Here is a 234825-nt window from a genome sequence, read left to right as displayed (position 1 = left end):
AATTCAGTTACATCAGTATCATCTCAGCAATAGCATCAACTCTATCTTAAGAGTGGGTGCAATTTACTAGGCTTCCCTCAGGTGGTAAATGAAGTTATTTAAATAATAATAATAATAATAATAATAATAATAATAATAATAATAATAATAATAATACTATAAACAACTGTAATAAATTATCACAAAAATGCAGGATAAAATTAGTAAAATAAACTGAAATCAGCATCTATATATATAAAATAAGAGTTTTGTCTGTACATTGCTCAGAATTTGAAAAGAATGGTATTTCTGTATCGGTCGTCCACAGTAACAAGGAAATGCACTTTTTACTTTTCTGTAATTTCTGTCTGTCTGTTTGTTTGTTTGTTTGTTTGTTTGTATGTATGTACACGCATCACGAGAAAACGGCCAAAGATAATTTAATAAAAATCAGTATGTAAAGTCAGGGGATGAACCACTACAATCTAGGCTGTAAATCATTTTATTCACGCTGAGTGAAATGGTAGTTTAGGGGAAGGCCTGAAATTTGATTTTCAAATATTTATGTTAATAGTGGTCCTATCGATAAATATTACATAACTATAGTTATATAGAATTAACTTTCCAAACATTTATGTCTCATACATGTTTACCGTATCGGTTATGGTAGAAATATTAATGAATTTGTATTTTTGTTGCTAAGTCCATATTAACGCCGCGCCAGGAGAAAATGGGTTAACAGAATTGAATGAAAATCGGTACATAGAGTCGGGGAATAAGAAACTACAGTCTAAGCTATAAACAATTTTATTCATCCTGGATGAAATTGTAGTTTAGGGGAAGGCACCTAAAATGTAATTTTTAAATACCTACAGTATGTTATTGGTCCTATCGAAAAGTACTGCATAGCAAACGTTAGAGAGAATACAATTTCCGTTAACTTATGTTTTATTCCGTTTTACCGTACCGACTATGATAAGAGTAGTATTTCAGAGTCAGAAGAAAACTAAATGTGAAGGCCTACAATAGCGAAAACGCATAACATTCATCAACAATAACATATTAACCATTGTTTGTTGTGATGTTATTTGTTTTATGCTGCCACTTAACTCCAATAGATGGGATTACTGCTGCGTACCGAGTATAACAGCCTAACTGAATATCGACAGGAAATAGCTGGGGACTTAGAAAACTTTCTTCTTTAGCATTCCATTGCTCTGGATCATGCATATCCTGATAATGACGAGCTGTTTTGAATGAGTAGTGCATTCATTTAAGGCAGAGGATCACTTAGTAGTAGTAGTACCTGGTCTAGAATTATAATTTAGGTCTATTCCAAATTATAGTACCACAATTCACTAAATAATTCAAAATTCAATCCTGCAAAGAGCCGTTTCTTAATAAAAGCTTCTTCAGCTTTACTTTTATTAAATCTACATTCATTTCATTCCAAATTAGCAGTGAAGAGGGGCTTTCTCCTCTGGCTTGGAGGAAGAATTTGCCTCCAAGTCAGATAGTTCTTTCTGCCGCCAGTGTAATGAATTGAGATTTTCCGATTTATCGGGTATTCCTAGGAAACAGATTAGTAAAAGGGCATAGTTTTTGCCCTGGGATTCCCCTCCCCCACCCCCTCTTGCCGAAAAAAAGGCGAAGAGTGTTCACTGTTTAAGGCTGTCTGCGACTTGGTCATTCCAGCTCTGGAACTTTGAACTATTAGATCAGCAGCGTAGTACTGTTCGTTAAAAGTGAGAAAATGCGTGGTTTTTCATTTGATCAAATATTTCATATGAAAACATTTCTTTTAAGCGTGTCATTCCTACTGACGTCATTGTAACGACCTATGATCATTTCAGTTGGGAAAAACCACTAAGACAGTATTTCTGAGGGTGTGAAAAGGCAGGTGGAGAGTGAGTGTCTGCCATTATAATGCTCCCCAACTTCATTGTGACTGATGGTAGGCAAGAGGGCCTACCGTTACAATAATAATTTCGTGTGGCTATTTCTAGCCGAGTGCAGCCCTTGTAAGGCAGACCCTCCGATGAGGGTGGGCGGCATCTGCCATGTATAGGTAACTGCGTGTTACTGTGGTGGAGGATAGTGTTATGTGTGGTGTGTGAGTTGCAGGGATGTTGGGGACAGCACAAACACCCAGCCTCCGGGCCATTGGTATTAACCAATGGAGGTTAAAATCCCCGACCCAGCCGGGAATCGAACCCGGACCCTCTGAACCGAAGGTCAGTGCACTGACCATTCAGCCAACGAGTCGGACACCGTTACAATGAATATTCCCTAACCCAGTCTCCATACGAGGAGAGACGTTTGGTGACTTCTCCGTCACATTTCTAGGGTAACGTTAAGAGCTATGCAATCTAATACAATCTTGCTCGCAACGTGTACACTACCTAAACTAGAATTCTGTATACAATGTAGAATTCCGTAGCGAAGCACGGGTACATCAGCTAGTATTTATATAAAAGTGTTTAAAATAGATAGTAGCAATTAAAATGAATGAACATATAGGTAGGTTAAAAATACTAAAATAATGTCCATGCCTGATCCACCCGCCACCACTCAGTGGGTTGCGGATTTCACAGGCAGTGACAGTAACTAAGGTATTCCTTTTGTACTGTACTCAAAGCGTGACCTAAAGTTGTCCTGCAAGGAACAGTCATAGACAGTAAAACCTTGGTAAGACGTTTCTGCAGGGACAAGGAAAAAGAATGTGTTTAGCGAGAAAACATACTACTTAATGCATAAATAAAAGCTATTCAACAGAAATATGGAAACACTAGATAAGATTTTTTCCGATATGAAGGTATTTTATGTTGTTTATCCGCGGGTTCCGTGAAAACTATATGTACCATTTCTAAAGATGAGAATTGGGATAGGAAAGTGCTAGGAGTGAGAAGGAAGTGGCCATGGCTTTATTTAAGGTACAGCCCCGACGTTTACCTGGCGCGCAAATGTGAAACCGCGGAAGACCCTCTTCAGGGCTGCCAACAGTCAGATTCAAATCCACTATCTTCTGAATACAAGCTCACAGCTGCGCGACTCTAACTGCATGGCCAATGTATTAATGATTCTAAAAGACAGTGGCATAGTGATGAGAGAGGGGGAGAGAGAGAGAAAGTGTGATGAACCAGTACAGTTCTTGAAATGGTTCTCAGAAGAGCTAGTATTTCACATAATCATGAAACTTAAGACGACATGTTATGGGTTAGTACTATTTTTCAACTACTCATAACAGCTATGGATGAAAACTGTAATACCTGGAACATGGTCCTGTACAGTTTGAGCTATAATTGTTTTCTGTACAGTATTAACTTTACTATCACATTCTTCCTATCATCTGGAAAGTTTATTTACTGCAGTGTTGCTATGCAATATATGTGCATATACATCAGTATTTTAAAAGTGTATAATATGTTGTATAAAACTGTATAATCTTTACAGAGAAATATAATATTTCAGATCTTCTTATAATGCTTTTATCATTTTTCAAGTGTTGATGCAGTGACTCTTGTGCTAATAATAGAAGTGACTGATGACATTCGTCTTTACTTGAAAGCTTCCTTTCTACAGTTAAATGCACACATTGATGATTTTTTTTTTAATAATTCAATAAAATCAATTTCGTGTTACTCTTTCAGAGGCCTTCAATGTGATCATATTAATAGGAAATGTGTGTTAAGGTTGTTCATGAAAGGCTTTTTCTAATGTCATGAAAGCTTCATTAAACAAGGTCATAATGTAGTCAGTCCTTCTGTTATATGTAAACCCACTTTTTTGAGTACTAACATTACCTATTGTTGTTAATTCTGGCTTCTTTCACCTTCTTGTAGTATTCTATCCTTTCTATTCTTGGACTTCTTATCACTGTTATCTCTCATGGCTTGTACTACTGTCTGCTGTTCCTGTTAACGTGGGCTAAGTATCATTCTTTGGATTTTGAACCTGAAAGATACTAACATTGTGAAGTCCTGAGAAGTAAGATCAATGTCTAACCTTAAATGTTCTGTCCATGACAGTCTTCCCACCATTCACAAATTGAAAGTTCACTGAATTTCTCATCCCATCCCCTCCCAGACATTAATAATACAACAAGAAGGATATAGAAACATTTTCATGACAAAATGGTAAAATTCCCATTTTCTAACGATTACTTTTTGTACTTAATCTTCTTCTTCTGCCGTTTTTCCCCACACGTTGGTGGGGTTGTGAGTACAAACTGTGTCACACGTGGATTTGGCCTTGTTTTGTGATCAGATGTCTTTACTGACGCCAACCTTCTGTGGAGAGTTTTCACTATTGCATGTTTCTGTGCTGATTAGTACTAGAGTATGTTATGTGAATATGAAGAGAGATGTATTGGGACAAACACAAACACCTAATCCACGAGGTGGAGGAATTAAACCAAATGTGGCTGGGAAATGAATGCAAGATCCTCTGAATCAAAGGCTGCAATGCTGATCATTGAATCTTGTTTTTCATCTGTATCAGGAATGACTGCAATATTGCTGATAAAAGATTGTCATTGTCTTAAAGGTGTTGTGATTTTTAGTGTTTTGTGTGTGTCAATAAGTAAACAAAGTTCAAGTACCTGTAATTTGAGAAGTAAAGTAATTTTATCTAGTCAATCTTTAGAAATATTTCATGAATACACATTTTTTATAGAATACTCCAGTGAAGAATACGTAATGAAACTTGATTTTTCAAGAGTCAAATTTGAAGTTTCTGTAGCTCTGAGGGTAAGTATACCATACACAGGTTTCACATCCTCTGCACTAAGCACATTGTAAAAGTCTGTGATATTAAAAACAGTTATTTTGCGCTCACATTGGAGCACTTTAATTAATTCATATACATTTAAGTCTTAAGAGTATTAGCTACAAATTTGGCTTATGTTTCTTCTGCTCCCAGAACTTCTTCATTCTTTCCAACCTGGCTGCCCTTTCTTCGTCAGTTATGGTGTACTGTTTGCGTGTAAAGGTTTTTTAGTTTAGGTCTCAAGTCTTTGTTTTTCGGGATCCTCTTTTCTTCTCAGTCTTCAATTTGCTGCATTGTCAAGCCTAACTCATCTAAATCATCTTGGACTTCTTTGAACCAATTATTCTTGGTTTTACTTTTCCAAAAGTTCAAAAGATATTTCAGTACTCTGGTTTCTGGTAGTCTTGATATGTGGCAGAAATGCAACCCTCCTTTTCTGCATTGTGTCTGTTATTGACTCAGTTTCCTGGTGTTTTTGGTTTATGATTGTTCTATGGATTCTTATTTCTGTCTTCTTTAATTTATCTGTTGTTGATTTGGTGTTCAAGTTGAATTGTGTTTCACTAGCATAGGTTGCTTCAGGTTTTATAACAGAGTTGTAGTGTTTGAATTTTGCATTTATCGAGAGAAATTTCTTCTTGTAGGTTGGCCAAGTGGTAAGTTGTGCATCTTTCAGTTTAGTTGTCCTATTTTCTACTGGTACTTTCTCGTGTAAGTTCCAAGTAATAATCTCACCGAGATAACTGAATTTACTTAAAATCTTAATTTGTTTGTTATAATTCAGTGTGATAGTTGGTGTTTCAACCTTGAAGGATGGCATCATTTCCATCTTTTCAAATGAGATTTGTAGTCCAACTTTTGCTGCTATTTTTTTTCGAGTTCTTCAGTTTGGTGTTTAGCCTCTTCCACACTATTTTGCAAGCAGCGCAAGGTCATCTGCAAATGCCATGCAATTGAGTTTGATATTTTTGCCAATCTTGATGTTTGGTTGGCATTTCTTAATCCACTCTCGCATGATTTTCTCCAGTGTGCAGTTAAATAGTAATGGTGAGAGACCGTCACCCTGTTGAAGTCCAGTCCAGATTTCAAATGATTCATACAACTCCCCTCTGAATTTAACTTTTGATTTAGTGTTCTTAATGGTAATTCCAATAAGGTTTATAAGTTTCCGGTGTAATCCAAATTCCGTGAGGATTTTAAGTAATGACTCACGATGGATACTGACATACGCTTTCTTGAAGTCAACAAAAGTGATGACTAACTTTTTGTTTCCCACTCTTTGATGTTTCATGATCCACTTAAGACTGATGATTTGATCTGGACAACTTCTTCCTGATCGAAATCCTCCCTGATATTCTCCAAGTTGTTGGTCCAGTTGTTCCTGAATTCTTGTTAGGATAATTCTAGACAGGATCTTGTGTGTGGTATCAAGTAGAGAAATCCCCTGGTAATTATTTGGATCCAGTCTATCACCCTTTTTGTGTATTGGATTAATTATAGCTGTGTTCCATTCTGCAGGCAGTTTATCATAATCCCAGATGTTTATGAAGTGTTTGTGGAGGTTTTGAAGTGTTTATTTATTTGCATTCTTCCACAGCTCTTCAACCACTTGATTCACACCAGGCAAATGCTGGGGCTGTACCTTAATTAAGGCCACAGCCGCTTCCTTCCCACTCCTAGCCCTTCCCTGTCCCATCGTCGCCATTAGACCTATCTGTGTCGGTGCGACGTAAAGCAAATAGAAAAAAAAAACACCACTTGATTCTCTATAACCTTTTCTAGAAGTGTTTTGTTTTTTTGGATAAGGCTCAAATTATAAGTATTCTTTTGGTTCCTCAGTATTTAGTAATTCTTTGAAGTGATCAGCTAGAATTTTGGCATTCTCTTGATTATTGTGTGCTTGTTTCTCTTGTTTATTTTTCGTCATGAGTGTGGGTGGAGTATACTTGATATTGTCTAAATGTCCTGTAATAGTCCCTTGTCTTATGTTGTTTGAATAACTCATCTGTGATGTGTAGATTTTCTTTTTGATGGTCTCTTTTGGTTCTTCCACTTTCTTTGGCTGCTTGTCTTCTAGCAGTGGTTAGTTCCTTTTCGAGATTTTTCAGTTTTCTTTTGTTGGTCATTTAGCCATGCTTTGTGCCTTTTTCGGTATTGCCATATCACATTCCTCATTCCACCAGGTGTGTTTCTTTCTCCATCTAATAGGAGCAATTTCTTCGGCAATGCTTTTCAGTTTATCAATAATCGTTTCCAGTTTGTCTCTTAGATTTGTTTTGGATGTCTCTGAATACAATGCATTATTTATTAAGTAGCTAGAGTCATGTATCCTTCTTCTAGTCGATTTCGGTGATTTGTATTTCTTTCTTTGAGTTAACTTTAGTTGTGTCTTTGAAATATAGTGGTCTGAATCGATGTCCACCCCACGAAGGACTTTGACATTATAGATTTCTTTGTGGTATCCATTGCTATGTGGTCTATCTGGAACTCATCCATTTTAACATTAGGGCATTTCCAGGTCATTAACTTATATGGTTATCTCTTAAATCTTGTGGTTTCAAGAATAAGCCCACGGTCTATGCAAAATTCAATTAGTCGTTGACCATTCTTGTTGGCCATTTACCTACCACTGTGTGATACTTTCTTTCTTGTCCAATTTTCGCATTGAAATTTCCAAGCATTATTTTAACATAGTTACCAGGGATATTTGATATCAGTTAGTCAAGCTCTTCCCAAAATATTTCAGTTTTTCTTTATTTTTCATGTTTTTGTTATATGTTGGGGCATGGACATTAATAAATGTTTATATTTTGTTCTCTACTTTAATCATAAACATTGCCGTTTTTGGAGAATTTGATGGAAGTCCTCCACTGAATCTAATAGGCTGATATGGACCAGAAATACCTTTCCAAATTGGGGGACATTCTTCATTACTCTTTTTTTCCTGGAGGTCCTTTGTAAAGACAATATTCTCCAGATTCAAGAGGGTCCTGATCTGTGATCTGAAGTTCCTGAAGGGCTGTTATTAGAATCCTGTGTTGATCCATTACATCTGTTAAGTGTTTCAAATTTCCAATTTTCATTATCAAGTTTGTTAAATGTTACAGTAAAATGAAAATGGTCAAAGGTCCACCTTTTCAATACAATGAATATTTATTGATATGATTATATATCACATAACGTTCAAAGAAGATTGGTACTAGTTTCAAAGCTCATTGCGCATCATCATCAGCCAAATGACATAGATGTTGATTCCCATAGGGAATCTGAAATATTTCTCTCGGATGAGTAAATTTATAATACCAGTATAAATGGTCCGTTATTGGACATTATAAATTTTCCAGCTAACTCATTCCTGGTTGCCAGCGTTTCACCCTCGTGTGCTAGGTTGGGCTCATCAGTTGGTACCTAGCACACTTACCAAGACGCTGGCTAGTGCATACCGTGGAGGCCACTGCGTAGGCTACTTGGAGCCACCACCAAAAATTGCTAGCCAGCTTGGCTATCAATTTTTGGTAAAGAGACAGTCTTTCATAGTGCAGTGACACTGCCGGTGGCTCCAAGTAGCCTACGCAGTGGCCTCCACGGTATGCACAAGCCAGCGTCTTGGTAAGTGTGCTAGGTACCAACTGATGAGCCCAACCTAGCACACGAGGGCGAAATGCTGGCAACCAGAAATGAGTTAGCTGGAAAATTTATAATGTCCAATAACGGACTATTTATATTGGTATTATCATCAGCCAACGTGCAATGAGCGTCGAAACTAATACAGTCTTCTTTGAATGTTATGTGATATACACTCACATCAATAAATATTCATTGTATTGAAAAGTGGACCTTTAACCATTTTCATTTTACTGTAATCCCAGTTCAATACGGAACAGAATGAAGTTTCTAAGTTGTTTAATGTTGCAAAGAAAGAGAATTTCCCTCGTTTACTGAATTTAAGTCTGTGTCTGCAGTTTGTCTGTTGGGTTTCCAAGTGCTCCGACTTGCCATGATCTTCTAAGTGACATCCCACCGTATCCGAGTGGTGTCTTTTCTTGAGTCTGTGATGTTGTATGTCCAAGCTGGTGGATTCTTTCATTGGAAGACTCTCCATGTTTGGTTGTTGTCTGATCATTGATCACCCCCTGTGGGTGGGGGACGCACATGTAGAATACACCCCCGGTACCCCCTGCCTGTTGTGAGAGGCGACTGAAAGCAGCGACCTTGGCGCGGACATGGATTGCAGTTTGATATCATGTGTTGGACCTCCTATGGATGGGAGGGGCTGAATGCATTCACAGGTAATCCCTGCCTGTCATAGAAGGCGACTAAAAGATCATGTTTATTGTTTTTTGAAGGTTATTTGTAGACCGATTCAAAATTTTTGATGTGCGTGCTGCTCGAAAATGGGCCTCTTACGTGTGCGATTACGCTCGAAAGCCCGCATTTGTGACCACCCAGAGATTGGCGGGTGGCAATGTCATGTACCCTTGCAGTAGTATTCGCCTGACAACACAGGTCCCCGCACAGCTGAATGCCAGGAGGACATATCATTATTAATTATTTTTTATTTTTTCTCTATACTTAGTGCTCTTTACACGTTATGGGGTACATCTATTGCGGGTGACTGGAGGAAGGGAGTCTTAGTGCTCATTGCCTCAGTCATCCCGTATTAGGCATCATCCAACATCGGACCCCAGGCTATGACCAGGTGGGTATTGGTTCGGCTACAGAGACCCCTGTTCGGAGTGGGTGGCATTCAGGTAGGATGATTTCGGGCATGGGTTCGAAATGTCATCGACCTGCCAAAGGTCTTGGTGGAATGAAGAAATTGCAGCAGCTATCAAAGAATGCCATCGTTCTCTTAAACGTTACCGTAGGCAGCCTACTGTGATCATCTCGGTAACTTTTTAAAAACTCAGCGGTAAGGCACGAGTTCTTATTCATCAAAGTAAGAAAGCTTTGTGGGAGAGATATGTGTCATCTGTGACATCCCATACTCCATCATCTCAAGTATGGACCCAACTTTGACATATTTTGGGTATCCAAGGATCATCTTCTGTACCGGAAATTTCCAATGCAGGCAGTATCGTCACTGAACCACTCTCGATTGCTAACCATCTCGCTAGTCATTTCGCGAATGTATCTGGCTCCAAGAATTACCATCGTTATTTCCTCGCTCTGAAGTGGGAGGCAGAACGTCATCACCTTAGTTTTGTCACTCAAGCTTCAGAGGACTATAACGTGCCCTTTACAGAATGGGAACTCTGCAGCTCCTAAGCACTTTGCAAGGACACTTCTCCTGGGCCAGACACTGTCCATAACCAGATGTTGTAACACCTTAGTGAGGATAGTCTATTATATCTCCTTCATGTGTTCAACTGAATCTGGATAGAGGGTGAGTTTCCATCTCAGTGGCGAGGAGGCATAGTCATTCCTGTCCTTAAGCCTGACAAAAGTCCTAAGTATGCAGGAAGTTACAGACCTATTTGTCTTACAAACTGCCTGCGTTAGCTATTTGAGAGGATGGTAAATCGCCGACTTGTGTGGTGTCTGGAGAAACAAGGACTTTTTCCAAGTAGCAATGTGGTTTTCGAGCCGCTCACTCGACCACTGACCACTTAGTATGCCTGGAGAGTTCTATCCAGGATGCGTTTCTCCACAAACAGCATTTGGTGGCTGTTTTCTTTGAACATCATTTGGGGCTGTTTTCTTTGACTTAGAAAAGGCCTCTGACGTGGCGATATGGTATCCTTTCATTCCTGCATCAATGGAGATTCTGAGATCACATGCCGGTATTTGTTGCAAATTTTGTATTCCGTTAAGGCGCTGGCCTTCTAACCCCAACTTGGCAGGTTTGATCCTGGCTCAGTACGGTGGTATTTGAAGGTGCTCAAACACAACAGTCTCGTGTCAGTAGATTTACTGGCACGTAAAAGAACTCCTGCGGGACTAAATTCCGGCACCTTGGCTTCTCCGAAGACCGTAAAAGTAGTTAATGGGACGTAAAGCAAATAACATTATTATTATTATTATTATTATTATTATTATTATTATTATTATTATTATTATTATTATTATTATTATTATTATTAAATTTTGTATTCCTCCATCTATTCCATGTCTGAGTAGGGAGGGCATATTGACAATACCACGTTCAAGAAAATGGAGTCCCACAGGGATCGGTTCTTAGTGTCACCCTGTTCGCGATTGCCATAAACTGTACTGTCACTGCTGCTGGTTCAGCAGTAATACCGTCGCTATATGTGTACGATTTTGCTCTGCACTATAGCTCATATAATATGGAAGTCACAGAGCGACAATTACAGCAAGATATTAGGAGAGTGGAACAGTGGACCTTAAAACATAGTTTTCGGTTTTCCACCGCAAAGACCTCTGTTGTCCACTTTTGTCAGCAAGGCGCTCGTCACCCGCATCCTGAGCTTTACGTAGGAAATGTCGCTCTTCCCATAGTTGACACTTGCTGATTTCTTGGGCTCCTTCCTATAGCAAATTATTGTGGGAGTCACACGTGCGGCAGTTAAAAGTGCAATGCACCAAGAAGCTGAATATCTTGAAGTTTCGGAGCAGCACTAATTGGGGGGCTGACTGCATGGTGCTCCTACGATTCTGTAGGGCACATATTTTATCCAGGTTAGATTACGGCAGTGCAGCATATGGCTCAGCAAGACCAAGTGTCCTTGCGAAACTGAACAGCATCCACCACAGCAGGGTTAGCTTGGTGATGGAAGCTTTTCGAACAAGCCCCATTGCTAGCTTGCTTGCTGAATCTGGTGTGCTGTCTTTACACCTGAGGTGCCAGCAAATGTTTCTGTCGTATGTTGCAAATTTGAGACAGATGCCACTTCACCCAAGTTATCCTTGCGTATTCAACAATGGACACCGTCGGCTGTACGCTGCTTATCCTCGAGCAATGTGGCCGGTTGGAATGCACTTGGATAGCAGTCACAGATTGTTTGATGAACCTTTGTTTCCTTCCCTTGTCAGACAACCAAGTGGGGTACCACCGTGGATAATACGACAACCTGAAATAATCCTGGATCTGCACGCTGGCCCGAAGGAAAACACGGACCTTCGATTTATCGGAGACTCTTCCTGTCTGTTGTTGGCCGGTATCCTATTCGAGAACAGACACAAAAGTGGGCTGTGCATTTATTGTTGACACTGATAGGTTTCTTTTTGCTCTCCCAGAAACCTGTAGTGTGTACACAGCAGAGCTCTATGCTATCTGTGAAGCTCTGCGGTATGCACTGTCCGATGAGTGCCGACACCTTCTTCTGTGTACTGACTCCTTGAGCTCGCTACAGTCTATTGATACCGGTTTTCCTCGGCACCCTCTGGTGCAGCAGATCTGGCTGGGTGTTCGGATGCTGGCACCAGAATCACGTTTATGTGGCTCTCAAGCCACATGGGTATAGAGGGAAGTGAGTTAGCAGATAAGGCTGCCAAGGAGGCAGTTACACTGCCCCCTGTTGCCTTACAAGGTTCCAGCAAATGATATTCACTCTCAGCTGAGACATTTGGTTATGTCCCATTGGGAGTAGGAGTGACAGGCCAGGTACAACGAAGGTATGGAGGACTTCCCTTCGGGCTTCTCGGAGGGAAGCAGTGGTATTATGTCGTCTTCGGATCGGCCACGGCATACTAATGCACTCCCATTTATTGAAAGCAGAACCCTCTCCGGTGTGTAGTTACGGCGATCATCTCTGGTACACATCCTTACGGAGTATGTGGACCTGGTTGATCTGCGCCTCAGGCTAACACTCCCGAGTACCATCTCCCTCATCCTTCAAGATGACGAGCAGTCAGCAGACCTTGTCATTCGTTTTATGAGGGATAGTAGTCTTTTTTATTGTGTGTAATAATGTCCTTTGTCTTGCTGTATTTGTTTTAACTGTGCTTTTTTCCATTTACTCTATTTTAGTTCGTGTTTGCAAATTTTAATGTGTTATTTTAACTTCTAACATGAATTATATATATATCTGTACTTCCAGGCAATGCCTTATTCCATTATCACCTCTATTTTCTATACTTTTATTAGAAAATAAGGCATTGCAAATTAGATCCGCTGATTGTTTTAATCTCATAATCATTTTTCTTCACCATTTATTTTAAATTCTAGTCAATGGATAAGTTGTAAAAATCAATTATTATCTCATGTCGTCTATCTCGTACCATTATGGGCCGATGACCTTAGATGATAGGCCCCTAAACAACAAGCATCATCATCATCATCTGATCATTGATCAATGTTCTGACTGTGGTCAGGATTTACAATTCCAGATGTGATCTGGAAAGGTGATTAATTAAATATAGTATGATGATGAATGAAATTGTGGAGTGTGTTTGGTCCGCGAGAGCTATTTTGTTTCGCTCAAATCTGCCGGTAATCCAGTGAGAACCTCCCTATCCGCCACCTGGGATGCGCCATGTCGGAGTATCACCTCTCTGCCTGCTATGACAGTGTAGAAGGTTCATGGAGTGTGTGATTTTAATACAGAAAAACTAACAATTGAACACTTTTAATGAGTGAGGCAACTGTTGCGTATAGTTTTTGTACGTACGACTGTATGACACTGTGCTACCAATTTATAACGTCACTTAAGAGGTAACTCTAATGTAAATGAAGACTAATTACCAATAAAATCCCAGTAAATGTATATTAGTGCGCAGTGGAATGGTAAGAGGACCATCAGGACCGATGAACATAAGGGCAAAACAAGATAACAGGATTTCAAATAACGTGTATTTATTTTTCTCTTTGAACCAGTGGAAAGATAACAATAAATACTCTAGCAAGAACAATTTGACAGAATTATCTTTTTTGTTTTTTTACAAATAGAAAGACTGTACAGTATAAAAAAGGAGGGTAGAAATAGACATTAATTAATATTTAGCAAGATTGAGAAAATGAAGCATACAAATAAATATGAATTAATTTAGATAATAACAATTAAAGAAGAATAGACTATAAATTGAAAAACTGTACAGTGTAAATGGAATATACCAATAGATATCGGTAAATTTAGGTTATACGTGAATTCTCATGAATTCTCAAAAGACAGCCAGTAAATTTAGGTTATACATGAATTCTCATGAATTCTCAAAAGACAGCTGATAATTAAGAGGGGTACCAACTTGAAGTAAATTAATGTACTTAAAGCTTGTTGATGAATAATAGATTTTCCAAATATAATAAGTAAACTTAACAGCAGTGCTAAGCCTGTGCTAAATAAATGCACTGATGGTCAAATATGTGATGTACACGAAAAGTATTATCAGCAATTCAAAGTACATATTTAGAAGAATTAGGTTATAAGTAAATTTGCTAACATAAAGATGTGAGACATTAAGAAAAAAGTTGATCAAAGGGATCACAGTACATACTTAGGATTTATGATTATAGCAAGCTCCATAACATGAGTGTGCCTTAAAATGTGAAACATAATAGCAAACTAGTTGCAACGGATCATAATACATGTTTAGGATTTGAAGTGATAGTCACACATTCTATAACAATACTAGTATGCATAAAAATGTGAAATATGACAGAAATCTTATACAAGATACAAAGCTAGTATGACCTATCGTATAAAGGGTCAGGATGGAAGAAATAGGATGCCAAAAGAACACAACGCGAAGTGTACATCAGATAGAGGTTATGGTAGATGGCCATCCAGTTCTACAGTTGCAATTTGACATGAATAAAGGTAAGTTCTTAGCATAAGTATCTTGATTGTTCACAAAGCGTAGACCATTCCCCCAACTCCTACCATAATGCCCGTAGAAAGGAAAGGTTAACTTTAAAATTTAAATAGGAAGGTCTCCATATCTCTCACCTCAGGGTAGCAGCAGTGAAGTGATGGGCTGGGAAAATCTCATGCCTCGACGAGGTCTTGTGCTCTTTCCAGTTCTCGATTCCACCTGCCGAAATAGGCAGGGTGGCAAGAATATCTAGGTGGAGAGATCATTCTAGAAAATGTATTGTGACAAACAGCTGAGGTAGTGACGTATGACATCAGGTGAGCATGAAATGTGGCGACCAGATGAATATCAGCTGGAGGGAGTGGAGGCGAAAAGATATGCAGAGTAGAGATGAAGAGGTAAGTTCACCAAGTATATATAGCACACTAAGTAGGATGGCACATGACATAGTTGCAGCAAAGCAACATTATTATGACAAATGTATTAAATTGTGGTTACCAAAGAGATAAGACCACTATGTTACACAGACAAAATGTGAGTTACGTAGAATAACACAATTAAGTCTATATTCCTAGATTCTGAAAATAAAGTTGGTTCAAAAATGTCCCTAGGGAAGAGTGGTTGATTTACATCATACACTTCCAGCAAGGACATGTTTTGTCCCCAGGGTCAATTGGGTGTTCAAGTCATTAAAGTCTTACTTGGACTATTGCTAGAAAATGATAGCAAATACTACTACAATCACAATAGATAATGTTAGTTATCATTTAGTTGTTATCAGTACAGTTCTTCCATACCTCCAGTAGAGAGAGACTGATATTCAAGAAAGATTAGCTCAGAATACATTTTCCCCTGTAATAATAATAATAATAATAATAATAATAATAATAATAATAATAATAATAATAATTAATAATAATATGGACTTAGCTACAGGGTGCAGACATTTCAATTTGACAACATCTGACTGTTTGCTCGTCAAATTCTGTGTTCTGTTTTACTCTAAGCCTACTAGAGTATATGCCAGAGTAAATGGAATCCCTCTTGGGTGTGTGTGGCTGAGATACAATGAATATTTTTGCTTAATTTTGTCACCAGAGATCTTTTACATGCCAACATTGTACAGCTTGGAGTGTCCAGTGGACATTTTTCCACCCTTCAAAAATCCAACTACCTCTTCCAGGTTTCAACCCGCTATCTTGGGATCTGGAGGCCGAATTCTACCACTGATCAGTGTTTAGGGCAGTCGCCCAGGTGGCAGGTTTCCTCTGTTCTTTACGTAGTCTTCCTTAAATAATTGCAAAGAATTAGGAAGTTTATTGAATATCTCCCTTGGTAAATTATTCCAATCACTAACTCCTTTCCTTATAAACAAATATTTACCCAAATTTCTCCTCTTGAATTCCAACTTCACCTTCATATTGTGATCTTTCCTACTTTTAAAAACAACTCTCAAGTTTATTCATCTCCTTTCTCCCAAGTCTTCCCAGCCCAGACTTTGCAATATTTTTGTAATGCTACTCTTTTTTTAGAAGTCACCCAGAAAAAATTAAGCTGCTTTTCTTTAGATTTATTCCCTAGTTCTCAAATCAAGTAACCCTGGTGAGGGTCCCATACACTGGAACCAGACTCTAGTTGGGATCTTACTAGAGACTCATATGCCATCTCCTTTACATCTTTACTGCAACCCTTAAATACTCTCATAACCATGTGCAGAGATCTGTACCTTTATTTATAGTCCCATTTATGTGATTACCCAGATTAAGATCTTTCCTCATATTAACACCAAGGTACTTCACAGTAATCCCCATAAGGAACCTTCACCCCAACAACTTAGTAATAAAAACTGAGAGGTCTTTCCCTATTAGTGAAACTCTCAACCTGACTTTTAACCCCATTTGTCATCATACCTTTGCCTGCTGTCCATCTCACAACACTGTCAAGGTCTTTTTGCAGTTGCTCACAATCTTATAATTTATTACTCTATACAGTATAACATCTGCAAAAAAACCTTATCTCTGATTCCAGTTCTTTACTCATTTTCTTAAATGTCGAATAATACTGTCTTGAGGAATTTCCCTCTTAATGATTACAGGATCAGATAATGCTTCACCTACTCTAATTCTCTGAGTACTATTTTCTAGAAATATAGTCACCGAGTTCCATTTTCTAGAAATGTAGCCACCCATTCAGTCGCTCTTTTGTCTAATCCAATTTCGCAAACATGTCAGATATAATTCGAAATGCTTTCCTAAAGCTTACATGCAACACACGTCAAACTGACTGGACTGACCTGTGATTTTCGGCGCCGGGCTGATTGGCTCAAATGGATGAGGTGCTGGTCTTCTGACCCCAACTTGGCAGGTTCGATCCTGGCTCAGTCTGGTGGTATTTGAAGGTGCTCAAATATGTCAGCCTCATGTCTGTAGATTTACTGACACATAAAAGAACTCCTACAGGACTAAATTGTGGCACCATGGCATCTTTGAAAACTGTAAAAGTAGTTAGTGGGATGTAAGGCCAATAACATTTATTATTATTCTTATTAATAATAATTTTTGGCTTCAGGTTTATCACCCTTTCCTTTACACACAGGGTCTACAATAGCACCTCTCCATTTATTTGGTCTAGCTCCTTCATGCAAACAGTAATCATAAAAGTACTTCACATATGGTACTATATCCCAACCCATTGTCTTTACTATATTCCCAGAAATCTTATCAATTCCAGCTGCTTTTGTAGTTTTCAATTTTTGTATCTTATTGTACGAGGGCTATTTTTTTCAACCTTCAATCAGTCACAAAATTAAAACCACAGTGAGAATCTGACAAAGCATTGTGCAGATGTGTTGCGCAGTATCTCTGTTGACCGTGTCACATCGCACTTGTCAGTTCTGAGCACGTAGTGAAGCACGTAAATACTAGGTGTAACAAAAATGTACGGCACAAATTGCAGGACACATTCCTCACACATAGACGAAAAAATTATGTTACATGAACATGGCTCCGGAAATGCTTTGCTTCCATGTTACACCTCATTTTCTCCAACTCATTAATCATGGGAAACACACAAGAACAGAACGTTATAATCATGGGGAACATGCACTCTAGGTTATGTCTGATTATGATGTCATTATCGTAGGTGCACCGCCAGTGTTTTGTTTTGTTTTGTTTTACATGTTCCTGTTGCCATGCGAGTTACATCATTGCTTTTTTACAGGTAACATCAACTATTCCAGTGATCAGTACGACCTTGGCAAGCACACGGGTTACTACGTACATAGAATTCATCACAGACTTGGCTTGTGCAATGGCAGTGTACACAAATGCAGAGATGGCAGATGCCCATTTGATGTATGGATTAGCAGACAACAATGGTGCTCATGCTTGACATTCATACCAGGAGAGGTTTACAAGACGAAAACAAGAAAACGTTTGAAGCCGTTGATCATCGTGGGGAACATGGGCCATTTCAGCCTGATACTCGCGACTGGGGGAGGCCTAGAAGGACAAGGACACCACAACGGAAGGCGGCACTTCTTCATGCAGTTGTTGATGACCCTAGTGTCAGTACAAGACAAGTAGCTACAACTATGTATGTTGATCACATGACTACCTGGCGAGTATCACACGAGGACCAGCTGATTCATACCATTTACAGCATGTGCAGGCACTATCAGCAGCTGATTTTCCTGCACGGGTACTCTTCTGCAAATGGTTTATTCAACAAAGTGTTACCTTAATTTTTGTGCAACGGTGCTGTTCTCAGATAAAGTGTCGTTTCAACGAGATCAGATTGTAAATTTTCACAATCGGCGTGTATGGGCTGATGTCAATCCTTGTGCAACTGTTGAAACAAGTCATCAACAAAGATTTTCTGTCAATCTTTGGGCTGGCATTGTTGGTGACTGTTTGGTAGGGCTTCATGTTCTTCCAGCCAGGCTCAACCAAAAAAGTTACCATAATTTTATAAAGAATATTCTACCTTACCTGTTAGCAGATGTGGCTTTAGCTGTGCAACAAAACATGTACATCATGCATGATGGAGCACCTCTCATTTTCGTGTTAATGTCCGTCGGCTTCTAAATGACAGATTCAGTGACAGATGGATAGGTAGAGGTGGACCAATTGACTAGCCTCCACACTCTCCAGACCTAAACCCACTGGACTTCTATTTGTGGGGGGCATTTGAAAGCTCTTGTGTATCAAACCCCAGTACAACATGTTCAGAGTCTCCGTGCCTCTATTATGGAAGGCTGCAAAACCATACGCAGTACTCCAGGGATGCATCAGTGCATCTGAGATTCACTTTGACGGCAGGTTGAAGTATGTATCAATGCTCACGGAGGGCATATTGAACATCCCCTGTGAGAAAGAGTTGCATGTGGTATGCTGGTACGTTCTGTTCTTGTGTGTTCACCATGATTAGTGAGTTGGAGGCAATGAATTGTAACATGGAAACAAAGCTTTTCAGGACCCATGTTCATATAACATAATTTCATTGTCTATGTGTAAGGAATGTGCCGTGCAATTTGTGCCGTACATTTTTGTTACACCCTCTATGCCTGTAACAGTAGAGTATCCCACCAAGTGTGAAGTGCGTGCTGTCATTCGATTTCTTCATGCTGAGGGGTGCAATGCAGCTGAAATTCATCACGAATGAGTAATGTGTACGGTGAAACTTTCATGAGTGACAGCAAAGTGCGGCAGTGGTGCAGGAACTTTGAAGCAGCACGTACAGACGTTCATGATGCAGGCGGTCTGGGAAGGGAGCGAGTGTCAACCGATGATCTTGTTCAACAACTGGATAAGGTTATTCGAGAAAATTGCATTGCTCCCTTCAGCATGTTGAAATCGAATGACAGCATGCACTTCACATTTGGCGGGAGACTCTAATGTTCTAGGCATGTTTACGTGCTCACTGCGTGCTCAGAACTAACAAGTGCAACGTGACGTTGTCGACGGGCGTACTAGAGATGCTGTGCAACACATCTGCACAACGCTTCATCGGATTTGCACTGTGGTTTTAATTTTGTGACCGATCGGAGGTTGAAAAAAAATAGCCTTTGTAAATATCTTTGTTATTGTAGGTAAATTTCAATACCTTGTTAGTATTAGTCACCTCCTCTATCAGGACATTATCCTTATAACCAACAATCTTCACATACTGCTGACTGAATACTTCTGCCTTCTGTAGATCCTCACACATATATTTCCCTTGTTCATTAATTATCTGTTAGCAGATGTGGCTTTAGCTGTGCAACAAAACATGTACATCATGCATGATGGAGCACCTCTCATTTTCGTGTTAATGTCCGTCGGCTTCTAAATGACAGATTCGGTAACAGATGTTCATTAATGATCCCTGGAATCTGTTTCTGCCTTAAAATACCTATAGATACTCTTTGATTTTTCATTTTTCACCATTCTTTACTGTTGAAAATGCTCTTAAGAATTTTTATTTCAAACTTGAAATATATATATTTGAATCATTTAAAGAGCATATTTTATATAGGTTAAATTCAATTGTTTTATTTTGCAATTGCTTGATTTTATATGTTTTGATTTAATAGGTGATTTTTTTGAAAACTCTCGTGTGCAATTTAAATATGTCAAGATAATTTTAGGGGGTATAGGCTTGGATATCTATAATCTGGATACTACCACATGGTGAAGTTCATCTTATACTAGTCCTTCAGGTTATTAAGCAATTAAGTTCTTTGTCAACCCAGTCCCCAATGTTTTTCTATTTCCCCTTGCATCACCAGATGTAAAGGATCTTGTACAGTACTTCTTGTTATGCATCACCTGTCTAACATATTCAAGCTTATCTTTTGATAGATAGCCGTACTTCTCCCTTTTTACATAGCCTATCCATCACCTCAATATTGCTCACCAGTAAACTCACATTTCGAAGGCTTCCAATTTCTTATACAAGACTTGGTTTAAGACTGTCCTTTCATTCCATATAGCAGTGCGGGATACACACATCGTCTGAACATTCACATCCTAAAACTCTTCCAGACCATTCAGTAGTGTGGGAAACACTTTTTATCTGACCATAAGATCCAGATTTAACCCTCTACTGCATACTGTTGCCGTTAGGTAACAAATAATTTTTCACCGGTATAAATGGATAAATATTGTAGACAGAGGTAGTTTTACGACACACCTTCAACTGTACAGTCAATTAAACACATATCCCAGTGATGCTGTTTTTTTTTTTTTTTTACATAACATAAGACAAAATAGCCCTACAACCAAAGGTACTCCTTCCACCCCGTCAACATCTACGCGTACCAACCACCGTTTATTTTACGCGGGCCATTCCCATCACATTACCTCAAAGACATTACCGACCTATGGTCGTGCAAGCTGCACTTGCGCCTTGCAGTACGTACCCTTGGCCAGTAGGCTGTAATGTTCGGTCTTTGAATGTTAAAAGCTTAGCGTAAAATCGTGAAAAATCGTATGTACTGTATATTCCACTATGGCAATGTACATCACATACGAGTGTTAAACTATTAGCCCCAGTTAAGAATTGCTGGCAGATCTAAAACACTGAGCGTATGTTGAACATTAAAGCTTGAAATTTTCTTGGATGTTTCGGTCATCTTCCTTGGATTATCACAGCATTCTTTGGACACTCAATACACAATTCTATTGCATGTGTTGTAAACATACATTCGTCATACACCAAAATAGTTACACTGCATTTAAGATTTACTACGTTTTATTAAATTGACTCCATTTTAGTTTGTGTTTGTATATTTTAATGTGTTTTTTAAAATAGTAATTTGCATGATATGTTATTGCATTTTAAGGCAGTATCTTATTCTACCATAATCTATCATCTATCATTTTACCAAAAATAAGGCATTACGAATTAGATCCGCTGATTATTTTAAACTCACAATTATTGTTAATCATCATTTGTTTTAAATTCTAGTCAGTGGATACATTTTAAAACTTTAATTTTCATATGCCGTCCATCTCGTACCATTACGGGCTGATGACCTTAGATGTTAGGCCCCTTTAAACAACAAGCATCATCATGTATTTAAGCATCTTAATAAGGAGTATAGCCACCCTTCGCATGGGTAACAGCATCACAATGCCTTCTGATGCTGCTGGACAAGGGATGGTATGAGAGTACAGGGAGCTGGAAGTCAAGTAAGGATGACATAAAGTTGTTAAACTGTAGAAATAGTGTAAAGAAAGGAATAGAATGAGTAATTTAATAGATAATATATACTTACCAGATATTGTAATAGGAGTTGAATCGTAGCTGAGAAGTGATATTATGTGGAAATTTTCTAATGGAACTGGAGTATTTATAAGAGACATGAAGGGTAGAAAGGGGAGTATTCATATTAGTGAAGGAAGAATTTGTAAGCTATGAAAATGTTAAAAATGAGAAACCTGAAATTCTAGGTGTAAGGCTCATCAATCAATCATCATTGATCTACATTTAGAACTGATGCCTAAGTGGCAAATTCCCCATGATTTTTTATTTTTTAAATGCTATTTATTTGAGGCGTCGACCTAAGAAAATCTTTTGCCCCTACTTTCCACCATATGTTATGAACCTGCATAAATTGCAGAAATGTGAAGTGTTGAATGTGAGGAAAGGAACATTAAGGATGATACAAACACCCAGTCCCCAGGCCAGGGATATTAATCATGTACAAATAAAAAGCCCTGATCCGGCCGGGAATCGAACCCAGGGCCGCCGGGTGACAGGCAGACGCATTGCCCCCATACCATGGAGTCGGACCCCCATTATTTATCTAGTCTTTTCTTAAATGTTTTCAAAGACCATAGAAATGTATTGAACATTTCCCTTGATAAATTATTCTAATCCCTAGTTACTCTTCCTATAAATGAATACATGCCCCAATTTGTCCTCTTGAATTCCAAGTTTATCTTCATATTATCTTTCCTACCTTTAAAAGCTTCACTCAAACTTACTCGTATATTATGTCGTTCCCTGCATCTCTCCACTGACAGCTTCAAACATACAGTTTAATTGAGCAGCTCATATTCTTACTCCCAAAACTTCCTAGCCCCAAGTTTGCAACATTTTCATAACTGCTCTTTTGGTAGAAATTACTAGAACAAATCGTGTTGCTATTCTTTGGACCCTCTATAAATAATAGGCAATATTACATTTTTGCAGTGTACAGAAATGGAAGAGATGATGCTTGCTCTCTGATGCAGATTTATTTGATAAGATGATCAGATATGTAGGGAACGACACAGAAAGGAATAAAGTCAAAAAATAAATGCCAGTACTAGAATATAAAATCCACCTATTCAATACATATACTAGAATATACTTTAAGTACATTTCAATACGGACCATAACATGAGATTTGTAACGTGTAACAGAAAGGGATGTTATTGTAGAGGATGATCTCAACTTACCAAATATTAACTGGGAAGGCAATGCAAATGACAGACAGCATGACCAACTAATGGAAAATTTGTTAATCCAGGAAGGACAGCTGAATCAGAAAGTGATGGAACAAATTAGGAGGAAGAATATATTAGGACCCTTTAAACAACAATCATCACCATCATTGGCAGGAAAAATATTCTAGATATAGATGGTGTAAGTAAACACAAAGTTGTTTTTGCCATAGTAGTAAATCCTTTAGAAAGGAAGATTGTGAAAGTAAGACTATATGGCAATTCTATATGGTTAGTAAGAGAAGCAGGGGTAGTTTTCAATAACTAATTATAATCAATAGAAAATGGTAAAGAAGAAAAAATTAAACAGCTTATGGGATGGATTTAAAGCAGTTTTGAGTGTGAAAATAGGTATGTCCCTTTAAAGGTGGTAAGGAATGGTAAATAGCCACTATAACAGAGAAATAAAGAGTTTAAGAAGAAGGTGCAGGTTAGAAAAAAAAAAGTTACAAATAGTTGTGAAAGTAAGGAGCGACAGAAGGAACTTATTATGTAATTGAATCTGGTGAAGAAGTCAGCTAAGGATAACATGATGGGAAGTATATATGGCAGTCGTGTGAACTTTAGGGAAACGTGGAAGGGTATGTACAGATACTTTAAGGCAGAAATAAGTTGTGGGAAGGACATTCCAGGGACCAATAATGAACAAGGAACCGAGCGAGTGGGCCACAATGGTTAGGGTTGCGTAGCTTTAAATTTGCATTCGGGAGATGGTGGGTTCGAATCTCGCTTTTGGCAGCCCTGAAGATGATTTTCCATAGTTTCCTATTTTCACACCAGGCAAATGCTGAGGCTGTACTTTAATTAAGGCCATGGTCACTACCTTCCCAGTCCTTTCCCGTCCTTGCACCACCAAAAACCTTCAGTGTATAAATGCAATGTTCAGAAAAACACAAGCAAACAAATTGAACAATGTGAGTGTATGTACGAGGACTTGCAGAAGGCAGAAGTATTCAGTCAGCTGTTTGTTAAGATAGTTAGAATAATGTCTTGGTATAGGAGGTGACTAATAATGGCAATGTTCTCAAATTTACCTATGGTAATAAAGATACTTACAAAAAGATACAAAAGTTGAAAGCTAGAAATGCAGCTAGGATTGATAAGATTTCTGGTGATATGCTAAAGGCATTTTGTGATATGATGCCATACCTGAAATATTTGAAACCGTTTACATGAAGGATCTATACCAAATGACAGGGGTGACTATAGTAGCCCCAGTGTTCAAAGGAAAGGGTGTTAAAATATAAAGCAGATAATTACAGGCAAGTCAGGTTGACATGAGTTGCTTGTAAGCTCTAGGAAAGCATTCTTTCGGATTACATTAGACATGTTTGCAAAATCACTGATTTGGCAGAAGGCAGTTTGAGTTTAGGAAAGGTTATTCCAGTGAGATATAGCAGATAACTTAGATTCAGAAGATCAAATGGACTCGATAGCTATTGACCTATCCAAGGTTTTTGATAGGAAAGATCATAGGATACTGCTGATGAAAATGAGGGCTATTGAACTAGACAAGAGTGGTTGAATGGGTGACAAAAAGCTCTGAGAATTTGAGTGGGTGAAGCATTATTTGATCGTGTAATGTTGTATTGTTGGACCTTTGTTTTCTTATATGTGTATGAATAATGAGTAAAGAACTGGAATCACAGATAAAGCTATTTGTGTATGTTATGCAGGATTGTGGGAGACTGCTGTTGACAATGTTGTAAGATGGACAACAGAAAATACCTATGGTAAAAAAGTTATTTACAAAAAGGTACAAAAGTTAAAAGCTAGAAATGTAACTGGAATTGATGAGATTTCTGGCAATATGCTAAAGGCAGTGGATTGCGATATAGTGCTGTACCTGAAATGTTTGAAATCGTTTGCATGAAGGGTCTATACCAAATGAATGGTGTGGCTATAATAGCCCTAGTTCACAAAGGAAAGGGTGCTAAATATAAATTATTACAGGAAAGTCAAGCTGACTGTAATTATTTATATTTGGCACCCTTTCCGTTGTACACTGGGCCCACTACAGTCACTCTTTTCATGGTATAGATCCTTCATGCAAACAGTTTCAAATATTTCAGGTATGGCATCATATCCCATTATGCCTTCAGCATATCACCAGAAATCTTATCAATCCCAGGTGCATTTCTAGCTTTCAACTTGTGTATCATTTTGTAAATGTCTTTATTATCATAGGTAAATTTGAGAACATTGCAATTATTAGGATGAAAAGTCAGGTTGTTTCACCAAAAGTTTTAATTACTGTGTTGATGAGGTGAAAGTACCTCATGGGGATAAGTAAGATATTTATCGGGGTATTCACTTTGATGAGGTTGTAATAAAGGTCTCTGGTAAGACACCAGTTAGAGTGTTTGAGACTGACACCAAGATTACTTGATACAAGAAATGAAAAAGATCAAAAGGAAAGCAACATGATTTGTTCTGGGTGATTTTCAACAGAAGAGTAGTGTAACGAAAATGTTGCAGCAAATGGGAAGACTTGGGAGTAAGGAGACAAACCACTTCACTAAGCAGTATCTTTCAAGCTGTTAGTGGAGGGATGGCATGGAACGGCATCAGTAGACAAATAAACTTAATGGAGCTTTTAAAAGTAGAAAGTAGAAAGATAAATTTGGTATTCAAGAGGGCAAATGGGAGCAAAAATTCATTTATAGAAGAGGAATTAGGGAATGGAATAATTTATCAAAGGTGATAAAATTACAACTTTTTGAAATCATTTAAGGAAACACTGAGTAAACAATTGACTAGGGCTTCCATGTGGGCATCTGCCCTGAATACAGATCGATGACTGATTGATTTATTGAACTGCTGCCACTTTTCAAGTTGAAGCATATGTCCTCACTCTTGCAAAAGAGAGTCTTCCAGGGCTTGTAATGTTTCTCGCTTGGATGTGTAGTTCTACTTGGTCCCAGACTTGCTTGATTGGATTCAAGTTGAGACTTCTGGATGGTTACTCCATTCATTGCATGTGGTACTCTTGCAGGAGTTGCCCAACAATTTCACGTGAGGAATTGCATGTCACAGTAAGAGCTCAGCAATGTTCCGTCATGCAGTTAGGGGTCCACTGTGAATGATCAGATCAGTTTGCTTGTCAAGACTTATACCTGCCCACACTATAACAAATCCATCTCCATACACAACAGTTTATGATACAACTGTCTGATTAAATCACATTCTGCCTACATTTTCTCCTGATTCTTGGACGACAATCTGAACAATATAACGCAAAATGGGATTCATCCGAAAGCAGCACAGGATGCCTGTGTCTTAGCTGCCAGTGCAGATGATTTCTGCAGTCTTCTGTCCAATGTAAGTAGTTGAGCGGTTCATTGAAGTCTTACATTGGACAAGTGCACAAATTGGGGCAAATATTTGTTTATAGGAAGAGGAATTAGGGATTGGAATAATCAAGAGAGAGATCTTTGATAAATTTCCTACTTCCTTGAAATCATTTATGAAAGGACTTGGTAAACAACTGATAGGGAATCTGCCAGCTGGGCAACAGCCCTAAATGCAGATCAGTGATGATTTGATTGATTGATTGATTGATTGATTGATTGATTGATTGATTGATTGATTGATTGATTGATTGATTGATTGATTGATTGATTTCCTTTAGCACACTGGTGAATAATTATAAATACTATCTGCAGTATTTAGGGGAACATATTAGAACATAGCTTGTCTTTTATCTACTACATCACAAATGACATAGCCACACTTTTCCATTAGCAACTTTAGTCATCTGATGAAACTTTTGAAGTTACTTCCAGTTAAATAGAAAGGTAGTGTAGAAATGAGAAAGTTTATTTCAGATATCTCTGTTCATTAACTTGGCATATCAGGGTGACATATCTAACCTAATGGTAAAACTATCTGAAAATAATATATATGTTATCAGAAAGTATATGAATCAGAAATGTTATTCGGTGTATGGTAGCTTTCAAATTCATGTTAGTAAGAACAGTTGATATGTGGACAGAGTAGTTCATAGAGAAACGTAATGAATGTTACTGATATTCAAAGAAGAATGTCCATAAACTATACTCTTTTAGTTAAAATTTGGAACAGATTGAAGATTTATTTTGCTGTTAGTTCTATCCATGGTCTGCAGTATCTTTCAGAACCCAGAAGTCATTTCATAGAAAGGTTAGTGTATAATGCAATACATGGGCTACTAGTTTTGCCTGCAGCTTTGCATGTGCAGAATTATTTCTAGTTTTATGTTAATTTTAACCAACAGTAGCTTGTGAAAGCTTTCCTGTGAGACAACAACAGTGCTTCAGTGCTCCATGAGAACAGTATGTGCGGCTAATCAGTATCTAGTGATAGTGACTCGTATGATAGTTCTTCAACGTGAGTCCAAGATCTTCAAGGAAGCCCAGACCTTCAATAGTGGATTCCCTTTCCTCACTCTTTGCCTTCATCACCTCTCAAGTATTTTATTTATTTTGTGTATGGGTTTTAGTGCCAGGAGTGTCCAAGAACATGTTCATCTCGCTTGGTTCAGGTCTTTCTGTTTGATGCCCATGGGCATATTTGGGTATGGGATGATGATGATGATGATTATGATGAGGTAGGGAGAATGTGAAACCTTGTCTCAGCACATAGGCTACTCCTGTCAAATTGCACCAAGTGTTTTGCTTAACGTCCCGATCAATTGCCACCAACAGGGTCATGTGCGCTAACTCCAACAGGGTCATGTGCGCTAACTCCATCTGAACACTGCAGGTAGGTTTGGAATTGAACTCAGGCTTTTGGAACACAAACGGGTCATTAGAAATGATCCCCTCCTACCCTGCATGTCAACATTCTGGTGCTGAAAATGTATTCCATGAATGGGACTCAAGCTGGCTAACCATAGAGTCAGACTATATAGACTCTAATCAGATGTAAATTCCTTCATAGAATCAGTTATATTATGAAGAACCAATAGCAGTGTGGTCTGGTCCCTTAAAATTCTGCTGACAATGAAGTTTAAGTAGGAAAGAACATAATACAAAGATATAATTCAAGAGGACAAATTGGGGCAAATATTGTTTATAGGGAGAGGAATTAGGGACTGGAGTAATTTACCAAGAGTGTCGATAAATTTCCAACTTCTTTGAAATCATAGAAAAGTCTAGGTAAACATTTAATAGGGAATCTGCCACTTCGGTGACAGCCCTAAATGCAGATCAGTGGGGCACCAGGGGGGCTTCCCGCACAACTAGGTGTATCCTCCGTCTCACCTCGACTCATCTCTTTACCCGCATGCATGCGAGCTGAATCTGCCACAAAAGAAGCACGTTTGATTTGTTTCAACATTTCTTAAAGCAATACTGCTCATCAAAAATACATCTTGTAGTCCACGAACCTACTATACTGTCATAGCAGGGGGAGAGGTGATACTCTCATGGGCACATCTCAGGTGGCAGAGAGGGGGGGTTCTAACTGGCTTGCCGGTGGACTTGAACGAAATAAAATAGCTCTCGTGGACCAAACACACAACCACCTGTGGGTGGAGGACGCAGACAAAGAATACACTCACGGAATCCCCTGCTTGTTATAAGAGGTGACTAAAAGGGACGACCAAGAGATGCTGAATTTTGAACCATGAGATTACCTGTGATTAGTACAACACGCAAGGAACACCATGGGTTGACTTTTCTTGTGATTAGTATCACTATATGAGGAATACCATAGGTCTGTGGATGGATTGCTATGGGTTTACAGTACCCATGTACAGTATCCACCACTATGACGGAGGCTTCCCTCTGTCCAGGTTTGGTTGGAACACCCCAAGAAAATAAAAAGATGCTATCATCGCTGGGGTGTTTCACTATCTGGTTGTGGACATCATGGGTCTGCGTTTCAGGAAATACCATGGGTCTGAGTGATGCCTGTGATTAGTACCTCTATATGAATGACTCCATGGATCTGCGTTGCCTGTGATTAGTACCCATTATGTGAGCAACACCATGGAATAGTACAGGTCCCTGTGATTGGTACCTCTATATTGAGAACACAATGGGTTTGCATTGCCTATAAGTGGCACCATTATGTGAGAAACACCATAGGTGTGCGTTATCCGTACATAGTATATTACATGTGAGTAGTATCACAATGTGTGGTACACCATGAGTCTACAAAATTTGTTATTCGTACCCCTACATGAGAAATACCATGGTTCTACTTTTCTAGCGGTAAATACCATTATGAGAGGCTGTTGGCCTGGATTTTGGACCCTTTTAGACAACAAGCATTATTGATTCAGGTTTGTGCTTTGGAAGCAGCCATTTGGTTAGCATATACCATTGCTTTTAAGTTGTCCGACTCGTTGGCTGAACGGTCAGCATATTGGCCTTCAGTTCAGAGGGTCCCGGGTTCGATTCCCGCCTGGGTCAGGGATTTTAACATTAATTGGTTAATTCCAATGGCACGGGGGCTTGGTGTATGTGTTGTCTTCATCATCATTTTATCCTCCTCGTGACGTGCAGGTCGCCTACAGGCATCAAATAGAAAGACCTATACCTGGCGAGCCGAACCCGTCCTGAGATATTCCGGCACTAAAACCCATACGACATTTCATTTCACTTTTTAAAAGTTAGTTTCAAGTTGCAGGTTGGATACACTGATTGTTTTTTTTTTTTTTAAATCATTGTTCATAGTCATCTTTTTGAATTTTAGTCAGTGGATTGATTTTGGAATTATCTTTAACTTTTAATATTGTGGATTGAATTTCCTGATTATTTTACATTCTTATTCATCCATTCATTCTTCATCTTCAAGTTTTGAATTCTGGTCAGTGGATGAATTTTGGAATCAATCAGTCACTACTGATCTGCATTTAGTGCAGTCACCCAGGTGGCAGATTCCGTATCTGTTGTTTTCCTAGCCTTTTCTTAATTGATCGCAAAGAAATTGGAAAATTATTGAACATTTCCCTTGGTAAGTTATTCCAATCCCTAACTCCCCTTCCTATAAACGAGTATTTGCCCCAATTTGTCCTCTTGAATTCCAACTTTATCTTCATATTGTGATCTTTCCCACACCACTCAAACTTATTTGTCTACTGATGTCCTCCTATGCCATCTCACCACTGACAGCTCGGAACATACCACTTAAAAAAAAACAGATCAGATGTAAGGCTTTTCAGACATTTGCTCTGTTAACCAGCATTTCGTCTTACGTCTGACACTAGACTCATCAGAGTGGGATGTGTCAGACCCTACCCACTGATGCTGGAGTGTATGCAGGTGAACTTATCAGAAGCCCTATATAAGAGGCACAGTCTGATAACTGCATGCGGGAGATAAAACTCCACAATGGAATTATTGCCCGCCTAGCAATTCTGAATGGAAAATACAAGTTCCCAAGGAGGGAATTAGATATTTACATACTGCTTAATTGAGCAGCTTGTCTCCTCTCCCATTCCTTCCCAGCCCAAACTTTGCAACAATTTTTAACGCTACTGTTTTGTCGGAAATCACTCAGAACAACATACACTGGAACCATACTCTAGTTGGGGTCTTACAAGAGACTTATATGCCCTCTCCTTTACATCCTTACTACAACCCCTAAATACCCTCAAAACCATGTGCAGAGATCTGTACCCTTTATTAACAATCATACACTTAAGAAAATGGAAATTGCAACACCATGAAGGCATTGGTCATTTGTGTTGATTTTCAAGATATAGAACGATCCCATGTAGGTATGTAAATGATCAAAGTTTCAGATCCATTGGATTGTTGTTACAGGTCTCCCACGTGATTGGTTGCGGAGGAATCACTCCAGTATATGGACTCGGGTGTAGCGTAGTTGACTTGCAGTCTGTGCAGTGAAGTGTTCCCCATCAAACATGCCTTGACAACAGAGAAGAGCACGCTATCAACAACTGTCACCGTTTGAGAGGGCTTGGATAATTGGGCTGTGTGAGGCTAGATTATCACTAAGGATTGTCACTACACGTGTTGGCCGACAGGCATCTACGGTACAATGTGTATGGCAGCAGTGGTCAAATGAAGGTACCCACACTCATAGACCTGGCACAGGCCCAGCACAACAGACAACTGTGAGAGAGGATCGCCGCATCATTCGGATGGCCCAGATGGAACCCCATGCAACAGCAGCACAAATTCGAGCAGCTGTGGCGCCCCACGTTACACAACAAACAGTTGGTAATCGCCTGCGTGCAGCTGGCTTACGAGCCCGTGTCCCTGCAGAAGGTGTTCCATTGACCCCACAACAGTGACGTGTAAGGCTGGCCTGGTGTCAGGAAAGATCAGCGTGGTCGACGAATGGCATAGGGTCGTCTTTAGTGATGAATCGGGCCTCTGTCTTGCCCACAGTGATTACCGGAATCGTGTGCGCCGACGTACTGGGTAGAGGGGCCACCCAGGTCTTATTGTCGAGAGGCACACAGGGCCAACACCAAGCATTATGGTCTGGGGAGCTATTGGCTTTAATGTGAAATCACAATTAGTGCTTGTTGAGGGCACTATGACTGCTCGACAGTACGTTAATAGGGTACTCAATCCAGTGGTTGTCCCTATGATGGCGAACATTGCTAATGGGATGTTTCAGCAGGACAGTGCCCGGGTTCACACTGCACACATCTCCAGAGAAGCTCTCCACGACATCACAACCTTAGAATGGCCCGCCAGATCCCCAGACCTCAGTCCTATTGATCATGTGTGGGACATGATGGGTCGACAACTGGCCAACCCTCCTCAGCCACCCACAACTCTGGAACAACTGACCCGTGCAGTGCAGCAAGCATGGGCCACAATTCCTCAGGAAGCGATCCAGGGCCTTATTAACTCCATGTCTCAACAAATTCATCAAAGTATTGCAGCTTGTGGTGGGCATATCCTGTATTGATTGTTGTCCAAACTTGCGGTCAGAGGGACCTGAAAGTGTAATCATCGAATCACAACCAAACACTCGTCCTGCATGTTCAATTGCAGCAATGTAGCACCACTCCTTCTGGGTGTTGCAATTCCCATTTCCTTCAGTGTATTTATGTGATTACCCCAATGAAGGTCTTTTCTTATATTAACACCTAGGTACTTACAGTGATCCCCAAAAGAAACTTTCACCCCATCAACACAGTAATTAAAACTCAGAGGACTTTTCCTATTTGTGAAACTCACAACCTGACTTTTAATCCTGTTTATCAACATACCATTGCCCGCTGTCCATCTCACAACACTATCAAGGTCACCCTGCAGCCACTCACAATCTTGTAACTTATTTATTACTCTGTACAGAATAACATCATCTGCAAACAGCCTTATCTCTGATTCCACTTCTTTACACATGTCATTGATATATATAAGAAAACATAAAGGTCCAACAATACTGCCTTGAGGAATTCCCCTCGTAATTATTACAGGGTCAGATAAAGCTTCGCCTATTCTCTGAGTTCCATTTTCTAGAAATATAGCCACCCATTCAGTCACTCTTTTGTCTAGTCCAATAATACTCATTTTTGCCAGTAGTCTTCCATGATCTACCCTATCTTGCTGAAATCCTACAAGCTGAGCTTCAGTGGAATAACCTTTCCTAAACCCTTCTGTCAAACCAGTTATTAATTTTGCAAACATCTATATATATAAAATAAGAGTTTCGTCTGTACATTGCTCAGAATTTGAAAAGAATGGTATTTCTTATCGGTCATGTCTACAGTAACAAGGAAATGCACTTTTTACTTTTCTGTGTCTGTCTGTCTGTCTGTGTACGTATGTACACACATCACTAGAAAAGGGCCAAAGAGAATTTATTGAAAATCGGTATGCAAAGTCAGGGAATAAGTCACTACAATCTAGGGCATAAATAATTTTATTTACACTGATAGAAATGGTAGTTTAGTGGAGGGCCTAAAATTTAATTTTCAAGTATTTATGTTATTAGTGGTCCTATCTTAATGAAAATCGGTATGCAGAGTCGGGGATTAAATCGCTACAATCTAGGCCATAAATAATTTTATTCACGCTGATGGAAATGGTAGTTTAGGGAAAGGCCTAAAATCTAATTTTCAAGTAATTATGTTATTAGTGGTCCTATCTTAATGAAAATTGGTATGCATAGTTGGAGTATGAGCCACTACAATCTAGGCTATAAATCATTTTATTCACGCTGAGTGAAATGGTAGTTTAGGGGAAGGCCTAGAATTAATCCTCAAATATTTATGTTATTAGAGGTCGTATCGATAAATACTGCATAACCAAAGTTATATAGAATTAAATTTCCGACCATTTATGTCTTATACATTTTTACCATACTGGCTATGAAAACAGATATTCATGAATTTGTAATTTTGTTGATAAGTCCATATCGACGCCAAGCCATGAAAAAATGGTTTAACAGAATTTGTTGAAAATCGGTATGTAGATTTGGAGAATAAGAAACAACAGTCTAAGCTATAAAAATGTATTCACCCTGGATGAAATTGTAGTTTAGGGGAAGGTTCCTAAAATGCAATTTTTAAATACCTATGTTATTGGTCCTATCGAAAAGTACCGGTATATTCATTTCAGTTGGAAAAACCGCTAAGACAGTCTTTCTGAGGATGTAACATGCAGGTGGAGAGTGAGTGTCTACCATTGTAATTCAAACTCCCCAAGCAGGCCTAGCATTACAATGAAAATTCCCTAACTCAGTCTTCATACGAGAAAACACATTTGGTGACTTCCCCATTGCGTCTTTAGGGTAACGTTGAGAGCTATACAATTTAATACAATCTTGCTCACAACGCGTACAGTACCTCACCTAGAATTCTGTATACAATGTAAAATTCCGAAGCGAAGCACGGGTACATCAGCTAGTATCTAATATAATCAGAAAGAATGCTTTCCCAAAGCTTACATGCAATGCATGTCAAACTGATTGGCCTGTAATTTACAGTTTTATGTCCTTTATACACAGGGGCTACTATAGCAACTCTCCATTCATTTGGTATAGCTCCTTCAACCAAACAATAATCAAATAAGTATTTCAGATATGGTACTATATCCCAACCCATTGCCTTTAGTATATCCCCAGAAATCTTATCAATTCCAGCAGCTTTTCTAGTTTTCAACTTTTGTATCTTACTGTAAATGTCATTGCCATCATAGGTAAATTTTAATACTTCTTTAGTATTACTATTATTATAGTATTACTATTATTTTATGTATATATGATTAATATATTGTATGTACGTATGCATAAGTTTTACTTGAAAACGGTAGGACATCTTGTATGAAACTTGGCATATATATTTTACTATTACCTTAGATGCTGAGCTAATGGTATCACAATATTCAAAGGAGAAATGGAGCTAAGAGAGTGGTTTAACTTGTTCCTTGCTGATATATTGAAAATGATCAACTTTTGTTTAGAAATATTTTCATACAAACTTACTTTTATTTTGAACATTTAAGCCTCGGCAGCTTTTTAGATAGACATAAGAGCAAAAAAACCTAGGGAATGGTGTTGCTATCAGTTTTGAATCTGCAAACTTCAGATCCTGAGTTGACACTCTATACTAATCCTCGGAGAGAGCCCCTGAAACTAATGAACAAGAAAATTACACTGACAGACTAATGTTAATTGGAATGTACTCGGACTCTTCTTGCCTCTGTTAGATGGCAACACAGCTGCAATTATGTCCAAATCAAACCATCAACAATGGGTACAACAGCTAGTTTTGAATTTAACTTATTTTATGTATTTAATTTAATCTGAAATTAATGATGTTTTTTGTCCTATATTACTTAAAAATGTTACTAAATTTGTTCTTGTAGCATACCTCTAAATACATATCTAATTTGAATAGCATAGGGTAATAGAAATACCTTCTGCTGCAGTAACATTTAATTAGTAATGAATAAATGCATCTCTCAATAGAACAGAGAATTTTTTGGTTCTAGTCCTTTGAGTGGTAACATTTTGAACATTACATTTTCAAATATGTCATTATTTACATACATAATGCACAAAAGTCTGTCTGGAACAATATATGTATATTCTTTAATTTTTTAATGTTCATGTTTATCTTATTCAACAGACTCTTCTGGCTTGGAGCTTTGTGTACATCATTGCTTGGTACATATTATCTTCTCTTTGCATCATGGAATGCTTATCAGTATAATGCTGTAAGCTTTACTATGGACACAACTTACTTGACTTGGAATACTTCTTTCCCTGCAGTGTCAGTCTGCGAGATTGATTTCCGAGAAATGTCTGACAAGGTGTTCAGCTATGCAGATGAGTATGAACATTTCAGCTCTCTAGCAAGACATTTATTTGAATTATACCTATAGTTGCCTAACAATCATCACTGTAGAGGATAGGAAATTTGCAATGGCTGATAGCATTTAAATGGTACTGCTAAGTAAATTAAATTTTATTGTTCGGTACAGTATTTTTATACAAAAGCACATCAAATATTATCCAATATGTCTGTTTTCAATGTACAGTATCTATGGTACATCAAATATTTAGTGATGGGCAGTCTGAGACTTGGTCTCGGGATTTCTCGAGAATAGCGCAGGCACTATTTCTTGCGAGAAATTTCGAGGGATCTCGAGAGCGTTGTCCCCGCATTGTGCGACGAGCAGCGTATCGTAGGTCTGCAGGTAGACGGAGCTGAATGTTGTTTGTGCCGAGTATGTGAACAGCCAACCACGGGCCTTCTCCATTTAGTAAATACGTGTCAATAAGCGACTAGGGCGTTCATTTCTACGAGGTCTATTTTAACGCAGTAAAACATTGTTATAATGGATAGGCATTCTGTCATTGTATGCACTGGTAGGTACACGAATGAGTGGTTTAAGTACAGAACCTGACGGCTACTGTAGGTGCACGTAAGTGGATACTAGAGGCGTGCATTATTCGAACTCGAAACGAGACTAGATGCGCCTTGCTGCATATGCAACTACCATTACGCATGAGTGGAATGTGTAATCTAAAATGCTTCAGTTTGCTCCAATTCTTTCGACAAGTAGGTGTACATCGGTATCAGACCCCGCATTCAGTATATGACCACTGCTTTTGTTTACCGATATTTTGGTGACGAAGGAAATAATGTCCGCCTCCGTGGCGTAGTTGTTAGCGTGATTAACTGCCAACCCCGGAGGCCTGGGTTCGATTGCCGGCTCTGCCACGAAATTTGAAAAGTGGTACGAGGGCTGGAACGGGTTCCACTCAGCCTCGGGAGGTCAACTGAGTAGAGATGGGTTCGATTCCCACCTCAGTTATTCTAGAAGCGGTTTTCCGTGGTTTACCACTTCTCTTCCAAGCAAATGCCGGGATGGTACCTTACTTAAGGCCACGGCCACTTCCTTCCCTCTTCCTTATCTATCCCTTCCAATCTTCCCAACCGCCGCAAGGCCCCTGTTCAGCATAGCAGGTAAGACCGCCTAGGCGAGGTTTTGGTCATCCTCCCCAGTTGTATCTACCGACCAAGTGTCTGAAGCTCCAGGTCACTGCCCTTGAGGCGGTAGAGGTGGGTTCCCTCGCTGAGTCCGAGAGGAAAACCGACCCTGGAGGGTAAACGGATAAAGAAGGAGAAGAAGAAAGAAAGAATTCATTGCAATATTATAGAGTATTCCCGTCATAATTAGGTACTTCGATATATGACGGTGCAATGTGAAAGTGTACTAGTTGTACGCGACAACTTGAAGACGATGTCCGAAACGCAACGTAAGTCGTGGATGTCAGTCATTTTGAAGAGATGTCACATAGCACAGCCCGCTGTGTTGCTTGTTCAAAAGAAGTAAAATACGTCGGCAGAAATACTTCTGGGATGATCCGGCACTTACAAACGCATAATATCAATGAAGAGAAATCGTCACAGAACACCTCCGGCCCGGTCTGCATCACAAGAAGCTACCCTGGGCAGTCTGAGACGAGATCTCGAGATTTCCCGAGAATTTTTTTTGCTAGTGGTTTTACGTCGCACTGACACAGATCTTATGGCGACGATGGGATAGGAAAGGGCTGGGAGTTGGAAGGAAGCGGCCGCGGATACCACGGAAAATCATCTTTAGTGCTGCCGGCAGTGGGATTCGAACCCACTACCTTCCGGATGCAAACTCACAGCTTCGCGCTCCTAACCAGACGGCCAACTCGCCCAGTTTTCCCGAGACTAGCGCAGACACTACCTCTCGCGACAAATTTCGAGATATCTCGAGAGCGTTGTCCCCCGCATCGTGTGGCGAGTAGTGTGTCGTAGGCCTACAGGTAAGCGGAACTGAATGTTATTTTCTCCGAGTATGCGAATAGCAAACCATGCACCTTCTCCATTCCGTAAATACGTGTCATCAAGCGACTAGGGCGTTCATTTCTCTCATTTCTAGCGAGGTCTATTTTGACGCGGCATAACGGTTTTAAAGAATACGCATTCTGGCATTGTATGCAGTGATAAATACTCGAATGAATAGGCTAAGTACGGAAACTGACGGCTACTGTAGGTACACGTACCTGGATACTAGAGGCGTGCTTTATTCAAACTCGAGACGAGGCAAGATGCCTCCTGCTGCATATGTAACCACCATTACGCACGAGTGGAATGTGTAATGCATGGGTTTGCTCCATTTCTTTCGACAGTTAGGTGTACATCGTTATCAGGTCCCACATGCAATATCATATTATGACCACAGCTTGTGTTTACCGATATTTTGGTGACGAAGGAAATAAATTCCTCACACTGTTATAGAGTATTCGCCTCATATGTAAAGTAAGCATAATTACCCAACAAGAACAAGATTACAACAAGCAATTCCATGGAGAGAAAATATTATAAGAAATATCACTAGTTTAACATTCTAAATCCAGCATCATCATACACAAACTCAGTATTTACAGTGCTTAACACTACCGCTTACAATACTATAGGTTGAGCTTTCTACTAGCTTAACATTACAAGTGATAATAAAGTGAAGTTAAACCATCATTACCCTACAACAACAACAACAACAATGAAAGAAAGTATGACAAGAAATGTTACTAGTTCAACTTTCTAAATCCAGCATCATTATACACAAATTCACACTCAACTTAAGTATATCCGTTACTTAACACTATGGCTTACAGTACTAGCTTAACACTACAAGTGATATTAAAACAAAACTACCCAACAACAGCAAGAGTACAACAAGCAGTTCCATGGAGAGAAAATATTAGAAGAAATACCACTAGTTTAACATTCTAAATACAGCAGAAAATCACAAATTCAGTGTCCGTCGTTTACAGCTTTTACTTTTCACTTTACACTACCACTAATCATCATCTTAAACGATTTGATACCGGATGAGAATATATCAAGGACTGCTGCAGGTGATTTATTCCAATCCCTCACGGTATTGTTTACAAAGGGAAACTTGCCACATCAGCATGCTAGTTATCACACTAGTGTAAGTGACCATTGCCACCGGGATATTTCCCATTTGGGATGTATTTGTTAGTACTTCGGTATATGACAGTGCAATGTGTAATTGTGTCTAGTTTTACGCGGCAGCTTGAAGACGATGTACGAAATGCAACGTATGTCGTGGATGTCGGTTATTTTGAAGAGATGCCACATAGCACATCCCGCTGTGTTGTTTATTCAAAAGAAGTAAAATACGTCGGCAAAAATACTTCTGGGATAATCCGACACTTAAAAAACACATAATATAAATGAAGAGGAATAGTCACAGAACACCTCCGGCTCGGCCTGCATCACAGGAAGCTACCCTGCCGACAACGATTGTGAGGCATCCAGGTAGGTTTACATCCTAATAACAGTTATTAACCAATTATACGGGTTATTCAGCTAAGAAGTTCACCTCAAATAACTCGAGAACAGTTTAAAATACTGGCATTTTTTCTTCACTTTCGTTAATGGTGTTACGGAGCTCATAGTTCAACATGCAGTGCTTTCCTAGGCTTTTGACAAAATTTATCGTTACACACGTTTCCATATGAGAACTGCTGATGATAACGATCAAACTTACACTCGTAGTTACTGGGACGTCGCACAGCTCGCAGCACACGAGAATCGGTCTCGAGAGCGTTGCCCATCACCCCTGCTGAACGAACTGGAGCAAAGTCGGGCATTTTAGATTACACGTTCCACACCTGCGCAATGGGGGTTGCATATGTAGCAAAGCTTATCTTCCCTGTCTCAAGTTCGAATAATGCACGCCTCTAGTATCCAAGTAGGTATACATCCTATCTACAATTATTCACAAATTATGCAGGGTTATTCAGCTAAGATGTCCACCCCAAATATGTCGTGAACAGTTTAAGATACTGACATTCGGTTTTCACTTTCGTTAATGATATTAAGGGGTTCATATTTGAACAAGCAGTACTTTTCCAGGCTTTTGACAAAATGTAGTGACTCACACGTTTCCATATGAGAACGTTATTTCACGCAATAACTACCAATGATATACTATCAAGTTTACAGTCATAGTTACTGGTACCGTACGCCGCACAGCTTGCACTACAGGAGAATCGGTGTCGAGATTCTCGCGAGAGTCTCGAGATCGGCGACGTCAGTCTCGAGAGTCTCGAGCGAGAGCGTTGCCCATCACTACAAATATTATCCAAGGATTATTATTATTCCCAGTGATAATACACATATATATATATATATATATATTTGAAAGAGAGATAATCTGCAATAACATTAATGTAACATGTTGGTGGGGTAGATACATAAACAAAACAACTGGTATGGAACTACACATGTACACCAGAACCACAACTTACGCTAACACAGTATATACTTGTTTGCATTCTCTGTCTGTTCTCACGGTTTATTGCCTATAGACCAACACAAATCACACTTGCCCTTCCACAACTGACAGTGAAAATCCACAGCCTGTTTCCAGTCATTCGATCGGGTCAGGAATGGAATAGTGGCGAGGATAGGAATTGTGCCGGCTGCCGAAGCCGGTCGCACCCCTCTGGGGCAATGATTAATGAATGAAAAATGAAATGATATTGGTGAGTGTTGCTGGAATGAATTATGACAGTGAAAACCAGAGAACCCGGAGAAAAACCTGTCCCGCCTCTGCTTTGTCCAGCAGAAATCTCACATGGATTGACCGGGATTTGAACCACGGAACCCAGCAGTGAGAGGTCGGCGCGCTGCCGCCTGAGCAACGGAGGCTCACAACTGACAGTGACAGACTAAATCAGTTAATAGTAATTCTCACCATCACTATCACAGCCACTCTGTTTGCCGCCCGTGCTCAGCAGTCTCATTATCATGAGTGACATACACTGTCTGGTCACTCAAAACAGTCTTTGTTCGCTGTCCCTTGCTGATCCCACGTTGAACTCTCCCGTGCTGCACCGGACACGGTGCACCTTCACAACACCTGGACAGAGAGACTCAACTCCTCCTCCTCTGACAGACAGAACGAACCCTCAGTTCCACAGACAGAACACTCCCTGCCTCTTCAACCCAAGTTGAATCTCAAATAGAGTTGTCACTGTCCTCGGCAGTACCCACTCTCAGACCGAACTGACTGCACTCCTTCACTGCAGTCACACTGAACTAACAGCTCCAACTGAACCGCTGAAGCCAGTCCAGACCGCCTTTAAATAGTGAGGCCGGCCAGCCCTTCTGGATGCTTTGAGAAAGGAGGCTCCTTCAGAGTCCTCTCGAGAGCGAGTGCTCCGGGCGCACCATCGAGATTCTTCCTAGGGAAGGTGAAGGCAATGCCGGTACAAGTGTATGCACCACAGACTGGGTGCAACCACAATGATAAAACTCAATTTTGCATGATCTAGAAAAGACCATCCATGAAGATAGCAGACCTGAATGCATAGATTAGGACAAACAGGACTTGGTATGACAAGTTGCTGGGACCACATGCGTATGGCAGAAAGAATGCAGAATGAAAACTGCTTGACTTCTGCATAAAAAATGGCTTGGTGGTGAAAAACAGCTGCTTCAAGAAAATAATTAGTCTCAAGTTCATGAGATACAATTGGGATGGACAACATAAGACTGTAGGAGATTTGCAAGATACTTACAGAAATAACTCGGATGAGCATGAAAGAACACCTTCTCCCAATGCGACGGTCATAAGACTGACAAAGATCCAAATTTGCTTCCTTATCTTGCCTGACTATATTCTTAACCCCAGAAGATGAATCTGGGTAGCATGCGAGGTTTTCACTCCACCAATATGAAAATTTACTCAAAAAACAAAACACAACAAACAAAACAACAACAACAATGATCATCATCTGATGATACCAACTCATCTTGCTGCTTAACCTAACTCATAAATTATATCTCCAAAATTGACAAACAACAAATGTACAATATACTCACAAATTACGTATAGTCAGCTTTGATATACATTTATTCTAGCAATGGGCAGTGTTCTCACTCGAGACATTTACAAGATTCTCGAGATTGATTCTCCTGTGCTGCAATCTGTGTAACGTCCCAGTAACTACAAGCGTAAGCTTGATTGTATATCATCAGCAGTTATTGCGTGAAATAACATTCTCATATGGAAACGTGTGTGTCAATAAATTTTGTCTAAAGCCTGAAAACCTGCATGTTCAGCTATGAGCCATGATCAAACTGCCACTATTAAATGAATAATTACCCCCTGTGGGTGGGGGATGCAGATGAAGAATACACCCACGGTATCTCCTGCCTGTTGTAAGTGGTAACTAAACGGGGCAACCAAGGGATGATTGAATTAATAAATAATGCTATTTGCTTTACGTCCCACTAACTACTTTTTTGGTCTTCGGAGACGCTGAGGTGCCGGAATTTAGTCCAGCAGGAGTTCATTTTCGTGCCAGTAAATCTACTGACATGAGGCTGACGTATTTGAGCACCTTCAAATACCACCGGACTGAGCCAGGATCGAACCTGCCAAGCTGGGGTCAGAAGGCCAGCGCCTCAACCGTCTGAGCCACTCAACCCGGCGATGATTGAATTAGAACCATGAAACTACTTGTGATTAGTACCATCACACGGGGAAAGCCATGGGTCGCCTTTACTTGCGAGTAGTACCACTATGTTTGGTACACAATAGGTTTGTGAATAGTAGCAGCAGAGAGTTGTTCACTGTGGGTTTCCAGTACCTGTGATTAGTACCATTATATGCAGAACATCACAGGCTTTCGTTGCCTGTGATTTGTACCATTAAGTGAGAAACACCACCAGTCTGGGCATTGCCTGTGATTAGTACCACTATATGAGCGACACTGTTGGTCTGCGTTGCCTGTGATTTGTACCCACTATGTGAGGAACACCACAGGATAGTATGAGTCTCTGTGATTAGTACACCTATGTGAGGTGCACCATGGGAGCAATAAGTGCCATTAAAGAGGGACCATTGACCTGGATATTGAATCCCTTTAAACAACAAGTATCATTGATTCAGGATTGTGGTTTGGAAGCAGTCCTTTGGTCAGTCATATAGTTTCTGGGAAGGTGAGGCATTACAGGTCTGATCCACTGATTGTTTCAAATTCATATTCATCCATTCATTCTTCGTCATCACATTTTGAATTCTGGATGAATTTTGTACTTTTAAATTGTCATTGCATTTTGTCTTATTTCGTACCATTAGGAGCCGATGACCTAGATGTTAGGCCCCTTTAAACAACAAGCATCATTATGTTAACAAGTCAACTAGTAGTCGAAACGAGTAATGGTGAGACTTGCAATTTTAAATTAACTAACTTTGCTGCATTTCTACATTTATCTATTGCGTAGATGACCCCTTAGGTGGGGAAAGCAAATAGTACTAAAAGGAGTATAACAGGGAAAGAGTTGTCCCAAATCTGTTGGTGTTTTTCTCAAAATTTCTGTGCCTGTGTATGCATGCTCCTTCCATTGAGTTTTCTCTGCTAGAGGTTCTCTTTGCAAGCCTTATAATCCTTATTTTTCATGCTTCTGAGTCAGAGTTTAGCCTTTTGTTAAGCAGCTGACTCATGCAAGTGTTTTACAAATGCAAGTAATCAAAGGGAAAATAAAAATGATGAAATAATTTGTTTTAGTGATCATGTGAACTATTTAAAAATAATTAGTTTTCATTTATAAACATGAGCGTGACATCTATTTGGGATATAGTCTGTAGGACACTGAAAAATTGGACATCAAGATGTACTTATGTAACTTAGAGAAAATTTGATTTAACAATAGAAGGGTGATGCTACATTACAAAGTATAGTTTAAAACGCAAGTAAGTGATAGAACTGAAATTACGGCAACGGGAACCTAGGGCAAACTTGAACACGTTAAATTTCTTTGAAAATGACATTAAGCAAGGAAATACCAAAATACCAAAGTAATTAAATTAAATTAAACAAAACCAGAAAACATTAAGGATAACATTGAAATAACACTTACCAATAAAAACTGGAGTTCCCGAGGGGAGGCCCCAAGCGCAAGCGCTCGCTAGAGCGGTCGGATGTAAATGACGCCGAGTACATGCATAATTTTTCCGAAGTCAGCAGAAGACTGGAAATATCCCGATCACAATTAACCAATAAGAAATAATTTCCACTAGGTTCCCTATCTTTTCACCAATAGGAAATCTTGTTATTCTAGCGAATGAAACTGCATGACCATATATGGTCATTTTAAGATAGTTAGCAACTCTCGAGATTTCCTATTGCGACACATATTTCAAGAGCAATAACCGCACATGTGGTATAGGATGTTTCACAACTAAAGCACCTTTACATTTTCATCAGATTACAATTTTGACATACAGAATTACAAATTACAAATTACAAATTTTCAAATAATTCTTCAAGAAATTCTTCAAGTTAAAACATCCCAAGTGTCTTTTCCTCATGCTTGCTGACATTAAATTAACAATTATATAAAATTTATGTACAAAAAAATCACTTCAAAACAATTCTTGTGTCTTGCAATGTTCATTTCCAGTTCAATACATCTTGAAGTTACAAACAAAAATGAAATCCTTCAGACACGTTAAATAAAAAACTTAAAAATTATATTTACCATAGTAGTAGTTCTCTGTCTCATCACATATTACAGAACCTACTGTCTCCCAAACACTGGATACTTGCCGCACTTAAGCGACTGCAGCTAACGAGCTCGGTCATGGTGAGAACAGAACCTAACGATGGTCTGTTTCAAGTTCTATGCTGTTATGTAAGCCAAATATTCAGTTAAAATGATCCACAGTAGAGGACTAGTGCACTCTACCATTTTACCTTTTGTACAAGGAGGTATAAAATAAATAAACAGAATTATTTTATTGCATTTCAATGCGCCCACACTTGCGCTTGGTGTTGGCTGTTCTGGTGATGCTTGACCTTAACTGACACATTGCTATATACATCATTCACCTGTAGCTTCTCAGTTGGAGGGAAACAGCCAAAGTGAAAGAATGTGTTTATTGTATCCAGCATGGATCTTAAGTTTGCTGATGGGAAAAACACAAGTCTTTGAGTGGCATCAATGATTTAGGTGGGTAAAACTGACCTTTTAAAAGTAGGAAATATCATAATATGAAGATAAACCTGGAATTCAATTTTGACAAAATTTATTGACACACACATGTCCATATGAAAACATTATTTCATCCAATAAGGGACTGGAATATTTTATTGGAGGAAATACTGTATTCATTAAATTTCCAAGTTCTTTGAAACATTTAAGAAGAGGCTAGGAAGACAACTAATAGGGAATCTGCCACCTGGGCAACAGCCCTAAATGCAGTGATTGATTGATTGATTGATTGATTGATTGATTGATCGATCGATCTAAAGGGTGCTCCACGCCTCAAATGACCCTCAACTTTGAAGAGAGAAAGCAGTGCCAACATAATTGATTTGATCTTTTGGGAAGATTGTTGTGTGCTGATGGCACAGATTGCAGGGATTATGACTATGCCCTATGGATCAGCTGAAGATGTCATACAAAATGCCCTCAGCTATCACAAAGTTGCAGTGAAATGGGTGCCTCATGTGATGAATGACAAACAAAAGGCTTACCATGTGATGGCATGTCAACAATGGAAAGGGAGTCTTCAGCGAGAACCAGATTTTTTTTTTTTTGCCGAAGTATTGCATGCAGTGGTACCTGGTTCTATCATTATGACTCAGAGACAAAACAGGGAAGTACCCAATGGAAACATCCTTCAAGTCAAATATTGAAAAAGGCCAAGGTTGAAGCAGATGCAGAAAAAGTCATGCACATCACTTTTTTTAATCAGCAAGGCATTGTGTACAATAACGTGCTTAAGAAGCAACACTCTGTTACTGCTGATTACCATTGTGAGGTATTGAAGAGAAAACGTGCCATAAAACGACCCCACAAATGGGCGAGTTGGCCATGTGGTCAGGGGGACGTGGGTGTGAGCTTGCATCCGGGAGATAGTGGGTTCGAATTCCACTGTCGGCAGCCCTGAAGATGGTTTCCCATGGTTTCCCATTTTCACACCAGGCAAATGCTGGGGCTGTACCTTAATTAACGTCACGGTCTCGTCCTTCCAACTCCTAGGCCTTTCCTATCCCATCATCGCCATAAGACCTATCTGTGCCGGTGCGACGTAAAGCAACTACCAAAAAAAAAAAAAAAAAAAAAAAAAAAAGACCACATCTTGCTTAAATGTGATGGATCAGGATAATGCGCCTGCTCATCACGCCATCAAGATGCAAGAAACAAGTGCTGAGTTAGGCATTGAGGTGATGCCTCGCCCACCTTATCCACCAAACCTAGTATTATGTGATTTCCACCTATTTTGTACAGTGAAAAAGGAGCCTCAGGGTCATTATTTTCATAGCGATCAGGAGTTAAACAGTAACTTTTTTAGTATACTCAACAGACTATCAAAGAAGGGCTTCAGAGGGTGTTTTGAACAGTGGACTGACTGCTGGAACCATTGTATTGTGTCCTAGAGAAACTACTTTGAAGGTCTGTATATGAATTTGAATAAAGGTAGCCTGTATTTTCCAGTAATAAAATAATTCTGGTTATTTTTTGATACCCCTCGTATTATAGTTGAAGCAGACTTTCAGTACTAATAACCAGCATCTCATGTTTGCTTGTAGTCAAATTCAAGGAAACTGACTTAGTGTAATATACATGTAATACCATGAAAAGGCCAAAAATGTACCCTTCATGGGTTCTCTAAGTGATGGTATAATTTTTCAAATTCATGGAATTAATTTTTATCTTATTTCAGAAAATTTGGCAAGAGCAGAGATATGTCCATTGTTGGGTGTTTACGTGATGTGGCATACTTCACTGGGAAGTGTTTTTCCTGTCCTTCATGCAACAGGAGCTACTTTCATCCATCAGAATTCACTAGAATTGTTGAAGAGGTCAGAATTGTTTATTTCTCTCTTTGCAATCTCTACAATAAACCATGAAATATTCTTTAAGGCAGAGGTTTACAGTCCTTAAGCATCTGAACTTATTTCTGCAGCCAATAAACTAAATTCAAGTATTAACTTATATGCAAGGGAACAAACAAGTGACAAATTAATGGCCAGCTTCTGGTACACCACAGTTACCTGTGAGTTACCTAAATGCGCTTGTAACTTTAACTGTGCCGCTATCTTTAATGAGTTTCTGGAAACGTAAATCCAGATTTATAAGCTTTGGCAATAGTACAGATATGTTTAGTATCTCTCGTCTTCCTATAGATGTCTCTACGCAAATGTTTTTAATGCTGTTTTGGTAATATCTAGTTACTTTCACTAGCAGAAGTTTTCTATAATCAAAATTGTTTGGCAAACACATACACAGTATCTCAATCGATCTGATTCAGCATGTAATAATCTTTCATAATATGAATGTATGTAAGATCTAATAATGCAAAAATTAAATATATTTTCCCTTCTTTCTTAATCACAGTGTGCAGACATCATCTTAAATGTCACCTTGATCGTTGTAGTCACTACAATTATACAAATTATCTAATTACCAAACAGATTACTTTTCACTGATCCAGAACACAACAAGCATAAACAAAAATGATCACATAAATGAAAACGTGCAGCACACTTTGGAACCTATCATTCCGGCACTGAAGTTCTGCACTTCTTCTTTCTTCTTCTTTTGCTATCGCTTTTTCCCCACACCTGTGGGGTCGCAGGTGTGAACTGCGTCGTACATGTGGATTTGGCCCTGTTTTACGGCCGGATGCCCTTCCTGACGCCAACCCTATGTGGAGGGATGTAATCACTATTGTGTGTTTCTATGGTGGTTGGTAGTGTAGTGTGTTGTCTGAATATACCAATATAAATGGTCCGTTATTGGACATTATAAATTTTCCAGCTAACTCATTTCTGGTTAATGGACCATTTATATTGGTATTATAAATTTACTCATTTGGGACAAATATTTCTGTTTCGCTATGGGAATCAACATCTATATCATTGTCTGAATATGATGAGGAGAGTATTGGGACAGACACATACACCCTGTCCCTGAGCCAGCAGAATGAATCAGAAGCGATTAAAATCTCCGACCCGGCCGGGAATTGAACCCGAGACCCTCTGAACCGAAGCCCAGTACGCTGACCATTCAGCCAACAAGTTGGACACTGAAGTTCTGCACTGATAGTGTGATATTCATTCATCCTCTATGCAACTGCTGCAGACTTTTTTAGTAGACTGCAAACAAACCGGCAACTCCCACTTAAAACACCCATATGTTGTTTTTCTCTTCAAGGATGCTGGACATGTAGGCTATGGCAAGATTGCCTTTTCTTGACTTTTTCTTCCGTATCTTAGCACTGAGTCTTGCGTTCAAATCGTTGCTTATTCCTGCTCGTATCACTCTGGGAACTTGCTCATTTATCATTCTTCTTTGACATGTAATTTCACCTGATCAGATGCCTAACCCTTCAAGAATTCCATTTCTTTACCCAGGCTTTCAGGGTACAACTCGAACAACACAAAAGCGTTACAAACTGCGATCTCCAGTAGCCAAAAGAAAACAGCCATATCACTACATTTTTCATTACTAGTTCCCTAATGTACTTCCTCAAACTGAGGATTTGTAGTTCTTAATAACTGCAATGGACCAGTCATTTGAGATGTTTTACTTACGCTGACCACGCAACATGCATTGACAAATATACTCTTGTAACTGCTGACGTGATGTCTTGCAGTTCATTTGAGAATTTCAGTTAAAGGTAGTGAGCTAATCCTGACCCAGGGTGAGTGAAGTGTGTTGACACAGATAAACTAAAGCTCCCTGCAAGATTTTTAATTTTAAAAGTCCAGATGTTGTATGTTTCTTGGGAGTCTATGAGACCTCACGTCACCGGTTAAAGGATATAATAAAATTTAAAACTCAATTTGTATTTATTATTCAGCAGGCTTATATTAAATGAATACCAGTACCTAAGATGTTTACTATTTGGTAATGAATATTTGCCGCAATTTTTCTTCTTGAATTCCAACTTTATCTGCATATCATTATGATGTTTCCAGTCTGTCAAAACTCCACTCAAGCTTATTCATCTACAATCTCAATCTACTGACAGCTCGGAACAGCCCTCTTACAAGTAATCATCTTCATGGTCTGTATCAAAATTCATGATCAAAAGAATTCTGTAATAAATAAGACTTTCCACCTTTTTGATACTATATATTTGCTTAAAGCAAGCTATCTAGTACATGTGGTACATGTTTCATTCCTTAGGAACATCCTCAGCTACTTATTTCATTGCTTAGGTGAACATTTCATACAAAGAATGATATTCTTCATTAAAATCCATCTTAAAGTTGAACCTTAATTACACTTAAAACTAATAAGAAAATGGGGGAGAAGGTAAATGGGGGCAGCAGGGTGAGGAAAGGAAAATCTCCTATCATAGTCTAAAATGTTCATAATTATTGTACTAGGTCTTAAAGTTGTTACATTTTAACTCTTTGTTTCTTTTAAAACTATTTATTCTATGTCAGATAATTGTCCTCTTTAAAAAAAATTCAAAAAAGCTTTTTATGTCAATTTTGTGTCTTGGCTTTAGAAATACTCCTCAACTGGTCTTCTATGTTGGAACAAGAGTTGTCATAAACTGATATGATAAAATTGAACCTCCTACGTATTTGTTGTTTAATGACCTCTCCAAAGCTGAGTACTTTCAATTTAAAGGTTGTAAAATAGCATTCCAAAAAATCTGTAACAAAATAAAAAGAGTGGTTTTTCTCTATGAATCTCTATTGGAAATTGCTCAAGGGAACCTTGTATTTTGAGAAATAGTGTCTCACCTTGTTATGAATGTTATCATCCTACTGTTGTCCTTGGAGAGGTCTTGTTGCAGCGAGTGTGACTTTCCATCTGGTGAAGTAATGGTGTGTACATTCTGGAGCTTGTTCCTCAGATAGGGGGGGAGGTAAGAATGAAGGTTGGGGAGGAGGCCTATCACTTGCAACCATGGTTTCCAGGTTAGTAGAGGAGGAGATAGGGGATATTGATACTTGGGAAGAAAGAGGCTTGAGCAGGTTCTTTTGTTTACAATCTCTATTATTTTTATGCCTAATGCTTCCAATTGTACAAGTATTCCATCATATAAGGGGTTCTTATGTTCTATTTTGTCATGAAGTCATTGTCCTGATTATTGACTGATCTAAATAAATAATATATATTTTCTAGTGTGTTTAGAAGGCTGCCTTTGTTTGTTGTTCAGTTATAATGAATTCATGACTGGATGCACTCATGTGTTGGCCGATAGATGGAAACTTTTAGTGCCTTTCAGCATTAATGTGCTCAAGACATCTTACTGTAAAGTTACGTCTGGTCTGTCCTACATAAGACGTTTTTCATTGGTGACAAATTCATTTTTACACCCCTGGGTCCAAATGGTTGTTCTTCCCTGTGGAATTAACACTGTTGTGGTTGAAAAATTTGTACTTTGTATTATTGTTGGTAGAATATGCAATTTTGTAGTTATGCTTTTTGAACAAATTTGTTATTGTATGTATTTTGGGATTATTAAATGTGAATCTAGCATATTTATCTTTCTTCCATGGTTCAGAAATCAGATTCGATTGAAGTTTATGTGTAAATTTTCTGATTATTTTGTTCACCATATTAACACTAAACCATTATATTGAGCTTGTTTGCGCATAAAGAGTAGTTCTTCTTCTCGTTCTATGTGGGAGAGAGGTATGTTGAAATCTCTGTGTATATAGCTGTAGTAAGCTGATATTTTTTTGTGATTCTGGATGCAATGAATGGATTTTTATTGTGGTTGGAGTAAAAGTGGACTTCCTGTATATCCTGAAAGGAAACTCGTCCTTGTCGCATCTTTTATTTACATCTAAAAAATTTAGTGAACTTTCTTCTTCTTTATCTACTGTAAACTTTCTTTTGAAATCTAATGAATTATGAATAGAAGTTGTCATGGTACCTTGTGCTCTACTTGGTATGGTTCCAACTTAAGATTTTCCTTTTTTCTTTTGGCTAAAATTTTTTGAGGTTTCTTCTGAACCATTTGCAGCCCAGTTTCATTCATAATGAAAATTTTTTTCCATCCAGATGGGACTTATCAACAACAATTTCAAGAAGATCAAACAACTTTCTGACTATTTCCTTGTTGAATCCAGTTGCTCGATGAATTGATGTATTTTCAGGAAGCATCAGACTTAAATCGAGGTGTTGCTGCATGAAGTTATAATACCACTTTTTCCCTGCATATTCCCTTTCTCTGTCGAATCTGTGTCGAATTTTATTTCTTTCATGGACATGGAATGCTAGAACTCACAAAAAAAAAAAAAATAAATAAATCTTAGAATATGGTCAAGTACTTGTTCCACTTCAGGAGGTAGATTGCCGAACATTAAAAAAAAATCCCTGCTAGTGAAATATACTTTTTTCCCATCCACATGTGCCTTCAAGATTGCTTTTGGCACTCCATATTCTCAGCAGACAGCATTCAAACCCATGTCTCCATTACAGTAGTCAACAATAGCACGCTCCTTTGTACCTGCCTTCCACTGAACATATGAGTATTTCACATCTTTTGGCATTTATCTGCAATGAGACCATAAAATGTTATTAATTTAAATATTAATTTTTAAATAAAATATTAATTCCTATGTGGCTTTAATAAAATAAATGTTCACAGGGTTTCCATGAACGAACCGCCTAAGAAACCAATCCATTTATTAAAACATGTAGTCCAATCATGGCAACTTCACCATATTGGATTCTTTACGACATACAGACCAAATTACTTAAAATTTAACACATAGTTTCATGTTCTCTATTTAAACAAAATATTCCTTGTAACTTGATTGGTCTGACTCATTGGCTGAATGGTCAGCATTGAGGCCTTCAGTTCAGAGGGTCCTGGGTTCAATTCCAGGCCAGGTCAGAGATTTTAATTGCACCTGATTAATTCTTCTGGCCTGGATACTGGGTGTTTGTGTTTGTCCCAACACTTTCCTCTTCATATTCAGACAACACACTACACTATCAACCACCACAGAAATACGCAATAGTGATTACATCTCTCTATAGGGGGTTGGCTTCAGGAAGGGCATCTGGATGTAAAACAGGGCCAAATTCACATGTGCAACACAGTTCGCACCCACAACCTCACAGATGTGGGAAAAGTGGTGGAAGAAGAAGATTCCCTGTAACTTAATTATAAGTGAAATGCAAGCTCTGTGTGGTTCAATTCAGCTCATGCAAAGCAGGTGTTAGTGAGAGGCATGCTAAGTGTAAGACTTCAACATAGGAAATATGTAAAAGCTATCAAAATAAGAAAAAATCTTACCTGATGGCTCTGTTCACAAAATATCCACTACTACCTTCCTTAACACCCTGATCAAAAATGATAAGGAAAGGATTACAGTTAACTTTATGCATTCACAAACAGTAGTGGGGGAAATATCAAGGTGGTAAATTTATGGAACTGTACATTAATGGTTACTTTCACCTAGTACTTGCACGGTGCCTATTGCCATGCCTCAAATGCCCCTGTTGTGCAATTACAGCCGTTTGAGAGGAATTGCATCGTGGGATTTTGCAAGGCAGGATGGACATATTGACGGATTGCTGCACACGTTAGTCATGATGCATCCATAGTGTGGCGATGTTATCAACGGTGGGCAGTTGAATAGGCCAACACTCGTAGGCGAGGTTTGGGATGGCCTCATAGTACAAGATCAGCATAGTGTAAAGGCATCACTAGCAGACCATAACACGTCCACAGTGGAGATCCAAGTACATACATGTACTATTGGGAACTATCTTCTTGCAGCATGAATACAAACACTTGTGGGTGTAGCCCGGTTTCTTTTGTCACATCACTGTCATGTAGTCCTCTTGTTGTATTGAGTGAGGATTGCCTGGAGAAGAGAAAGGCACTCTGCTGTGTTTAGTGATGGCAGCAAGTTCTACCTTCATGCAAGCGATGGCCATTTAAATGTGCAACGCCTGGTGAGAGTCATCTTCCAGAGTGTATTTGCCCTCGACACATGGGCCCAACTCCTGGCATCATGTTACAATTCCCATTCACCTTTAGTGTTTATGAATGGTCCATTGAACAGCGCCTTCTATATCCAAGATATTTTTTGAACTGTCCTGCTGCTATTTCTGCAACTGGAAGGTGAAGTGCTGTTTCAGGAGGATAATGCTCATCCACATACTGCTGCTACTATGTTGACCTGCTCTTCATGGTGTCCAACAATTGCCCTACCCTGCTCAATCCCCATACCTCCCTCCCATTGAACATATTTGGGACATGAGGGACATTGACTGACCCAGTCTGTATGGCCAGCTGTTAAACTTGCACAAATGTGACAACAGGTGCAAGAAGCTTAGAACATTATACTTTAGGATTATATTTGTCATCTGTATGATCATTTACATGCGAGGATACAGCTGTGTGGTTACCAAGAGGGGTGGAACGTTATATATTGATGTGGTGCTAAACTTCAATACTTTGTGTCTATAGCTTGGTTTGATCTGTATTGTTGATCATGTAATGTTATCAAGCTATATTACTCATTGAATTATGAATAAAGTGGCATACACAGTCATTCTGTTAATTTATATACTTGTTCCTTTTCTGTTAATTGTATACCAGTCAAATATGTATCTTTCTGCTATATTTCATAGATCCGTGCACCATGTTCAGAACTACTTGCAAATTGTGTTTGGAATGGCCAGCCCTTTGACTGCTGCTCTAACTTTCTACCTCTCCAGACTGAGTGGGGAGTATGCTATGTCATAAACTCCTTGCAGACCAGGTAAGTATCTTTTAAGACTTAACTGTTTTAAACTGGCTAGCGATGTACAACTCATTGAATTGTATTCCATTTACAGAAAGTACAACTCTTTGGACCATAGGAAACCGGAACTGATCTCCAACTTTAGCACAGGACCTGGCAAACTAGAATTTGAAGCAAATGAAAATATTATGGTATGTTTTTTTTTTTTTACAATTAGCTTTAAGTCGCACCGACACAGTTAGGTCTTATGGCGATGAAGGAATAGGAAAAGCCTAGGAGTGGGAAGGAAGTGGCCATGGCCTTAATTAAGGTACATGGGAAACCATGGAAAGTCATCTTCAGGGCTGCCAACAGTGGGGTTCAAACCCATTATTTCCCGGATGCAAGCTCACAGCCGCGCACCCCTAATTGCATACCCAGCTCACCCGGTCTGGTATGAATTATTAAAATATTGTTACAGTTACTTTGAGGGTTTTCTGGGAAACTAAAATTTGCCACAACATATAGCTACTTTGGTCTTTAAGAATTACTTTGTGTAAGAGATTTTTGAAAATTTCAGTGCAGAGTTAATAGACACCAAAGGGAATTTAAAAAGGATGGTGACACTAGCATGCATTCAAATTCATACCATCCTACTGTCAGCATCATCATTAGTAATGAGTCCTAAGCCTGGTCAGTTGCCATGAAGTTCCTCCATGTTCTTTCATAGTTGTCTTCAATGCCACATAGCTGCTCACTCCTATGCCATTCACTGTTTGTTTGATGAAGGTGTATCCCGGTTGTCCATATGGTGCCTTTCCTTCAATTAAAACTTCTACTACTGTCAAACGGTGCATCACGTGGACAAATAGAGTACAAACACTGCATACATATGAGGTGTACTGAGGATCTCCTTTGGTTTACGATCTCTTGAACCGTGGAATTAGAAATCTTGTCCTTTCATGAGATTTTAATCATCCTGTGGAAGCACTGCAACTCTAATGCTTCCAGGCAGTCAGTTTCTGTCTAGCAGTTTTCTGAGGCAACAGTCCATAAAAATGAGTGTAGCAGTCCAAAAACTTGTATCATAAACAGTTTTGGCATAAATGGTTCTTTACAAAGAGTCATTCAGAAGGGACACGTGATGGCTCAGTGAGATCATCACTGGCATCTCATCAGGGTGGCCATAGTTTGAATCCCAGTAAATGATGAGATTTTTGAAATGGAAATGTATATCCATGTGGTTTGGATTGCACATGAAACTAGAGAACCCATTGTTATGATCGTAAATCCAACATCTTTTGTTTTTTAATTAAAAACGAAGCCATACTTTTCAGTGTTGACTCAGTTATTGTAACTTTAAGTTCTCCGATGTCAAACACTAAGTACAGGGTGGTCAGAAACAACGTGAACCATATATGTGTATTGGAGGAATGGTCATTAAATAATTCAAAAAAATAATTTGTTATCTCGTGTCGTCATTATTTTATTTGCTTCTGAAGTTAGCCAATCAGATCACTTTGTGGGCAAATTGCGATGCGCCTTGCCAGACGATGTTACTAAATCTGCACGTGACTCAAGACCGGCTCGAGAGGCTTGCCGAGAAATTGGCATCAAACTCGAGCACACCGTGGGTTTCAGCCAGTGTCACTGAAGCGTACTTGCTATGGCGCGATCCTGTCAACTCAGAGGTACATTTTTCAATCCCTCCCCAGGCGAAATTTATTTTTCTTCCATCGGTGCTCTCGAGTCAGTCTTAAGCCATGTTCAGATTTAGCAACACAGCCTCACAAAGCTCATTTGCTAAGTTCAGCAGTTGGTAAAACGACAGTGGCGTGAGATATCGAAGGTTTTCTCAAATAACTATTATTTATCAGTATGATCACCCGTCTAATGCTCATATACCCAGTTCATGTTGTTTCCAACCGAGCAATTGCAACCCTGTAACATACGTGTATAAAAAACACATTAAACAAAGAAAGACGTGTTTAGGTCTTGAAAGAACACCAGATTCTATCAAAACACATTTATTCATCTTAAGTGTGGTTCAAATTTTGTTGCCCTCTAGTGTTGCCACCTTGTGTTTTTTCCTTTGTTATGTGCAGCCATATTTAAGCAGTTTGCACTGGTCACTTGGCTTGTACAGACATGCTTATTGTGTTAATCTTGTTCTCTTCTTGTGTATAATAAATCTGCACTTTACTATCTGTGTCTCACGAGAAGTCACAGCAGCTTTTAGGTACAGCATGAGTACCACATACTACACTAAGCTTCGAACATTAGTCATGATAAAGAGTGCAAGCTCTCTGAAAGAGATGCGTGCTCAATATTAAGGTGTTCATTATGCAGTTCATACAGTAAATGTGTAACTAAAGCACAATTACACTACCAGTTTGAAACTTCACAACAGCACCGTAGTTCACAAGAATCACCATGGACCGAACCGATGTTTATAGTCAGGCCTTGAGACTTGACATTGGCGCATGCGCAACAGCCACGCTTACCCTGCATGCACGCGACTTCTCGTCAGACTACCGTAGTATATTAACGGGCATCGCATTTCATTTTGCAATCCACAAGCGCATTAATAGATTATGGGTGCAGATTTGTGCGTGAGTAAGTGAAATTGTAGAAAGACACAAAAGTGTGGTTACATTGTACTGGAACATTCTGTAACATTGCAGGAATGAGAAATGGTGTCATCTGTGGTAATGCACATCAAAATCTTTTCAAAACACAATCCATATGAAAGCATTACTCATAAAATATGGTGTATGGAATTACGCAAGTGATACAAAAGTGAAGCCCAAGGCAAATTTGGAAAACATGGCTGCAGTGACAGCATGGGAATCAGAAAATAGTAAGGCTATGTCAGACATACTTCTGGAAATCCCTTCAACCAAGTTGAAATAGGTGAAGGATTGTGCGACATCGAGAGAACTTTGGTTTAAGTTGGAAAGTGTCTAACAGTCCAAAGGCCCTGTAAATCAAGCTAACCCACTGAAACAAATAGTGCTTTAACACAAGAACGAGGCGACAACGTTCATGATCATCTCCGAAGATTCTTCGACGCTGTTGACCGATTCAGTGATATGGAAGTGCCAATATCTGTCGATATTGTTACTCTACAGTTCACCGGTGAGTTCTGATAATTTTCATATTGCCATCGAGTCCCAAAACATTGCGCATAAAAATAGTAGAGGAAAGTTACGTATGATCGAGTAATTGACAAATTCATGTGTACAATGTGATGTTGGTACAGAAACAGAAGAATAACAACAGTTGGAACTGGAAAATCAGGTAAATCAAGTAAGCATGATGGTGACACATTCAGGTGTTTTAAGTGTAAAAAGCAGCAAATTGTCAATTGAAAGTGAAAAGTGATCAAAACGAAAACAAGACAGAAAATATGTCGTCATATGCTGCATCCATTTCAAAGTGTGTGCCATGAAACAAACATCTCGCTGGCTCATTCAACAGACAAGAAACAGTGGTGTTTGGATAGTTGTTGCACCGCAGACATGGCCAAGGACATCGACAGTTTTAAGTGCATTGAATTGACCGTATGTGAAATGCTGAACTTGACAAACTCCAGCTCCACAAAAATCAGTGCCAAAGTTACTGCACAGTTGGTGACATGAGTGAACAAGTGTGATAAGACAGTTAACTTAAGTGAAGTTCTGCATGCACCACATTTACAAACCAATCTTCTGTCAATGAAGAATTGGAAAGATTGTTCTTCCTGATCAACACAACTCTATTTACAGGAATGAACTTTCTTGAGAACTAGTTTTGGCCCTTTTTCAGGCCAACTTCAGCTTAATAGATGAACATGAATAAAAACTTAAAATACAAATTATCATATATTATTGGATAAACATATAGTTAAACATGGTGGTGATGGAGTTAACATGATATCCATTTCACATAGTTTGTTAAAATTTAGTTTATAGTTTGTGTCAATCTATCATTATTCATTCTTGCTGATAAATATTAATACATCTATCTGTGTGAAAATAATAAAAACTAGGATTAATAGACTTGTTAATAATTATTTGTATTACAATACAATACAAGCCGCTCAATTTATAGTCCATATTGACCCACGTTGAATATTAGCTTGACTGTCCAAGTTCATTGTCAGATGATATGTATATTGGTATGTCTAAACTATTTCCAAATTTCTATTAAGAACATACATTATTAGATCTGTTCTTGACTCTGCAACCTCCTGTTTGACAAATCTTTCTCATTTAATGTATATGTGAGACTCGATTAGGCACATGTATCAGATATTTTGGCGGTGTGCACAGAACTTATGTATGTTAATCTGAGTGAGTTGGCAGAGTGGTTCTGGTTGTGTAGCTGTGAGCTTACATTCAGGAGATGGTGGGTTTGAAACACACCATCGACTGCTCTGAAGATGGTTTTCTGTGATTTCTCATTTTCACAGCAGACAAATGCTGGTGCTGTCCTATCCAGTCATTGCCAAGAAACCTGTCTGAGTTGGTGTAACAGAACTTCTAGCAGAAAAAGAAAGCTTAATCAGGGAAAGTAACAATATATGACTGTAAACATGAACGGGCCAATGACCTTTGATGTTAGGCCCCTTAAAACAACAAGCATCATCAGTAAACATTAATATTTTCACATTGGAGTAATTGATCGGGTTCTGGATGGATTGATAGTTTCTAAGGACGGTGTTTAAAGGAGAATTGTTGTCATTACATTGCAGATCTCCTTCCACTCACCAGAGGATGTTCCCTATTCAGGCATGGCCCGGGCACAGTATGAAGACCTTATGCTTGGACAGGACTTTGCTATGATATTCCAGGTAAACATTTCCTGGTAGGAACACACAGTAAATATTAACCCTGATATCTAGAAAATAGGAGCCTCCGTGGCTCAGACGGCAGCCCGTCGGCCTCTCATCATTGGATACTGTGGTTCAAATCCCGGTCGTTCCATGTGAGATTTGTGCTGGACAAAGCGGAGGCGGGACAGGTTTTTCTCCGGGTACTCCGGTTTTTCCTGTCATCTTTCATTCCAGCAACACTCTCCATTCTCATTTCATAGCATCTATCAGTCATTAATAAATCACTTTGGGAGTGGCGACCCCATCGTACTAATAGCCTATATCTGCTTCATTCATTCCATTCCTGACCTGGTCAATGACTGGAAAACAAGTTGTAGGTTTTCATTTTCATCTAGAAAATATCTAAGATTTTTCTGTGACTTTATATGTATTGTTTCATTTCTAAGGTCATGTCTTCATGAATTTGACACATCTGATGTTATTTTGGATTACACTACATGTGTACAAGAGAAAACTTGTTAGACAAAATTTGCTGTTGCTATCAAGGAAACCATGTCATTATGGCAATAAAAGCCATTAAATTTTGTAAAATGTATATTAGAAAGCTGCACAGTGTTTTCAGGTACTGCAACCTTCCCTTCTGTAGATTGATTGATTGATTGATTGATTGATTGATTGATTGATTGATTGATTGATTGATTGATTGATTGATTGATTGATTGACTGACTGACTGACTGGACTTTGGTGCCTAGTGTGTCCGAGGACATGTTTGGCTTGTCTGGTGCAGGTCTTTTTGACGCGCATGGACGACCTGCGTGTCTGGTTGTGGGATGGTGATGATGATGATAATGATAATGAAGTAGGGTTACCTTATACAGGAGTGTGATATGTGCTGACACTGGGTTTCACCCTTTTCTTTAAGGAAAACTGCACAAATCCCAAAGCAATCGGAGCACTGCTTGTCCTGGATAGTGAAGAAGAGTAAATGCTAGTACAGAGTATGCTTAGAGCAGCACAGTGATGATACCTTCTCACTTCAAAAATTTTACAGAACATTGTAAAAGGATAGAAGCCTCCGTAGCTAAGGCGGCAGCGCGTTGGCCTCTCACCGCAGGTTTCCGTGGTTCAAATCCTCGTCACTCCATGTGAGATTTGTGCTGAAAAAAAAGGAGGTGGGACAAGTTTTTCTCCAGGTACTCCAGTTTTCCCTGTCATCTTTCATTCCAGAAACACTCTCCATTATCATTTCATTTCATCTGTTAGTCATTAATCATTGCCCCAGAGGAGAGCGACAGGCCTCGGCAACCAGCATAATTCCAATCCTCGCTGCAAGATGGGGGCTTCATTCATTCCATCCCTGACCTGGTCAATAACTGGAAAACAGGTTGTAGGTTTTCATTTTCATGTAAAAGGATACCAAGAGAGACTGGGAAGAAAAGAAAAATGATTTTCACAGTATATTTCAGGTGTTGAATGAACAAGAACATTCTTCAAGAAGCGTACTATGTTTCTAACATTTGTTTGTCTAAGAAGATAAAGAGAACTCATACAGAAGTCAATCTTAAGTGTGTATTAGAAGTTACCAAGATCTTGTAGCCAAAATTATCTACTATCTTGCCTGAAATTATCATAAATTATAGATACCTCTTATGGTACCATTTAAGAAATAAATTAAGAATTGTGAATGAATTACATACAGATAGATCAAAGAATCAAAAGTAAGAACAAATAATATGGAAGTTTACTAGGTGAGTCCATGGGAGGAGTTTGTAGGTTAATTTTGAGAGAGAGAGAGAGTAATCCCAATTCATCTACAGTGCATTTATTTCAACTAAACCAGCATCATCAGGATGAAAATAACAAAACAAAATGAAAAGGAATACTTACAAAAGATTTACAAGTGTACATTTTTTGAAGATAGATTGGTTTTGTTTTCCTTCAGTGAAATCTTCTGCTACTATGTTTATGAATTCTGAATGGTACATCACATGTACAAGTAGAGTACAAACACTGCATATGTATGAGGTGTACTAAGGATCTCCTCTGTTTTATGATCTCATGAACCATGGCATTAGAAATCTTATTTTCATCATCCTGTGGAAGCACCATGTTTCAAATGCTTCCAGGTGGTCAGTTTATGCCTTGCATAGTGTCCAGGTTTCAGAGGCATGCAATGCAATAGTCCACACAAATGAATGTAACAGTCCTAAAACTTGTGTGATGAACAGTTATGGTCTGGAACAAGGTCAACACACACATTTATACGCTTAACATACATGACCAGATCTGTTCTTAACTCTGCAATCTCCTGTTTGGCAAGTGAAAATGACAATGAAAACTAAAAGATTATGCCAGAAGGGCATAAATATAAATTCCACAAATCTACACATCAAGGAAAATAACATGACTTTGCTAGGTGAGAAAATTTAAAACACAACCATTCATTACCACTGTTTTTACATGCCCCTCACTGTAAGATGTTAGTTTAGTGCACATGTTGCAGTATTGAAGATAGGAATTTTTGTACTGGGCGACAAGCTTCCGAATAAAACCTAAGGGGAACATAAGTTCCCTTTACACCATTACTTGTTCAATTACAAGTGATCTTTAATAGCTTCATTTCAAGTAATACTAATCCCGTATTGCCTATAATCAGTTAGTGAATATTCAAGATAAACTTAAATATTATAACTAAGTGGTCCGCCTATTCAATACAATATATAATTTATTATATTTAGTACATGTTTCATCTCCTAAGGTACATCATCAGCTAATAATAAATTAACATTAATATATCAGAAATACAAAATAGATATTATTAAAATTGGAAAGACACATTAAAATATTGATATATGGTTATGACATTTAAAATAAGATCTTAGAAATTTTGTTAAAATTGTAACTCATATGATAGATTAAACAGTTAAATTGTCCATTTTACTCTTGTTGATATTCTTGGAAAATACCAGTTTTGCTGTATAAAACCTTAAATGATCAATTGTTGTAAATAGCACACTTGATCTGTATCTCTTGATGAAAGATTTGTTAAAACTTTAATATGCATTCCTTAGATAGTATAATATATTGAATGCTTCAGAATTTAAAGTCAGCTCGGGGCTGTTGTGGGAAAGTTCTTTGTGGTAATGGATATAATTTTATCTGAAATGAAATGAAAAAATAAGTGTAAGTAACGTGAAGTGGAAGATGAAATGAATATAATGTAATAAAATCATATAACTTACTCCTTATTATGGGCCCCGATATGCGGAGAAGGACTCACTTCTACCGAGGTAAGTGTGCACCTGCTTTAAAACAAGTACTGGTAGTTACTACGCTGAGCGGAGAGTGTGGAGGGAAAGTAGGAGAGTGTGTCCTAAGGTAAACAACCGGAGTGTCACCGAGCGTGTGACTTGTTAGAGTCTGACGTTTCTTCCTAACTCTCGCTTTTATTAGTTCTTCATATAAAATGTTATACTTCTCAGAAAGCTCATTGATATTATTTGTTGGATTGTTCCTCTGGTCTAGATAAATGTAAATTTCCTCATATACGTTTAATAAATGGCCTTTATTTACGGTTTTCAGTATTTTAAGATCATTATCTATGTTAGTAAACATGTGATTGGAGTCGGTCATGTGTTCGCTCATGGCCGAGTATCTGTTGTATTTCTTGGCTCTGGTGTGTTCCTGATATCTTATAATGAAGTTCCTACCTGTTTGTCCAATATAACTTTTTAAACAATTAGCACATTTCAGTTTGTAAACACCCAAATTTTGGAATTTATTATTATTATTATTATTATTATTATTATTATTATTATTATTATTATTATTATTATTATTAATGATATGAGTGTTATAAAATAATTTCGAGTTTGTATTGTTAATCCTAAAAGCGATTCTTAAATTTCGTGTTTTGAATAAATTCGTAATACTATATATTTTACTGCTATTATATGTAAATACGGCAAATTTCTTATTCTCTTTTTCTTTTTGTTCTTGTATTAACGTAGTCATAGACTTATTTTTTACTTTATTTATAATCCTGTTTACAAACTCTTTATTATAACCATTCTTATATGCTAAATGGTATATAGTATTAATTTCTTTTTCTAAATCCTGGGTTGAAAGCGGAATATTAAAAGCTCTGTAAATCATACTAAAGAAGCTGGCTCTTTTATGAGCTCCTGGGTGTAAAGAGTCATTTTTGATCATGTTGACACTCTGCGTTGGTTTCCTAAAAATATTAAAGGAAAGGTTTTGATTATTTCTAGTAATTTTCAAGTCTAAATAATTTAAAGTGTTATTTACTTCAGAGTCAAGTGTGAATTTGATATATGGATCAAGAGAGTTAAGTTGGTTTAAAAGGGTCTGGCCATTAGTAATTCTTTCATCTAGTATTACAAAGGTGTCATCTACAAATCTAGACCAATGGTACAAACCATCAAGTTTATGGATAATTTTAGCTTTTTCCACGTGATAAATATAAATTTTGGCTAGGATGCCTGATGCTGGGGCACCCATCGGAAGACCTTTTTATTGGTAGATTTTGTTGTTAAACATAAAATAGTTATTGTTTCAGACAAAATCTAGGACAATTAAAAATTCATTTATTTCTTGTTGGCTCTAGTGGCTAAATTGGATCAAATGTTGATGGTTTCTTTTATTGGAATACTAGGATACATATTTTTAATATCGTATGAGTGTGTTGTGTGACTGGAATTTAATTCTAAATTTTTGGTAGCGTTACAGAATTCTATAGAGTTCTTTATAGATTTATTGTTGTGAAATTTGAAATGTGTTTGAAGAAATTTATGTACATATTGTGAAATTTTATATGTTGGACTAGTCCTGTAATTAATAATAGGTCTGATGGGTACTCCAGATTTATCTATTTTTGGCATCGCTCTAGCAGTAGGAAGTCTCAGATTCATATTAAGCAGCTTTTTAGTTTCTTGTTCATTCATCAGAAATATGTTGTTTTTCAAAATTTGTTTTAACTTTTTTTGGAGTCCATTAGTGGGATCTTTTTTAACTATTGTAATATTGCTTTCTATGAAGAATAGTTCAGTTTTTTCAACATATTGAGTTTTGTCCATAATGACTGTAACATCACCTTTATCGGCTTTTGTAATTATAAGATTGTTATCTTGAATCTTTCGTTTAAGTTCTTTTAATTATCTATTATTAGTGTGTTTAGGTTCAATTTTTCTATCAGGATTGACTAAAATATCCTTTAGTTTCTTTTTGATTTCATATCGTGTTTCTTCTTGTTGATTTAAGGGTAATTTTTGTATTGAGTGTTCTATTTCTGCAACTGTCTCTATCTTATCTTTTAATTTATTAGAGTGGGGCCAATTATGTTTGGGTCCATTACTAAGGATAGCTACACTCTCCTACTTTCCCTCCACACTCCCTGCTCAGCGTAGCAACTATCAGTACTTGTTTATAAGCAGATGCACACTTACCTCGGTAGAAGCGAGTCCTTCTCCGCACATCGGGGCCAATAATAAGGAGTAAGAAATACGATTTTATTAAATTATATTCATTTCATCTTCCATTTCACATTACTTACACTTATTTTTTCATTTCATTTCAGATAAAATTATATCCATTACCACAAGGAACTTTCCCACAACGGCCCCGAGCTGACTTTAAATTCTGAAGCATTCAATATATTATACTATCTAAGGAATGCATATTAAAGTTTTAACAAATCTTTCATCAAGAGATACAGATCAAGTGTGCTATTTACAACAATTGATCATTTAAGGTTTTATAAAGCAAAACTGGTATTTTCCAAGAATATCAACAAGAGTAAAATGGACAATTAACTGTTTTATCTATCATATGAGTTACAATTTTAAAAAAATTTCTAAGATCTTAATTTCAATGTCATAACCATATATCAATATTTTAATGTGTCTTTCCAATTTTAATAATATCTATTTTGTATTTCTGATATATTAATGTTAATTTATTATTAGCTGATGATGTCCCTTAGGGGACGAAACATGTACTAAATATAAAAAATTATATATTGTATTGAATAGGCGGACCATTTAGTTATAATATTTAAGTTTATCTTGAATATTCACTAATTACTTGTTCAATGCGGCACAATTATGATGAAACAAACCTGTGTGTTAATACAATGAACTACTCCCATTCTAAAATTAGCACAAACAGGATAACAATGCCCTTGTCTAGTTGCACAAGAATAATCATGTTACTAGACACTTACTGAGGTAATCTGTGGTATTCAGAATGCACAACATTTTTTTTATTGTTTGATGCAGTTTTTTCCTTCCAAATTATTTGCAGTGTCCTTCAGTGAGATTAGGAGATGTCATCTTGGGTACCTGTAGGTTACTTTTACATAATTTTTCAAAACGGGAAGCAATGAATTATCCTCCTTAGGAAAGGGAAATGTAGAGTAGACGATAGGAAGAGGGAGGGTACAGCAGCACGGAAGAAGTTTAAGGAAGCAACGATTATCATCATTGTGGTACTGTGTAGGAGGGATACTGACTGGAGCCTAACTGGGAATTTAAATTAGACTATGGAATGGGTATGTAGGAAAATGGGAGTGAGATTTATAGATCCTAATGGGTGGGTAAGAGATAGGGATCTATGCTCAGATGGCCTTCACTTGAGCCGCAGTGGTACGTATACGCTAGGATGTTTGTTTAGAAGGGTTATCGGGAGGTACATTCAGGGAAACGGTGTGGAATAGGGAGCGGTGATAAAGATACAGGGATGTGGATGTCAAGTAGGAATGACATAAAAATGTTAGTGTTGAAATGTAGGAACATTGTAAAGAAAGGAATAGGTAGTTTTCAGATATTGTAATAGGAGTTGAATCATGGCTGAGAAATGATATAATTAATGCAGAAATTTTCTCATGGAACTGGAGTGTTTATCATAGAGACATGATAGGAAGAAGAATTTGTAAGGTACAACAATTAGAGGGAAGAATATTCTGGACAGTTTTGCTGGTAAAATCAGATGAGCTCTATAAGGAAACTTAAGTAATAGATGGTATTAGTGATCACAAAGCTTTTTTTGTCATAGTTAACAATAAATGTGATAGAATGGAAGGTCACAAAAGTAGGACTATTAGGCAGTACCATATGGCTGATAAAGCAGGCATGATGGAGTATTTAAAAAGTAATTATGATTGGTGGAAAATGGAAAGTAAAAATGTAAACAGACTCTGGAATGGGCTTGAAGCAATTGTTGAGGAATGTGAAAACACCTTTAAAGATGGTAAGAAATGGTAAAGACCTGCTATATTATAACAGAGAAGTAAAGAGATCAAGAAGGACGTAGAGGGTGGAAAGAAATAGTTGTGGAAGTATGGAAGAATTGAAGGAATCTATTAGGAAATTGAATCTAGCGAAGAAGTCAACTAAGGATAACAAGCATAATTGGCAGAGATACAAATTTTAGTGAAAATTGGAAGGGCATGTACAGGTACTTAAAGGCAGAAACGGATTCCAAGAAGGACATTTCAGGAATCATTAATGAACAAGGGGAGTGTGTATATGAGGATCTACAGAAGACAGAAGTATTCATTCAGCAGTATGTAAAGATTGTTGGTTTCAAGGATAATGTTCAGATAGAGGAGGTGACCAATACTAACGAAGTATTGAAACTTACCTACGATAAAAAAGACATACAGTAAGGGACAAAATTGAAAACTAGAATAACAGCTGGATTTGATAAGATTTCTGGGGATATACTAAAGACAATTGGTCAGGATATAGTACCATATCTGAAGTACTTACTTAATTACCATTTGCATGCTTGAAGGAGCTATACCAAATGAATAGAGAGTTGCTATAGTAGGCCCGTGTAGAAAGGAAAGCCAAAAATTACATTCCAGTCAGGTTGACACGTGTTGCGTGTAACCTTTGGGAAAGCATTATTTCTGTTCCACTGAAGCTCAACTTGTATGATTCCAGCAAGTAGGAGCAAATATCATAGATTCAGGAGGTGAAAATGACTGTATCACTATTTACCTATCTAAGGCATTTTATAGAGTAGATATTGGGAGACTACTAGCAAAAATGAGTGTAATTTGACTGCACAGAAGAGTGACTGAACTGGTTTCTATATTTTCTTGAAAATATAACTCGGCAAGTTTTAGTAGGTGAAGCATTATCTGATGCTGTACTCATTAAGAATGGCAGTATTATTGGACCTTTTATGTTTTCGTATATAAGTGATATGAGTAAAGAACTGGAATGAGAGATGAGCCTTTTTTTCAAATGAGGTTATACTGTGTAGAGTAATAAATAAGCTAAAAGATTGTCAGCAACTGCATTAAGATCTCGACAATGTTGTGAGATGAACAGCAGGCAATGGTATGATTGATAAACGGAGTTCAAAGTAAGGTTGTGAGTTTCACAAATAGGAAAAGTCCTCTCAGTTTTAATTACTATGTTGATGGGGTGAAAGTCCTCTCACGGTTAACCCTTTCACTCCAGCATTGTGAGTATAGTGGCACAGCTACCACCCAACTGCTACAGCAGTCAACCGGAGTGAAAGTGTTAATTACTGCATTGATGGGATCCTTACTGGGATCCCTGTAAGTACCTAGGTGTTAATATAAGGAAAGATCTTCATTGGGGTAATCACATAATCGGGACTGTAAATAAAGGGTACTGATCTCTGCATATGGTTATGAGGGTATATAGGGGTTGTAGTAAGAATATAAAGGAGAAGGCATATAAGTCTCTGGTGAGACCCCAGAGTATGGGACCCTCACCAGGATTACTTGATTCAAGAACTGGAAAAAATCCAATGAAAAGCAGCTCGATTTGTTCTGGATGATTTCCAACAAAAGAGTAGCGTTACAAAAATGTTGCAAAGTTTGGGCTGGGAAGACTTGGGAGAAAGATGATGAGCTGCTTGACTAAGTGATATGTTCTGAGCTGTCAGTGGTGCAATGGCGTGGAATGACATTAGTAGACAAAGACATTTGAGTGGTATTTTTAAAAGTAGGAAAGATCACAATATGAAGATAAAGTTGGAATTCAAGAGGACAAATTGGGACAAATATTCATTTAGAAGAAGTTGAGTTAGGGTTTGGAATAGTTTACCAAGGGAAATGTTAAACGAATTTCCAAATTCTTTTTAATTATTTAAGAAAAGACTAGGTAAACAACAGATAGATAATCTGCTACCTGGGCGACTGCCCTAAATGCAGATCAGTGGTGGTCGGTCAGTCGTAAATGAACTAATGAAATCAATATTAATCATCTTATATGAAACATAAATTAGAAATTGCAAATTACTAGTTTGGAAAAAGAAAACAACAAAGGCAAATACCCTCAAAAACCCAAGTGTGCTCTAAAATACTAGGTAATTCGTTCCTCCTCTTGAGTTATGATTTAACTGTAGAAAGTAGATAAAATAGACGTGTTAGAGTTACGGTGTGAATGAGGATAAATATTTTTATTGATTATACAGGTAATTGCTTTCAGCTAAACGTAGCATTGCATTAATTTTTATATGGAAAAACTGCCTCTATTGGTCACACATGGAGTTTTCATCTGGGTAAAAAAAAGATTTAGTAATAGAATTATTTCATAGAGAATTAATTGAAAACACTTGAACTATATCCAAATATTGCTTACTCATAATTTTTACAGGTAAATCAGATGTATAGGAGTCAACAGGGGGAACAAAATCTCACTCTAATTTAAATTCCGATAGTGCTTGTTGTTAGTCGTGCATGGAAGAAATGCCCAGGCGATTACAGTTGTTGCTAGATTAACACCTCTCTCACACAAGGGAAGCACAGTCTAATGAATTCCAGAGACAAGATAACTCCAAATGAACAAAGGGGAAGCTGCATGGGCTGGGAGGTCCATTGGTGAAGAGAGAATTACTGTTTCATGCAAAATAAAATCAAAATCTCTGTGCACCACTAATTAAGGGTTAAAAGTACATGCTCATCCACATTACATGAGTAGTCTTCAGAATGACTACTTTTGAGAAAATATATTAGTATAAAAAACTATCCAAAGATCAACTGGAAATCCTTAGACACTGAAATATAAATTTAGAAAAGAAAGTTACAATGAAAGAAGCCAAAACTTACCCCTGCTACTCCCATGAACTGGCTAACTATCTCCCGAGGGAGGAAACTCCCTTGGAGCACGTCCGACTCCGAATCAAGCGATCAAGCCAATGATGCCAAGCCAAACAAGATGGTAAGCAAGAAAGACAAGACAACAGTCATCACATTTTGGCTTCGGACCAATTATGTGCAAGGATTTCCAAACAATCAAAGTATGGTAATTTCCAGTTCAAGCATCCAAATTAAAAGTAACTACATTGAACTGTCACCTGAAATCTTCTTGAGAAAAAGAAATTGCATGTGTACAGGACCAAGTGTCCCATAAGTTACGATTCACACTTCTTCAATATGGCACAGTTATGATGAAACAAACCTGTGTGTTGATTCAAGAAAGAACCTAATTTATTGTCAACAGGAGCATCAAGTATGCTGAGAGATTGATTTCTCCAAGACAAGCAATTTCTATAATGTTGCGTGTTAGTTGGGATGGAAATCTTCTTCTTTCATAGTACCATATAAGACAGAGCATTTATGGAACATATGGCAAGAATGTACAAAAACAAAAGCAGATAATCTGATCTACTTATCTTTGAAAATTGGGTCTTTATGATGGCAGTCACTGAGCAAGTTGACTACGCAGTTCAGGTCACACAGCTGTGAGCTGTGAGCTTGTATTCATAAGATAGTGGGCTCATACCCCAACTGTTGGCTGCCCTGAAGATGGTTTTCCATGGTTTCCCATTTTTACCCCTGGCAAATGCTGGTGCTGTACCTTAATGAAGCCCGTGGTCACTTCCTTCCCAGTTCTAGATCTGTCCTATCCCATGATCACCATAAAACCTGTCTGAGTCAGTGAGACTTTAAACAAATGGTAAAAAAAAAATAAAAAAAAAAAAAATAAAAAAAAGGTTGACAGCCCTGTATTCGAAACAGCTGAATGGAAACAAACTGATGACTGGTCACAATTTATCCAGCCAGGTCTCATTGTCAGTGATTTAAGAATGTGAAAAACACATTTGATGTTTTCTTTTTCTACTGAATAGCAGATTCAATCCATAGCTGCTAGATGTGTTGTTCTCTGAGACTCTTATAAAAGAATGGAGGAATGTATTGTTGGACTGGAAATTTTTGCACAGTTGGCCCCCTATCTCTAGAAATACTGTACTTTTCCTGTTGTTCTGAAAGAGACACTGTATAATACAGAAACTCGAATAACCGTGCGAGTTGGCCGTGCGCGTAGAGGCACGCGGCTGTGAGCTTGCATCCGGGAGATCGTGGGTTTGAGCCCCACTGTCGGCAGCCCTGAAGATGGTTTTCCGTGGTTTCCCATTTTCACACCAGGCAAATGCTGGGGCTGTACCTTAATTAAGGCCACGGCCGCTTCCTTCCAACTCCTAGGCCTTTCTTCCTATCCCATCGTCGCCCTAAGTCCTGTCTGTGTCAGTGCGACGTAAAGCAACTAGCAAAAAAAAAAAAAAACAAAAAAAAAAAAAAAAAAAAGAAACTTGAATAGCCGAAAACTTAAGAAGTGGTTTACAAAGCACAGGAGAGTCTCATTTAGATATGCAGAGAGTCCTCAAGATGTTTCCAGAAAGTTCAGATCCAGAGGAAGGAACATAATCCTGGTCCTCAAGAATGCTAGGATACTGCTGTGATGACCAGGGTGGCCAGGTTTGTTAACTGAACATCCCTGCCATAAAATCTGTTGACTGTAGATGTACACTTAGCTGGCCACAAGGCTAGTGTGGAAAGTGAATGTGCATCCCCACAAGAATAATCACAACTTAACCTCTATGAGGTTGCAGAGGATCCCAAGCTAGTTTTGTCATTGTGAGCTACAGTTACAAGTTTAGGAATAGGAAGCTTGCCACAGAGTATGTTGGTGTAGCACTTGATGTAGAAGCATGGGATGTGATTGTTTGTGCACATCTTTTCCTATGTTCATTATCTCTGCTAGACGTTGAAATTAAAATACTGTAATAGTTTATAACAACTTTTTAAATACCAAATAGAAACAAAAATGTTGTAAGTATGCAAGATTATCCCATTCTGTCTAGATCGGACTGTATTCTAAATAGTGCTTTGACTGGATCCACCGCCACTGCCACCGCCGCCGCTGCCGTCACCACCACCACCACCACCACCATGCAGATCTTATGAAGTGATGCCATCTAGGCAGCATGCCTATCAATGTTTACTTTCTGCTACTTGCTAGCAATGAAAGCTAGGCAGGACAGATACTATGGCTGAGTTAATCTAATTTTGTTAGGTGACACTAAGTATGCCACCAGAGATCTTTAACATGCCAACAACAATATGGAGTGCCAAGGTTTTTGACCGTACTTAAAAAATCAACTACCTCAGCGGGGATCAAACCCACGAACTTGGAATCATGAATTGGACACACTTCCACTGAACTACCAACTCAGTCAGCTGATCATGTGTAGGGCACACTAATATTTTTGTGCGAATGTTTATTTTGTTTGAACTTACTGCTTTTAAGTTAAATCTCTAGTTATTCTATTCTGTCTATGCATTGCAACCTAAGGAGATGATGAATGTTTCCTTGCTGCAGATAGTTCTCTGCAATTGTGTGCTCAGTTAAGCAGTACTATAAACACACAGTATCACATTTGTTAGATGATGTAGTACATACAATGCATTGTCATTATTGGCTGGATACTTATAGGTACTGGCACAGCTGGACTTGCCATGGTGTCAGCATATACCGAGCAAGTGGCCACATGGTTAGGGTCACGCTGCTGTGAGCTTGCATTCGGGAGGTAGTGGGTTCGAACCCCACTGTTGGCAGCCCTGAAGATGGTTTTCCGTGGTTTCCCATTTTCATACTAGACAGATGCTGGGGCTGTACCTTAATTAAGGCAATTGCCACTTCCTTCCCACTCCTAGCCCTTTCCTATCCCATCATTACCATAAGACCTATCTGTGTCAGTGTGACGTAAAGCAAATTGTTGGTGTCAGTATGACATAGTTCCGCCTTTTGCCGCTATCACAGCCCCTACCCTTCCAGGTAAACTTTCCACTGTGTTTCGGTAGATGTCTGCATATTTTTTCTTCTATTCCTCCTGTAACACAGCAAGCAGTTCTGTAGACATTTAGGGGCAGTTTAGTCCTGCTATCATCCAGCTCTGTAAAGATGATCAGTTAGCATTTTTAGACTGCTAATTCAATTTCATTCACTCCCATTTTAACAAACCATTTGCTTATGGTCTTTATTTTATGGACAAGTGCATAATCATGTTGAAAATGTAAAGGGACAGTCTGAAATCATTGTCATATTGCCTGATAGGGTTTGGGATTAATGGTTTGAGGAACTAAAACCAGTGGACCAAAACCAGACTATTTAAAACAGGCCTCCTCTGCCAAATTTCACAGTGAGAACACAGCACTCTGGTAAGTAATGCTCACCTAATGTTCACCATTGGATTGCCAGCAAGACACATCACTCCACTCGATGCTCTTTCATTGTTCTAGAGTCCACAGATGCCGTTTGTACTTCTGTTATCGGTGGCAAGCATTCAGTTTAGTGTTTCTGGATTTATGTGCCCTGCACAGCTTGTCTGTAGAACTCAAGTGCGAGCAACTCCTGACAAATGGTATGAATACTGGCACACTTCCATATTCCAATCGAAAGTACACAAAGCTTGCCAGTTTGACTTCAACACACGTCAAAGGCATTGATGCTCCCTATCTGTTAATAGTTTTGGTTTCCCTGGTCAAGGTGTTTTTTTTTTTAATCTCCTAGAATTTCTATCTTATCACTACATCACTCACTGCTGAACGTGGTATCTGGAACTTGCCAGAAATGTCACTGATGGAATGACTGAATCAGTGGGCACCAATAATCATGCCCCTTTCAGCCTCACTGATCTCTCGTACATCCATTTTGTTCGCTGCAGCAAGTAAACATTTCCCTCGAATGCTCATGGCCTTACATAGACTCATAACATGCTTGAGTGAGATATGGAATCAATCTACTTTCCTTTTATGGGTTTTCTGGTCATAAATGGCATTGTAATATATATCACATACATAATTTTGTCTTTGAAAGGTCTGTATTCTCTTATTTAATACAGCAACTCTGCTTATCTACTAGACCATTCTGATGTTTATGTATACCAGGTGAAGGAGATCATGAACGACCCCGCACTGCGTGCTGTCTCTGTGGCTCAGAGAGGCTGTGTGTTTCCAGATGAGATCTCCCTCGTCAGTTACCCATATTATAGCTACTCTGCTTGTCTTTTACAATGTCGTGCCGAAGCTCAAATCAAACTCTGTAACTGCACACATCACTTCATGCCTCTCAGATGTGAGTATATCTTTTGCAACAAAAAAAAAAAACCACCTCATATTATTAGTAAAATTTAGGATCTCTTAGCAAAGTTTGTACTCCAAGGATGGCATCGATTGTGTGGTCTTCAAGTAAAGGTGAATACGGTATACGAAATGTTTGCTAAAATTGATTACATTTACTGTCACAAACTACCCACTGAGTACCAACATTTTCTGCACGACACCATCTGATGGCATATAGGAGAACCTCTTCTGTAAACAGTTTGGCCTTCAATGTGATTCTGTTCCATCTAGTATCTCATAATCATGAATGGATAAATACAATATTGAAGGATGTTCCTCCTAATCAATACAAGTTCAATTTAGTACACAGTTATATTATTGTATTTATGGTACTAGTTTTGGCCCTACATTTTTAGGCCATCTTCAGCCATATAACTGTAAGATAACTTAAAAACTAAGTAGAGGACCCATGCTTCTCCATAGCAGTCATTATAAATAGGTCAAGTAACGTGTATTAATAAGGAATCTCTCCATACATGGCCCAGCTAGGTACTTCTTGAATGTCTAGTCTTAGGATTTGAATTACCTCTTAATTGTCAAGTGAATTTTTGTATATTTCTTTCTTGTGAGGTTGATTGATATTTTACAAACTATTTTGTAGTTTTAGAGTTTTTACATATAAATTATAAACAGAAAAGTTTTCCACCTAATCAATACATAGTTATATTTACAATGCATGTATTTACATTATACGGGACTAGTTTCAACCCTACTCGGGGTCATCATCAGCCGTATTTAAACAATATACAATATTTGACGAAATCCTAAAAGATGTTTCTAAGCAGTAAGAACATTATGAAATATATAATTAACATTATGATGTGTGGTTGGATTAGGCGAAGTGCTATGGTGCTCAAAATGTTGCAAATAAAAGTGAAATATTACGAGTGACATAGGTGAGCAATATATAATACAACTACACCAAACACGTTAAAAGGTCTGGGTATAAAAGTACAAATGAGGTGCTCTATGTTGTAGATCAACTTGAGTAAAATGTTTTTAGACACATGGTGTTTCAGATAGAATTCAGTAGGTTCTGGTTGTGGACCGAGTGCTATGGTGCTAACACTGAACACAATATAATGTGACACGTATAATAAAAGTATACAAGTATGTACAAAAGTAACAAACGTGTAGATGAATCTGTGAGGAGTTGATTATACACTGTATCAGCCTAAGTAGAAAATTTGATACTTGGTGTATTAGGTAACCAAGCTATGTTGATATGGCTGCAGGGTTGATTGTTGGAGCTTGAAAGGAGTAGCAGGCTACTCGGCCTCTATTATTGCACTCTTAAGTAGCCCAGCTCCACTCCTTTAAACAACTGCACCAACACACTGCTTAAGGTCTCCATGATTCCATATCAAACTGGGAATCATAACATTGGTTCAAATTATGATCTTCACACGACCACATTGTTTGCTTCGGAACCACCTGAGTTAAGCCTGTTGACCACAGATTAAGAGAACAAGATTTATTCTTCCCACAGATAACACATGTTTTGCAGTTTCTTTTTAACAAAACTAAAGATACACCTTATGATCTATAAGCCTCAAGCTGGACTATTTTCTTGTGTATCAAGACTTAACAACTGAGTTACCTTCTCAGATTTTATAGAATTTTACTTTATGGTCAGATGCACCATACTCTCATCATCTTGTACCACAATTTTAACTTGTTACTATTTAATATTTGTCTTTGTAGGTGCTTATCATGTGTTTTATATTGTTTTTTGTTTAGTTATGATTTGCTCAATTGATTCATTGGCTGATGATGATGCGCAATGAGCGTAGAAACTAGAACCAATCTTGTTTAATCAACATATGATCTAACTCCCATCAATAAATTGTCATTGTATTGAAAAGGTGAATCCTTAACATTTTCAATTTACTGACATACCCTCATTGTTGGATTGGAAAGGGAGGTCCTGTCCCATGGCCAGCAGATCACCGGCTCTCATACCTCTAGACTTTTTCCTCTGGGGTTACGTCAAGTCGTTGGTGTATGATATCCCCGTAGAAATGGATGAAGACCTGCTTGCTAGGATCCAAGCTGCCTGTCTCCTGGTCCAACAGACACCAGGAATGTTTGAGAGAGTGCAGCAGAACTTCACGCACCATTGCCATGCATGCATTGAGACTGGCAGTCGTTACTTTGTGCAATTACTATGATCTATGTTGTTGTTATGTGGTGTATGTGTATAAATATGCATATCCGACCATTGGTTCCTTATCTCAATGTAATCGGTTGTGGACCCACCATCACCTGTTTCAATTGGACCCAAAAGGTTTGAGACACCCTGTAGTTTGTTCTTGAGAATTTCAGTAAGATATAATTTGCACCACAACAGTGGAGTATATTAGTGTTATATTATAGTGCATATGATGATGGTGGGGTAAGGAGAGGATGAAACCCAGTGCTGCTATATCGCATACTCTTGTCGAATAACACCAACGGATTTGCTGAAGGCATCCTGTAGACGAATCACCATCAACAGCGTCATATGCCCTCAATTTCTGTGGTTGGTTGAGATCATCCCAAGAGTGAGGTTGTAATATATCACTGACGATCCACTTTCTTCGCTCTCATTTTGACTACTTTCCTAGCAATTCTGGCACTATGAAGTGACAAGCATGGAGAGAGACTCCATCTAGACATTTTAGAGATTGAAATAAGGGGTCAGGGTAATTGGAACTCATCTCTACTTGCAAACTATTTGTAACAGTATTTGATCGCGTACACAAATAAATAATAATAAAAAATATAATATTAATAAAAATAATACTGAACCAAAAAAATAATATTGACATAAAATGTGAATAAAGAAATAGTAAAATGACACAGAAGCAGGGAATTCACATCAGAGCATGGAAACGTGACGGATAACTTTCAATATGTAAAATTAAATCATACACAAGGGAACACTTACAGGCCTAAAAATGATAACTAAGAAGGATTGTGGAAGGTGTAGGAACCCTATGAGGTCCATGGGAAGGTATGACGTTATGGGGGAGAAAATATTTACGATCATCACCTTGAAACTCATCATATTAACATAATCAAAACCAATATTACAAGAAACAAGATCATGACATAGCAACAGATACTTAATTCACAAGTGAAGGGTGTTTAAAAGATTTTAACAAATACAGTTCCACGACATGGAATCAAGACATACTTAAGTAACTTAGAGAAAAATAGTTTAAAACGAAAGTAAGTGAAAGAACTGAAATTACGGCAACGGAAATCTAGGGCAAACTTGGACACGTTAAATTAAAACTTTAAAAATTACATTAAGTGAGGAAATACCGGAACACAAAAGGAATAAAATTAAATCAAACAAAATTAGAAAACATAGAGAATGACATAAAATTTACATTGAAATAACACCAATAAAAACGGAAGTTTTCGAGGGAAACCCTCGAGTGGACGCACTCGCTAGGGCGGTCAGGTGTAAATGACACTGAGCACACGCATCATTTTTCTGAAGCCGGCAGAAGACCGGAAAGAACCCGATCACAATTAACCAATAAGATCAAACTTACACTAGATTCCCATTCGCCAATACAATTGCATGACCATATACGGTCATTTCCTGGCCTACTGATGTGAGAGAAAGTACATCACCTGTTTCAACATCGGTAACCGCGTGTGCGGTACAGGATGCTTCAAAAAATCACCTTACAAAATTTTACATCAAATTACAATTTTGACATACAGAATTACATAAAATTTACATACAAAAAAAAAATCACTTCAAAACACTTTTGCATCTTGCCATGTTCATACTGTTCAATATATTTTGATGTTTCCTTATTTTAAAAAAGATTATTACAAACATGTTCCAATTACATAAAAGATATTCCAGCAGAGTCCAGAGTTACAAAAAATGAAATCCTTCAAACACGTTAAATAAAAACTTCAAATTATATTTCCCATAGTTGTAGTTCTCCGTCTCGCCACATATTACAATATTGTTGGAATGAGATGAGAGATTCTTCAGAAGACTACAAATAAAAATTGAAGAAATAGAAGCACTTCATTGAAAAGGTAAATAGATAATAGTGTATGTGGAAGAGTTCAATACATACAATAATCTTAAAGCTAAGAGCTAATAAAAGTGTTCCCTGATATTCATGTACCTTGACCCCTATTTTTTGGAATTGACTGTTTTTGTAAAGGAAACAGACAACGTTTCTTTCTTTGTTGGCCAGTGTAATTTACCAAGAGGATGTTTGATAAATTTCCAAGTTCTTTGAAATAATTTAAGAAAAAAACAAGGTAAGCAATTGATAGGGAATTGCCACCTGTGTGTTCACCCTAAATGCAGACCTATGGTGACTGATGGATCAACAGATGGTGGTGTGGACTTTTTTCTTTTAACATCTGTTAAGATGTACCAAAACTCAAGTGCTTTGTTCTATAGTAAAGCCCTAAAATTAAATTTTGCTAATGGGGAAGAATTGGAGCTTTCAAGATGAGTCTGCTCCAGCACACAAGTCCAAGACCACTCAATTATGACCCATTTCCATTGCTGATTGGCTATCTCATGTACCAGATCTCAATCCTTTGGAGTTCAAATTGTTTTCGGTGCTTTAGGAAATGGTGTGCAAGGAGACACACCTGAAATTGTCAACATTAAAGGAGCCTTGAAGACTGCCCTAGAAAATTTTCCTATGAACACCATGTGTGACCAGGTAGATTAACGTCCTCTGTTCAAGAAAAAGATGGAAATGTTGACTAGTGTATCTACAATTCATAGAACAGAATTATATTTTTATTATTATAATATGTAATAGTATTTATTACAGATAATGATACCACTTGCTCCATAGATGGTCTAATGTGCTTCAGTAGAAATCTTGGTAAGCTAACTCTTACAAGGTTTGTACACTAGTTTTACTTGACTGTTGACATTGAGCTTATGGTACAAGTTAAGCTACACACAAATTGACTAAGATTAACATGATGAAAAACACAATGACTAATTTACAAAACAGAATAAATATAAAAAAATCAAGATGAAACATAAAGTAGAAATCAAATCTCTCCCCCTTTTCATCACAGTTCACTACATAACAAGCGGAGTGTTTTCAACATGTATTTGTATTTTTTAACATAGAAAGGAAATTGCCATAATGATACAGACAGTCCAAAATGTTCACATTATTTCAAGAAATATGTAAAAAAATCCACCTCCTGAGAAAAGTGTTTATATAAAAGAAAAAAATGATTTTCTGTTCAAAAGATTTTAAAGGTAAATATACAAAATTTCATTTCACTTGTGTATCATTTAGACTATCCTAATAATTAATATCATTTTCAATAACAATTAATTATGTTATTGATTTACCGGTACAACCATTGTTCTTACTTCAGTTCTCCTGTTTCCCTGAGCACATTTTGATGATGTATCCTGCTTTATCTGCAGGCCATGAGATTGTCTTGAAAGTATTGTACATGGTTATGTATTGTACTAGTATATTTTATATTGGAATTTGATATTTTAACTACTCATTGTTACAGATAATGATACCACTTGCTCCATAGATGGTCTAATGTGCTTCAGTAGAAATCTTGGTAAGCTAACTCTTACAAGGTTTGTACACTAGTTTTACTTGACTGTTGACATTGTCTATTTATTTACTGTATTGAGCTTATGGTACAAGTTAAGCTACACACAAATTGACTAAGATTAACATGATGAAAAACACAATGACTAATTTACAAAACAGAATAAATATAAAAAGTCAAGATGAAACATAAAGTAGAAATCAAGAGAGATATGTGCAATACACAAAACAAACAAACAAACAAACAAAAAAACAAAAAAAAACAGAAATTATGCAAAATATAAGTAAATGCCTAACAAATGAATAATGTGAACTAGTTGCAGCCACTGAATAGCCGTTGTTGAAGCTTTCAGAAGGTCGTCGATAGTTCCGGAAAAAGCTCTGTGCGGGCATCTGAATGTGGTGTGTCGCATTGTCTGGAATTCTTCACCACAGTCACAGCTTGGAGAAGGTCGAAGGCCCTAAGAACACATCGCAGAGCCACTTACCATGCTCAGTATGTACTCCGTTTAATGCGACCCATACACAACACGGAAGATGAAATCCAGGTGGAGGCTGCGTAGGGTCAAAGATCACCTCCGTTCATCAGGGGCCTTAGCAGTCCATTCTTCATTCAAGGTTCCAAGTTCACAGTAGTTTTCTTTCATCAGTTTTTTGAGCCAGCAGCAGGGAAGAGTATTCTGGATTTCAGTTGGATTAAAGCGATTCTATGGATGTCATGGTGAATTGGAAGTGATTTATTGGCCTGTATTTTATTTGCTTCTTGGATGAGATTGTTCATGCGGCACAGACCTGGAGGAAGAATGTGGCAAAGGACTGGAAGTCAGTGCATTGGGGTTGTTTTGATAACACCGCTGTTAATCCACGCTGTTTGATTCAGGATGGTGTATTTTCTTGGTGTTGGTACTATTCAGCCTGACAGAAGAACGGTGTTCAGCTGTTGTATAAACTAGACTTAATGTGGACATACGTAAAGTTGCCGCTGTGGATTCCCATGTGCTACCAGAGAGCTTAGATGGGATGTTGTTTCTTGTACTTAGTTTGGCTGCAAGGTTGGAGACATGTTTACTGTATGATAGTGTCCAGTCCAGTGTTACGCCAAGGTATTTTGGGTTTGGGTTGTACGGTAAAAAGTTGTCGTGGAGAGTCACTTTCAAGGTAGTCTGGGCTATTGTCTTACTCAGATGAAAGCAAGATGTGTCAGTTTTGGTTGTGCTAGGTGTCAGGTGTCATTTTGAAATAAATTTGTCAGTAAGCAGAGATCTGTAGCTAGCATGTCCTCAAGACTGTTGAATATTGTATGTTGTGTGGCTATGCAAGTATCATTGGCATAGAAAAATTGTCTTGACACGATCATTGTTCATGACCACTTGAATTATTCTATCTGAAAGCATGCGATTGATTAGATTTGTAGTGTTTTTGCATTGTAAGGTTTTCTGGAGTTTATATGTTAATCAATCCCTCCATACAGTGTCTAAAGCAGCTGTGAGATCTCAGAATACCTTCAGCTTCTCTTCAAATCCAGCTTCAGTGAATGTTGTCAGAGCAAGTACTTGGTTCTCACAACCTTGTTCCATTCTAAAGCCTGCTTGTTCTGCGGGGAGAATATTGAAAATGGCTGGACAGATTCTGTTGTAAATTAGTCTTTCCAGCTGATATTATGATTATACTTAACATGTAATGAATGAACATAATGGAATATTATTAGAAGTTAGGAATGGATATTGGAAAATTGTTTTTGTTACAGCAGTTTTCTAGCACGTACATAAATAAATAATCATAATTAGAATAATAATAATAATACTGAGCCCAAAATATAATAAATATTGACAAAAAATGTGAATAAAGAAATAGTAAAATGATGCAGAAGCAGTGAATTCACATCAGAGCATGAAAACGTGATGGATAACTATCAATACGCAAAATTAAATCAAATACAAGGGAAGACTTACAGGCCTAAAAATGACAACTAAGAAAGGATTTGGAAGCTGCAGGAACCCTATGAAGTCCATGGGAAAGTATGGTGTTATGGGGGAGAAAAGGTTTACGATCATCACCTCGAAACTCATCATATTAACATAATCAAAACCAATATTACAAGAAACAAGATCATGACATAGTAACTGATACTTATGCACAAAAGAAGGGTGTTTAAAAGACTTTGCAAAATACAGTTCCACGACACGTAATTAAGACATACTTAAGTAACTTAGAGAAAATTTGATTTAACGTAGAAGGGTGATGTTATTACATTGTATAGTTTAAAACGAAAGTAAGTGATAGAACTGAAATTACAGCAACGGGAACCTAGGGCAAACTTGGACACATTAAATTTAAAACTTTGAAAATGACATTAAGCAAGGAAATACTGAAATACCAAAGTAATTAAATTAAATCAAACAAAACCAGAAAACATTGAGAATAACATTGAAATAACACTTACCAACTAAAAACTGAAGTTCTCGAGGGAAGCCCTCGAGCGCGAGCGCTCACTAGGGCGTTCGGATGTAAATGACGCCGATCACATGCATTATTTTTCCGAAACTGGCATAAGACCGGAAGTGGCCCGATCACAATTAACCAATAAGATCAAACTTACACTAGATGCCTGTTTGCCAATACAATTGCATGACCATATACGGTCATTTCCTGGCCTACTGACGTGAAAGGAATTACATCACCTGTTTCAACATCGGTAACCGTGCGTGTGGTATAGGATGCTTCAAAATCAAGCACCTTACAAAATTTTACACCAGATTACAAGTTTGACATAGAGAATTACATAAAACTTACATATAAAAAAAATTACTGTTTGCATTTGCAATGTTCATACTGTTCAATATCTTGCATATTCCCTTAAAAAAATTATTACACACATACTTAAATTTTCTTGCTGTTACATAAAATAATTCCAGCAGAGTCCAGAGTTCGTATTTCTTCATTTTTCACAATACAAAAAATTACCGACAAAAACGAAATCCTGCTGTCTTTTCTTGATGACCAAACACAGTTTTGACTTTTATTACAGATGAATTGAATGGTTTGAAGGTACAGGGCTCACTGAAACCTGGACTTTTCTGTGACTGTAAGCCCAGCTGTACCGAGCCTGAATATAATGTGGTGTGGAAGTAAGTTGAACATCTAGATATATCCTCTTCATTACAATTCCTAATACTACATTATAACTGTTACTGGTTTTTTTTTTAGATGGATATAATAATGTTATATCTGTCTCTTGGCTGAGGCCAGGAAAAAATGTAGCTTCCACTGGAGATTCTTTTTTATCCTCTTAGACATAACTAGATATAATGAAACAAAAATGTATTATTTTTCATGGTTAACTCGCATCTACTATTAGAAAGGACATTCATTTGATAGGACAGTAAAGGTATATTATAATAATAAAACATGTTTCATGTCACGTTAACTACATTTTTATGGTTTTTGGAGACACTGAGCTGCCGGAATTTTGTCCTGCAGGAGTTCTTTTACATGCCAATAAATCTACTGACACAAAGCTGACATATTTGAGCACCTTCAAATACCACCAGACTGAGCTAGGATCGAACCTGCCAAGTTGGGCTTAGAAGGCCAGTGCTCTACTGTCTGAGGTACTCAGCCCAGCATAAAATAAGTGATACGCCTTGATGTTTATCCGGGATATTAGGCTCCATAGACATTTTGAAAGTGTTGACATTTCACCTACATTACAGTAGCCCTGATCAAGATGAAATGACACAGGCTTATGGGCACCTGTACTTTTGTCAACTTTTGTCAACTTTTGTCAACTGGCAGTGATCTGAGATGTAACAAGATGAGACACATGACAGAAAGGCATTCCTTCCATACATCCCAGTGATTACGGATAGAGATCACAACGTCAAGACCACCTTTACAGCATGTACCTCGAGACGCTGTCTCCATTGCAGGTGTGTGAAGTGAAATTTGAAGGAACCATAGTTCTAGCTACCACCTATCAGTATCATTCTTGTCTGTACGAAGAAGCTGTGGGGATAGTGAAGGTTTCAACAGAAAAGAACAGGGCCTACAGATTAGCAGAGTTTGGTGACTGTTATTCATTGGCAGATAATGGAAATTTTAATGCACTGTGACACACTGCACAGGTCTTAGAATCACCAATCAGAGAGAGGAATAGAAAAGTCAATAGTGGCATTACTATGTAGCATTCAGATGTCATAAAAGTACAGGCGCCCCCCAGCCTATGTCATTTCATCATGACAAAGGCTATAATTTACAAACTTTATAATATAGATCCATATTGATAAAGTTTAAATTAAGAGCTAGTGTTAGGTTCAATGGTCCACCCAATCAATACACTTCACTTTACAAGTGAAAACTCTTTAATATTAAAATATATTAAACATACTTTGGAACATGTTTCATCTCATTTGAGACTTCTTCAGTCATAACGTCTTGTAACAGATTAAGATACTCATTGTTGCTGTCTAATAATTTTAGAAATGGAAGAATCCATATCCTTTATGAACTGTTTAAGAATATACTAAAGACAATAAATAATCTAATATATAAAAGAAGAGTTTTGTCTGTACATTGCTCAGAATTTATAAAGAATGTTATTTCTGTATCAGTCGTGTCCACAGTAACAAGAAAATGTACTTTTTAATTTTCTGTAATTTCTGTATGTATGTATGTATGTATACGCACACGAGAAAACAATTGAAGAAAATTTAATGAAAATTGGTATGCAAAGTCGAGGAATAAGTCGCTACAATCTAGGCTATAAATAATTTTATTCACTCTGAGTGAAATGGTAGTTTAGGGGAAGGCCTAAAATGTAATTCTCAAATATTTATGTTATTAGTGGTCATATCTTAATGAAAATTGGTATGCAAAGTTGGGGTAATAAGTCGACATAATCTAGGCCATAAATAATTGTATTCACACTGATTGAAATGGTAGTTTAGGGAATGCCTAAAATTTAATTCTCAAATATTTATGTTATTAGTGGTCGTATCTTGATGAAAATCAGTAGGCTAAGTCAGGGAATAATTCGCTACAATCTAGCCTATAAATAATTGTATTCACACTGAGAAAAATGGAAGTTTAGGGGAAGGCCTAAAATATAATTCTCTAATATTTATGTTATTAATGGCCCTATCTTAATGAAAATCAGTATGCAAAGTCAGGGAATAAGTCACTATAGTCTAGGCCATAAATAATTTTATTCACGCTGAGTAAAATTGTAGTTTAAGAGAAGGCCTAAAATTTAAATCACAAATATTTATGTTAAGTGGTGGTATCGATAAATACTACATAACTAAAGTTATATTGTATTAAATTTCCAATCATCTATGTCTTATAAATTGTTACCACACCGGCTATGATCAGAGATGTTCATGAATTTGGATTATTGTTATTAAGTCCATATCAGCACTGAGTCACAAGAAAAGGGTAAACAGAATTTAATGAAAATCGGTATGTAAAGTCGGAGAATAAGGAACTACAGTCTATGCTATAAATAATTTTATAAGACGTCCTAATATCACGGAGTCAAAAAAAACTAAATGTAAAGGCCTACAATATAGTAAGCTCATAAAACTGATCAACAATAACATTACATTAACCATTGTTTGTTGTGATGTGCTTTGTGTCTTCTGTTGCCACTCATCTCCGGGAGATAGGATTACTGCTGCATACCGAGTATTTTTTTAAAATTTGCTTTACGTCGCACCGACATAGATAAGTCTTATGGCAACGATGGGATAGGAAAGGGCTAGGAGTGTGAAGGAACCGGCCTTGGCCTTAGTTAAGGTACAGCCCCAGAATTTGCCTGGTGTGAAAATGGGAAACCACGGAATACCATCTTCAGGGCTGCCGACAGTGGGGTTCGAATCCACTATCTCCCAGATACAAGCTCACAGCTGCGCGTCCCTAACAATACGATCAACACGCACGGTTGTGCCGAGTGTAACAGCCTTCCTGAATATTGACAGGAAGTAGCTGGGGAGTTAGATAACTTTCTTCTTCAGCATGCCATTCCTCTGGTTCATACATTTACTGATACTACTGGTATGTTACACACTGGTTCATCATAGCATTTGGGTAATTCAATCCCTACTCTGAGACACTGATTGGAATGAGCAGTGTTCATATTTAACAGAATAATGGCAGAGGAGTGTTCACGGCAGTCTGCGGCCTGGTCATTCCAGCACTGGGACTTTGGACTGTTAGATCGGCATCGTAGTATTGTTGCATGTGATATAAATCATTTTTGGTTCCATATTGATGATATTTGCCTTTATATAATAACAATAAGTTATTATTTTATTCACCTAATCAGTACATTAAACACAAACAATTAGGACCTTGTCAATAATAAATTGGTTGTTGACATATTATTTAAAAATATGGTACATGTTTCACCTTAATTATGTAGGCGTCATCAGCCGTGGTTTGACCTTAAAAATAAAATCAGGCACCTGATTGACTTATCAATTAATGTTAAAATGGGGCTGTATTAGAAAGAATCTTGAAAGGTTGTGTATAAAAATTAACATGTGGCAAAAATTATTAAATTGATAATTCTACAAGGCTTATAACTAAGAATGAGGTGAATAATACAACAGTTAATTGTGAACTTGTGAATTTAAGGAAGTTGATACATGATAATATTTAACTAGCAAGTGGTTAAAAAAGGAAACACATTCCGAATTATAAGATCAAATGCCGTCTTATAAAATGTGATGGTAAACATTGACATTTAAAATGTCATTAAATGATGGTATTAGGACTGATAAATAATCAGTTATATGCATGATCTAAATGTCAATAACATATGGTATATAGCCACAAATTTAACCCCATTAAAACCCAATAAACCAAAATATGCTACGTTCACGTTTACCAACCATAGCATTCAACCGATTACCAATTCCCTAATTAAAAATAAAAAAAAGAAAGTAAAAATAGCATATACAACAAAAACACCAATCGTAATTTATTTTTAAATCATAACTCAATTAACGCTACAGATAACCATTATTTTGGATCAGGTATATACAGATTGAAATGATTTACATGCAATTTTTCTTTTGTTGGTCAAACTGGCCACAGTTTTTCAACCAGATATGCCGAACATTACAATGCTCAGAAACATAATAAATTTTCTGCAATGGCCAACCACATGAGGGACACAGGGCATAAATTTACTACCATAGAACAGGATCTATATATCTTGAAAAAAATTGTGAAAAGTAAACTCATGACAGAGTACGAAAACATATACATATTTCTTGACCAGCAGTTCAACAAAGATAGGAACTTAAATGATGTCATTGATAAAAAAAGGTCCTTTGTACAAACAGATCGCAATACTTTTGCAAAAGTCAATTCTCCTCACAAGTAAATTTTTCAAAATCTTCGACTTTAAACCAGTAAGCACTCCCACCATTCCAATATATAATACAATCTCTTCTTCCCCCTTCCCTTCTGCTAGCAGCTCCCCTTAAAGCTCAACAAGCAGGCCCACAGCCACACCTTCGCGAGCGCAACCCCCTCCACTGGGATCCCACCACTATAACACGCGCAGTAAGAACTCAACAGTTGCCAACAGGTCATAAGATCACAACACAACAAGTTACTCTCGCTGTAAGCCAAGAGGTAAGTTTGCACGTTCTCCACGTAATTTTCACAGTGAGTCCTTTATCCAACATTAATACCATGTTTCTGGTTTTCAATTACAGACTTCACCTTAGAATCAATGATTAATATGCTTACCTACACACAACTCTAGCATCGTCCCTTTTGACCAGCGCGTCAACAAAACTTGCAATTCGTAGTAACGTCAAAACATCACATCAAGTGGGATGGTTCAAAGAGGTCCAAATCAAATTTGAACATCAACTAATAGCTGGTAAGCTTTCATGCCATCAATAAAGTGAAAATATTATACCACATGTTATTGACATTTAGATCATGCAGTCCTAAGACTATCTTTTAATGATATTTTAAATGTCAATGTTTACCATCACATTTTAACAAGACAGCATTTGATCTTATAATTCGGAATGTGTTTCCATTTTTAACCACTTGCTAGTTAAATATTATCATGTATCAACTTCCTTAAATTCACAAGTTCACAATTAACTGTTGTATTATTCACCTTATTCTTAGTTACAAGCCTTGTAAAGCTATAAATTTAATAATTTTTGCCACAAGTTAATTTTTATACACGACCTTTTAAGACTCTTTTTATTACAGTCCTATTTTAACATTGATTTATAAGTCAATCAGGTGCCTGATTTTATTTTTAAGGTCAAATCATGGCTGATGATGCCTACATAAATAAGGCAAAACATGCACCATATTTTTAAATATTATGTCAACGAATAATTTATTAATGACAAGGTCCTAATTGTTTGTGTTTAATGTATTGATTAGGTGGATAAAATAATAAAATAACTTATTGTTATTATATAAAGAAAAATAAAACCATAGTACTGTTCGTTAAAATTGACAAAATGTGTAGTTTTTCATTTGATCAAGTATTTTATGTGATAACATTGCTTTTAATCGCTACATTCCTACTGACGTGTTTGTAATGACCTATGTTGACTTCAGTTAGGAAAACCACAAAGTCAGTTTTTCTGAGAATCCTGTAGCGAAGCATGGGTACATCAAGTAGTCTATACATAAAATAAGAGTTTTGTCTGTACATTGCTCAGAATTTAAAAAGAATGATATTTCTGTATCGTTCATGTCCACAGCAACAAGGTCATGTACTTTTTACTTTTCCGTAATTTCTGTCTGTGTGTCTGTATGTACGCGCATAACGAGAACATGGCTGAAGAGAATTTAGTGAAAATTGAAATGTAAAGTCAGGGTATGAGCCACTAAAATTTAATTCTCAAATATTCACATTATTAGTGGTCCTATCGATAAACACTACTTCACTAAAGTTATGTGGATTTAAATTTCTGATCATTTAAGTCTTATACATTTTTACCGCACCGGCTATGATAACAGAGATATCAATGAATTTGTATTTTTAATGAATATTGAATTTTCACGACTGCATTGTAATCGAAACCGACTTTCAACCTATTAGGTCATGTTACGTACATTTAGTACGTGTTGAAGAGATGTTAAGTATAGAACAAAAATGGCCAACCAAACACCAGTGGGATCCGAACCCACAACCTCCCGATTTTGCGTTGGTTGCTCTACCAATTGAGCTATGGTGGCCTAGGCCATCTTTGTTCTGTTGGAAAGGATCTAAGCTACAGGTCTGGTACTACTACCATCACACTGTAGAGTGCGCTTAAGTTGCCCGTTGAGGGCCAAGTCAATGAATATTGAATTTTCACGACCGCATTGTAATTGAAACCGACTTTCAACCTATTAGGTCGTGTTACGTACATTTAGTACATGTTGAAGAGATGTTAAGTACAGAACAAAAATGGCCAACCAGACACCAGTGGGATCCGAACCCACAACCTCCCGATTTTGCCCTCAGTGGGCAACTTAAGCGCACTCTACAGTGTGATGGTGGTAGTACCAGACCTGTAGCTTAGATCCTTTCCAACAGAACAAAGATGGCCTAGGCCACCATAGCTCAATTGATAGAGCAACCGACGCAAAATCGGGAAGTTGTGGGTTCGGATCCCACTGGTGTCTGGTTGGCCATTTTTGTTCTGTACTTAACATCTCTTCAACACGTACTAAATGTACGTAACACGACCTAATAGGTTGAAAGTCGGTTTCGAATTTGTATTTTTGTTGCTAAGTCCATATCAACACTGTGCCACAAGCAAATGGGTAAACAGAATTCAATGAAAATCGGTATATAGAGTCGGGGAATAAGAAACTACAGTCTAAGCTATAAACAATTTTATTCATCCTGGATGAAAAGTTAGTTTAGGGGAAGGCACCTAAAATTTAATTTTTAAGTACCTATGTTATTGGTCCTATCAAAAAGTACTACATGACAAAAGAGAATACAATTTCCAATCATTTATTTTTTATTCAGTTATACTACACCAACTATGATAAGAATGGTATTTTAGAATTGGAAGAAACCTAAATGTGAAGGCCTACAATATCAAAAGGTCACAAAATTGATCAACAATAACATTACATTGACCATTGTTTGTTGTGATATTCTTTGTCTCTTATGCTGCCACTCAGCTCTAATAGACTGGATTGCTGCTGTGTACTGAGTATAACAACCTGCCTGAATATTGGCAGGAAATAGCTGGGGAGTTACATAACTTTCTTCTTTAGCATGCCATTCCTCTGGTTCATACATTTTCTGATACTGCTGGTATGTAACACACTGGTTAATCATAGTATTCTAGCTATTCGGTCCCTACTCTGACACACTGATTGGAATGATCATTGTGGAAACTTAACGGAATAATGGTAGAGGCTCACTTATGACCTGGTCTAGAATTACAATTTTGGCCTATTCAAAATTACACCACCACAGTTCAATAAATAACTCAAAATTTAACCCTGAAAAGAGCTGTTTCTAAAGAAAAGCTTCCTCCTCTGCTCCTTTATTCCAAATTAGCAGCGATGAAGGGGTTTCTCCTCTGGCTGGAGAAATAATTTCCCTCCAAGTCAGATAGTTTTTTTGCCGCCAGTGTAGTGAATTGAGATTTTCTGACTCATTGGGTACTCCTATTAAACAGATGAGTAAAAGGGCATAGTTTTTGCCCTGGGACTCTACACTATTCGTCCCCCCCCCAGCCCCCAGCCCCTCCAGTCCCAAAATTAAAGTGTTCACGGCTTTCTGCGGCCTGGTCATTCCAGCTCTGGAACTTTGGAATGTTAGATTGGCAGGGTAGTACTGTTCGTTAAAAGTGAGAAAATGTGTGGTTTTTCATTTGATCAAGTATTTCATATGATAGCATTGCTTTTAATCGCAACACTTCAATTGGCGTCATTGTAATGACCTATGTTGATTTCAGTTGGGAAAACCACTAAGACAGTCTTTCTGAGGATGTAAACAGGCAGGTGGAGAATGAGTGACTGCCTTTATAATGAAAACTCTCCAACTTGATTGTGACTGATGGTAGGCAAGCGTGCCTACCATTTCAATGAAAATCCCTAACCCAGTCTTCACATAAGAAAAGATGTTTGGTAACTTCCCCATTACGTTTCTAGGGTAACGTTAAGAGCTACGCAATTTAATACAATTTTACTTGCAACAAACACACTACCTAACCTAAATTCTATATATAATGTAGAATTCTGTTGTGAAGCATGGGTACATCAGCTGGTATTTACATAAAATTGTCCATCACTTGTTGTAAAACATTTTCTTCAATGTTAAAATTTGAATTAATTTCTTGAAAATATGACATGCAGTGCTGGTAGCTTCAGTGTACTGACTGAGGGAGATTTGAATTCTGGTCTTGGAATAGGAAAATGGGACCATATCTTCATCAGAATACTTAAAAACTCTAATTCTTATGAAAATTCCTTTCAAAAAATAATCTATTTCTGGTAGAAGGAATCTAATGCTTCTGAAAAAACCTGTCATATGGCAAAGATCTGTGCTGCATGACTACCATATTGATAGCTTAATTCTTATGAATATTCCTTTCAAAAGGCAAGTTCTGGAAAGAAAGAGATATACATAATTAATGGGTTTGAAACCCTCAGAAATTTAAGAAATGAGTTTCCGTCACAATTGCATTACGTAAAAGCTTACCATTGAAGTTGGTGAAACTCTCTATAGCTGGTTCAAATCTGAGCCTCACTCTGACTTGCTTCTTGCCACACTACTGCACGTGTTATGTTTCCTCTCACCTGGTGGAGCTGGGCTAGGGGCAGTGGGGCGGGGGGCGGGGATCAGTGCTATTAGTAGCGGAAGGGGAAACATCTCCACCTCTAGATAGAACGGGAGGGTGGGATGTTTGTTTTAGAGGAGGTAACTTCAAATTATTAATTTTTCGTGATGATAAGAGCAACGGTATCTGTTCAGAATTCAAATCTCCCTCAGTCAGTACACTGAAGCTACCAGCACTACATGTCATATTTTCAAGAAATTCATTCAAATTTTTACATTGAAGAAAAAGTTTTACAACAAGTGATGGACAATTTTATGTAAATATTATTTACTGTCTTTTGTGTATTCTCAAACAGTTCATAAAGGACATGGGTTCTTCCATTTTTAAAATTATTAGACAGCAACAATAAATATTGTAATCTGTTATGAGACGCTATGGCTGAAGAAGTCTTAAATGAGATGAATCATGTTCCAAAATATGTTTAATATATTTTAATATTAAATAGTTTTCACTTGTAAAGTGAAGTGTATTGATTGGGTGGACCATTAAACCTAACATTAGTTCTTGATGACAAAGGCTATCATAGTGTAACTGAAACATGAACATTTTTTAAATGTCTACATGGTTTAATATCCCTTGAAAACCATCAAAGCTTGTTAGTTGAAATATGCCGTGAAAGCCTCCACCACTATAGTTAAGATAAAGGTTTCACATGTATATGCTCTGATAGGCAATTTACTGAATTGGAATATTTTGGGATGTATTTTGTAATACTGTATCATTTCATGTAGCCATTAAGCAGAAAGACATGAGAATAAATATTTGAACACCACAATAACCGTAATGAATTAAAATACAAACTCCCCCCAAGGTATATTGTGGGCCGGGTTGAGTGGTTCAGACGGTTGAGGCGCTGGCCTCCTGACCCCAACTGGGCAGGTTCAGTCCTGGCTCAGTCCGGTGGTATTTGAAGATGCTCAAATATGTCAGCCTCGTGTTGGTAGATTTACTGGCACATAAAAAACTCACGCGAGACTAAATTCTGGCACCTCGATGTTTCCAAGAACCGTAAAAGTGGGTAGTGGGACGTAAAGCCAATAACGTTATTATTAGGTATCTTGTGTCAGTTTGCCATCTTAATATTACTAAATATTTTACTTCATCATGGTCTATCTCTGATGTAAGCTGCAACTTGTGTAAATTTTATGAACTCTAAGGGGTTTGCATATGTGTTCCTAAAATCATAATTAACCTAAAATTATCAGTCACTGACCAAACATAATTAAGAAGTATCTCTAGATGCTCATTTGTGTACATAGGAACCGAAGAGGTTGTGGCTGTAACAGTATTAAAGCTTCTGGGATAAGGGTATTTCTGAGTAATATATTCGGAGCATGTCTATTACATCTGGGTGCTATGATAGGTATTATTCATAATCAGTCTTGCTACAATGGCACTTTCTGACACAAAGAAGAAGGCAGTTGCAGACATAATTCCTCTTCTTGCTTGCCATATACAACCTTCAGTTGTGCTATTTGAGCGGCTGTTGGCTCTGTGCTGGGGAGGCTTGCATGCCCCAATGAAGCAGATAGCCAAACCATAGGTGCAACCATACAAGAGGGGTATCTGTCGAGAGACCAGACTAATAAATAGTTCATTGAAAGAGGGGTAGCAGCGTATCAGAAATTGCAAAGTCGCAGTCTGAATGATTGACTGATATGGTCTTATAATAATATTTAACATGGCTTATCTGTGTTGATATTGCTACACAGCTGAAAGCAAAGGGAAACTACAGCCGCAATTAACTCCCAAGGACATGCAGCTCTTTCTGTATAAATGAATGATGTACTGATGATGGCTTCCTCGCGGGTAAAATATTCTGGAAGTAAAATAGTCCCCCTTATCTCCGGGTGGGGACTACATAGGAGGGGGCACTCATCAGGAGGACAAATACTGACATTCTGCAAGTCAGAGCATGGAATGTCAGACGTTTGAATCGTTGTGGTAGGTTAGAGAATCTGAATAGGGAAATGCATTGACTAAAATTAGATGTAGTTGGTATAAGTGAAGTACGTTGGCAGGAAGAGCAGGATTTTTGGTCAGGAACCTACAGAATTATCAACACAAAATCAAAATAGGAAATGTAGGAGTTAGTTTAATAATGAACAAGAAAATAGGACAGCGGGTAATGTACTATGACCAGCGTTGTGAACGAATTATTGTTGTCAAACTAGACACCAAGCCAATGCCCACCACTATAGTACCCTTGGACAAAACCTGGAGACACAGGAAGGTATCAAGTAGACTTCATTATGATTAGGTAGAGATTCATAAACCAGGTGTTGGATTGCAAGACATTCCCAGGAACAGATGTGGACTCTGACCACAACAAGGTGGTCATGAAATGTCATCTGAAGTTAAAGAAACTGAAGAAAGGAAGGAATGCCAAAAGATGGGATCTAGATAAGTTGAACAAAACACAATAGATGATGAGTGGACAGTCATGAAGAATGAGATCAGTAGGGCTGATGAAGAAAAGTTAGGAATAAAGGTAAGATCAAGTAAGAATCAGTGGATAACTCAGGAGATATTAGGCCTGATTGATGAATGGCAAAAATACAAGAATACAAGGATGTCTTGAATCCAACATCTGGTTTCTCAATCTCCACTTAATCATAATGAAGTCTATTTGATACCTTCCCGTATCTCTAGGTCTTGTCCATGGGTTTGATTGTAGTGGGCATTGGTTTGGTGTCTATCTTGACAACAATCATTCATTCACAAACAACTTCTAGGAAAAGAAGACAAGGCAGAAAGATGGCAGGAACATATTAAACAATTGTATGAAGGGAAAGAAGTAAATGATAAGGTTCTGGAACAAGAAAAATCTGTTGATGCCGATGAAATGGGAGACCCAATTTTGAGGTCAGAATTTGCCAGAGCTTTGAGAAACCTAAATAGGAACAAGGCACTTGGGATTGATGACATACCCTCAGAATTATTGACCACCTTAGGAGAAACCAACATGGCAAGGTTATTTCATTTAGTGTGCAAGATGTATGATACAGGAGAAGTGCCATCCAATTTTAGACAGAATGTTATTATACCTATTCCCAAGGAATCAGGTGCTAACAAGTGTGAAAACTACCACACCACACTACCACACTTACAACATTTTAACACTTATTGCTTACAGAAGAATGGAAAGACAAGTTGAAGCCAAGTTGGGAGAATATCAGTTTGGCTTCAGAAGAAATGTAGGAACACGTGAAGCAATCCTCACTTTACATCTGATCTTAGAGGATCGAATTAAGAAAGACAAGCGTACGTACATGGCATTCATAGATCTAGAAAATGCATTCAATAATGATGATTGGACCAAGCTATTTGAGATTCTGAAGGTGATCGGGATCAGATACCGCAAAAGAAGAATTATCTACAATCTGTACAAAAATCAGTCTGCAGTGATAAGAATCGAAGGCTATGAAAAAGAAACTACAATCCAGAAAGGAGTGAGGCAAGGCTGCAGTTTGCCCCTCTCCTTTTCAGTGTTTATATAGAACAGGCAATAAAGGAAATTATAGAGGAATTTGGGAAAGGAATCACAATCCAAGGAGAGGAAATCAAAACTCTGAGATTTGCCGATGATATTGTTATTCTATCTGAGTCTGCAGAAGATCTGGAGAAATTGCTAAATGGTGTGGACAGAGCCTTGGGAAAGGAGTAAGCATAGCAAAGTCACCTCCGTACAGGCCATGAAGGCCCTTGGAGGAGTGGAAGGTGTTAACCTCGGCGCGTGATGGGGTAGAGTGGTTAGCTCTACGCCCGGCTGCCTTTTCCCCCAGGAATTAACCTGGTACTCATTTTGGGTGTAGGCTGAGTTAACCTCAGAGCCATATGCACCTCCGGAAGTGGAAATCTCGTTTCTTAAATTTGACAACTTCGTGATGGGGATTTGAACCCATGTCCTTCCGGGCGAACTGAGCATGCCTTTACCGCCTTGGCCAGGCTGCCCCCCTGGAAAAGGAGTACAAGATGAAAATAAATAAATCCCAAACAAAGTAATGGATTGCAGTCAAATGAAGTCAGGTAATGCAGGAAACACTAGATTAGGAAGTAGATGAATACTTTTACTTGAGTAGCAGAATAACTAATGATGGCGGAAGGAAGAAGGAAGTAAAATGCAGACTGGCACAAGCAAGGAAGGTCTTTCGTAAGAAAAGATATTTGACTTGATATAGGAATTAGAAAGAGTTGAAGACTTTCATCTGGAGCATAGCATTGTAAGGAAGTGAAACATGGACGATAAGTAGCTGAGAAAAAAAAGAGAATAGAAGCTTTTGAAATGTGGTGTTACAGAAAAATGCTGAAGGTGAGATGGGTAGATCAAATCACAAACAAAGAGATACTGAATCAAATTTGTGAGAGGAGATTGACTTGGCAAAATTTGACCAGAAAAAGAAACAGAATGAAAGGACACATCCCAAGACACCCAGGACTTGTTCAGTTAGTTTTTGAGGGAAATGTAGGCAATAAAAATGGCAGGGGTAGACCAAGTATGAATATGAGAAGAGTAGATGTAGAATGCAGTAGTTGCATGGAAATGAAAAAGTTAGCACAGTATAGGTTGGCATGTAGAGCTGCATCAAACCAGTCTATGGACTGATGACCCAGACAACAACAACAACAAAAACAACGACGATGAGGACCGTTGTCACTCTCATTTCCATCGTCGTCGTCTTTTTGATTGTTGTCTGTATTGCTATCGCTGTCACTGTCGTCAACCAAGTAAATATTGGTATGTGGCATCCAAAGAGGCCTGGTGCAGGTCTTTCAACTTGATGCCGCATAAACCATCTAGATGAATTCTAATGATGAAGATGGCACACATACTGAAACACCTGAGGAATTAACCGATGAAGGTTAAAATCCCTGACGCAGCCTGAAATCAAATCCGGGACCTTCTGGACCAAAGGCCAGCACGCTAACCAGTTAGCCATGGTGGTGGACATCACCCAAGTTAATTACTAACTGGTCAGTCACAGAATCAGTGTGTGGTTCCTGAGCCCTGCAAGTTTCCTTTATCTGTCAAACTCATTGGCATCTTGAAGACTAGTTTTCGGTTGTTATAGACGAACATTTCTCAGCCACTATTCGCAAAATAAAGTCTACATTTCTTTTTGCTGTATATTTTTTTTACTACATTTCAAATTAACTCTGTAGGATTTAAATCCAGAATACTGTATATCCAGAATGGAGTAGCCACATTCAGAAAGGACGACATCAATTTTATATGTTTTAAAATCAGGTTTCCTGGGGACAATCGGAGAATATAGTTCTGGTTTGTACATTTTGGGGTCAAAAGGAATTTCATTGGCTGTAAGCCAGTTAATCATATATACGTTTTTTTGAAAGACGAATTTGGTGCGGGATTAATTTGAACATTGTGCTAAAGAGCATTATCAGTCACTAAGATAGATTTAGAGGGAAGGTTGGGTATTAATTTAGTTTTTAGCACTTCTCTTAATTCATAAAATTCATATTGTCATGGTAATCTCCAGTCTTTATTCCCGATTTAAATATCAGGAGAGCGTTTGGGATAAAACCCACTTCCCCACCTGCATGAACAGCGATAGCATGCTGGCCATTAGATACTGGAGCTAGAAGACTTGTATTCTGATTATACCTCCATGCATGCTCCTTAGTGTGCATATGTGTCATCCATATAGATAGCTGGCTGCCCTTCCTTTCTGCATAATGCTAAGGAACGTAAGTCCTTTATATGCAAATATCAAATTTCAGGTTTCTCAATCAGGATGTCCTGGTTGCTCAGTTTTTTGCTATCTGAAACCTAAATCTCTGAGCACCTTCCTTAAAGCCCATTTACTGCCAGAAAAATAAATTTTGTTCTTTAGAGCACACGGTGTTCATTTACTGTTCTGCGAATTACACATCTGTCAAAATCATTCAAGTCTGTTTTAGTTCTCTTTCTTGGACATTTCTTACTGGGAGAACTAAATGGCTTTCCCTCTTAATGACACTTCTCTCTTTCCTTTAAAATTATTTTAACACTGCTCACTGAAATACCTGTAGCTTGGGACACATGCTGTGGAATTAAATAAGAAGGTTCTTCACTGCTTTCCTGTTTCAAATAATTGAACATGTTACACACTATTTGCATACTTCGGCTATGAAAAACTTCCCTACCATCCAACTTGATAACATGACTGCTACACTCAGCTTCCATTACCTCTACACATTCAGCACGTTGTTTTCACACTAGAGGTCTGTCAGCACTTACCTCCGTACTGTGGCCTTGAGTTACTGAGAATCTTATATTTGGTTCTTGCTACATCTCCCAACCAGTAAATGCTTATGTTTTCTCTCACCTTCATTAATTTTCTTCTTGTGAATCTTCTGTTTCCATAGCTCACTTTTCAAGGATTCTGTCTGTGAACATAACCTTTCAATGTGCTCTATCTTTTGCTTGTACCACCACCGCCGCTGCCGCCGCCGGGCGAGTTTGCCATGCGGTTAGCTGTGAGCTTGCATCCGGGAGATAGTGGGTTCGAACTCCACCGTCGGCAGCCCTGAAGATGGTTTTCCGTGGTTTCCCATTTCCATAGCTCACTTTTCAAGGATTCAGTCTGTGAACATAACCTTTCAATGTGCTCTATCTTTTGCTTGTACCACCACCGCCGCTGCCGCCGCCGGGTGAGTTTGCCATGCGGTTAGCTGTGAGCTTGCATCCGGGAGATAGTGGGTTCGAACCCCACCATCGGCAGCCCTGAAGATGGTTTTCCGTGGTTTCCCATTTGCACACTAGGCAAATGCTTGGGCTGTACCTTAATTAACACCATGGGTGCTTCCTTCCCATTCCTAGGCCCTTCCTATCCCATTGTCGCCATAAGACCTGGACTTTGTTTATATCAGATTCAACCAATTTAAATGTGCAACTCCGTCAACAAGAGTTGTTTATTCTATTTCAGATAATAGTTGATACTACTATATTTTTTAAAGATTTTATTGTCACTTTTTAAATAATTTTGTCGCATACTACTGTTCTCATTTATATGTATATCATTTTCACCCCATTTTTAGGCCGTCATTTCATATTTCATTTCACTGCATCAATCTGTTTTAGCAATATAATTTACACTTGTCTTGGCTTGGCTGATGATGGTTCTTAACAGAACCAAAACTAGTACCTAATAATATTGTAATGTTATTGTAAACATTGCAGGATTAATATGTATTGAGAAGGTGGAAATAATAAGTTTTTGTATTTACTTTACGTGAGACCTGTCTGTGTTGGTGCAACGTAAAACAAATAGAATAAAAAACTACTACTACTTCTACTCATTTGTCACAACAGCCCTTTGTAGGTCTTGGCTTTCCTCAGAAGTTTGCCATCTTAAAGAAGAGAGACTGGCTAATTATTTTTTGGATTTCAAAACAAGTTTGTTTAAGTTGGGTTGTTAGCCTTCAGCAATCCTGGAGGACCAATGTTTTCTGTTAGGGTTGTCTCTTTCTCTAATGGATCCCTATTTTAAAGGGTTGGAAATCTGATTTCCTGCCCTTGCATGACTTGGCTGTGCAAGCATTACCCACGGGCCATAGTGTGACACGATAGGAATGAATGACATTTCCTGTATTTTATTAATACACTTCTATCAGCAATAAGAGCACCCACAGGACCATGTTCTACACCTTTGACCCCCATTACTACTACTATGTTATTTTAAAATATTTTTCAGAAGTACTGATAGATCAGAAGATTACGATGAGTTTGTTTACACCAGTGAAGAAGAAGAAGAAGAAGAAGAAGAATATGATAAGACAGAGAATACATTTACCACAAAAGTGTCTCTGCAGTTGAATGCTCTACCCACAGTACGTTTCAAGAGGAATGTGGTGCGAACTGTGTTAGACTTGGTGGGTGAGTAAAAAAAAATAAAATAGAATAGCATTTCAATTTTAATGTCTGAGAATGAGGAAATTTGTGACATTATTGTTTTTATTACAGTTTGTAATTGTATATTTTTGTAAAGGACAGGAATCAAACAGATGGTAAGTTATATCTCAAAAATAGAAAGCTAGGAAGGAGAATAAGGACAGCCACAATAGGCAAATATTATAATAGGCCAGTGTAAGGAGAGAAACAGAGAGGAGAAACAAGAATAAATCTAGAATCATCCCAAAAAGACAAGGACAAAGTCTGTATCAGTACTGCTACTATCTACATAGATGTTGTCCTCATCAGTGTATGTTCTTCTAGATCCTCACTGATGGCTAGCATAGGTGGTGAGGCTAGAGATGGCAGGATACAATCCTGGTGCAGTCAGTTGGCATTTGAGATGGGAGCGACCCATGTCAGAATATAATACTGGCACGTTAAGTAGCATCTTAACATGGCAAAACTGTGAACTCCAGCACCTCTTAATACACTGACTACCGAGCGAGTTGGCCATGTGGTTAAGGGTGCACAGCTGTGAGCTTGCATTCGGGAGATAGTGGGTTCAAACCCCACTATCAGCAACCCTGAAGATGTTTTTCCATGGTTTCCAATTTTCACACCAGGCAATTGCTGGGGCTGTACCTTAATTAAGGCCACAGCCACAGCCACTTCCTTCCCACTCGTAGCCTTGACCTATCTCAACATCACCGTAAGACTTATCTGTGTCCACGTAACATAAAGCACATTGTAAAAAAAAATTGTTGAGTGCCACATATTGAGAGGAGAATGGGCACCGAGTGATCCCACACTATTTTTACATTTTTGAACTTCTTATATTGTACTAATTCCATTCGTATTATAAAAAGACCCTACCCACCCTTCTTACCCCCAATTATTCCCTATCCACACCTCTATCCAAATTGTCCCCCTCAGCGCCAATTGTACGGGCCCTTGGTATACCATTTCAACGGATTTTTGTCTAGAATTACCCCTAATTCAGTAATAATGTCTAAATAATAGTAAATATTATTTGAATTGGTACTATATTTGTAACATATAAAGAAAAAGTTTGTTTGGCAATGTCTGAAAAATGTTAAAATTATGAAGAAGTCAACATGAAATCACTAATTTAATAAAAAGGGAAGCTTTTCTTGTTAGCCAATATATTACACATAGGCTAATTCATATGAAAAACATAGTCATCAGTCATCAAAAACAAATACTTTAAATCACTTATTTATCAGGAAGGATCTTCAAAATACAAGTACCGTACCGTACTACAATGTCACCACAAATCAAAATGAACATTCCACTTATCTCAACTTTTGTGCTCATAAATTGTTGTGCTGCAACGTTTCTTACTTCTGCAGACTTTGCATTCTTTTCCCACCACTCTCACTATACCCCCTTTAGATTATGAACTCCATCATTGTTTGTGCAGTTTTCTGGAGCAGTTATCATTTCCAAAATGGGCAGATGAAAATAGTCTAGGGCTAATTTATTTCTGGAATACTTGAAAGTTTTGGAAGGATCCATTTGATTTATCTGATTGTTTATAATGTTCTTCAGAAGATGAACAGTGCCGTACATATACAATACTGGATGGTCTATTTTGTGGATAAAAGGTGTGCATTCATCATTGGAGCCTTCGTTCAACAAAGGAAACATATTCTGGTTGACCTTATTATTATCATCAAAAATGATGCACAGAACTTTGAAGTTACAATCTTCCAAAAGTTGCACAACTTTCTTGGTGACACCTGCCATTTTGGCCCCTGAGATTGTCTTCACTGCATGTAAGGCAACAATATGTTCGAAAGAAGAAAATGCTGATGATACCAGAGAAGCAAGAACAGTTTTTGCTTCAGGAGATAGTAGTGTTCTGCGAAACCTACAATCCTTCCTGTAATAAATAATTTCATGTGGCTATTTCTAGCCGAGTGCAGCCCTTGGAGGCAGACCCTCCAATGAGGGTGGGCGGCGTCTGCCAGGTGTAAGTAACTGCGTGTTAGTGTGTGGTGGAAGATAGTGTTATGTGTGGTGTGTGAGTTGCAGGGATATTGGGGACAGCAGAACTATCCAGCCCCCGGGCCATTGGAATTAACCAATGAAGGTTAAAATCCCCAACCCGGCCGGGAATCGAACCCGGGACCCTCTGAACCGAAGGCCAGTACGCTGACCATTCAGCCAAGTCAGACTACAATCCTTCCTGACCTGTAGTCTATTCCTTCGTTAACATATTCCTCATCCAGTTACAAAATGATCCACTTTTCTATTCCTCTTACTTTGTCCCTTTCATAAAATGGTCATTTTCATTCACCTGAATTGGTGAAATATGTAAAGAAGCAGTCATTTGCTGCAGATACTTGCGATGTGGCAAAGTAAGAATTTTGTTGACTCTAATTGCGTCATAACACTTTTTTTGATTGTATGTAAACGAGGAATGCTGTCAAAATCATCCTCAGAGAGAACATTTTTTCTTCGAAGTGAAAATTAAGGAGATATGTTCCAAGAAAAGGTCAACCTGGTTAGCAAGAATTTTGTCATCATTTTGTGTAAGCTCATCTTTTAAGTCCTGAAGCTTGGATTTCACACTCTCAACTAATGTATTTACAGATGTAAGTTTACAGCTTAGATTACTAAATTGATTCATTAATTGTCGCAGCCAACTCAACTTTTGTAACAATAACTGTGACCCAAGAATTTCACGTAGCACTTGATAACTCACTTCATTGTCACTGAAATACAATTCCAAATGATGAAGCATTGAATATAGGAAAGATCATATTCCAGATCATGAACACACTCGTTTTCAACTAGTACAAGAAATTATTTCTTTGAGACTGTGACAAACAGTACCAAGTGTTGTGCAGATTAATAGTCCAAAATTTCAAAGGCACAGAACTCAGTGAAACTTTACAGAAAACCTGTATCTGTGGAATTTCTGTCTTGAAAATTAAAAGCAGAATTGTTAGTAGTTTGTGCAAACATTTTTGCTTTCAAACTACTAGAAAAGGCACAACAATTTGCTATCATATAAAAAAGGAGAAATTTATATAAGAAAGTTGAAAACCCTGAGATAATAGCATCCAGGTATGTTACTGAATATCTTCATATTGTGATCTTTCCTACTTTATTTGTTTTTTTCAGTTTTTGCAAAGTGCTTTACATCACCCGGTTTTCCTACTTTTAAAGACATCACTCAAACTTATTCGTCTACTGATGTCATTCCACGCCATCTCTTCAGTGACAGCTCGGAACATACCACTTAGTCGAGCAACCATTCTCTTAAGTCTTCCCAGACCAAACTTTGCAACATTTTTGTAATGCTACTCTTTTGTCGGAAATCACCCTGAACAAATCGAGCTGCATTTCTTTGGATTGTTTCCAGTTCTTGAATCAAGTAATCCTGGTGAGGTTCCCATATGCTAGAACCATACCCTAGTTGTGGTCTTACCAGAGACTTATATGCCCTCTCCTCTACATCCTTACTACAACCATTAAATACCCTCATAACCATGTGCAGAGATCTGTACCCTTTATTTACAATCATATTCATGTGATTATCCCAATGGAGATCTTTCTTTATATTAACACCTCGGTACTTACAGTGATCCCCAAAAGGAACTTTCACCCCATCAATGCAATACTTAAATCTGAGAGAAGTTTTACCATTTGTGAAACTCACAACCTGATTTTTAACCCCATTTATCATCATACCATTGCTTACTGTTCAACTCACAACATTATTGAGGTCATTTTGCAGTTGCTCACAATCTTGTACATTATTTATTACTCTATAGAGAATAACATCATCCGCAAAAAGCCTTAACTCTGATTCCACTTCTTTACTCATATCATTTATATATATAAGAAAAAATAAAGGTCCAATAATACTTTCTTGAGGAATTCCCCTCTTAATTATTACAGGGACAGATAAAGCTTTGCCTACTCTAATTCTCTGAGTTCTGTTTTCTAGAGATATACCCACCCATTCAGTCATTCTTTTGTCTAGTCCAGTTGCACTCATTTTTGCCAGTCGTCTCTCATGATCTACCCTATCAAATGCCTTAGATAGGTCCATCGCGATACAGTCCATTTGATCTCCTGAATCCAGGATATCTGCTATATTTTGCTGGAATCCTACAAGTTGAGCTTCAGTGGAATAACCTTTCCTAAACCCAAACTGCCTTCTATCAAACCAGTTATTAATTTTTCAAATATGTCTAATATAATCAGAAAGAATGCTTTCCCAGAGTTTACCTGCAATGCACGTCAAACTGACTGGCCTGTAATTTTCAGCTTTATACACAGGGGCTACTATAGCAACTCTCCATTCATTTAGTATAGCTCCTTCATGCAAATAATAATCAAATACTATCTGCGCACTTTTTAGCGATAGATTTACACCCTAGTGCTGAATCAATTGACTTCGGTTATCTTCGAGATTCGTATTGGCAAATTTTGAAACACAAATTAAGAATCGCTTATCATCGCCGTGCGACATCTGGTGTACACTTTAAGTACTCGTACTGTTGTTGTTTACACAGCAAAGCCAAACTATAGAATTCATGCTAGGAACAAGATTCGCATCGGGAAATATTATATAGTATTATATATTGTGTGTGTGACACAGTTGTTGGCGTTAAGATAATAAAGGTTTAGAAAATTCATATCGATCGACCATATTATTGATTAAATTCAGATTTAATTTCCATTCAGTTGGCAGTATTTACCGGAACCGACAGTGCTTCCTTCTTACTCCTCACAGAGTACAAAAATCTATCACTAAAAAGTGTGCGTACAGTAAGTACTTCAGATAAGGTACTATATTCCAGCCAATTGTCTTCAGTATATCCCCAGAAATCTCATCAATTCCAGCTGCTTTTTTAGTTTTCAATTTTTGAGTCTTACTGTAAATGCCACTGTTATCATAGGTAAATTTTATTACTTCTTTAGTTTTAGTCACCTGCTCTATCTGGACATTATCCTTGTAACCAACAATCTTTACATACTGCTGACTGAATACTTCTGCTTTTTTAAGATCCTCGCATACACACTCCCGTTGTTCATTAATGATTCCTGGAATGTCCTTCTTGGAACCTGTTTCTGCTTTAAAGTACCTATACATACTCTTCCATTTTTCACTAAAATTTGTATGACCACCCATTACACTTGCCATCATGTTATCCTTAGCTGACTTCTTTGCTAGATTCAATTTCCTAGTAAGTTCCTTCAATTTCTCCTTACTTCCACTGACTTACTTGACTTAATTGCTTTGTTCCTTGTGGAACATAGGGCATCAACAAAGCATCTCTATCTGATCCTGTTGCCAGCCGACCTCTTCACCTCTCTCCAGGTCTTGCCTTCTTCCATTGCCTCCATGTGTACAGATCTTCGCCACGTTTGTTTGGACCTTCCTCTCCTCCTTTTACCCTGCGGGTTCCAATCCAGTGCCTCTCTCTGAATGGCTTCATTCCCTTTTCTCAACGTATGCTCTATCCATTTCCATTTCCGCCGCTTTATCTGTATGGCCATCTTGGTTTTACCTGTTCTTCTCCATAGTTCATGATTGGAGATTACTTCTGGCCAGTAGATGTTTAGAATTTTCCTTAAACAGTGGTTGACAAAGGTCTGCAACTTGGAGATAACCACTTTAGTCACTTTCCAGGTCTTGGACCCATATCCTTACTTCCACAGCCATTTCTAACTCTATTTCTTTTAATCTGTACCTCCTTCTTAGTCTCTTTACTTCTCTGTTATAATATAGTGGATCTTTACCATTCCTTACCACCTTTAAAGGTACAAATCTATTTTCACATTCCTCAACAATTTCTTTAAACCCATCCCAGATTCTGTTTACATTTTTATTTACCATTTTCCACCCATTATAGTTACTTTTTTTAAACTCCTTCATGCCTGCTTTCATCAGCTATATTGTACGTACATATTTGTTAGCTGTCCATTTCAGTGTTACTGTTTTTTTCTACATTGTTATGTGCTTATACAACAATTTAAATCATGGTGCCATGGTTTAATAACATTTACTGTCAAAAATGATTAAACATGTTATTGAAACTGTTAATAAGGGATCATTTTTTTTCCAGAAAACTTGTTTATTCAACAAAATGCAATGCCACTGCCCTCGTGATGTCCAGGCCGTACTGTAACTCTGATGACGTCACGCTTTGGATGGGACTTGGAGGCGATACACATTCGCTCCACTTGAATAACACACTCGTTTAAATTACTTAAGAATCTGTTAACACCTTATAAAACCTAAAACTATTCATAAATATTTGTTAGTTCTGATATACAATGCATATCCTTCCCCATAATGTTCTATTTCTCGCGTATATCCGTCCGTTTCCGTGAGTACAGGCTAACACTCTAAGACATATTTTTGCGGTTTCTATCCATTTTCTAGTCAACTGGAACATTCACATTATACAAACTGATAGGAAACAAGCAACAGATTACCAATATAATATACTACAAATGTAAGTTATTTCTGTACCACCTACAAGAAAGATTACAAGTAAGCTAACCTTCAACAATAACAAAACATTTACTGTCACTGTCATGAAATTCAGTTATTGTTTAAAAATGTAGATTTTTGAACAGCAAACAATGCCTATACAATTATTATCATATTTAATTTTCATGGAATAACCCTGTTTCATTGCATATGATATGAAATTTGATAGGAAAATCCCAGCAGTGTTATTTCACAATACATTTCTACCTGAAATGGCACAATGCATAAATTGGTCTTGAATTTTCATATACTGGTACACCGAATTCAAATAATCCGAGTCTTACTACATAAAAATATATCTAATGTTACCCATGTTTTTGACATAATAAGAAATTTTAAAACTCACCATCTGGACGATACACTCTTATTTCCCTCAGCATTTAGTGTTCAGAAAATTGGTTGATACACACAACTGGTGATTAACGATTCATTTCTCCCCAGTAATAGCCTTCTTCCATATCCTATCTCTTTCTTCTTCAGAAGGAAACACTAATACTGGAGTGTACTCTCCTTGTTTATAATTAGCTTTGCAGCCAGGCACACAGCAACTCTTAGCATGGTGATTTCTTTCACTAATAACCTTAATTCAACTTTATACACATCGTCGTTGATAATAAAACGCTGAATGCTTTAACTCAATTCATTTTACACTAGGGATATGACATTACACAAATAAACTACATAATTAAAACACGGCAGAGCGATATTCTTAACCTAGAGCCTCACACGAATACACGCTCACACTAAGTTTTCTTCACTAACTGAGGACTTTTCACTTAATAATACGGTCGATAACGACTCAGTCTGATATATATCTGAGTAAACATGCGGCCAAGGTTAAAAGTTTCAATAAAATAGCGAAGAATTCACATGTAACCCAACTAACACACGTGCTTAACTTCCCCCCTAACGATCAGCTGATTGCTTTCCCGCGCTCCCTACAGTACGGCCTGGACATCACGAAGGCAGTGGCAATGCCTCATGTTACCACAGCCGGCCAACTGAGGTCAGTGGGAGTAGTGTGAAGAGGGGGAAGACTCCCGCCTCTAATAGAGCTGTCTCTAGAGGCAAAATAACTTCCATATTTGCACAGTTCTGGCTGGACAAGAACTCATGACTGGCATATAGGAATCTTGTTTACTATGTGATTATGAAACATACTGTAACTCATGTTCGGAATATCTTTCATACAATTTCTATATAGGGGAAGCTGAATAGCATATGCTATTAAAAAGAAATCCATAGGGCTACCAAGTGCTAGTGAGACAAGCTGTTGCTGTTGCATTGTGAATGGATTGTCCTTCATGTTGCTTGAGTTGGTTGCCCACATTGATGCAGCTGAGTCACCTGCTGGGGGTTGTCTTGGTGCTGCTGAATGTCCATCTTCAGAGATGGAATGTGAATAATACTCTCTACTTGAGGAATGTAGGTCAAACTGCTGTGGTGTAATATTGTCATCAAGAGATGCACTACACCAAGTTTGGCTTCTATGCCATCACTGTTTAGTCACTAAGTTATGAGCTTCATTATGGTCCATATTGACAACTGATCACTATCAAAGGGTAGAAAATGGTCCACCTATTCAAGCTATACTCCTGCTTCCTTTCGACAGTCAACCTGGTGTTGGTGTCCGTATCAGATGCACGCAACTTACGAAGAACACAGGGACATTTGCTTCAAACCAAATTAAACAATAGATCACTATATCTGGTGAAAAGGATTACCTATTCAAAATTACAACTTTTCCCTCCAAGCTACATAAAAGTCATTACCCATATTACATTAAACAAACATAAATTATAAATGAAGTTGCTCATTTATACAGATAGGGATGCCAACTCCCAGATTAACTCAGGAACATTTGACTGCTGAAGGAGCGACAACATAGCACGGCATCAACCACAGCAGTTTTGATGTTTCATTTAGTTTCAAGTTTGGATGTGTTGTTCGGACTTCATCAATGTTTTAAATTAAGATTTTAAATTGTGGCATACCAAAGTGTTTAATTTATTATTGGTTACATATGTGCATATCTCTTCCAATTGTAGCATGGCTGAATATGACTCAATATATATGGGGTCAAAACTAGTCCCAGTTTTATAAGACAATATACAAGCTTATGGTATTGAATAGGTGGACCCTTTTCTATCCTGTGATAGTGTTTAGTCACACCCATCCTAGTTAGACTGGCTTGATCACTCATAGCTGTAAGAAAGCTGTAAGAAATGTCGCCTTGCAGTAACACCATAACACAATAATTGAGGGCCTACAATTGTTAACAGATGTGTGATATTCCTACTACCATGCTAAGCAGTATATACTCTCTTGCTGCCAATGCTGGTGGCACACTGGACAAAATGAAATATAACAAGAAGCCTCCACATATCCATGTTGCGGGCATCACTTCTAGTGGTGACTTCTACAATGACCTGTGTAGGCAGCAGTTGACTTGTTAATCCATTGAATCTGTAATAAATTATTTGCATGGATATTTCCATTAATTTATTTGAAAATGGAGTAACAAAAGTATTTGTAATAAATCAAACTATAACGTAATTGCTAAGATTGTGTTTTGCACTAATCAATGTCTCATTGCTCACTAATTGTGAGGTGGTCCTTAAGAGTGAACAAAAGTAAGGAAAATAGTAATTTTGTAGGTGTTTCAGAAATGTTTGGCATTTCCACATCACAATTTATCACTTTCAGAATTAGAGTTATTTTCAGGTGATCAGCAAGTTTCATAATCTCATTTCTCTAAACGTATGCTTTCCCACCTCCTGTGGATCCTTTATCACAGACACTTTCAGGACATTTCAGAATGTAATTCTTGCTCTCATATTTGCATGTCGATATTTTATTTTTAAAGCTCACTTTAAACATAAAAGAAAATTTTCCATTACTTAAGTCATATAATGGTGATGCATAATTAATGAGGAGAGGCCAAGATGATAGTACAGGAAGACGTGAAGATTGTTCTTGTTCTTATGCGTTTTCATGTTTGTCTTTGGTTCTTTTCCTCACACTAGGCTTCTATTGTGTTTATTCTGTAGGTGTATTCCTATCCTGCATTCTCACTGCCTTCAATGTCCGACTCGTTGGCTGAATGGTCAGCGTACTGGCCTTCGGTTCAGAGGGTCCTGGGTTCGATTCCCGGCCGGGTCGGGGATTTTAACCTTAATTGGTTACTTCCATTGGCCCGGGGGCTGGGTGTTTGTGCTGTCCCCAACATCCCTGCAACTCACACACCACACTTAACACTAACCTCCACCACAATAACACGCAGTTACTTACGAATGGCAGATGCCTCATCGGAGGGTCTGCCTTACAAGGGCTGCACTCGGCTAGAAATAGCCACACGAAATTAAAATTAACTGCCTTCAATGTTTATTTATAAGTTCTAAATAAAGTTTATTGTCTCTCCTGGAAAATAAATCAATTTTTATCAGATTTGGTTCAAGTTTAATTATGATATTTGGGTGTATCTGCAGTATTATAACAGTAATGCATGATTTTGTGCCCTCATTTTAAACATATGAAAATGTTAAATAATGTTATGTAATGTTGCAGTATCGATGGGTGGGACTGCTGGCCTCTTCCTGGGAGCAAGTCTGCTGAGTCTAGTGGAACTTGTCATGTTTATATGTATACGTCGCTGGTAGTGATGTGTCATACAGTATATTTGTTTAAAAGAAGTAAGCTAACGATATATCATCTGTTTGTCTAAAAGAAGAATTGTTATCAAAAGTAAGCTAAAAATATGTCATCTGTTTGTCAAAGTAAGAGGCAGTAACTGTAGTAATATATGAAGAGGTCCAGAGCTTATCTAGGGAGAATATGGAGTTTGAATTGTATTTATTTTGACTATTTAGCAACTAACTACAAAATGAAATGTCATAATAATAAAAGTACATAAATATTAAACAAATAAAATACATAGATATTTGTGAATTCTTCTTTTTATTCTTCTTCTTAGGATGCCGTCTCCCTATGAAGGTTGGCGATCTAATTTATTATGATTACTCGCGAAACAGCAGCACGAAAGATTTCAGTAGAAATTCGTCCACACCGGGGGCAAGTCTCTAAACCAGGAATTTCTTCAAATCCTCAGAGATCTTCGACCTTGGGGGAAAAAATGTAAAAGAGGGGAAAGTGTAAATCGTGGGAAACAACTTATACGGGTATATATAAAAATGCTCTGGAAAAGGAGGTAAATGTTACAAGAAAGGCCAAAGTTGAAGACAGAAAAGACATGGATGGTGGAAAGAAAAGACCAACCACAGCAATGTATGAAGGAGCACTGGGCAGAGTTAAAAGCCCAGAGAAGGCAGCTGAAATAACGTGGTCCTTAGTAGGCCGATGTGAACAAAGAATAATAATAACAACCACTATTTTCTGGCCAGGGTTACCTCCTATGAGATGGAGTAGATCTTACAGTAAGCAACTCAATGATATACAATTTCGATTTCCACAGAGAAAATGAAATAGTTTTCCAGAATAAGTAAATTCATAATTCCAATATAATTGGTCCATTATTGGAAATTATAAATTTTCCAGCTAACTCATTCTTGGTTGCAAGCATTTCACCCAAGTGTACAGTTTTGGGCCCATCAGTTGGTAACTAGCACATCTACCAAAATGGATGGCTAGTGAATGCTACTGCACACGCTACTTGGAGCCTCAGGCAGTGCCACTGCACTATGAGCAACTTGGACACTCTTAAAAAAATGTATGCCAGCTAGGCCATCAGATGATATAGATTTAGATTTCCATAGGGAACTTGAAATATTTATCCTGAATGAGTACACACTGGCAACCAAGAATGAATTGACTGACAGGCTGAGAAAGAGACCATCCTACCAGGTTCACTGTATCAAAAATAGCAATAACCATTCAAATTGCTTCACCCTTTATTCAGCCAAACATCTAAAATAGGCCTACTCACTTGTTAAAAAAAAGTTGTAAAATATATGAAAGTTTCAACAATCATATCAAATCAACATTTTAAATTGATTTAGCACAAATTAAGCTCTTTCATAGCCTTATCAGAAACGAAATAAGAGTGTGTTGACCCTAAGACCGTATGATGGTATTTTCTCAGGGGTGTAAGTTGTGTGTCAAAACCCAAATAAAATTGAAAGGAAAATAATACATTATTTCATTTGTTCAAATATAATGTTACATTATAGTGTGGTTTTTTGTTATCATACGTTGTTCCTATCAGACTGCCACACTGTCAAGGTGTTGGTTCTGTTTCCAAAGACTTCGCAGCTTCACTCCCTGGAATCACGCATGTGCGCATACTGTCTAAGTACACTTGCCTCGTGCTTGCTAAACATGATCAAGGCATTGTTTCAGTTTCCAACGCTTTGTGTTGAATTTGTTTTTTGAGTTCCGCGTGAGTGAATTATTGCTTATGCAATCAAGTCAGAGGTTGAAATGTTTTAATATAGGTAGGTAGTGAAAGCATAGTAAAACAATTATTAAATACTAGATTTTCATCACTTTCTTATAGTGAAAAACACAACAAATACAACCAAGTGATTGACAGTGGCAGACTATGCCTAGCCATTTTCAGGGCTGCCGACGGTGGTTTATTATTTTCTGTATTTTAGTTTTGCAATATTATATTATTACAGTATATATAATTTGGCAGTGGTGAAGTGACTGAAATGGCCTAAGTACACATTTCACCTTTGAAAGAAAATCAAAATTCTCTGCAGACTTTTTCTTTTTACTCCATGTCTATTAAATTAATTCATTTCGTGATCTGAATAATCTACTAAAAGAAATAGGGGGTGGGGTGGTGAAATGTACGGGCTGATATTTAATCCATTAATTTCATCTATAAAAACGCCCAAACTTCTGGCCCAGGAAACGCCACTGTCTTAATACCAATCCTTCTCTTACTAAATGTGTCTACCTGGCATTATTTGATCACAGTACTAGAGTAAGCTAGTGTTCCATCAGTATGGTTATAAAACAAGTGTGGCATTTTTCATAAACACATGGAATAGACTTCTTATGAACTATATAAGAGTTGCAGACTCCAAATGGTTCAGTAGCACTTATCCTCCCTTGATTGTTTGTCTACAAGTGGACACTATTTATAACTTACTGTAAAACAATAAGAATGCTAACATGTATTTTATGAAAAAGTATTGGAGGATGAAACTACATGCTCACAGGGCAATTTAATTACTACTACCATTGTGTCTTAAAGGATATTATTTGAGAAATAAAGAAGAAGGAATGAACAGTCATGTCTTATGAATACATTACTTGTTTGAAATTTGAAATAATTTAAAAGAAAGAATACAAAAATGTACATCTCATCTACCATACATTATTATAATTTATTGTTTCACATTTTTAATACAAAAAATTACAAGAAAGGTTGTTTTCTTATGAACTTTTCCTATCACCACAACTTTTTAAAAAGATAGATTTTGCATCTTGGAAAACTTCTCCTTTAATTATAGTTTATTATTCCTTTAGATATGTTTGTTGGTAATAGATTTAGAGTGAAATTAATAATAATCTACAGTGTGCTGGAAAAAATTGAACACATTTTACTAAATGCATAGGCTGGAGATTTGTCACATCCTTCAAGCAAAGACCGCAGAGAGAATGTCACTTACTCCAACTGTGCGTTCATGCTCTCCAGTATTCTATCTAGAGTGATAGAAAACTATCAGAAATTATGGCAGTGAGAGAATATTCTGAAACATAACAAAAATTTGAAGTTTCCTAAAGTAGATCAAGTGTATAAGATGTCGTAAACTGAGCGTGGCAAGTGGTCAGCCACTAATATTTGTATCTTCTCAGCTCGGGTAATAGGAGTGTACCTTGGCAGTGGAAATGTACGAGTCACAGCATCTGATAAGGCTCGAATCACCGGACCCAAGTCTGTAGCCTGAAAAGATCAAATTTATAACAGTATAACACATCAGAAAGATAGTTAATATTAAACTCAGTGATGTTGTATTGTAAAACTACCAACAAAATGGGTGTTATTTATATCGACTTATTAATCATTTAATTTGCATTCAAACTTCCCACTAATATTGAGAAACACTCATTAAAAAGAAGATTTTCATCACCTCAGACCAAAGAGTTCTTGATTCCTTAAAAAAATGTTTAAAAACACCACCATATAGAGGTACCGTATCAGCATTATTTATTGTCCAACAAAACAACAAACGAGAGCCTCTACAATAATACAGGGTTGTTTTCTTAACTTGAGTTACTGAATACAGCATAAACTTTTCACACTGGGATACACGTCCCTTTGCCATTGATGCATGCCATAATTCATCTTGGTACACTGTCCACTAGTTCAAGAAAGTAATGTTGATCCAAATTGTTCCACTCTTCAGTGGTGATTCGGCATAGTTTCGCAGAGTGGTTGGTGGGTCGTGATGCCCATAAACAGCCATCTTTAATTTATCCTTGACATGTTCAATAGGGTTCATGTTCGGGAACATAGCAGCCACTCTAGTTAAGCGATATCTTTATCACAAAGAAGTCATTACTGAGAACTGTACGATGGAGGTGCGTATTATTGTCCATTAAGGCAAATTCTCTACCAAAATTCTGGCGATATGGTGTCACTATGGGTCGGAGAATGCTGTCCATGTATCGTATAGCTGTGACATTGCCCTGCATCACTAGGAGTGGCGTATGCTGACCCCACATAATGCCACCCCAGATCTTCAGGGAACCACCACCTTGCTGGACAGTGTGTCCAAGATGCTAAGCCTGAACAGATTGTTTCCAAACATGTTGCCAACGATCATCAGGAAGAAGGCTTATGCAACACGTATAAGCAAAAATGGACTTTATGACAGTTGATATTGTTGGCAGCCACAGGTAACCACATTTCAACTCAAACTGTGAGAAACAGTTTGCATGAGGCACAACTTCAATGTAAACACCCATAGCAAGACTCAGTTCTCAAACCCAGACATCAGGGGATGTGGTGCATGAGCCCAACGTTATGCTGAATGGGCTCTTGAGACTGACTTTTTACCCCTGACAACAATTGATTATTCTTTGACACGAGACAGTTATCTGTGATCTTGAACTAGGAGCAAAAGAGTTGTTAATTTATGTGGTATTACACGAGGGTTGAGTCATAAGTCATGGCAACTATTTTTTTTCTCGCGAACAGGAGACAATACAGAAAATCTAAGATATGCATTTGGAAATATAGGGCATGTACTTATGCATAGTGCCTGAAGACAAATTCTGACTTCAGGAGATTCTCGTTGGAAGGTGACAGAACACAGGCCATTGGTAAACATTGCTTTATTATGGTATAGACAGCAAATACACAAGACTACACACAAAGGACAGGTCTCAACTGGTTACAGACCTTCGAAATAATCACCCAAGGTTTCCACTGTGCATTGCCAGCGGTGGGGCAGGCGCTGGATACCATTCGCTGCATGTGTATCGCTAACCTGTGACACCTCTCTCGGAAATGCTAACGTCTCCACCTACCTCGCCACTGTTCTATAGGGCATGGCATGCACACCTAATGCTTCCAGCAGCCTGAATGGCATTGGCGTGCATTTCTGCCATGGAGAACTGCTATTTTAATATACGATAATTGCTCCTGCTTGTTGACTTCCATTTTTTGATGCTCTCACTCACACACTGATATTGGGGGGCCATGCTTAGACCCACACTGTTGTTTACATATACCATCTAGTGGCATCATATGCAAGTACATACCATACATTTCCAAATGCATCTTAGATTTTCCATGTTGTCTCCTGGTCGCGAGAAAAAAATATTTGCCCTGACTTATGACTCTACCTACATATATGAATACCATTGTAAAAGATTAGGGACACTTTTCTTGTCTTTATTTGGCTTTCTTCTTATCCTACACTTCCCACATGAAGACTGAAGATCAAGATGATCCCTCAATGAGTTTTGATGCATGCCCTCCTGATTGAGCTGGGAAGCAGAAGCGAGCTCATCAACGACTGAGAAGAACTGGGATTGATGGGGAGAGTACCCATCTATTTAGAGACAGCAGAATATGAAGATGTAGAGATGGTCCTTGTCCTTTTGTGTTTATCCTTGTCTTTTCTTTCTGTTGCTCCCTCCTTCTACACTGACCCATCATTGTGTTTATCCTATTTTGTGTTCTTTTCAAGTTCCTAACTTTCTATATATACTGCTTTTTTGTATGATAATAGAAATTCCAAGAGATAATAAAAATATATATAAATGTTCATCAGAAAGGTGGATACTGACATTCTGCAAGTTGGAGATGGAATGTTAAAAGTTTGAATTGTTGTGGTAGGTTAGAGAATCTGAAAAGGGTGATGGACAGAATAAAGTAAGATTTAGTTGGTATAAGTCAGTGGCATATACTGAGGGCTACCAAGGCTATCAGTGAAGCCCAAACCTCAAATGCGAGCGATGGAAATCTAAAGCACATTATATTGTAAGCATCTGACACATTGTTCCATTTGCAAAACTTGAAAGCAATGAGAAAACATGTCGCACGTATTTCTGAGAACAAGGCTTCGGAGACTGATATTGCAGCCCAGACTCGCGTCCCTTCCCATCGACTTGCCTCACGCGGCTTGCTGCTGTCTGCCTGCAGGCGCGGGGACCGACGGAGGATAGCTGTGCTAGGCTTCGGTCCGTCAGATCGCCACTGCTAACTATCACCGTGCGTTACTCATCGTATATACTTCCTCACCTCATCTTTCTGCCTTGAATATATAGATAACGGAGTGCTGGTATTTCACTCCCATTTACTTCTACATCCTTGTAGGAAGACACTGCAGGGCTGCTGCTACAGGAGTAATATAGTTTTCTTTTTGATTGGTAGATCTGCTAAAATGAAACGCAATCTTTCAGGTTTAGTGTTCTCTTTTGTTGGTTGGAATTGAACCCGTGATCATGGGTCGGACACCACCACTGATCTTCCGAGGAAGATAATTAACCATTGAATGATGGGTACGACCACTGTAAAATTAAACATTGTTATTTAATAATAATAATAATAATAATAATAATAATAATAATAATAATAATAATAATAATAATAATAATAATGGTGCATGGCATCTACATAGGCTTGGTGGTGACCTAATAAGGATAAAATGAATGGCGAAGACGTCATAAACACCCAGTTCCCAAGTCAGGGGAATTAACACTATGAGGGGGTTGATTCTGAAAATTGAACCGGGGCCGTCGGACCAAAGACAAGCATTCTATCCATTTAGCCTCAAAGCTGGACTTCAGTTTGCTAAACCTTAGGCTACCAACTCGATTGATCATGTGTTGAGTATTGACGGTGGCAGAGGCCAGGGCAGTAGCTTGTGAAGCAGCTTTGACAACACAGCGGGCAACTCCGTTGGCTGTTGGCTGCAGCTCAAAATGCTTAAGGCTTGATGTTCCCTAAACCAACTATCGAAAAGGGGTAGCCTAAGTCTAGTGGTAGCCCACGTCTTGATACCAGCATATGCCACTGGTATAAGTGAAGTAAGTTGGCAGGAAGAACAGGATTTTTGGTCAGTTGACTACAGAATTATCAACATAAAATCAAACAGCGGAAATGCAGGCTTTGGTTTAATAATGAATAAGAAAATAGGGCAGTGGGTAAGCTACTAAGACCAGCACAGTGAAAGGATTATTGTTATCAAGATAGACACCAAACCAATGCCCACCACAATAGTGCAGGTCTATATGCCTACTAGTTCAGTGAATGATGATGAAACTGAAATAATATATGAAGAGACAGAAGATTTAATACAATATGTAAAAGGTGATGAGAAGCTAATTGTGATGGGAGACTGAAATGCAGTGGTAGGCCAAAGAAGAGAAGGTAACACAGTGGGAGAATTCGGATTGGGACAAAGGAATAAAAGAGGTAGTCAGCTGGTTGAATTCTGCACTGATCATAATTTAGTCCTTGCTGATACTTGGTTCAAACACCACAAACGATGACTATATACGTGGAAGAGACCTGGAGACACTGGAAGGTATCAAATAGACTTCATTGTGATTAGGCAGAGATTCAGAAAGCAGGTGCTGGACTGCAAAACTTTCCCAGGAGCAGATGTGGACTCTGACCACAACTTGTTGATCATGAAATGTCATTTGAAGTTGAAGAAATTGGAGAAAGGAAGGAATGCAAGGAGATGGGATTTAGACAAGTTGAAAGAAAAAAGTGAGAGAGATTGTTTCAAGGAACATGTTGGCTCAAGAACTAAATGAAAAGACTGAAGGAAACACAGTAGAGGAAGAATGGACAGTCATGAATAATGATATTAGTAAGGCTGCTGAAGAAAGGTTAGGAAGAAAGGAAAGATCAATTAAGAATCAATGGATAACTCAGGAGATACTAGATATGATTGATAAGAGATGAAAATATAAGAATGCAAGAAATTAAGGACGCAGAAAAGAATACTTATTTATCATTTGTAGGTCATGCTTTCTGTCATTTGCATTATGTTCCCAGTTAATATCCGGTAAAGTGAGATCACCTGCTACAGCAAATTTACTCTCTGTGTCATTCCCCTGCCTAGCTGATTATCTTATCAAATAATTCTGCCTCATCATCAGTGCCACACTTTCCAGGTCTGTACACCCCAAAAACATCAAGTTGCCAATTATCTTTAGGGATGAGACTTATGCCTAGAGTTTCATGTTTCTCATCCTTAACCTTCTTGTACAGTAGCTTACAAATTATTTTTTCACCAGTATGAACACTCCCGCTCTTACTGTTCCCATCCTGTCTTTATGGTAACCACTCCAGTTTCGTGAGAAAATTTCTGCATCCACAATATCACTTCTTAGCCATGATTCAACTCCTATTACAATATCTGGTAATCATATATCTATTCCTTTCTTTGCAATACTTCTACAGTTTAACACTATGACTTTGACATCCTTACTGGGCTTCAGCCTCCCTACAGTTTCATCACTGCTCTCTAGTCCAGCTCATTTCCCTGAATGCAACTCCTTATAACTCTTCTAAACAAACCCCTAACTTATAAGTACCATTGCATTTCAAATGGAGCTTATCAGAGCGTGAATCCCTATCTCCTTCCCACCCATTGGGATCTACAAACCTCACTCCCAATTTCCCATATACCCACTCTTCATATTCTCACTTAAATCACTGATCATCCTCCAGTAGTATCCCTTTTACACAGTATACCACTGATACTTACTGGTCCTTTGGTGTATGTCTCCAAAGCTCGTACTTTCTGTTCAAAGTAATCTTCACCATATTCTTTTCGTGCTTCTTCACTCATAGTCTTCCACATCAGCCTTGCCTGCTCCAGAAGTGTGTCATTGGTGAACCATGTATTTCCTGAACAGCAAAGTTTAGTCTATGACCATAATGAAAAGAAATGAGTTATAAAAGAAGGGGACAATATAATTAATAATACAGACTGATTCAATGGAAGAATGAAGTCTTAATAATCAAGCATTTATGAAGATGGTCTTAACAGATTTAATATCACATGTACCAGACAGATACTTTCACTGCTTGGTTTAATAGATACTAGTGGTTTGTGCTGCAAATGTGGCAAAAAAATGTAGTGGTTCCAAGGTACCGGAGTGAAACTGCAGTTGATCTTTGCAACCTAGTTGCTTTTGTTGAAGCTTTGTGGGCTCTGTTTCTCTTAAATGAGCCTCTGTAAGATAGGGTGTATAGCTGAGGATGTACCTTAGCAGAAATAACATTGTATTAAAACATACAGTAAAGCTAAGTCCATAAGTTCATAACAATAAGACTTTATGCCACACTTCATGCTACCACCTTAACAGTACACCAACACTCTACTGCACTCTATAGCACTAATAGCCTCCCCTGTGAACCATGTGACCTTGCTATGGTCTTGTTATAATACTCAACATGGCTTAGCTGTGTTGATACTGCTACACAGCTGAAAGCAACGGGAATCTACAGCTGTAACTAACTCCCAAGAACATGCAGTTCTTTCTGTATGAATAACTAGCAAGATACCCGTGCTTCGCTATGGTATTATACTGAAATTTATAATTGAATGCTTAACATTTTATATATAATCCACCAAAATTTGTGATCTGATGGCAAAGTTCCTCTGATTTTTCAATCTTCCTTCCCAGCAATTGATTTCATACTTCCCGGGTTAGCTCCAGGTATTCCGCCCGGTCAGTTGAGTCCCAAAATCTTTGTCATTGTTTCCTATAAGCATTTTTAATATGGATCAAATCCTTGAGGAGATCCAGCGTGGCATCATTTTCGGTGCCATGGCGGTACTGAAGCCGCGGCTGGACTGCATTCGTAGTCATTACCTGGTCAGGACCCATTTCCAGCGCGGTCCGCACATTTTGACAACGGTCCTAAAAATTATTATTATGATTAGGGTGGGTGATATTAGTAGAATTTAGGTTGTTATTATTATTATTATTATTATTATTATTATTATTATTATTATTATTATTATTATTGATGTTCTGGACGCCACAGCAAGATGCAAGACCGCTACTTGGTGGTAAATTACATCTGCTGACAATGTGACCAGCACCATTGTCGCGCGTAGGCAAGTGCACGGGATTTCTGGTGATACGAATGATATACTTGCGTGCATTATTGACCTTAATATAGAGGTGAACAATTGCATGGTCAATATCATTCCTATAATTTATTTCAAATGTGTTAACATTTTTATTTATGTGCTGGGAGAATCTACTGTAATCTAACTTTAAGTTCTTCAAAGGAAAAGATGGCTCTTGAAAACGAACCCAGGAAAGATTAAAAATTATCGTTTTATGATCAGAATCAAGTACATTATGAACAGTAAAATCAATTGGTCTCAACTCCTTTTCCACCCCACCGCCATTAAGTTGATTCCCTGCCCACAAAGAAAGTAGGCATGTTTCTTTATGGTTAGAGGAGATTCCAAATGATAATGTTCATGTCTGTTACCTTCAGTTTTGAGATATAAGTTACCCTATAAAAGGAATTCACTTTTTTCACTTCCTTTCACACTCCCACCGACACCCCATTAAGTGAATTTTCCTGAAAAATACTTGTTTCTTTATTAGTAAAGGATCTTCTAAATACCAGTTATCACGACTGTAACATCTTCAGTTTTTGAGATATGTGTCTTCATAAAAGGAATTCAAGTCCTTTTCACCCCCCCCCCCCTCAACTCCCAAGATGACTTTCTCCCAAAATTACATTTTTCTTTGTTTTTAAAGGAGATCCAAATACCAATATTCACATCTGTAACAACATTATTTTTTATTACATATAAGTATCCTCATACAATTAATTCAATTAATTGGTCAAATCCTTCAAACCCATCCCTCCCTCATTGGATTTTCTGAAATCAAAGGAATACGGGTTTCTTTACTTTTAAAGCAGATCCCAAATACCAATTTTCACGTCTGCAACATCTGTTGTTTCTGAGATAATAGTATCTTCATACAAATAATTCAAATAATTTTTCAATTCTAACCTCACCCCACTTTAAGTGGATTTCCAAAAACAAAAATACGTATTTCTTTATTTTTAAAGGAGATTCCAGTTACCAAATTTCACATCTGTAACTTCTTTGGTTTTTCAGTTTTTGAGTTATCAGTATCCTAATAAAAAGAATGCAACCCCATTTTCAGTCATTTTTCCCCCCATGCAAGTGTTTTATCCAAAAACAAAACTGCATGTTTCTTTATTTTAATAGAGATAAAGAAATACTATTTTTCACTTCTGCAACATGTTCAGTTTTTGAGATATACTGTAAACATGCTCATTTTAAAATTTAACCCCCATTTTAGTTCCCTTTATGTGGAGTTTCTGAAAACAGGTTACGAACAAAACTGTAATATGCTAGTGTTGTATGGAATCCAAGGTTCGATAAATATATTGAGTTAATCGAAAGAGTGCAAAAAAGTTTTGTAAGATACCTTCATCACCAAACACATGTCTTGTACCCATTTATGGTGCCATACAAAAATTTACTAACCAGTGTCGGAATAACCAGTCTTGAAAATCAGAGAAAAATAACTGATGCCAAGTACCTCCATAAATTAGTAAACAATAAAATAGATAATATGAATTTACTGTCTCTATTGAATTTTCGCATACCTCACTTGCACTCAAGAGCATGCAGCACGTTTAGGACTGAAAGAGCTCTGATGACCGCCCACAACCATTCACCACTCTATAGGTTATAGGTTATGTAACAACTATAATGAAGCTGTTAGCATGGACTTCGACCTGTCAATAACCTAATTTATAAAACTATTTTCAGCTACACTGCCATGACACTAAGCATTAAAATCATTTTGAAAGCTGTCAAAAAGTAATAGGTAGACTTGTAGCAATGTAATTCAATGAATAATTTAGTTATGAAGTTTAGTTTTAGTTATTAAAATCTAAGACTTGTATCAATGTAATTTAATTCATAATTTAGTTATAAAGAATTGTATTTTTAGTTATCGAGATCTAACATTTGTGTAGGTAAGGGTTATTCTGCCCGAAAGCAGGTCCGAACCTACGCAGAGGCGTTCCTGAGCCGGAGTTTACGTGCGGTAGGGTGGCCAGTTCCTTTCCGCTCCTCCATTCCCTTAACCCCCACCAACAGCACGTGGCAATTTACTGTCTCTATTGAATTTTCGCATACCTCGCTGACCACGCCCAATGTTGCTTAACTTCGGAGATCTCATGGGATCCGGCGTTTCAACACGGCTACGACCGTTGGCTAACATTTGTGTCAATGTAATTTAATAAGGATGTTAAAAATTTTTAGGTTTACTGTAATTGGGGTTTACTACCTGTTGTAAACCATAACCAACCAACCAACCAACCGACCGACCAACTATTCTTTCGATTTCTTCATCATCTGCTGAACTAGTAGGCATATAGACCTGCACTATTAGGATGGGCATTGGTTTGGTGTCTATCTTGACAACAATAATTCTTTCACTATGCTTCCCTGCTGTCCTATTTTCTTTTCATTGTTAAACCAACTCCTGCATTTCCCCTGTTTGATTTTGTGTTGATAATTCTGTAGTCGCCTGACCAAAAATTCTGCTCTTCCTGCCAACGTACTTCACTTATGCCAACTATATCTAAATTTAGTCTACCATCTCCTTTTTCAGATTCTCTAACCTACCACAACGATTCAAACTTCTAACATTCCATCCCCGACTCGCAGAAGGTCAATATCCTGATGACTACCCCCATCTCATGTAGTCCTTACCTGGAGATCCGAATGGGGGACTATTTTACCTCCAGAATATTTTACCCGGGAGGAAGTCATCATCAGTACATCTATATATATAAAAGAACATGTCCTGACTGACTGATTCATCATCACCAAGCCAAAACTACTGGACATAACAAAATGAAATTTTGAGGCCACATTTATATTACAATGTTGGTGCTCGCTAAGGGAGAATTTTTGGATATTCCATTGCTAAGGGGGCGAAAAAGGGGTGGTGAATATTTAAAATGAGTGCATCTATATCTCAAAACTTTAAAAGTTTACAGATGTAAAAATTGATATTTAGAATTTCATTTAAAAATAAAGAAACATGTATTTTTTTTGTTTTTGGAAAATACCACTAGGAGGGGTGAAAAGGGGGTTGAATGCCTTTAATGAGAATACTTATATCTCAGAAACTGAAGATATTACAGACCTGAAAATTGGTATTTGGAATCTCCTTTAAAAATAAAGAAACACATATTTTTGGGGTTTTTGGAAAATCCAATTAATGGGTGTAAAACAGGAGTGACAAGTGAGGTGAATTTTCTGAAAGACTATATCTACAGTATATCTCAGAAACGTAAAATGTTACAGACGTAAAAATTGGCATTTGGAATCTTTGTAAAAGTAAAGAAGCATAGGTGATTTGTTTTCAGAAACTCCATTTGAGGGGAACTAAAATGGGGGTTAAATTTTAAAACGAGCATGTCTACAGTATATCTCAAAAACTGAACATGTTGCAGAAGTGAAAAATAGTATTTCTTTATCTCTATTAAAATAAAGAAACATGCAGTTTTGTTTTTGGAAAAAACACTTGGGTGGGGGGGAAAATGACTGAAAATGGGGTTGCATTCTTTTTATTAGGATACTGATAACTCAAAAACTGAAAAACCAAAGAAGTTACAGATGTGAAATTTGGTAACTGGAATCTCCTTTAAAAATAAAGAAATACGTATTTTTGTTTTTGGAAATCCACTTAAAGTGGGGTGAGGTTAGAATTGAAAAATTATTTGAATTATTTGTATGAAGATACTATTATCTCAGAAACAAAAGATGTTGCAGACGTGAAAATTGGTATTTGGGATCTGCTTTAAAAGTAAAGAAACCCGTATTCCTTTGATTTCAGAAAATCCAATGAGGGAGGGATGGGTTTGAAGGATTTGAACAATTAATTGAATTAATTAATTGTATGAGGATACTTATATCTAATAAAAACTAAAGTTGTTACAGACGTGCAACATCCTATTGACAGCCCGTTGCAAGGTTGTAAGGAGTTCAGGCTCATCATCTGCTTGAAAAAAACAAATATAATGGCTCAGGGAATAGACTTTTCCAGCAGTTGTCACTGATAGGAAGAATAGCCAAAGCAGCAGCTATCATGGCACAACTAAACAAGAGAGTATTGAGCAATGGACAACTGACAGAAAAGAACAAAATGCATGTATAACAGGCATGCATCATTGGCACGCTACTCTGTGGCAGTTTGGCCTGGACAACATACACCAAGCATGAAAATATCTAAACAGCTTTCAACACTGTTGTCTCAGGAGGATCTTTCATATCTCTTGGCAGGAAAGGTTTCCAAACATGACTTCTAGGATGAGTAGGTATACCCGGTATTCATGCACTGCTCAGCCAAAGAAGGCTCAGGTGGCTGGGTCATGTCAGAAGAATGAACAGCAGTCGGATCCCCAAAGTTCTGTTTTATAAATGAAGGCTCAAGATCGTTAGGTAGACCCAAATAGCATATCAAGGATGTCTGCAAAAAGACATGAGGCAGGATGCAATAGACATGAACGATTGAGAAATAACTGCAAACGGCAGAAATGCATGGAAGGTAGCAATTAAACACTGTGTCAGAACAGTAGACAAGATCCATAACGATTTACATCATGAAATAAGAACTTGGCAGAAGCTAAGAGCTGCTTCTGGTTGGGCTCCCTACTCCTTCACGTGTCACAACTGTGATGAGGCTTTTCAGCCATTCTCAATATAGTAAATGAACCTGGGTGTGACACCATTGTCGCTGTTGCTAGTTATTATGCTAGTGAAATCTTTGACATAGAACATCATGAACATTATGTTCCATACCTGTGGTGTAGTCACCAGGTTCCACAACAACCACATCCACGCCCCAGCGACGCATTTCTAATCTCAGGCATTCGCTGAATGCTTCTACTCCAAACTTGGTGGTGCAATATGCTGACCGGAAGGGTGAAGCAATCCGGCCCAGAATACTCACAAGGTTTACAACACGGCCTGTTTCAAAGGAAAGAAAAATACTGTTAGAATGACCTCACTTTAATTTCTTTCTAAATTTTATTTGAATAACTGGAATCATTTTTTTCCTTACCATATGATATCCTGCTTTGTGATCCAATTCATATTCTTATTTTTTATGAACGACTTATTTTATCTTTTAGATACTGGCATTTTAATGTTCAAATGCCAGGCTAAGAGGTTAAAATGTGTTTTTGCTCATACACTGCTCAAAATAATTAGAGGGATAACCTTTTAAACACCTGCATTATTTTTCCAGGAATGGTTGGAGTGAAACAGATATTTAATCTGGAAAATAAAACCTTTATTTAACTGCAATGTACATATCCTGTTCACTTCTTATCACACATGTTAGTGTCATAAACCAAAGTGGAAAGTCCTTCAATTAATTCACGTAGAACACAAAAATAAACATTTCAATATCTGGAAGGCCCTTCATGTGCCTGTATTACTGCCTCACATCTTTGAGGCATGCTCCTGACAAGTCTGCAAACAGTTTCTTGTGGAATTTTGTCCTACTCCTCAACAAGGACCTGTGCAAATTGTTCAAGAATTTGAGGTGCTCCAGGATGGGCCTTAAGTTGTCTGTTAAGCATATCCCATAAATGAGATTGAGGTCAGGACTCAGAACAGGCCAGTCTAGAGTTTGAATCGTGAAGTCCTGTAGAGTTTCCATAGTGGCTGCTGCTGAATGTGCTCTTGCATTGTCATGTTGCAGGATAAACTAGGGACATCTCGTTGATTGAGCATTAAGTCAGCCTCTGATTATCTGAAGGTCGGATTGGCCATCAATTGTGATGCTACCCCACACCATGACTGAGCCGCAGCCAAATCTGTCCATTTCCTGAACTGCTGCTTCATTATAACGTTCACCACGACTACGACATGCATGTATATGTCCATCGCACTGTGTTAGATGAAAGCGGGATTCGTCTATGAACAATACATTGTGCCAGTGACACAACTGCCAGTTCCTAGGGTGCTCCACAAATCGAGTTGATCTCTCTTGTGCTAAACATTTACTCGAGGGACATGATGAGGCCTTTCAAAGTCTGTTGCATATTGTTTGGCCACTGACACTGCAACCAGTTACTGCTCTTAGATCATTTGTCGGTCCTGGGAAGTCGCAAATACGCCGATGGAGAGAACAATTCACCGCATATCGGTCTTCTGTGTCCGATGTTTTCTGTGATCTCCCTTGTCCTGGCTTTCGTGTGTATGCACTAGTTTCATGAAATTGTTTCCAAACCCTCCCAACAACAGATGAGGTCACATTAAGCTCAGTAGACACTTTTTTTTTTCAAAAGAGGCACTTGAGAGAAGGCTCATTATGGTATAGTACAATTAATTACATTGGGCAACAGAGATGATATTTGAGAACATCAGCTTCTAGGACAAAAATATAATACACTGCACGAATAGTCCAACCTTCCTCTAGTAATGTCACTGCCTGAACACATTCGCCTCATTCAGATACCTTATTTTAACTGATGAAATGTACACAAAGTTTATAGAGACATACTCTTCACTTACACTCACCAGATGACAGAGCGAGACAGTTCACTCTGACGTATTACATGATACATTTGACTGCTGCCACAAAGACATGGCTTTTCAATGAAATATGGAGGATTCCTCTCATTCTTAAAACATGTCGGAAGAATAAAAGCAACAAGATATATCCTAATCATGGACTACTTACATGGTACACATGATCAAATTCTTGCCCCTCTAATTTCTTTGAGCAGTGTATTTAGTAAATGGTCAAATTTCTTTTAAAACATTTCAAACAAAAGTTACTTCAAAATCAATTCAGATATTTGATACTATTACATCTTTTGGAGAATCAACCATCACAGATAATTCTGAATAATAATTCCACAAGCATTTGACATATTTTTACAATGTTTAAACATATTGCTTTTTTATTAACTCAGCTACCTTTGGTTCAAATGTTGTTGTTGTTGTTAATATATTTTAAATTGTGTTGGAATTGTTTTAGGAATTGTTTATTATTATTATTATTATTATTATTATTATTATTATTATTATTATTATTATTATTATTATTATTATTATTATTATTATTGATTTAAGCCCAATAAAGAGCGCTGATGACTAGTTCTTCCTTGATGCTCTTCTTCGTTCCCAATATCTCTTGAGCCCTGCTGATAATTTCTCCTTTCTCTCCTGTGAAAGGGGCTTCTAACTTCTAGGGACTCTAGGTGGTGGGGTCCAAGACTGTACCATAGCACAAAATTTGGAACGATCTTCTATATCAATGTCTGAAATCCCAGCCGAATCCAAGTCCTTCTGTACTTCATTAAGCCACAAACTTCCAGTCTTGTAACTTTTAAACCAAAGAGAAGATCTTCTTGGTAAGCCTGTTACTGTCCATTCGTTGTAGGTGTCCATAAAAATTAAGCCTCCTACGTCGCATGCTGATTTAAATGATGATTTAAATCGGAGATTATTCTAAATCTTCTCCAGAGTTGTGAACAGTGGATTGGCACAAGCTGATAGATGAACTTTCAAGTTGGAAGTTATATTTGCTAGACTAGATAGAAATTTACCAATAGTTTTTCTTAAACAGTCATCATCATCATCATCATCATCTTCTACTTCCAAAGTAGCCAGCAGGTCTCACGCCAGTGACAGAGCAATGCACCACTTTACAATCTTTGCTGGACTAGTAAAGAGCGAGGAAGCACTGCTGGAGCACTTCATTAAGAAAAGTTCTAACTTTCAAGTATTAAAAGGATATAAACAGAACATAATGTTTCTACATTTATTAATAGTTTTCATAAATTCATAAGATAATTTTAAAAATTAAAATTGTGATTTGATAAAATGATGTTCCTTCAAGAACGAAATATGTCTTCTGTTTTTATTAAATGGTATCTTTTTCAGGTATAATCTGTTAATAAATGTTTTCTTTCTCAGGTATTTTCTAAATATTGATAGGGCTGTGGATTACAAAATGAAATACAACACCTAGTACCAGTATTTTAGATTTATTGAATATGAAAAAGAACAAGTTTAATACAGTGAATCCGTCTCAACAAGTCAAGTGACTAGCATGAACTGAATAGAACAAAAGATGGCTGCTCATAACCAAAGAGATAAACAAACAAATTCTAGGTGGTGGCCCAGTTTGAATCATATTTAACACTAAATTTATGTCATAGTGAATTATTTTTGACAGAAAGAACCTCACAATTATAAATAACTAAGTCAAAACTGAAAAAAAATGGTTTCCATTATAACAAACAAGCAAACAAACAAAAACCTCAGGTACTTGTTGGCAACAGAAGTTATCTGACTGATGTCTTTACTTCGTGAGTGCAGCAACATCAGAAACATTTGCTGACAATGACAATTTTTGATACTCTGTGCTACAACTTACCATTATTGTAGACCAGTTCATCTAGAACTCCAAACAGTGATCAGTGCCACGCCAACATTTCCTATTGTTGAAATGATCGGATTCACACCACCTGATCAGAATCACCTCAGTTTATGGTACTCTCTTACCCAGTGCCTTTTTCTAAACAATTTTTAACCGAGCTCGATAGCTGCAGTCGCTTAAGTGCGGCCAGTATCCAGTATTCGGGAGATAGTAGGTTCGAATCCCACTGTCGGCAGCCCTGAAAATGGTTTTCCGTGGTTTCCCATTTTCACACCAGGCAAATGCTAGGGCTGTACCTTAATTAAGGCCACGGCCGCTTCCTTCCCACTCCTAGCCCCTCCCTGTCCCGTCGTCGCCGTAAGACATATCTGTGTCGGTGCGACGTAAAACAACTAGCAAAAAAAAAAAAAAAAAAAAAAAAAAAAACAATTTTTAAAGGGTACTCTCAGTTGTACTAGAAAAATCATCACAATCTTATAATTTTCGCCAATTATGCACAGTCCGGTTATCACTTTTTGGGTTAAAATTTTATTTATAAAATGATTACGCTATTTTATTTGTGGCAACATGTCAAATTGGTAACTGCACTCAGTATTTATAATCATTTTACTTATTTTCTTATTTAATAATTTTGGTCAATGCCGAGTTGCCAACCAAGAGGAACTAATTCGATAGGATGATTTAAATCAGAGATTATTCTAAATCTTCTCCAGTTGTTGTGAACAGCGGATTGGCGCAAACTGATAGATGAACTTTCAAGTTGGAAGTTATATTTGCCGGACTAGATAGAAATTTACCAATAGTTTTTCTTAAACAGTCTTCAAATATTTAAGGGGTATGCATACCCCTGCGTTCCCCCTGAAAAAGAAAAGCCCTGCTCTTACCTCTCTAGTACTTCCAAAGACATCAGACTTATCCTACAATACCCACCACTGCTGGTTCTTAGAATTAAACACAGACATTCCCTCAACTGTCCCTGTACAATGTCTTTTCTGTAAATCCATAGGTATGCTCTCCCCCAAGAGTGAGGCTTAGCGATGAGGATTGTAAGAACCAATCATTTTGAAATTTCCAAGGTATTATGTTCACTTTCACTTGATGATAGCCCCTATGATTAAAAAGATTTACAAAATGAAGTAATATATTTCTCTTTGCAAATTTTGGTATCATTCCTTTAGACTGGCATTCTGTGAAATAATTATGATTGAATTGTTGAAAAGGTAATTTGAAATAGTAATTATGTAAAATATTTTTGAGGTAACCGTAATTCAGCCCAATTACTTTTCACTCATACTTTTCCCATCACTGCTTATTTCATGAAGATACAATTTATGTCAATTGTTTACATCTTCTTTTTCTTCTTCTTTAAGGAACATACATTTCAGTATATTTTTAGTATTGATGGCTATGAAAACAGACTAAAATACATCATTGCTGTACATTTGCTCCATATGACCTTTGAGCTCTTTTAAATTGTATTATATTAATGTTTGATACTATGTTGCATACTGGCAAGCCACAAAGCACATTTCAGGTTTAGATCAATGAGCCTACTTCTGTGCATAAATTTACAAATCTGCATTATGAAAACAGCAGTTCCCACAAATATTTGGATCCAAACATTGTTATCATACTGTATTTACATTATGCTAGTGCAGTCTAAGAAAGTTTTCCTGTGGAAAACAAACATAAAATTCAGTTAAACTGTTGATGTTGAAATTTATCTTGCATTTCAGTATTACATTTTAACTAAACTCTAGCTTTGGTACATATAACATCACGATTTTCTCCTCTGTTTCTCACTTAGCTCCTCCTGCCCCTCCAAAGTACCGAACAGGCCGACTCCAAGAGCCTTTCACTCTGAATTGATGCTGCTTGTGATAGCTGATTGTGAAAGTGATTACATTCTAAATTTATCACATATAGCACATTGGGAAGAACACAGAAATTGACTTTGAAGTGTTCAAACAAGAGACTGGAATGTCAGGTAGATTCGTTATGATAATAATGCAATATTTTGACAAAGAGCATAAGCTTTTGACGAGGTGTCACATCGAAGACTTCTCTTAAAACTTAACAACTATGGCATTCAGAGTAAACTGCTGGCATGGTTGAGGTCATTTGTGGTGGGTCAGATGCAGTGTGATGTATACAGAGGAGCCAAATCAGACCAAACTACAGTTACTTCTAGAGTAATTCAGGGTAGTGGGATAGGGCCCCTCCTGTACATGATTTATGCTCTTAACTTTCCGGATTATGTAAATTCAACCATGGCACAGTATGCCGATGACATAGTCATTTATAGAGCCATGAAATATAATGACGACCTGGTACAATTTCAATCAGATCTGGATAGTATAGCTCTGTGGTGAGATGTAAATAAAATGTGTACAAATGTTAAGAAGTGTAAATATATAAGACTAAACAGAGCTAGGCAACCACTCCAGAACCAGCCTACCTCATGTGGAATCCAGATACTACCCTCTAACTCCATTATACTGTTCAGTATTCATATTACAGACAATCTAAAATGAAATAAGCATGTGGAGGAAGTGAGGTATAAGGCATAGAAAGCACTAGGTTTTGTCTGTAGATGTCTCTCTGGAGGAAGTAAACCCCAATGAATGGCTTATATTTCCCTGGTGCGGCCCATACTGCTGTGTGGTCTTCTTTCTTGGCACCCAATGACAACAGAAAATATGAGAAAACTACAAGGTGTCCAGCACCGAGAAGAACATATAATAAACAAACACACCCCTCTAAACACAGCCAGATCATTGCCACCAGTGAACTCATTATGTAAACAAATAGACGTACCGGTAGTCTTCCTTAAGAAATCCCTGACAGACAACATACATCTCTCCCCTTTCCACCTTCTGCAGCTTAATTACCAGTCTGTTAAGAGAGGCCAAGGAATTACTCTTGTTCCCCCTCACCAGAAGCATCTCTCCCCTTTCCACCTTCTACAGCTTAATCACCAGTCTGTTAAGAGAGGCCAAGGAGTTACCCTTGTCCATCATCGCCCCCTCGCCAGAACAACCTCATATTTAAATGGATTTTACACACAGTCTGCTCATCTTTGGAATCTTCTACTATCTGAAGTAAAACTGCTTCCTCTTCCTCACTTCCACCACACAGTAAAGAAAACGTATTTGCAAATAGAAACCCATATGTGATGTATATAACTTGTATAAATTAGAATTTCAAGAATGATGTATGCAAGTACAGTTGGATGTGGGTGAATATGTATGCTAGCAGGTGTGGGAGTAGTTATGAATGAGTAGGAACTGCAAAGAGTGTGGGTGCAGGTGTATAAGTGAGGGTATAAATGACTGGGTCATCTTACTCTTAGTATATACAGCATAAATCAAGATAATTATTATTCTAAGAGTACAGTGTTTGAAGTGTAAATATGTAAATTTAAAATTGTCTATGCATATGTAAATATTCAGTTGAGTTTTGTGTAAACATACATGTGGGGATGGAGGCACTTGTGTGTATGTGAGGCTTGCCTTTTCTCCATCTACCACCCCTAGATTGTACATGTACAATTTGAGGGAACTGACCAACTGACTGACCAACCGACTGACTGACATGTTTGATTTGCTTTCTGTGAAACTTCATGAGAAAGGCACAAATGTGTGCATAACTGTGAGAATAAATATATAGTATCTGCTGCTACACATTGAGAACAAACTTAAGAAAGGGAAAACTGAAGTTTATCGCACAGATAGACTGACATTTGTTTGTTGGTTTGACAAGAGAGAAGTGAATACAATCTCAACAATGCACAACCACAAAATACAAATACAAATACAAAAGGTGATTGTAAAGTATGACGATAACACACTACTGTTATATACAAGCGTAGCCCAGAAACTAATGCAGCACATTTTTATTTCTTCTACAATTATTTATTGAACACAATGAAACTTATACACAAGAAAGAATGATGTTTCTTCTATACTCCCTATATCTCTACGTAATCTCCTTCCCGTTCTGTGGTCTTCCTCCAGCGAGACACAAGAGCATGTATGCCTTGGCGGTATCACTCCTTGTTCTGTCCACAAAGCCATTCCTTCATTGTGCGAATCACCTCTTTATCATCCTCAACATGTCTCACACGAATGGCATTCTTCAATGGCCCAAAAAAGTGAAAGTCCGAGGGAGCTAGGTCAGGGCTATAGGGTGGATGGGGTAACACTGTCCAACCCTGTTTTGTGATGTGTTCCAATGTCCTCAAACTTGTGTGAGGGCATGCGTTATCACGTTGAAGCAAATAATCACCTGGGTTGTTATGGCATCCAAATCGGTGGAAGTGCTTCTTGAGTTTGGTTAATGTGTTCACATATGCCTCAGAATTAATGGTGGCACCTCCCAGCATCACATTGATGAGTATGACACCATCACAGTCCCAAAATGCAGTGATCATGACTTTACCACCAGAAACAGTTGCTTTAAATTTTTTTTCACTGTGGAGAGTCAGGATGGTGCCATTCCATCAATTGCCGTTTTGTTTTGGGCTCAAAATGGTGAACCCATTTTTCATCACCTGTCACAATCCGGGACAAGATGGCTTCCCACTCAGCTTCAAAACGTTGCAGCAACTCAAAAGAAGTGTTTTTTCAGAGAGGAACACAAAGTTCCTCCATAAGACAGTGCAGAACCCATCGTGAACACATTTTTTGCATAATCAAGAGCAATGATGATTACACCCACACTTCCTTCGCTGAATGACAGCTCCCGCGCCAACTGCAGAGTCATTCTGCGTCAGTCCTCACGTGCTGCATCTTGTCAGGTGTGACAGCTGTGATTGGCCTCCCTGACCGCTGCAAATCTTGGAGCTCTGCTGAACTGCTTTCAAATGGCCTCATCCTCTGTGTACTTCTGTGGACTGCTTTTGCTCCATAAACTGCACATAAACATTTGTGAATGTTTCCAACCATTTCTTGCTCCACAGTGAGAAATTCAATGATGACACACTGCTTATAACGTACATCACTTACAGGCGCCATGTTGAACCATTGCTGCAAGTATGCTATCTGCTGGAAGGAATGGAAACTTTGCGCGTGCACTTTAAAAACTTCATAGAATTCATATCTAAAGTTTCGCATTCGTACCATTGTTGGGGGCTGAGAAAAAAATTGTGGTGCATTATTTTATGGGCCACCCTTGTAGCTCAGTGTCATTGATTCTGGAAGAATGTGTATCAAAATGGTACAAAAACTTATTTTGTATTTTCAACATTTTTATTAGGAATGTCTGCATAATAATGAAGATATTGGGAGGTTTCAACATAGGAGTTGAGAATGAACTTCATTTTCCAGGTGCTGGAGCTGTTCAGCAGTCCTCAGATGTCAGTCAAAGAGACCAGTCATCAACCCACCACCATAAATACAGTTTGTGGAAAGACTCTTTCCAGTCCTAGCAACAGTAAGGAAGAAAAGATCTAATAGAAAAAAACTCAGAAGAGGAAAAAAATCAGTTATAAATATGTAAAGTGCAGTGTTCGGGCCTACATGGGAATTTGTCTCATAATATTGTAAAGATGCAGTGAACCAAGAGAAAACTATTGCTCATGTTTTCTTTTCATGGTTGTCCAGTAACTTTGGAAATGTATTAGCTAATTCAACCTTTGTCAAGACACACAGAAAATGCTTGTGATGGGACATACATAAGGGTGAATAAAACTTGTAAGTGAAAAGGTTAAGACATTTTTCTGTTATATATTTGAAATTTCCCTGACATATATGCAATACACTTGAAGCTCCCAAGATAAAGCAGTTGAGGGAGGGATATTGTCAGAGTGATGGAGAATTAAATCCTCAGCTAAAATGTTGGTAAGCAGTCCGAAGCTGTAGAGAGTACAATTTATGTTATAAATATAACAGTAGATGTTAAGGGAACCACAGTGCTGGCCATATATATTTCAAAAAATTGCTTGCAGAAAAAAAAAGAAAAGTATATATATTGCTCACCTTTAGTTTTACGTAAGAGAGGTAGGAACACTTGAGTTAGCCTGATAACACTTAAAAGGTTCACATCAGCTGCTTTCTTCAGTACAGCAAATGGAACCCACTCCACCTCACCAAATGAGGCCCATGTTGCATTGTTCACTAATGCCCAAAGACCTGTAAAGAAATAAATGTGTTTTAGTATAAGCATGGTAAGTTTAAATAAACTTGTTGGGGGCTAAGAAGAAATAAATCTGGAGAAACTGGAGTTGAACAGGAGGGAGTCCATCTATGAAGACAGCAGTGCAGTCTTTTCTTGCTCTTTAACATTTTTATATTTACTTTTGCATCCCCTGCTATCCTCAAAAGCATTTCATTACCTTGCCTCACTTTCATGTCCCCAGAGTTGGTGCTATGTGCTGTTGTACTTCACCCTTGATTGATGAGCAACCAAAGAATAACATGTTTATTTCTTAAAAGAACATCATCACATTATATCAAGTCACACTCAAATATTTGTTTATCTCTGTTTAATTTTTAGGAACTTAAATTCTAGAACATATTTCAATAACGTCCTGTTTTGCCTCCACTCCAGCATTAATTGCAGAATGCAGATAAACATAAATATTATTTCTAAATTTTGAGTGTGGCTTGATAGAATCTGATGATGTTCCTTTAAGAATGAAACATGCCATTCTTTGTTTAAGGCGACACTCAGGAGATAAAAATCGATAGTTTGGTCATTTTGGAAATTTTTTTTTAATGACTGAAATTGAAAGGATTGAGTTTTTTCTTTCTTGTCACAAAGTTATTCTGTTGAATTAAAACAATTATCACTTTAATAATGCTTTGTTTGCCAGTCTGCATACAGAAGAAATTGGCATGGCATCTGCTCAACTGCTTTGTTAGGTAATGATGTCATTGTCATGTTTCCATTCAATCAAATATGCCTGTTCTTTGCAATTACGGATTCATGGAATGAGCCAAGAGCCCCCCACCGTCTCCCGATATATTTATACAGAAGATAGCTGTAAGATCTACCATATTTCTGAATGAATTTATAAAGCCTGTTACGGACTAATATTTCAGTACTCGACTGTCATTGAGCAACATTGTATGCTTGTATTGGTATTCCTAATGGTACTACAATAGTGCCGACAACTATAAGTTTTGTGATTCTTGTATGTTTATTATTTTTTATGAATTCTGTGGTGATAGCCAGTCTGTTTACTTTTGTGAATTACATGCGCAAGTAACATCTTGTAGTTGCGTATCAAGATACTATTATTATTGAAAGATAGTGTGCTGATTCATTACCTAAAAGTCACCAGAACCATTTGTTTTCCCTTCCTTTTCTTTCTTAGCAGATTCTGTAAGAATACTGGTAACTCTGGAAGCTTGTCTCTTCTTCGTCTCCTTCTCCAAGGAACAGAAAATGATTCACCTGCATTTGGTTTTTCACAATGCATCTTTCCCTGAGTGGAAGTTGTGAGGATTGTCTCTTCGTCTCCTTCTCCAAGGAATGGAAAATGATTCACCAAGGGAATAAACAATATGTGTAAGCATAAATCAGACTTAGCTAAGCGACGAATTGCTGAGCTTTTGATAGGAAAGAGATGGGGATCAGCTATTACCGAACAGGAGTCTCCATTGAAGAAACCAGGGACAAATGGTCATGAAATGTTATCAAAATCAGATTGTTCTCATCAGGAAAGTGTGACAACAACTTCAAGCCATGTAAGTCCTGCACCTATAGCCAACAATCATGACATGACAGGAACTACAATCCTCACAACTTCGACTCAGGGAAAGATGCATTGTGAAAAACAAAATGCAGGTGAATCATTTTCCGTTCCTTGGAGAAGGAGACAAAGAAGAGACAAGCTTCCAGAGTTACCAGTATTCTTACAGAATCTGCTAAGAAAGAAAAGGAAGGAAAAACATACAGTTCTGGTGACTTTTGGGTAATGAATCAGGAAGAAAACGTCAGTTGAACTTTGCTTTAATTTTCCCACCAATTGTAATTTAACATTTAAATCCCATTTTTCTCCAATAATATTCTGCCAAATGTACGGTAACAAAATTTTTATGGTGTATGTATCACAACTATATTTGGAAACCTGCATATGGAATTTTTGACTGCAGAATTTTTTCAAGTAGTAAGGATTTTTAAGTCCAAAATTGTAGAACATAAAAATTTTTTTTTTTGCTAGGGGCTTTACGTCGCACCGACACAGATAGGTCTTATGGCGACGATGGGATAGGAAAGGCCTAGGAGTTGGAAGGAAGCGGCCGTGGCCTTAATTAAGGTACAGCCCCAGCATTTGCCTGGTGTGAAAATGGGAAACCACGGAAAACCATTTTCAGGGCTGCCGATAGTGGGATTCGAACCTACTATCTCCCGGATGCAAGCTCACAGCCGCGCGCGAACATAAAAATTACACAAACTTTAATATGATATATCTCCTTATATAAATTATGTACAGAAAAATAGATATGTAGAGATTTTTAAAGAATTATGATCTACCTAATTACAAATTTTTAATAATATTTTAATTAAACTTCATGAACAAAATGTGAATGAAAAGTTTCAAAAAAGAATTTTAAAAATAATAATTTTGAAAAAAACTATTAATTATTGTATATGAAAGAAATGTTTGTGATATCTCTACTTTTATATAGGTGACATTTCCACAAAGTTCTGTGAAAATCGATGCATTAAGTAAAAATATCTGTTAATCTCAGGAGTGTTGCCTTAATAGGGTATGTTTTTATTCCTTGTTTAATAATCTGTTTTTACAGGTATGTTTTACTGTAATATTCATAGTTGGGTGTGTTCGACAGACTGGAAAGCTTTTAAGTTACATTTAAGTGAGTCGACACTGGAAAGTATGGCTTCCTTCTTAACAATCAATCAATCAATCAATCAATCAATCAATCAATCAATCAATCAATCAATCAATCAATCAATCAATCAATCAATCAATCAATCAATCAATCAATCAATCAATCAATCAATCAATCAATCAACAATCAATCAATCAATCAATCAATCAATCAACTGACCGACCGATTGCACTCATTTTTGCCAGTAGTCTCCCATGATCTACTCTATCAAATGCCTTAGACAGGTCAATCGTGAAACAGTCCAATTGACCTCCTGAATCCAGGATATCTTCTATATCTTACTGGAATCCTACAAGTTGGGCTTCAGTGGAATAACCTTTCCTAAACCCAAATTGCCTTCTATCAAACCAGTTATTAATTTTGCAAACATGTTGTATATAATCAGAAAGAATGCTTTCCCAAAGCTTGCATACAAGCATGCCAAACTGACTGGCCTGTAATTTTCAGCTTTATGTGTATCATCCTTTCCTTTATATACAGGGGGTACTATAGCAACTCTCCATTCATTTGGTAAAGTTCCTTCATGCAAACAATAATCAAATAAGTACTTCAGATATGGTAATATATCCCAACCCATTGTCTTTAGTATATCCCCCGAAACCTTATCAATTCCAGCTGCTTTTTGAGTTTTCAACTCTTGTATCTTACTGTAAATGTCTTTGCTGTCATAGGCAAATTTTAATACTTCTTTAGTATTAGTCACCTCCTCTATTTGGACATTATCCTTGTAACCAACAATCTTTACATACTGCTGACTGAATACTTCTGCCTTTTGAAGATCCTCGCATACACAGTCCCCTTGTTCATTAATTATTCCTGGAATGTCCTTCTTGGAACCTGTTTCTGCCTTAAAGTACCTATATATACTCTTCCATTTTTCACTAAGATTGGTATGGCCACCAACTATGCTTGCCATCATGTTATCCTTAGCTGACTTCTTTGCTAGATTCAATTTCCTAGTAAGTTCCTTCAATTTCTCCTTACTTCCACAGCCATTTCTAACTCTATTTCTTTCCAGTCTGCACCTCCTTCTTAGTCTCTTTACTTCCCCGTTATAATATAGTGGATCTTTACCATTCCTTACCACCTTTAAAGGTACAAACCTATTTTCACATTCTTCAACAATTGCTTTAAACCCATCCAAGAGTCTGTTTACATTTTTATTTACCGTTTTCCTCCGATCATAGTTACTTATTAAAAACTCCCTCATGCCTGTTTTATCAGCCATATGGTACTGCCTAACAGTCCTAATTTTAATCTCTTCCTGCCTTTCACATTTATTTTTAATTACCACAAAAACAGCTTCGTGATCACTAATACCATCTATTACGTCGGTTTCTCTATATAGCTCATCTGATTTTACCAGCACCACATCCAGAATATTCTTCCCTCTAGTTGGTTCCATCACTTTCTGAATCAGGTGCCCTTCCCATATTAACTTATTTGCCATTTGTTGTTCATGCTTCCTGTCATTTGCATTACCTTCCCAATTGACATTTGGGAAATTGAGATCACCCGCTGCAATCACGTTCCTTTCCTTATCATTTCCTACATAGCTGATTATCTTATCAAATAATTCTGAATCAGCATCTGTGCTACCCTTTCCTGGTCTGTACACTCCAAAGACATCAAGCTGTCTATTATCTTTAGAGATGAGCCTTACACCCAGAATTTCATGGTTTTCTTCCTTAACTTTTTCATAGCTTACAAATTCTTCTTTTACCAGAATGAATACTCCCCCTCCTACCATTCCTATCCTATCTGTACGATACACCCTCCAGTTCCGTGATAAAATTTCTGCATCCATTATATCATTTCTCATCCATGATTCAACTCCTATTACAAAATATCTGGTAAGTATATATCTATTAAATTACTTAATTCTATTCCTTTCTTTACAATACTTCTACAGTTGAGTACTAACAGTTTTATGTCATCCCTACTTGATTTACAGTTCCCTATTCCCTTAACACCGCTCTCTAGGCCACCCTGTTTCCCTGAATGTACCTCCCTATAACCCTTCTATACAAATTTCCTAACTTACATGTACCACTGCGGTTTAAGTGAAGGCCATCTGAGCGCAGATCCCTATCCCCTACCCACCCATTAGGATATAGAAATTTCACTCCCAGTTTCTCACATACCCACTCCATAGTCTCATTTAAATCCCCAATCCCCTTCCAGTCAGTATCCCTCCTACAGAGTATTCCACTGATAACAATCTCCACTTCCTTAAACTGCACCCGTGCTGCATTTACCAGATCCCACACATCCCCAATTATGTTGGTACTTATACCTGCTTGTCTTACGTTGTTAGTACCAATGTGAAACACTACCACCTTCTCGTTTCCCTCCTCCCTCTCTTCTACTTTCCTCAACATCTGCCTTAACCTAATTCCTGGTACCCTTGTCTCCACACACTTTCCTGACATGTCTAACGATAGAATCCCCCATGACCAGAGCCTCAACCCTACCCACCTCATTTGATCCCCTTCCCTCCTGGTCAGTCCTATCCTTCCTGACAGCTGCAGAAACTACTTCCTCCTCCCTTTTCTCCATCCAATGACCCCGTTCCACTTGTCTTTTCCTATCCACTACTCCACATTTCCCTTTCTTACCTCTTCCCTTTCTCCTACTTCCACACTTCTCGGCAACAGTTCCCTGTTCCGCATCTTCCCTCGGTTGTTCTACCTGCACTGACTCGTACCGATTTCTCACTGACACCTGTCCTGAATTTTTATCCTGAATGGAGCCCTTAGCCTGCAATCTCCTTTCCCTTAAAATATTAGACCACCTGTCTTCCACAATTCCCCCCTTTCCTTCCCATCCCTCTATTACACCTACTGTATCCTGTACATTGTTTGGAGGCCTACTTTCCTTCCTGTCCTCTGAGAGAATCCTAATTATTTCCCTCAAGCTCTCCAACTCCTCCCTCTTAATGCCTGATCACACCCACAGTTCCTACACTTGCACTGCTTAGCCATTTTTACTAAATAATGAAAAGAAAAGGAGAAATAAGATAACTTATTCTGTGCAAAATAAAAATGAAAGGAAAGAAATATTGTTTAGGTTAGTTCACAAAGATAACACGACAGTAAGTGAATTAATATAGGCTACTACTACCTACATTACTACTTAATTGTACTATTTTTTATTCCTACAATACGTTAACACAATGAAAATTGCTGTTAATTACTGGAAACAGAGAATAATACACAAGAATTGCACAATTCTTAACTGCAGGTGAGTTTAACCTAATTCCAACAACAGAATTTTAGTAAGAGAGTTACTCCAGATACCACAGAAATGGTACTATACTACACAAATATTTCACAATAATTGAATAAACGCACAACTTTCTAATAATATGCTATATTACACTACAATAATTTTAAACTGCGTTCAGACTAAGTACAGATACTACAATACACTACAATAATTTTAAACTATGTTCAGATGTATTCTAATTACAACAGGTTATTACCAAGCAAAAACAGAAAGGAAAATTAGCATTAAAGTTTGAAATTTGCAAAACTACTCAAAATTATAGAATAGGCACTCTAATTTCTAATAAGTTACTATACTACACTACAATAATGTTAAAACTACGTTCATACATATCCTAGCTTCTTACTAAGCACAGATAGAAATGAAAATTCCAATTAGACCTAAATTTAGATATTCGCAAGAACTACCGGTAGGTACTCAAAGATTACCAACAAAGTTAAACACGTATACAGATTAATATTAGTACTACTTTGTCCTACTATGCTGTAATAGAAATGAAACCTGCAATTTGCACATAAATACACACGAATATAACAGGCAAGATGCTCTCTAATATACTGTATCTACACTACAATTATTATTACAAGATATTAGAATCATTCCGTATTGACGGTTTTCACTTTACAAAGGTGAAAAATGAGAGTATCCTCCTAATTCAATACAATAAATATTCCGTCATTAGACGGAGTAAACAAATTCAAACATGTTTCGGCTTGTTTGAGCCATCTTCAGTGAAAAATAAGGGGAGATTTGAAATAATTTACATAGTATAAGTTGAAAAAATGCTAAAAAACATAATGAAGGAGCAAATGAAAAAACAAACAAAAGAGAGCCTAGATGGAAACAAAATTGGCACAAATATACAATATTTACATCAATATGCAGAGCAAAAAAACAACTCACTGCGACAAAATTCAGTGAAAAGGTGTTAATTTAAAATAATAATTGCAACTAAAAACTGTGTTAACCTAAGAAAACAAAGTCTACTTTTTGCCTGCACGTCATATCAGGCTTGGTTTCTCAAAAATGTTTGCTCCCACTCCCCTCATGACCAATTTAATGTGATGGGTTTCTAGAAGGATGATTTTCGACAGTGATTTCAACCTGTTTGTTATTGTTACTAAACAATATTTTGTAAACTATGAGGTCCACAACCTCACCAAGTGCTACTATTGTTCATTTCCGTCTGCATCATTTGTTTTTTCATTCCTTTGTTTTCTTAGGTTAACACAGTTTTTAGTTTCAATCTGGAATTTCAAACCTCCAACCATTCTATCCTCGCTCAGCGCTGCTTATAAAACATCACATAAGCAGTCCTAATGGCCTGGCCAGTGCCAAAATTAAATTAATTAATTAATTAATTAAATAACCCACAACATGAAGGCATTTGGATACATTGGCTCTGTGGATGATTTACAGGCTCAAGTGGGATTCGAACCCACCTACCAAGCGCAGCTGTATTAACAACACCACACTTAACCTATGACACCACGGCGACTGCAGCAAGTAGGTTTTCAGAAAGCCTACTAGATAGATTACTACTTCCGCTTCGCAAAAATGCACACACGTTTTCTATCAGTATGCCATCGCTTTTAGCATTCATTTCGTACCCTACTGAAAGCTCATAACTGGCATGTACTTTTTACATAACCGTATGACAGTTTGATGCATTGTGTGAATGCCTGTCACATATGGTACATGTTTTTGCAAAGGTAATGGTGCTGTGAGTGATTAAAGGTGATTGTTGCTTGGTATACAGCAAAAGTTACAAGATTGTGAGCAACTGCAACGTGACCTCAAAAATGTTGTGAGATGGACAGCAGGCAATGGTATGTTGATAAACGGGGTTAAAAGTCAGGTTGTGAGTTTCACAAATAGGAAAAGTCCTCTCAGTTTTAATTACTGCGTTGATGGGTTGAAAGTTCCTTTTGGGGATCATTGTAAGTATCTAGGTGTTAATATAAGGAAAGATCTTCATTGGGGTAATCACATAAATGGGATTGTAAATAAAGGGTACAGATCTCTGCACATGGTTATGAGGGTGTTTAGGGGTTGTAGTAAGGATGTAAAGGAGAGGGCATATAGGTCTCTGGTAAGACTCCAACTAGAGTATGGTTCCAGTGTATGGGACCCTCACCAAGATTGATTCAAGAACTGGAAAAAATCCAAAGAAAAGCAGCTCGATTTGCTCTGGGTGATTTCCGACAAAATTGTAGCGTTACAAAAATGTTGCAATGTTTGGGTTGGGAAGAATTGAGAGAAAGAAGAAGAGCTGCTCGACTAAGTGGTATGTGGAAATTCTAAGTTCCCATGGAGGGAATTAGATATTTAATCTAGTGTCAGACCTAAGACGAAATGCTGGTTAATAGAGCAAACGCCTGAAAAGCCATACATCTAATTTTTTATCTAAGTGGTATGTTCCGAGCTGGCAGCGGAGAGATGGCGTGGAATGACATTAGTAGACGAATAAGTTTGAATGGCGTTTATAAAAGTAGGAAAGATCACAGTATGAAGATAAAGTTGGAATTCAAGAGAACAAACTGGGGCAAATATTCATTTATAGGAAGGGGAGTTATGGACTGGAATAACTTACCAGGGAGATGTTCAATAAATTTCCAATTTCTTTGAAATCATTTAGGAAAAGGCTAGGAAAGCAACAGATAGGGAATCTGCCACCTGGACGACTGCCCTAAATGCAGATCAGTATTGATTGATTGATTGATTGATTGATTGATTGATTGATTGATTGATTGATTGATTGATTGATTGATTGATTGATTGATTGATAATTTATTGTATGTAGTTTTCTGATAATAACTTAGTTGTTGAGATGAAATCAATTACATTGCATGATCTTTGTCTTAAAGGATCCATGTTCATTGTAAAGGAGTTTATAATACACTCAGTGGTAAGCTGGTTGAGTGCACAATTGATCAGGCACTCTTTTCCTCTGCCTAAGGTTGTAAGATTAAATCTTAACAAAGGCAGTTGGCATTGTTGAGTAGGTCAGTGTGAGGGACCCTATCAGTAGATTTACCAAACGTTAGGGCAAATTTCCAGCAGTCTTCCATTGATTCAAACCAAATAGTAGTTCTCCTGCCACTTTTCCCACAGCCTCGTGGGGTTTTGGATGCGAACTTTGTCACACACATGGACTTGACACTGTTTGCCCATGGAATGCCCTTCTCAGTGTCACCTTATTTGGAGGAATATATGTCACTACTGTGTGTTTTGGGTGGTTGGTAACGTGGTATATTGAGCCAAGCATGAACACCCGTTCCCTAAGCAAAACTAACCAGGACACTCTGAAGTGAAAATTCAACCAATGAGCCAGATTAAAACCAGGTAGTATTCGAAGATACATTGAAGAAATACTCTATGATAAGATAAGAAATTTAAAATTGAACACTTTGAACATAAGCCACAATGCTTTTTGATTACTATATGGAAGTTTTATTTTTCTCTGAGATTCTCCCCATATTCACTCTGCTTAGACTGTACCTTATTTCAAGCTTTCAGTAATCATGTTTATGTCTATACCAACTTCTCCAGACACTAGACAAAACAGTGATGAAGATAATTATACCAGTCTGTGTTTATATTGTTCATTCAGGATAACTAGAGAAAGCACATTCACCTGTAGCACCTGGAGGTAGGTTCTGTTTCACATACTCTGCGGCAGCCTGGATCTCCTTCTCTGATGTGACATCCAGCTGCAGCAGATGCAGTCTTCCTGAAGACTCCTCTTTCAGCTTCTTGGCATCATCACTGTCTTTATTCAGGAAACCAGCATACACAGTGAAGCCCTGGAAGCAAAAGCCTAGAAAAGTTATTATGGTTTGCAAGAAATTGTTTATTCAGCACAGGCATCCACTACATTGATATTAATGACTGGACAACCCCTGAAAGGAAAAGAAACTGATCCCATATCACTCAAGAATGTTGTGAGCCTATATAAGGCCATGAACGCAGGTAGAAAATTGACATACCGCAAGAACTGAGCGAGGCTGAAAGGGGCATAATTATCAGTGCCCATCGATCCGGTCAATCCATCTGTAAGATTTCTGGCAAGTCTCAGATTCCATATTCCACTGTGAGAGATGTAGTGGTGAATTGGAAACAGCAAGGTGTTATAAAATCCTCAGCTTAACCAGGGAGACCAAAACAATCAACAGATAAGGCCATCAATACTTTCAATCAAACTGGTAAGCTTTGTTAGAAACAGTGGCCACAGACTTTCGATTGACTTTTAGAAATTGTACTAGTACTTGTACCTTTTGTCAGGAAGTGTTTGCACTTGAATTACATGGACAAGTTATAGCACATATACCAATTGAATACTTGCCACCAATTACAGAGGTGCAAAACATGTCCCCTGTGGACTCTGGAACAATGGAAGAGCAGCATGTGGAGTGATAAATCATGCTACACGTTGTGGCAGTCCAATGGACATGCAATGGACCTGGCAAATGCCAGGTGAGTGTTACTTACCAGAGTGCAGTGTTTCCACTGTTAAATTTGGTGGAAGATGCATTATGGTGTGGGCAAGTTTTTGTGGTGTTGTCATGGTCAATCATACAACAATATTGACTGAAACTATAAACATGGTCCACTGGTTTAAATTCCTTGAACCACGAATGCTGAAGCCTATTAAGCAGTATTGGACAATTCTGTGCTACCCACTTTGTGGCAACAATCTGGAACGGGACCTTTTCAACATGACTCTACACCTGTGAATGAAATTGAATGTTGGCCAAGTGTTGTAATCTAAACCCAAATAAGCATCTCTAGGATGAGTTACAATGCCGGTTGACAGCCAGACCTGACCACTCCAAAACATGTACAGAACTATTTGTCATTTATACCTGCAGATATCTACTGAAAATTAGTGGAAAGTCTACCCAGAAAAGTAGAAACTGTGCTAGCAGCAAAGGGCAGGCCTATATAATACTGATACCATAGCAGCTCCAGTTAAACTAATACCCATGGATGTCCAATCATTAATGGTAATGTGGTGTATCATGAGTTGGAACAAGATTCTGCAGTTATACAGTATGCAATTCTGCAATCCACTTTGTGATATATCCAAAACTGAGAAGTATCTGGAGTATCACAACTGCTTGGGTAAAACAGCAGTATGAATCTCTGAATAATCTTCCCAAAAGCAAAACTTTAGGTTGGATATCCAGTGGTTATGCTTATGCAAATAATATACACAATAACAACATGGCAGATGATACAAATTTTTAATCCATCTCCTGCTGTTTTAAGTACAGTACTAACTTCAAGAATGAATAAAATTATTTATACTTACAGAATGTTTTGTAACATGTGATTCGTTTCATCGTTCCACTGCAAACAACCAAGAGATTGAAGACTGCTTTGCAATTATAGAAGATACCATACCATCCCTTAAAGCTAATGGAATTATGGTCAAACTAGAAAACTTCAATGTGAAAGTCAGAACCACTGCCCTGGAAAACCACTGACTTGGTGACATGCTGAGACAACATGGCTTAGGAGTGTGTAACGAGTGAGGCAATTGATTGATATAATTTACAACCAGCAACAGACTTTCCATAATGAATACCATGTTCAGACACTACAAACATTGTATCATGGACTTCTCCAAATGGACAATGTAAGAACCAATTTGGTTATGTCCTTGCAGATAAAAGGTGGAGAACCTCCTTCCGCAATGTTAAGTCAAAAGTCATAGTTGAATGTGGATGTGATCACAGAGTACTCTGCCTCTACCTGAAAATCAAAATGAACAAACTAGTGGTCAAAATGGAGCCAGCCCCTGAGACAATTGCTTTCCAAAAAGCACTTTGTAACACTAGGCTGCTTACCTTGAAGGAAACTGTACCCTAGCTTGAAAGAGAATAAAGGAATGGATCACAGGAGGAAAGTGGTTTCCTTCTTGAAGGACTACAGCTTAATTTCCTGTTTTGTTACAAATCTGTCTTTAAGCCTGTGAATGGGTTGGATTAATTGAGAAGAGAGAGAATATCCTACTCTGCCGGGCTGAGTAGCTCAGACGGTTAAGGCGCTGGCCTTCTGGCCCCAACTTGGTAGGTTCGATCCTGGCTCAGTCCGGTGGTATTTGAAGGTGCTCAAATACGTCAGCCTCATGTCGGTAGATTTACTGGCACGTAAAAGAACTCCTGCGGGACTAAATTCCGGCACCTCGGCATCTCCAAAAACCGTAAAAGAGTAGTTAGTGGGACGTAAAACAAATAACATTATTATTATATCCTACTCTGCTATTCTAGAAGTGATAAACTGTAGGTCATGACTTTTTCCTACCATGTTCGAGCCCCATTTAAGTTACAAATAACACAAGCAAACTATCACAGAGAGAAAATATCTGAGGTGATTGTTCCTGATATACCAGGCTTCAAATATATAGCAGTGGCATAAACAATAATTAGCCTTTTTTAGAAAGAATTATTTCTACTTATTTAAGATTATAGACTGACAGTGATAACTAAAACTGTTGAGAATCTTACTTGCTCATCAAGCCTTCGTGCTGTAGTGTAGCCTATTGGTGACTCACATCCAGTGATCAAAATACCTTTTCCTGCTGCTGAAACCTGTAACAAAATATAAATTCTATTAAGTGACATAGGAATAAATATTGAACAGTAAATGAATTTCAACTACACTAATCAAAATGGAAATTGTAACACCAGAAAGGACAGAACTGTGTCATATAGATACACAATAATGGCCATTTCAGACCATTTGGATTGATTATATGGCACTCCCCATGTGATTGGTTGCAGACTAACCACCTCCATTAACCAGAACACAGTGCAAATTAGTTGTCTCCCAATCTGTGAGGTGAAATGATCCCATCAAACATGCCAATATCAGTTAATGTTGCTGTTGGGAATGGTTGGGATAATTGGACTTTTAGGGACAGGGTTATTTCTAATGACTGTAGCTGCATGTGTTCATGAACATGAATGAACAGCTACCATCAATCAATGAAGGCACACATGTTTGTAGACCTGGCACAGGACCAAACCAATGGACATCAGTGCAGGGGGATCAACACATTATTTGAATGGCCCATGGACACTTGAGCAACCATGGCAGCCCACAAAAATGTGAAAAACAATTTATAATCATGTGCATGCAGCTGGCTTATGAACCTGTATCCCTGCAGCAAGTCTTCCATTTATCTCACAACATTGACATCTAAGGCTAGCCTGGTGTTAGACAAGTGCACACTGAGAGCACAGCCTTTGGTCACAAATTACACATTTGTATTAGCTGCAGTGATCATATCAGATGTACCCAATGACATACCAGGGGGAGAGAGTCTGAGCCCAAGTTTTTATCGAGAGCTACATGTGCCCAGCAGCAGCCATTATGGTCTGGGAAGTGATTGGCTTTAATGTGATATTACAATTTGTGATTGTTAACAGCAATATGACTGCTGGACAGTATGGTGACAGGATACTCATTCCATTGGTTTTTCCCTGTAATAGTAAGCATTACAAAAGGATCTTTATGCATGACAGTCCCTGTGCTGACACTAACGCATCTCCAGGGAAGCAGACTACATTACAGCTTCCAGCTCCCTGAACCTAAGCGCTGTTGACCCTATGTGGAAATGATGATTATACAACTGAACAACTCTCCTCATCCACCCTATACTGTACAATAACTACTGTCATGGAAAAAAGTATAGACACCTGAGTTAATTCGCTAACAAAAAGAATCATAATCATTATAATCATGTGCATGCACCTGGCTTATGAGCCTGTATCCCTGTAGCAGGTCTTCTATTTAACTCACAACATTGACATCTAAGACTAGCCTGGTGTTAGAAAAGTGCACACTTAGAGCCTGCAAGCAAAAAGCAGTTTTAATTTTAGCCTGACATTATAATGAGCTTCATAGCAAGCCAAATTATTTATGGCTACGATCACCCAGTAATGAAAAAATGTTGTGTCACAAAATTTACAACAGTCTTTTTCACAAATATCAGATGAAATAAAAACTTGGTATACCAGTCAACAATAAGTTACTTTAAGACATACTGTATTAAAGTTTGGTAATGATCAGATCAGTACTTTTAAAGTTATGAATTTTCAAAGTGATCACTCCATTGGAAATGAAAAAAGTACCGGCACTTTTTTTGTTCAACCTGCGTTAAAATTTAAACTGGTTAAGGTAAAAATTTCTATTCCACATAATTAAATAGTAAAATAAACTAAGTTCTGATATAGAGTCTTTCTACGTGGGACAAACATATTAAGTAGGGTGTCTATATATTTTTTTTTTTTTTCACGACAGTAGTGCAAGAAGCTTGGGCTGCAATTCAACAAGAAGTGATTCAGGGCCATATTTTCACAGAATTAAGCAATATGTTGCAAGTTGGCATAGTCATACCCTGTTCTGATCTCTGTCCAAGTGTATGCTCTGGGGAATTGGGAAGTGTTGTCCTAGCATTACTGCCCAACTACTCTCCTGCATCCTCAATTGCAGCTTTGCTGTCTCATCCCTTTGTGGTTTTTCAACTTCTACTTTGAGTAGGACAATAAAGCACTTAAGTAGCTTATTTAGGAAAAGCTAGATATTAAAACAATTGTCACTCACTGCATATACACTGCCGGCCAGAAGTTTCTGGACAAAACATATGTACTCGCACGAATATGTTTAATGACAGAATAAATATATGTAACCAAGTTTCGAAGGTTTTTGGGCAATAGTGAGGAGTTTATGTTCAACATTCAGCATTGGAAAAAATGCATCCTGCTGTATAACACCTACAGTGAAACATGGAGGGACTGTGTGATGGTTTGGGGTTGTTTCATGTTCATTGGAGTTGGTGGACTGCACCGAATTCAAAGAACACTGGACAGAAACAGCTACCATTCTTTTGCTCTTCTGTATGAACAGCAACGTGGGTTTGTTCTACAACAAAACAATGTCCCCAGACACATGTCTCGCTATTGCATGAATTATCTGCAGAACAAACAAATCTCTGGGGAATTGTTTTTAGTGTAATGGCCGCTCGCCAATCCCTGGACTTAAATCCAATTGAGCTGCTGTAGGAGGAGTTGGATCGGCAAGTCTGGAAAGAGTGTTCTTCTTCATCGGAAAAGCTGTGGGTCTCTTGCAGAATGCCTGGCAAAGCATACCTGCATCAGTGTTAGAAAAACTTGTTCTGAGAATACTTGCAGCAAAACAGGGTTTCTTTGATGAGAAGAGAGTTTTATATATTCTTGCTGATCTGTGAGAGTAAATGTGTACATATTGTCTATTTCTTGCTCAGAAGTAATGTAAAAATGTAGTTTTATTGTAAAATATTAGTTTTATAATATATTTGTCAATTCCTTGCATACCGGGGAGTTGTCTGTGTGGTTAGAGGCGCGCGGCTGTGAGCTTGCATCTAGGAGATAGTGTGTTTGAATCTCACTGTCGGCAGCCCTGAAAATGGTTTTCCATGGTTTCCCATTTTCACACCAGACAAATGCTGGCGCTGTACACTAATCAGGCCACGGCCGCTTCTTCCAACTTCTATCCCATCGTCGCCATAAGACCTATCTCTGTTGGTGCAACGTAAAGCCACTAGCAAAAAAAAAAAATTCCTTGCATAGGTATGTTGTTTTCTTTTAATATTGGTCCATCCTTTAACAGTTCAATGCTTGTTCGGGAACTTTTGGCCGGCTTGGCTGGCACTGTACATGGTTTTGTATGATCAAACATATAGTTTCAATGGATTCCATCATTTATTGATAATTTCAATTTTTCAAGAGGACAAATTGGGACAAATATTCATTTATAGGATGATTTATCAAAGGAAATGTTTGATAAATTTCCAAGTTCTTTGAAAACATTTAAGAAAAGACTAGGTGAACAAATGATAGGGAATCTGCCACCTGGGCAACAGTCCTAAATGCAGGTCATTGATAATTGATTAAACAGATAATGGTGGAAGTAGACAAACTAGCCACTCTTATCATATTTTGCTTACAAGAATTTAATAAAGTAACTACTGAATTGAGAAACAGCCCAAAGAGCAGGCAAAGGTAAAAAAAAAAAAATTTAAAAAAAAAAAAAAAAAAGCAAATCCTACTCTCTACAGGCCATGAATGCCCTTGGAGGAGTGGAAGGTAAAGTTTTCCTCTGCCTGTAACCTTGGCACTTAATCGGGAATCAACCTAGTATTTATTTTTGGTGTAGGCCAAGTGAACCTCAGGATCGTGCACCCTCTCCAGAAGTGTACGCCTTGTTTTTAAATTTCTCAACTTCCTGATGGGATATCATATCTGAGAGAACCGATCATGCCTTTACCCTCTCAGGTAGGCAGCCCCTGAGGGATACATGGAAAGCCATTGTTTCTGGGTAGATCATCATAAAAGCATTAATCTGGTACTGAATTTAGCATGAATGCCAGGCAACATGCGTGAAAACAGTGTGTGATACCTGAATGGCATAGTTGCTGGCTTCTTACCAAGGTGACTTCAGTTCAAATCATGTAGGATTTTTTAATTGAAAAGTCATGTCCCCGTAATTCAGATTCCACATCAAATTGGAGATTCCATAGTTGGGATCATTACGTTAAACTACAAACTGCTTTAAATCCCATTGTCGGCAGCCCTGAAGATGGTTTTTCGTGGTTTCTCATTTTCACACCAGGAAAATGCTGGGGCTGTACCTTAATTAAGGCCATGGCTGCTTCCTTCCACCTCCTAGGCCTTTCCTATCCCATCGTCACCGTAAGACCTATCTGTATATTCAAAATTGTTACGTATGGGGATCCACCTATTCAATATAACTCTATCCCTTTCCTTGTTTGAATAGGTGGATCCCTGCACCTAACAATTTTGAATGTAAATCTCAATTCAATACGGAACCTAAAAATGAAAAAAAACTTGACACTAGAAGACCTATCTGTGTCAATGCGACGTAAAGCCACTAACAAAAAACAAAAAAACTACAAACTTTTCAATATGCCTGAGGAACTTACTGACCATTTCACACCTCAATAACTGCAGGCCATTTTACAGGACTGTCTTTGCATTTTATTTTTTGTGTAATGTTTATGTTTACTATTTGAAGATGACTGGCACAATTACTCTATCCATATATTAGCTGCCTCTGTGGATCGGTGGTGGAGTGATGGCCTCCAGATCCCAAGATAGCAGGTTTAAACCCAGCACAGGTAGTCGTATTTTTATAATAAGAATTTATTGCAGGTGAATGGCCATAATTATTATAAAATTGGTGTATTCCATTAAACATTATATTAACATTGAAAATCTTGCACAGAAATTCATTGTTTTGTTTAATATTCTCTACTGGAGTCACTCAGTATTTTGACACTCTTGGAACATTTAACAAAACGGTAATGACCACACGACTTTTTGCACAAATATTACACACACACACACGCATGCACGCATGCACGCACGCGCGCGCACACACACACACATCACTGGGTTTATGAATTTTGGCTCACATACACAGCTTATGAGGAAATCTGTGTACCGCCAGTCTTATGATTGCACTTCTTATCTGACAATTTGGTCCTGTCCTGTTCCTATTACACATGGCATCTATGACATAGAAATCACTGTCTATGTTTTCTGCTTTTATCCTCCTGATACTCAACAGCTCTTTTTTCTTGCCTTGTATATGGTAGTTGCGCTGTTATTCTTATCTCCTCTATTAAGAAAGGTTCCTGCACAAGAATATATGCTAGTCTCGAAAGAGTCATTTTTGGTGTGCCCAGCGTTCTTCTTAAGTATTTCTTTTATGGCTCTCAGGTTTGTTATTGTAAGTTGGTCCCATATTAGATTTATTCCATAGGTGATTACTGGTACTACTTTGGTGAGGAATGGGAGCATACTGTAGCATGACTGTAGGATTTTAAAGTTGTTTGCAGCATTATTCCATGATATTGGACTGAGTTGTCGATATCCTCCCGCCTTTTCAAAAGACCATTTGTACAGTTTTTGTCTTGGTTATATCTAATTGACTCTTCTTTGCCCAATTTTCTACATTGTTAATTCCCAACTGTCTGGGTTCCTTCTTCGTTGATCCGATTGTGATGTCATCCACATACGTGTAAACATCTGTATCTTAGTTTCTGACAGATTTGACTATATCTGCAGGTAAATATATTAAAAGCGATAGGGCTGAATGGTCCTGCTGTTTTGTGTGATTGGCCTGGACTAATCTATAGGGTCTGTTATTATTAGAGAATTTGGCCTTAAGATGTCTTTGATGAGTAATGTCACCTGATTGTTTCTGCCTCTTGTGCCTTCAATTCTTTTTAATTGCATCTGCCTGTTTACTGAATCAAAAGCTTTTTTAAAATCTATGAACTGCATAGGGGGCTACTTTCCTCCAGGTACATCTAGTGCTGTCTGAATATTGTCCATTAATGCTCCTATGGCATCTAGAGTGGCTGCTCCTTTCCTGAAACTGCATTGTTCTTTTGGGATGTGCGGATCAGCTAGTATGTATATTCTTTTTGTTACAATCTTTGTTACGATATTCATAGCTGCTTCTTCTATAGCTATCCCTTTATAACTGTTTGTATTTCCTTGGTCTCCCATTCCTTTGTAAATAATTTTGAGAATTGCTGTTGTTTATTAGCTCCTTCCATACTTCCTTAAGTTCTTTGTATGATTTTTTTCGTCAAATAACCTGTGTTTATCTGCTTTCTTTTTTTGGTTTTATGGAGTTTATTGCCTCTTTTCTCTCTTCTTCCCTAAATGGTTCCCACATCCCCTCTGTGGTTAAATCTTCTCCAGACTTTATCCTGTCAGCATCTTGACCTCTTGGTTGAGTAAATTTCACCATCTATGCACCGTGCTTGTAAGATGTTTTGGAAATAGGTTCCCCTACACAGATTGATATTTGGTTGATATGGCTTGTTTTCATTGACTTCAAGGCCAGAAATGTGTATTTTTCTGCCTCTTCTGCTGTCCTTTTTCTGCTAATTTTTCTATGCAGTTTTTTTTTTTGCTCTTTTAACATCTGTTTGTTATGTTTTCCTCTTTTGCTGATATTTTCCAGGCTTTTCTGGAGCTCTTGTTATCCATGCTGTATTCAACACTAAGTGTTTCCTTTCTTTCTTCATAACATTCCAACTGAAACCATACTTGGGCTCCCCATGGTTTACAGCATACAATGGATTCAACTACTGCTCTGATTAAGACCCGCTCCAGATCTTCAAATTCCGTTGGAATCTCCTGTAGTTCTGCTATCAACTTTCATGTTGTTTGCTTGAGGTTGTCTATATTTAGTTTTCATGTCTTTCTATAGACAATTTGGATGCTGCTATTATGGAACACATTTGATGTTTACCCAACAAAATTTGTTAAAATTCAGCCATAGACATTGAAGAGAGATTCTGTTTACTTGGCCATTTAGTGGGCCTAGAGTGAAATGGAACGTCAAAATTAATGAGCAGACAGCCAGATAGCGTCAAATTAAAATGTCTGCACATAGCGTCTGAGGTGCCATACGATGATGATGATGATTATTATTATTATTATTATTATTATTATTATATTTTTATTTACAATTTGCTTTATGTCGCACCGATACAGATAGGTCTTATGGTGATGAGGGGATAGGAAAGGAGAAGGAAACGACCGTGGCCTTAATTAAGGTACAGCCCCAGCATTTGCCTGGTGTGAAAATAGGAAACCACGGAAAACCATCTTCAGGTCTGCCGACAGTGGGGTTCGAACCACTATCTCCCGAATGCAAGCTCACAACTGCGCAGCCCTAACCGCATGGCCAACTTGCCCAGTATTATTATGATGTAAAAGGTACAATATCTATCTATCTCTCTATCTCTCTATCTATTTATCTATCTATTTATCTATCTTCAAGAGGATGATGCCATTCATGGTATTTGTCTATATACCGTGTTACTCAGCCGCCCCTTTCATACTGCCCTGCTGGTATACTCAGACAACACAACCGGATATCTTGGTATTTACCGCCTCACTATGATAGGACGCCGTTATATTACACTCGTCTGGAAGGCATGCACGTGCCTTCTAGATCATAATGTACCTGACACGCCGGGGAAACACTAAATTGATATTGCGATCGTAGTAAACCTAACACATGTTATAAGCTGCACAGTGTGCCGTACGGAACCGTAGCATAGTTGGGAAAGGCGCGGTGAAGAGGGCTTACGTGTGAGGTGGAAGTTTCCAGTCCGGGGCAATTTCAGATTTTTAAAATATTTGTTTAATACATACCGCACGTATAATGTAAGTTCAATACCCACTTTCATGCAAATTGTGAAGGACCGATTAGTTAGCAGGACGAACACATACAAGCCGTTAATGATAGGAACACAAATGCCCTGACAATATTTTATCGCAGCTATTGCTAGATATGATGACTGTTTTGGTTTATGCACGTTCAGGTCCGTCTTGCGCGCCGAAGCATTCCAAGTGTAATTGCTCGGCAGGCGTCCGTGATGAGTTGCCAGGGCTGGTCGGGCTTTTCCGGCGCTTCATTGTAAACGACGTTTTTCAAATACCCCCACAGGAAGAAGTCTAACGGCGTTAAATCTGGTGATCTGGCGGGCCAAGAAACAGGGCCTTCTTATCCTATCCATTTCCTTGGCAGTTCCTCGTTCAGATGGTTACGAACGGGCAAAGTCGATTATGGTGGAGCTCCATCCTGTTGCAACCACATCGTCAAACGATCGTGCAAGGGCACATTCTCCAGCAGCAGTGGGAGTTCCTGACGCAGAAAGTGAAGGTAGCGTGGGCCTATCCAATGGCCCTCACAGAAATAAGGCCCAATCAGGCGTTCCCTCAAGATTCCACACCACACATTCACTCCCCATAGTACTTGATGGGCCGTCTGTCGCACCCAGTGAGGATTGTCCGGACTCCAATAGTGCATGTTGTGGCGATTGACGTGCCCATTATTGTGTAAGCACGATTCGTCCGAAAACAAGATGTGCGATATGAATGCTGCCAGACGGATGGCTGGCTGGTGTTCACCTGTTTTGCAATCGCCCTTGTACTGATGAGTGGATTATTACGAGCTGCCTCCAGAACGGCCTTTTTTCACCCGATGTAACGGACCTGTCGCGGACTGTGGCTGCTTGAAAATCTACTAGTTGCTTTACGTCGCACCGACACTCAGATAGGTCTTATGGCGACGATGGGACAGGGAAGGTCTCGGAGTGGGAAGGAAGCGGCCGTGGCCTTAATTAAGGCACAGCCCCAACATTTGCCTGGTTTGAAAATGGGAAACCACGGAAAACCATTTTCAGGGCTGCCGACAGTGGGGGTTCGAACCTACTATCTCCCGAATACTGGGCACTGGTCGCACTTAAGCGACTGCAGCTATCGAGCTCGGTGCTTGGAAATCACGCCTGTTGTCGTTAGGCGTCTTTCAACACGGCGGAATGTCGTAGCAGCCGGGTGTCGCCTGTCGGGATACCGTTCCTGGTACAAACGTATTTTGACTTGATTCCCCATAATTGAGGAGCATATCAACATATTCCTTTGTGGAAAACATGCCGAATGGCAGCAGAGATTACATTCAGGCAATAACCAGCGGAGTATGCGCAGGGCACAAGATGAATAACAGCGTTGTTCTACTGTTTGAATGTGGCAAATGTAGGCTTGTATTTGGACATCATACCGATGCAGAAACTTTTCGACGATGCAGGATTCGAACCGCCGATGGTACATTCCGTCGATTGCTAGGCTAACGCTTCTCCACATCCGCTACGCTACACTACTGGGAACATGCTGGTAGTACGACAGAGTAGAGTACATACGCTATCCGGTTCGGTGTTTAAGACATTAATTACTCCACTGTTACCTAGTTTTATGCATTGATTCCCCTCTTCGTTACACCCGGTCACGAGACATAACACATTGACATAGTTACACGGTCAAAGGACGAAGATTCATGATTTCAAGGCGTCATGTTTTGCGAGCGGACGATAGAACCTGTTGGTAGGGTTCAAAATCGTATGTAAAATATGCTCACTGGACATTAGTACCATACCGTACAGTACGCCTGCAGGGGAATAGCCACCTTATAACCACGTCGCACGTTAGTTGTGTTGCATAAAACTACATTGGAAGGGGCGGCTAAATCACACTTCTTTTTTCTATTTGCTTTAGGTCGCACCGACACAGATAGGTCTTATGGCGACGATGGGACAGAAGACCTAGAATTGGAAGGAAGCAGCCATGGCCTTAATTAAGGTACAGCCCCAGCATTCGCCTGGTGTGAAAATGGGAAACCACGGAAAACCATCTTCAGGGCTGCCGATAGTGGGGTTCGAACCTACTATCTCCCGAATACTGGATACTGACCGCACTTAAGCGTCTGCAGCTATCGAGCTCGGTACTTAAAGTTCTGACAATAAATATTTTAGTAAAGAGCATACTTGTGTGCCTATATCATGATGTATAAGAGTGTACCGTGCGTGTATTATTTACGAAGGCTATCACGTTGGATATTCAATATCAGATAGGCTAAGTGATTAAAGTGATTCTTGCTAATCATGTGAATTCTTTGCTTCAACATGTCGCATATTCACCCGTCTTAACCACCAGCAACTTAAACTTTTTTTTTTCTTTCCAAAAGTGCAACTGGAACGTTTTAAGTACGTCATTTTGCATAAGCAAACAAAGTAAAGGCAGGAGGCACTGTGGGTGGCTGCAAAATGTAGCTTCGAGGAGCCTTACCAACGTTAACAAAAGTCGAAGGGGATTATTTTGAAGGTGTTTGTGTACCGGCGATTTAATGTATTCACGGCAAGTAACTATAGCTTACTCCCATTTTCATGTATTAAATACCTAACTGCCAGCCTCTGTGGTGTAGTGGTCAGTGTGATTAGCTGCCACCCCCGGAGACCCGGGTTCGATTCCCGGCTCTGCCACGAAATTTGAAAAGTGGTACGAGGGGTGGAACGGGGTCCACTCAGCTTCGGGAGGTCAACTGAGTAGAGATGGATTCGATTCCCACCTCAACCATTCTAGAAGTGGTTTTCCGTGGTTTCCCACTTCTCCTCCAGGCAAATGCCGGGATAATACCTAACTTAAGGCCACGGCCGCTTCCTTCCCTCTTCCTTGTCTACTGTATCCTTTCCAATCTTCCCATCCCCCACCAAGGTCCGTGTTCAACATAGCAGGGGAGGCCGCCTGGGCGAGGTACTGGTCATTCTCCACAGTTGTATCCCCCGACCCAATGTCTCACGCTCCAGGACACTGTCCTTGAGGCGCTAGAGGTGGGATCCCTCGCTGAGTCCGAGGGAAAAACCAACCCTGGAGGGTAAGCAGATTAAGAAAGAAAGAAATACCTAACTGATAAAGTGTGTGGAGCTGCTTGCTACATGGTGTAGGTCATGTGCCTGTAAGTTTGCATTCAAGAAATGATGTGTTCCAGCCAGTAGTGTAGCCAGGATCGGCCGATGGGCGGGGCGTTATTGCTACAAAATGATGGTAGAATACAATGAAGGTGCATGGATGACTTGTCATTGCAAGGGCGCTGAAATAAGTGAATTATAGATCTATTGGTTCTGCAATTATGTCTGGATTTTTATTTAGTTTATTGTTTATTGTCAGTTTCTGTTTATTTCCTTTCTGTAGATTTTTTATGGGTGAGGATTTTAACCCCCCAGTAATTCCCTCCCCTCTGGCTACGCCACTGATTCCAGCCTACACCATTAGATTCTCTTTAAGTTGTAGATGCACGTATAACGTGCAGTATATTATCCTTTGGATGAAATCGAGGTTAAAATTGTAATTAATTTGAGTAACGTTAATCAGTGGCCACCATTTACTTTACGGGACCGATGATGACAGTTAACAGCAGCATCTACTGTTGTCAAGTCAGCTGGCCGAGTCACCACGACGTTGATCTCAAGACGTCACCGATCCGGATGGGATATATTTAGATTTTAAAAGATACGACAGTAACGCTGCTGCCTAGTCCAGTCCAGACTTCCGGATGTTTATCCAAGATGAGTAAACTACAGACCAATATAACACTAGTTGGTGCCGCTCCCGAAAACATCGAAACTGACCCAAGCGTGTTGAATGCAAATCATGTTCTGTCTTCTTCGTCTGAATACATAGCTATTTAGCTCGAGCAGATTTTAAAAAGACTAGAGACGAAAGTCAAAAAAAATATTTACAAGTATGAAGAATGGGCGTTGTAAATATCACTGCAGAACACAATCATTCAGTTTACTTTGATATTATCACTTTTTGGTGACAGTAGTGAATAGCCTATCATCCCACGTTTTCCCTCGGTCGCCACTTCTCTCTCTCTCTCTTTGTAAGCCCAGCTTTGCAAACAAATGATCAAGTCCACTTCATGACGGAACTGAACTGACTGCATCGTCTACAGATCCGAGGTTTGAATCCCGGTGTTTCTAATACTAGCCTAAATGTGGTATTTCCAACTCCGTTCCACTAATCCGGTCTCTTGCCCACACAGCCCCTACAATACCAGAGTTTACCAGATTATCTCTAGACACTATGCGAGGTACGAATGCTCCGAACCCCCGAAGAAGTGACTCCTCAACCTTCCGTTGTCCCCCAGGACGACTACATGATCTCAGCTAAGTTTGCTTAGACAGTAGTTACTTGTGTCAGGTTTCACGCTTCTTATCTTTCCCATCCAACCGCCCTTGTTCCTCACGACTCCAACGGTAAGGAATTAAATTTGCGAGCCTATTATAGTCCTGTTTCTTTTACCTTTATATTTGTTCTTCAAATATATACCAGGTGGCTCACGGACGCCGTACTTTCTACTTATAAATGTCCCGCATGCATAAGTGATGTGTGGGGTGTCTACCACCTGATTTTAACAGGGGAACTACTGCCAGCGGGCAGGTTACGTCAGAATATGAAGAGATAAGAAACAGTCACACTCGCAGCATGTTACTCAGCGTTGCCGGTTGAATGCACCCCTTGCATTAGTAAAAATCGTTTTCGACCGCATAGCTCTAGGCTGGTGTATGCTACAGCCGCACTGCATTTGCTGTCTGCATATCGGCAGTAGCTAGTGTGATCAGCAGCGGTGAATACATAGACATTATTTTAATCTGGACAACCTGGTCGGAATGCAACAGAAGCTCCAAACAGACGTACGCCTTCTACACACATATTTCGCCGAACAGTATTCGTTTTTGTTCCATGCAATCATCTCTTTTATCGAGTTGAATGTCTACACGTGCATAAATTAATAAGTTATTAGATTTCATGTACTGCATCTTTGGCGTGTCTACAAACAGTAGCGGCAGTTAGGGGGTGGGTGAGGAGGGACACTCGCTCCCACCCGCACTTTGTAGAGTAAATATGACATTTATTCCATTTTAGCCAGCTGGAACTGGGAATTATTTTTAAAAGGCTATTTGTACAAGCCTTGTTGTCTTATATGCAAAATCTTTCCTTTATTGTATAGCGCTACGGCAAGTAGTGGAGACGTTAATGTGCTGTGAAGAAGGGTTGTAGGGGTACAATTTATTTTTTTAATATTTTTTTTTGCTAGTTGCTTTACGTCGCACCGACACAGATAGGTCTTATGGCGACGATGGGGCGGGAAAGGGCTAGGAGTGGGAAGGAAGCGGCCATGGCCTTAATTAAGGTACAGCCCCAGCATTTGCCTGGTGTGAAAATGGGAAACCACGGAAAACCATTTTCAGGGCTGCCGACAGCGTGGTTCAAACCTACTATCTCCCGAATACTGGATACTGGCCGCACTTAAGCGTCTTCAGCTATCGAGCTCGGTACAAATATTTTGCCGAGGTCGTGGCCACTGAGTTATAATTCACCCGCTTGCCGCGCTCATTCGTCAGTCTGGCAGTCTCTTTATTATCTGTTAGTTTCTTAGTGTGTATTCAAATACTAAATGATTATTAATTGCATAATCATGTCGTACATCTATGTAATTGTACAGGGCGATCTGGCCGTGGAGTTACGGGCGCGCAGTTGTGATCTTGCACTCGGGAGATAGTGGTTTCGAATCCCATTGTCGACACCACTGAAGATGGTTTTCCGTGGTATCCCATTTTCATACCAGGCAAACGCTGAGGCTGTACCTTAATTAAGGCCACGGTTGCTTCCTTCCCAACCGGGCAAGTTGGCCGTGCGCGTAGAGGCGTAGAGGCGCGTAGCAAAAAAAAAGAGCTTCCTTCCCATAAGTTCTATCTGTGTCGGTGCGACATAAAGTCAATTGTAAAAACAGATTTTTTTTTTTTTTTTTTGCTACTTGCTTTACGTCGCACTGACACAGATAGGTCTTATGGCGACGATGGGACAGGAGAGGGCTAGGAATGGGATGAAAGCGGCCGTGGCCTTAATTAAGGTACAGCCCCAGCATTTGCCTGGTATGAAAATGGGAAACCACGGAAAACCATTTTCAGGGCTGCCGACAGTGGGGTTCGAACCAAAAACAGATATAGGCCTATTTAATTGTAATTGTAATTTCAACGCGAGACAATACCAACTTTACCTTCACCGGGTCCGCCTCTGTGGTGTAGTGGTTAGCGTGATTAGCTGCCTCCCCCGGATGTCCGGGTTCGATTCCCGGCTCTGCCACGAAATTTGAAAAGTGGTTCGAGGGCTGGAACGGGATCCACTCAGCCTCGGAAGGTCAACTGAGTAGAGGTGGGTTCGATTCCCACCTCAGCCATCCTGGAAGTGGTTTTCCGTGGTTTCCCACTTCTCTTCCAGGTAAATGCCGGGATGGTACCTAACTTAAGGCCACGGCCGCTTCCTTCCCTCTTTCTTGCCTGTCCCCTCCAATCTTCCCATCCCTCCACAAGGCCCCTGTTCAGCATAGCAGGTGTGGCCGCCTGGGCGAGGTACTTGGTCATTCTCCCCAGTTGTATCCCTGACCCAAAGACTGCATCTCCAGGACACTGCCCTTGAGGCGGTAGAGGTGGGATCCCTCGTTGAGTCCGAGGGAAAAACCGACCCTGGTGGGTAAACAGATTACGAACGAACGAACATTCACCGGACTAAATTATTTCATTTGTATTATGCTTTTTTTTTCTGCTAGGGGCTTTACGTCGCACCGACACAGAGAGGTCTTATGGCGACGATGGGATAGGAAAGGCCTAGGAGTTGGAAGGAAGCGGCCGTGGCCTTAATTAAGGTACAGCCCCAGCATTTGCCTGGTGTGAAAATGGGAAACCACGGAAAACCATTTTCAGGGCTGCCGATAGTGGGATTCGAACCTACTATCTCCCGGATGCAAGCTCACAGCCGCGCGCCTCTACGCGCACGGCCAACTCGCCCGGTATTATGCTTTTTTATATGTAATTAATCGGCCCCGTGGATTAGGTCTATTCGTAATAATAGTTTGTTGATATTTTGATTCAATGCTGTATAATAAAATTTTCACCAGGTCTCACAAACATACTACGGGGCATTTACTTAATAAATAACATAACGCAAAGAAATAACTTAGGAACGTTGGTCTTAGCTCCTGTTGAAATACGATTACAACTAAATACTTTTTTTTTTTTTTTTTTTTTACAATTGGCTTTACGTCGCACCGACATAGATAGGATTTATGGCGACGATGAGGCAGAAAAGGGCTACGGGTGGAAAGGAAGCGACCGTGGCCTTAAATAAGGTATAGCCCCGGCACTTGCCTGGTGTGAAAATGGGAAACCACGGACAACCATCTTCAGGGCTGCTGACAGTGGGATTCGAAACTACTATCTTCCGAGTGCAAACTCAGAGCTGCATGCCCGTAACCCCACCGCCACCTCGCCCGGTATAATTACATAGAAGTACGGCATGATTACGCAATTAAAAATAATTTAGTGTTTGAATACGCACTAAGAAACTAACAGACACTAAAGAGACTGCCAGACTGATGAATGCGCGCGACAAGTGGGTGAATTATAACTCAGTGGCCACGACCTCGGCAAACAATATATACCCCCACTACCCTTCCTCACAGCACAGTCAAAGTCTCCATTACTTGCCGTAGTCATCATCATCATCATCATCATCATCATCATCTGTTTACCCTCCAGGTTCGGCTTTTCCCTCGGACTCAGCGAGGGATCCCACCTCTACCGCCTCAAGAGCAGTGTCCCGGAGCTTCAGACTCTTGGTCGGAGGATACAACTGGGGAGAATGACCAGTACCTCGCCCTGGCGGCCTCACCTGTTATGCTGAACAGGGGCCTTGTGGAGGGATGGGAAGATTGGAAGGGATAGGCAAGGAAGAGGGGAAGGAAGCGGCCGTGGCCTTAAGTTAGGTACCATCCCGGCATTCGCCTGGAGGAGAAGTGGGAAACCACGGCAAACCACTTCCAGGATGACTGAGGTGGGAATCGAACCCACCTCTACTCAGTTGACCTCCCGAGGCTGAGTGGACCCCGTTCCAGCCCTCGTACCACTTTTCAAATTTCGTGGCAGAGCCGGGAATCGAACCCGGACCTCCGGGGGTGGCAGTTAATCATACTTGCCGTAGTGCTATACAAATTGGTTAGCGGCGACGAACAGCATTTTGTGCGTATTTCCGTCAATAATTATGTTAATAATTAAAGAAAATAAACGAAGGAATTAGCAGATAAGATAACAAGGTTTGTACAAACAGCTTTTTAAAATAATTCCTAGTTCCAGCTGGCTAAAGTGGAATGAAAATGTAATGTGTACTCCACAAAGTGGAGGGGGGCGGGAGTGACTGTCCCTCTTCGCCGCACCTCCTAATCGCCGCTACTGTTTGTAGACACGCCAAAGGTGTAGAAAAGGAAATCTAATAACTTATTTATTTATACAAGTGTAGACATTCCACTCGATGGAAAAGTTGCATGTATGAAACAAAAACTAATACTGTTCGGTGAAGTACGTATGTAGAAGGCATACGTCTGTTTGGAGCTTCTGTTGCATTCCGACCAGATTGTCCAGATTAAAATAATGTCTGTGTATTCACCGCTGCTGATCACACTAGCTACTGCCGATATGCAGACAGCAAATACAGTGCAGCTGTAGCATTCACCAGTCTAGAGCTATGCGGTCGAAAACGATGTTTACTAATGCAATGGGTGCATTCGACCGGCAACGCTGAGTAACATGCTGCGAGTCTGACTCTGTTTCTTATCTCTTCATATTCTGACGTAACCTGCCCGCTGGCAGTAGTTCCTCTGTTAAAATCAGTTGATAGACACCCCACACATAACTTATGCATGCGGGACATTTATAAGTAGAAAGTACGGCGTCCGTGAGCCACCTGGTATATATATATATACACTGCCTGAAAAAAAAATGTTAAGTATCCAAAAGGAGTGGTTGAAGGTGAATGAAACTACATATGCTGAAAGACTATGTGCCTTTATTGGACTGATGGGATGAAAGAGACAAGTCCGTAGGCAGTTACGGGTGGAATGTCTGCGCCAGGTCAGTAGGGTTTGGAATGGTGTCAGACAGCCTTTGGATCCTCTTCTGAGACAAGTTCTTCCACATATGCAGCAGCTGTCCCTCCAGATCCCGCAGGTTGGTACTAGGACGGAGTCCCCTTCCAATGTCATCCCACACGTGTTCAATGATGGAGAGGTCCGGGGATGTTGCTGGCTACGGGAGGATCTCAGTGTGCTCTAGGCAGTCCATAGACACACGTACTGTGTGTGGACGAGCATCATCTTGTTCGAACACTGTCCCAGGGTACTGTGCCATAAGGGGCACGACGTGCGGATGCAGAATGTCTATGACTTATCGCTGTGCCGTCAAATTCTGCCGAAACACTACTAGAGGTGACCTGAACGCATATCCCAATACATGATGCCAGAAATTACGCCTGTGTCTTTCAACGATATGGGCAGGATCTGCCCTTGACACCGCCAAACCCGCACACGATGATCATTGGAGGTTATGGAGAAGCGGGACTCATCAATGAACATGATGCGAGGTCAGTCGTCCTCTGTCCATGCCTCCCGGGCAAGGCACCACTCCAAACGCAGGCTTTGGTGTTCTGGTGGCAATGGCAACCGACGCATGGGGCGGTAGGATCCCAATCCGGCGGATTAGAGTCGTCGAGACACTGTGCGGGAACTCACAGTATGTTGCATAGTCTCCAGTACATGTTCGCGGATGGCAGGTGCTGAAGTTATGGGATCCCGCAATGCTTGGCGCACCATACGACGGTTCTCCCTCGGGGTGTTGTTTCTTGGTCGATCCGAACTTGCACAATGTAATTGGGTGCCCTCATGTACCCACAGAGTCCAACAACGGGCCACTGTGGCATCTGAATGGCCCACATGCCTGGCAATTGCATGATGCAACCAACCAGCCTAATGCAGTCCCACAATGCGGCCTCTGTCAAATGCTGCCAGTTGGTAGATAGGCTGTCTGACGTATCGGCGAGGCATCGCGGGTGCTTCGTACTGTACGCAGTGCACGTCTTGCTTAACTGTTTGACGACTCACAGCAGTTGAGGGGTAACAACTTATCAACAACAGGACGTTGTCATCACGAATGCACTTTGGTGGGCGTTCTACACATTATAGATCCTTGTAAATCTAATTATTTACTCACACATCAATGGTATGCATGTACACCGAAATGGAATAGTATTGGACCACTCCTTCTGGGCGCTTAATTTCTTTTATCAGGCACTGTATATATTTTTTACAATTGGCTTTACGTCGCGCCGACACAGCTAGATCTTAATTTCGACGATGGGATAGGAAAGGCCCAGGAGTGAGAAGGAAGCGTTCGTAGCCTTAACTAAGATACAGTCACAACATTTGCCTGGTGTGAAAGTGGGAAACCTCGGAAAACAATCTTCAGGGCTGCCGACAGTGGGGTTCGAACCCACTATCTCCTTGATGCAAGTTCACAGCTATGCGCCCGTAACCGCACGGCCAACTCGCCCGGTGTTCTTCTTCTTCTCCTCCTCCTTCTTCTTCTCTCTCTCTGTCTCTCTCTTTCTCATGAGTAAAGTTAGGACAGGATGGAACATAATTCCCCTTAAAACAAAGATCGCCGCCATCACCTTCTGCAGAAGTTTCCTGAGTATCGGCAAGTTTCTACGACGTGTACTAAGCAGGTTCTTCCTTTACAGGGCTGTCTTAAGAAAGTTTTTTGCTAGTTGCTTTACGTCGCACCGACACAGATAGGCCTAATGGTGACGATGGGATATGAAAGGCCTAGGAGTTGGAAGGAAGCGGCCGTGGCCTTAATTAAGGTACAGCCCCTGCATTTACCTGGTGTGAAAATGGGAAACCACGGAAAACCATCTTCAGGGCTGCCGACAGTGGAATTCGAAACCACTATCTCCCGGATGCAAGCTCACAGCCGCGCGCTCCTAACCGCACGGCCAACTCGCCCGGTGTCTTAAGAAGTAAACCGTCCTTATGTGTATTATTATTATTATTATTATTATTATTATTATTATTATTATTATTATTATTATTATTATTATTATTATTACAGTATTATTGATAGTACGTGAAAGGAATACAGCTTCTGTGCAACTCAACCTCAACAGACCCAAGCTATCCAAGTCATAATAATCAACCTGGAAAACACTGGTATGCTACGCCGTGTGCGATTCAGTAATCATGAGACTATAGAAATTTTAGTAGACTACTAATAAGAATTGCTTATTATTAATATGTAGAATGATAAATAAAATGTATCTTACAGTGGCACCGAGCGAGTTGGCTGTGCAGTTGGGGTCGTGTAACTATAAGCTTGCATTCGGGAGATGGAGGGTTCGAATCCTACCGTGGACAGCTCTGAAGATGGTTTTCTGTAGTTTCCCATTTTCACACAGGCAAATGCTGGGTCTGTACCTTAATTAAGGTCACAGGCGCTACTTTCTCAATCGCATCGTCGTCGTAAGGCCTATCCGTGTCGTTGGGACACAAAAAAATCCCTTTGCGAAAATCAATTGATTACAAGTATACCTGTGTCTCTCGGTCATCAGTCATGACCATCCGTCAACGGTTGCTAATTTCAGATGACTGTCTGTCTGAGAAAGTTTTCATTCCCCGTCCATAGGGCGGGGCGGGCCCCCTAGAAAGTTACGCTCTCTCTCGGGCCGTGAGATGTGTAGAGAGAGAGAGAGAGAGAGAGGTGTGATGAAGGAGAAAGTTGGGTAAAAGAAGGAGTGTGAAATGATAACGGATGGGGCCTCGTGGCTACGTAGATGTGATTAAAGGGATGATGTGTGCGAGGTGTGTAGGTTAGAAGAAAGTTCCAGGGTGGAGATGCAATGTGAGGAGATGAAGAGTAGCTGTGATGTGAGAGAGCGAAGTGGCGAGAAAGCGAAGGAGGTCTAATGTCAGAAGTGATGGGAGGAAGAAGCTAGTTTGGGGAGGGGGTGGACGAACGGGTTGAGGGGGTGGAACAGGTGGAGGGTTTGGCCGGGGGCGACGGTAGGAAGTGTTGCGTTGAGAGCGAACAGTTGGGGGTGGAGAACAAGAAGGCTCCACTCTGTAGTGATGACGACTGTACATACGGGCGCCGGTGCTAATCAGGTGTTGGACATCATCTTCATTAGGAAGGTGTAGCCGCACCATATATGTAGGTCCGTGGGCGTTGTGAATTCGAAACGCGCGACGGGCGAGGACGCCTGCTGCTTGAAGTTCGGGTATGATGTCCCTTTTGGAGATGGCAGGTTCGATGCCACGGAGAACACAACTTGACATGGCATGGAATGACGGTGGAGGCTGCTGGGGCGATGAAGGTGTGGCGGCGGCTGCTACGGTGTCTTCTTGTGAAGGTGGTGATGGCGATGGCGGTGCTGCGGCGGTCGAATCCAAGGAGGTGGTAGGGAGTTGCTGGGGACTAAGTTGTGCGGAAGTCGAGGAAATTATGAGGGATGATTATATGATGGACGAAGGGTGGCAAGTTGTGGTAGTAGTGACGGGAATACGGGATGAGGTATAGGCGGACGTGGTAATGGTCGTGGTGGTGGTCGAAGTAGTTGTGGGGTAAGTGGAGAGGGAAGGCGATGGCGACTGAGATTCGTTGACGGTTGGAAGAGAAGATGGGTGTGCGAAGAGCTGATCGAGGATGTACGAAGGAGTATGCACCACTTCGTAGAATATGTGGTGAAGAGTCGCGCCGACGGCTTGGAGGCTTAGCATTTCGTCCTCGCTGCGTAGATAGACCAGAATCTGCGTTGACGGTAAGGAAGTGGAGTCATCCAAGAGCCTGAAAACATCATGTGCTGGGACGCCGGCTGTGCGAAGATCGGTGAGAATGTCTTCTTCAGAAAGGGCGGGATCCACACCGGGAATAAGGCAGGTATACATTGTCGTTTGGGGGGCCGGCTTCCAACTTGGTGCCAGCCGTTATGCTGAATTGGCTCGGCGAGGTGCGGAGTTATAGTTGTAGCATCATCCCGGCCGATCAAAAATAGGGGATATCGTGGAAGTTACGTCCTCCTATATAGAGATGTTGACGAAAGACGAGCGTTCCCGTTTCAGATGACGACCGACCATAAGACGTAGCCTGCATGGATGCTGGATTATAACCAAAGCTAGGAATTTGGGTGCTGCACCTTAATTCCTTTTCGCTATCAAAATGCCCAAATTAGATTGTCTTGCAAAGAGAACATAAAATGAACACCCCTAACTGCGTTTTACTTGCTCTTTTGCACCTTTTCCCACTTGTTTAATACTTTTTAGGCTCTTAGCCGCATTTTGTTCCTAAAGAAATTAAACGAAAAAAACGAAGTTTTATTTGTAAAGCTTGGTTCTATGTAGTTCTTCAATTCGCCGCTAGGATCGTAGGTTCCATATACTGCAGTCAAGGTGAGTCTAGGAAGGTCTGGTCACGTTACCACAATCCTCTGCGGTGGCGGCCATATTGAGTCTTAACCATCGCAGTGATGTGGGCGAGCCCGATGTGACAATGTGAAATATATTTGAATTTTTAAGGAAAATGGGATACTGCGCTACAGTAGCAGCCGTGGCCTTAATTAAGGTACAGAGAACATTACCGGGGTTTGTGGGATATGGAGGACGGGGACGGGGTAGGGGTGGGTTGTACATTAAAACTGAAGAAACAAGCCACAAAATGGTACGTTTTTGATGCTTTCTGAGCGAATTTCGAGAGAGAGGTAAAGGCTGACAGTTTACCAATTTAAGTGCGGTAATAATAGTTTTTTTTTAAGAATCTGCTTCAATACTACACAATAAAACATTCACCAAAGGAACATTGTTACGCATCATTATTTATTACAATTAAATAGAATTACGGCGTGAATGTACAATTAAAATCTTTTAGTATTTGACTACACACTAAGAAACTAACAGACATTAAATAGAATGCCAGACTGACGAATGCGCGCGGCAAGCGGGTGAACCATACCTCAGTGTCCATGACCTTGGTAAAAAGAAATATATACCCCTACTACCCTTCCTCACAGCACGTGCGAAGTCTCCACTACTTGTTGTGGCGCGATAAAAATCGGTTAACCAAACGAACGACATGTTGTGTGTATTTCTGCTAGTAATTTTGTTAATAATTAAAGAAAATAAAGGAAAGAATTATCGGACAAGACAACAGGGCTTGCACAAACTGCTAGATTCAGCCCAGTTGTACTTCCTCTTGAAACAAACCACTACCAGCACTTTGTTGTACTATTTAGATGCATGCGTTTTCCATAAACTATTTAGAGTAACTAAGAACATCACAACTGGGGAGAATGACCAGTAACTCGCCCAGGCGGCCTCACCTGCTATGCTGAACAGGGGCCTGGTGGGGGATGGGATGATTGGAAGGGATAGACAAGGAAGAGGGTAGGAAGGGGCCGTGGCCTGAAGGTAGGTACCATCCCGGCGTTTGGCTGGAGGAGATGTGGGAAACCACGGAAAACCACTTCCAGGATGGCTGAGGTGACAATCGAACCCACCTCTACTCAGTTGACCTCCTGAGGCTGAGTGGACCCCGTTCCAGCCCTCGTACCACTTTTCAAATTTCGTGGCAGAGCCAGGAATCGAATCCGGGCGTCCGGGGGTGGCAGCTAATCACACTAACCGCTACACCACAGAGACGGACCGGAAAGTGTTTACTAAATATTAAAAGGATATAGCCTCTAGCAAGAAAGTGTCGGGGAAGTGAGTGGAGCAGCGCAGCAGTGCAACCAATAGGAAGCTAGACGCAAGGGCTGAATATATGTCGTCATAACGTCGAAATGCAGGACTGGAGAAACTTAGAAACGCATGTCTGAAATATGACGGATGCGAGAACACGAACAAGCAAGTCTGAAAAAGGGAAATTCTGGAAGTGGTTAGGAAGAAATATGATATGAGTAAAGGACTGCCTTCAAGGGTTAGACTGAAAGTGAAGCATGCGCCTGTGAGTTAGGCAGCCCGCACAGTATGTCAACGACGTATATGGGATAACCCGGCGAAGAGTCCTCCCTGTAATTAAGACAGCTGGCGTCGGACGACAGTTGCCTTTGACGTGTTCCCAACAACCCGCCCGCCGTTATACTTCAGCCTATCAGCGCGACTGTAATTTTTAGTTCCCTTCTCTTTCGAACTTCATTACCCAGTATCTCAATAACGACGTTCGACAGTGATTGTGGTCTTGGGGTAACGGACTGGAGTATGAATGCTGAGCGCTGGAGTTCGATCTCCAGTAGGGCGGAGAATTTTTACTGAATAGTAAATGAATATAACTTTCAATGATAGTGTACCAAGGAAGCGAGAGGTGCGGAGCAGCTGAGCAGAAGGTGTCATGGTGGCGGCATGGATAATTTTGAAAAACGACAATGTCATGGAAATAGTTAAGGAGAAATACGATATGAGTAGGGGAAGTTATTCAAGGGTTGAATCGAAAATGGGGATAGCGCCTGTGAGGCAGGCAACCCGCACATCAGGGGTCAACGACCTACTTTTAAACTAACCGACATAGAGTCCTTCTTGTATTTTAGACAGCTGGGGTAATGGCTCCGGTTTCCATTCTGCGGTCGGTGGACCACTGCCTTCGACGTGTTCCCAACCACTAGCCCACCCTTATACCTACCCCTTATACCTACACGAATCAACAGACCAGAAATCCACGATTTTGTTCTAGTTACTGATTGGACGTAACGATCACATGCTCACGCATGCGAACTAGAGTATATTGGGACTTAAACTATGTTTTTCACTTCAGAACCCTCACAGTCGCAATCTATTATTGAAAGTAGTGTTCATTTGTAGAAATTGCTCTAAGTTCCACGTTTTCTTTATTATTTATTTATTTATTTATTTATTTATTTATCTATTTATTTACCTATTTATTTTTAATTAATTAATTAATTAATTAAATTTAATTTATTTATTATTTAATTTTTATGATCTGCACTGCCTTCTTTACGAACTTACCTACGTATAACATTAGATCACAATACCAGGAAACTGATAGTAAGATGCCACTGTCCTGAGGGTTTATTGTTATGTACACTATATATTTGGTTAAGAAAATTCTGGCGGTGGTATATTAAAATTGAAATAATTATTTATTTTAGAAAAATCGGCTTCTTTGTAGCTTCTTTCTTTCTTTCTTTCTTTCTTTCTTTCTTTCTTTCTTAACCGGTTACCCTCCAGGGTCGGTTTTTCCCTCGGACAGCGAGGGATCCCACCTCTACCGCCTCAAGGGCAGTGTCCTGGAGCTTCAGACTCTGAGTCGGGGATACAACTGGGGAGGATTACCAGTACCTCGCCCAGGCGGCCTCCCTTGCTATGATGAACAGGGGCTTTGCGGGGGGATGGGATGATTGGAAAGGACAGACAAGGAAGAGGGAAGGAATCGGCCATGGCCTAAGTTAGGTACCATCCCGGCATTTGCATGGAGGAGAAGTGAGAAACCACGGAAAACCACTTCCAGGATGGCTGAGGTGGGAATCGAACCCACCTCTACTCAGTTGACCTCCCGAGACTAAGTACCACTTTTCAAATTTCGTGGCAGAGCCGGGAATCAAACCCGGGTGTCCGGGGGTGGCAGCTAATCACACTAACCACTACACCACAGAGGCGGACTTCTTTATACCATTTGTTCATTTTAGTTCATCCCGGAGTACATGAGGACATTAAAGAGAGAGGACAGATATCACAACTGAAGGGTAGGACAGGCCACTGATATTGATGGGACATAGACAGCCAAAAGACCAGAACGAAAATATGATTATTATTTTAAATTTCGACTCTAATCAAGAAGAAACACAAATACCTGAAAAGAACTGGGCAGACGTTTGAACAATAATGAAAAACACGGAACTGTAAAATGAAGTGGCAAGGTAGATCTATAAGAAAAAGAACTGTTTTCAGTTTAATTTATACGGAATAAAACTAGCACAGGGCACGTGAAAATAAATATGCCAGGCTTGAACACGGATATCTGGAAATAAATTGCGAAGAAAAGAACAATTTTCCTTTTAACACATAAAGTACAAAGTGGACTTGAATGTGATGAGAAATGACGGGATTATTGGGTAACAAATCAGTATAATATTCTTAACTGTGTACTGTAGACGATAAATGTTGGAAGAGAGGATCTGTGTGTACTAGACGATGAATACAGGAATGAAGTGCAACCTCAGGGGTGAAAGGAGTGAATAGAAATGTAGAGGTGAATGTAAGATATACAGGAGGCAACCCGTCACTCTTCTATCTATCTATCTATCTATCTATCTATCTATCTATCTATCTATAAATGTTTTCATTCCCCACCCTGAAGGGATGGGGAGGGTCACCTAGAGGGTTACGCCCTCTCTCTGTCCAAGAGATGCGGGCGGGTTGAAGAGGATTGATTGAGGAGAGGGGTAAAGAATGTGAAGTAAGAAGGAACTGGGAGAAGCGTCGGTCTATGGGCGAATTGCTTTATTGCATCAATTGGTTTACAATAGACTATTAAGTACACATAAACAACAAAAAAGATTAAACAGTGACATTTCTTGGCTACTTTCACTTTTTTGACATTTTTTAAACTTAAAAAATACGTTTTTTGTTTCTTTCATACTTTTTCATAGTGACACTATGTGTGTGTTTGAGTCATCAGTCCATAGGCTGGTTTGATGCATCTCTCCATGCCACCCTATCCTGTGCAAACCTTTTCATTTCTACGTAAATATTGCATCCTACATCTGCTCTAATCTGCTTGTCATATTCATACCTTGGCCTACCCCTACCGTTCTGACCACCTACACTTCCTTCAAAAACCAACTGAACAAGTCCTGGGTGTCTTAAAATGTGTCCTATCATTCTATCTCTTCTTCTCGTCAAATTTAGCCAAATCGATCTCCTCTCACCAATTCGATTCAGTATCTCTTCATTCGTGATTCGATCTATCCATCTCACCTTCAGCATTCTTCTGTAACACCACATTTCAAAAGCTTCTATTCTCTTTCTTTCTGAGCTAGTAACCGTCCATGTTTCACTTCCATACAATGCTACGCTCCACACGAAAGTCTTCAAAAACATCTTTCTAATTCCGATATCAATGTTTGAAGTGAGCAAATTTCTTTTCTTAAGAAAGCTCTTCCTTGCTTGTGCTAGTCTGCATTTTATGTCCTCCTTACTTCTGCCATCGTTAGTTATTTTACTACCCAAGTAACAATATTCATCTACTTCCTTTAAGACTTCACTTCCTAATCTAATGTTTCCTGCATAACCTGCCTTCGTTCGACTGCAGTCCATTACTTTTGTTTTGGATTTATTTATTTTCATCTTGTACTCCTTACCCAAGAATTCGTCCATACCATTCAGCAGCTTCTCGAGATCTTCTGCAGTCTCAGATAAAATAAAAATATCATCGGCAAATCTCAAGGTTTTGATTTCCTCTCCTTGGACTGTGATTCCCTTTCCAAATTACTCTTTGATTTCCTTTTATAGTCTGTTCTATTTAAACATTGAAAAGGAGGGGGGACAAATTGCAGCCTTGCCTCACTCCTTTCTGGATTGCTGCTTCTTTTTCAAAGCCCTCGACTCTTATCACTGCAGACTGATTTTTGTACAGATTGTAGATAATTCTTCGTTCTCGGTATCTGATCCCAATCATCTTCAGAATCTTAAATAGCTTGGTCCAATCAACATTATCGAATGCCTTTTCTAGATCTACGAATGCCATGTACGTGGGCTTGTTCTTCTTGATTCGATCCTCTAAGAACAGACGTAAAGTCAGGATTGCTTCACGTGTTCCTACATTTCTTCTGAAGCCAAATTGATCTTCTCCCAACTCAGCTTCAACTTGTTTTTCCATTCTTCTGTAAATATAACGTGTTAAAATTTTGCAGGCATGAGATACTAAACTAATGGTGCGGTAGTTTTCACACCTGTCAGCACCAGCTTTCTTGGGAATAGGTATAAGAACATTCTGCCGAAAATCAGATGGGACTTCTCCTGTCTCATACATCTTACACACTAAATGGAATAACCTTGCCATGCTGGTTTCTCCTAAGGCAGTCAGTAATTCAGAGGGAATGTCATCAATTCCAGGTGCCTTGTTTCTATTTAGGTCACTCACAGCTCTGTCAAACGCTGACCTCAAAATTGGGTCTCCCATTTCATCAGCATCAACAGCCTCTTCATGTTCCAGAACCAAATTATCTATATCTTTACCTTGATACAACTGTTGGATATGCTCCTGCCATCTTTCTGCTTTGTCTTCTTTCCCTAGAAGTGGCTTTCCATCTGAGCTCTTAATATTCATACACCTAGATTTCCTTTCTCCAAAGGTTTCCTTGATTTTCCTGTATGCAGCATCTACGTTTCCCACGACCATACAACCTTCGACATCCTTGCAGTTCTCCTTCAGCCATTCTTCCTTAGCTACCTTGCACTTTCTATCCACTTGATTCTTTAATCGCCTGTATTCTTTTCTACCCTCTTCATTTCTAGCATTCTTGTATTTTCGTCGTTCATCAATCAGGCCTAGTATCTTCTGAGTTATCCACTTGTTCTTAGTTGATCTTTTCTTCCTTCCTAACATTTCTTCAGCAGCCCGACTGACTTCGTTTTTCATGACTATCCACTCTTCCTCTATTGTGTTTCCTTCAGCCTTTTCATTTAGCCCTTGTCCAACATGTTCCTTGAAACAATCCCTCACACTCTTTTCTTTCAACTTGTCTAGATCCCATCTTTTTGCATTCTTTCCTTTCTTCAATTTCTTCAACTTCAGATGGCATTTCATGACCAACAAGTTGTGGTCAGAGTCCACGTCTGCTCCTGAGAAAGTTTCGCAATCCAACATCTGGTTTCTGAATCTCTGCCTAATCAAAATGAAGTCAATTTGATACCTTCCAGTGTCTCCAGGTCTCATCCACGTATACAGCCGTCGTTTGTGGTGTTTGAACCAAGTATTGGCAAGGACTAAATTATGATCAGTGCAGAATTCAACCAGCCGACTTCCTCTTTCGTTCATTTGTCCCATTCCAAATTCTCCTACTGTATTACCTTCTCTTCCTTGGCCTACCACAGCATTCCAGTCTCCCATCACAATTAGATTCTCGTCACCTTTTACATATTGTACTAAATCTTCTATCTCTTCACATATTCTTTCGATTTCTTCATCATCCGCTGAGCTAGTAGGCATATAGACCTGCACTATTGTGGTGGGCATTGGTTTGGTGTCTATCTTGACGACAATAATTCTTTCACTGTGCTGGTCGTAGTAGCTTACCCGCTGCCTTATTTTCTTATTCGTTATTAAACCAACTCCTGCATTTCCTCTGTTTGATTTTGTGTTGATAATTCGGTAGTCGCCTGACCAAAAATCCTGTTCTTCCTGCCAACGTACTTCACTTATACCAACTACATCTAACTTTAGCCTATCGATCTCCCTTTTCAGATTCTCTAATCTACCACAACGATTCAAACTTCTAACATCCCACGCTCCGACTCGCAGAATGTCAGTATCCATTTTCCTGATGATCGCCCCCTCTCGTGTAGTCCCCACCCGGAGATCCGAATGGGGGACTAGTTTACCTCCGGAATATTTTACCCGAGAGGAATCCATCATCAGTACATCATTCATACAGAGAGAGCTGCATGTCCTCGGGAGGTAGTTACGGCTGTAGTTTCCCGTTGCTTTCAGCTGTGTAGCAGTATCAACACAGCTAAGCCATGTTGAGTATTATTACAAGGCCGTATCAGTCAATCATCTAGACTGCTGCCCTTGCAACTACCGAAAGGCTGCTATTGGGAAGTCGGGAGAAGGGCACGTAGCTCGTTGTTTGAGAGCAATGTAAGGGTCTTTCATAGCACCCTGAGCTTATAATTTAGCCTGTTTTTCTAGGTAGTGAGCTTTCTTTTGTTTGAGTAGATCTTTATATGTTTTCTTTTTCACTGCATATTCAGCATACCGGTATGTGGATTTCACACCTGCTTTCCGTGCCTTGCGTAAAAGGTCCAGAGTATCTTTTCTGACCGTGTTGCATTCTTTGTCAAACCATGGCTTGGCGATCCTCGGAGTCTTGATTTGTGTTTTTCTTATGAGGTTCAGAACACTATCCAGAGCAGTGTCAATCATTCCTTCATTTATCATTTGCGGTACTCTTTTCAAGTCTTCTTGTCCATCCTCGATGATAGGAATACACACTTTCCTTGTAGTGCATAGATTAGGATTCTTCTTGGTTACTGAATTTCGACTTCTTAGCTCAACTTTAATAGCGACAGGTATGCGCTTCCTAAGAACTGCTGTCGGATGTGAGGCCATAACCTCTCGATCAAGAATTGTTATGCAACCTTCTTTGACAAAGAAAAGATCAACAGTACTTTTACCATTTGTAGCCATATAGGTTGCTTCATCTGCTTTATTTACCGGTACTAGTTTATATCCTTCATCTTGTAAGTAATCAAGAATAATATTAGTTTTATGATCATATTTGACTAAACGACAGTTAATGTCGCCCCCAGAATCACATTTCTGTCATCCTATACCGCTGTTATTGCCTTTACTACATGTTCCATTGCATCGTCTGTTGTCCTAGCTGGGCTAATGTAGATACCGATGATGGTTATTTTGTCCGTCTCAATTATTAGCATATTTTCTTCTTTATGGACTTGCCTTGGTGTGCCTATGCCTTCTCCATACAATATACTAACTTCTCCTTCAGGTCTTCCTCGCTCTTTTGGTGTGGCTATAACATGTTTGCTGTAAAACTATGGAAAGCTTATGTGTTCCAGTAGAAAAGTCTCAGTAAGTATGGCTATATAAAACTGGTGCCAGAAATTTTCAGGAAGAGAAGAACAAAGAGATTCCAAAGAATGATGTCCAAATTCAGTGCATTAGTCTTGATCTTGTCGTGTGATCTTACTCTAGATTTACAGCTGTACACCGGCTCTTCCTCTTGAGAAACGAAAAGGCCGAACTAAGATTCTCTGAAGCCAGATGTTTTCGTCCTGTAGTGAATCAAGGTATCTCAAATCCACTCCTGTTTTGAATGCCTTATTTGATCCTTCTGTTTGTAATAACTCACATTCGATATCTGCAAGAACACCACTTGTTCGGAAGAATTTTATTATAGATTCCGACTCTGTTCCTTTGTGGAGCCTCCCCATATACATCCATGCTTTCCTGGGAGCTGCCTGTAGCTGCTCTATGTTTGGTTTAGTTCCAATTATTGTGTCCCCTTTTGTATGCCCATTTCAGTTCCGTAACGTTGTTGGTCTTCTTCTTTGATGGGTAATCCATGGTCCAGTATTACCCTGATTGGCATCTTCGTTTGTTTCTTCTGTCATATTTTCGTTACAAATGTCAAGGGAATTCTTGTTACATTCTTCCTGAGTTCCTCGTTTATGATTCTGAGAGTGGTCTTCGAATAACGTGTTATCAGCTGGTACCTGTAATCGTAGCTTTCCGTGCGTCATAGTTATTATTATTGTTATCGAGTATGAAGTAACATTTTGTTTTGCCGGAATTCTTAACGGTCTTTATTAGAGTGATACATTATTTTCTTGCTTGCTTTTCTTAAATATAGTAAGTTCTACTATTATAATACGTGTGTGAAATTAGATAGCTTCATTTAATATTTACCTACCGTATTTTAATAGTTTAGTAAGGTGATTTTCTTCTGTGTTCTACGAATTCACAACCTACTTTCATCCCACGTGGATACCGAAAGGTACCGGTAATGATTATTATATTTCTTTCAGTGATATAAAATGCCTCGACAGACACACAAAAATCTTCAGTATATTCATTGCAGAAAGACGAAAAACTCTAAGGCCCAGTCTAAATATATTCCAACAGATTTTCCAAAAATAAATAAGTTTATTATGAGAGCCTCGTATTATCCGTGATGTGGAAAACTGTCCATTATCACATTCTCCCAAATATAATTTATGTTTATTTGCCCAGCTTTTAATTAGTTTGACTTTGAATTATATTAAATTTAATGGTGATTTTTGATTTTGTATCGGCGTGTACTTTCGTGGCATAACTGCGCATGGTCGGTGTATAGTACCGATTTATCGCACACTATCTTTTGGGTTTAGTCATTCATACGACTGTAATATTTTCTCAGATCGAAATGTAGTGAGAAACCTACGCATAGATTTGTTACCTCCGCAATAGTTAAATTTTTGTTTAATTGAATGGTCAGTCACATAATTCTCCAATGAATTCGTTGTAAAATGCGTTTATCGTTGAGAATGCTCCTCATGTGCGAAGTCCGTGTGTGTGTTGTGTAACCAAAACATAAAACGCGATATAATATATTTGGTCGTAACTTGGGCAAAGAAAGACTTCTTCAACATCTATCTAATATCTAATATCTAATAGTCTTAATTTTCGTTTTAATGTAATAATTCTGTCTATTCTGATGATGAATGATACCTAAAATATAACTACACGTTAACACATCTCAAAGTCTTCAAATGCTTGTCTACCCCTTAGACCCGTTTCCTGATTAGGGGATTAGGTGAGATATAATATATAATTTCGTGTGGCTATTTCTAGCCGAGTGCAGCCCTTGTAAGGCAGACCCTCCGATGAGGGTGGGCGGCATCTGCCATGTGTAGGTAACTGCGTATTATTGTGGTGGAGGACAGTGTTATGTGTGGTGTGTGAGTTGCAAGGATGTTGGGGACAGCACAAACACGCAACCCCCGGGCCATTGGAATTAACCAATGAAGGTTAAAATTCCCGACCCGGCCGAGAATCGAACCCAGGACCCTCTGAACCGAAGGCCAGTACGCTGACCATTCAGCCAACGAGTCGGACATTAGGTTAGATGAAATGATATGACATGATTTTTTACCATTGGGTGCCCTTCCTATCGCCAACATGCCTTTGCTGGCAAGACCTAGTGTTTACAGCGCACTATGTCTTCTGATGTGGGCTAGAACAAACTTGTTACTTTCATCGACCTGTCTCAGTCTCATCCTTGGCTTTGAGAAGATGAAAGTGATCGAGGTATGATGATGCTACTCGTAGTAATGCCATTCCTTATGCAGCCAGTCCCGGTTACGAATGGCGTGAAAATGTTCCTCATTGCGGGCAGACTGAGATGTAATAGGACTTCTGGCTCAGTGAGGAAAGCAACGGGGAAACTTCCTCACTCCTCATTTCCCTAATACGCCTCTTGAGTGACGCCTCGACCACCTATGACGGCTGATGTCGGAGCTGTTAGGTCCAAACCAGCCTCCGGACTCAGCACTCAGCATACATACCTGTCGCCAACCTGGAGCTAAATGAATGACCGTGAGTGGAATTGGGTAACGAGGTGGAGGGAATCGACTGAATACGAACTGCCCCAGCATTTGACTGGAAGTGAAAATGGGAAACCAAAGAAAACCCTGATCTGGACAACCGACGACGGTGGGGTTCGACCACACTAGTCTCATGAATGCTTGGCTCCATTGCTGAAGTGAGTTACATGTGCGACCATTCCGCTCAGACTAGGGGTCAAATATTTTACAAAATATAAATGACGTATAAATAGCAAGTGGGTGGATCTAGTACTACTGTATCGTTTCATTGGAATAGACATTAGGCTAATTTTCAAGAAAGCAATTTTTGCCGTCAATTCTAACAGAGAGAAATTAAAAGGCGCATGTGGTTAATGCCCGCTGGGGAGGGGGGAGTGGAAGAATAACATTCACGGTATACCCTGCCTGTCGTATGAGGCGACTAAAAGGGGCCCCAGGGGCTCTCAGCTTAGGATCGTGGCTTTGCGAGCACGAGACCTTTAGCTGAATCCTGGCATTGCTTCTACTTACTTGTCCCAGGCTCCTCACTTCCATCTATCCTATCCGACCTCCCTTGGTCAACTCTTATTCTTTTCCGACCCCGAAGGTATTAGGTTTGCGGAGCCTAGAGAGTCTTTCATCTTCACACCGTTGGTGGCCCTTGTCTTTCTTTGACCGATACCTTCATTTTTGAAGTGTCGGACCCCTTCGATTTTTCCCTCTGATTAGTGTTAATAGATGACGGTTGCCCAGTTGTTCTTCCTCTTAATAATCACCACTACCACCAGCATGAGGTAAAAAAAGGTGCCTTGCATCAATTTCATATCAAGTAAAGCAGAATGTTATTATTTTATAGTGACTGAGTTAAAGTAATTTTAACGTACATTTTGGCATGACCCTGAGTTGTAGTAAAATAATATCAGAGTACTATGATGCTAGTAAGAAAGACGCAGTTACAAAGAATGAATTGTAGGCTATTGATAATTTATATTTCCTGTCGGTTTCTAGTATAAACATGATTCAGAGCTTAACCTTCATTAAATTTTCTATTTAGGCCCTAATAGTTTAACATTTTATATTTATTTGCAAACATTGCACTTCATAAAATTCACTCAATATACAAACTTCAATTTACGGAGTACAGATGTCAGACTAAGTGTGACGTCACAAGAATACTACTCACGTGCTATGGCCCGTCTATCTCGTCAGTCTCGTGCGAGAGTATTGTCCATTACTATCCTCCGGGCCACCTTTTCAACAGACTAAACGTCATACTCGCCTTGGTTGCCAAATGAACCGGTGTGCGATTGAAAGTTGTACTCCAACTTTACAACGCAGCATAGCTCGCCGTTTGTAACTAGAGCACATTTGAAAGAATTAATGCATTAACGTATTCATTATGGTGGAGTTCCATTCCGCCATTGCTGTTTAAAACGTAGTATGGTAGTAACTGCACCCACATCGTCAAGACATATACTGAACTCGCAGTTTCCCGCGGCTACGCTCGCGTGAATTTCGTAATTTGAAATAAGTAATAAGACATTACCTGAAAATCCCTAAAGTATTAAAACTCACCGAAATATTGAGTTTCATTTAAGCCAGAAACCCTTTGTAAACCACGTTTGTGCTATTGCCTTTTGGAGCTAAGATTACCATGCGACATAGAACTGTACATGTGAGAAACAGTCTTCTCTCAAGTCGAAAAAAAAAAAATGTTCCTTTATTTTCAAAGGAGAAAATACCCATTTCCACGTCAGTAGTGATAAAAAGGGGACTCTGGGCCAGGGGCTAATGCGCAAGATGGCCGCCGCGCGCAATCTACCTCTAGGGCTACCGCGCAAGATGGCCGCCACGCGCAATCTACCTCTAGCTACGCGCTACGTCCTTGGACACCTTCAGAAAATAGGATGTCGTTATCTTATGGAATACTGTCGAAAGAGGCTACTAAAAGGGATACCTGACTTGGAAGAGCAAGTGTTAGCGAACTAGGGGTCATTAGCTGAGCCTAGGTATGATGTATGCTAAGCTGTTGTGTATAACCTCCCTTGGCCAACTCCTGTAGGTCACTTTATTCCGAGGGGGCGGGGGTTGATCAGAGTAAAGCTCCTCCAGGGGCACCGAGCAACCTGTGCTGTTGTTGTGTCTGCAATGGCGAACTTAGGTTTTTTACCTGAGTCTAGCTATGATGTGTGCTAAGCTGTCGTCTGTTTAACCTCCTTGGCCAACTCTTGTAGGACACTTCATTCTGATGTGGTAAGGTTCTAGCAGAGTAAAGCTCCTCCAGGGGCACCCTTGCCTTAGGTAGGAGCCGAGCAACCTGTGATGTTGTGCCTGCATTAGCGAATTCGGGTTTTTTAGCTGGGTGTAGGCATGTTGTGTGCTAAGCTATCGTCTATCCAACCTGCTTGGCCAACTCTTGTAGGGAGTACTTCAGCCCTAGAGGAGCAGAGTAAATGCTACTCCTAAGGATTCGAACGTGGAGTTGACATAAACTCAAAACTAAAGAGCTTAAGTGCAATTCAAATATCCTCACCCTGATTGAAATATGTGTACGATGTGTACTGACTACAGTAAATGTGGAGACATGTTCATCTCAGCAGAAAAAGAATGACTTTGCGAGCTAAGCTGTATTTTCCCCTACCTGGTATAGTACTAAAAAATGTTGACAATATGTTATGATGCGAGACACTTGACTTGAGAGAGAACGCGGAGTCTTCAGCTACAGGTCATAGCTTGTTCGCGATGACGGAACTACAGCTCTTGCTACCAAGATAACGTTACTCTACTTAGATCTGAATTGTTTTATGAGGTAGGGTGGAGGGGTAGATTTTTATTAATGGTATACTGCTAGTCGTAAGGGTAACTAACAGGGATGGGCTAACTCAGGAGAGAGCTGTGCTAGGACACAGAGCTAATTAGACATATACAGAGCCTTATAGACGCATTCTCTAGTTTTCTTCTTTCTTTCTTAACCTGCTTACCATCCAGGGTTGATTTTTCCCTTGGACTCAGCGAGGGATCCCACCTCTACCGCCTTAATGACAGTATTCAAGAGCTACAGACTCTGGGTCGGGGGATACCAGTACCTCGCCTTACATGGCCTATCGTTAACTTCTTAAGACTTAGCTGCTTACCTGATTATGGTTAAGAGTGCTAGGTTAACCCATGCATATGACGCCAGGCTTAACTTTACAAGGGCGTTACAGTCTCAAATTTGAGATTCGATCTTACGCTCAACCCAACTAGACGAGATAAGACATGATCCAGGGACTTTGATGCTGAGATTGGTGAAAGGACTAGGGATATGGTGTGAGGTGTAATACAAATGCTTTATTTACAGACAGCGTAATATTGGGGAGCATCTTCGAAGTTCTAAAAACGGAGAGCCTAGCATAACATAGAAGAAATAACTGCACGTGCAAGTTGACTAGCTTTCGATGTATTTGCTAAAACATAGAATACAAAGTATTTTTTCCCTACAAGTTTGCATCTTAGGTACAATCACGCAGGAAGACCTTACCTATCCTTGTACTGAATACCCAATGTAATACGTAAAATTAATGTAGTGCCGGAATATAGCTCTGCAGCATTTCGCGTATTATCAGAATTCCCGAATACAGAATAAAATCCTTACTTACACTTTACGTTCGATACCCCTGCAGGCCTGACGTTGCGCTGACCACGCGTTAACCTCCTAGGCGATGGTGTAAGCCTTAATATATAACATGCTTCATTCATTGAGACGTAAGGCTGAAAAGCAACCTTAGGTCCAGGGGAGATGAGCGACCGCGCAAGGTATCAGCCAAAGAAAGACAAAGGCTACGAAAGGCGTGAAAATTAAAGATTCCTTAGCCTTCGTAAACCTAATAGCGTAAGGGTCGGAAAAGAACAAGAGTTAACCGAGGAAGGTCGGATAGGATAGATAAAAGTGAGTGACCTAACACAAGTAAGTAGAAGCATGTGTATACATGGGCTCTTATGGCACTAACCCGGTGGAGGCTGTGCTAGGGCTTTTTGCCTTGTATCTAATAAAATCCATGACCCAGCCTGGAATTACCCTAATTCGAGGTTCTATCCTCCTAACCGGATGCCCTCCTAACTTGCAACTCTCGGTGGAGTGATGTAGGAGGGTGATGGAATACTGCTGTAAGAAACGACTAAAAAAGGGGTGCTCGAAGGCTTTTAACTTCCGAGCGTGGTATAAGCGACAAGAGGACCTCAAGCTGAGTCTGGCATTAATTATAGTTGTTTAACATTTTTGAATAGGGAATCGAAGGTTTAGTGACTCGAGAACAATCTTCTACTCACAACCACGAGGCTTCAGGAATCTGCTGACAGTGTAGCCGGTTACGCTATGTAAGCAACTCAGCTGTCGCAGAGATGCATGCCGTTACAATTGACATGAATGAAATATCTGACCCGCACACACTTCGACTCTTTGAATACAACTCTGCATCTGTTGGCACAAAGGGGTCTATAGCTGAATCTGGCATAAGTCTAACTCTGCAGAGCTACTACAGGGTTTACAACTTGTAACCCATAAGCTATTAGTTTTTATTAGCTTAACATTCGGAACAAGGCTACTATGCAAGATAGCTGCTATACTTTATTCATTTAGACTTAACTAGAGGGCTGTCTCATAGGCTGACAACTTGTAACTTAAGACCTCATGCATTACAATTGTGTCAAACACGGAATGTAGCGTACAGGACCTGTTATTTCTCTTTCTTCTTCTCCTCCTTAACCTTTTTCTCAATATATTTGGATTAACACGACGAAAACACATAGTTCGCAAGCCAGAAAACGTAATCATGCACAGTTAAATTTATGACCCAGCCGAAAATTAAATCTAAGCCCTTGTTGATGTAGATGAAGAGAAGTTTATTACGACGGAAACACTTAGTTCTCAAGCCACAAAACATAATCATACGCAGTTAAAATCACGACCCGCCGGGGATCGAACCCAATGCCTTGTAAACTTAAGGTTAGTATGCTAATGATACAACCGAGGAGCCTTGTATCTAATAAAATCCATGACCCAGCCTGAAATTACATCAGCCCTCGACAATACAAACTATTAAGTGAACTACGAGGGGTTATTAACTGTGTGTCTCTTATTACTCTTAGAAAAACTGATAAAATGTTAGTCTCTTCTATCTTTAAAGTCGCAACGATGTCGCAACGTCCATTGGTTAACACTTGGTTTCTTTCGAGCTTAACATTTAAACTATATAGGCTATACTCGTATATATAACCTGTAGCGTGCCTGCCTCTTACCCGGAGGCCCCGGGTTCGATTTCTGGCTAGGTTAAGGATTTTTACCTGGACTTGCGGGTTGGTTCGAGGTCTACTTAGCGTACGTGATTAGAATTGAGGGGCTATCTGACGATGAGATAGCGGCTCCGGTCTAGAAAGCTAAGAATAACGGCCGAGAGGATTCGTCGTGCTGACTACACGACACCTCGTAATCCGCAATCCTTCGGGCTGAGCGACGGCCGCTTGGTAGGCCAAGGCCCTTCAAGGGCTGTAGTGTTATGGGGTTTGTTTATGTGTATATAACATTTTACTCTTACGTCTAACTCTATTGATAAATTGTCGTTCTCTTCTGACTTCAAACTGGTTACCTATCTGACCTTTATTAATCCAAATTTCGTTTCTTCTAATGTTTAACTGCCTGCTGTCATTTCTTGATGGATACAGTACTTTGCATCCATCTCTTGGCACAGGCCAGAGTAAAGTGTAGCTTCCACCGAAGTCCCAGTCAACATTCATGACTGTGACAATATTGAAGTTGCTGGGGTATGGGTAGTGCTGAGTAATGCCATTCAGAGCATGACTAGTGCATCTGAGTGTTATGAAAGGTGCTGCTCATAGGGTCAGTCGTGCTGCAATAGTACTTTCTGACCCAGTGAGGAAAGCAATGACAAACTACCTCACTCATCATCTTGCCTAGTACGCCTCATTACGGTGCTGCCATTGGTTTTTGGGTTTTCCTTACAGCCGCATAACCTTTGGTTGTGCAATTTGCGGATCCAACCAGCCTCTGGGCTGATGACCTAACAGACAGACTAATTTTTAAACTTGCGACTCGACGGAAGAACATTTAACGATTCAGCTGAAGTTGGTACATTTTTGATAGCAGCAACACCCTTATCGATTGTTATCTGCAAGAACGCTTCTACTTTGTTAGGAATAGCAAATTAATCTCTATTGGTAAATGGTTTCTCTCTTCTAACTTTAAAACTCGTGACGATGTGTAACCTCTGTTGTTCATGGTCAATGACTGTTCAGAATGTACCTTACAGTAATGTAATCTATTCGTGTTGTGTATATCTGTGGTTATTCTTCAATAAACAACTGCACTGGATGATCTACTAGACTTATGGTTTTTGTTATAGTCCTTTACTATAAGCAGTTACAACCTAAGCTTCTCAACATTGTGTATTATTCCTGCTAAGGTACACGGGAAACTGATAAATGTCTGATTCTAAGAAAACAAAAAGTTTACCGTGCTAATGACAATGAGTTAAAACTGTGTGTTCAGAACCAAAAAGAAATTCGTGCTACACACATGATAGTGAACGGAACCCAGGGCTTAGTCTTATTATAAGGCAAAAGGGCTTCCACCTCCTAGCAAAAGAGCAAAAGGGCTTTCTCCTCCTATCAAAAGGGATCCTGCTCCTAGCAAATGGGCTAAAGGGATCCTCCTCCTAGCAAAAGGGCAAAAGGGCTTTCTCCTCCTATCAAAAGGGATCCTGCTCCTAGCAAAGGGGCTAAAGGGATCCTCCTCCTATCAAAAGGGATCCTGCTCCTAGCAAAAGGGCTAAAGGGATCTTCTTCCTAGCAAAAGGGCAAAAGGGCTTTCTCCTCCTATCAAAAGGGATCCTGCTCGTAGCAAAGGGGCTAAAGGGATCCTCCTCCTAGCAAAAGAGCAAAAGGGCTTTCTCCTCTTATCAAAAGGGATCCTGCTCCTAGCAAAAGGGCTAGAATTGAACTTGAAACGGAACAGTAACACGGGACTAGGAAAAATTGTAAACGATTTAATACTTATGCTTTTCACATAGGGACATAGCGGCTACACATAGTATTGATAGGGCTAGAAAGAATAGTGTAAAGCATAATGCATGTACTTTATAGATAGGGACAGCCCTTTTGCTAGGAGGAGGATCCCTTTAGCCCCTTTGCTAGGAGCAGGATCCCTTTTGATAGGAGGAGAAAGCCCTTTTGCCCTTTTGCTAGGAGGAGGATCCCTTTAGCCCATTTGCTAGGAGCAGGATCCCTTTTGATAGGAGGAGAAAGCCCTTTTGCTCTTTTGCTAGGAGGTGGAAGCCCTTTTGCCTTATAATAAGACTAAGCCCTGGGTTCCGTTCACTATCATGTGTGTAGCACGAATTTCTTTTTGGTTCTGAACACACAGTTTTAACTCATTGTCATTAGCACGGTAAACTTTTTGTTTTCTTAGAATCAGACATTTATCAGTTTCCCGTGTACCTTAGCAGGAATAATACACAATGTTGAGAAGCTTAGGTTGTAACTGCTTATAGTAAAGGACTATAACAAAAACCATAAGTCTAGTAGATCATCCAGTGCAGTTGTTTATTGAAGAATAACCACAGATATACACAACACGAATAGATTACATTACTGTAAGGTACATTCTGAACAGTCATTGACCATGAACAACAGAGGTTACACATCGTCACGAGTTTTAAAGTTAGAAGAGAGAAACCATTTACCAATAGAGATTAATTTGCTATTCCTAACAAAGTAGAAGCGTTCTTGCAGATAACAATCGATAAGGGTGTTGCTGCTATCAAAAATGTACCAACTTCAGCTGAATCGTTAAATGTTCTTCCGTCGAGTCGCAAGTTTAAAAATTAGTCTGTCTGTTAGGTCATCAGCCCAGAGGCTGGTTGGATCCGCAAATTGCACAACCAAAGGTTATGCGGCTGTAAGGAAAACCCAAAAACCAATGGCAGCACCGTAATGAGGCGTACTAGGCAAGATGATGAGTGAGGTAGTTTGTCATTGCTTTCCTCACTGGGTCAGAAAGTACTATTGCAGCACGACTGACCCTATGAGCAGCACCTTTCATAACACTCAGATGCACTAGTCATGCTCTGAATGGCATTACTCAGCACTACCCATACCCCAGCAACTTCAATATTGTCACAGTCATGAATGTTGACTGGGACTTCGGTGGAAGCTACACTTTACTCTGGCCTGTGCCAAGAGATGGATGCAAAGTACTGTATCCATCAAGAAATGACAGCAGGCAGTTAAACATTAGAAGAAACGAAATTTGGATTAATAAAGGTCAGATAGGTAACCAGTTTGAAGTCAGAAGAGAACGACAATTTATCAATAGAGTTAGACGTAAGAGTAAAATGTTATATACACATAAACAAACCCCATAACACTACAGCCCTTGAAGGGCCTTGGCCTACCAAGCGGCCGTCGCTCAGCCCGAAGGATTGCGGATTACGAGGTGTCGTGTAGTCAGCACGACGAATCCTCTCGGCCGTTATTCTTAGCTTTCTAGACCGGAGCCGCTATCTCATCGTCAGATAGCCCCTCAATTCTAATCACGTACGCTAAGTAGACCTCGAACCAACCCGCAAGTCCAGGTAAAAATCCTTAACCTAGCCAGAAATCGAACCCGGGGCCTCCGGGTAAGAGGCAGGCACGCTACAGGTTATATATACGAGTATAGCCTATATAGTTTAAATGTTAAGCTCGAAAGAAACCAAGTGTTAACCAATGGACGTTGCGACATCGTTGCGACTTTAAAGATAGAAGAGACTAACATTTTATCAGTTTTTCTAAGAGTAATAAGAGACACACAGTTAATAACCCCTCGTAGTTCACTTAATAGTTTGTATTGTCGAGGGCTGATGTAATTTCAGGCTGGGTCATGGATTTTATTAGATACAAGGCTCCTCGGTTGTATCATTAGCATACTAACCTTAAGTTTACAAGGCATTGGGTTCGATCCCCGGCGGGTCGTGATTTTAACTGCGTATGATTATGTTTTGTGGCTTGAGAACTAAGTGTTTCCGTCGTAATAAACTTCTCTTCATCTACATCAACAAGGGCTTAGATTTAATTTTCGGCTGGGTCATAAATTTAACTGTGCATGATTACGTTTTCTGGCTTGCGAACTATGTGTTTTCGTCGTGTTAATCCAAATATATTGAGAAAAAGGTTAAGGAGGAGAAGAAGAAAGAGAAATAACAGGTCCTGTACGCTACATTCCGTGTTTGACACAATTGTAATGCATGAGGTCTTAAGTTACAAGTTGTCAGCCTATGAGACAGCCCTCTAGTTAAGTCTAAATGAATAAAGTATAGCAGCTATCTTGCATAGTAGCCTTGTTCCGAATGTTAAGCTAATAAAAACTAATAGCTTATGGGTTACAAGTTGTAAACCCTGTAGTAGCTCTGCAGAGTTAGACTTATGCCAGATTCAGCTATAGACCCCTTTGTGCCAACAGATGCAGAGTTGTATTCAAAGAGTCGAAGTGTGTGCGGGTCAGATATTTCATTCATGTCAATTGTAACGGCATGCATCTCTGCGACAGCTGAGTTGCTTACATAGCGTAACCGGCTACACTGTCAGCAGATTCCTGAAGCCTCGTGGTTGTGAGTAGAAGATTGTTCTCGAGTCACTAAACCTTCGATTCCCTATTCAAAAATGTTAAACAACTATAATTAATGCCAGACTCAGCTTGAGGTCCTCTTGTCGCTTATACCACGCTCGGAAGTTAAAAGCCTTCGAGCACCCCTTTTTTAGTCGTTTCTTACAGCAGTATTCCATCACCCTCCTACATCACTCCACCGAGAGTTGCAAGTTAGGAGGGCATCCGGTTAGGAGGATAGAACCTCGAATTAGGGTAATTCCAGGCTGGGTCATGGATTTTATTAGATACAAGGCAAAAAGCCCTAGCACAGCCTCCACCGGGTTAGTGCCATAAGAGCCCATGTATACACATGCTTCTACTTACTTGTGTTAGGTCACTCACTTTTATCTATCCTATCCGACCTTCCTCGGTTAACTCTTGTTCTTTTCCGACCCTTACGCTATTAGGTTTACGAAGGCTAAGGAATCTTTAATTTTCACGCCTTTCGTAGCCTTTGTCTTTCTTTGGCTGATACCTTGCGCGGTCGCTCATCTCCCCTGGACCTAAGGTTGCTTTTCAGCCTTACGTCTCAATGAATGAAGCATGTTATATATTAAGGCTTACACCATCGCCTAGGAGGTTAACGCGTGGTCAGCGCAACGTCAGGCCTGCAGGGGTATCGAACGTAAAGTGTAAGTAAGGATTTTATTCTGTATTCGGGAATTCTGATAATACGCGAAATGCTGCAGAGCTATATTCCGGCACTACATTAATTTTACGTATTACATTGGGTATTCAGTACAAGGATAGGTAAGGTCTTCCTGCGTGATTGTACCTAAGATGCAAACTTGTAGGGAAAAAATACTTTGTATTCTATGTTTTAGCAAATACATCGAAAGCTAGTCAACTTGCACGTGCAGTTATTTCTTCTATGTTATGCTAGGCTCTCCGTTTTTAGAACTTCGAAGATGCTCCCCAATATTACGCTGTCTGTAAATAAAGCATTTGTATTACACCTCACACCATATCCCTAGTCCTTTCACCAATCTCAGCATCAAAGTCCCTGGATCATGTCTTATCTCGTCTAGTTGGGTTGAGCGTAAGATCGAATCTCAAATTTGAGACTGTAACGCCCTTGTAAAGTTAAGCCTGGCGTCATATGCATGGGTTAACCTAGCACTCTTAACCATAATCAGGTAAGCAGCTAAGTCTTAAGAAGTTAACGATAGGCCATGTAAGGCGAGGTACTGGTATCCCCCGACCCAGAGTCTGTAGCTCTTGAATACTGTCATTAAGGCGGTAGAGGTGGGATCCCTCGCTGAGTCCAAGGGAAAAATCAACCCTGGATGGTAAGCAGGTTAAGAAAGAAAGAAGAAAACTAGAGAATGCGTCTATAAGGCTCTGTATATGTCTAATTAGCTCTGTGTCCTAGCACAGCTCTCTCCTGAGTTAGCCCATCCCTGTTAGTTACCCTTACGACTAGCAGTATACCATTAATAAAAATCTACCCCTCCACCCTACCTCATAAAACAATTCAGATCTAAGTAGAGTAACGTTATCTTGGTAGCAAGAGCTGTAGTTCCGTCATCGCGAACAAGCTATGACCTGTAGCTGAAGACTCCGCGTTCTCTCTCAAGTCAAGTGTCTCGCATCATAACATATTGTCAACATTTTTTAGTACTATACCAGGTAGGGGAAAATACAGCTTAGCTCGCAAAGTCATTCTTTTTCTGCTGAGATGAACATGTCTCCACATTTACTGTAGTCAGTACACATCGTACACATATTTCAATCAGGGTGAGGATATTTGAATTGCACTTAAGCTCTTTAGTTTTGAGTTTATGTCAACTCCACGTTCGAATCCTTAGGAGTAGCATTTACTCTGCTCCTCTAGGGCTGAAGTACTCCCTACAAGAGTTGGCCAAGCAGGTTGGATAGACGATAGCTTAGCACACAACATGCCTACACCCAGCTAAAAAACCCGAATTCGCTAATGCAGGCACAACATCACAGGTTGCTCGGCTCCTACCTAAGGCAAGGGTGCCCCTGGAGGAGCTTTACTCTGCTAGAACCTTACCACATCAGAATGAAGTGTCCTACAAGAGTTGGCCAAGGAGGTTAAACAGACGACAGCTTAGCACACATCATAGCTAGACTCAGGTAAAAAACCTAAGTTCGCCATTGCAGACACAACAACAGCACAGGTTGCTCGGTGCCCCTGGAGGAGCTTTACTCTGATCAACCCCCGCCCCCTCGGAATAAAGTGACCTACAGGAGTTGGCCAAGGGAGGTTATACACAACAGCTTAGCATACATCATACCTAGGCTCAGCTAATGACCCCTAGTTCGCTAACACTTGCTCTTCCAAGTCAGGTATCCCTTTTAGTAGCCTCTTTCGACAGTATTCCATAAGATAACGACATCCTATTTTCTGAAGGTGTCCAAGGACGTAGCGCGTAGCTAGAGGTAGATTGCGCGTGGCGGCCATCTTGCGCGGTAGCCCTAGAGGTAGATTGCGCGTGGCGGCCATCTTGCGCGGTAGCCCTAGAGGTAGATTGCGCGCGGCGGCCCTCTTGCGCATTAGCCCCTGGCCCAGAGTCCCCTTTTTATCACTACTCACGTCTGTAACATCTTCAGTTTTTGAAATATAAGTGTACCCATAAAAATAATTCGAGCCCCTTTATCACTTCTTCCCCCACCACGTCTCCACCCACACTTAAGTGAATTTTCCGAAAACAAATAAATACATGTTTATTTTTAAATTAGATTCTAAATACCTGTTTTCACGTCTGTAAAATCTTAATTTTTTTAGATATAAGTATCCATATAAACAGAATTCAACTCATTCTTTACTTATTTTCATCCTCCCGTCTTTAAGGCAATTTTCCGAAAACAAAAAGAATACGTGTTTCTTGATTATTTACGGAGATCCTAAATACCAATTTTCACGTCTGGAACATATTTAGTTTTTTTTAAGATATAAGTATCCTCATACAAATAATTCAATTAATTTGTCAATTATTTAACCACCCTTTAGTGGATTTTCAGAAGAAAAAAAAGGAATACGTGTTTCTCTATTTTTAAAGGACATTCCACATACCAAATTTCAAGTATGCATCATTTTAGTTTTTTCTGATATAAGTATCCTCATACAAAGAAGTCAATTCATTTTTCGATTCTTTCACCCCCTTTAAGTGGATATTCCGAAAACAAAAAGTGCGTATTTCTTTACTTATAAAAGATGACTCCAAGTACCAATTTTTCACGTCTGTAAATCTTCAGTTTTTAATATATCAGTATCCTTAAGTGTTTTTTTTCTGAAAATAAAAATTACATATTCGTTTATTTTTAAAAGATTAAAAATACCAATGTTCACGTCTGTAACATATTCATTTTTTTAGATATTCTGTAGATATGCGCATTTGAAAAATTCACACCCTTTCTCAGTTCCACTTAAGTGGAATTTCCGAAAACAAATCATCTATGTTTATTTACTTTTACAGGAGATTCCAAGTACTAATTTTCACGTCTGAAATGCGTTACGTTTCTGAGATATACCGTAGATATAATCTTTTTTTAAGTTCACCCCATTGTCACTCCTTTACACCCTGGATTTTCCAAAAACAAAAAATCCGTGTTCCTTTATTTTTAAAGGAGATTCCAGATACCAGTTTTCATACCTTTAACATCCTCAGGTTTTGAGATATATGTATACTCATAAAAGGTATTCAACCTCCTTTTTTCACCCCCGCTTAACGGGATTTTCCAAAAACAAAAAATACATGTTTCTTTATTTTTAAAGGAGATTACAAATACCAATTTTTGCGTCTATATACCTTTAACTTTTGAGATATGGATATAGTCATTTAAACAATTCGTCCCCCTTTTCACTCGCTTATCGACGGAATATCAAGAAATCCTCCTTTAGCGAACACCTACACTCCAATATAAATGTATCCCCAAAATGTAATTTCTTTATGTCCAGTAGTTTTGGCTCGGCGATGATGAATCAGTCAGTCAGTCTGTCAGTCAGGACATGTTATATAGATAAGTATGGCAGCTCCGCATTGGGTTCACCATTGCCGTAACTTGCGCTGACAGAAGGCATGAAACGCGCGCCCTCTTGCCCCTCTCCTACCATGTTACAACACCGTAGGTGCAGCGCCTCTCACTCAGCTAGGTACATAAATGGAACTCCACGCTTCGCATAGCCCTGTCCACTTCACATGGAAAACGATTTTGGACCGGACCCGGGCACCAAGCCACCCCGACCAGCAACAAGGACACCTCCCTATACCCCACCACCCCAGCCGTTGACCCATCCGTACACCACCCCCATCACCACCATCACCACCACCATTGCTACTACTCCCGCCCACACCTCCCTCAATACCCCCATAACCACCACAGTGATGACCCACTCCTCCCTTACAATGATGTCTCCCCTAACCCCCCATAGCCTAGTCCACTCAAGCCACCGACCGAAGAAGAAGACGCCACCAGCATGACCATGGAAACCGGAAGACAGACACCACCACCACCAGCTTCCGAGTCCAACGGAACAATCCCGCCACCGCCGCCGCCACCACCAGCGCCTCAGCCCAACGTCAGCTGCGTCATCAGAGGAGTTAACCCGAACATACCATCCGAAATCATCACACAGGAAATAAGACGCTCAGGACTCAACCTAAAGAAAATAGCTAGGATCCACAACTCAGCCGGGCCCACCTACATGGTGCGGCTCCTTCTCCACCAACCCGAAGATTCAGGAGGGGATCCAGCTCTTCGGGAAACAACACCGGGTGGAACCATCTCGTTCTCCTTTACAACCACCCACCCGCTCTAACCCATCACGGAACCATTCCCGTAACCCCCTCCCCCCCCCCCCATCTAACAAACATAATAACTCCCACCTTCTTCTCCTGTTACTCACTTCCCTCGCCAATATCACCTCATTCTATCAGCAAACCATTCACCTATTCCTCCCTAACAACCGCATCTCACTATAGATAATAAATTATAAATCTCTGTAACTTGTAATCAATGTCAAAATTTCTGTAACTTGTAATCAACCAATGTATGTAAATCATTGTAATCAGCCGATGTAATAAAAACTAATAAAAAGCACAAGAACAGAGCTACACCTCTTAGCCAGGAGGCCAATTCCCCACATCTCCCTAAAATAAAGCTCCCCCATTTTCATCTACCAACTCCCATAAATCCCCAAACCCCGCCAAATCTCCTGGCCAGAAAGAAGGCGTAACCTTCTAGGTGGCCCGCCCCTTCCCTTCGGGAAGGGGAATGAAAACATCCCCCTTGGTCCTTGGTCACCGGCGTCTTCCCTGGTGTATACCCTCTCTCCCGCTTTAGTCTGCTCAAAGGGTTGCCCGGAGAATAGTAACTTAGTTACCAGCTGCTTTCGGTTATTTTTATATTGTCAAACCCAAGGATGCGATAGACATGCAATAAAAAAAAAAATAGCCCATACCAGAAGACATACTGCACTGTGAACATTAAGTCTAGCTAGCAAAGACATCACCACCCAGTAACATCAATCTTGATACTCACTAAACAAATCAACCCTCTGCAAGAATGTTCATATCTTGGAACAACGGTAGCTAGACCTAACGGTCTGGCTGATTCTATGTTTTTTTTTCCTTTCGTACCATTGTATAGGCCCTATTTGGGGTTTCAGATTGCTTTAATGTTTATTCATTTCGACATAAAACTAATTCTTTCTTCCACTCACAGTGAATGTACAGTAATAAATCTTCAAAGGAACGGAATTAGTTAAATTCCTCTGTGAAACTTTATGTAACACCATTTTCGTCCTTGTGTAATCATGACTTCATGTCCGAGTCGTTGGCTGAACGGTCAGCGTACTGGCCTTCGGTTCAGAGGGTCTCGGGTTCGATTCCCGGCCGGGTCGGGGATTTTAACCTTAATTGGTTAATTCCAATGGCACGGGGGCTGGGTGTATGTGTCGTCTTCATCATCATTTCATCCTCATCACGACGCGCAGGTCGCCTACGGGAGTCAAATAGAAATACCTGCACCTGGCGAGCCGAACCCGTCCTGGGATATCCCGGCACAAAAAGCCATACGACATTTCATTTTTTCATGACTTCATGTCTAAAAAGTAGAGCAAATGACAGGTATTCTTAACAAAATTTGCTTTCGTGACCAAGAATTCGATATTTCTATAGGTACATATTTAACATATTTCTGTGTTTTGAAAGCAAGCGGAATTTAAATTAAGTATGTGGTTTGAAATTAATTAATACTTGAATGACTGCCAAAATGTAGAAGTGAGCCTGTTTTCCGAGACTTACGACTGTACTGAAAATCCCTTTCATAAATGAGTCTCCATCACATTCTTGTTAAACCGTACTGCCCTTCATAACGACGTCCAAAGTCCAATCTATCCTGATGAAAATTATCGCCTTGCACCTCTGAGTTTGCTCCCGTATTTTCCTTGAATTCATCAAGATGTAGGCTTGCATCAAGAATATGGACTTAAATTGGCATGCAGAACCCATTTTGCTGAAGTTCTTTACTATAGTTTCAATCAGTGCCCCATAGTTTTTGGCTATGTAACTGATCAAGAAGCCCCTACCAACCGCAAGAAAACTATTTCCAAGTCTCGTTTTCCGTCTCATTAGGCATCTTTGGGAATTCTACAGTACAGATGCCATCTGTAGTTCGACAAATACACTGGCTTTTCACCTTTGCCTCAGACAAGTTAAGGAAGACGTTTCTTAGGTTCGGTAGTAGACTACCAAATTACTGAACTCAAGTTATCGGGTTCGATCCTGGCTCAATCCGATGGTATTTGAAGGTGCCCAAATATGCCAGCTTCATGTATGTAGATTTACCAGTACGTCAAAGAACTCCTGCGGAACGAAATTCAGGCACCTCGGGGTCTCTAAAAACCAACAGAATAGTAGTAAGAGCTAAAAATACCAATGACCAAGAAGGTCAAAGTTAAAATATCGAAGTCCTGAACATGGATGCAATATTTGTTGGAAATAGCCATTACTTTGTTGAATATGATACTCAACAATACTTTCTGAAGGCCCGTGGCATTCAACTCTGGGGGGAAGGTAGTGTTGGTTCTTTAACAATTCGAATTCTTACTTTGTCTTTCACTGCCATTACGATCCTACATATTTCGACATTGCGTTACTCTGAACTTCCATGACATTGTATAATGTAATTCATTATGTTTAATTTCGTTGTCAGTAATCGCGTTCATTGCAACTCGGTAGATTTTTATTTCTGGAATAGTGGAATGGCACACTAATAAGAGATTTGATACCGAACAGGTTAGCTTAGTGCGTAGTGGCACGGCCAGTTATGGCTGCTAGCTATGTACTCGGGAGACAGGTGGATTCAAATCTCCCGTCGGCCATCTTTGAAATGATTTTCCGTCGTTTCCCATTTCAACTCCAGGCAAATGCCGGGGTGATACCTTCCTCGAGGCTACATATACCCACAGACAACATCCTCACACAGCGGTACGTGTAGCTCATCCCCAGTTACGGCGCTAAGAAGCTTGCCCCCCCCGTCCGCAATAATTGAAAATGGGCCCCTCGTTTCTTGATAAGGAAAGTTACAAGTTTATTTCGTAATACAGTTTTGTATGTATTATTACAATGAGCAACAACGACGCAGCATTAATAACAATAATAATAAGAAGAAGAAGAAGAAGAAGAAGTACCGGTACATAATTTAGTTTTCAAATCCGAAGGAATTAAAATAATACACTTATATGGTCGCCAACGGCCGTAGCCGTGTTGAAACACCGGATCCCGTGAGATCTCCGAAAGTTAAGCAACACTGGGCGTGGTCAGGAGTTGGATGGGTTGCCACGCGCTGTTGGTGGGGGGTAAGGGAATGGAGGAGCGGAAAGGAAATGGCCACCCTACCGCACGTAAACTCCGGCTCAGGAATAGCTCTGTGGAGGTTCGGACCTGCCTTCGGGCAGAATAACCCTTACCTACTTATATGGTCCGAAAACACACACAAGAAATGCACATTCTAACTATAGTGACCGAAACACGCTGTCCGTCACAATATTAAGAAATAATCTCGTTCCTAGGACCAAATAATTTACAACTCAACCGTCCATCGTAAGCCTACTTAGCTACGCTGACTGCCGAGAGTTATAAACAGCCTCGAAACTTCAGTATTTAGAGTTAAGATAAGGGGGATGTCTGTTATCACATCTTCGCTGACAACTGGGTTCTCAGAACTGGCTAATTACTTCAAAAGCCTTGTTGATTGTCGTGAGCGGAAGCAAGGGCTGTTTATTATTGGAACAGGTTGGGAATCACACATTCTTTCAGAAATAACTACCGTGCTCCTATTGATGAAAGAAGCTCTGCACTACGACGGCCTAAATTTGGAATAACCCTCTGTAATACAAATAATACTGTTGTGTACTGTAGCTATATCAATAACTCTTCAGCTACTGAATTAAGGAACAGACATGGGCCCCTCACAAGCCATAGGCCCATCCGCCCCGCGGGGTCTGTGGGGTCCTTATCGCCGGCACTGCTCATCCCCATGGGGTGTGCCAGGAGAATCAGTCATACGCTAGAAGAAGACTGATGTAATCTAGGATCGACATAAGGCTGGGAATATCATAGTATTTAACTAAAATGATGAAGAAACTATTCTAAAAATAACTGCCCGAGCTGGGACTGAACCGCGTCCTCCGCGAAACGTGCGTTATGGGAGTGAGTGTGACTCATCTACGAGTGATACAAAATGTAACACAATAGGAAATAGCCTCTTTGAACCTCGAATATTTCCGGTAGCTGGCTATTATTAGGTCATATGAGATGGCCTCTAGTCTATATAATTTGGCAGCCTCAAGAGATTCACGTCGCGGCAACTAAATTTAGTACCTCATACCGAGCAGTGCACTTTTAGCAAGCCGCGATCACTGCATTTTCCAGCAACTACACTGTGATTGTAACTCAACTTTCCGAAAAGAACTGAGGAAAGTATACGGTACACTTTATCGCCTTCCTTGTAATATGACTATTGAGCTAGCTAGTTCTAACATTATGAACGCCAAAACTGGTGTTTTCGATGTCAAAATGGAAGAATCCTTCTCATTGACATTTTAACACAAATTATACAGCAGTTGCTGAATTTCAGAGCGAAAGTGACAGTGTTGTCAAATCAAAAATATGAAACATGTGGACTGTCCTAACAAAACTCCACTATATACACAAAACAGACGAAGAAATAGGTCTACAAATAGAAGGACAACAAAACATAAGCCTACCTTTCATTATCAGATTCGGTCTGTTTTGAAATCGAGGAATCTTAGGGCAGATGTGACAACTTTGACACCGAGCGAATTAGCCATGCGGCTAGGGTCGCGTACCTGTGAGCTTGCATTTGGGGAGTGGTGAGTTCAGATCCCATTGTCGGCAGTCCTGAAGATGGTTTTCCGTGGTTTCCCATTTTCACACCAGGAAAATGCTGAGGCTGTGCCTTAATTAAGGACACGGTCGCTACCTTCCCAATCCTAGCCCTTTTTCATCCTTCCGTCGCCGAAAACCTTTGACGTGTTGCGACGTTAAACTACGAGCAAAATAACCTTTGACAGTATTCATAGCGCGTTGATGGTTACCGTATTTTAAACTATTTCACATATGAGAAAATTGGCTTAATAATTTAACAATTAAGTCATTCTTTGTCGGATGTCAAGATTTTCTTCCACGGTTTTCAAGCTGATAAATTAATTTCCTAAACTTGTTGGCGCTACGACCAGTAATTGGCTATTTCATACAACAATTAATTCAGCTTTGTAAATATAACTCTATAATTATGAAGTCGCCAAGAGTGTTATAAGCACTTCCTAATGTTTAGTTATCGCCCTTATTGGGGAAGACATTTCTGATTTTGTAACACCACGATTCACAAATTGAGGACAATTTGGCATATCTGAAAAAATTATTTTTGACACATGTAAAGCAACGAAAAACAAATTCTGCTACACACTACTGAGTTCCGCAACAGTTGACAACACAGAAAAATGACAGTAGGCCTATATTAAATAAAAAATAGTACGGCATTTTGTAATGCAAAACAAATAATTCACATTAGTTAACTAACCTATTTATTTATTTATTTATTTATTTATTTATTTATTTATTTATTTATTTATTTATTTATTTATTTATTTATTTATTTATTTATTTATTTATTTATTTATTTATTCGTTTTTCAACTAATAATCAACGAGATTTTGCATCAAAGTGAAAATCTTGGACTCATAAATTAGTGAATTAATTAACGTATTAATTAATTAATTAATTCATTCATTCATTCATTCATTCATTCATTCATTCGTGTTTTAATCAATAATCGAGATTTTGCATCAAGGTGAAAATCTTGGAATCATAAATTAGTGAATTAATTAACGGATTCATTCATTCATTCATTCATTCATTCATTCGTGTTTTAATCAATAATCGAGATTTTGCATCAAGGTGAAAATCTTAGAATCATAAACCGAAGACCTGTTGTTTCATGTGTAATACGAACCACAGTGATTTATTTTTACATTTAGAAATTCTAACATTCATCGATTGAGACTGAAAATTCAGTCACCTTTGTAAGTTACCGTTCCCTGCCGGTTTGTTCTAGTTTATATTTTTGGAATACTGAAGCCAGACAGTGCTTATACTCCTTACTGAATTTTCGGTTAGTTCAAGACTATTTCTTTACATGTGTATCAAAATGCAATAGAGAACATGTTTGATGAAGAACAACGTAAATACATTAATGCAAACAAAATGCATGAAGGCGAGCTCAGTGGCTCAGACGGTTGAGGCGCTGACCTTCTGGCCCCAACTTGAAAGGCTCGATCCTGACTCAGTCCAGTGGTATTTAAAGGTTCTCAAATACAACAGCCCGAGTCGGTAGATTTATTGGCACGTTAAAGAACTCCTGCGGGACTTCGCCGTCTCCGAAAACTGCAAAAGTAGTTAGTGGGACGTTTAAAAGAATAATATGATTAAATCCATAAAAATTGCTTGTCTTGTACCTGTGACGTAATGACCCACATTTCTACTCGTTTTTGAGTTCTCCTTAGAAATACAGGGTGTTTCGAAATTATAGGTACAAGCTGCAGAGATGTGTACAGGACAGTGAAACAAGGGGGGGGGGGGGGGGGGAGGGGGAATCTTAATAAACATAGGTACGGAAATCAGCATTCTGTGACGTAACTCCATTTGCAACCGTTAAAACGTAGGTCATGCTTTATGTTCCATGCACCAGGCTGCACAGTGGATGTCAACAGCGTCTTGTATTTGTAGCGGCATTTGAAGCAGTTGGCATTACACCTCGCACATCCATTCATAAAATGGGTGTCGGCCATCTCTTCTTTAGAAAGCGTTTTAAGTGCCATTACAACGGTTTCAAATTCCGCTACAAATAAAAGACATTGTTGGCATCCATTGTGGAGCCTGGTAACTGGAATATAAAGCATTTACAATGTTATAACGGTCACAATAATGTGATTACGTCATAACTCGCAAACGGTTGGGCTTCGGACCTATGTTTAATAGGAATATTTTCCGTATCAACTACCCTTTACTCACCCCTGCGGTTTGTGCATATAACGACCCACTAATCACTTGGTCGGGAATGAGGTCGTGAGACTCTCCGGAAATTTTTACCTGGCAACAATTCAGTGGCGAATTTCCCATACATGCGATTTATGTGTTACATCCCTTGTATTTTCAACGAAAAATAAATATTTATTGTTCACATTTTAATGGAAATTATTTATTGAAATTCAAACGCACAGTTATCGATACTCAGAAAAGGATGAAACGAGCGTGGCTGGCTAGTGACGGCTAATAATTGCCAAACTACTCCAGAGATGGCAGCACGAGCATTTGACCTTTGTTTGTTGATCTCTTTCGTGGAGTTGGAATGCGAAATGAACGGCCACATCCATCAAGAGGGCGGTGCAAGATGTGGCCGGAATTTATTTGCTATTAGTGAAATATTGGAGTTCTTGCTTGTGAGTTGTTCTTTTCTTGTGCTATAAATTATGACACATAACAAATGTGTGTTTTTGTAATACTATAAATTATTCAGTTTCGTGTGCTTGTAGTGTAAATATCAAATAAAGAAAATGCGGGCATGATGCGATTTTGAAAGACATCACACCGATCAGAAAGTAGTTCAGCAGACGTGGATGTAGGAGCGCCAGGGTCGCGCGTTTCTACCGCACAATCCGAATTGAATTGTAATGATTGTGTAATTGAACGATTATTAAGAGAACCAAAAAACCAAACCAAACCAAACCCTACCGCACTTAACGCCTTTGAAAGGGCCTTGGCCTGCCCAGTGACCGCTGCTCAGCTCGAAGGCCTGCAGATTACGAGGGGTCGTGTGGTCAGTACGACACATCCTCTTGGCCGTTATTCTGGGCTTTTGAGAACGGGATTAAGAGAGTCATTTAGTATAATTTCTTTTACGGAGAAAAGCAGAATTATAAATGAAGGACAACCGCGTCCAACTCTGAATGTAACTACACAACTTAAGTCGTGTTTTCGTCATTTCAACAAAAATATGAAATAGACCATGGGATTAGTGGATGTGAGATCTTTAATAAACTTTTCTGTTGGCCTTGCTTGCTGTTTTCTCTTGAAAAAAATGTGTTTGGAATGACGGTCTGTTTGCGTTGATGTTTGCAAGGTTTCTCGGTTAGGCTACATCCCCTAAACCAGAAGTCAGGAGTCGCTGCTGAACAATTTATAAATTTATGAATGAATGTTGTATATGATAATAAAATGAGCACTTTCACATTAATAAATAGTTACTGTTCCCTGTTATAAGAAGAATATTTTGTTCGCAGAACACATAACTAGATCACATAACAATCACTACAGTTCAGATTCGCCCACGGTAAATTGCAAAGTAAGTATCACAAAGAGGAAAGATCTGTGGGATCTGCATAGTCTTCATTAGAATCTGCATTCTTCGCCCCTCCTTCAAATTTTGGCAATCTTTAGAAATATTGAGTTCAGAATTCGGATGTCTGAGGAACTAACTACTTCAAGCTCGTCTAGAATTTCTGTTCGGCACCGTTAGCTGCTATTTAAAACAAACCAATTACCAAATGATAAGTTCATGTATACGTGCAATATCAGTATTCAGCGAAAGTATAAGTGAATGATAGTTCTTGGAGAACTGCCCCAGCTGGTTGTTTTTGATTCACACGATGTGTTAATGAAAATACGGGAATTTATGAGCAATGTACACAACTAACAAATCTTTCATCTATGCGGCTAAAGTTTTAACTATCAAACACCGCAAAGTCAGAAATGTTAACGTGCATCATTCTAGGAATGTTCTTCGTCCTAGTGTAGATAACTGACAATTCATATTTATTGTATGGACTCCAAATCAAGAACGAGAGCAACAATTAAAGAGACTTCCACGTAATTATCATGAAAAATTATATCGAGGGGCACCGAAACGATTGTCCGTTGACACTGCACCAGTTTTATATAAGACAACAAAATTCGATGAGTCGAAAACGGCCCACCTAGGCATAAACTGGTTAAGAAATATCATAGGGATGATGTTTGTTGTTTAAAGGGGCCTAACAGCTAGGTCATCAGCCTCTAATGGTACAAGTTGCAACGGAATGAAACGATAATTAAGAACTTCAGAATGTATCCACTGACTAGAATCTAAAACGAATGATGGTGAAAAACACCATGAATCCAAAACAATCAGTGGATCCGATTCACAATGCCTTATTTTCTGAGATGATACTTGTTGTCCAATGGGGTCCAAAATCCAGGTCATCGGCCCCTCATAATGGTACGAATCAATGGTAAAGCAGGACCATGGTATTCCTGCTAGAGTGGTACTAATCACAGGGAACGTGTTCCTCGCCTGGTGGTACAATTCACAGGTAATGTAGACCCATGGTATATCATACATAATAGCACCACTCACAGGTAACACAGACCCATGGTGTTCCTCACATAAGGGTACTACTCACAAGCAACGCAAACCCATCGTGTTCCTCACATAGTGGGACGAATCACAGTCGCCGGCTAGGCCTAGATCCATGGTTCCTCACATAGTGGTACTAATTAAACGCCATGTATACTCATGGTGTTCCTCACATAGTTGTACTAATTACAGGCCACGTATACTCGTGGTGTTGCTCACATAGTTGTACTAATTACAGGTCACGTATACTCGTGGCGTTGCTCACATAGTTGTACTAATTACAGGCTACGTATACTCATGGTGTTGCTCACATAGTTGTACTAATTACAGGTCACGTATACTCATGGTGTTGCTCACATAGTTGTACTAATTACAGGTCACGTATACTCATGGTGTTGCTCACATAGCTGTACTAATTACAGGTCACGTATACTCGTGGTGTTGCTCACATAGTTGTACTAATTACAGGTCACTATACTCGTGGTGTTGCTCACATAGTTGTACTAATTACAGGTCACGTATACTCGTGGTGTTGCTCACATAGTTGTACTAATTACAGGTCACGTATACTCGTGGTGTTGCTAACATAGTGGTACTAATTACAGGCCACGTATACGCATGGTGTTGCTCAGATTGTTGTACTAATTACAGGCCACGTATACTCGTGGTGTTGCTCACATAGTTGTACTAATTACAAGCCACGTATACTCATGGTGTTGCTTACATAGTGGTACTAATTACAGGCCACGTATACTCATGGTGTTGCTCACATAGTTGTACTAATTACTGGCCACGTATACTCATGGTGTTGCTCACATAGTTGTACTAATTGAAGGCCACGTATACTCATGTATTGCTCACATAGTTGTACTAATTACAGGCCACGTATACTCATGGTGTTGCTCACATAGTTGTACTAATTACTGGCCACGTATACTCATGGTGTTGCTCACATAGTTGTACTAATTACTGGCCACGTATAATCATGTATTGCTCACATAGTTGTACTAATTACAGGCCACGTATACTCATGTATTGCTCACATAGTTGTACTAATTACAGGCCACGTATACTCATGTATTGCTCACATAGTTGTACTAATTACAGGCCACGTATACTCATGTATTGCTCACATAGTTGTACTAATTACAGGCTACGTATACTCATGGTGCTGCTCACATAGTTGTACTAATTACAGGCTACCTATACGCATGGTGTTGCTCACATAGTTGTATTAATTACAGGCCACGTATACTCATGGTGTTGCTCACATAGTTGTACTAATTACAGGCCACGTATACTCATGGTGTTGCTCACATAGTTGTACTAATTACAGGCCACGTATACTCGTGGTGTTGCTCACATAGTGGTACTAATTACAGGCTACGTATACGCATGGTGTTGCTCACATAGTGAGACTAATCATAGGCAATGGTGTTCCTCACATAGTGGGACGAATCACGGTCGCCGGCTAGGCCTAGATTCATGGTTCCTCACATAGTGGTACTAATTAAACGCCACGTATACTCATTGTGTTGCTCACATAGTTGTACTAATTACAGGCCACGTATACTCATGGTGTTGCTCACATAGTGAGACTCATCATAGGCAATGTAGACTCACGGTATAACACACATTATGGTACCACCCACAGGCAACGCAGATCCATGTTGTTCCTCACATAATGATCATACTTTCTAGCAATGCAATCCCATGGTGTTCCTCACACAGTGGTACTAATCACGGGCAACGCTCAAACCCGTGGTGTTCCTCACATGGTGGTACTAATCACAGGCAACGCCCAGACCTGTGGTGTTCCTCACATAATGGTAGTGCTCCTAGGCAACATAGACCCAAAGTCGGAAATGTAACGTGCATTACAAATATTTCTAGGAATATTCTTCGTCCTAGTGTAGATAGCTGACAGTTCATATTTATTGTATGGACTCCAAATCAAGAACGAGAGCATGTGTTCCACACATGGTGATACTAGTCACAAGTAATGTCGACCCATGGTGTTCCTCTCGTAATGGTACTAAACATAAGTAGTCTCATGGTTCTAAGTTCATCATCTCTTGGTCAAGCGTATGTTTTGAAAACAAAGGAGGGGTGTTTACATCTTCTATTAACTTTACTAAATTAAATACACTAAATAAGTAAGGAAAGCCCTTTTCGTCGCCCCTTACAACAGGCAGGAGTTACCGTGGGTGTATTCTTCATCTGCGTCCCCCATCCACAGGAGGTGGTTAAGAAAACAATACCGTCCCCTCATAATAAGAACGGATCTATTCCTATTATTTTACTTTTGTTAATTTGGAACGCTCGCACTCCGATGTCTACTGAGTGACATAACTATCTGGAGAAGCTGAAGTGGCGAGAGGGCATAGTAATTCCTCTCCTCAAGCCTATGCAGGTACTTACAGTGATCCCCATGAGGTACTGTCACCCTATGAACACAGTAATTAAGTTAAAACAATATAGTATTAAACAAGTAAATTCTCTGTTGCACAAACGCAATGCTACGCATGTAACGGTTAGGCTGTTACGTTCGCCGTTTCTACGGGAAGGAAGCCCTTCTTCCACCGGATCACGTCTGAAAACTTACGTACTGGTAACGTTCCGATGCCCACCGTGAAAGCCTATGCTGTTACGTCTGTCAGAAAAATGTTCTTGCTATGCTCTCCATTCTCGTGCCTGTGTTTGTAAATGATGTTGGGATTAAGAAGGCACCTTGAGGAGGCACCAGCCCAGTTAGAAATGAAATACAATATTGCGTAAGAACGTTTTAAAAAACTATCTCCACATGCCTTTCTGGTTGGCATTTTAAAGCACCGAAACACTTCCATGGGAATTATCTATTTTCTTTCCTGGCCTTCTGAAAAATAATCTAATCTGTTAAAAGAGTCTCGTTTTTAAAGCTATATTTCTAATATGAGAGTGATCTGACTGTGGATGTCACAGTGACTAAGTAGACCAGACATTTGGCAATGCCTCCTCTCTTAATCGCGGGAAGTAACCTGTGCTATTCTTAGAATACTGAGATTGAGCACACACACCTCGACGCGTCGACTCAATGAATACAGTCATCACCACAGTCCATTTATGTGTTTCTAAATGTAGCGTGATGAAATAGCGTTTGCTTCCACCCACAACAATTCTTTTATTTTTCTTTTCATTATGTTACTGACAAAGATTGTATCAATGTAGTGTGGCGGTAGGGTTGCCACTTTTACTCCTGTGATTCCTGGACACAACAACAACAACAATGGTGTTGGTAACGACACTGTCTGAAAACACCACCTTACGGAAAATGTAACAGAACATAAGTTAGGCCTACTGTAGGCCTACATAAAACTGTATACTCGTGTTGCCTCACAACCCAGAACTGAAATTCCTGTACTTTTCCCATTCTTTGTTATAAAAGCAAAGTATTTTAAGTTATTTAGTGGCGCGCAACTGTGAACTTGCATCCGGGAGATAGGTTCGAATCCCACTGTCGACAGCTCTGAAGACGGTTTTCCGTGGTTTCCCATTTTCACACCAGGAAAATGCTGGGGCTGTGCCTTAATTAAGGCCACGGCCGTTTCCTTCGCACTCCTAGGTCTTTCCTATCTGATCGTCGCCATAAGACCTATCTGTGCCGGTGCGACGTAAAGCAAATTATAAAAAATAAAGTTTTTTAATAGGGGTAGATTTCTCCGGATCGTCCTAGCATTCATCATTGCTGAAACTTGCGATGTTTTCTTAAAAGAACCAATACACTCATGCTTTAGTATATTGTTTCCCACACCACACACAATCACAGCTCAATGTAGAGCAAAGGCGGGCACAATTCGACTCAATGAGCAGCACTCCAACTCAAGCGGGAAAAGGAGCAGAGTACGCGCTCTGTCGGAAGGTAGGGCTACAGACTAGCAGTTGCTTGCACGGCTGGTGTATATGGGCGTATACAACTATCTCGAGAAGGGACAAGTAACAAAACAGATTTAAACTTTTAACAGTTTTTATTGTGCCTAATGTCTCGTTCTATTCAGTACATTAGACTATGCTGAGGAAGAAAAATACCAGTAAATTATTTTGTACCGGTATATACAAACGTGTGCTAAATACATTCAATTAAATGAATTTCATTAGGTTATGCGTGGGAAACACAATTAATTATTTTGACTTGTGATAACTAAATACCGACCTGCAGTCATGGAAATGCAATAGGCGTACATAAAAGCTTGTGTGGGAATACCGCATACACAATGAACGACAAACGAACTGCACGATTGTATTGCGTAAACATAATAGGCCTATTCTGAGCCAGGTGAGGGCGATGGCCAGGTACAGTGCAGTGGCTTTGCTTGTGCTTTGACTCCACATATCGCCATCTAGTCCTTACAGCAAAACTATTAAAAGTCAGCTGCTCTCTGTTCTTTCTGCCGTGAAGTTCTCCCAGCCACTCTCAATCACTGCAGCGATACCATAGTTTAAAATGGAGGCAGGAAATAAAAAAAAGAAAGAGGGCAGAAACCCGCGTCATTTCCAATTCACGTTGTAAGAAATAAGTTATTTACGTTCATTGCAGTTTGTGTATTCTGACCGGATACAATAAAGAGTTAGGCCTACAACCTTAAATATTTTTATAATGTACGTAATGAATTACAATTTTCACTATTACACTATTACATTTTAAGAGGTGCTTTAGAAACATTCCTAATACAGTATAATACGGAGTTAAGGTGGATAAGCTGTGGCTTGTCGTGTTTGGGTTTAAATTATTCGACAAACTCACCAACAATCCAATCATGTTTACCGGGAATAACATAATAATAATAATAATAATAATAATAATAATAATAATAATAATAATAATAATATTGTTCTTACGTACAAATAACTACTTTTTAACCGTTTTCGGAGACGCCAAGGTGCCGGAATTTTTCCCGCAGGAGTATTTTTACGTGCCAGCAAAACTACCGATACGAGGCTGACGTATTCGTGCACATTCAAATACCACCGGACTGAGCCAGGATCGAACCTGCCAAGTCGGGGTCAGAAGGCCAGCGCCTCAACCGTCTGAGCCACTCAACCCGGCAAAAGAGCGCAGTGAATTCATGACCGACCGACCTTACATAAATATTTTCAACAATTGGATGTGTATGCGACCTTGAAAAGGGCCGTTTGATAATCAGGTCTGGACGGGAACAGTATGGCCGAACTGAGACTCTGGCTTTGCTGGAGCATGTTAGCTGCAACAGATCTACAACCCTCCTCAATTGGATCTTCCAGTTGTACGTAGACTACGGTCATCATCATCATCATCATCTGTTTACCCTCCAGGGTCGGCTTTTCCCTCGGACTCGGTGAGGGATCCCACCTCTACCGCCTCAAGGGCAGTGTCCTAGAGCTTCAGACTCTTGGTCGGGGGATACAACTGGGGAGTATGACCAGTACCACGCCCAGACGGCCTCACCTGCTATGCTGAACAGGGGCCTTGTGGAGGGATGGAAAGATTGGAAGGGATAGGCAAGGAAGAGGGAAGGAAGCGGCCGTGGCCTTAAGTTAGGTACCATCCCGGCATTCGCCTGGAGGAGAAGTGGGAAACCACGGAAAACCACTTCCAGGATGGTTGAGGTGGGAATCGAACCCACCTCTACTCAGTTGACCTCCCGAGGCTGAGTGGACCCCGTTCCAGCCCTCGTACCACTTTTCAAATTTCGTGGCAGAGCCGGGAATCGAACCCGGGCCTCCGGGGGTGGCAGCTAATCACGCTAACCACTACACCACAGAGGCGGCGTAGACTACGGTACTTGTTTAAATTGCTCCACAGAAAGAAGTCCAATGGTGTTAAATTGGGTGATCTGGCGGACCAGGGGCCCTTTCTATCCATTGACCATGGTAGGTATCTAATATTTAAGTGGTTGCAAACGACTGCTGAATTGTGCGGAGGAACTTCATCATGCTGAAAAGACATGGTAACACATGGGAGGCAGTATCTGAGTAACCGCTGCTTACTGTTCGATGCAATCTGTCGCTTTCTCCCCTCTCTGTCGCCAGTAGAGAATGCATAAGATCGCTCGCCGACCCCAGCGATCGAAATCCATTGCTCTAGCCGGGCCTAAACAAAACAAAAGTAGGTTCGTCAGGGGTCTTCAATTCACAAAGGGCCGGGATGAGTAGCTCGGACCGTAGAGTGTTAGCCTGTTGAGTCCAACTTGACAGGTTCGATCCTGTTTCAGTCCGGTGGTATTTGAAGGTGAATACGTCAGTCTCGTGTAGGTAGATTTACTGGCACATAAAATAATTCCTTCGGGACAACATTTCGGCACTTCGGCGTCTTCAAAAACCGTAAGGATAGTTAGTGGGGCGTAAAAACCAATAACATTATTATTATGAATTCACCAGGGCCAGCTGAATACTTACGAATAGATTAACCGATACCGTGCCGCGAACGCAGCTCATAAATCATGAGCAAGTTTGTAAATTGAAATTACTTCTTTTGCGTTGTACGGATTGTACCGGGAGGTACACCTCAACCCCGCACATTTAAAAGAAGCGCTTCAAGGAACTCTATCTATCAAACTAAACCTGAAACCACTAATGCATGAAGTTGGGACATTGACCAGAAGATGTCACCACTGAATAATTGAGTAATGTGTTATTTTGAAGTTGCCTAAACTGACTGGATTTATTTGTTTTGTTTTGGTTTACGTCAAGAAGTCTGAACCTGTCTCCATAGCTGACATTAAAAAACTGAGGTAATGCACTCTGGTGCAAGGAAGAAGAATTAGTGAATTAAAGAAGTTTTGTGTTCATAGGTTTTCACAACTAAACTAACTTTCATTTATTTCAATATTTCAAGGTTTGCAACACTTTCTTCTCATTCCGTCAGCCTGAGTGGCTCAGACGGTTAAGGTCCTGGCCTTCTAACCCCAACTTGACAGGTTCGATCCTGGCTCAGTCCAGTGGTATTTGAAGGTGCTCAAATACGATAGCCTCGTGTCGGTAGATTCACTGGCACGTAAAAGAACTCCTGCGGGACTAAATTCCGGCACCTCGGCGTCTCCGAAGACCGTAAAAGTGGGACGTAAAACAAATAACATTATTACATTCCGTCAGCTTTTGAATCTGGCCAATCAGAAATTTTCTGTAATTATTTTTCAGCCAATAATAGGCTTCTTGTACCTTTTGGATTATCCATAAAAATGAGAGGGTGTGTCCGGATTTAGTCCAGAGCCTTCTCGAAACATCCCCTCGGGCATATAAGCTGCGGATTTTCAAGCTACCTTGTCGTCGACTTACTGAGTGCGTGTGTTAAGACAGGAGGCGAGGCAGCCCAGGTAATGGCCACTAGTTTTATATCTCTGTAGCTATCTCTGCAGTCTTACCCGAGAGGAAGGTTCTAATTTCTAACTCTGTAACCATCAATTTCTGAAAAATGTAAACTACTTCTTGTTAATGTAAAACTTCATAAAGTCTTTAACTGTAAATCGGGGATAGAGAGTGCGTTTCCCTCTCGAGTTCCCCTTCAATTTATCTTGAGGTGACTACGATTTTTTAACTGTTTCTCCTTCTGTAAAGCATTAATAAACCTTATTTCTAGTCACCTCAGTAGCTTGGGATTAGCCTCTGCATCATCGGGCCACGAGCCCAAGTAGGGTTTTAAAAACTTGGTTTTCAAGGAGCGCAAGTGTACGCCTCCATACATTTTGAATTCGGGCCAGTAACGTTATCCTGTTCTTCTTTATTACGAAGGCCCGGTAGTATGGGTACTAGATACCCCTGTATTAACTAAATTGTAAGTGATAGATTGTGCCTAGAGGCCAGAGATTGTAAGGTTTTTGTAAAGTTACCTTGTGTAGGCTGTATGGATTTGGAAGCTCAGTCTCCTTGGTAAAATTTGGGAGAGCATATTAGCTTTTTGTGGTATTTGTGTAATAATGAGTGGCGCCTTTGAACGGCCTTAAATCGTAACGGTGGGAGTAAGTGCTCTGGATAATTTGGGTTTTGGGGAGATTTCTCTCCTTGCCTATTTAACTAAACGCGACTTTGGCGTCGTTGTTAACTTGTAATTTGAAGCGTGCTGCTCAGAACTTGTAAATTTGGGGCTTGGAGCCCAAAGCTGTTAAATTCCCTATTCTGGGGTTTTCTATTCTGGTATCAAAATTGTCATTGTATCTGATACATTGGTTTTCCTTCACTAAGTGAATAATTTTGTTAAGTTTTGAGATCTGAAAAGAAATATAACCTTTATTTAAAGTTTTAAATTGATTTTTGATATTGTAGTTAGATCCATTCAAGCCTACACCTTCTTTGACTTCTCTGTGATGCACGAAACCCCGGTAACACGGATGATAATAATAATAATAATAATAATAATAATAATAATAATAATAATAATAATAATAATAATAAAGCCACTGCCTCTGAAATACGCTAAATAAGAACTTCAGTAGACTTTGTGTACTGTTATTATCATTTTAGCGTTTCAGGCGATCATGATCATCAGTGTGTACTTGTGCAAGTTAGTGCAAGTTAAGTCTGATAACTTGTGTTGCTTTACTGTCTGTAGTAGTTATGGTACACAATGTAATATTAAATATAATACCGGTAGGCCTAATTCAAAGAGTCAACAACCATCGTGGTGGTGGTGGTGATTATTGTTTTAAGAGGAAGTACTACTAGGCAACCATCCTCTATATAACACTAATCAGAGAGAAAAATGGAAGGGGCCCGACACTTCGAAAAATGAAGATAACGGCCAAAAAAAGACAAGGGCCGCGAGGGGCATGAAAATCAAAGACTCCCTAGGCCTCCATACGTAATACCGTCAGGGTCGGAAAAGAACAAGAATTGACCAAGGAAGGTCGGATAGTATAGATGAAAGTGAGGAGCCTGGCACAAGTAATTGGAAGCAATTCCAAGACTCAGCTAAGGGCCCCGTGGTCGCCAACCCACGCTCCAATGTTCAGAGCCCTGGGGCCCCTTTTAGTCGCCTCTTACGACAGATAGGCGATACCGTGGGTGTTATTCTATCTCCCCTACCCATCGCCGGAACTCGTTAGGAATAGGTAGTTAACTAACACGTTCTTGTATAATAACCCGTGTACGATTTCTTATGAAGATACGCATTGTTTATTTAATCAAATACGGTAGTCTAATTATCAAGAACAATTGATTTCTGACATATTGACCTCCGATGGAGAACCATAGGTCTTACGATGCACTATTTACGAAACATTTTTCAGACGATTTAAATAGGTGCAGGACGGGGTTTATCTCTTTTCCCCACCCGAAGCCAAACACGCCGTGCTCGGTTTTTTTGAAACCGACAATAAATCACCTATTTCACTGCTAATGGCGTGGTGCCGCAGTAGGCTATGAATTAGAGAGAAGCTTCCTAGGCCTAAATAACCGACACAACATAGGGCTAAATCAGTAGCGTAGCCAGGATCGGCCGATGCAAAATGATGGTAGAGCACGATGAAAAAATGAAATGGCGTATGGCTTTTAGTGCCGGGAGTATCTCGAGGACATATTTGGCTCGCCAGGTGCAGGTCTTTTGATTTGACACTCGTAGGCGAGTTGCACGTCGTGATGAGGATGGACGCCACATACAGCCCCCGTGCCAGCGAAATTAATCAACGATGGTTAAAATGCCCGACGCTGCCAGGAATCGAACCCGGGGCCCCTGTGACCAAAGGCCAGCACTCTAACCATTCAGCCATGGAGCCGGACGTAGAACACAATGAAGGTGCATGAATTACTTATCATTTTAAGGACACTTCTTCTTCTTCTTCTTTTCCTAATGCATTTCCCACACCTGTGGGGTCGCGGGTGCGAACTGCGTCGCACATATGGATTTGGCCCTGTTTTGCGACCGGATGCCCTTCCTGACGCCAACCCTATATGGAGGGATGTAATCGCTATTGCGTGTTTCTGTGGTGGTTGGTATTGTGGTATGTTGTCTGAATATGAAGAGGAGAGTGTTGGGACGGTCACATACCCCCAGTCCCTGGGCCAGAAAAATTAATCAGAAGGGATTAAAATCCCCGACCTGGCTGGGAATCGAACCCGGGACCCTCTGAACCGAAGGCCGGTACGCTGACCATTTAGCCAACGAGTCGGAATTGTAATTTTAAGGACACTGATATAAGTGAATTACAAATCTGTTGGTTCTACAATTATACGTATCTGAATGTTTATTTAGTTTATTGTCAGTTTCTGTATATTTTCTTTTTGCAAAAATTCTATTCTGGTGAGGGGGTGGTTCTAACTTCAATAATACACCCCCCCCTCCGCCCTCCCTGGTTGCGCCCCTGGGCTAAATGATTAATTTTATTTATCTCTTTTTTATGACAAGACCTTCGTACTTGTTTAATCATGCGTAAAATGATCTACCAAGACATTCAATTCCGTTCTTATAGCAACCTTCCTAAGTTCCTTCGATGTTGATGAGTGCCAAATGTTGTAAGCTGTTCCTTAGACTGATGGCGTCAGATAAGTCTTCACACGCCACAGATATTGAGAGACAGCGTTCCTCTGGGCAGGTGGTGGCTAGTATACATGATCCCTTCCAAAGAACGACCGGTAAGCCTATATGTTTGGATACACTTTCTCAAAAACTTCTGTGCGAAAAAACAACAAAGATTTGACCAATCTGGAGATTTCTCATTCCCCCTTTAGAAGTTAAAGATAACATTTCAGATGTAAACATTCATTGAGCAAGGTGGAGTCGATCAAAATCATCATCTTAATATTTAATCCCTGACAGCAACGTCGGTAAATAATAGCTGCAATATTACTGTATTAATAGGCCTAATCTTTGCTATTCCGAGCACTGATACCGTATCTCTTACCGGGGAAGTTGGCTGTGCGGTTAGGATCGCGCAGCTGTGAGCTTGCATCCGGGAGATAGTGGCTTCGAATCCTACTGTCGGCAGCCCTGAAGATGGTTTTCCGTGGTTTCCCATTTTCACATCAGGAAAATGTTGGGGCTGTACCTTAATTAAGGCCATGGCCGCTTCCTTCCCCCTCCTAGATATTTCCTATCCCATCGTCTCCATAAGACCTATCTGCGTCGGTGCGAAGTTAAAAAATTAACATATCTCTTAAAAATTATCCTTTGTAATGTTTCAAATGCCGTGTGAAGAACATTCATCCGTTTGAAAAAGAGACCCATTTCTTAAATCAAAGGCGGACACAATCGACTCAATTAGCTACGCTCCACCTAAAGCATGAAAAGGAACTGAGTTCGCCCTCTGACGGAAGGTTCAGCCTAGCAGCTGTTTGCACGGCTGGCAATTACAATTGGGGAAGGGACACGTATCAAAACAAATTTAAACTTTTAACAGTTTTTATTGTGCCTAACGACTCGTTCTATTCAGTACATTAGATTATGGTGACGAAGAAAATAGCGGTACCGGTAAGTTATTTTGTGTATACAAACTAAACACCGACCTGCAGTCGTGGAAATGCAGTAGGCCTACATAAAAGCTTATTTAAAAATACCGCATAAACAATGAACGACAAACGAACTGCACGATTGTATTGCGTAAACATAATATTCTGAGCCAGGTACACTGCAGTGGCTTTGCTTGTGGTTTGACTCCGTATATCGCCATCTAGTCTCTACAGCACAAATCATTAGAAGTCAGCTGCTCTCCGCTCTTTCTGCGCTCATGCCGTTAGCTCAACGAGTGGACTCTCTCATTGCCCACTTATGCCTTAAATGGAGAAAACTACTGTATCAGTCTTCCGTTCTACGGACTGAGAGAATATAATGACCATACACAACAGAATGCAAGTAAATTTTAACAAATCTTCGCACATCTGCATGTAGGTACCTATGTCCAGAACATTATAGCCTCCCGGGAATCTTTCCGAAGTTCAGATCTGGCCGTTAAGACTGAAGATTTTGCCCTGTTGTTCACTATTTGTGGAGCTGTACCTACCTTGAGGTTGTGGTAGAAAAACACTATGGCCAGACTGATGGCAACCAACCAGAGGAAGATGGCGAAGGTGGAAATCTTGGAGAGTCCGAGCGTATTGAGGATGGTGGAGAGGATGACTGCCGCGGCATGCGAGAAGAGGACGGGCAAAAGACAGCGGTCCACTAAGTCCCAAGGTACTTCATCACCGCGGGCCATGTCGGCAGCTCGAACGAACACTCGCGACTGAGTAGCAAACCAACTGCTCGGATCGCCGCCAACCTCAACTGGCACACGTCCACATTACTTAACACGGACTCTGCCTCTGACATTTTAGCCAAGGAATATGGCATGGCATCTCAAAAGTGTAGACTGTGAAAGGTAGGGAATAACACTATTCCTTTCTTTCAATTTCTTACATTCTACCAAGACGCCTGTAAATACGTCCACATAAGCAATGTTCATCTATGGCTAGGCCTTACTGAATAATAATAATAATAATAATAATAATAATAATAATAATAATAATAATAATAATAATAATAATAATAATAATAATAATAATAATAATAATAATAATAATAATAATAATAATAATAATTGTTACGGAGATATCCGTGGTAGGTAGAGGTGAAAGAAGGTGCGGGCGTGAATGGGTTTCAAACTACGGAATCAAAGTTAATGTAAAATTAATTTAAAATTTAACTAGGTTATATTTTCTTTTCAAAAACAAAGCAATAATAGACATGGCAGGTACAATGTAGCAAAACAAGGGGAGATACAATATTTACAGGTTTTGGGCTTCACGCCCTAACTTCAGCGATCAGCTCAGTTTTACCACAAACACAAGTTTTAACAGAGGGGCAGAAAACCCCATTCATCCCTAGAAGCCCCTGGCTCCGAATTACACCGAAAAGCCTCCACGAGGCATATGACACTCCATTTTCAAAAGAGCGATCCGCTCTTAAAATTTAAGCCTCTCAAAAGGCCAAACCAAACTCTACCTTCAAGCTGTCCTCTAAGGACGTATTTACAGGGGTAAAATACCCAACCTACAGAGGTCTATTACATGAAAAGAAGGTTGATTACATGACCTCTAAAATAACAATTTGAGAGGAGGCGATCTTGCACTCCTAATACACTTTGTTTTTTTTTAAAACCTAATCTGGCTCTGGGCCGCTAACACAAGGGCTAATCCCATACTACAGAGGTGACTTAGAGAAGAACACTTTACATTACATAAACGAAGAATAGTTTGAGAAAATAAGTTCACCTCAAAACAAATGTGAGTGGGAGCTCGAGAGGGTTAGCACTCTCTATCCCAATATGTAGCCTTACAAGAAAAAGATGAAAAGAGTAATTACATTTTAGGAAAAGGTTACATGATGGAAATGCTTCGAACCCGCCGCGAGTGTTAAACTGCCGACCTAGCAAGAAAAGAAGTTATTAATAGGCCATTACCTGGTGTTGAACGGCTGACGAAGAAAGAGGCGCTTCCCGCCTCCTGCTATGTACTTAATACACTGAAAGATGGAACAGAAGTGGCCCGGAGACCCCCAAATCAGCAGTTTATATCCTCTCGCGGAAGATTCTAGGCGTTAGGGGAAAGAAAACACCCTCCCACAAAATCTTTATTGGTTCGGGAAAAGAAACCCCTACATAGAGGAAGAAGAAACACATTATTGGTGGAAAATTAATTAAAGAAATTCGGGATTGGCTAGATCCAAAATAAGGGGAAAAGGAGGGGTATACAGCCAACTTAAACCATGACAGAAAGAAATTTAACAAAGAACAAACTCTTGAAATAAACATTTCTCCAACAAAATAGTTCTTTGATTTCGCACTAGGTTGCACTATTGTAATTCTTCAGTAGTGTCCTCTAGAAGAGAAAGTTCACACTTCTTACTTCAAGCGAAACAAAAACACATCAAAAGGGACACAGTTCAAAAACTCAAAATTTTCCATGTGGTGACATCTTCTGAGAAAGTAGAGAATTAATAGAATAGATAAAGTTCAACCTTCCTCCAGAAGAGGAGTTTCAACTGGCGCAACTTTTAAATAAACGGTGTAGAGGTGTACCGCCCGGTACAGACCTCCCCCCCCAAAAGTTCCTCCAGGGGTGACCCATGAAATCAGTTTGAAACAAAGTCCAAGTAATGATGTTGATACGAAGATAGATAGCAGAAGCATTTACAAGATTTCTTAATTCAGTTTCAAAATGTTGTTGTTGCAGGAGAATGAAAGTCTTTATGTTTGTAAAATTTGAATTTCTGAAGATAAACTTTTAATACTTAAAGGTGAAGAAAAATTTTGCAATGTCCACCAAATATTGTTGTTGAATTCCCAAATGTAGTTATCTCTTATAGTAACTGTCCATGTAGTTGATGTTGATGAAGTTGGATGACCGGACCGGCCGTTGCAGCTTGCGTCCAAAAGGAGGCCGCTCGGACCCCTCAAGTACCCTGAGATACCGCTCGCCCGCACTATGAGGGGAGCAGAGGTGTTGAAGTACGCCGCGCCCGCGGTGAACAGATACAGGCTGCGGGCATGTAGCAGGACGTGCGCCGCACATCAGCCTTGGCCGGGGGGAGAGCTCCGGCTCGCCGTGCACATGTCGTCCTCGCTGGAGAGGAGGGGGCCCATCCCCCTCCCCAGTCGCTGCACGGCGCTGCGCGGCTGCGGGGGCGCTGAAACATTAAAGCTAGGCGGCAGAATTGTGTTGGACTATCATCTTCTTTGAGGGTACAGGCTTGTGGAGAGGTTGAGGGGCCAGCGGCGTGTAGATATCCATGGCATTACTATTATGAAGCCACAGTGTAAGGTGGAGCAGGAGACGGGAGCGTGGTAATGGCCGTGACAAGAACAGGATGGCAGTTTAACGGGTCGGGGCAGGTTTTACACAAGGCTTACATCTGAAACCAAAATATTACAGAAGGGGCAGAATGCCTTAAAAGTGAAACTCAAAAAAAAATATAACCTTCATATCCTTTCAAAATAATATGAAGCAAGTTAACACAGAAATTACACCGGTTTCACCTGGGACAGGTGAACTCTAAATATCCTCTCGGTGGCTGGATTACTTAGCAATAAGGTAACCGGCGTAAGAAAATCGAGAATGATACAAGGTCCATGAAATCTGGGGGCAAGCTTGCCCGCGGGAATAAAATTTTTGACCATAACCTGGTCACCTACCTTCAAAGTGGTGGGTCTCCGTCCACGATCATACCTTTCCCTAACCTTTTCATGAGACACTTTAAGATTGGCTTTAGCCTTCTTCCAAAGATCTTTAATGTTATCCGGATCTATTGTCTCGGGTAGAATGTCATTCAAAGACCAGAGGTTAGAGAGCGGCGAGTTGGGAACAAACTTGAACATCAAGGAAGCTGGAGTAAACTTGTGAGATTCATGAACCGCCGAATTCAAAGCAAAAGCTATCCAATGCAGGGACGTGTCCCACCTGGAAGGATCTTCATGATGATAGGCAATGAGTGCGGACCTGAGATTACGGTTAACCCGTTCAGCCAGAGATGGTTGAGGATAATAAGCAGATGTAGTTACATGAGAGATGGACAAGTCAAAACAGAATTTACGAAATAAATTAGATGTAAAAGCCTTAGCATTATCAGATACAATATATTGACACGGACCAAAAGAAGCAAAAATAGAATTTAAGCAAGTAATTGTAGACTGAGCGGTAGCCAGCTTAGTCGGGAATAACCACGAAAATCTTGTAAAACCATCTACACATACAAAGATGCATTTGTTGGCATTCCCCTTTGACTGGGGGAAGGGTCCTACATAATCAATATACAGGCGTTCCATGGGGCGCGATGCTTGATGCGAAGACAAGAGGCCTACCTTGGTGGACATGGTTGGTTTACTGAGCAAACAAGATTTACAAGCTTTTACAAGTTCACGGATTTCACCGTCCATACCTTTCCAGATGAACATTTCACGAATCTTTTCACGAGTTTTAAAGATACCCAGATGCCCTCCTAATGGGGTCTCATGATAATACTTGAAGATCATAGGTACAAGAACCGCTGGAACAACAACTTTCATCAACTTATCATGCCTCGAAGGGCAACATAGAACACCATTCCTCAGAACATAAGGGACAGCATGTTCCCCAGAAGAAAGGGTTTCCATTATAGGAGCCAGCGTCGGATCTTCACGTTGGTATTTCTCAATATCCCTAAAAAGCATGGGAGCATCTGTTAAGATGGCATTAACACCAGATAGTATGGACTCGGAAGGTGATGAACTATCGACCGGTTCGTGGGTTTCGACGTCGTTATGAAACATACGGCTGAGTCCATCGGCAACAACATTTTCTGTACCTCTGATATGTCGTACATCAAATTGGAAGGCAGAAATACGGATGGCCCAACGGGCTATACGACCAGTACGACGCGGCCTACCTAAGACCCAGCTTAAGGCTTGATTATCTGTCTCCAGGTCGAATTTGACATGTTCCAGATAGAGACGGAACTTTTCTAAGGCGAATAAGACTGCCAACCCTTCGAGCTCATAGATGGAATACTTGGCTTCTTGAGCCGATAGAGTCCTAGATGCATAGGCGATGGGACGCCTCCCTAGTTCAGTCTCTTGAAGAAGGACTGCAGCTACAGCTGACGACGACGCGTCCGTTTGGACGATGAATTTCTTCGAGAAATCAGGCATAGCAAGTACAGGGGCATTACAGAGAGCTAATTTAAGATCTTCGAAAGCGGCTTGTTGAGAAGGTCCCCACTCGAATTTGATGCCTTTCCTACGAAGAAGGTTTAAGGGCGCCGCTCTATTAGCGAAGTTAGGAATAAACTTCCTGAAGAAATTCACCATACCAATGAATCTAGCGATACCTTTGATGTCCTTAGGAGGTTTAAAATCACGGATGGCCTGTGTTCTAGAATGATCGACAGCTACCCCATCGGGTGACACAATATGCCCTAGGAATGACATAGAGGGCTTAGCAAAGGCAACCTTGGACAACTTGACAGTTAACCCAGCCTTACGAAGGCGATTCAGAACTTCTCGCAGATGATCTAGATGTTCTTCAAAAGTCTCGGAAAATACGACGACATCATCCAAGTAGTGATATAAGTACTCAAATTTGATGTCGGAGAAGACCCTATCTAGTAGCCTAGTGAGCACAGCTGCCCCCGTGGGGAGCCCGAAAGGCACGCGGTTGTATTCGTATAAGTTCCAGTCCGTGACAAACGCTGTAAGATGTTTAGACTCTTCGGCAAGGGGAATTTGATTATAGGCCTGATTCAAGTCCAAGATGGTGAAGAACTTGGCCTTACGAAACCATGAAAAGCAAGAATGAAGGTCGGGAAGGGGCACAGATTGCAACACCACCTTCCGATTGAGAGCCCTGTAATCAATGACAGGCCTGAAGCCTCCTTGGGGTTTCGGGACTAGAAAAATAGGCGAAGAATACGCTGACTTAGAGGGCCTAATAATACCATCCTTCAACATCTGATCGATGATTTCTTTCAGAGCCTTCATTTTAGGTGGAGATAGCCTATACGGTGGAAAACGGACAGGAATCGAATCCGTAACCTCAATTTTGTATTCAATAATGTCAGTAACACCAAGAGTATCAGAGAACACCTCGGGAAACGACTGACACAGTTTGCGAATACTATCAGCCTGCTCCTCAGGTAGATGTCTAAGGTCTAACAACATTTCATCCTGGGTAGGCGAAATAGATGAACATGATACAGAATTACACTTTAATAGTGGGATTTTATAACTAGAAGTAAATTTGAATGTGCACGACCTAGACCGGAGATCGAGCACAAGACCAGTGTGAGAAATAAAGTCAGCTCCCAATATAATGGGGCAAGACAATTGCTTGGCCACAAACAATTTAACTTTCCATGTAAACTTAAAAACACGAATTTTGACCAGTAAGGAACCTAGAATTTCTAATGGAGATGAATTAGCCGAAACGTATTGAACAGGAGAAGAGACATAGTCAGGGAGTTTACAAACAGATTTCAATTTAGAATACCAATCAGCCGAAATAATGGAACAAACACTGCCTGAATCTAAGAGAGCTGTTATAGGCTCGTTATTTAACTCAATCTTAAGAAAAGGAACAGGTGCGGGGGTATCCGCCGCAATCCTAAGACACTCTTTAGGGCATTCAAAAGATGAATTTGAAGGCTGGTCGTTCTCTGCATTTACAACCTGTTTACTAGGGGCTGAGTCTCGGGAAGATGGATTAGTCGGCTCAGCCGACGCCACTAGTCACTTTTTATTATTGGCATAGCTGGAATTTGCACCAGAAGTTGAGCAGGAGGGGGTGCTATTTGAGTTTGGGCAATTCTTGGCGATATGTGAGAAGGCCCCACACTTAAAACAGCCTTGTGATGACCCTGCTCCATTCCTTGTCCCACTTGACTTGATCAGAGGACACTTATTCCGCAGATGGTCAGGCGACCCGCAAGCATAACATTTACGGGGATTGACTAGTCGGCGAGGTGGAGGCCGAGTGTTACTAAAGGAAGGCGGGGGTTCTTTCGCCACACGCAAGGAATCGGCATACCTAACTCCTTCCGCAGAGACGGCTAATGCTTCCAGTTCAGAGAAGGTTTGCGGGCACGCCGCGAAACACAAATATGACCTGTAGGGTGGTGAAATCCCTTCGACAATAGCTTGCACGATCTGATCCTCAGGGAAGTGGAGAGCAAACACCCTAGTATAAAACTTAATATCTTGGATGAAGTCTGCCAGGTTTTCATCCAAGCGCTGTACCCGATAATAGTATTTCTGAATAAGGGAGGACCTGGCCCTAGCCGGGATGAAGTTAGCTAGCAAATGGGCATGGAAATCCTCAATAGAAGATTGCTCAGCGATGGCTCTAACTATTTTGTCAGATAGAACACCAATAGCATAAGGATAGATAATTTGCAAAATTTGACATGGGGAAAGAGAAAACACAAGGGCATGATCCTGAAATTCCACTAGAAATCTTAAAAATGAAATTACGTCACTGGTGGTGTTGACGGAAAACTTAGAGATACCTCTAAGCAACATTGCCAATGGATGAGGCAAGCTGCTGAACCCAGGTGACATAGTCGTTAAAGGTTTCAATGGCAAAGAAGTTAATTCAGAGCGGATGTTACTCAATGACGCACGGCGTTCAGATTCGTTGTTCGATGGGGCAGAGATAGTTTGAGCAGCAACGGTTATCCTATTGACTTCTCCCTGAGGAGGCTCTTCCTCGTTACCTACATTCACCGTGGCGGGTTGATCAGTTTTGGGAGGAGCTTCGCCGGTTAGCAATTGAGTGACCTTATTAGACAATTCAGAAATAGTTTCAAGGAGCGTATTAGCTTGCTTCCTCTGAACGTCATTCACCTTTAGAGACAACAGATCATTAACTCTATTTGCAAAGTGATACAGCCTGCCTTGCACACGCTTAATTTGATTAGGAGATGGATCGTTTTCATCAAAAAAGCTGACTACCGATGCTAGCCCAGTAATATTCTCGACAATCGTGGAAAGAGAGTCATCAATTTCTTTCTCTCCCAAATTGGGGATGGAAATGGGCAAATCAAGGGACTCTCTAAGCTTGTTAGTGTCTATTGCAACCGTGCCTCCAGATTGAACGTTTCTGATAGTTAACTCATATATCAACTCCTCTTTGCGCAAGTAGTTAAGGAGGAGAACATCGCGAGGGCCGGGCATGATGACAGAACAATTAAAAAAAAAACTCAAAAAATTCCAGCAACTGAGAAAATTGTTAGAGTTCGAATTAAAGCAATGTTTAGCCGTCAAAAGGGGCTAAATTGAGACCCATTCAACCACGCTCTGCTACCACTTGTTACGGAGATATCCGTGGTAGGTAGAGGTGAAAGAAGGTGCGGGCGTGAATGGGTTTCAAACTACGGAATCAAAGTTAATGTAAAATTAATTTAAAATTTAACTAGGTTATATTTTCTTTTCAAAAACAAAGCAATAATAGACATGGCAGGTACAATGTAGCAAAACAAGGGGAGATACAATATTTACAGGTTTTGGGCTTCACGCCCTAACTTCAGCGATCAGCTCAGTTTTACCACAAACACAAGTTTTAACAGAGGGGCAGAAAACCCCATTCATCCCTAGAAGCCCCTGGCTCCGAATTACACCGAAAAGCCTCCACGAGGCATATGACACTCCATTTTCAAAAGAGCGATCCGCTCTTAAAATTTAAGCCTCTCAAAAGGCCAAACCAAACTCTACCTTCAAGCTGTCCTCTAAGGACGTATTTACAGGGGTAAAATACCCAACCTACAGAGGTCTATTACATGAAAAGAAGGTTGATTACATGACCTCTAAAATAACAATTTGAGAGGAGGCGATCTTGCACTCCTAATACACTTTGTTTTTTTTTTAAACCTAATCTGGCTCTGGGCCGCTAACACAAGGGCTAATCCCATACTACAGAGGTGACTTAGAGAAGAACACTTTACATTACATAAACGAAGAATAGTTTGAGAAAATAAGTTCACCTCAAAACAAATGTGAGTGGGAGCTCGAGAGGGTTAGCACTCTCTATCCCAATATGTAGCCTTACAAGAAAAAGATGAAAAGAGTAATTACATTTTAGGAAAAGGTTACATGATGGAAATGCTTCGAACCCGCCGCGAGTGTTAAACTGCCGACCTAGCAAGAAAAGAAGTTATTAATAGGCCATTACCTGGTGTTGAACGGCTGACGAAGAAAGAGGCGCTTCCCGCCTCCTGCTATGTACTTAATACACTGAAAGATGGAACAGAAGTGGCCCGGAGACCCCCAAATCAGCAGTTTATATCCTCTCGCGGAAGATTCTAGGCGTTAGGGGAAAGAAAACACCCTCCCACAAAATCTTTATTGGTTCGGGAAAAGAAACCCCTACATAGAGGAAGAAGAAACACATTATTGGTGGAAAATTAATTAAAGAAATTCGGGATTGGCTAGATCCAAAATAAGGGGAAAAGGAGGGGTATACAGCCAACTTAAACCATGACAGAAAGAAATTTAACAAAGAACAAACTCTTGAAATAAACATTTCTCCAACAAAATAGTTCTTTGATTTCGCACTAGGTTGCACTATTGTAATTCTTCAGTAGTGTCCTCTAGAAGAGAAAGTTCACACTTCTTACTTCAAGCGAAACAAAAACACATCAAAAGGGACACAGTTCAAAAACTCAAAATTTTCCATGTGGTGACATCTTCTGAGAAAGTAGAGAATTAATAGAATAGATAAAGTTCAACCTTCCTCCAGAAGAGGAGTTTCAACTGGCGCAACTTTTAAATAAACGGTGTAGAGGTGTACCACCCGGTACAATAATAATAATAATTGTTACCATGTTTTCATGGCGCAGAAAGAGGTGAAAGAAGGTGCTGGTGGGAATGGGTCTATCTACGATATCAAAGATTCATTTAAAACTTTAAAATAAAGGTTATATTTCTCTTCAGATTTCAAACTTAAACAAACTTTCCACTGAGTGAAATAACAAGGTTACAGGTAAAAATAGTAGTTTGGAAAAAACAAGTGCTGAGCTTCCACCTCCTAATTTACAAGTTTTACTACATCGCAAATGTTGCGTTTAGTTAGTCTTGGAGAGAAATCTCCCAATTCAAGATCACTATGCTCCAAAGGTTACAAATATGGCCTTCCAAGGCCCCACTCCATTTTACACAAAACCAGCAAGAGTTTACAATCTCTCCGAATACCACATAGGAGACTTTACGCAAAAATCTTACAATTTACGGCCTCTCTAGACCCAACCTACAAGTTACAATTTTTACACAGGGGTATCTATTACCCAAACTACTGGGCCTTCGTGGAAAGAAGAACAGGTTAAATTACTGGCCCGAACTCAAAATGAATGGAGGCGTACACTTGAGCTCCTAGACAATTAAGTGTAAAACCCTAATTGGGCTCTCGGCCCGATGATGCAGAGGCTAATCCCAAGCTACTGAGGTGACTAGAATGAAGGTTAATTTAACGTTTTACAGAAAGGAGAAACTGTTACAAAATCGTAGTCACTTCAAACTAAATTGAAGGCGGAACTCAAGAGGGTAACGCACTCTCTATCCCCGATTTACAATTAAAGTCTTTCTGAAATTTTACATTAGCCGAAAGAGCGTTTACATTTTAGAAAACCGGTGGTTACATAGTAGAAATTCGAACCTTCACCTCGTGTAAGTCTGCGGAGGTAGCTACAGAGAGATATGACTGGTGGCCATTACCTGGGCTGATGAACTGCCTAGCGAAGAATGAGGCGCCTCGCCTCCTGTCTTAACGCACACACTCTCAGAAATTCGGCGATCAAAAGACAAGGTAGCCTGAAAAAGACGCAGCTTATATACCCGAGGGGACGGTTCGAGAGTGTTCTGGACTAAATCCGGACACACCCTCTCATTTTCATTAGCCGAATTCAAAAGGTACAAGAAACCAATATTATTGGCTGAAAAATAATTACAGAAAATTCATGATTGGACAGATTCAAAAACTGGCGGAATGAGAAAGAAGCGTTGCAAACTTTGAAATAACAAAATAAATGAACATTAATTTATTTGAGAAAACATAAGAACACAAAACTTTAAATCACTAATTATTTTACCTTGTACCAGAGTGCATTACCTCAGTTTTTGTAATGACGTCTATGGAGAAAAGTTTAAACTTCTCGAAGTAAACAAACACAAAACAAATAAATCCAGTCAATTTAGGCAACTTAAAAATACACTGACTGACAGAGCAAATGCAACACCAAGAAGGAGTGGTTCGAAAGGGATGAAAGTTGGGGAAAAAACAGAGACGGCACGGACGAATAATTGGTGTTTATTTCAAACCGATATGCAGGTTACACAATGCGCACGGCATCGACTCAGTAGGATGTAGGACCACCGCGAGCGGCGATACACGCAGAAACACGTCGAGGTACAGAGTCAATAAGAGTGCGGATGGTGTCCTGAGGGATGGTTCTCCATTCTCTGTCAACCATTTGCCACAGTTGGTCGTCCGTACGAGGCTGGGGCAGAGTTTGCAAACGGCGTCCAATGAGATCCCACACGTGTTCGATTGGTGAGAGATCCGGAGAGTACGCTGGCCACGGAAGCATCTGTACACCTCGTAGAGCCTGTTGGGAGATGCGAGCAGTGTGTGGGCGGGCATTATCCTGCTGAAACAGAGCATTGGGCAGCCCCTGAAGGTACGGGAGCGCCACCGGCCGCAGCGCATGCTGCACGTAGCGGTGGGCATTTAACGTGCCTTGAATACGCACTAGAGGTGACGTGGATCATACGCAATAGCGCCCCAAACCATGATGCCGCGTTGTCTAGCGGTAGGGCGCTCCACAGTTACTGCCGGATTTGACCTTTCTCCACGCCGACGCCACACTCGTCTGCGGTGACTATCACTGACAGAACAGAAGCGTGACTCATCGGAGAACACGACGTTCCGCCATTCCCTCATCCAAGTCGCTCTAGCCCGGCACCATGCCAGGCGTGCACGTCTATGCTGTGGGGTCAATGGTAGTCTTCTGAGCGGACGCCGGGAGTGCAGGCCTCCTTCAACCAATCGACGGGAAATTGTTCTGGTCGATATTGGAACAGCCAGGGTGTCTTGCACATGCTGAAGAATGGCGGTTGACGTGGCGTGCGGGGCTGCCACCGCTTGGCGGCGGATGCGCCGATCCTCGCGTGCTGACGTCACTCGGGCTGCGCCTGGACCCCTCGCACGTGCCACATGTCCCTGCGCCAACCATCTTCGCCACAGGCGCTGCACCGTGGACACATCCCTATGGGTATCGGCTGCGATTTGACGAAGCGACCAACCTGCCCTTCTCAGCCCGATCACCATACCCCTCGTAAAGTCGTCTGTCTGCTGGAAATGCCTCCGTTGACGGCGGCCTGGCATTCTTAGCTATACACGTGTCCTGTGGCACACGACAACACGTTCTACAATGACTGTCGGCTGAGAAATCACGGTACGAAGTGGGCCATTCGCCAACGCCGTGTCCCATTTATCGTTTGCTACGTGCGCAGCACAGCGGCGCATTTCACATCATGAGCATACCTCAGTGACGTCAGTCTACCCTGCAATTGGCATAAAGTTCTGACCACTCCTTCTTGGTGTTGCATTTGCTCTGTCAGTCAGTGTAACACATTACTCAATAATTCTATGGTGACATCTTCTGGTCAATGTCCCAACTTCATGCAGTAGCGGTTTCATGTTTAGTAGGAGAGATAGCGTTCCTTAAGGCGCTTCTTTTACATGTGTGGAGTTTAGGTGTACCAGCCGGTATAATAATAATAATAATAATAATAATAATAATAATAATAATAATAATAATAATAATAATAATAATAATAATAATGTGGATCAATGGTAGAGTGTCGGCCTCCGGATCCCAAGATAGCGGGTTTTTGAAGGGTGAAAAAAAGTTCATACGACACTCCATGTCGTACGATGTCGGCATGTAAAAGATCTATGGTGACACATTTGGTGTTTACCCGACAAAATTAATTAAATCTCAGCCATAGACGCCCAAGACAGTTTCGGTTTACTCGGTCTGCCATCTAGTGGACCTAGAGTAAAATGGAACGTCGAAATTGACGAGCAGACAGCCAGATGGCGGCAAATTGAAATGTCTGCACATGTAGCTGGGGCCATACGATTATTATTATTATTATTATTATTATTATTATTATTATTATTGTAGGCATCCTTCTTCCTGGTCTTTTTGCAATGTATTGTGGTTGAAGCCTGATTTGAATCTGGTCCAGTCTGACGGTCGGATGCCCTTCCTCATGCCAATCCCATGTAGAGGGATGTAGGCCCTTTTCACCATTGCATGTTTCTGTGCTGGTAATAGTGTGGTGTGTTCAATGTAGATGTAGATAAGTGTATTATGACAAACACAATCAGCCAGTCTCTGAGACAGAGTTAAACAGAAACAGTTCAAATTCCCAGCCCAGGCAGGATTCAAATCCAGAGCCCTCTGAACCAAAGGCCATGATAATAATTATTCCGAGGTATTTGTGGAACAGCAGAGGTGAAAGAAGGTGCTGGGTGGAATAGGTCTCAATTTTACGAAATTAAAGTTAATTTAAAACTTTAACAAAGGTTATATTTTCTTTTCAAAATCAACGGATAACAGCAACAGAGTAACAGATACCAAGTAGCAGGAAAATAATTTAAGAAATTACAATAGTTACAAGATATGGGCTTCGAGCCCCAAGATTAATTTCTAAGCTCTCAGCTCACCACAACAATAGCAAAAGGGCAGAAAACCCCTAAGTACAAGGAGCACTGGCTCCTAATTACAACTTTAAGAAAAAGAGCAGACCCGCTCTCAATTTGACAAGCCTATCAAAGGCTACACAAACTCCATTTCAATCCGCCCTTAAGGCACACCAAGAAACAGGGGTATTTGATACCCAACCTACAGGGCCTTTACATGAGGAAAATAAAACATCAGGTTAAGTTACTGGCCCAGAATACAAAATAGAATGGAGGCGAAGCTTGCACTCCTAATACACTTTTGAAACCTACTTGGCACTAGGCCGCTTACGCAAGGGCTAATCCCATACTAAGGAGGTGACACAATAAGAAAACTTTATAACATTACGAAGAGAAGAAAAACGGTTATGAAAACGTAGTCACCTCAAAACAATATGAGTGGGAGCTCGAGAGGGTTAGGCACTCTCTATCCCAATTTATAGTTAAAGAGACGAAATTTTACCAAATGTCTATTACATTTTAAAGATAGGTTACATGAGAAAAGTTTCGAACCTGCCCCGAGGGTTAAACTGCTGAGCTAGCAAGAAATAAAGTTATTAAACGGCCATTACCTTGTGGATGAACTGCTGCCCGAAGAAAGAGGTGCTTCCTGCCCCCTGCTACATAATCACGCACTAAGCAAGATGTCGATGAATTGGCCCCGAGACAAGAAAAGCAGCAGTTTAAATACCCTCGTGGAACATTCGAGACTTTTCAAGAATGAGTACCCACACCCCCCTCAACTTTATTAGATAGCTTAAAGCAACATATCCATATCGGAGAAGACATACGTTATTGGTAAAAAATTAATTAGAGAAATTCGGGATTGGCTAAATTCAAAACAAGCGGGTAGAAATGATTAATGTTGCTGAACCACAAACCACAGAACAAAATTTAGTAAGGTCAAAAACTTATGAACACAAAACTTCTTCAAGAAAAGAGTTCCTTCATTTCGCACTAGGGTGCACAATTATAGTTCTTAAGTAGTGCCATCTAGAAGAGAATGTCCACACTTCTTGCTACAGAGCAAACAAAAACAATTCGAAACAGACATAGTTCAGAACACTTCAAAATTTACAGTAGAGACATCTTCCAAGAAACCTTTGAATTAGTACAGTTTACTATAATCTATCTAAATCTATAATCTATTTAAAAAGAATCAGCAGACACAAACCCACACAAAACCCAAAAGACACAACCCACTCCACCCCACCCCCTCCAGAAGCTGCTTCCCCCTCCCCACCACCTCTCAATCTGAACACTATGACAGCAACACGACGCACATGCAACAAGGTGCAGCACACTCCCGGCTACACTTGAAGACATATCCAGCCCACACGTAAGTAACACACACTCCTTAGCACAGTTATTCTAATTCCTACTTCCATTTAGCAGGCACTCTCTATCAGTTATTCTAATTCCACTTCCTTTTTCTTTCTCAGATTTTGAATTTACCTGAGCACAAATGCAAGTGTGAAGAGGGGACTCTATCAACCTTTCTTTAATTTCAAAACTTCATCCATAGCATGACATGCCTCAACAAGGAACCTGGAAATTAGTATTTATCAGCAACATCATACAATAAGAATGAACAAGCTACAGAACCTCAGTCGATTACGCTCCCCGCAAAATTGTGGCCCAACAAAGCACCTTGATTGTGTATTCACAACGGTTGGTCTCAGTGCCGACATGCTGCAAAGACGTTTCAACTTAACACCGAAACCTCAGTGATCCTCTATTCTATAGGAACTGTATTTTCAACCTCTGTTATACAATTTTTGGAGTGTGTGGCATTCAGGGGACTCCAGCAAGCCAAAGCCCTTTATTGCACCATATGTATATATGTATATTGTTTGACATAATGTTAGCAACAGCACAGATTTTTGAATGGAACTCCAATGAGTCTAAGCCCCATATTGTACCATATGTATATATCTTAAGTAATATTATATTAGAATAAGGCATTCTTGTTAAATTAGTTTTAGTAATGTTTTACGTACTACCGCTATTAAGCAGGTTCACCAACAGCTGATGATGACCTTTTTACAGGTCGAAACCGGTACTGTTTCAATGTAGATAACTTTAAACATTTTGTAATAAAGTATTGATTAGGTGAAAATCTCATTCTTCATACTTGCATTAGTACAGTTTGTTAAAGTTCAGGCGTTCTCCTGTAGAGGAGTTTCAACTGGCGCAATATTTGAATTAGCAGCGTGGAGGTGTACCGCCTGGTACAATAATAATAATAATGATAATAATAATAATAATAATAATAATAATAATAATAATAATAATAATAATAATAATAATAATAATAATAATAATAATAATAATAATAATAATAATAAGTGCTTTTGTGGCTGTACACAACAGTGCACAGTACCAGAACCTGTCTCTCTAAATAAACAAAAAAAAATTGGATATTATTCGGAATATTCTTATCACATTTCCTATAAGTGCTGGCTTATGGCTTAAAATTAAGCTTGTTTGTCTGCTTTTGTTAAGTTTCTCTACATATAATGTGTACGATCTCGTTCTTCCACATTTTTGGCTAGTGGAATACAATAGAGTAGAGAACAGAGGGTTGGTTTTTTCAACCTTCAGCAAACAAAGTGTTCTTGTCAAGGACAATCAAACAGTGTCCATATTACAACTGGCACCATTAATACCAATGTACTGTACAAGATTTTTAAATTTAACTGCTTTCATTGATTTTAAATAATTTGAAAATCATAAAACATTTGTTTTGTGCTGCCGAGTTAGTAGGAGCAAGTGGTGCGCATGGTTTACAAGTTAGAGAAGTGAAATTAATACATAACACACCCTATGGCACTACAGCCCTGACGAGCCTTGGCCTGCTAAGCAACTGTTGCTCATCCTGAAGGCCTGCAGATTGTGAGGTGAAGCATCGTCAGTGCGACGAATCCTCACGGCTGTTATTCTTGGTTTTGTAGATGGGGGTCGCTATCTCACCACCAGATAGCTGCTCAATTGCAATCACAGTAGGCTAAGCGGACCTCGAACCAGCCCTCGGGTCCAGATAAAATTCCCTGAGCTGGCTGGGAATTGAATCCTACACCTCCGAGTACGAGGCAGGCATGCTAATTCCTAGACTGCGGGACTGGCTAGTGAAATGAATAAAATAACCAATTATTTTGTATCCGTGCACAATAAAAGACAGCATGAGATGATTCTTTTGAAGTATTTCCTGAACTTGCAAACAGTAAATCAAGTGAATATGAAGAAAACATTGCAAGTACCAATAGATTTACTGCTGTTCAATAGAGGAAACTCTTCTGACCATGATGGGCCTGATTGTTGGATATTAACTCAGAAAAATTACTTCTTCCAGAGAAATGAGACGCTTTATGCAAAAAAATAAAATGTTAGGTTGTAAGGTGAGAAGGTCTACCTATTCAATACTTCATATAATATGTTTATATTATTTATTAGAATGGGACTAGTTTCGACCTTTGTATTGGGTCATCTTCAGCCTTAGTGTTATATTAGGTGTTGGGGTTTTCAAATTACATTTGGTGCTCTTTCCCATTTATAATTTAAGGTTGAAGATGACCTAATACAGGGGTCGAAACTAGTCTCGATGTAATAAATAATATTAATATATTATACCCAGTACTGAATAGGTGGACCTTCTCATCCTTGTTGATAGTGATAAATCATCAATACGGACCAAAATGAAATTAATTTCATATGAGGTTGTAAGGAGTGCAAAGATTTTTGTAAGTTTAGGAAGAGAAAAACAGATGGAAGTGAACATTTCTTCAGAGTGGGCCAGTAGTAAAATCAGTACCTTTAGAAGAGAAGAAGATGGTACAACTAGAGATATGAACAAAATGTGAGAATCAATTTATGAAGAAGTTCGGGTGAGTACCGCCACCTTCATTTTTTCCTTAGAAAAAAAGCACTGACAATAACAATGGAACTAAATTCTACCAGTTGCAATTTTCTTAGTGGCTGACTTGGCAATAAAGCGATATTCTCCTTTATGTTCCATTCATCGTCCAGTCAGTCACATACTGAGTCCAATAGCCCTCATTTTCATCACTAGTCTCCCATGATCTACCCTATCAAAAGCCTTGGATAGATCAACGGCAATGCAGTCTGTTTGATCTCCTGAATTTACAACATACGAAATAAGTTTGCACAATCGGACCTGGTGTTCACAATATTAAGTTAACCAATTATCTTGTTCATATGCTCTACACATATGATCGTGATCTCTGGCACAGCAAATACGACGATTTCGTCATTTGAATCGTGCACCAGGAAGTTACAAAGTAACCTCATTTTCTCGAAACAAACCATTTTCTCCGCCAATCTGATTGCGCCATCGTTCATTACATAACGCACAGAGAATCCATGAATTTTTCGTTGGTACAATTTAGATACATCCTGTATACATGCCCTCACTTTTTTTTGCTAAAATTTATATCACTGCCAATTATGTTTGCCATCATGTTATCCTCAGCTGATTTCTTCACTAAGTTCATTTCCTGGTAAGTTCCTTTAATATCTCCTTAATTCCTATGTCGTGACACAGGTATATTCACGATGTGAAGTGATGATAAGTCAGATTGCTTCCCGAGCGGTATGGGAGTTTTACTACAAAGACCCTGGGAGATTTGCTACGTGTGAAAGAGACGAAGTCCACAGCTTCCCAAATACCCCCTTTTTATTGCAGACCGATGAATATATAAATATATACAGTATATAAAGCTTCTCCTCAATCTCAAATAGTAATGACATCAAAGACTTGGCGTGGTCGGCTCTCAGTAGTGAGTACTCTTAAGTCCAGACTTGAACATTATTATTATTATTATTATTATTATTATTATTATTATTATTTTATTATTATTATCATCATCATCATCGAAAACCTGACTGACAGAGCTTCCGTTCGCCTCCCGGTAGAATCCTTCCCAAAAAAGCCCCCGTCCAGGGTGTGCCCTCTGGTTTTATACACTCTCTCCGATACGCCCAACCTTCTGGAACAGTATCGAACTTCTTTTTTCCTATGGACACTGACTACAGCCCAACAGAACGAAAATGCCCCTTTTCGTTCAACAATTATCCACCTTTTCTAGAAGACATACTGCGCATTTAGCAGGGTGCAGTTTCCTGCTTCGTGACTCACCCCAACTCAACCAAGCCATTTCTTCTAATTGCACAACTTGTTACCTTTCTACATTCTGTATGCCTTCCTATTTCAAGACCCTCATGGTTCTTATTTTTACCTTAAATCTCTTCTTAATATTATTCATTTTACTTTGGCTTCACGGCCATCACATAGATATGAATATTTAATCATATTTTCCCCTATAATATTAACACACGTCTTAGTGACACCATTCTTCCTACATTCCCGGTCACGGGTTCGATCCTCGGAAGAATAATAGTTCCGAGCTCAAAACTGGGGTGGACACGACACCTAACTCTATTTCTTTTTCATCTATCTGCACCTCATTCTTAATCTCCTTATTCAGTGTTATAATAAAGTGGGTCTTAACCATTCCTTACTATCTTTAAAGGTACATACTTCTTTTTATATTCGTCAATAGTTGCTTTAAACCCATCTTATAGGCCATTTACATTTTTATTTACCATTTTCCACTGCTCATAGTTATTATTTTTTAACTCCCTCACGCCTGTCTTACCAACCATAAGGTAATGCCTAAGAGTCCTACTTTCACAACCTTCCTTTCTATTGCATTTATTTTTATCTGTGACAAAAACAGCATTGTGTTTACTTATACCATCTATCACTTATCCGATTTTATCATCATTATGTCTAGAATATTACTTCGTATTCCCTCTAATTGGTTTCATCACTTTCTGCTTCAGCTGTCCTTCTCACATTAATTTATTTATCATTTCTTGGTCATGTCCGCCTCCAGAGCGTAACGGGTAGTGTTATTAGCTGCCATCCTTGGTGACCTGGATTTGATTCCTGGTACTGCCAGAAATTTAAGAATGGCAGGAAGGCTGATATGTGGTTGAAATGGCACATCAGCTCACCTCCCTTAGGGGTGTACCTGGAAAGAGCTGCACCACCTTGGGATGAGGACATTTTAATTTATCCGTCTCTTTGGCTGAAAGGTTAGTGCAGTTGCCTTCAGCTCAGAAGGCCCCAGGTTCCATTCTCAACAGGTTCAGAGATTTTAACCTTAAATGATTAATTTGCCTGGTTTGGGGACTGGGTGGAAGTGTTTTCTTTTTTTTTTTTTACATTTTTTATTAGCTTCCTGAAAATTATCAAGGCTGCCACAAGGACAAAGCATAACACACATACAAAATATGGTTATAAAGATTGGAACATATTAGAAGAGATTAAAAACAAGAACACATTATTATGTAGCATACTAGTGAATTCATAAAATTGCAACAGATCCTTAACTGCTGAGATTGCAATATCTTTTATGCTATTATTAGGAATGCCTAGAATTTTACAGGTCTTTACAAAAAGGCACCCGCCATCAATCCAATCATCTCAATACATTCAAGGTTGTACTTGTTTTTATAGTAGGGCACTGTAAGTTCATAGATAGCTTCCTTCTTGTTGTCACCCTCCTGTGGCTGGTCTGAATTCAGTTCGAACCTCACGGTTGGATCCAGTTTTTGGTAAACTGAGACTGCCAGGTACAATTACATTGTTTCTGTAGTGTGTCCCATGTAGCTGAGTATCTTCAAATAAATCCACATCAGAATCAGCTTCACCGCTTCCAGGTCTGTTCTCCCCAAAAACCATCAAGCTGCCAATTATCTTTAGAGATGAGCCTTATACCTAGAATTTATGATGTCTATTCACCTCGTGCTCCCTGGTATAGTGATTTCAGAGACTTCTTCATGTGTGGTATATCCTCTCTTTTGTAGAGAGTTGGCTAGCATGTGATGAATGGTGTGATGACGGGCATTACGAAGAATTTCACCATGCGGATAAAAGTCAAGGACATGTGGAAGGGTTTTTTTTTTTCTTTGCGTTTAGGCCATCTGTGGACCACGGTGCTTGTGTTCTAGCTGTGTTTTTTTTCTTCGTCTGCCCCTTTTAGCATACTGGATTGTGTGGAAGGGTTTATTTAAAAGTAATTTCTTTCTTTTCTTTTTTTTTTTTGCTAGTGGTTTTAACGTCGCACTAACACATCGAAGATTTTAAATGATGTAAGGATGGGAAAGGGCTTGGACTGGGAAGGTAGCGGCCATGGCCTTAATTAAGGTGCAGCCCCTGAATTTGCCTGCTGTGTGGAAACAGGAAGCCATGGTAAAACATCTTCAGAGCTGGTGACAGTGGGATTAGAACACAGCATCTCCCGAATGCAAGTTCACAGCATGGTCAGCTCACTTGGTATCTTCATCCTCAGTGTCCTTCCTAGTATCTGACCAAAGAAGAAAACATTACGCCTACTGGCCTGCAGATGGCCAAGGGATCGAAAGAGTTTCTCATTGTGGCACCCAGTCTAGTAATGCAGTAATGGATACAGTCCAAGTCCGCAGCACATCAGGGAGGAAAGGAAAGGGAGTGAGTGATAGCAGGTGAAGAAATATTAAACACATAACTTTATTATCAAAGGAACTGACTGGTCTCCTTTTAGTTACATCTAAGGTCTCTTTTACATTCAGCCACTGTGACACATGCAAAAATGTCTCTGTCTCCAATATTAAAGTGTGGTAAAAGGACAAATGATGCTACTTCAAAGAGATTTACAGTATGTGCGACATGTATTCTACCAGTCTCAATCGACATGCCAGGAAGGTCACAACACTACTCATGCCTTGTGTCCTACCGTTGGAGAAATAATTTGAACAAAGTCAAGGCACAATTCTTTAGTCATATGGCAGAATGCAAGAAGTTTTGAATCATTTTACTCTTCAAAGTCTTTAGCAATGGCAAATAATCTACATTCAAAGTTTCTTTCTATGCATGGATAACACCATACTGTTCTCCTGTAGTAGTAGTAGTAGTAGTAGTAGTAGTAGTAGTAGTAGTAGTAGTAGTTTTTTTTTTTATGGCAGGGGAAAATCTTTTAAAGACACCACTCTGTGTGGGAGTTGGATTTCCACCAACTAAAAACCCCTGCCCTCTTCACTCAGACCATTCTGGAACTGCTTGTCGGCATGACATCAGAATGGAGTGATGTATGTTATTAAGTTCTTCCTTTCTCTTCTTTCTCCTTCATCCCCATAATGCTTGTCGCCATTGCCTTTACTGTGTTCCAGGCAAACGGGCTCTCTAACATAATCTGAACCAGATTCCCTGGCGTGAGTTGTCGGCCAAGTTGTTGGCAGGCTTTTCTTCGTTCTTCTTCCCATCGAACACAGTAGAAAAAGGTGTGTTCTACTGTATCCCTTTCAGAACAGTACCAACAACCATCTCCCTGCGTCTTTCCCATCTTCATGGCGTATACGCCGAATCTTCCATGTCCTGTCAGGATCTGCGACAGATAGTAATCTACCTGCCGATGTCTACATTTAAGCCAGTCTCCTATGTTGGGTATTAGCTTTTTTGTCCATTGGCCAACATCGGTTGTGCCATCCCATCGGTCTTGCCAGTCTAGTAAGAGTTGGTTCCTCGAGGCTTTCTTTTCCTCAGCAGATATAGTTGCACCCCTTTCATGCCAAAGTTTTCTCTCTACAACGAGGAGGTCAATGGGAATACTGGCAGCTACAACTTGTAAAGCTGCTGTCGAAACAGTTCGATATGCACAGGTAACTCTGAGCAGGATTTTCCTCTGTACTCTTTCCATAGCTCTTCGGTGAATCTTCCTCCTGAGTGCATTGTGCCAGATAGGTGCAGCATAAAGTAAAATGGAATATACTGCAGAGCACATAATCTGTCTCTTAACTGTTCTTGGTCCCCCGGTGTTAGGCATAAGTCTGGCTAATGCCGATGCCTTCTTCTCTGCCTTTTGGGTTACTGCCTTCACATGTGCACCAAATGTGCAATTCCTGTCAATAAGAACCCCAAGGTATCGTACAGACTTTCCTGGGATAATCACTGTATCACTTAATAAGAAACGGACATTTTTCCAATTCCTGGAACCTTTCAAAATTACAGCCTCAGCAGTAGTAGTAGTAGTAG

General features: G+C 39.6%; 2 protein-coding genes across 2 annotated transcripts; one reads left to right on the top strand and one right to left on the bottom strand.

The window, feature by feature from the left end:
* The first annotated feature begins 17833 nt into the window (after positions 1–17833).
* Positions 17834–108623, top strand: LOC136866775 (sodium channel protein Nach). Its single transcript, XM_067143882.2, has 11 exons — positions 17834–18054; positions 34978–35181; positions 46106–46244; positions 53005–53135; positions 53212–53308; positions 57832–57930; positions 72144–72330; positions 77189–77242; positions 80979–81078; positions 97485–97666; positions 107790–108623. The coding sequence occupies exons 1-11, from the start codon at positions 17834–17836 to the stop codon at positions 107879–107881; spliced, it is 1506 nt and encodes a 501-aa protein (XP_066999983.2). The 3' UTR covers positions 107882–108623.
* A 1146-nt stretch (positions 108624–109769) lies between these two features.
* On the bottom strand, positions 109770–212725 carry LOC136866254 (D-beta-hydroxybutyrate dehydrogenase, mitochondrial). Its single transcript, XM_067143051.2, has 7 exons — positions 212489–212725; positions 144808–144891; positions 141933–142101; positions 132125–132277; positions 122549–122716; positions 116426–116568; positions 109770–111135 (listed from the first exon to the last, which is right to left on the bottom strand). Exons 1-7 carry the CDS (start codon positions 212681–212683, stop codon positions 110980–110982), a joined length of 1068 nt encoding a protein of 355 aa, XP_066999152.2. The 5' UTR covers positions 212684–212725; the 3' UTR covers positions 109770–110979.
* Between the last annotated feature and the right edge of the window lie 22100 nt (positions 212726–234825).

Source organism: Anabrus simplex, chromosome 3 (assembly GCF_040414725.1).
Source record: "Anabrus simplex isolate iqAnaSimp1 chromosome 3, ASM4041472v1, whole genome shotgun sequence".
Lineage (NCBI taxonomy): Eukaryota > Metazoa > Arthropoda > Insecta > Orthoptera > Tettigoniidae > Anabrus > Anabrus simplex.
The sequence above is the reverse complement of the archived record's forward strand: the minus strand, read 5'-3'. Positions and strand labels throughout refer to the sequence as shown.

What these genes read in the sequence shown, in the direction of transcription:
- LOC136866775 (XM_067143882.2), top strand. Translation starts at nt 17,834, where the DNA reads ATGGTGCTCATGCTTGACATTCATACCAGGAGAGGTTTACAAGACGAA. An exon ending in TCACTTCATGCCTCTCAGAT is followed by an intron (nt 72,331 to 77,188) that starts GTGAGTATATCT and finishes TATTTATTACAG; the next exon opens with ATAATGATACCACTTGCTCC. An exon ending in GTGCTTCAGTAGAAATCTTG is followed by an intron (nt 77,243 to 80,978) that starts GTAAGCTAACTC and finishes CTTTTATTACAG; the next exon opens with ATGAATTGAATGGTTTGAAG.
- LOC136866254 (XM_067143051.2), bottom strand. Translation starts at nt 212,683, where the DNA reads ATGGCCCGCGGTGATGAAGTACCTTGGGACTTAGTGGACCGCTGTCTT. An exon ending in CACGAAGGCTTGATGAGCAA is followed by an intron (nt 142,102 to 144,807) that starts GTAAGATTCTCA and finishes TTTTGCTTCCAG; the next exon opens with GGCTTCACTGTGTATGCTGG. An exon ending in ACCTGGTGACTACACCACAG is followed by an intron (nt 116,569 to 122,548) that starts GTATGGAACATA and finishes TTTGCTGTTCAG; the next exon opens with GAAATACATGGTTCACCAAT.